The 265,300-nt window shown below is 40.8% G+C and overlaps 2 protein-coding genes and 1 pseudogene across 10 annotated transcripts; 2 read left to right on the forward strand and 1 right to left on the reverse strand.

Moving 5' to 3' along the window:
• LOC146365178 (uncharacterized) overlaps positions 1-3,316 on the forward strand; it is a 4,183-nt pseudogene extending 867 nt beyond the window's left edge.
• A 21,218-nt stretch (positions 3,317-24,534) lies between these two features.
• Positions 24,535-226,122, forward strand: nrxn3a (neurexin 3a). 9 transcript variants are annotated; one of them, XR_014798685.1, is made up of 25 exons: positions 24,536-24,844; positions 35,152-36,278; positions 56,684-56,707; positions 57,813-57,839; positions 59,525-59,593; positions 110,077-110,378; positions 113,329-113,490; positions 141,303-141,596; positions 147,615-147,762; positions 147,995-148,378; positions 160,974-161,177; positions 162,915-162,941; positions 166,288-166,407; positions 166,690-166,810; positions 166,896-167,156; positions 167,411-167,601; positions 169,618-169,791; positions 175,789-175,908; positions 198,721-198,902; positions 199,735-199,906; positions 207,271-207,360; positions 208,284-208,591; positions 211,523-211,610; positions 219,509-220,029; positions 223,518-224,057. XR_014798685.1 is itself a non-coding variant. In XM_084915427.1 (24 exons), exons 2-24 carry the CDS (start codon positions 35,594-35,596, stop codon positions 220,100-220,102), a joined length of 4,221 nt encoding a protein of 1,406 aa, XP_084771553.1. In that variant the 5' UTR covers positions 24,535-24,844; positions 35,152-35,593; the 3' UTR covers positions 220,103-223,511. The 9 variants fall into 9 exon arrangements, 6 of the variants coding, with proteins under 6 accessions (XP_084771553.1, XP_084771554.1, XP_084771549.1 ...); XR_014798686.1 differs by having other exon boundaries at positions 24,537-24,844; positions 211,523-211,601; XR_014798687.1 differs by having other exon boundaries at positions 24,537-24,844; positions 59,525-59,536.
• A 4,959-nt stretch (positions 226,123-231,081) lies between these two features.
• On the reverse strand, positions 231,082-241,122 carry dio2 (iodothyronine deiodinase 2). Its single transcript, XM_084915429.1, has 2 exons — positions 240,587-241,122; positions 231,082-233,713 (listed from the first exon to the last, which is right to left on the reverse strand). The coding sequence occupies exons 1-2, from the start codon at positions 240,806-240,808 to the stop codon at positions 233,153-233,155; spliced, it is 783 nt and encodes a 260-aa protein (XP_084771555.1). The 5' UTR covers positions 240,809-241,122; the 3' UTR covers positions 231,082-233,152.
• Positions 241,123-265,300: the final 24,178 nt, after the last annotated feature.

Raw genomic sequence — 265,300 nt, forward strand, 5'->3', positions numbered from 1 at the left:
GACATTGTGGAGGACTATAAATACCTTGGAGTACACATAGACAATAAACTGGACTGGGTTAAAAACACCACTACACTCTACGGGAAGGGCCAGAGTCGTCTCTATTTTCTGAGGCGCCTGAGGTCCTCCAACATCTGTCGGACAATGCTCAGGATTTTCTATGAGTCTGTTGTGGTCAGTGCTATCCTCTATGCTGTTGCATACTGGGGCAGAAGGTTAGGGTTGCAGATGCCAACAGACTCAATAAACTGATCCGTAAGGCCAGTAATGTTGTGGGGATGGAGTTGGACTCCTTAAGTTGGTGTCTGAGAGCCGATGTTGTCCAAGATAAGGACAATCCTGGATAATACTTCCCACCCACTCGATGACATGCTGGCCAGTCACAGGAGCACGCTCAGTGAGAGACTGAGATTACCCAAACGCACCACAGAGGAAGTAATTCCTGCCCGTGACCATCCCCCTGTACAACTCCTCCATCTAACACACTGTAAACACTGTAATAGTTACACCCATTTGCACACGCTCTACAGTAAAAAAGCAAATCACAAAGTTCACAGGTTAGAGTCAAATGTTAATCATATAAATTCCATATATATTGGTGTGTGGGATTGTAGCCTATAGGTTTATTACGTTGAATGGTAATTATGAGACAATGCGGTTCATTTTACAGAGGTAATTAAGTAACTACAGTATTCTCTGTAATATGAGTAATAATTACTTTTTTGGAGAAATGAAGCCAGCACTGATCACAACAAAGACGGGAAACACCTCCAACATGCACAAACCTTTGATCACACGGCACGCAATTAGTTTGAACAAATGTAATGTCTTAGCAGTGGTGGTGACTCTCAAAGCAGAGCCAACGAGAACACAGTGAGAATCGATAAGTGATACTGATAATGGAATCAATATAACTAAATTCTTATCAATTCTCATCCCTAGCTATAACTATTAATGAATTGTCAAAAGCTCAAAGCTTTGACTGTGCCTCATTTTCTGCACTAAATTCTGCTGCCAATTTGTGATTTTAGCCTATAAATCATAAATTACTCATAACATAACATAATGCACTGTCACTCTATTCTGAAGTAGGTTTGGCTATATTTTGCAGTGTTTTTTCCATTTTCTTGCAGCCACTTACATGCTACCTTAAGGTGACTAAATGATACATATCTAAAGACCCAGCAACAGTTTCACCCAACACTGCCTGGCAAAGCACCTGCAGCTGTGCCCAAAGTTATTCATACTGTGTGTGCTTGAACTTTTGAAAAAGCAATGAGTATATGATGTAAAGAGCCATGTGATCTGTCCTTCCTCTAGCATCTGCAGAGCATTTCAGTAAACTGGCTGAGTATTAGAGTTTGTCTGATTCAGCACGTTAACTGTTTAGGGGATGAAAGGGAGAAATACTGAGAAGAAATTTATCGTTTTTAAAGGGAGTGTAGATTTTAGTAATTAAAAAAAGGAAATGCCCGAAAGGTGAGAAAAAACTCACCACTAATAAGATATTTTGCCAAATGAAGATAGTGAATTAATTAAAAATACGTAAATAAACTTCCAAATTTATAAAGAAGCAGAAACTAGAAAAGATCCTACAAGGAGAGGCCTTTGGGGATTATAGGACATTTAAAAAGGGACAACAATGAATTTTTCACTTTTCAGAAGAGAAGGTGATGACTTTTATCAAATGCCAGCAAAAATGAGAAAATCTGGGGGAGAAAAACAGGCCATTTATAATTTGAACCAGGTGAAGGAGAACTGGCGAGGGAAATTGTGAAGCTGTATCTACCGAAAGATAACTAGTACCTAGCTCGCAGGTAGGCTAAATTCTTGTGGTCTATCCACACAGTAAATGGATCTTCGGCACCTCCTACCAATGTCTCTATTTCTCAAAAGCTAGCTTTATAGCTAGCAATAGCAAGCACACATTTCTCAGAGGCATCAAACTCAACAATGAACTGTTAATGCAGGTCTGGTTGTATCAAGAAAGGTGCTGACATAAATCTCCTTTTCAGGTCCTGAAACACTACCTTCAGTAGAAAGTAGTAAAGCCAAGCGCTGGAGCAACTTCAAGGTTGTAGGGGTTAGTCAGCTGCAGCTTTTACCTTTTACATATCAGTCTTCACCTGCCAACTCTCAAACACATATCCCAGCCAGGTTACAGATTTTACATGTAACTCAAAGTTTTCCATTTGGTAGTTTTGCCAGTTTGTCGATCTGTATTTGGACGTATACTCAAGCAGTGACTTGGTGTTCTCTTTGTGGTAGAGTATCACTTCCTGTTCCTGTTCGAACACACAGTGGTGTTTTTGTGTAGCTTATCTGCGTAGCAATTAAATTTAATTAAAACTTTAATTAAAACCTTATAGATATAACTTCTTATTTCATAGTATAATCTTCATGTGCTTCATCCAAGCACTCTCTTGGATACTCTTGGAGGGGACACTCTCTAGCTGTCCCCAGCAGACTGTCCCGAGCAGCTGGGGAAACAGGATGGCTGGGTGACGGCGAGGAGGAAGTCTTAAACAGAAGTCCCAGGTGCACCACCAACCTGTTCATACATCTAACCATTTTTCCCCACTCTGCGACACACCCGCTGGGGGTCAAACTCTGGTAATTGGTGATTCTGTTCTCAGACATGTGAAGCTAGAGACACCAGCAACCATAGTCAGTTGTCTTCCAGGGGCCAGAGCAGGCGACATATAGGGAAATTTAAAACTGCTGTCTAAGGGTAAACGTAAATTCAGTAAAATTATGATTCACGTCGGCAGTAATGACACCCGGTTAGGCCAGTCGGAGGTCACCATAATCAATATTGAAGGAGTGACATGTTTAGCCACATGTTCTCCTTAAATTGCTGTCTGTCTGAGTGGTCTCCAAAAAATAATGTGGGCTTTATAGATAATTGGGAACCTTCTGGAGGAAACCTGGTCTTGTTAGGAGAGACGGCATCCATCCCACTTTGGATGGAGCAGCTCTCATTTCTAGGAATATGGACAAATTTATTAAACCCCCCAAAATATGACTATCCAGAGTTGGGACCAGGAAGCAGAGTTGCAGTCTTACACGCCTCTCTGCAGCTTCTCTCCTCCTGCTACCCCCCCAAAAACCCATCTCCATAGAGACTGTGTCAGCTCCCAAACAGACAATAAACTATCAGAATCCTTGATGCGCAGGCCGAGGGTGTTTCTTCTTCACTCACTATGTGTTAACAGACCTCTCTGCATTGAATCATACCTGTTATTAATCTCTGTCTCTCTTCCACAGCATGTCTTTATCCTGTCTTCCTTCTCTCTCCCCAACTGGTCGCAGCAGATGGCCCCGCCCCTCCCTGAGCCTGGTTCTGCTGGAGGTTTCTTCCTGTTAAAAGGGAGTTTTTCCTTCCCACTGTCACCAAAGTGCTTGCTCATAAGGGGTCATATGATTGTTGGGTTTTCTCTGTATCTATTATTGTAGGGTCGACCTTACAATATAACGCAGACCCTACCTTATATCAAGGCAACTGTTGTTGTGATTGTTGCGAATTGTTGTGATTTGGTGCCGTATAAATAAAATTGAACTGAACTGAATTGATTGCTCATTCTCTCAGGTCATTCTCAACCACTTTTGACCTTGGGACTTGGGGTCTACCACACCAGGCAAGACCCCAGGTGCAGACTGTGTAAAGATGCCCCTGAGATATTCCAGCACATAACAGCACGCTTCAAGATGCTAACAGGAATGCTATAACTAAGTGGCTGGCATAGTATACAACAACATATGTGCCAAGTATGGCCTTGAAGTCCCACGGTCAAAATGGGATTCACTAAGATCCTGTGGAACTTCCAGATAAACATTGACAAACTTCTGATGACTAACCAACCAGACATTGCAGTGGTGGGCAAGCAGAGGAAGAAGACTTAGTCATATATGTATCTATATCAACTGACAGGAACATCAGGAAGAAGGAACATTAGAAGCTTGAGAAATTCCAAGGTTTGATAAAGGAACTAGAGAAGATACAGAGTATGAAAGCAACAGTGGCCCCTGTGGTACTCGGTGCACTCAGTGCAATGATTCCCAAACTGGGTGAATGGCTCCAGCAGATCCCAGGGATGACATCTGAGATCTTTGTCCAGAAGAGCACAGTCCTAGGAACACCAAAAATACTGTGCAGGATAAATACAGCCTATTTTTATGTCGCTGTTGTAAAGCTTGTGACTATAGGTCTTTGCGACAATGTTGCATTACAATGCCCTGGTTACTGCTAATGTACTGTTTTAATCAGGGTGTAGACCTCTTCACTGAGACACTGATTATTGGTAATAATTTACAGATTACCAATAGATCAGTGTTATAGAGTGCCACTGGTCAAATATTTGTGGTGCAACAACAAAAGTTTATCTACTACTTATTTAAGCTACAGATGTCAATAAAAGCAATCAGTTAATTCTAAATGTCAAGTGGTCTTATGTTTTATGACGGATCTGCTTACTGGGAAACAGAGCCTTTGTAAGGATGCATCTGCTTATTCTGAGACAGTGTGAGCATATCAAGGGTGAGTATGGGGCTTACCTGAGTGAATGAATATTGCTGTTTAACACTCTGTATTATGGACCAGTTCAGTCACTTGACATTGCTGGTCATTGGCATGTCAACTTTCTTTTGTCAGTATGTGCGCCACCCCCTGACAGACGTATGCAGCAAAAAACCACATATCTACACACACATACACACCCCCTCCTTGCTCCTTGTGGGCAGGCATGATTTATATACTCTGAGGTGAAGGAGATAACAAAGCAGTGTGAAGAATAGAGCTCTGTTCACAACCACTCCCTGTTCCCCATCCTTAGTATATATACTGTTAGAGGGCAGTAAAACGCTCCGTTCTATTTCTCTTTACTTCACGTTATCTTTATCACCATCGCTATCCCTCAGTGCTAGACCCTCTGCAGTTAAATGTCTTTCTTTCTGTCTGTCTGTTTTTCTTGCACTATAATTATTTTTTTGCAGAGAAGATGAATAAGTCCCCCAGAGGGATCACCTTAAAACTCAACAGAACCCGTATATATCACTCATTTGACTTCACTGCAGGGATTTTTCTATTCAGTATTTATGTAAAATGCAGAGAAACAACTTGTTGTTCTCACTCTATCAGAGCTCAGACAAACACATTAATGTTCTGTGTACTGTACTGGGTGAAACAACGTATGCTACTCTTCTTTTGTTCCCATTGTAAATTCAAATCTATATACAGCCAGTGCTGTTAAAACCAAAATGTGTTGTATGTTGAAGTATGTATGTTCTTCAGGGATCATGAATATGCTCACAAAGTTAGGGGTGGCTGTAGCTCAGGAGGTAGAGCAGGTCACCTACTGATCAGAAGGTTGGTGGTTCAATCCCTGACTCCTCCAGTCTGCATGTCAGACACTAACCCAACTTGCTCTCCGATGTGTGAATGTACTTAGAAAGCAGTGCTTGTGTGACTGGGTGAATGTAGATCGAGTGCTATGAGTACTCTGGGAGAGCAGAGAAGCGCTATATAAGAATCAGTCCATTCACCAAATGAGCATGAGACTGATGGCACAAGAAAAGATCCTTCAGGCCAGGTTACATACTTGTCTCTCCAAACAAGCAAACTGCAATTGTAGATTGACATGGAGAGAAATACTCAAGGAACTTACTTGGTCAGTAATTACAAAGAGAAACTATAAGAACTAAAAGGCTCAAGACACTAAGGAAAGAACCAAACATGATATGTTACAGTAAACAAAAATCTCGTCATGAAATTTGTATCATTCATCATCCCACTTAAGTGTTTAAAATGTCAGTTTTATTTTGGGTGTAGACTTTGGCCATAGCGCATTTGCTTTTTTGTAGTTCAGCTGCTCTAAACAATTTCCAACAGTTTCTTCTACGATTGACTCCATCAAGAGAGAAGAGAGACTGTGGCCTTGAAGGGGGCGGGGGTGTGGTCGCTGGCTCTGCTGCAGTGCAGTGCAGTACCATTTCTGCAGAGAGTGTGGCGCAGGTGCTGTTTCAGGTCATCTCTCGAGTCGGTATCCTGAAAGAGATACTGACTGATCAGGGCACGTTGTTCATGTGTCGCACACTAAAAGAACTGTACAAATTATTCGGCATTAAATCTATTCGGACCAGCGTCTGCCACCCTCGGCCGAATAAGACTTTAAAGTCCATGATTCGTAAATTCATGAGGACGAACACAATTGGGATCGCTGGTTAGACCTTCTGTTGTTTGCAGTGAGGGAGATGCCCCAGGCCTCCATGGAATTTTTTCCTTTTTCAACTGCTGGTGTCACAGGGCGGAATGGACAAGTTTAACTTGGTGTTTTTATTTCCTTGCATGTAGTGCTGTGTTTTATTTTTTGATCTTTTAAATGGACTGGTTCTTATATAGCGCTTTTCTACTCTTCTGAGCACTCAAAGCTTTACACAATGCTTTACACAACTTGTGCATTCACCCATTCGCACAAGCACATTGTTCTAAGTGCTTTCTAAGTAACATTCACACTCCGATGGATGCATCGGAGAGCAATTTGGGGTTGCCCAAGGATATTTGGCATGCAGACGAGGGGAAGCCAGGAATTGAACCACCAACCTTCCGATCAGTAGATGACCTGCTCTACCGCCTGAGCTACAGCCACCCTTCTTTTATTAGCGTGTAGTGTTTTATTTTTGTGCGGTTATTGCATGCTTTTTATTTTCATATGTGATTTGTTCTGGGGGGATGCCCATTCCACCGACCCTCCTGATCATTAACCTGACACACCTGGGACCAATCAGGGTTCGCCACAGCTATTCAATAAGAGGGAGAGAGAGCGTGAGAAACAGGGGGAGAGACATGGCGTGGTGACCGGGGTTGGCGATGGCCTGGCAGAGCGGCACAGAGGCCCGGCTATAGGGCCGAGGGCACGGAGGGCACAGAGGCCCTATAGGGAGAGAGGAGGCCCTCTCTCCTTTTAGTTTGCACCAGAACGAAGAGGCAGACAGGACGGCGACAATGCTGCCGGTCTCTGCGCCGTTTGGACTTTATCTTCGTGGCTGAGGCCATTGGATTTTGGCTGTATTGTTTTAATGTTTTTAACTTCATGTTCTGCCTGGCCATAGTATTTTAGTGTTTTCTGTGTAACTAAATTAACAACGTGAGTTATATTTTCTACTTCCTTTGCTCCTCCACTGCTCTCCCCGTTCTCCCCGTTTCCCTTCTGTTTCAACCTACCACCTAGTGTCCACTTATATTGGCCCTAATTATGGAAAACTGGGAGGAAGGTCCAAGCCCGGCAAAAAATGAGAGTCAGTACGTCATGGACCTGAGAGCAAAGCTGAAAATGCTTCTCTGGTGAGCCTGGTTTAGGAAAGAGAGTTGGGTTTGGAGGTGCCATATTCATGCCTACCCCATGCCCCGGGTCCACGAGCTCCTTGACCGGTTAGGCACCACTCAATTTTCACGACGCTGAATTTAACCAAGGACTACTGACAGATTCAGACTCCAAGAAAAAAACAGCCTTCTCTGCTCTGTACGGTTTAACCAATTCGTCACACTTCCGTTCGGCTTGTTCGGAGCTCCGACCACATTCCAGCACCTCATGGACCGGGTGCTACGGCCGCATGCTGCATATGCATGTGCATGTGCAGCGCGTGACTGACGGGGTTGGCTGTGCAGTGTCACAGCCAACCCGAAGAAGTGTGCGGTTGGATGGAGGGAGGTACAGAATCTGGGGTACCACTTGGGGGGTGGACAGGTGCGCCCACAGGTGGAGAAGACGGGAGCTGTTGCATCCTGCCCGTGTCCCAGAATAAAAAGGAGGTGAGGCTGGCTGGTTACTATCTCAAAGGGCAGTGCCAAGGTAGGGCAGCTGCTGTCATTTAGTAATCATGAGCTCCCCTTTTTCAGTGACACTGGAACCTGAGGGGAGAGAGGAGTGTGTAGTGGGGAAGCAGGTGGAAGCTGACTGACCCGACATCAAAATCAAAAAAGAACGCTGTCATATAAATAAAAACACTGGAAACTGTCACCTGAACACTGCGTGGGTCCCGACCACTTCACAATATGCATTACTTATTTTATACTGTGAATTATTCTAATCCAAGAATATAAATAGAGTTCAGTCCCTAAAGAGTTTGTAAAAGTAGACTTTATTTATTTTTATCTTTATATATCTTTATGAATTTTTCTGTCTTTAGTACTTTTGATTCAGACTTTTTTGATCCAAAGTTTGGACTGACTCTCAGTAAAAATGTTCACTTCGAGTCTAAATTAAAATTCAAAATTACTGTCTTTAAGCAGTTTTGAATGTCTAATTTCCAACTGTTACTCTGCCCTGTCACACTGATGAAAAACACAGAGCATGTACAAAGGTTATAAAACCTTTAATGCAACAGTTATTGCTTAGGTTGTTGTTCAGTGAGCTGCTGGTGCTGTTCACTCACATGTTTAAAGTGAATATAGATGTTTAACCCTTTCACGCATGAATTACAACAACCTCAATCAGGATTTTTTCTTAAGTATTTTTATTCATCTTTAGGCATGAAAAAAAGATTTTTGAACTTAACATGTACTCTTCAAAGAGTTTTTACATGTCCACTTAGGTGGACAACATGAATTTGACAAACGAATAAATAATATACACTATGTGTTGTGTTTATGTGCAAGTAACCATCAACACTGACACAAATACAAGACAGCAGCCTTTGAATAGCTGTCCACTGTAGTGACCAGTATGTGTGAAAGGGTTAAGAAACTGAAATTTGTGTAAACCCCCCACTGCTCTTGTATGCCTTTATAGCCTTTGGAGAGAGTGGAAGGAGTCAGAAAAGATCTTCCTGCTACATACAAAGCTTGAACTAAGGGGTTGCATAACGGGTCACTACAAGTAAGAAGATTTTTGAATTCTAAATCACAAATTTTAAGTCATCAGAATGTGATCTACAGAATGATCACCCTCACAGGAAAGAATTAACAATGAATCAAATGACATTTGGAGATATTGTACGATTTGTAACACATTATTGAAATAGTAATTATAGTTTAATAAAAATTGCATCATTTATTAAACTTTTTGTACACTTAATTCAGAATTTATTGCTTCATTGTTTGTGATTAAACATCGAAGGACCTTTCTTTGTAACGTGGGTGGTGAAAAGGTGCTAATAGCTGCTTCACTTCAATACAAATGCTCTCTACAGGTGTTAGAAAAGCTGTAATGTGGTACAGCCAATAAATGCAAGGGACTCCTCAGATGCAAGCAGTTTGAGTACTAAGAGGATCCTTGGATTCTCTTTACTGTGCAGTGTCAGAAGAATCGAGTAAAGCAATCACGAAATCAGACGGACAGATTAAGTGGAATTAAATCCTGTTACTTTAAAATACAGGTCAAGTTTGGGTACATCTGCTTATTCATGGATATTTCTGTATTTAATGTAAATATATTATAAAACACTATGAAACTAACACACATAAACTGTAAAGCAATGTAATAATTGTTACATTGTTACAGTCACTGCTCAGCATTTACTTTAAGTAATACATCATAAAGAGAAATAGAAACATTTATTATTGAAAATAAGAGCTAAACTGTAAAATGTATTGTAAACATGTCGATAAATTATAAAAACAAATGTTCCACTGAGTATATTTATTTTAAGTTGTCTGTTTATTTTTTACAGTTTATTTGTGACAACCTTTTTAGTTATACATTTGTTGTATATGTGACCCTCTTTTTAAAAACATGTATCTCATTGCAGTCATTTCCTTGTTTTGTTTTTTCCAGCTTGAAAATGATTTGGTTTGAGATGTTGCCTTCTTATACTGAACAGCATGAGCCCATAAGAAATACATGACAGTTACATACATCCTGAATCATATGACTAAAATAACCCCTGGCCTCTGAGACAGGTTTTAGAAAACATCGTTTCTCTACTCAGAACGGCACTTTTTTTCAGTAAGTTTTATGTTAAGAAACTGAGGACCAGTGTTGGTCAAGTTACTTGAAAAAAGTAATCAGTAACTAATTACTGATTACTTCCCCCAAAAAGTAATCCTGTCCTGATTACTTATTTTCAAAAGTAATTAATTACTTAGTTACTTAGTTACTTTTTAAAAACACGATTTACAACCTGAATAGGTGATAAAGCGATAGCTCTTTCAGCCCAATTCTACTTTTTCTGCATAATCCATCATACAAAATGTAATCAAATGGAAAAGTCTCTTTTTAAAACTTGTTTTATCAGTTTTAATCTTTTAACTTTATGCATCAAGCTAAAATTTAATTATATGCAACATTCTCTGACTGGAAGAAATTTGTTTAATATTTAAACCTATTTTCTGCACATTCCAGCACATAAAATAAAATATTTTTTGTGTTTACACTCACTCTTTCAAATAGATGCAAGTAAAACACAGCAGAAAATAAATAAAATCAAAGACTAGCGCTCCTGTTGCTCTATTTTCACCTGTAAAGCAGGAGTGGGGTAGGCGGAGGTTTACCCTGGTGCAGGTGTGCCGCAGCGGTCAGTTGAAGAATCCGCGAGTTTCTCTGTGAGTTTCCCATTACGTGGTAGCTACTCGGTGCTTGCTTGGAAGTTTAGGGGTTTTTTTCGGTGTAAAAAGAAGTTTTCTTCCCACGCACAACGGACGCTAATGTTTTTGTCACTTTTTATGGAATCAAACTCAAAGTAAGGTCAGTACTTCCACGCTTTAAACGCTGCACGCTCATACTCTCTCCTGCACTCCATATATGATCCATTGTTGATCTGCACACAGCTGTTGTCACGAACGTCGCACTCGCTTACGTCACTGTCATGAGACATTCTCGCAAAAAAATCACGGTTTTAGTAACGCAGTAACGCAGCGTTCCTACGGGAAAGTAACGGTAATCTAATTACCGTTTTTGCAATAGTAATCCCTTACTTTACTCGTTACTTAAAAAAAGTAATCAGATTACAGTAATGTGTTACTGCCCATCTCTGCTGAGGACATACAGTCCACTTTCCCTCTCTGTGTCTCTTAAGCAGTCAATGGTTCCCTGCTGTTTGGCTGCATAGAAACAGGATGGGATTAACATCACCACGGACATGCTGATGTTAATCCCATCAGCATGTCCGTGGGGAAAACAGGTTGTTACATGCAATAAAAGAATTTGGAGGCTCCAAGGAAGAGATGTTACACCTTTCGGAGACCTTTTTACCTTCACGTCATCGACCTGACCTGCCTTCTTTTTTGTTCCTGCAGACATGCAGATGTCAGGATTCCCTATTGTGTGTGAAACATAGCTCTGTGTGTGGTATGATGTGCATGTATTAACCTGTTATGATGTTAACTGTTTGGATGTACTTGGGAAAACAGACACTATTTTATTAAATAAAGTAGCCCTGATTGCATTAGCTGATTGTGCTGCTCGGTACCTTCGGCCATCACTCATGTGGATACCCTCTCGGCGCCAGCTGCGGTCTCAAGGCTGGAGCTGAACAACAACACCCTGATAACGACTGTGTTTAGTCTGTTCCTTCCCATTCCATGCAAGGCCACCTGGGTTGGCTGGAAGACTGTTTACTTAGCCTGGCAGGGCGAAGGACACTGTCTCAGCTGAACTCTGGGCACGCACACACTGATATGCACACACTCATCCCCCCTCCCTTTCCAAACGCCTTCGACGCTTATTCCCTTCCGATGCTGACGGGGATCAAGGAGACCAGCGCACAGGCTGCAGGCCCGGATGTACTGTCTAATTCGGCTGTCTCTCACCCTTTACCCCCCCCTGTTGCTTGTCATGTGTTTCTTTGGTGTATTAAGAGTTTTTTCATGTGCAGAGGTGTTTTTTTCTGTTCTCAAACTGATCTCCCTGTTGGAGCTCAGTCTGGGGGGAGCTATTTTTTTCTCCTTATCTTTCCTCATGTGGTGCATTTTCCATTGTTATACCTCTCTGACCTGTCTTCCCCATGTGATGTTTTGTGTAATGTATGTATGGTCGGAGGGTAAGATGGCGCCGCCATTGCGTGCAATAGGTCGGCAGCCTTATGAAATTTCCCCTTGTGGGACTAATAAAGGTATATCAAATCAAATCACACGAGGAAGAATCATTTTCTGGTGGATTATGAAGACAACATAAGACCACTTACTGCTTAAGAGACAGACAGTGAAATATCCTCGGTTTCTTAACATAAAACTCATTGTTAGAGCCAGGGGTTCTAGTCAGCTAACATTAACTACTGTAAGACCGCAACCAACAAACCAACCCTATGAGGTCATGTCCTGTACTGGCACAATGTCAATAAACATGCTATAAAAACTTTAACTTTAAGCACTAATTGTCATAGCAGCAGGGGTGTGGAGTTATGAGATGCAGGTACTGGCTTTTATGCGATGAGTGAGCTTTAATTACATGTAGTGAAAATACAGACAGAAGCAGAGGTGGTGAGGACAGGAACTAAGAAATAACCTAAACTGGGAAAATCTAACAAATGAATCTGAAACCTAAACTCACAGGATGACATGCAGTGAGAAACACTGGATGACTCACAGAGGAACACAGGAAGCTACGCGGAAATACAGAAGCACCAGTGATGAGCACAAGAGAAAACACACTATCAATACACACAGGAGGGAGGACGCAATCTGAATACACTGACATCAGACACGGACCTACAAAGTAAAACTGACAGAGAGCAGAGGGAACTCATGGGCAGGGTAACTAGACACTAAACCAAGGAAGCACAGAAACCAAAACCAAAGAACTCGAAAGTCTTAACCAGAATAAACTCGAACTCAAAAGACAATAAGAATAATCAAAACAAACCCACTGAGTCCACAGACTCAGGACCATGACACTAATGTCTTAAATCCAGCTACGCAGACAGTGTTACACCTATGTCAGGTTTTGAGAGCTGGGCCCAATGGTGTAAATTTGCCTTTATACATAAAAACAACTCACCTTGTCTCCATTATTATAGGCTCACATCAGCCTATGCCCTGCAAAGTTGATTGTATGTGTAATTTCAGCAAGAATAGGAGAAAAGTTCTTGTCACTGTATCATTTTTATATTTTAAATAAAAAGACTGTTGAACAGTGAAACGTCCATGATGCACAAAATTACTTAAACAGTACTTACTTGCAGTACAATGTGTGTCTCCTTCCCTGTAAATTACCTGGAAACAACTGGGTCACTCTAAAATAATTGTTGGTTTTTCCTTAAAATTACTTACACTATACTTAAAGTTACTAACATCATATTTAAAATCACCTTGATTTATGTAAGATTAAGTCACCCCGCAATACGGTCCCCTCCTGCGCCCCAAAAAGTACAGCTTACCCACCATGTAAGATGGAGAAATAGAATGCTTTGCTAAAATGTCATGTTAAAAAACCATGTGATCAATCCTATCCTAATTACTAATGTGAGGTTTGAGATGACTTTGTATCCTAGCACACTGACTCCAAAGCTGTGGGACATCCAGGTACCCGATGTTTACACTGCTTATACCCATCATCATGCTGTTTTTAAAAGCATGAGAACAATTAAGAGTGAGGCATCTGGAAGTGTTTAAGGTGAGATAAAGGCCATCGAGTGCCACAACAATCTTATTAGCAGGCGTGTCAGCTGGCTAGATAACAGGAGAAACTAATCACTGTAAGGCTCCAGTGCAACATTACTTTTTTTTTTACATTATTAGTCAGTTACTTTTCAAAAAATATGAATAGACATTTGTAGATGATTGGTAGCTGCTATTTTAGAAAAATTAATATGTTCTAACTTGTTCATAAGCCTTTAGTAAACCTTGAAGTTGGCCATAAAACTCTGTTAGTAAATGGTTAACAAATAACTTGAAAGTCAGTCATAAACCGAATGATTAATAATAATAATAATAATAATAATAATAATAATAATGGATTGCATTTATATAGCGCTTTTCAAGGCACCCAAAGCGCTTTACAATGCCACTATTCATTCACTCTCACATTCACACACTGGTGGAGGCAGCTACGGTATGTATGTAACTGTCATGTAATATGATAACATCTAGTGATCTATTAATCGCTTTCCTTATGTGCTTATTTACATTATACCTGCTTCCCTTAAGCCATATTATTAGAAGGCATAACATATATGTAACCCTAGTCATGACTCTTGACAGCTTGGTGAGGTTTATGATGATTTTTTTTTTTTTTACAAAAGAGCATATTTGTCTTGCACGGTTGTAGCATCTCCGACTAGACAGCTTCCCAGCCGACATCACACAGTCACTGAAAAAGGGGGGAGATGTGATTACTCACCACCCCTCCCTGAGCGTGAGGCATATTGACTGCCTTGAATTTAAAGGGCTGTAAAATCAAATACAACCTGGTGATCGGGCATTGGCATCCTTCATGTGGTGGAGTCACTGCAGTGGGGCGTGGTCTGAGCAGAGGGTGATGAGTGTTCGAGGAGGTAATTCTGAAGGGAAATGAGCTCACGAATACCACCTGGCAGTGTTCTGCCCACTGGACTAGATCTGGGGCACCCTTTCAGGTAAAATCAGTCAAAGGGCTGGTTAGGTCCTGGCCTGGCTTTTTATAGCAGATAACCTTAAAAATATTCTGCCGTAGATCAAAAACTGAAGAAAACCATGTTGAAGTGAAGCAGAGCAAAGTTACAGAGGTTTGATTACAGACACAACTAAGAGTTTTGTAATTTGGCAGAATTTAAAAAGTTTACATTTCTTCGGTATTGAACAGCAGACATTAGGCTTCCTTGTTGGAGGTCATTTAAAAAAAAACAACAACATTGACCATCAGGACTGAACACAATGATAGACTGACGCTAATAATAATGCAATACAGTGATACAGGTGTAACATTTTTTAATAATTTATGTTTTTGCTGGAGAAGTGCAAGGCTTTTGTCAACACCATCTGACACAAAGAAATGCAAAAATATATATTTTAAATGAAGTTGTTTCAGCTATTTTGACTATTAGCAGCTTCTCTATTCTATTGTTTATGCACATATGTTTTCAAAGTAATTATACCACATTTAAAAGTAAGATTGTTTTGGCTTTTTATTATTAGAGTTACAGTCATACATATTTTCAGAAGCTTGTATTTAATCTGTATAAGAAACAGTCATATTAAGCAGCATGCAAATTACACATTTATTGAGAAAATTACGTATTTTTATTGGAAGATCATGAGGGAGGAAACTATAGTGTTCTCCAAAAGAGAAAAATAAACCAAAACTCCATATTATGGAGTTGACAAGGTGCTGACGGTGGTGACACAAATCTGACGGTGGTGACACACGAGTAGAAAACAAGATATTATTTCTTTCAAAATGACAATTAAACCTTAACAACCTGTGTAATATCACAAGACACATCATAACAATTCTGTTTTTGCACATGTCAAGTTCTACATCTTAATAGTTCACCTGCAACTAGCTGCCTGCTCCTTGATTCCTAAAGTTCTCTGTGGTTGTGTGTTTAGACCCTGCTGGACTTTCTCTCCTTTTGTCTCTGTGCTTGTTTCCAAAACCTTTCAGATCACTGATGTTCTTTATTTTTCTCTCTTTCGCTCTATTTCTCCATCTTTCCCTTTCCTTTATGAGAAACTCTTTCTTCAACTCAGGCTGGCTGTTAATTTTTTCTCTCCTTTTTTTTTAATCATCCCTGTTCCTTCTCTTTCGTCCCTCTACTGACAGGTTCCCCTTTACTATTCTAGCCTGAAATGTACCATTTTGTAAGTACTATAATTTTTCTGAACCTTATGCTTTTTCACAGATTAAGGATGAATATTCACAACACAATTATGCTTTAAGGCAGCGGTCCCCAACCTTTTTTGCGCCACGGACCGGTTTATGCCTGACAATATTTTCACGGACCGGCCTTTAAGGTGTCGCGGATAAATACAACAAAATAAAACTAGTACTAGTACCGAAAAAAAGAAGATTTATTCATAACACACGTGAAAAGACCCAGGAAAACCGAGTTAACGATAAAAACGATAACAAAATAACGCTGAAAACTGATAAAAACCCTGAAAACCATACATTTCACACCTGAGCCTCAACTCTCGCGGCCCGGTACCAAACGACTCACGGACTGGTACCGGTCCGAGGCCCGGGGGTTGGGGACCGCTGCATTAAGCAATAGAAATGCTATCCGGCCATTAAGTTTGATGTCTTTAGCCATTTCCAGGTCCAACCTCCGCTGCAGATCCCAAAGTCAAAGGAACTCTGCGGCATCACTGAGAGTTACAAACTGTCTAAATTCTTTCATCTTTAATAAAATGATCAGTGTGGCTCTACCAGGTGTAACATCCAGGCATCCATGAAAACAGAATATGTGAAATTTAACAGAGTTAGAAGTTAGATTGCTCGTTTCCACCTGAACATGATACACCAGCTCTGCTGTCACTTCCAACATAAATGGAGACAGAAAACTAAACAGCAGTGACTATTGTCAGGTTACTGAAGTTGGGCTAGCTGGTATATAGTGATGTGCTACGTGATCGCTAGCGACACAGCTGCGTTAGCATAATATAAACACTGTGAAGCTGGAGGATGAATGCTAATTTTTTTCCACTTGATAAAAGTTAACGTGAGGGTTTGCGATGGTTAGGCTGACAGTGATCACTGACTGTTTTTAGGGGCTTGTTCAGATGTAATAGAACAAGATAAAAGCATTAAAACATTTTAACAGCACAACAGCCTTAATAAACACAGAGTAGTTTGGGCCTGGAAGCAGGATTCATACATCATCAATTAAAGAACAGCTCTCGGGGCACAGCTAGCTCAGTAGATGCCACATGATCGAAAGGTTGGGTGTTCAAATCCAACGAACAGAAGCCATCCTGGATTGGTAGCTGCCCACTGCATCACTGAGTGAATGGGTTAAATGCCGAGGACTAAGCATGTTCCTACAGGATTAATAATGTATACATAAACAATGAGATTCAAGATAAGACAAATTTGATAATATTTGACACATCTGTGAAGCAGAAATATCAGTAAAATACACAAGAAGTAATATATCTGAAATATTAGTAAAAAATAACTTAATATAAATAGTGAATAGGACACTTTTGTGACATTTGTCAACACCATTAGAAAAAGGGTCAACACCGTCAGACAAAAATCCTGATGGTGTTGACACAATACCCGACTTTCTCTCATAACACACGTTTTTCTGACAGAAGCCATCTTGTTTTTCATCAGTTGCTTATGGCCTCTACAGTCTACCTAAATGAAGCTCTTTTTACAAGAAAAAATAATGAAATCTTGGATTACATCGACTTTGGTGTTGACGCACTATGGTTGTGACACAGAGTTTTATCAGAAAGGTGTGCAATAAATGAAATAAAAACAAACAAATTATCACAGCAGTGACCTCATGGCATGTGTATCAAACAGGAAGTGGTAAAGGGGTCCTCAGAGTGTAAGCTGCCCACAATAATTCCTGATTTTTTTGTACTTTTAAAAAAATCTGACGGTGTTGACAAAAACTCTGGACACGATTTTAATCACTTAAAAATATTTAAAAATAAATTTTCAATTGCATATTTTGATATTATATAAGGTATTGACTTAAATACTTAATGACCAGAGCCATGATGTTTAATTTAATATTACTTTTAATTTTTTTTCTGTATTTTAATATTATCACACCTGCTTCTGGACAGTGGATTTTTAAGGTACTGGTAATGTATTGTACCATTTAAAATAAATATATATTTATAAAAAATGCAAAATCATAGTTTTGTTGTATAAACATTGCCTTGGTTTGTCTTTTAGGCAGTTGGGTAACACTTGTATGCATATTTTTAACCACAAAATTGGGTTCTGCCGGACATGTTTTGTCCCTTATCTCAAGAATCACTGAATAAACAGATTTTTTTGATGGTAAACTGATAAATTCATGACAATGTTTTTTAAACCCTACCAGGGTTTTTTGTGTCTGTAATCAAACCATAGCAAATTGGTCCTGGGTCCTGGGTGAGGGAGCAGACAAAGAGCAAATCAAACAAACAAAGAGCGATTCAGAAAGCCCCTATGAGAAGACCATCAAAGGAACAGTTCACCCTTCCTGGGATAGGGTTACCGGGGCCTGGCCTGGAGCCAGGCGTGGGGAGGGTGCCTGAGAGTGAGTGTCTGGTGGGCACAACCCGAAAAAGGGACATCTTCCTGCAGGTCCACCAACCGCAGGAGGCACCGTAGGGGTCGGGTGCATTGTGTGCCGGGCGGCGGCCAGGAGTGGAGGTCCTGGTGGCCTGATCCCCAGCTACCAAGACTGGCAATTGGGACATGAAATGTCACCTCTCTGGTGGGGAAGGAGCCTGAGTTAGTGCGTGAGGTTGAGAGCTACCGGCTAGATATAGTGGGGCTCATCTTGATGCACGACTTGGGCTCTGGAACCAGTCTCCTGGAGAGGGACTGGAATCTGTCTCAGTCTGGAGTTGCTCCTGGTGAGAGGTGGCGGGCTGGGGTGGGTATCCTGGTATCCCCTTGGCTTGCTGCCTGCATGTTGGGGTTCCTCCTAGTGGATGAGAGGGTTTGTTCCCTTCACCTCCGGCTCGGGGAACGGGTCCTGACCGTCATTTGTGCGTATGCGCTGAGTGGTGGCTCAGAGTACCCAGCCTTCTTGGAGTCCCTAGGTGGGATACTGGAGGGTGCTCCGCCTGGAGACCCTGTCGTCCAACTGGGAGACTTCAATGCTCACGTGGGTAACGACAGCGAGACCTGGAGGGGCGTGATTGGGAGGAACGGCCTCCCGGATCTGAACCCCAGCGGTGTTTCGTTATTGGACTTCTGTGCAAACCACAGTTTGTCCATAACAAACACAATGTTCAAACATGAGAGTGTCCAAAAGTCCACGGGGCACCAGGACGCTCTAGGCCGCAGGTTGATGACCGATTTTGTAATCGTATCACCAGACCTTTGGCCATATGTTCTGGTGAAGGGAGCCACCAAGCTGAAGAAGGAGTCCTATCGACCTTGATTAGCCTGTGGGACTCCGGGAGCAGCTGATAGGTACTGACAGGCCAAGCGGAACGCGGCTCCGGCAGTGGCTTAAGCAAAAACTCGGGTGTGGGAGGAGTTCGGAGAGGCCATCGAAAAAGACTTTCGGACTGCCTCGAAGAGATTCTGGCAAACCGTCAGGCGTCTTAGGAGGGGAAAGCGATGCTCTACCTGCACTGTGTATAGTGCGGGTGGAATGCTGCTGACTTCAACTGAGAAAATTGTCGGCATGTGTCCACTGGCACCAGGGTGCTGGAGAGGACAGTACGTCCGTTATTCGGACCTCAGATACAGGAGGAACAATGCGGTTTTTGTCCTGGTCGTGGAACACTGGATGAGCTCTTTATCCTCTCAAGGATACTTGAGGGTGCATGTTTGCCCAACCAGTCTACATGTGTTTTGTGGACTTGGAGAAGGCATTTGACTGTGCCCCTTGGGGGGTCCTGTGGGGAGTGCTCTGGGAGTATGGGGTGTCTGGCCCATTGCTATGGGCCATTCGATCCTTATACAACCGTTGCAAGAGCTTGGCCCGCATAGCTGGCAATAAGTCGGATTCGTTCCTGGTGGGTGATGGGCTCAGTCAGGGCTGCCCTAAAAAACTGAGCCATAAACTCAGGGCGTGGGATAAGGATCGAACTGTGACTCCTCATTCACTTTGTGGTAGTCGACACAGAACCACATAGACCCATGCTTCTTTACCACACGAACTATGGGGCTACACCAAGCGCTGTGCGACTCTTCTATTAGACCCATTTCCAGCATTTCAGCCAATTCTCTCTGAACAGTTTGTATCTTATGCTCAGCTAACCTGTAGGGCCATGAACCCAGCATCACACCACCCAGTGTGTCAAAACAGTGCTCTATGACAGCGGTCCCCAACCCCCGGGCCTCGGACCGGTACCGGTCCGTGAGTCGTTTGGTACCGGGCCGCGAGAGTTGAGGCTCAGGTGTGAAATGTATAGTTTTCAGGGTTTTTAACGGTTTTCAGCGTTATTTTGTTATCGTTTTTATCGTTTACTCAGTTTTCCTTGCTCTTTTCACGTGTGTTATGAATAAATTCTCTTTTTTTTTGGTACCGGTACTAGTTTTATTTTGTTGTATTTATCCGCGACACCTTAAAGGCCGGTCCATGAAAATATTGTCGGGCATAAACCGGTCCGTGGCGCAAAAAAGGTTGGGGACCGCTGCTCTATGAGATTGGTATGGCTGGGCAGGGGGGGAGAACACATCTGAAAACTGCTGTTGCAATGCAGCAGCATCTGCTCTTTAGGCCTGTGTGATGGTCATCACAATGGAGGGAGGTGGGAATTGCTGAATTTGGCACCTCCAGCACCAACTCATGTCTTTCATTAACCACGCTCACCAGAGAAACAGTTTCAGCCTCTTCCCATGCTTTAAGGAGGTTGAGGTTATATACCTGTGTGGGTCCTCCCCTGTCCGACTGTACCACTTCATAGTCTACGTCCCCCACTCGCAGTGTGACCACGAAGGGACACTCGAACAAGTGAGTAACACAAGCACTTTATCTCCCAGTGAAAACTGCCTAACCCCTCTGTTGTACAGGCACTGCTGACGTTCCTGGGCCTGGAACAAATTTTCTCGTGACAATCTCCCCAAAGTGTGCAGCTTTGCCCTCAGGCCCAGAACATATTGACTCTCATTTTTAGCTGGGCTTGAACATGGCCTGGAGCACCTCCACACTGTAAACAACAGAGGGTCTAACTAGTGATCACAATTGCGTTCAGCTGGTGCCCACCAAAGCCTGGCGTATACCTCCATTGCACCTTAGTGGAATGCTGTACATCCCTTCTGGATTGGGGGAGGGTGACCTGAGACACCTGAGACACTCCTGTCCACTAAGGTGCAATGGAGTTATACGCCAGGCTTTGGTGGGCACCAGCTGAACGCAACTTTACAGTATAATGTACCTTGATGGGACTTTTGTTGTGATTGGGCGCTATGGAAATAAGAATAAATTAAATAAGAATTAAACTGAAAAGTCAGCAGTAAACGATAAGTATCTGACTTGTTTGTTGATATATTTACCAATTAAGAGTACAAAATGATCAAGATCATTTTACATTTTTGAGCAAATTATATTAAATGTATAATTGATCTAAAGTCAAAGAACATTTTTAAACTGTGCTCATCAGCCACTTGGGTTTTGTGTCAAGTGTGTGAGACCTTCCAGGAAAGCCCCTGAAATGCAAATAAATGGCAGCTAAAAACTTCATGTGTGTCCCTGAAGTTTGTAGCTGTCATTTACTTGTCTGGACTAACAAGTGCAGCAGGAAAAAGGTGCTTGTTCCTGACCTGTTATAGATTACTTGTAAATGTGGAGTAAATCACTTACAAAGCGTTCTTGATTCCATAATGTAAAGAGTAAATCATTCATTCCATACAAACATGTAACTGTAGCATTCATTGATGTTCTTCCCCTGTTACTGGTCACTAAACTGAAATTGTATTACATTCTTTACTCTTGTTTTTATGTGGAATGAACTCAAATAAACTTTTTGGTTAATCACTTGGGACAGCTAGGAAAGAATTTGTATGACATTTAGCTGTTTTTATGAACAGTAATAACACTATGGAATCACATTGTGGTCGTAAATATTTTGTACTTCAGAATGCAGGATTTTCTTCCTTTCAGCTGATTGGTTAATGTCATGTCAATCACAAATTTAACAATCCAATCAGAGAACAGATGGGTTTGGCTGCCGGAGGACACTTTGCTGAGCATCAGGTCCTGGAAGGTTTTGGAGATGGAGGAGCGACAGCACTTCTGTGGCGCAGTGTGACTCACAGCACTGGTCCTGGGTCAGCCCTGACTTTGTGTTAAAGTAATGCTAAAGTAATAATGGTATTTCGGACCACTGGTATACCACAACTTTATCCTTTCAACAGCTACCAAAAGGTATGGGACCTACCTTGTATGAGCCTTTTGGGATATATATATGTATATACATTTTCAAAATGTATGACTCGTCTCTCTTCATGCATGTCCTTCAGGACAGGACAAACGGGAAGGCAGAATGTCCTTCACTGTGCCCGAGTATGGAGAACTGGCAAGAGAGAGAGTTTGATATTTTGTGACCCTGACTGGTAAATTATAGAGAAATTGAATCTGTATATTTCTGAGCTTCTGTACTGGAATGTCATTAAAACGGTGGCAAAAACTCGTACCTCGTGTCTTCAACCCAGCTGCAACGTGCCACATTCCAAAAATTGTAAAGTACACCACCAGCTGAAGTGATACCAAAATGGGTGTGTGCCAGCACATGCAACATAATTTTTAGCGTGAGCATAAAAACATCCTTTGAAGTACAAGTAAGAATTATTAGGTGCAAGGCGACCTGACTATATTTCCTAATGAAGCAATAAAGCTTGGCACGAAGGTGACAGACTCACTGAGAAACGGCCTCAATAGAAAGGTGGCTTACATTCTTAAGGAAAGGAAACCGGCTGAAGTGGTGCTCATGATCTTATTAAAATTGATGGAATTTTGAAAGCAAAAAAATACTGTCAGATTTTGATCAACCATATAAAACCATCTGAAAACATCTTTCCACATGGCACCGACTTTTCACTATGACAAGAATCCCAAAGAAACTGCCAATGTGTTAAAACCATAACAGGAAAAATCCACAATGGAAAACTATCGGTCATGGATTGGCCTGTCCAGAGCCTCAACATAACTGAAGCTCTGTGGGTTCATTGTGACAGACAATAGAACAAAAGCCTGTCAACACAGTGAAACACTATCCCAGCTTACAAAGGGCAAGTCTGGTATACCCAGAAGAATTCTCCAGTCTGTCACAGTTTACAACCAGTGACATTAAATTCATTTAGGTTAATTTAGTTAATGTTTCAAAATATATTGTGAAATATTATGAAATTATATTTGATTAATTTTGAAAGTGCAGGGCCAAACAAATGATTTAATATGATTTTGAAAAGTTTGATAGCATGTTTTTTATTCCTCAGTTTTCATAGAATTAGCATTGTTTGTTTTTGCATTGAAAAATAAAAGGAACAAGATTGTCGGCAAATGACAAGAAATTTCAATACTTAAATGTGTTTGAGCAGATTTAGGTTTAAAGGTGTTTACAGATAGTTTGCAAATGTAAAACCTGCTTCAAGGACTTTGAAGAAAACATGTTTAATGTAAGGAAAGAAAATAGTGGAGAGAAAATCACTTGTTTTGTTGACGTCTTCATCGAGGTTGTAATCAGATAGTGACATCATTCTACTTCTTCTTTGCAACCACAAGAGGTCACTTGCCAAAAAACTGTAGTCCTGCTGTTTTCAGAGCTTGAAAAAACTGCTTTCAGGAAAGCTGTGGACGGCCCATTCAGCTCCACTTCACTGTGTTACAGAAAGAAAAGGGAAGACCTTCAATAGAGTTAAAAAGAACATCTGGGAACCTTTGTAAGACACAGTGTGATGAACTGAAATGTGGAACATCTAATACAAGAGCTTTGATGTAATTTAGTGTGAATGAAAAACAATAAGGTAAGCAGCATATGTTTCCCTGAGTAACTTTATCCAGGTGGAAAGCAGGTGCTTGACTGTGTGTGTGTGTGTGTGTGTGTGTGTGTGTGTGTGTGTGTGTGTGTGTGTGGAGGCGGTTACACAGGGAGATTAAACAAATGTCCATGCCATGCCTACCTCTGTTTATTCAAATCTATTCATCTAACAATAATGCTTTTGTGGGCAGGTCTTCCCATAGTTGAAATGATTAGAACTTGCTGTTCAACTCATTTTTGGATGGTTTGCTTTTTATTTCTGAACACATTTTAGTATTTTACATAAATGTCAAAGTCATTTTATCCTTGTAGTAAGATGAAGAAAGTAAATTATAAACAGTGGGTCTGTTTGCTGCACTGACAGTGTTGGATGTCCTTCATGAGTCTTAACAGGAACACAAATTTTGTTAAACGTGTGTTTTCTCTCACCAAATATATGTACTACCCAATAATCTGAAGCATGTTATTATATAGGTGATGAATTAATTTCCCTCAGTGAGCACTGCAAAAGATAATAAAGGTGAAACATTTTATGAGGTGTCTGCAGGCATTTCAGCACCTTGGATAGCAGCACTGTTAGCCTGCTGCTGACAGGCTCCTCCTCTAATAAAGCTTCTCTTTAGTGAAGATCTTCTTATCTCAGCTACAGAGAAAGGCCACAATAAAGGGAGTTATAAAAAAAAAGGTAATTTAAAGAAAACTGAACACATTTAAATTTTTTGTCACATATTCTTCAATTATGGTTAAAACAAAAACAATGTAATGCATAATCAGTCAGGTTATCAGTAATATCGATTACACTGTAAACACAGCACAAATCAATGGCTGAGTGCAGCTACACCTTACATCATGCTCTTCTCCACATGTGAAGCCCGAAAGATCTGGTATGCTGCTGACCCACGGTGATAAAGTGAAGCACCACACCTCCTGACAAAGCCTATTACCAGCCTAAAGCGCAAAAGACCATATTTAGAGGTGTGTGAGTGCGAAAGAGCGGGCCGTTATTAACCAGTATGCCTTTAAATGGCGTGTACTGGTGCTGAGGAGAGGGCGGACCTGGGTGGCGCGCGCGTGTGCGCCTTTCGCCTGCAGCCGCTGCAAGTGGCACCGAGCTAACAGCGGCTTTTGTGCCCATGATGCACCGTGGTCGTCGCACCTGTAAGGAAGGATAAAGCTGTCACTGTACCGTCTCTACATCAGCACCACCGGCGCCGGAAACACTGCTGCTTTAAAAAAACAACAACACAAGTCTGGACTGGAAAAGGAAAAAAGATCTCTGTGGAGTTGGATTTTAGCAGTTGGATACTCTTGGCTGTCTGTTTAACTAAGGTCAGTAACGTCGTCTGTATAGTCTAGTCTGTCCATATCATTTATCCACCTATGACTTGAACTGAGACAGGAGCATGTTCCAGGGAAAATATGGGGCAGAGGCGGATCGAGTTTCCACTCCTGACGGACAGGTACCACGGGACTAGCCACTTTTACGGGAGTTTCCCCTTCACTCACAATTTTTACGCACCGAAACGGCGAATGTGCCGAGTCTCCTTGAAGGAAAAGTCGCGTCTGAGGGGCTGAAAATGAGAATTTCTGCCATGTTGTCTTCTAAATTGGTCTGATGGAACAGACGCACAGTGACTGGCGGGTGTAGAATTACACCCCCCCCCCTCCGCTCTCTCGGTGTTTACAACAGAAATGCTCAATTTTCGTTTCATTATATTTCACACATACACAAATAAACATGCTCGTGTTGAATATGAAAAACGGGGCTTTGAGGGAAACCTGCAGAACTCGTTTTTAAAATGATGAATAATAGATGAGGTGAACGCCAGGTGTCCAGTGTCCGCGCATTGTTCTTGTCTGCAGCTTTTATGCTGGAATGTCAAACACACTGCGACGCCCTTTAGGCCCGACAAACCCAGCCTACAATCTTTACATTTAGCTTCATGTCATTTCGTGTCATTTGAGCAGTTTGATTCATGACCTTCCGGAGATGGACAGCGCGCGGAGGCAGGCTGCACGCTTCCTCGCCATGAAATAACCATCACATTCCTCAATCATCCCCCATTTTTCTGATTTTTTTTTTAAAGCTAAGCGTAACTCAACGGAATTCTTTAAAAGCCTTCACATTACTCTATCAAGATCAATAATAGCCGGTTCAGTTTTAGTATTTGCTTGGAAAACGAACGTGCTCCGCTGAAATGGAGCATAGCGATTATAGGTGAGGAAAATTTCATTTCCGTAAAAGGAGTTTTTGGATTTTGGTTTTTCCCCTGTGGATCAAATGGCGTCCGCAGTAACAGCAGGGAGGTTTGCTGACTGCTCTGCTCCTCTCAGTAAACTGCCTTTCATGGCGCACAATAAGCTTACAACTTTTTTTCATCTGCATCACTCCACATTTGCTGAAGGGGCCTGTTTTAACTGGGCCCGATTATAAGATCAGCTCGAATTCATTTAACAACAACAACAAAATAAATAAATAAATAAATAAAATGTCATTTTAATTGGACAGTCTTTTTTCCCCTTTTACACCATTTTTTTTACACTGCGGCAAATGCAGGATGTCTCATTTACATCAAATCTGACTGTTTTCCACTGGAGAAAAACAAAAGGCCCCGTGCTTGTATAAAAATCCACCGTCTGCCGCAAAATAACAATCAAGGCCTCGATCTGACGCCGTCTAACATCAGCTCTACTTCGAACCCATGAACAAGAGTGAAAATGAGTTCAGGCGGATGGCAATTAGATATTTTTTTCTTCGCCGCTGCAGTGCATATTTCGATGTGTCGGATTTGTAGAGTTAATAGGATTAGATTATTTTTTTTGTGCTTTTATGCACGGGGAATTCCTAATCTGGATTTTTTAACGCTTCTGTGGATGGGCGTAACCCAAACCTAGAGAATGCGTCTGTTTCCCCTGCAAAGGGCCCAATGATGTCTCATCACCTACACTTTAAATGGCTAATATTCTCCGAGGCTGACAGTTCTAGAAAGAAAAAAAAAATCTTTCGTTTGATTATTTTTTAAATATTTCTCGGCAGGTTGTGTTAAATCTGATTGTAAATGTGTGTTCATTATTAACACGAGATCCAGTGTTGGGTTGATATATACTGAAAAACGCCTCAGAATACGACGCGTGCTTGATGCAGAAATATAAAACACCCCTTTAATTTTCCTTCATCCTAATTTAAGGTTAGGGTGGTGGTGGTAGTGTGGAGGGTGGGGGTGATTCGGGTAATTTGGCTGTCCTTTTCCCCCCGTGGTTGGCAGCCGATTAACTACGCTGACAAATCAAGTGTAAAAAGCCAAGGGCTCTCAAGGTACCACTAATCCCACTGGGCGGGGAGAGTCAAATAATACGCAGCATTCTGGAGAATGCTCTTTTCTTTAGTTTGGTCGTTTTCTGCATTTTTTCGTTGTGAGTGTGTCATAGTTGGGCCATAAAAAATCTAAATTTTGTGAACAACTGATCATTTAAAATTGTATGTGTCAGCCTGAAAATACAAGTTATTTCTAATGAAGGTTTTAGGCTTAATGATGGGCAATTCAATAACCGAGTTTTTGGATAAGGTGGGAAATATAAGGTGATTAAAATACCTTCAATCAAATGAAAAAAGTCCTCAGCTATTAGGCTGTCTGGTGTTACGTAAACGGGTGGTGGCGGTGTGTGTGTGTGTGTGTGGCTGAGAGGTGTATATCCGTGCTTTGGCTGTTGCGTACACGTGCAGTCGTTTATTCTTTTTATTCGAACGTGCACACTCGTGATTAGACTTATGGAGTGTATGCCGTATGCGTGCGTTCGCGTGTTGCGTGTACTGCCGTTGGTAAAGTATAGGCGTCTGTGGTGTCGTTGAGCACACGTGCACGAGGCTGTGGGAGTTTGTGGGGTGCTGGGTGCTCTCTGACTGGGTGATGTAATGCCGTGAAGGGTGCTGCAGCAGAAATCACGGAGCCCAGGGAAGGCGTGTCCAGCCTGCTGAGAAGCTGGATAACAACACGGTGCCCACGCGCAACCGCTGCCAAATACACCCCCCTCCCGCTCTCTCCCTTCCTTTGCTCCACAAACACACACACACCGTCCCTCAGCTTAGCTTTCTTTTTATGTTGCTGTTATTTAATTTAATGAACTTGTAGTTTATTTTAGTAGTTTAAAAACGAACAATCTGCAGTAATAAAATATGGAAGCTTTTAACAGGTCAGCAAAGAAAATGAGACTAAATGTTGACTCATTTCATGCTGAAGGTTTTAGGGTTAGAATTTAATAATGAATATATTTGGTTTCCACGACGTTCCTCTGTTGATACATTGAATTGTACAATAATTGTATGAATAAAAATATAAAACAAAAAACAAATAAACAAACAAACAAAAAAAACCCAAAACCCAACAATGTTTTCAGTCAAACTAATTACAATTTCCACCTTAAAAAGATGAAATGATAGACTTATTTTAGTCGACTTCTAATAGAGATTCTGCACATTTTGCCAGTACCTTGGTACATATGATGGATTGTTAGGTTGTCGTCATATGAGATTTTCATGGCATGATTGTCATGTCTGTTAGAATTATCAAAAAACATTATTACTGTCTAAAAAAACTGAACAATGATCATTTTACCATCTCTTAATCTCATCTGTAATTTCATGTTTCATTTCATGCCAAAGGAATAAACACATGAGTACAGAGAAGCAAAGAGACGTTCTATTGAGGAACAAATACACGCTATCTCAGCAGCTTGTCCAGAGGTTTCAGAACATCACAGCACATCGTCACATCCAGTCTGTGTAGAAGAACTGAGCCCAAATGCATCTGCCTAAAATGGTGGATCAGTGCTGCTCTGTGTACCAGGAAAGGTCTGCTACAGACTTGAAGTATGTGTTTGCAGTGTGAGGAAGAATAGTGTTAGGGTGTTTTGTGAAATGCATGAGTGGGAATGGATGAGGTGGAACATCCCTCCCTCCTCCATCTCTGTTTCCACTCATCTTTCCTTCTGCTGTCTCTCCTCCTCCTCCTCTCCACTGTCAGCATGCATGTGCTGCTCAAATGATTTTGTACCACTGCAGCAATAAAGCCAGGCAAAGAAAATGGCACTTCTTTGAATCCGCTGTGAGATGCAAAATGGCCAGTGTCTCTGTACGTATCTGGAGGCTTTACTCTCAGTGAGATAAGCACGTCCCAAAAATCTGTAGCCTGAGATATTATCGTTAAGCTATGGAGGACATTTTGTCTCTGCATCTGGACAGCATTACCGCATGCGTGTGTGTTCTTGTGCAGCGGGTTACGCTAGTGATCACGGCACCTGCTGTAAAATTACTGGCAAGTAGCATCAATTTAAACACAAGAGGCCAGCCGATTGGTCGCTTTCATCTGCATTTGCACACACACACACACACACACACACACACACACACACACACGCTTCACTCCAGTCCGTGTGGCTCTTAATAGGATTCAGTGTGCTGCTGCCTTTTGTCAGTGAGTGTATGTGGACTCGTCCCTGTGGGGTTCGTCAAAGGAGCCTTTTACCGAGAACAATGATCCATGCCGTTTAGCCTTTTAACCCCCAAACACTTCTCACACAGCAACAAAAGACACACACGTGTGCACACGCGTCGTGCAGAGTGTACACATCCTGAAACCAAAACTGCAGACTTGCACCCTCAATTTCTTACTGCCTAATACTGCGATGCCCATGTGGGGCTGATAATGCAAATCACGACTACAACCACAGAACATTTAAAAATCAAGATTTTACTAATTTGAACATTCATAGAAGATTTCAAAGGATTTGAACTATTCCTGCAGCCTGTGCTGCTAGCTGGAAGTTCCTGTTTTCAGTAAATCAGCTAAACATTATGTTCTCACCATCCTGCAGGTCTTTTAAAAAAATGTAATTCATTTTTTGGGATGTGTATTAAAGTGATGCATAATGTTTTGTAGATGATGGCCGCTACTCGAGTAATATAAAATGCACATTCTTAACATCCTTAATATCCGAGTAAATGAAATGATAAAGTTTGCTTCTAAATGCAACATTTAATAATCATCTTTGGCATTAATGAAGAAGAGAACTGTTTCCAAGAGTGGGGCAGCTGATAATTGAGGGGTTCAGCATAGCACAGTGAGATAGTGCAGGTGTACTAATTGAAAGGTTGGTATTTTAAATCCTGGCTGCCCTAGTCGGCATGCTGAAGTACCCTTGGGCAATTTACTGAACCCTGAACTGATCCCGACGGATTCGTTGGAGTATGAATGCACGCTGTGTGCATTCACTTAGATGTGGAACGTGCTTGTGTGAATGAAACATGTTCTATAAAGTGGTCTGAGTGAAAGGTGCTCTAAAAGAACCAGCCCACTGTAGACATTGTGTGTGCTGATAGAGTCATACGACACAATCATCACACAACACGTAAAAGTCTTACGAGGATCGTTTAGGAGGTTCAGGGGTCAATGATATGATGATGCAAACCTGACATCCATGGCTGTCTCTGCCGTCGGCCCTGGTTTCGTTTTGAATTCTGTTATTTTTGCTAAACAGACGCTGCAGAGACTCTCTCCGTCAAAAATGGCTTAATTTATGTCAGTAATGTCAGTTTGGCCTTTTTTGGCTGCTTTACTTTACTGGGTTACATCAAGTTGTATTACCATGGTAACCCAAGCAAACAACCAAGTAATGATCAACAACATAAAACAAAATGTTATGTGTGTCCGTGTAAAACAATATATTAAAATATTTCTTGATTTCATTTCTCAGTTTATACTTGAAAACTGTCCAGCGACAGACACGACTGCACTGCATGTTTATACTGGTGTGTTCACAGAGGAGAACATTCCTGTGCAAATGGTTTGCATAACTCGTACCACTGGGCACATACTAAGGCTGTATGAGTAGTTGACACAGTTTAGCCCAGAAAACAATTTGCAGTAACACCTGCACATGACATCTCGCCAGAGCTCCCACCCTGAGACACAGCAAAGGATTCGGGTGGTGTTTCAATAAACTCACTGAGAGTGTAAATATTCAAAGGGCTGATCTACAGTTTCATTTTTAAAAAGATGATTTATTATTATTGTAGACCGTGTACAGAAGAAGCTTTGTGAAATACTCTGGTCGGCCGATCTTCATACATTTAATAATAATTATCACATACAACAACAAAATACATCAGTACTGTGTGTACAAATAAAAAACCCACATCATTGCTGTAAGTGTCACTATTACATTTATGTTAGAAGACTGTTTTAGATCAAAGTCATGAAGGTAACATTTTTGTATAATTTTTGTCAGTTTGTGACACCAAATTAAAAGTCTTTGAACGTAAAGTTGTCATATGAAAATGTATCAAAGTCCTTCATCATGATCAACTATGAAGTTTACCTGATCCTAATGGGTTTACACACACACACACACACACACACACACACACACACACACACACACACACACACACACATTGAGAGAGAAAATGCAGCAGTAATAATTCTACGTAGTAATATTGCAAACAAATATATATTAGAAAAATTGTATGCACGACAGAATATGTATCGGAAACATTGCCAGTTCCAACACTAATATTAATTTCTAATATTAATGACTTTTAGGTGCAGGCCTGTAACAATGCCTGCTAATAATACCCTGATTATTATATAACAGGGAGCAGTGTGCATGAACAGAACAGAAAAAGTAGAACTTCATGTTGATTATTCAAAGATATTGTTTTCAGTTATCACTCAGGAGTGGAGGACGTACTTGTTGCAGTGGAGATATGGATTATTATTATGTTTACATGCCTCCTCCACGCTCAGGTTGGCCTGTGTGTTCTTTGATTTTATAATTTCGCTGTAATTTATCCGCCCTTACCCGTGTTCACAATTTCATGGCTCCATGTCGGAATATGTTGGGAAACTTTGAATTCTAGAAAGATTTATTTTACTGTGATGGTGAGAAAAACTGGTTGCTGTAGATCACAGTGGGACATGAACTGCTGGTGAATTAAATGTACAGCTGTATACATTTCCTCGTCTGATTCATTATGTGCACAAAAACTACTCAGATTACTTTAGTAAGGCACCAATTTTTATTTTTTTTTATTTTTTACACATTTTAGTATTTAGTAAATTTTAGGGAAATTTCACTGATCCAAAAAGTTAAAGGAACACTGTTTATTCAGAGTGTAGCATCAAGTCAACTAAACTTCTGTGATCTTGATCCGATCAGTTACAGCGCATCCAGAAAGTATTCCAAAATGGATTCAATTCATTTTCACCTTAAATTCTACACACAATGACCCATAATGACAAAGTGAAAAATGTTTGAATGAAATTCTTGCAAATGTATTAAAAATTAAAAGGAATAAAAATGCATGTACATAAATATTCAGTCTCTGTCCTGACACTCAGAATTGGAAGTGGAGGATGAAAGTAAGAAGCAGGGTCTTGAAATCGCCAAAGGACTCCCAGACCACGAGAAACAATATTCTCTATCCTACTATTGCTATTTCCCTACTAGGGTGAAACCTCCTCAAAAAACCCAGGTGAGTAGTAGAATTTTAGGCCCAGCAGGAACTGTGAGACTAGTCAGGGTCAAGAGAAAGATGAATGCAGGAATTTACAGAGACATCCTTAATATTAACCACCTCTGTTAATGTCCTTAAGATGCAAGACCAGACTTGAACCTGATTGAACATCTCTGGAGAGATATGAAAATGGCTGTGCACCGATGCTCACCATGCAACCTGGTGGAGCAATTGAGCTTCTACAAAGATGAGTGGGAGAAACTTCCCAAAGACAGGCGTGCCAAGCTTCTAGCATCACACTCATGAAGGCTGGAATTGCTGTCAGAGGTGGTTCAACATAATATTTAGCAAAAGCTGTGAATACTTATGTACGTGTTACATTTTTGTTCTTTATTTTTTAATACATTTGCAGGAATTTAAGCTGTTTTTTCATCTTCTCATTAAGGGCTATAATGCAAAGAATTATGAGGTGAAAACAAATTGAATCCACTTTGGAATAAGGCTGTGACGGGACAAAATGTGAATACTTTCCAGATGCACTGCAGGTAACAGGTGTTGCTAATCAGTTTGAGGTGCCTTGGTGTTAATGACACAACAGAGGAGCAACAAAGAGACAGCCACAAAACAAGAATGGTTTTACAGGCGGGGGCCTCTTACAAACAGGATTAAGATCGGTAGAGCCCTACAAAATGACCTCTGTCAGGCCACAGGTGTGAAGGTCTCGGACCAAACAATCAGAAACAGACTTCATGAGGTTGACCCACCGTCCTCTAGAGGGGCTTGTGATCACTGCCCCACATTGTGGAATACGACTGGGATGTGCCATATATATCAGAATCAGCAGGTCTACCACAGGTTCACCTTAAGCACATGTGACAGACACGGAGAAAGAAGGTTGTGCTGCCTGTAACTTTTTTTAGCATGACCAGTTTGGTGGTCATATGATGGTCTGAGCGATATAACCATAGAGGGACGCTCAGACCTCTTCAGGTTACGCAGAGGCACCTGATAGGTATCGGGATGATAGACAGATCGTCAGACCTGACACATTGTCGGGGTTCTTCTTTATGCGGTGGCTGGTCTCATGTGGACTTCCTAGAGGATCAAGGACTCCATTGCCTGAACCCGACCCACGCCTGACCTAAATCCAAAAGAACATCTCTGGTTCATTATGTTTCGGTCCATCTGGCCCTGCCAGGTTGCATCTCAGACTGTCCAGGAGCTCAGTAAAGCCCTGGTCCAGATCTGGGAGGAGTCCCCCAGGACACCATCCTGCTCAATGTTGTCAGGCATGCATAAAAGCACATGAGGACCATACAAATTACTGGGTACTATTTTGAGTTGCTGCAATGAAATTTCAGACTAGCCTACTGTATTTCTTTTCCACTTTTCATTTCCATCCCTGCCCTGATGTGGCATCTTTTAGTTGCTACCCAGTCCATATCAGTACAGATAGCCAGTTTTTTCCCCAAGTGTTCCTTTATTATTTTTTCTTTTTAGCAGTGTGGTATAGAAAATATAATTCCACCAATTTTGAACACTTCCTCTGCAGCACTGGGTGAAATGAAGCCCCGAACCATAACAGAGCCTCCACCGGGGCTTACACATTGCTGTACACACTCACTTTTGTGCTGCTTTTCTGACAGTTTCACCTACAAATTTCAATACTTGTGTTCATCATACTGTAAGTCCAGTTGCCACAGATGTTTGTAGACGAGTGCTTGTGTAATTTGGCATAGATCACTTTTTTTCTTCCTTAAGATCGGCTCCATGACAGCTACTGTGAGACCTTTCTAACGGCGCTCCGGTGAACACAAGCCGGATGAACTGAGGGTCCAGGAGCAAGTCTTAGCCTCTGTGTCTTTAAATGTTTCGCTGTTTCTTAAAGACATGGTTTTCAGATATTATCTGCTTTGTGTAGTTTTTTAGGCCCTCACTTCTTTTTTTGTCCTCCAGGTGTCCAGTTTCCTTCAATTCTTAAAGGTCAGATGTGTTCTGAGATATGTCAAGTTATTGGTGCAAAAAGACCATTTGATGCTTATCTTTGTGTTGTGTTTGTTATTTGTTTTTTATAGATTAGACTAAAGACGATGTAGTTTAAAATGAGTTCTTTTCTATGCTGTCCTCTCTTGAGTTTGGTGCTTTTTGATGCTTGAGTGCTTCATAGGTTAGTGTTGGGAAGCTTAACTAAAAACAAAAGCAAACATCTCTGAAAATGGTCAGCGACAAGGACCGGATTGAAAATGAGTGAAAAGCAGCTATGATGGTCCAAAGACAAACTTCAGAAAACGATTGAACCTCAGGCTCACTGTAAGCTCGTTGTTCTTTGTCCTTGGACGTGAATAAATCAAGAAATAAGTAAAGCAACGAGAGGTGTCTCAAGATTTTTGGATAGTACTGTGGAAGGACTTGACAGTTCATACAGAAAGCATAAATATAATTTTTAGGAATATAAAAGACTGAGTGTACAATTTGTCTGTATTAAAAAATATATAAACTGAGATTTTATTAAATAAAATAGTATTTAGTTAGTGGATCAGTGCCTGCTTGTGTTTTTTCTGTGCTTCTTTTTATTCAGCTGAAAGCTGAAGCTGAAAGCTGTCTCTCCAGGCTGGTCATCAGATAAAGGCAGTGCGCCTGGCTGACTGATAGTCATGCACTGCCATGAGAATAATGAGACTAATTTCCCTAGCAGATGACCGATAACTCCCAACAACCTTTGTGGAGGAGGGAAAAATGCAGTGATTTCACGGGCACTGTTATTCAGGATTGTTTTCTGCAGCGTGCAGGTTAGAAAGAAAAGGTTGAATGTATTTTAGTGGACCATTCACAGCTGAGTGTGTAACCTGGTTTTTCCCTCTGATTATCTCTGCACATCTCTGAATATGAAATAAAGATGATGAAATTCTAATAAACAAAACTGCATTTTTACAACAAGTGTTTTCCTAGCTGCTATGTGCACAGATGCATTTTAGTGCTCCACTTTGTGTGAGTACAGTTGGTATGAGAGTCTGCCACTGAAACTGCATCCATGTGAACAGTCTGGAACACAGAGCTGCAGTGGTCTAGGATGTGTGCTGCATAGTGGACTCATTGTAACCATGTGCCTTCTGTTTTGTGACAGGGATGTAACTGCAAAAGGCCAGCGGCTCCCCTGCCAGCTCCACATCCCAGCAGACAAAATGAAGGAGGAAATTCCACTCACATGACCTCGCACCACAAGTCTCTATCTTCGTCCGGTCTGAAGAGCAGGGCGACGTCTTAAAGCCCGGTCTCCTCCTTCTGTCAGCTTGCTCGGTAACATTTAAAAGGACAATAATCACTGCCCTGCAACACCTGGACAATTTATTGCGATTTACCTTACGACTGTTAACTACAACGACTGTTCTCCTGCTATTGCCCTTTCCCTCTTTTAAAGACATATTTTTTTATAATAAATGTTTATCCAAATATATCTATATTGAAGATTGAACTGTGGAACCCTGAAACTGAGTCCAGTCCCTGAGATTTGAATCTAACCGAATTCTCGTCAGACATTTTTTTGGATTAAGAGATTATTTACAGCTATGGATCTTGTAGGTTTTTCTATCAGGCTGCATGTGTTCCTCAGCACATGCCTGGGACTGGAATTTTTAGGTACACCAGGTCAGTGGGCACGCTACCTCCGCTGGGATGCCAGCACCCGCGGTGACCTCAGCTTCCAGTTTAAGACAGAGGCCTCAGACGCACTGTTGCTGTACTTTGACGATGGAGGTTACTGTGACTTTCTACAGCTCTCAGTGGCGGAGGGACTACTGCAGCTGCGCTTCAGCATCGACTGTGCTGAGACCACTGTTGTGTCAGACAGACGGGTAGATGACAGCAGCTGGCACTTTGCCACCCTGAGCAGGTACAACCTGCGCACAGTGCTGGTGCTGGACGGCCAAGCCAAAGCAGGCGAAGTAAAGCCTCAGCGTCAGTTCATGAAAATAGTCAGCGACCTGTTCCTAGGTGGAGTGCCTCAGGATATCCGCAGCGGTGCACTTACACTGCCTACAGTGCGAAACATGCAGCCCTTCAGTGGCACAATCGCAGACCTCAAATATGGCATCTCACAGCCCCTGTTCCTAGGAAGCCTTAACGTGCCGCTGGAGTCGGAAGGATGGTGCACCGTGAACCCGTGTGAGAATGGTGGGATGTGCACAGTGGTGGACGGAGAACCGGTTTGTGACTGCTCCAAAACAGAATACAAGGGCCGCTTCTGCAGCGAAGGTAAAACACCTAGAAATCCTGCTGATCCTGAAAGATTTAGACAGGACTAAAACTGCTAAAACTTCAAGTTTAAACTTGGCGTGTTAGCCTCTCAGTATCCTGGTGGTTGGTAGCGACGTCTTCCAGGTTATAGTTATGTTCCCCTTTTCTACTGTAATGAGACTTTATTTGAAAGATCTTCTGACATCTTCTGTTTCTGAAACAGCGTTTGTGTTAGCATGTGGCTAATAAGCAGTATAACCCCGCCTATATTCTTACTCCTACGTGGTTTCGCTCTAAGAGGCAAAGCTGAACTAGCTCAAATAAGAATGGCCTTTAGCTGGGACAGTATATAGCCGACTTTAGTGTAAATAACTTTATAATAAGAATGTTAAAACGTTGTCCTTTTGCACATAACTTGGCTTTTTTCCCTCCGCTGTCACAGCAGGAATCTGGGCGAGCGTGTGGATGTGTTTTTGTATGATTACACCATAAAATCAGAATCGAATCCAGCCACAGTTAGTGAAGTCCAGGTTAATGACATCGGCCCTGCAGGCAGTGATAAGGATGCCTTTCCAGAGAACGGGGCCCCCCGAGTCCCTTTTCTTTACCCAATCACACGATGGCAGGTGCTTTATATCGCATCCTTTTGTGCTGACAATTTTGCTAGAGCTGTGTTTCAATTGCTTTACAGATGTGTGTAGCCAGGGTGAAATTGATTTCTATTTAAAGAAACCTCCTTTACTTATTTCCTCCCTACAGGCCAAATAAAAGGCACGTTGATTGACTTTACATAGAAACTTCTTGTCATTTGATAAATCCTGAGCTCCGAAAATTCACTTCTTTCTCTGTGAACAGTACCACTGGTACATGAAATAGATCCCAGCACCTCTCCTTCTTTTATGTGCGCTGAAAACTCTTTCCATGAATTTAATTATTCACAATCAATACACATTTGTCCAAACCACCATCCTTCAGCTGCTAAGTAGACACAATAATCTGACTCCTTATAAGATAATCAATACCACTTAGATGAAAAAGTCCCTAGACTCTTTTTTTGTTTAATTAATTTAGATCAGATGTCATTTAAATACATTTATTCTTCTCTTTTCCTCCGTTTTTCGTAGACTTTGGCGTGCTTCTCTTAACCTTTCACAAATATAGAATTTCCATCCCATTTGGGCTGATGCCACATCCCCAGCACACAGACAAAGGCCAGGGAATCTGGAGTTTAAAGATTAGACTCTTTTAATCTCTCTTCGAGGTAGGAGGAGGTATGAGGGCTTTCCTTTTTCTCTCTGTCTTGGTGGTAGCTCAGCTGCTTTGCCTTTGTACAGCTGATTGAAGGAAGGCATTTAACTCACATGGAGGGAAGAAGTGTTTGTGCATTGATTCGTGTCTTTTGGTTGCTTTTGAGAACTGGAGAAGACTGCCTAACGTTTAATATCATGTGCAGAGTGGAGGACTGTCTGCTTGAGAGGGGAAGCCACACTTTCTGTATACTGACCTGTCTGCTCCCAGAGCCAGTCCAATATATAAGAACATTTTGTTATCCTGCTATCAGACCTGTTATTTGCCGTCATCCTTTACTATTTAGAAGATTTATAACATTTCTAAACGGGACATTTGGACAGGGATCTTTCAGAATTTAGTTTAGTTTCCATTTAGTTTCTTGTTTTTTGTCTTAAAGCCTGATTCTTTGGGATGCGTTTGCTGACGTTTCCTACAATATGATTTTTACATGAATAGAATGAAACCTAATAAGACATGTCTGTAGTCTCAGCTCAGGGAAGCATTTGTCCAAGTTTGTTCTGTCTTTAGACTGATGGATTAAAAAAATGATGAGAAATTAAGATAATGAATATGATAAAGGTGACATCAGAAGATTATATTGCTGTAAGAGAGAGAGCCCACTTTTGAATCTGTTACCATCTAACCATCTGTCAAAACTGGCACAGTTTTAGGAGACAGAAGCAGATCAACACAGGTACAAGTTTCTCTAGTTTTTTTTTTACTCAGAATATTTTTTATTGAACAATTGTGGATACGGTTAACAAAACGAGAGAAAAAAGACGAAGGGAATCATAAAAACAGGCTACACTGAATACAAAACAGAACTTCTCACGTTGGAACATAAAAAACATAAAACTAACAAAATGTTTCTCTAGTTTTCAAAACACATGAAGGTGGTGTAATAGGTGGTGTAATAGGTGGTGTAATATGTGGTGTTATATGTGTTGTAATATGTGGTGTAATAGGTGGTGTAATATGTGGTGTAATATGTGGTGTAATAGGTGGTGTAATAGGTGAAGTAGTAGGTGAAGTAATAGGTGGTGTAATATGTGGTGTAATAGGTGGTGTAATAGGTGGTGTAATAGGTGAAGTAGTAGGTGGTGTAATATGTGGTGTTATAGGTGGTGTAATAGGTGGTGTAATAGGTGAAGTAATGGGTGGTGTAATATGTGGTATAATATGTGGTGTTATAGGTGGTGTAATAGGTGGTATAATAGGTGAAGTAATAGGTGGTGTAATAGGTGAAGTAATATGTGGTGTTATATGTGGTGTAATAGGTGGTGTAATATGTGGTGTAATAGGTGGTGTAATATGTGGTGTAATATGTGGTGTTATATGTGGTGTAATAGGTGGTGTAATATGTGGTGTAATAGGTGGTGTAATAGGTGGTGTAATATGTGGTGTTATAGGTGGTGTAATAGGTGGTGTAATAGGTGAAGTAATGGGTGGTGTAATATTTGGTATAATATGTGGTGTTATAGGTGGTGTAATAGGTGGTATAATAGGTGAAGTAATAGGTGGTGTAATAGGTGAAGTAATATGTGGTGTAATATGTGGTGTTATATGTGGTGTAATAGGTGGTGTAATATGTGGTGTAATAGGTGAAGTAGTAGGTGAAGTAATAGGTGGTGTAATAGGTGGTGTAATAGGTGAAGTAGTAGGTGGTGTAATATGTGGTGTTATAGGTGGTGTAATAGGTGGTGTAATAGGTGAAGTAATGGGTGGTGTAATATGTGGTATAATATGTGGTGTTATAGGTGGTGTAATAGGTGGTATAATAGGTGAAGTAATAGGTGGTGTAATAGGTGAAGTAATATGTGGTGTAATATGTGGTGTTATATGTGGTGTTATAGGTGGTGTAATAGGTGGTGTAATATGTGGTGTTATATGTGGTGTAATAGGTGGTGTAATATGTGGTGTAATAGGTGGTGTAATAGGTGGTGTAATAGGTGAAGTAATATGTGGTGTTATAGGTGGTGTAATAGGTGAAGTAGTAGGTGGTGCAATAGGTGAAGTAATAGGTGAAGTAATAGGTGGTGTAATAGGTGGTGTAATATGTGGTGTTATAGGTGAAGTAATAGGTGGTGTAATATGTGGTGTAATTTGTAGTGTTATAGGTGGTGTAATAGGTGAAGTAGTAGGTGGTGTAGTAGGTGAAGTAATAGGTGGTGTAATAGATGGTGTAATATGTGGTGTTATAGGTGGTGTAATAGGTGAAGTAGTAGGTGGTGTAATAGGTGGTGTAATATGTGGTGTAATATGTGGTGTAATGGGTGGTGTTATAGGTGAAGTAATAGGTGGTGTAATATGTGGTGTAATAGGTGGTGTAATAGGTGAAGTAGTAGGTGAAGTAATAGGTGGTGTAATATGTGGTGTAATAGGTGGTGTAATAGGTGGTGTAATAGGTGAAGTAGTAGGTGGTGCAATAGGTGAAGTAATAGGTGAAGTAATAGGTGGTGTAATAGGTGGTGTAATATGTGGTGTTATAGGTGAAGTAATAGGTGGTGTAATATGTGGTGTAATTTGTAGTGTTATAGGTGGTGTAATAGGTGAAGTAGTAGGTGGTGTAGTAGGTGAAGTAATAGGTGGTGTAATAGATGGTGTAATATGTGGTGTTATAGGTGGTGTAATAGGTGAAGTAGTAGGTGGTGTAATAGGTGGTGTAATATGTGGTGTAATATGTGGTGTAATGGGTGGTGTAATAGGTGAAGTAATAGGTGGTGTAATATGTGGTGTTATAGGTGGTGTAATAGGTGGTGTAATAGGTGAAGTAGTAGGTGGTGTAATATGTGGTGTTATAGGTGGTGTAATAGGTGGTATAATAGGTGAAGTAATAGGTGGTGTAATAGGTGAAGTAATATGTGGTGTAATATGTGGTGTTATATGTGGTGTTATAGGTGGTGTAATAGGTGGTGTAATATGTGGTGTTATATGTGGTGTAATAGGTGGTGTAATAGGTGGTGTAATAGGTGAAGTAATATGTGGTGTTATAGGTGGTGTAATAGGTGAAGTAGTAGGTGAAGTAATACGTGGTGTAATAGGTGGTGTAATATGTGGTGTAATATGTGGTGTTATAGGTGAAGTAATAGGTGGTGTAATATGTGGTGTAATTTGTGGTGTTATAGGTGGTGTAATAGGTGGTGTAATAGGTGAAGTAGTAGGTGGTGTAGTAGGTGAAGTAATAGGTGGTGTAATATGTGGTGTAATATGTGGTGTTATAGGTGAAGTAATAGGTGGTGTAATATGTGGTGTAATTTGTGGTGTTATAGGTGGTGTAATAGGTGGTGTAATATGTGGTGTAATATGTGGTGTAATATGTGGTGTAATGGGTGGTGTAATAGGTGGTGTAATAGGTGGTATAATAGGTGAAGTAATAGGTGGTGTAATAGGTGAAGTAATATGTGGTGTTATATGTGGTGTAATAGGTGGTGTAATATGTGGTGTAATAGGTGGTGTAATATGTGGTGTAATATGTGGTGTTATATGTGGTGTAATAGGTGGTGTAATATGTGGTGTAATAGGTGGTGTAATAGGTGGTGTAATATGTGGTGTTATAGGTGGTGTAATAGGTGGTGTAATAGGTGAAGTAATGGGTGGTGTAATATGTGGTATAATATGTGGTGTTATAGGTGGTGTAATAGGTGGTATAATAGGTGAAGTAATAGGTGGTGTAATAGGTGAAGTAATATGTGGTGTAATATGTGGTGTTATATGTGGTGTAATAGGTGGTGTAATATGTGGTGTAATATGTGGTGTAATATGTGGTGTAATAGGTGAAGTAGTAGGTGAAGTAATAGGTGGTGTAATAGGTGGTGTAATAGGTGAAGTAGTAGGTGGTGTAATATGTGGTGTTATAGGTGGTGTAATAGGTGGTGTAATAGGTGAAGTAATGGGTGGTGTAATATGTGGTATAATATGTGGTGTTATAGGTGGTGTAATAGGTGGTATAATAGGTGAAGTAATAGGTGGTGTAATAGGTGAAGTAATATGTGGTGTAATATGTGGTGTTATATGTGGTGTTATAGGTGGTGTAATAGGTGGTGTAATATGTGGTGTTATATGTGGTGTAATAGGTGGTGTAATATGTGGTGTAATAGGTGGTGTAATAGGTGGTGTAATAGGTGAAGTAATATGTGGTGTTATAGGTGGTGTAATAGGTGAAGTAGTAGGTGGTGCAATAGGTGAAGTAATAGGTGAAGTAATAGGTGGTGTAATAGGTGGTGTAATATGTGGTGTTATAGGTGAAGTAATAGGTGGTGTAATATGTGGTGTAATTTGTAGTGTTATAGGTGGTGTAATAGGTGAAGTAGTAGGTGGTGTAGTAGGTGAAGTAATAGGTGGTGTAATAGATGGTGTAATATGTGGTGTTATAGGTGGTGTAATAGGTGAAGTAGTAGGTGGTGTAATAGGTGGTGTAATATGTGGTGTAATATGTGGTGTAATGGGTGGTGTTATAGGTGAAGTAATAGGTGGTGTAATATGTGGTGTAATAGGTGGTGTAATAGGTGAAGTAGTAGGTGAAGTAATAGGTGGTGTAATATGTGGTGTAATAGGTGGTGTAATAGGTGGTGTAATAGGTGAAGTAGTAGGTGGTGCAATAGGTGAAGTAATAGGTGAAGTAATAGGTGGTGTAATAGGTGGTGTAATATGTGGTGTTATAGGTGAAGTAATAGGTGGTGTAATATGTGGTGTAATTTGTAGTGTTATAGGTGGTGTAATAGGTGAAGTAGTAGGTGGTGTAGTAGGTGAAGTAATAGGTGGTGTAATAGATGGTGTAATATGTGGTGTTATAGGTGGTGTAATAGGTGAAGTAGTAGGTGGTGTAATAGGTGGTGTAATATGTGGTGTAATATGTGGTGTAATGGGTGGTGTAATAGGTGAAGTAATAGGTGGTGTAATATGTGGTGTTATAGGTGGTGTAATAGGTGGTGTAATAGGTGAAGTAGTAGGTGGTGTAATATGTGGTGTTATAGGTGGTGTAATAGGTGGTATAATAGGTGAAGTAATAGGTGGTGTAATAGGTGAAGTAATATGTGGTGTAATATGTGGTGTTATATGTGGTGTTATAGGTGGTGTAATAGGTGGTGTAATATGTGGTGTAATAGGTGTTGTAATAGGTGGTGTAATAGGTGGTGTAATAGGTGACAGTAATATGTGGTGTTATACGGTGGTGTAATAGGTGAAGTAGTAGGTGAAGTAATACGTGGTGTAATAGGTGGTGTAATATGTGGTGTAATATGTGGTGTTATAGGTGAAGTATACTAGGTGGTGTAATATGTGGTGTAATTTGTGGTGCTTATAGGTGGTGTATAGAGTGGTGTAAACTAGGTGAAGTAGTAGGTGGTGTAGTAGGTGAAGTAATCAGGTGGTGTAATATGTGGTGTAATATGTGGTGTTATAGGTGAAGTAATAGGTGGTGTAATAAGTGGTGTAATTTGTGGTGTTATAGGTGGTGTAATAGGTGGTGTAATATGTGGTGTAATATGTGGTGTAATATGTGGTGTAATGGGTGGTGTAATAGGTGGTGTAATAGGTGAAGTAATAGGTGGTGTAATAGGTGAAGTACTATGTGGTGTAATATGTGGTGTTATAGGTGGTGTAATAGGTGAAGTAGTAGGTGGTGTAATAGGTGGTGTAATATGTGGTGTAATATGTGGTGTCATAGGTGGTGTAATAGGTGGTGTAATAGGTGAAGTAATAGGTGGTGTAATAGGTGGTGTAATAGTGGGCAGGCAGGTGGGTTTACTTCTAGATGGGCCCAACATAACTGTTACTCTCTTTGTTAAGCCTTTTATTGTTGTATTATTATACGCAGACCATACTTATGTATATGAACTGGTTCTTATATTGTGCTTTCCTACTCTGAGCACTCAAAGCTGTCCTCTACACTCACTCACATTGGTGGCTTGCATCTCCTTTAAAAATAAACTGAGGACTTTGCTATTTGGGAGAGTAGAGCTGCTACTCCTCCACATATTCTCTGTATGTATTGAATGTAATATTAACATGCTCAGCACTTTTATGGATTTGTATTCTCAGAAGTATGATGAATGGACTATAGAATAAATCCTTGGGACTAGTAGTCACCCATTATCAGTCATGTGGTGTGTGTACTGGTTAAAGAGGACTGTTTATGTATATCTTTGAGTGCTCAGAGTAGAAAAGCGCTTTATAAATACAGGTCCATTTACTGTTTACCTCAGCCTTATGTAATATATTCTGATGCAGTGTTTCCAAAATAACGACACCGATGTCTGAACAGCTAATGTGAAGCCAAAAGCTCAGGCTGCTCTGACACATAATGTGCAATGCAAGCAAACAGAAATAATAATAATTAAAAAATGTAAGTTAAAAAATTATCATTAATTTAAAGATAAACGACACACACACACACACACACACACACACACACACACCTAACAACCTTTTATCTATTGACCCTTGTAGTTTGATAGGCTGCTTTCTCCCGACCTTGATTTGGAGCCTCCATGCTGGGACCCATTCCCATTGTTGATTTATGTCTGGCTCTCCCTCCTTTGCCGATCCGCCTGGCTGCCTTCTGCAGAGCAGTGATAGGTGAGGGATGCAGGGGCCTCTTCCAAACCAGAGAGAATTTAGATTAATTTTTGTTAAGGCATAAATGACATGCTTAATGAGGCTGGCTGGTATGGATTGGTCGATTGGCTGCTTTCTGAATACATTATGGAGAGAAACTGATATCTTACTGAAAGTAAACAAATACAGCTTTTAGCATATATTCTAAATTTATTCTTCTAAAACACGTGTAAATTATTTAGAGATAATGACCAATGTGATTAAAAAATGCAACTAAAAAGAATCTTACGTGTTTCAATATAAATATCAGAAACCAATCTTTGTCAAGTTTCTTGTTTTTTTGGCCTTTTTCAGCTTTTATCAGACAGATCAGTGAAGCAACAACAGGAAAGCGGGGCAGATATGTGGCAAAGGGTCACAGGTCAGACTTGAACTTAGGCCGGCCGCTTTCAGCCATATGGCATGTAGGCACCGGCTCAATGCACTGAGCCAACCCGCTCTCCCCGTTCCTCTTCACTTTCATTTGTGCTTTAGCCTTTCATTCTCACTCTACTCTGTCTTTGTGAATTATGCATCATCCCAAGCAGAAGGAGACTCAAAGCAGGAGAGATGTACTGTAGTAGTTAGCAACCAGTTTACTCACAAACAATAAAGTGAATATCTATGAACAAGTGCCATGTGCAAAACATACAAGCCATCAGGTATGCAAGGAATACCACTTTGCACTTCGGAAGGTAATATAATTGTGACAAACATGTCTGTGGTCACATTTGCTAGTTTTAGCAGCTGACAGAGCAGGTGATCTGCTGTCTCCACTTCTACCAGTGAGGTTTAAGAGCTGGATATGCCTACTTATCAACTTCACTAGCTCTTTCCACTTTTTCCAGCATATTGGGAACAGTAAGCTAATAGGATACATTAGATAGATACATGGTCGTTGTTTAAGACTCCAATAAAAATTCTTAAAATTCAATATTAGTTTTTTGGCATGTCTGTTTAGGTTTGGCAGAAGATAAGCTGATTCTTTGCTGTGACAAAAAACCTACATCTGATCGATGGTACTTTATTTAGAAGCATGTGCACTTGGTCAGAGTTTTAAACTCATTAAAACAAAGATGCACCTTTGTGTGTTAAAAGTATCTGAGGAATGTGCGATGCAGTAAAACAGCGCTAGTTGTTTAACCACTTTAAGTCAACCAGGTTACTGAGAAACCAGTAACTCAGAGGTCATGCCACATTTTAGCCACATACCAAACAAGCATTGTTTGAGAAACTAAAAGAAGCAGGTAACAGTGATTTCATTATACTGAGCTACCAGCTGTACTGAACCTGGACATGAGCAGGTAGCTTCTGCTGCACGTCTCAGCTGTATGTTCATATGAACATGAACCATGGCGGCTGGTGGAAACTTAGTTCTTTAGGTCCCTGAATGGTGAATGTGTGTGTAGATAAGTGGTCAGTGTATTGGTTTACCTTTTGTGTTTCTAATTTGCAGAAAAAAAATCAGTTAGCCAACAATGATGATAGAAAGTAGGTTTTGAATGCCTCATTAATCACTGCGCTCTCACACTTTTTCCTGTACATCATGAATCATCCCTTTAAGTAATCCACTTTCAGCTCTAATCCTCTCCTATCCTCACGTCACCTTTCGGGTACTGAATTAAAAGCAGCACAACCTTACTGGTAGCTGTGTATCCACTGATGAATAAACAGATTTGTCAAAGTCCTCGTGAATCACCTCAAAGTGTTTAGTAAGTAATTTGTAAAAAGCAATTTCTGAGGTGAGCTGGAGAAAACAGAGAGTGTTCAAAGGTTCCTGATTCGGTAATTGTATTGAATTAAATGCTACGAGGCTCCCAGTGGACATCTGTGAGTGTTTGACTGGTTTGTTGACTGGAACCTTCATCAAAAATGTATGTGTTCACATCTTTCTCTGTGTCTCTCCTTTGCTGCAGACACACACACACACATACACACACACACACATACGCACACACATGCGCACACACACACACATGCGCACACACACACACACACACACACACACACACACACACACACACACACACACACATACACACACACACACACACACACACACACACACACACACACACACAGTTGTTGAATTTTACTTGAAATAGTCCTTCGGCACTTGGAAAGTTGGATCACCTGACGCTAACTGTAGCACATTTTCTAACCCCCTATCTTGTACCACTGATAGTGGTCTACAGTCCAGAGCAATTCATTTTGTGAGAGAATTTGTATGTTTGTCCGATGTTGACTTTTGGTCATTTTGGTCCTGAAGCCAGTTATTTCATCAAGTTTGGGCTGCCGACACCTTTTTTGGTACTCTAACTGCTAGCGGTAACAGCTCCCACAGTTTGTGCCACAACCAATGTTGCTACTCCTCTAATGCTAACTTTACAGCTTGCGGCTCCCATTTTCTGACATTGCAATGGCACTCATCAACAGTTAGATGACAGGAAAAAAAAGAGCAAGGCTATAGTTTACTTTCTAGAGTGGACCGTTGGGAGAGGGGTGTACCAACACCAGAGGTAGAGGCGTCAACTTCAACAATAAAATTTGCAAATCCTAGGAAGCGCTGAAACTGCTTCTGAGTTGTGAGGGTGTTCCAGTTCACGACTGCTTTGACTTACTCCAGGTTGGTCTTCATTTGTCCACCCTCAAATACAAAACCAAGTAAGGTGACCCATGGGACTCACATTTCTCTGCTTTAACATATAACGAGTTCTCCAGTAGACTCTGTAGCACCTGCCACACATGGACATGGTGTTTCTTCAGACTTCTGCAAAAGATTAGGATATTGTAGAGATATACAAGCATTAAGAGATAAGGGAAATCACAGCATTAGTGGCTAAAACACTGCAGGGTGCTTGTGAGTCCAAAGGGCATAGAAACTTAAAATACTTACAGTTTGTAAGGTTTGTGAAAACAGTGGCCCTTTGAAGGAATTAGAAAGCTGAACTTTCAGAGGGAGTTGATATATTTTTTTTATTGTAATTTGGTCTGAAATGTGGTAATTGATGCATGGCCTGAGACTGTTGTCTTTCTAAGCGACAAAGAAGAATCCTGCAACCACAGGAGAAGAGGATGGTATGTACTCAAGGTGATAGAAGTTACATAATCTGCTGTAGGCAACAGAGTACAAGAAGGAGATCTATGGAAAAATCCTAGGGTCTAGGTGGTGGGAGAGAGTGTTTTATCTTTACTGAAGACTGTTGGAGAACATGATATGCTTGTGATACCAAGGATAGGTGGGCTGCTCTGGATTCTGACTAGCAGGTGGAACAGCAGACTGGAGACAATGTGATGAACAAAACAGGCTCCAAAATCTAAAAGATTGCATGCTCATGGTGATTGTTGGAAATAACATGGAGGAGTCTGGTGGTTACTGTAGCGATAATGTGACCATCTATTGAAGATGCTGTAATGGGAGTGTGTGGGTGTATGTTCTTCTGTGGGTACCCTCCATGTCTGAGTGGATGTGTGCTGTATGTTGATATACGTCTGTCTTGTATGGGTGTGTCTGTGTTTGAATTGGGAACAGGACCATGCGTTTCTGCAGAATTTCCTGAGGAAGCTGGTCATTGAAACTGAAGTCTGTCCTGTCAGTTTCTGGTCACGTCTCTTAACCAGTTCTCTTCATCTTAGTTTAGCTGTGTACACATTACAATGCTACTTTCAAAAGAACGTTATTTGGATTTCAATATATTACAAGACTTTTACAGTTGAGCTTTAATCATTAAACATGAGGCAAAGGATCAAATGTGACAATCAGAACTTTCAAAAGTAAGTTAAAGAACTATTAATACTACTAATGTAATATAGTAGATAAGAGGAGAAATACACACAAGGTTATTTTGGTCTCCTAACCACATGGAGACAGTCCACCAAATCATCAAGCAACTTCAGTACAGATGCAATCAGACTGCTACTCCACACACCTGGACAAGAAGCAAACTGTTAAGAGAGCTGGTTTTCAAATTTGTGCAAACCCTCTCTTTATTGTGCAGGTTCAACACAGGTCATCAGTTCCAAGACTACGGTGCATCTGGAAAATATCCACAGCACTTCACTTGCTCCACATTTTGTCATGTTACAACTTTATTCCAAAATGGATTTTGGGGTGGCTGTGGCTCAGGTGGTCGAGCAGATCAACTACTGATCGGAAGGTTGGTGGTTCGATCCTTGGCTTCCCCAGTCTGCATGCCGAATATCCTTGGGCAAGATACTAACCCCGAGTTGCCCTCCGATGCGTTCATCGGAGTATGAATGTGTGTGAATGTAGTTTAGTTTGCACTTGAGTTTAGAAGTGCTTGTGTGAATGAGGCATGTTGTATAGAGTGCTTTGAGTACTCCAGGAGAGTAGAAAAGCGCTATATAAGAATCAGTCCATTTACCATTAAATTAAAAAAAAGTTAAACAAACAGTTTGCTTGAAATTCTTGCAAAGTTTTTAAACATAATTATTCACAGCCTTTGCTTAGTACTTTGTTGAAGCACCTTTAGAGATTTACAATTGCAGCCTGAAGTCTTTATGAGTATTATGCTACAAGCCAGGCACCCCTATTGTCTCAAAATATTCTTTGCTGAACCTCTCAGGCTCCATCAGGTATGATGTGGAGCATCTGTGTCATTTTCAGATCTCTCCAGTGTTCAACTGGGTTCAAGTCTGGGCTCCAGCTGGGCCATGCAAAAACACTCAGTGAGGTCCCAAAGCCATTTCTTTCTTATCGTGGCTGTGTGCTTGGGGTTGTGGTCCTGTGGGAAGATAAACCTTTGCCCCGCCAGAGCGCTCAGACCAGGTCATCATCAAGGATGCCTCTGTACGCTGCTGCATTGAACCTTTGACTCTGAATAGTCTCTCAGTTCCCACTCCTGAAAGTCTTCCCCACAGCATGATACTGCCACTCCCATGCTTTACTCCTGAAGGCTGTTAACTGTTACCATTCATATTAAAGAATATGTTTTATTTAAAATGTCCCACAGTATTTTAAGTGTGGTACAAAGTATCCATGAAACGCATCTTGGTTTTCTTTTTCTTTCTTCTTTGTTCAGCAGTTATTGCTTTCTACCCAACTTCATTATCAGTCTATTTTCTCACCTGGTTCTCACTGCAGATGCACATTTGATAACAGCATAACACACTGCTTAGTTATGTGAAATAACCAGTAATAACCAATAATCAGTGAACATACTCAAACAGGGGCTACAGGGGCTGTCAAAGTACGGAGGCATCCGTGATGATGACCTGGTCTGACCACTACCACTACAAGTCCACCGCTGCTTGTTTCTTTTCCTCCTCTCCTTCACTATCGTCCTCTGTCACTCAAAAGGTAAAAGGAACAGGGAAACAGATTTACAGCCCAATAAGGTTTATAGCAATATTCTAATATTGAATAAGGGCTGTTGGACAATAGCTAATGTCCATCTAACTGTACTGTACTGTAAACAATCACCTAAGCCCAATAAAGGGGTTTAAAACCTACCAATGGTTCCTTTGACTTTCTTTGTCTTCTTCTGAGAGTCACGTCATTCCCTCTGTGAATGATTCTGCCAGTTCTCCGAAGGCTGTGCTCTGCTTCACTGAATTACAGAAAGCTTGAAACTCTTTGTGGAGAATTTCAAGTAGTGACAGACATGCATCAAAACTGGATCGTTTTTTTATCTATCGACTCCAGAACGTCCACGATAACGTTGGAAATGAAAACTAACCAGTCAAATGTTGGTAATCACTGGTGTGCCATCATATTCAGTACTGCTGAGACTTTCATTGAAATATGTCGTTAATACAGCTTGTTGTGTACACACACACGCACACGCACACACACACAGACACACGCACACACAACACACACTTCCTCCCCCTGGTTACCACTGGATCAGCTTGTTCGACATTTGAGCACAGTTGACAGTCTTCACTTTAAACTGAATTAATATTTAATGTATATCAGATTGACTTCCATCTGCCTGCGTTCGTGTTAACTCCCTAACATGCCCAATTTGTCCATGCTAAGAGGATTTAATGGATCGCAAGTCAGTCACACCATTGCTTCATTTCTGTGAGTGGCCAAAATGAATACAGGAAGATATTCTTCACTAATCTAAGAGCAGAATTGGTTTTTAACCAAGAACATTGTGTCACAACGGTACTGAACGGACTCACGCGCAGGCTCTAGGTCTTGAAAGCACAAGAGTCTTTATTACAATACACCAGGTGATTATTTACAAAGGTGAGGGGAAAGCCGGGCTCCGGGGGTCCACACACGAACGGGAAAGACGCCGAAAGTCACACACACACTCCGTCCACTCCTCACGCTCCTCTTCACACTCCAATCACTCAGGTAACACAGGGGTTGGTCCAGGGAATCTGTACACAGAGACACGAAGGGATTATAAGGCAAATCGCTGTGAAAACACTCTACAAGTAACTGAGCTGGGGTTACACTGACGAGGGTCGGCAACGGTCCAGCGACGAGAAACACAGAGCTGCCATCTTATAAAGGAGCTGGAACACTCGTGATGAGCCACAGGTGCGTGATTGCGACCAGGTGCGTGGGCCAAGGGCAGGAGCCCACAGGTGAGCTCTGCCCAGGCAGAGGGAGGAGGGAAAGAGGGGAAGGGAGAGAGCAGGAACATAAAAGAATATAAAAACACATGTAGCCATACTGAGCCGACCGGGTAGGCACATTGTATCTTTTGCTGCTAACTAAACCTATGAGCTGCTCCAGAATAAACTCACTAGTCTGTTTTTGCAAAATATCTTTGCATTCGTGACAGCTAGAATTTGTCATAACTCACTTGCATGACTTTTTTCTTTCTCTTTTTTTGTTTTTACCATTTTACCTTTTTAATATATTTTATATATTGTATTTGATAAATAAGAATTGACTCATCTGTCAGTAATAATGGATAAGAGCTAAAGTTTGGGTCAAATATTTAATTAAATGTAACCTAATTGAGTGTATTTAATTAGGTTAACATAAAAACACTGCTTTACTTGTCTATAGTCTTTTACTTTTTCAAAATGCAGATAATAAAAAATAAAAAAGAATTTCAGTTTAACAGGAAGAGACCAAACATAGCTGCAATAGAGACAAAAGGGAATGACTTGCAATAGTAACAAAGAGCAACAGCTACCTAAATTGTACTTTATGTACAGAAGTCCGTTATCTTGCAGCAGTATTAATTCATGACTGCATACAAATCTGGATACTGTGGCTCTTCTGAAAAAGAAAGCAACCAGTCAGAGACATTTGACTCCCTGGTACAACCCACAAATATGAGCCTTCAAGTAAAGAACTCATAAGTTGGAGAGGAAATGACACCTTGCTAATTTAGAAGATCTTCATTTGGCCTGGATAAATAATTGCTCTATAAGAAAAAAAAGGGTCTTTGTAAAGCTAGGACATCTTACCATATGTAAGAAAGAGGAAAATGGGAACCTGCCAGGTTGTCAGCCTTGTGCCCAGGCTGACAGAGAGTTTGAGCTCTGTTGAGCTATTGCTTTAGCTTTGACTAGTGATGACTTCACTCATTTCTTTAAAAGTCGCCTTCCCACAGACGTGCCTGTAATGGTCGCTGATGTTTGCTAGTACTGTTTCCCTCCTATCCTCATTTACTTATTTTCATTCATTTTCTCCTTTAAATCATCAATAAGTCTAATCCCTACAATTAATTAATGTTTCAGTTTTAAATATGATCAGTTTATCTTTATTAAAACAGACCTGTTTTACGATTGCGGCAATTAATTATTTACTTAAAAAAGCTTTTACTGTCATAGCAAATTATTGTATAGACCAATTTCTATCCTTCATTTTATTAACAAAATATTGTAAGAATAGTTCAAAAATAGCTGGACAAGTGTATGCAAAGAAATTGTTTATTTGAGGAGTTTCAGTCAGGATTCAGACTACATTATAGTGCAGAAACAGCACGAGTGAATGTTACCAATTATCTTTACATTGCCTCAGAAAGTGGACTTATTCGATTCAGTTCAATTCAATTCAGTGTTATTTTATATAGTGCCTTGAGGCAACTTATCGTGCTACACCTCAGTGCATCATTTGATATTCTTGACAATAATATTTTATTATATAGATTAGAGCACACAATTGGTATTAAAGGAATTGTGCTGTAATGGTGTGACTCGACTCTATCTGACAGAGTTCCATTTGTTGTTAATGTAAATGAGGAATCTTCTTAGTTATGGGGTTCCGTTACTTACACTACACCAATGCCAAGTAGCTGGTGGACCTAATATCAGACCACAGCAACCTCTCTGAACAGGCAGACATCCAAGACTGGCTTTCCAGTATGAGGAGTTGGACACCACCAAGCCCTGACATGATTCACGCCTACTGGCTGAAGAAGCTGACTGCACTCCATTGTACAAATGAACCAGCTAATAACCAGCCAGTCAATGAGAGATACCCAGAATGGCTAACCGAAGGCTGGGCAGTCCTGACACCCAAGGACCCCCAGAAGGGAGGTCCCCTCCAACTACCGACCAATAACCCGCCTCAGTACCACATGGAAGCTCCTGTCAGGCATCATAGCGGCTAAGATGAACATGGCTCAATAGATGAGAAAGGAATTTGCAAGAATACCAGAGGCAGAAAACACCAGCTACTGGTAGATGGAGCAGTCACCCGAGACTGCAAGACCAGGCTGACCAACCTGTGCACCGCCTGGATTGACTACAAGAAGGCCTATGACTCAATGCCCCACACCTGGATCCTGAAAGGCCTAGACCTATACAACATCAACAGGACTTCATCAGGAACTCAGTGGGGGTGTGGCGTACAACACTAGAGGCCAACTTCAAGCCAATAGCACAAGTCACCATCAAGTGAGGGATCTACCAAGGAGATGCTCTGTCCCCACTGCTGTTCTGCATAGGCCTGAATCCCCTCAGTGAGATCATTGACAAGACTGGCTACGGATACCGACTATGGAACGGAGCAGTTGTCAGCCACCTCCTCTACATGGATGACATCAAGCTGTATCCCAAGAGTGAACGAGACATCGATTCACTGAGTCACACCACCAGGATATACAGCAATGACATCGGAATGCCAGAAGGCGACATTGTAGACACTGAGGGCAGCTACAAGTACCTGGGGATCCCTCAGGCAAATGGGAACCAGAAAAAGCTGCAACCACCAAGTACCTACAGAGATTAAAGCAAGTCTTGAGAAGTCGGCTGAATTGGAAGAACAAGATCCAGGCTATTAACACTTATGCCCTGCCTGTGATCAGGCACCCTGCTGGGATAACAAACTGGTCAAAGGAGGGGATGGAAGCCACTGATAGCCACTGAAAAGGAAACTCCAGACCATGCATGGAGGGTTTCCTCTAGTACCCTGAGACTGTCCGCTAAGCAGAAGGAAGGAGGCCGGGGACTAATGAGTGTCAGTACCACAGTCCAGGATGAGACAACAAACATCCACAAATACATCAGGAAGATGGCCGCAAACAGCCACGTGCTCAGTCAATACCTCAGGCAGCAGAAACCCAAGAAGGAGTAGCAAAAGGAGGAACTATCATGGAAGGACAGGCATGGTATAAACCACTGGCAGATAAAGGAAGTGCTGACATCCAGAAATCCTACCAGTAGCTGGACAAAGCTGGACTGAAAGACAGCACGGAGGCACTAATCATGGCAGCACAGGAACAAGCTCTGAGCACAAGATCCATAGAGGCTGGGGTCTATCACACCAGGCAAGACCCCAGGTGCAGGCTGTGTAAAGATGCCCCTGAGACAATCCAGCACATAACAGCAGGGTGTAAGATGCTAGCAGGCAGGGCATACATGGAACGCCATAACCAAGTGGCCGGTTTAGTATACAGGAACATCTGTGCTGAGTATGGCCTGGAAGTCCCGAGGTCAAAATGGGACTTCCATGGTAAATGGGCTTTTCTAATCTCCCAGAGCACTCTGTACAACATGCCACATTCACTTTCTTCTAATAGCTTTCACTCTAACATTGACACTCATTCATACTCCGATGGATGCACCTGAGAGCCACTTGGGGTTAGTATGTTTCCCAAGGATATAAGGTGAAGGTGACGGTGGTCCCAGTGGTAATCAGAGCACTCGGTGCAGTGACCCCAAACTAGGCGAGTGGATCCAGCAGATCCCGGGAACAACATCGGAGATCTCTGTCCAGAAGAGTGCAGTCCTAGGAACAGCTAAGATACTGAGCAGGACCCTCAAGCTCCCAGGCCTCTGGTGGAGGACCCGAGCTTGAAGGATTGACCGCCCACAGGGCTAGAGGGGATTTTTTTTTTTGTGTGTGTGTTTTTGTGATTTATTAAAAATGTGCAACAACAAATGGAAATACAGTATATGAGGCAAAAACAGTGTGTAAAGATTTTATACAATGAGGGTATAATCATGGTGAAGACCAGCATTTTCAACCACTGAACTCCGTTAGTCAAGTTCTCTTTCTGTCGTTACCATGAATAGTCCTGCAGTTTTCTTGAAGGGCATTCCAAAGCTGATCTTTGTGCTAAGATGGGAAGCAGAGCCTCCATCACTGACAAGATTCTAATGTGTTTTTTATTGCATTGGTGTGTTTGGGATTAGGGCTGGGTATCATCACTGATTTCTAGAATCGATGTGATTCCAATTCACAAGGTCCCAAATCGATTTGATCCACGATTCGATTTGATTCGATTCGAATCGGGGAAATTTTGCCTCAGGCAGTCAGAAATATTATAATCCTGATCACTTATCAGTACATATCTATATTTTTATATCTATAAAAAGAAAGCTGACACTTGTGAGACTTTATCAGAGGTGTGAGCATCACAGCAGATGCCTTTGTGTCAAAGTAACTGAGGATAAAACACAGAAAAACATGAAGGAGATTTTCCTGATCTGGGTTTTTATAGCAGATGACCCAAAAATATTGTGCAGTAGATCAAAAACGAAGTAAAGCAGAGCAAAGTTACAGCTGAGCATTTTGCAATTTTACATAATTTTAAAAACTTTTAATTTGTTCAGTATTGAACGGCAGAAATGAGGCTTTCTTGTCGTAAGTAAGTAAAAAAACCAAAAAAAACCCAGTAAAAAAAACGTCTGACACCGTAGACTGCTGGGTAATAAGTAAGCGAATAATGCAAAAAACCCAGAGATTTTTAGATGGGAAACTATTTATGAGAGAGAGAGAGAGAGCTCTACATGAAGTTTGATTTTATTGTGGTGGAAGCAAAACAGCAAAAGTCAGAGGAAATTCGTGACGATGTTTATGTGAAGAGTAGTTTGGATCTTCAGAACAAACAATGTTCCACCTAAAATTTGTTTCCAGTGGCTTTAAATCACTGATTTTGTTAGGTTTCTCTCCAAGCCTGTGTTCAAGGTAAATAAATATTAGTTGCAATGATAATTTGTACTGCTTTTAACAGCATACAGTATGAGTTCTGTGTAGCAAGCTAAGTTACTGTGATTTTATACAGAGATCTATTTTTTTGTTGCCATCATTGTCTTAGTGGATTATTTTGCTAATGCAAGTAAATTTGTACGTAAAAAATAGATTGAAACTCATATAGAAGCTAAAATGTCAGTTTTCTTGCATCTGTGACAAAAGCTCAAATAGCTCCATATTTCCACATTTGTATCTGTGGATATGCAAACATGCAGTTGTGATCACAAGTTCACATCCAATCATCATCATCTAACCCACGCAGGGTCAAAGGTGCATATACAGGCTCAAATAAATAAAGTGTGTAAAATCTCACTGCAGTCAGCTGAATTCTGCATTATTATTGCTACTGTTTTATAACATGACAAGGCCAAGGCCTGTTAAACGTTTTGTTAGTGATCATGATTGACTTCTTTCTGTCAGCATAATTTGTTTGGAAGCACTCTTCTGATTGGCCTGAAGATCCAAGAGCTAAGAAGGAGAACTGTGGTCAGTTATCCAACCAGAGTTTTGTCACAAGCTTGTTGATACAAACGTATCCTGTTAAGGTTCAACTTGCTAAGGGACATTTCACCAAATATTCATGGGGATTAATGTAGATATGTAGATCCTGTATTTATACTGAGGTTGGGGATTGCATCTAATACTTAAATAAAGATCTGTTCTGTACAGTTACTCCACCCTGAAAGATGCCCATAATGAGTCTCAGACCACAACTGTAGATCTTTGACATTAGGGCCTTTCTGGCTTTAACATTTGACATTTTAATTTTTTCTTTGCATGTCTTCGTGCTGTAGTAACAGTATACTATTACAGAATAAATGAGGTAATGTGACTTCAATGCAGGATAAGGGGAAATGCACACATGCGTGAGAACAAATGCCTTTTTGTGCTGAACATTTCTCTTTGTATTTCCTGTCGTGATTGTGGATCAAAGTGCTGCTGCTTTAAGTGCTACTTGCTGAAACATTCTGCATTGTAAAGAACATGCAAAAGGCTGTGTGTACTGCCAGCCCTCTGTATGAGCTATGTGTGTAATTATTTGCATGATAGTCAGCATGCAAGAAACAAGTGTGTTTCTAATACTACCTTTGCTTGTTTTCTTTGTCTCCTTTTTTTGCTCTAGAAATCAACAGCAACAACATGCCAGGTGAGTTTTTTTAGTGAATAGTGTCAGATGGAAGCAGATATTCAGACAAGTGCAAACAGACTTGGTGACAACAATGTGAAGCTACTGTTCCAGCTTAATGATTTACTGAAATGTTCCTGTCTGTGCTTTAACATAATTCACATTGCATTCCCTGAAATAGGATATTTCTTTTACAAAGGAGGGACAAATGACTAAGACTATTACTATGACACTATATGTTAATTATTCAACCATGTGTAGATATTAGGTTTATCTTTCAGTTACAAATGTCCATAATATTTCTGTTTATTCCTTCAGAAATCTGATATTCAACACAGCCTCTTGGGTTGTTTCATCATACCAGTAGTTACAGATTACTTACCTCAAATATCTCTATAGAACTTGTTAAAGTATCTGATTGAAAACAAAGAATTTATTAAACTAGAGCATTGCAGTAATTCTCATTATTTTACACTGTCTTTGCACAAAAGTGATGAAATTCAGTTCATGTGGACTAAAACTTCACAGGACATTCATGGTATGTCAAATGCTTGGACAGCTCACGAGCTGGCCTTCAGGAAATCATATTTAAAATATTATATATTCTGTCACAATTCATTTTAAAGCAGCTATAATACTAAAAAAAAAGACTAAACCAAAAAATAGAACTGGACAATAACCAGAAACAGAAAAACAGACATGTCACTCCCATCAACTGGATGTTTAAATAAGCAGCTGTGTGTTAGCAAGACAGGGACATAAACTAATAAACTGAAGACATTTCAATAATGTGTTTATAATTTGTGTTTGCTGCCTCAAACAGCCAAAGAGCAAACAGCAGATATCGCATTTTTATGTCTATACAGCAGGTCAGTTGAGTTCTGCTACACAAACTTAAAAAGCACACATGAGCTTTTTATGTGTTATACTCGTTACGAGGAAGCCTCCTGCTCAGGCACAGGAAGCTTTGTGGCACCTGTGTGATCTGATGTTATGCTTTCACTATGGGTAAAAGCATGAATCATCACAATACCAGAGGGTATTGAAACTAAGTGTTCTCTTTGCTGAAATATTCTCTTTCACTCTTTTCCTCCCCTCTCTTTTATACCTTTCCTATTTTCTTAAGGCCTTGCACATATGATGGCAGAGCAAGGTATGCCTCTCTTTATGTCTTTGCTACAAGTCTATCTTTGGTTGTGACTCTGTTGTGCTGTGCTGTGGTTGTTTTTGATGGTGTTGTTCAATATACAATGTTATTTTATTGCCCCTCTCTCCTTCTTTTTACTGCCCTAAGAAAACTGTAACAAACAAAGCTTGTTTTTTTTCTGAAATGTGTTGTCCTGGAGAGACTGTAGCTACAGTGGGCAGCATCAGACGTAGTCTGTAGAGTGTTTCTGGAAATCGGGCAGAGCCAAGCGTTACAAGGTGGAAGTTAAAGGAGGAAGTTCAGAGATGAAGTGAGACAGAAACAGCCAAGGAGGTGTATGATTTATACTGTGTACAGAGGAAAGAAGACAAGGACAATTGTCTTTTGGTGGAATGAGGATGCACAGGACAGAAAAGGCATTTCACAAAGGAAGGAGTGGGAAAGGCAAAGAAAAAGGCTTTTATTGGTTTGTATGTAAAACGTGACACTAAGGAGAAAGGGACTTAGATGGATTGGCAGTGATTGAGCTAGAAACAATGTGAAACAGGTCAGGGTGATTAGGAATAGAGATGGACACTGGTGTTCACTGTGCACACGGGTGTTCACTGTGCACACTGGTGTTCACTGTGCACACTGGTGTTCACTGTGCACACGGGTGTTCACTGTGCACACTGGTGTTCACTGTGCACACGGGTGTTCACTGTGCACACTGGTGTTCACTGGGCACACACACAAAAAAAAGGAATAGAGATGGAAATGTAGTAACAAGTTACAGGTGTGGTACGAAGATGGGAGCAGTACTCTGAGAAGCAGATAAATGAAGAAAGATGAGAGAGAGATTAGGATGGATGGAGGAAAGTTAGTGATTCAGAAAGTGCAGAGAATTAATAAGGAGGAAGTGAGCAGCTTTGAAAAGGGATTGAGAGTGAAAGGCACTTGGTCCACATCACACACTGGTGCAGGTGTGTAGATGTCTAGGAGAGAGGAGCTGTGCCGGTACTGATGGCTACCGTGACCACAGAGGGAGTGGAACCATACCATGAAGCTATGAGAAAGAGTTTTTAAAGTGCCCCGATGATCAGTGAGCAGCAGAAAGAGAATTACAAATGTGATGCTTGTTTTGAGAATGTTGATGGAGAAGTATAGAGAAGGTCAGAAGGGCTGCACTATTTCTATCTAGAGAAAACGTGTCACAATGTCAAGAGAGGAACTATGTTTGCAGACACTGAGATGTCTAGTGAGAGTAGGAAGCAGGCGGAGAAAGACCTGAGAGGTGAAAGTATGCAGTGGATAGAAGAGGAATGAATGTCAGTAGAAACGGGACAAGAGTATGAATGAAAGGGTAAATTAGTGAAACAGCTCTGCATGGTCATGCAATATATATTGTAAGTTTATTTTCATGCATGCATCTCTACTTTTAGATATTATATAAATTTCCTCATTTTCCTGATGAGTGTTCTATCCGCCCCCTTTCCCAGAAGTCCTCTATTTGAGTAGTTACTGCTCGTGGCTTTCATGTGTTTGAGATGTACAGTTACATCAAAGATGGTGCTGTGCATTATTGAATTCTATGAGATGATATGGTTGGTGTCTGCTATAATTTGGACTAAATTTCCCTCCTCTTCTTCTCCCCTCTCTGGGCACTCTTGGCTGTGGATTCTGTGCTGTCTCCGCCTCCCCTGCTCTTCTAGCTAAAAGCAAAGGTACAGCTTTTTCAAAATCTTTCCTTTTCCACATCTATGAAAAGCGACGGTTGCTCTGTGAGTGTTTAAGAGCAGTGCAGTGTTATGTGTTTGATGTTTTTAAGGTGTTTATTTGTCTGTATTCACTTCTCTTGTGTAATGGCTTTTCACAGAGAGTGCTTGGAGTAAGCAAGTAATTAAGCCAACTTTAATTGAAGAAGGAAAAAAACACACTGTGTTGCTTCCTGCTTGTTTATAAAAGTGTGCATGTGTTTTGTAATTTGATCTGAGTTGTATACAGTACACCTGTGCGGAAGCTGCATGATGTTAAAAGAACAACCGTCACTGTGGGGCAGTTTACAGAACAACCAGGAGAAAATAAATGATCTTCTCCTGGCTGATGGAACCAGTGACAGAGCAGGTTGTCCTTAAACAATGCTCAAAATGTAACCAGTGTGTTGTGGTCTGAAAACAATGTAGGTGCATTTAGTTTATTTATGTTACTGATAATTCATCTTATCAAGCAAAATCATGCAAACAGACCATTGATACAGAACAGTAGATCATTTAAGCTTTCCAGTAATTTAGTTTTTAGATAGATGCTGTTGATGTTCAATACCCGATTCTGCATCTCTTAATATAAATGTGCTCCAGAGAAGGGAAACTGCTGTTGGTGATCTTTTGGGCAGATTTCACCATTTTTGCAGCGCCGTCTTGTCAGCCTCAGAGCAGTTGCCATAACAGACAATTATAGAAGAAGTCAGAACACTCTCCACCAGAACACGGTACACCAAGATCAGCTACTTCAGCCTCCTCATGAAAAATAGTCATTGATCAGCTTCCTTCATAATACTGGCTGAATTTGTGGCCAATGTGAGGTTCCACCTCTTTCCTGTACGTAGAGATCAGAGATCAGACCAACAACAGCCATCTACAAACTTCAGAATATGATTGCCTGGATACTTTGCTGAGTAATCACGTGAGAAGTGTACACAGTAGAGGCCACCATACACACCCTTGTGGAGAGTTGGCTTTAAGTTTGATGGTGGAGGATGGCCTGCCTGTCAAGACGTCCAGCACCCAGTTACACACAGTAACAGCTTATTGGTTAGTGTCTGTGGAATGATGGTATTAAATACAGAGTCAGAGTTCAGAAAGAGCAGGCTGACACATGCATGAGAGCAGAGTGGATGACAGACACAGACTGGTTCTTCCTGTATGCATGCTGCTGTGGACCCACACTGATGTCAACTGACTCCTGAATGTGGCCAAAAGCAGCCATTCCAGCTACTTCATGATAAGTGGGGTGAAAGCCACCAGGCAATAGTTACTCATGGCTTTCTCAGCTGGGTCTTTGGCCACTGGGAAAACAATGGACCAAAGCCAGAGAGACAGAGATGTTAAAAATGTCAACACCATGGTGAGTTCCTGAGCACACTGTCTTAAAACCCAGTGATGCTCTTTATACCCTTCCACATGCTTCAAGGGCCACTGGTGAAAAAAATGATCATGTATATTTTGGGCATAGGTTGCCTTTCCCAGTTTAATATCTGCATCCAATTCCCTCCCTGCTCTTCTCAGTGCCACTGGATCTTCAGATGCAAACGCTGAGCCCTGTATCCTTAAGAGATCTCACCTCCACATTTAGCCAGGGTTTCTGATTAGGAGAGATGATTATAACCTTTGTGTTACACATTGCACTTGCTGATGTATCCACAAACTGAGCAAGCAAAAGCCTTTAAAGTCCACCCCACCATCATGAATTGCTGCCTATCTGAAAACCTGCCAATTGGTCTACTCAGAATAGTCCTGGAAGCATCCTTCTAAGCTCATCACATGAGCTAGGATAATTTTCAAGCCCTCCAAGTAATGGCCCATGGTGCTGACGGAAGGGAAGTTGAAGTGGCTGATTTTAGGGACGGTCATCTCATCCATCATTGAGCAACCAGTCAAGAGTTTGGGTAAGCCTGAAGAAATCCAGAAGCTAAATCAAGAACTTGGAAAGTGGCTTACCAAGGTCAACAAATCTGGCCTGTCTGGTAGATTTAAAACTTGGATCCACCAGCATTCCATCCTGTCCAGAGACCAGCAATCACTGCTGGTCTTTGCAGTCCCAAAAAAACCTGTTGAGTCTTTGGAAAGAAATACTTCCCAGGGCGGTCGTGGCTCAAGAGTTGGGAGGTCGCCTTGTAATCGGAAGGTTGCCGGTTCGCTCCCCGGCTTGGGCAGTCTCGGTCGTTGTGTCCTTGGGCAAGACACTTCACCCGTTGCCTACTGGTGGTGGTCAGAGAGCCCGGTGGTGCCAGTGTCCGGCAGCCTCGCCTCTGTCAGTGCGCCCAAGGGTGGCTGTGGCTACAATGTAGCTGCCATCACCAGTGTGTGAATGTGTGGATGACTGGATGTGTAAAGCGCTTTGGGGTCCTTAGGGACTAGTAAAGCGCTATACAAATACAGGCCATTTACCATAAGGGCTAGCAGTTTTTTCTTTTAACATTGGACTGTTAAAATACATTTTCTACTTTCAGCTTCATCACATCTTTAATATGTGTGATTGTAAATGTGCTACTGAAATTCTAGATAGTATAGAGTGTACTGGTTTTGTAAAGCAGAAAGCCTACCTTTGTATTAAACCTCCCGTCTGTTATAATGTTATAAAGTATTAATTGAACTTCAAAACACTTGTTCCACTGCATGTACAGTTGGTGCCACTCTATGTTTGATGATCACATAATACTTCAGCATGCCAATTCATTTGGAAATTTAAGAGCTGCAGTAGGTGTTGGTACAAAGTCTTCAGTGCAAAAAGGTTGTCGGGTGTTTGTCCTGAGAAGCTGTGATTGGCTGGATCTCGCTGTGTACACCTGTGATGGCTTCCCCCATTCACAGAAAAAGCTTGTGTAAGCTCCTGGAGATTCCTCTTCCCTCACCACCTGTGCTGTTTTTCTTGTTACTGTGTCTAATCCTTGAGCAAGATGTAGACATTATTAGGTATCACACACATACACAGGCTCCCTGTTGTCTCGTGTTAGGCAGACAAGAGGCTCCGTTCTGGCTCCATTTGCATGGCAGCTCACTGGTGGCAGAATAGCAGCGCAAGAAAGGAATACGGTGCGTCTGCAGTTGTGGAGTCACATTTCTTGATGTTTTGGGCTGACATAAAGCGATTCTGTCCTCATCTTGTTCAGATATGTGGTCAGACTCTTTTTGTCTTTTTATTATTTTCATGATCAGTCACCCTCTCTGCTCTACTTATCTGTCTTTGCTTTCTTACTCTGCATCTTTTTACTCCTCTTTTATTGTCTTTCCTTCACTGCCTGCCCCTCTTTCTTTGGCTCATCAGTTTTTGTTAGCTTCGTTCTCTGTTTGTATTTTTTCTTTTATTGTATTTTTGTATACCTTCTGCTCGTTTACATAAGCCTATGCGTTTTGATGAAGCAGTAGAGCCACATAAGAGAGTGTGTGCAAAAATGCACACTGGCAATAAAGCTGTCGCAATCGTAGCTGAAACTAGTTTGTAATGTATGTATGTAATTGAACAGTATTTTGAGTTGTAAAGTCTTTCCTGAGATAAAACTTTGTTCAGTTTTGTTGCCTGTGAGGATGCACTTTTCTGTTTTCACTGGTGTTTATGACGATGAGTGAACAATATCACTACCATGCATGTTATCTTGCTGTTGCTTCAGACATCACTTGATTCATACAAACAGTAAAAAATCTCTCTGATAGATAGATACATGAGCCTATAGCTTGTTTGTAAAGATACTGCAATAAAGTATCAACTTAATATACAATTAAACCAAAATGTTAAAGCAGTTTCGATAGTTTGTGAAAACAATACTGAGACATATCCATAACATTGTCTTTCTCTAATAAGTAGTTAAGCTGCTCTGCTGTTACTCTTTTTCCAAAACCTTTGACACAGAATTCTAGACTGGTCTGTAACTATTCGACAGAGGTGCGTCTACTGTGGTTTCTTTGGCCCAACAGCAGCTTGTTTGAGCTGGAAACTGAGCAATAATCATTTCCATGATACAGTGGCCAACACAGTCAAACACAGTCAAACACAAACAATTAAAAACAAAGTAGGAAGGACATCGAGGGGGCTTGAATTTGGGGGACATTATATTGAGACAATGATGGAGAAATACTAATGTCAGTGACCTAATTTACAAATGGTTCAAAAACTCATTGTACTCAGACCTGGTGCATGTGGAATATTGGAAGAGACAATATTGTTGCATCAGGTGTGGAGGCCACCCATAAATGTTCTAACTTGTGACAATAGCTCGTAAAATGACAAATATTTATCCAAGGACAAACATGTTACCATTGGACAATATTTTGTTTCGGAGTTGCTCCTGTACCTGAATAGATTGAAAGTAAAAGGATGAAAGAAAAGTGTCATGAAATGTGGGGATTATTATATGTGCAGGGCCAGAAACATGTTGCTGAAAGTTAAAATACTCTGTGATAATGATGAGATCAGCAGCTGTCCTACAAGAGTCCATCAATCAAGAGTTCGTCAATATGAAGGTTAAAATCTCCCAATGTTACATCCTTCTCCAATCTAATGATAAATGACAAAGGTCATTAAATTCAGTTAAAAAAGAGTCCAGCAATGCCAGCAGGTAATAGATTAAAATAAAAGGTTTTTGGAGAACCGACCTTAATCATCTGTAACTCAAATGAAGAAAACCGGTTTGAGTTCATCAGGCAGCAAGTCCTCTGCTATGACTCAAAAGACACGACGTTCCATTGACGGAGCAGCCAGAGAAGTGAATGTAATCTATATGTCGCTGCCACGTCTGAGTCAGCAACATAAACTCTAGAGAGTCCTTAATAAAGACATTATTTAGAATAAATAATGTAAGTTAGAAAACATTAAGCAGGGCAAACTGGATTGGTGACCATTGATTGGGACATTCAGCAGCTCACTGGAATTCAACACCTGTATACATCTGTGAACCTGCATTGACTCCTAAAACAGATAAAACGATCACTGATGAGAGGACATCGCTGCCACCAGTAAAACAGACCCAGATGACCATTCTGCCATCGAGCCGTGGACCCAGAGCCACAGACAGCAGGGCAGTGTGCCTGCCAAATGACAGGAGAGGAACTGGCCACAGGCGCTGGGAGTCTCCCCACAGCCAAGAAGCCTCCAATGCTGCCTGTTTCACCTCAATAATAACTCTCTGTGTTGAGTACAGTATCAAACACTCCACTGAGGAACACAGAAAGGAGGAAAGGCTTTGCTGTAGTTGCTCCAGCTGTCACATTAGCTGTCCAATGAATCCGTAATGTACGTCGATCATGAATTCAAACAGCATACAAAAGAAAAACATAACGCTGCAAATGGCGATGTCCGGCAATAAAAAACTACACCAGCAGCGGCAACCAAACATGGGTGCCATCTTTTTTTTTTTTTTTTTTTTTTAGACTTTTATAAATCCTTTTTATTTTTTATTTTTTTTAAATTTATTTATATATATATATATTTTTTTTTTGCGCCTGTCCCGTTTGGCTCTTTTGCCATCAGAATTATTGTCTAAAGGCAAAGAAAGATGCCCAACGGATTTACTTTACCAAATTGACCATCCCAGCCTTGCCGTAATGGTCCATTTGATTCACCTTTTATTGTTTATTTTATTTTCACTTGCTGAATACGGGACAGACTTGACTGGGGGAAAGAAGGGGAGAAAGAAAGAGGGAAAGAGAAACAGCTGAGAAGAGGGACAAGGGCAAAAAACAAAAACCAACAGAATGGGCAGAAAAAAAAAAAGAAAAAAAAAAAAGTGCCACATGGGACACATGGGTGCCATCTTGAAGAAAGCCCATCAATACAGATATTCAAGTACACACATTGATCCAGTACTGAGTAAAATTGGCCTCTAAAATAAATCTGAAAATCCTGTGAAGCTGTTAGATCAGGTCATGGACACAGTGATGTGGGAGTGGGGGATGCTTGGACATTTGGGTTTTCTGTGCTTGACTGAGTTCTGGTAAGTGTGCCAGACTCTGAGGCTAGCCAATAATATCAATGCATCAATGACAGCAGGTAGATGATGAGTAGGCCTATGAGTGTATCCAGGAATCAGGGTGAAATATGCTGTTAGTTCACCCTGGAAAGCAGTTATTTTATTGGCTTAGTTAAAGTCGTAACAACAAAGCAGCAATATTACAGCTTGCACTTCTAAAACATTTATATCAGTTACTTGGTATTGGATCAGTGTTAGTCCCAGTTTTATTTATTTTATCCATGTCAGTATTCATTTCCAAATTCAGCACTGTAAGATGTATTTTTGTACTGATTTTCTGTAACACTGGTAGCACTGCAGACCTGCTTTTAACAACTCGCAGAATCATCTGCTGAAACCAAAGAAATGATCCCTCGCATATTTTGATTATAGATTATCGATTTATTACTGCAGATAACACGATAACCCTCATCTCTGTGAATTTAAGAAAAAGCGTCTTTGTTTGTTTTTAAATGAATTTGAAAAGAATACACAAAAGCATTTTGGGAGACTAATCACTGCAGCGATGTACAGAGACATCTTTGATCTAAACCTGCTTCAGAGTGCTCTGGACCTTCGGCAGGTTTGTCTTCAAAGAGGACAATGACCCGAAGCACACGGTGAAGATAACAAATGATTAACTTCAGGATCATGTGAACATCCTGGTCAGAGCCCAGACCTGAACCCAATGGAACTCCTCTGAAGAGATCTGAAAATGGCTGTGCACTGACATTTTCCATCCAACCTGATGGAGCTTCTGAGGTTCTGCAAAGAAGAAACTTTGTCTAGTGTCATACTCAAAAAGACGTGTCGCTGTAACTGCTGCCAAAGGGGCTTCAACAAAGTATTCAGCAAAAGCTGTGAATACACATGTACATGTTACAATTTATTTTACTTTTTTTCCACTCTTACTTTGGTGTTTCGTTTGTACCTGGGTTGATGCAGATACAGGCAGAACATTCAAACTTCATACAGAAAGTTTCCATCAGGCTGGTGAGTTCAAACCCAGGCCGTCTTTGGAGGAAGGTGGAGAACGATGTTTACATGTTCCATGTTCTCCCCTTGGCTTCGTGGGTTCTTTCCAGGTTATTCCGAAAGGTTTAAAATGACCAAAATATGTGAATGGTTGACTGTTATCTCTGTGACAGACTGGCAGCAGATGTGACAGGCTCTAGGACCCCGAGATCTTATGTACCATTCTACTTATTTGCTATTTGTTATATGTTTGTTGTTTTTAATGTAATTTTTAAATGATGTAACAAATAATTTCCCAAATCTGAGATGAAAAAGCGCATCTCATCTTATTACCCTATGATCTTATATGTTACCACATTTTGAAAAGTCACACGCACCATACAATGAATAATACGTTTTCTAGGAACTACACGACTTACCGTGTGATTCATACTGGCGAGCTACTCACAGCCAAGCTGTTCATGCAGGGCCATACTGTGCCATGTACCTTACTGGCACAGATCACGTGTCAACAAACAGCAGTGGCAACAAAAATAGAGGCAAAACACACACTGAGAGAGAGAGAGAGAGAGAGAGAGAGAACACAAACACTGACAAACCACACTCTTAATTCTCTTGGGTTCTCTGGTACCAGCCCACACAATTTACCTGCAAAACGAAGGCAAAATGCAGAAGCAGCGTATGAAAGTACACCCCATCATTCAACAGTTTAACTTTAGTGCTGTCTTGTTGTGCAGTTTTGGTCATATAATCGTTACAGTGTTGCTTCAACGGCTGATATCTTCACTTTTATCACTGTGAAATTGCAACACTTGTTTTTCTTGTTTTGTTGTAAATTTGCTGATGTTCTTGGGATTATTGTCCTGTTGCATTTCCCTGTTTGGAGCACACTTTAGCGTTTAGACAGATAGCCTTACATATTAATCTAAAATACTTTGGCATGCAGAAGAGATCATGGATTCAATGACTGCAGCATGCCTGGGCCTGTGGCTGCAAAACAAAGCCAAACATTATCCTTCCACCACTGACAGTCGGTATGAGGTATTTATGCTGACATGCTGTCATTGTGTGGCGCTGTGCATCATTGCCAAACATCTCCACTTTGTTTGTTAAGTCATTTCAGATGCGATGAACTATGCATAACTTTGTGTTAAGATGTGGTAAGTGTTGGGGTGTGTATTAAGATATTTATTGAGACCCTAACGGCCTGACCTTTTGGTGATTGTGATGGGACATGCGTTCCTGGGAATAATGGTAATTGTCTTAAATGTTTTCCACTTTGAATAATTATTCTCACTGTAGACTTCAGATTGTTTACAAATGACCTCGTAAACATTCACAGACTGAAGGGCAGCAGGAGTTGCTCTTTCAAATCATTGCTGATGTCATTCTTTCTTGGCACTGATTAGCTGATCATCAGTTAATCAGGTGCATTTTGGCTTATTTTGGCTAAATAAACAATGACACAGTGCAATATGTCAAGGCTGACTAAAACCTTAGAATTTAAAGACTGTGGACTTTATTTTTACCGTGTCTTTAATTATTATAAAATGTGTGTGTGTGTGTGTGAGAGAGAGAGAGAGAGAGAGAGAGAGAGAGAGAGAGAGAGAGAGAGAGAGAGAGAGATATTTGAAACATTGGTTCATAAAGGCTTCATTTAATAAACATAGTACCCTTCGTGGTTTTGTACCTGCCGCCCTCTGGAAGGTGCTACTGAGCAATAAGCACCTAGAACAGCTTTTAACTAAACACCATTAAAGTGCTGAAATCTGTCTCATAACTTTGTGCCCTGCTGGGACACTGCCTTGTAATCCCTGTGTGCTTATATAGTAACTAATACTCGTTCTCTCTTACTTTATCCAACTAAAAAATATATAAATGTAAGAATATAAAAATACAAAGGGTCTTTACCCTTTAATAAAGCAACTTGTAATGACTGTTGTGAATGGGCACTATACAGATAAAGTTGAACTGAAGTTTTTTTTTTCATTGGTGAAGAAAAGGTAAGATTATTTTTCAAATCAAAATCACTTTCAGTTGATGAAGGTGTTCTCTGAAAGCTCTTCAAGGCTCTGCACTGACTGCAAACTGCAAACACTTGAAGCTGGTGTCAACCATACAACATCAAGGTCTCTTTTGTTTTTGTATATGATGAATTTGAAATAATGCAAACAAATGCAGATGTTTTTTTTTTAATTGAATATTTCAACCTAATTGTTTCAGTGTATTTGAGACAAGACACTGCCATAAGAATTCTAAAGCAGTCTATAATTTACAGCTTGCTATTGAACTGATAACACTATTAAGAGTAGAGTATGAAAATCAGGAATTGTCTATCTTTCATTTGCAGTTTTTTATTCAGCTGCAGAATGCATCTGCAAACAGTGAAGCAGAACACTGACACTGTCCCACAGACCACACAGTGGATTGCAACCCGTTAAGATTTCAGTCCCAGTAGTCCATTTGCCGTAAAGCAAACATTTTTCTGCTGCAGGACACAACCTAGACAACATTTCAAAGAGGAGGTTATGGGGGTGGGTGAATGAAACATGCTTCAGGGGAAGAAAAACATAGTGTCGATCTGGGAAACGATTAAATCCAGATTCCTACCAACAACATTTCTCACCCCCCCAGAGGGGACTGACACGAGCAGCAGCTCAGGAAGAGAAATTGAGTGAGAGAAAGATGGAGGAGGAAAGAGAGAGATTATGAACGAGAATGTGCTAGTTATCTTAATTAAATGCAAGTGGATTTTATGCTCCTCCTATTGATTTCTGCCAGGGGCTTTGTGTGTATTTCAAAGGGAAAGTCTGCTCTGTAATGCTGGTTCAGAAGCATTTTCCTTTTTTTTTTCTTTTTGCTCATGGCTGATGAGACTATTGCACTCAACAAACTAGCGAGACATTAATTAAAAAGTGCAACCAAGCTAAGCTCTAAGAAACAATGTGCAGATGTCAGACTCAATTTGGCTTATACTTTAGGTACAGAGTTTGATAGAACAAAAAAACATGTGACATGCATGGAAAGATAGAATAGTGCACATTTGGAAAGATATCTGTTTGCATGGATGCTTTTTATTGTGTGTGTGCACCCACCGCAGTGGTGTGTTTGCCAGCAGAGATACCATCCCAGTTTCAGGAGTCAGGCCGCAGGTTGCAGATAAAAGCTGATATATTCTTCCCGGCTTCCCTTTCCTTCCCTGTGTCATCCCTCCATTTTTGATTTTGGAAGGTTAATGTTAACATATTTGTCAAGCTCACTGTGCCCCAGGCAGCACTGCTTAAGTACTTCTTTTGCAGTTTAAGTGACCTGCTTTCTGGCATCGCCTTTTTCCCATTACTGGGAATAGCATTTCATTTAGATGGCATCAATCATCTTTCTCACCCTACAGTCCACCTTCCTTTGTCTTTTTTTTTCATCTGTTTAAAAAAAATATATTTACTGCACTCTCTTTTTGCTTTCATAACCTGGTAATTATGGTTTATGCCTCTTATTTTAATATATAGGGGGGAAATAACACTTGAATTTACTAGGTGCTATTAACATGAAGTTCTAGCCAGATGTTGGTAAAAACCCATTCAATCCACACATGTGAAGAAATTAAACCCTAGATGTTAATAAACTAAGTTTTGTGTAATAATAATGTAGTAATAAATTACAGGAAAAACTTATTGAACACACTTACTGAAATTTATTTAATGCTTCATACAAACGCCTTTGATAATTATGACGCCTCCTCCACAGAAACAGTTTCAGCTGGATTCAGGTCAGGTGATTGGTTGGGCCATTCTAGGAGTTTATTTTCTTGTTTCCTTGGCCGTGTGTTTAGGACGATTGTCTTGCCGAACCCTCCACCCTCATTGAAAAGAGGGTAGAACTAGTACAATGTCAATTTTACTTACATGCTCAGCTCTCTGAGTGGAATGTTATGGCATCTAAATCACTGTAGATGTCTCCCACTCCACTCTCCCCTCACTCGTTTACAAAACCTCAAGATATTTAAACTCCTCTACTTGGGGCAGCAACTTGTCCCTGACCTGGAGTGGGCATTCCACTCTTTTCCAACTGACAATAATGGCTAGGAATTTGAATTTGATTCTGGATTTAACAGGGACCCAATGAAGGGAAGCCAAAATAGGAGAAATATACTCTGTCCTTTTAGTCTCTTGCTGCATTTTAGATCAACTGAAGATTTGTCTAGGAGTTTTTAGGACATTATGAGAATGATAGATAACAGTAGTCCAGCCTAGAAGTATTAAATTCCCAATGGCTGGACAAATTCCCATCCACTCTTGAATATCAGGTTCAAGATAGGACAGGATAAAGATCAGGTCCAATGTTCCATGGCCAGGACAAAAAATTGTTGCTCCTGAATCCCAGGTTTGACTAAAAGACAGACTCTGCTCTCCAGTACCCTGATATAGACCGCTCCAGTGAAGCCGAGTAGTGCGATCCCGCTTCTAAGTGGAACACATCCACCTGTCCCGTATCTCAATAATGGGAACCACCACCTCATTCTGCCAATTCAGAGGCACTGCCTTAGATCTCCATGTAACGCTGCATGGAGCCTGCAATCCATCCATCCGTTTTCAACTGGTTGGGTCATGGGTTTCAGAAGTCCAAGCAGAGAAGCCCAGACTTCCCTCATGTGACCCCTTTCCTCTTCCAGCTCATCTGGGGGAACGCCAAATTGTTCCCAACCCAACTGAGTGATGTAATTTCTCCAGTAAATCTTTGGTCTGCCCTTACCTCTGCCCTGGTAGGACATGCCTGAAATTCTCCAGGACACATTCTAATCTGATGCCCAAACCACCTGAAATGGCTCCTTTCAATGTGGAGCACCAGTGGGTCTACTTCAAGTCCCTTTTGACTGACCAAGCTCCTCATCCTATCTCCTAAACTTCTCCACTAGTGGCACCAACTTATTCTGGACTCTGAGTGGGCATTTCACTGTTTTTCGTCTGAGAATGATGGTATCAGACTTGGAGGTACCAATTCTCATTACTTCACACTCTGCTGTCAACCACTCCAGTGGCCACTACCTGATGAAGCCATCAAAACCACATCATCTGCAAAAAGAAGCAATGAAATCCCAATGGCTCCAAAATAGAGACCCTCTACGACCTGGCTAGATATTTTGTCCATGCAAACTATAAACAGAACTGATGTAAAAGATCAGCCCTGGCAGAACCACTGGAAACAAGTGTGACTTACTCCCACCAATACAGAGCAAGCTCACGCTGCAGCTGTAGAGGGACCAAATGGCTAGACATCACATAATCCAAAGCCATCCCACATAATACCCATAGAGGGCTTCAGCACTCAGTACAGAAAAACCTTTAGTGAAGGTTGCAAATAATCTTCTTATGGTCTCTGAGAGTCCTCTTCACACACTGAGGTCAGTTATGGAGTTCCACAGGGTTCAGTGCTAGGACTAATTCTGTTTACATTATACTTCCCTTAAGCGGTATCATTAAAAGGCATAGCATACATTTTCACTGCTATGCAGATGACACCCAACTCTATCTATCCATGAAGCCAGATAACACACACCAATGAGCTAAAGCAGCAGTCCCCAAGCGTTTTTGCGCCACGGACCGGTTTATGCCCGACAATATTTTCATGAACCGGCCTTTAAGGTGTCGCGGATAAATACAACAAAATAAAACTACCGGTACCGGAAAAAAAAGAAGATTTATTCATAACACACGTGAAAAGACCCAGGAAAACCGAGTTAACGATAAAAACGATAACAAAATAACGCTGAAAACCGATAAAAACCCTGAAAACCATACATTTCACACCTGAGCCTCAACTCTCGCGGCCCGGTACCGGTCCGAGGCCCGGGGGTTGGGAACCAATAAAACTGAGATTATTGTACTCGGTTCTAAAAATCTTGGAATTTGACATCTAACAAGATGCTTACTCAGGATGGCATTAACTCGACCTTACCAGTTCCAGTGTACACTGGGAGGAACCTTGGAGTCATTTTTAACCAGGACATGTCCTTCAATGCACATATTAAACAAATATGTAAGACTGCTTTCTTCCATTTGTGCAACATCTCTAAAGTTAGAAATATCCTGTCTCAGAGTGACGCTGAAAAACTAGTTCATGCATTTATTACTTCCAGGCTGGACGACTGTAATTCATTATTATCAGGAAGTCCTAAAAACTCGCTGAAAAGCCTTCAGTTAATCCAAAATGCTGCAGCAAGAGTCCTGACAGGGACTAGAAAGAGAGAGCAGATTTCTCCTGTATTGGCTTCCCTTCATTGGCTTCCTGTTAAATCCAGAATTCAAAATCCTGCTCCTCACATACAAGGTCTTAAATAATCAGGCCCCATCTTATCTTAATGACCTTGTAGTACCATATCACCCTGTTAGAGCACTTCGCTCTCACACTGCAGGCTTACTTGTTGTTCCTAGAGTATTTAAAAGTAGAATGGGAGGTAGAGCCTTCAGTTTTCAGGCCCCTCTTCTGTGGAACCAGCTTCCAGTTTGGATTCAGGAGACAGACACTATCTCTACTTTCAAGATTAGGCTTAAAACTTTCCTTTTTGCCTAAGGATATAGTTAGGGCTGGACCAGGTGACCCTGAATCCTCCCTTAGTTATGCTGTAATAGACGTAGGCTGCCGGGGGATTCCCATGATGCACTGAGTATTTCTTCTTCAATTACCTTTCTCACTCACTATGCATTCATGCACCTCTCTGCATTTAATCATTCAATCTCTGGCTTTGGCACCAGGTGGTGATCAGGTGATATTTCAGCATCCCTCTTTACCCAAGCATCCAACATGCAGCAGCAGATCTGATCAAATAATCACAAAATCAATGATTTACTTGTGACCTGTAGGGTGTCCTGGTGCCACGTGCACCTTTATGCTTGAAGTTGGTGTTTGTTAGGGACAGACTGTGGTTGACATTGAAGTCCAATCACACTGGGACACCACTGGGTTCAGATTGTGCAGGCTTTTCCTCTGAGTCACACATTTCTAGGTTTAATGAGCATTGACTGGGTCCTGCCCACCGAGCTTGGGTAGGGTGAAGTGGTTCCTCGTCTTTCCTTACTTCATAGGGTCACCTGACTCATTCTTCCTTATCCAGGATCAATTTTCCTTGAGGGACCAAACCAGCATACCTCCTTAGATTACTGGGAGACACAAATCCCTCCTTTGCAATAAGTTGGTGATGAAGTCAGGTTTCAGCAATGTTTGCTGGATTATAACTTGTAGAATCGACAGCAGGTCAATATTGGCTAGATCTGCATTGTTTACATACACTGTTTAACAATTAAACCTTTAGAGATTATTATATTATAATTCATGATTTCATTGCTGTTATTTAGATTAATTTATGCAGTTTTGCCCACAGACTCAATAAGAGTAGCCACTCAGTGCACGCCAACCCTAAAAGGCCCTAGTGGACTAGTGACTTTGATGCTAAGTTTATTTGAGAGGACGAGATGAGTTATCCAGCCTACTGTCCCACACCTGTACCTGCCCATATGGAAAAGAAATAGTAAAAACTTATATGATTTACTCATGAAAGTGGCCACTTTCTCATTACTTTCATATATTGTTTTAGTAAATATTCAAAACATACAAGTTTCATTATATAATTTTTCAAGTTTCACACAAGACAGAGACAAACTTTATAAGATTTATATATATCTTTTCCATATGGGTGTGTCTTCAGAGCTCGCGCTCTAAAATACCCAAGTAGTGTCTGCAGAAGAGATAAAATAGGAAAAAAAGATGAGGGAAAGAAGAAAAGAAAGAGTACAGCAGAAGTGCATTATTGTAGTGTATTATATTACATAAGAGTACCCATGACCCCTTCCAGTATAGTGCATTATCAATAATATGTATGTAATATATGATGTAAATGCTATAAAATAAAATAATTATTAAATCTTTGCCCTGCCTGACAAAAGCCAATCAGACAAATGATGTACAAACTAGTTCATTAAATATGAGGATAACAATAATGGTGATAATGCAGCAACACAGAGAGAAGGAAAAGAAGGGGCCATATGTGCAACAGGAAGTGATTATGATCAGTGACCACGTGCCCTCAAAGATTTGCTATCTTAAGACTGGACACCATTGGGCTAAATGACAGTTTCATGACACAATATATTTATAAATGCCTCAAAATTATAACGCATTATAATATATTCCTTTAAATTACTTTCAAAAACATTAAAGAAAATTTTTACTGTGTCCATATATATGAAACTATATGTTATGTGTTGTTCGGAAATAACAGTTTAAGTATAAATGAAAGGATTCAAATACATGGTGTTCATATTGAAAGAGTCAGTGAAAATACTATTCTTGTAGTCTGAAATATTAAAATTTGCAGATCTAGTCTTCCTCCTGCTCCTTTTCAGCATTTTGTTCTTTGCTAAATGAACTTCTGTGGGTGTGTTTGCACTGAAACCTGGCTCACTATGTTTAAATGCTCCCATTATTTATCATTAGTTCTGAGTGTCACAGAGACTTTTCACTACTGGAAGGTCTCCAGTTGCTTCAGGCAACAAAGTGAAGTTTGTAGTTGCAAAATCAAAACAGCAAACTAATAGATCTTCAAATGCCATGGAGAGCTGAGAGAACTGTTTAGTGTCATTTGTTGACATTGAATAATGATTCAGTGTTTTGTTTACACTCAAAAAATTAAATGTAGTGTTAGATGACTCTGAGGAGAAAAGATACTACACCTACTGTATTCAGAAGGTTACTCTATAATGAACAGTACAGAAGTGTGTCACAGGGCAATACACCCAAGCAGCCAAGGCTGCTGCTGTATCATTGTTACATATGTATGCATGCATACACTGCTATATATATATATCTATATATCTATATATATATAGATATATATATATATATATATCTATATATATATATATATATATATATATATATATATATATATATATATATATATATAGCAGCTGGATAGCGTAGTGGTTAGACTGCCTTTGGAGAAGAGGATTGCAAGTTCGATTCCCGCCTGTGGCGTCTGTATCCAGTAAGGGTCCTAAGGCTAGACCCCCTATGCTAAGCAAGCCTACCGCAGACATGAGCGAGACAGATAAATATGAAGGCATGCCGGCTCGGACGTCGCCCGGATTAACAAGGTCCGCGTCAGGTGTTGAGGAACCAGGGCACCCTGACGAGAAGTGGGCTACTGGAACAAGAAGGCATCGGTGGGAAAGAGACGAAAACAGGGCGTTGTTGGATTGCTACTACGCAAGTAACCCTGGCGGAAGGGGTTACATGAATAGGATGAGGGACCTATGGATTCTTCAATACCCAACATCCACAATGACGGCGAAACAACTAGTAGCTCAGTGTTCCAACATTCGAAAGAAGGGACTGCTCTCACAGCTAGAGATTGACGAGGTACAACATAAATGCTACGGCAAGGGGGAGCCAGGACGCCAGGTCAGGGGGGAGATATCATCACCCCCACCCGAGATTGGGTACCAAGCCCCAAGTGCGATAGGAGAAGGATCGTTGAGTGCGAGAGGAACTGACCTGAAAGATAGGATCATGGCCAAGCTTGAAACCTGGACCCCCCGTAGCCGGTTACCAAGATTACGTGAAGTACTCTCAGAAGGTCTGCTAGATGATTTTAATGCAGCACTACGGACGATACCTACAGCCACGATTACCGACACTAACAAGCTGATCTACAGTACGGCAGCAGTGATCAGTGAGATGCTTGGCTATAAGTTGAACAGCCACAAGGGGCAGTACCCTCCATCGAGAAGGAGGCTAGAGGCTAAGATCAAGGTAGCACGGAGGGAGGTTTCGGAGTTGCAGAAAGGTGCGATGAGGAAGGTGCCCAAGAAGTACAGGAAGCCAATATGTCAATACCTGAGGCCTTGGAAACTGCCAAGCAACGACTCACAGCCTTGGCCAGCCACTTGAAGAGATACACCAGAGAGATAGAAGGCAAGAGAATAAACCAGCTGTTCTCCACGGAACCAGCCAAGGTGTACTCTCAGTGGCAGGGGAACAATATGAGAACAGCACCACCAAGGCTGGAGGCAGAACAATACTGGAAGAGCATATGGGAGAAGGACGCAACCCATAACAGCAATGCTCAGTGGCTAGTGGATCTGAGGGCAGACCACAGCGACCTCCCCGAACAGGGTCCAGTAACCATCACAGTGGCAGATATCCAAGAAAGGGTCTCCAGTATGAAGAGTTGGACAGCAACAGGCCCTGACATGGTTCACGCCTACTGGCTGAAGAAGCTGACTGCACTCCACGAGCGCCTGGCAGCACAAATGAACCAGCTTCTAGTTGACGAGAGACACCCAGAATGGCTAACCGAAGGCCGGACAGTCCTGATCCTCAAGGACCCCCAGAAGGGACCGGTCCCCTCCAACTACCGACCAATAACCTGCCTCAGCACCACGTGGAAGCTCCTGTCAGGCATCATAGCGGCTAAGATGAACAGGGACATGGGTCAATACATGAGCGGGGCACAGAAAGGGATGGGCAAGAATACCAGAGGCGCAAAACACCAGCTACTGGTAGACAGAACAGTCAGCCGAGACTGCAGGACCAGGCTGACCAACCTGTGCACTGCCTGGATTGATTACAAGAAGGCCTATGACTCAATGCCCCACACCTGGATCCTGGAATGCCTAGAACTATATAAGATCAACAGGACCCTGAGATCCTTAATCAGGAACTCAATGGGGATGTGGCGTACAACACTGGAGGCCAACCTCAAGCCCATAGCACAAGTCACCATCAAGTGCGGGATCTACCAAAGAGATGCTCTGTCCCCATTGGCCTTAACCCCCTCAGTGAGATAATTGACAAGACTGGCTACGGATACCGACTATGGAATGGAGCAGTTGTCAGCCACCTCCTGTACATGGATGACATCAAGCTGTATGCCAAGAGTGAACGAGACATCGATTCACTGATCCACACCACCAGGATATACAGTAATGACATCGGCATGTCGTTTGGGCTGGAGAAGTGTAGTCGGATGGTAACAAAGAGAGGGAAGGTAGGCAACATTGCAGACATAGAAGACAGTTACAAGTACCTGGGGATCCCGCAGGCGAATGGGAACCATGAAGAGGCCGCTAGGAAAGCTGCAACCACCAAGTACCTGCAGAGGGTCAGGCAAGTCCTGAGGAGTCAGCTGAACGGTAAGAACAAGATCCGGGCTATCAACACCTACGCCCTGCCCGTGATCAGGTACCCTGCTGGGGTAATAGGCTGGCCAAAGGAGGAGATAGAAGCCACTGACATCAAGACAAGAAAGCTCCTTACCATGCATGGAGGGTTTCACTCCAAGTCCAGCACCCTGAGGGCCAGGGACTGGTGAGTGTCAGCACCACAGTCCAGGATGAGACAAGGAACATCCACAAATACATCACGAAGATGGCCCCAACTGACAGAGTGCTCAGTGAATACCTCAGGCAGCAGAAACCCAAGAAAGTGGAGGAAGGTGAGGAACCATCATGGAAGGACAGGCCCCTGCACGGTATGTACCACCGGCAGATAGAGGAGGTGGCTGATATCCAGAAATCCTACCAGTGGCTGGACAAAGCTGGACTGAAAGACAGCACAGAGGCACTAATCATGGCAGCACAAGAACAAGCTCTGAGTACAAGATCCATAGAGGCTGGGGTCCATCACACCAGGCAAGACCCCAGGTGCAGGCTGTGTAAAGATGCCCCTGAGACAATCCAGCACATAACAGCAGGGTGCAAGATGCTAGCAGGCAGGGCATACATGGAACGCCATAACCAAGTGGCCGGCATAGTATACAGAAACATCTGTGCCGAATATGGCCTGGAAGTGCCGACGTCAAAATGGGAGACGCCCCCAAGGGTGGTGGAGAATGACTGAGCTAAGATCCTGTGGGACTTCCAGATACAGACGGACAAAATGGTGGTGGCTAACCAACCGGACATAGTGATGGTAGACAAACAGAAGAAGACGGCTGTAGTGATCGATGTAGCGGTTCCGAATGACAGCAACATCAGGAAGAAGGAACACGAGAAGCTCGAGAAATATCAAGGGCTCAGAGAAGAGCTCGAGTAGATGTGGAGGGTGAAGGTGACGGTGGTCCCAGTGGTAATCGGAGCACTAGGTGCAGTGACTCCCAAGCTAGGCGAGTGGCTCCAGCAGATCCCGGGAACAACAGCGGAGATCTCTGTCCAGAAGAGCGCAGTCCTAGGAACAGCTGAGATACTGCGCAGGACCCTCAAACTTCCAGGCCTCTGGTAGAGGACCCGAGCTTGAAGGATTGACCGCCCACAGGGGCGAGTGGGGAATTTGTTTATATATATATATATATATATATATATATATATATATATATATATATATATATATACACAGTGCATTTTGCATCCTTTTTTTTTTTTTGAAAATTGTGTTCTGCGTCCTGATTGGCTGTAGACCATTGTCAGTCAATCTCGTGCTATGTCTCCTGTACAGTACAGAATGTGTTCAGCTTTTTAAATTTACATAAATCTTAGCTCACTAGTAGTGTGACCTTGAAGTGCTGTACTGTATGTTTGTAAGTTTGCTCCCCAACAAACACAACAATGTTGACGAAACATTGTGCACCGTCAAAGGCACCCATGGTAGCACCCAAAAGGCAGATGAAGATGCTAACCATCACTCAAAAAGTTGGACTTCTGGACATGCTAAAGGAAGGTAGAAGTTAGACTTGTAGTCAAGACTGCCTAAACCGAGACCAAGACAAGACCAAGTCAAGGCGAGACCGAGATTGAGACCAAGACCGAGACAAAAACATCTTTAAACTGCAGCCAAATGCTGCTTCGTTTACAGGTGTCAGGCATATTTATGTGTTTCTGCGATGCACTCGCACAGCCCTCCTCACTGCTGTCTACTGTCTCACTCACTCACTGAGAGGACAGACGCACGCTCCACTTGACTTTCGCGTCCCTCACCCTCTCTGTTTTTCACATAATGATATTATCCTATATCCTCGCATGTGATTGGCCACAATATAGAGGGATTGGAGCATACCTCAGCCACTGTAAATGGTAAAATGGTAAATGGCCTGTATTTGTATAGCGCTTTACTAGTCCCTAAGGACCCCAAAGCGCTTTACACTACATTCAGTCATCCACCCATTCACACACACATTCACACACTGGTGATGGCAGCTACATTGTAGCCACAGCCACCCTGGGGCGCACTGACAGAGGAGAGGCTGCCGGACACTGGCGCCGCCGGGCCCTCTGACCACCACCAGTAGGCAACGGGTGAAGTGTCTTGCCCAAGGACACAACGACCAAGACTGTCCAAGCCGGGGCTCAAACCGGCAACCTTACATTATAAGGCGAACTCCCAACTCTTGAGCCACTGTGTGAGAGCCAAAGGAATATATATATATATATATATATATATATATATATATATATATATATATATATATATATCCTTAAATCTTCACTCAAAGACAAGTATCTGTGACAGTGTATATACAGATGTATTATATATAAGAGACAAATATTGTTCTTTTAATATGTTGGCATTATTACATTTGGCTCAATGCTTACATATATGTGTAAAAAGAAAATGTACGAGCTGTGATAACTGTGTCTGATAGAATGAAGAGTAGACTGATATATGAAATATTCCTTTATTGGGTGAGAAAATCAGACCATGTCATAACTGCTTTAAGTCATACAGAATAGATATCAGAGCCTTAAACAGGCTGACTTCTGCTAAATGGGTCAAACTGGGCAGAAAGTCTACAAACACATTACATCCTTATAGAATATGATGTAACACTATAGATCAACTTACCTCAGAATATATAAAGCATATAAACAATTACAGCAATATGATGCAACAAACACAGCAGTGCTACTAATCCAAAATACTCAAAGCTTCATAGAACTGAAACAAACATTTATTTTTAGCTCCATTCTGCTGCTGATACATACTTTAGGTTTCTGAATATTAAACTTGTTGCTGCCTTTCATAGTGTGTAACTTGAAGGCCCTGAGTACTTTCTCCCACACTGAAAACACTGGAATGATACAATCATTTTAACATCACCTAATAAGACTGATTCAGGACAGACAGTTAGTTATGTTAAACTTTCCTAGCAGTCCTTCACAAACAGGGAACAGTCTGTCTATTCTCTCCATCTGTCAGCTGCTGCTGGCTCTTCCTCCTCCTCTTCCTCATACACTGCTGAGTTTGTCCTGGTGGATCATCAGGGGTGCAAAGCCTCACAGATGATGTGCAGCAGTGGGTCCCTCAGTCTGTCCTCACTCTGGACACTTGCAGTCGTCACACATGGAAATCAAATGTGTGATAAGCTGCAGGATTCAAACACAAGTGTAACTTATAAACACATGTTCATACTTTTATTCCACAATCAGAGAGAAAGAAAAGGAGAGAGAGTGCAGGACAGACAGACAGGTGACAGTCTCAGGTGTACACACTGCTACACAACAACACAAGAGAAGGAGGATTTAGTGTTTGTGTTATTACGAGTGCTAAACAAGAAGAGTTCCCAGATGGTACAGTGGACACATGTGTGACTGCTGTGATTAAAGCATCTTTCTTTCAGCTTAACGAGTGAACCGTCAGCTCGTTCAAACACACGTTAAAGTCCGTTTGGCTCGACACCACCGAACAGAGGCAGCAATATAACATAGCTAACATTAACAGTGCAGTGAATCCTGCTTGTGCCGTGATATTCAGGACTGCAAACCGAGCAGCATCACTGACTTTCAGCTTGTTGTGTTTGTGGATATATGACTGACTTTAATTATCCATAAAATCATCACATTCTCTGTAAGATTAAGGTCGACTATATATATATATTGAAGTAGAGGCTTTAAAACCAAGTTAACGCTGAAAGTACAAACATCACTAATGTCACACAACTTTGCCGACATGTGGCCAACAGTAATGTTTTAATGTTCTTCGTTATTAAAAATTCGCACATAAATAAGTGACATGATATTCAGTACTTACTTTTGACAGTTCACTCTTCGGCCGCTCTGCTTCTGCCGTATTTTGCCGCATAATTATCCACACCCACCAATTGTGGGATATATGGGACCACGAAGCGTGCACCGGACCACGTTTGATATTTGGGGAAATCGATGGCGCATTTGGAGTACGCATTTGAAGTACACTTCGAATTGGGACAGCCGTCGTCGCGTGGCGGTGACGTAATCGCACTCAAAATGCGTACTTCAAGCGTGCAGTCTCTGAATTGGGACACAGCCTCTGTGTTTTGGGGGTGCCTTATATGCATCCACAGCTGTGCCACCAATTTACTCACATGGACTCTACTAACCTATCAGAAGCTTCTTCAGCTCAGAATGGAATCGTCTGGAGTTTCTTATTAATTAACAATAAACTTAGTGTATATGTGCTCCTAAATTTGATGAAAGTGATAAAAAGAGTCAGCTCTCTCTCTTTATTCTGACATTTAACTAATTCAAAAGACATTTCAATATTTATTTATCTAAAATAAAACAAGTTTACTCTAAATTGATGTTTAACAGCAAAAAAATGTTTTTATGTTTTCTCCATAAAGTGTATGTAAATATCTGGTTTCAACTGTGAATATACTGCTGTGTATTGAAATTCCTCTTGATTTGCATAGAAATATACTGAACAACATACAAAGTATAATATATAAAATAACATCTACCAGAGTTTTTTCTTTGAAAGAAGCTCCTTATGGCCATTGTTGTGTTCATCAGTACATAACTGAAACCGGTTTAGAGAGTTTGTTTAGCCGTGGAGGGTAACAACTGAAAATATGAAATAAACACACATGTGAGCTGAGACTCTCATTTCACCATTTGTTGATTCACTCCAAGAGCAAGTAACGTAATATGGGTCAAGTGATCAGTTTGATATCAATCTTTTGTGATACACCGTCATATTTACATTATTTGTACAGTACGAATGATTTGCTTTGGTACCTGCTCAAACTTAAGCTCTCCTCTGTCTGCCTGGCTGCGCTTCTCCTACAGCAAACTCGCAGGCAGCAGCTCCTCCCCCCTCGCTCACATGCTGTGCTCAGTCGCAGAGTGCCTGAGCTCGGATCATACCAAAATTAGGGGGGATTTATGACTGCGCGCTATGTGCTTCGAATATTGTGTGTAGTTTTTGTTTTATACAGTTGTCAGTCAGGCATCTAACTATGAAACAAATTACACTCCAAAAGACCCCGGGCTTCTGAAAAGATGACCCGGGCTTAAACCCAGTAAGCCACCCCCACGCTCCGCCAATGGTTGACTCCAAATCTCCCGAACACTATGTCGATCTGAGAAAGCAAGACCGAGACAGCGAGACCAAGACGAGACCGAGGGATCCGAGACCAAGACCACGTAAAAGTGGTCTCGAGACATCCAACTCTACTAAGTCCCCTACTGTACACTGTGTACACACATGACTGTGTTAGTACCCACCCAGACAACGCAGTCAGATAAGTCAAACTTTACTCTTTTAAGTAAAGTTTGACCTTACTTTGAGGTGGTTTGGGCATCAGATTAGAATAAGCTAATTATATGAGATGATGTTCATAATATGTTAACTGTTGTTGTATTTATATAGAGCTTCTAATACTTCTAATACTTTTTCAGTACAAGCCACATTCATATAAATTCTGTGCACTTTTATTCATTTATTTATGCATTGAGGTAATTTGGGGTTCAGTGATTTGCCAAGCAACATGCAGACAACAGCAACTAAGCCAGCAAGCAGCAGTGTTCTGATTTTACAGCCCATTTTACATCTTTAGGTGCATCACTCGAAGAACCACTCTAATCTGCTCACGTGACATTAACAGCAAAAATCTTAAAAGTCATCACTCTTGTGGTCAGCCTCAGTAAGAGCTCTGGTCATGAGGTCATGAGTTTTTTGAGGGGTTTTTTTGAGTTTTTTTTTTAAATATACCAAGAAAAATAATATGAAAGTTTCAGATTTTAACAAGGCTCAGTAGTGAAAGTTGAACACTGAACTGGTGCAGCTGTGACTCAGGAAGTAGTGCTGCTCAGCTACCACTGGAAGTCTGTCAGTCGGTACCTACTCTACTTTACACGTTGAAGTATTCTTGGGCAAGAAATGGAACACCAAATTTATGTGTCCACACACTAAGTGTATATATGTGAGGTATACAGCTGTGTTTTAAACATAATGCAATGTTCTCTGTTTTCTGAAAAATTACCACTGAGTCACACCGGCCATTTGTTCTATTCTATTCTATTCTATTCTATTCTATTTTGGATCTTTTTATTTAATCCTACAATGGCCCAATGTTTAAATGCAACTTAAGAAAACACCAGTAAATAGAAAAAGACTGCAGAAAGAAACAAAACATAGTGTAAGGTGAATAAAACACAAGGGGAGTAAAAATTTCTTAAAACAGCTGTAAAAGTGACAGAAACCAAAACAGTCAAAGTGTTTCGAGGTGCAAAGTCACATGTGTTTTGATTGCATGATTCATGTGATGCTGCCGATGTTTGCTTTTAGCCATTTACCGTTAGCTTGTCACTTCCACTCTGTTCTGTCACATTATTGAAAATACTCTGTGTTTTGTGAGGTTTTTGTGAACGTTTGCGGTGTTTTTTTCTGTTTCCTGTTCAACTTCTGTCGTTGTTGGTTTTTGTTTGTTTGTCTAATTCCCATTGTCTTTATTCAGCTTCCATTGTGTTTTGTGTGTTTTTGCAGCATTTTTCTATTTGCTGGTGTTTTCCTAAGTTGCAGTGCATTTGAACTCTCCGGGCCGCTGTGTGATCCAGACTTCTACATGACATCCTATTTGGGAAAACAAAGCAGATGTAGTTTTACTATCTCAATTTCTTTACACTGACATTTCCACTGTTTTATTGAGTGTCTGTGAAGGTTCTCAGTCATCCAGGTCATCGTAGTCAAAGGAGCTTGCAAAGAAAAGCGTCTGGACTTCTTTAAGTTGCTTGAAGACGTTTCACCTCTCATCCGAGAAGCTTCTTCAGTTCTAAGGTCAAATGGTGGGGAGTCCCAGATGCCCATAGTGGACCTCATCACAGCCACAGAATCCGCCATACGGATTAATAAATTATCACAGACAGAAGCAGAGCAAATCAGGATGAAAGTCTCAGCCACCCTCTCCAGTGCCAAAGTCCCTCCGTCTAATCTCACAATACAAGAAAAGAAGGCCGTTGCTTCCCTGAGTGAAGACCACAACATCACTATATTACCAGCTGATGAGGGAAGATGCACCATCGTCCTAAACACTACAGATTACCATAAAAAGATCACTACTCTCCTCAGTGACAACAATACCTACGAAGCCTTAAAGCAAGACCCCACAAGCAGCTACAAAAAGAAAGTTATAGCTTGCCTTCAAGACTTTGAAAAGGACAAAATCATTGACTGCCTTACACATCACCGCCTTTACTCAGGGGATGCCATACCCTGCATTTACAGACTTCCTAAAATAACTTCAAACACACGTTAAAGTCCGTTTGGCTCGACACCACCGAACAGAGGCAGCAATATAACATAGCTAACATTAACAGTGCAGTGAATCCTGCTTGTGCCGTGATATTCAGGACTGCAAACCGAGCAGCATCACTGACTTTCAGCCTGTTGTGTTTGTGGATATATGACTGACTTTAATTATCCATAAAATCATCACATCTCTGTAAGATTAAGGTCAACTATCGAACGGCGTATAAAGTAAAGGCTTTAAAACAAAGTAAATACTGAAAGTACAAACATCGCTAATGTCACATAACTTTGCAGGTGTCGTGCCAAACTAGGTATCCCCGACAGAATTTGTTTCCCCTGTGCTGGGAGCATGCAGGCAGTACTGATGTTTTCATTTTGTGAAAAATTAGTTTCGTTACATTACCATTCAGTTTGAGGGTTACAACGGAAAATTATACATTTATTGCTCACGGGGTATCAGATGGGATTATTTTAATAAACCATTAACATTTTGGCTGATAACTATTTTTATTCTCCTGTAACTTTACTATATAAAGAGCTAAATCCTCCAAAGTTTCAGGAGTAATGCCTCATAATAAGAAGTGTTTGTGAACGAAAAATCAGCAATGTGGGATACTGTTTGTCCGTGATTTACACAGGGGGAACAAATTGTGGCAGGATCAGCCTGATATTATTTGTATCCCACTATAACTTCGTTGTATAAAGAGCTAACATCTCAAAAATGTCAGGAGTAGTTAGTCATTATAAGAAGTGTTTGTAAACTAAATTCAACAATGTGGGATACTGTTTGTCCGTGATTTGGACAGTCCAGCGTGTGCTCCCGACGCAGGGGAAACAAATTCTGTCGGGGATACCTAGTTTGGCACGACACTGGCATGTGGCCAACAGTAATGTTTTAATGTTCTTCATTATTAAACATTTGCACATAAATAAGTGACATAATGTTCAGAACTTACTTTTGAAAGTTTACTCTTTGGCCGCTCCGCTTCCACTTCTTTGAAGTGTCTCCCAGTCCCAGTGCACTTGTTAGCATGTTTTGGTTCGTGCAACTGGTCCGTCCGGTTATTGTCTCCCCAGAAACATTTCCGTTGTGTTGTGTGTGCTTTTGCAGCGTTTTTCTTTTTGCAGCGTTTTTCTTTCTGCAGCGTTTTTCTTTTTGCAGCATTTTTCTTTTTGCAAGTGTTTTTCTTTTTGCAGCATTTTTCTTTTTGCAAGTGTTTTCTGAAGTTGCAGTCCGTTTGGCCTCTCAGGGCCACCGTAGTAAGCACAACCAGAACTCATACATAAGGCACACAGTCGATTTCTGAGAAAATGAAAGGATTTTAGTGTAAGGTTATAGTCTGAAAAATACAGTATACGAGTTTTGTAGGGTAGTTTGTTTCGGGGCAAGAGGCTGGAGACTTCGCGGTCTGGGATACAGCACGCAGTTTCACACACTCTTCATTTTGCACTTTACGGCGCTGTTGTAAATGGTGAAAATACTAGTAATGCTAACATAAACATAACATAACATAACATAAACCGCTAACACTAACCGCAACGCTAACGCGTTGACGCCGTCCAGCCCCACACATGGGCTGATCCGCGGTAACTCGTTAACAGAGATTTGCCGCGTTAATACAGTTATGCTGTTAACGTCATTTTAACGAGAGTAACGCTGCAGCACTGAAATAGTAATATCCAAATGTTTTCTTTTTACTGACCAGCTCCTCTTTGATAGCTACCGTGTCCGTCCTGTTGTTGCCTGCAGGTGAAGCGATGGGGGAGGGGGAGTTGTGTTCAGTGAAGGAGAGAGGCGAGGCAGAGTAACGCAGCGTAGAGACAAAAGTGGACAAACAAGAGGCAAACTTGCGGTTCCACAAGTATAGTTATAATGTAACATAGACTATATCGATATAAACGATATTGTCACATCTCATATCTCATATAAAAATATATCGATATATTTAAAAACTCGATATATCGCCCAGTCCTAGTTTGACTTATCTGACTGCTTTGTTTCGCTTAATGTGCCTTATAATCCTGTGCGCTTTTGTATGAAAACTAGTGCTGTCAATAGATTTGAAAAATTAACTAATTAATCTCACAATTTCCTGTAATTAATCGCGATTATTCGCAATTACTTGATCAATAGCCTGGTTGCAATTAAATTTTTTTCACCTGTATATTTAAGCTTGTAACTGACATTTATGCAATATAATAAGTAAATGCAGAATAAACACAAAGAATGTATGCTTAAATTCAAAGAGAATTTGAATAGTTTTCTTCAATCGTTTAGCAGAGGTTCTCTCCTGTAAAAAAAAAACCTTTTAAAAAAACCTATGTACTACAGCGCTCTAGACTAACGTTTTGCCACGGTTGTACTGGCGCGACTAACAGCACAAAAGTTAGGCGCACCCAAATTTTTCAACCGCATTGCTTAACACCGCAGTTTTACGTGTGCACTTTTTTGGGGGAAAATTGCTGTCCATACAGACAATATTAACTTGTAAATGATTAACTAACAATCTTGTCAACACAAAGTTCTTTATTTGGATCACATTTCTAAGGAAAGATAAGTTACTGAAAAAGTGCTTGTGCTTAAAGTGCGTTGGCACTCTTTGGGAATATTGTAGACAATGTTAAACTTAATCATCACATCGGCTCCTCTGACGACCTGCTTGCTGCTGAAAGGCAGCGGGGGGAGGGGACACTTGGGCAGTTATCGCAGCATATAATGTGTTTTCTGGATACACTGTGCTTTTTCAGCATTCAGAGGTTGATGGTTCCGTGTCAGAGCTGGCTATGAATTTCAGACAGATCAGGCCTTAACTTAACAAAAAAATGTATCAATAGTTCTTTTCATCTTTTCTTATTACAGCTACATCCACTTCTGTCAGGCCTAGGCTACTCACTAGGGCTGGGTATCATCACTGATTTCTATAATCCATTCAATTCACAAGGTCCTGATTCGATTCAGTTTTGTCTGAGACAGTCAGAAATATTATAATTCTGATCATTTATCAATACTGATACATGTGGGACTTTATCAGAGGTGTGAGCATCACAGCAGATGCCTTTGTGTCAAAGTAACTGAGGATAAAACAGAAAAACATGAAGGAGATTTTCCTGGCCTGGATTTTTATAGCAGAGAAACTTAAAAATATTCTGCAATATTGCATAATTTTAAAAAGTTTAAATTTCTTCAGTATTGAACAGCAGAAATGAGTCTTTCTTGTCTGAGGTCATTTAAGTAAAGTAAAAAAAAAAAGATAGCGGTCGACAGCGCTGTAAACAATGGTAGACTGGTGGGTAATAAGCGACTGAATAATGCAGAAAACAGAGATTTGAGATGGGAAACTGAGAGACAGCTGTGCATGAAGTGTGATTTTATTGTGGTGGAAGCAAAACAGCAAAAGTAAGAGTGAATTAATGACGACATTTAACAAATGTGAATCGTAGTTTGGATCTTCTTTTGCTGCTGGTTCAGGGAATTTTGGTTGGAGAGAGATAAAACCTGCAGCTCAGAATCTAGCATAAAAAACACACAAACGCAAAGCGCGGACCCGCCGACGCATCAGAATCAGTGAGCTGTTGGCTTTCAGCCCCAACGGCGTGTCCGTGTACGGGCCGTCGGTTGAGAAAGCAGAGACAGAGAAATTTGAGACCAAATTGGTCTCACTCTAGAGCCCTGTACTAATAAGTATACACTAATATATAATATTTATTAGTGTTTCAAATGTTCAAATGTTTAATCAGATTCATCACAGGGTTACTGTAGATTAATTTTGATTAATCACGATTAAATATTTATTTTTATTCTATATTAATCACATTATATTGCATGAGTAAACAGACTTGAGAAAACAGTTAAAATATGTGTATTGAACATCTTGTTTGTTTATTTGTTATTTTTTAATACTCAAATTTCCCATTGAGAGAGCCAAAGTGCGTTTATCATTTTCCATATTGAGTTGATTGATTCAGCCATTAGCACATGTGCGAAGGTAACTCTACTTGGACAAACTGCCCGAAATGTGTTGACAGAAACATTTCAGGGATTTTGAATCATTCTGCACTCCAGATGCGTTAATTGCGTTAAAGATTTTAATCATGGTGACCGTGATGGCGGATTCATTTGTGTTAACGTGTTAATTTTGACAGCACTAATGAAAACAGACCTTATGGTCCAAAAAATACAGTGTATTGCAGTAGTCCTATTAGGCTGTAGTATTTAGTGTTTTTTCTTAGTTTAGGTAATAGATAACAGTATAGACGATAAAAGAGAGAGGGTTCCCCCACCCGTCAATTCCTACTTTAACTAATAGTCAGCCTTGTGATTGAGGAGGATGCTGGGGAAACTGGAGACCAACTTTGGCAACTTTCTGTAAAAGGTTAATGATATGCTGGCGTATCCCTGAAGATACAATGAAGTAAAAGTGTATCAATTTGGCCAAAAAGCCAAGCAACAATATTACAAACCTGAATGTGGCCATTGTGCTCTGTGCAATAACTATATGGTCTCACAGCGGATGTCCAAATTATGATGTTAAAACAAGTCTTGTACATCTGAGAACCAGTTTTAGGTTGTGTAAAAAGATAAGAAAACACTGTCTGTGTGTGTCTGTGGTTTTTGTGTTCTAGTTTTTCTCTTGTTTCGATTTCTTTCTCTTCTGATGTAATTGCTTTCTAATGTTTTCATGTGTCCCATTAAAGTCCAATTAGTATATTTTGTTCAACTTCATATTTATTGTAGACTCTACACAACTTACCAAGATGCAAAGAAACTCGTCTCCTCATTACCGTCGTCCCACTGTGCATGACAGTGTCAGCCATTGTCACTACCACACAACCCCACTTTATTGTCCTGTCATTATTCAGTCCTCAGTGAGCCTCTGTGGACTCTATCAGTGGCTTCATCTTGTGTTAAAGGCTGCAGTGAGGGAGCACTGACAGGATCCAGTGTTCTATAGATATTATCTTCATGTCACGATGCTTGCAGGCATAACTTGACATTTGTGTGTTTGCGTGTGGCAAAAGTGTCAGGGGTTTGCTTCCTGTGTTGACTTTGTTGTTCCAAGTGTGTACATACACAAAAATATTATGAAACAGAGTCTTAACTGATTGGAGCAAGCTTTGACTAAGTTTGTACGTGTTGAGCTATTCCCACATGTACAGCAGTGTTAGTGTCATGTTTAAAAAAGTCCATTGATTCTAGTCTGAGTTCATTACTGTTGTATCTCACTGTAGTTAACCACAAAACAACAGCTGATCTGTTCCGCTTTTCTGCTGTCAATACTGCTGCCTGTTATTTCCACTTCAGTAGCACACCATCCAACAGTGATTGAAGAGTGAGAGGTTGAGATCATTTACAGTTATGACTCTATACACTGAACTACTATTGATTCTCAAACCTATTAAAATCCTTATTCTATTTTTGAAAACACTATCATATGTATTACAGCATAGTAACACACATGATAGTAGAGTAATAATTTGATGCATACAAGGTCTTGAATAATCAGGCCCCATCTTATCTTAATGACCTTATAGTACCATATCACCCCACTGAATCATACCTGTTATTAATCTCTGTCTCTCTTCCACAGCATGTCTTTTATCCTGTCTTCCTTCTCTCACCCCAACCGGTCGCAGCAGATGGCCCCGCCCCTCCCTGAGCCTGGTTCTGCTGGAGGTTTCTTCCTGTTAAAAGGGAGTTTTTCCTTCCCACTGTCGCCAAAGTGCTTGCTCATAGGGGGTCATATGATTGTTGGGTTTCTCTGTATGTAGTATTGTAGGATCTACCTTACAATATAAAGCACCTATAAATGATAATAATAATAATAATAATATAAATAGGTAATAATCACGTAGTAAATGAATATAACCAATGGTATAGATGAGTAATAATAGCAAGGAATTTATTTTGCAGGGTTACAAGAAACGTGACTGAATAGAAATATTTTGAGAGCATTTTACAAATAAGTAAATACAGTTAATAGAAAAAGCAGTGCTTGTATGCTCAGGTATAGTTGAATATATAATAAATTAAGTACATAAGAACCAATCCATTTACCACATTATTACTCTGTTGCCTCACACTTCCTGGTTCCAACTCATTCTGTAGAAAATGATGTCTCATTGGTTTTTCCGTCATATTACCCAAAAGTTTATTTTGGTCGTTGGTCTTTCCTGCAGGCGTGGTCATTATGTAAAGAAGCGACAACAACAAAACAAACAAATACTGTTGGAAAGAATCATTGATGGTGATTTGTTGTGGTAATGGTGTACGTTTACTGAGTGTACAGGTTTTGATGAACACTTTACCGGACAACATTTAATCATGATAAAGTGTGTTTTCATGGATTTGCGTGCGATGTGTGCAGAGTAGATTACTGCAGTGGACCCTGCTATCTTTATCAACCAGATGCTCGCTGTGACACACTATTCACATGACAATTCAAAGAGAGAGAGCGCTGTTATCTCTTTCTGTCCAGATCCTACACTCTCACCTCCCCCACCCCGCTTCCTCCACTCCTGGTGCCCCTTCACATTTATTCCTTTCTGTCCCCACCCCCCACCCTCGTTAATGCATGATTGCTTTCCTATTCATCTTTAGGCTTGAAACCCTTTGCCTGTTAAAACTGCTCCTTTTATTTAATCTTAAATAATTTAAAAAAAGGCCACTGAGACAAGTGTAACGTATTTATAATAAAGGTAACCGTTAGTCCAGCAAGTTTTAAAAATGGCAAAACTAATACTAGATTTCTTTCTTTGAAATATTATCTATTTTATCCTATTAAAGCTAAACAAACCCCACTCTGAATTGTAAGCTTGCAGATAGCAGGACAATGATGGAAACGAGAGTAAAACAAAGTCAAAAAATGATCAAACAATGATGTGAAAGGACCACATGGAGCACAGGTAATGAAACTGTCAGATGAATGACATTAAGCTCAGTAGTCAAAGAACTGAGGAAGCTGAAGAACAGATTGGCGAGGTGGAAAACGGTGTGCAAACAACTTGGTTCATATTTAAAAAATGCTTAATGGTCCAAATGCAGCACACGCTGACCAAAGAGGAAGGTCAAAGAGAGATTTTCTTCTTTCTTTCTATTAGAATATACAACATGCTGTAAAACGAGGAGGGAGACTTAGTGAACACACTGAGAGAGAGTATGTTTAATTCTGACTGATTGGCTCACAGAGCAAATATCATACTGACCAAAGTTACGCACCAACACAGACAGGATGATAAGAGAAATGTCAAAAGCCGAGTTTTCTTTTGGGGAGCCTGTCTTCTGGAAAGATTTGTGGTTTGGATCAGGTGAGACATTAAGTGACTGACAGACAGGATCAGACAGACAGACAGTAGGACCACTGAGGAGGAGGAGGCCTGTTCCAAGGCCAGCAGTCTGGGACTTTACCTGGTCTTAGCAAAACAACAGATATGTCATGTTTTCTTTTTTATTTGTCCTTGTGATGAACAGAAAATAGAAAATTATTTTACAAAATAGATATTGTATAATCCTATACATACAGCACAAACAAACAGTTAAAAAATAGATCATGTGATCATTTGTGTGTTCACTGGCCTGCTTATTCTACTCTGAGGATTTGGACATGATGTTTTCTTGGATATCTTGATAATGTTCATCCATTTTCTTTGTTTATCCAGTTCAAGGTTGTGATCTGAGACTTTTCCAGCTGTCACAGGGTGAGAGAGAGGGCACACTCAGGTTCCCAGTCTATCACAGGGACACATAGGAGCAGACAACTGTTCACACTTACATTCACACATTTGGCCAATTTAGAATCACCCATTAACCTATATTGCATGCACTGCATTGTATGGTAGTAAGAGAGAATATCTGGAGTAAACCCATGCAGGCACAGGGAGAACATACTGCACAGTGCTGTGGTGGTTAGCACTGCTGCCTCACAGCAAGCAAGTTATGGGTTTGAACCAACTGGTTGGGATGTGGCCTTTCAGGCTTTATTTTCTTGCATTTCTCGCAATCTTGCATTTTTAAAGATCCTGTGTTTCTGTGCTCATTACCCACAAGCTGAAAATTGCTTCCAAGCTACTTATGTGTGCTTTCTTTTTTATGGTTCTTTGGCCAATGAATCCCATAATCACTTCCCTTTGCAGTAAGAGCAGGTGTTGGCATACCCTGCAATAATGTCCTTTTGGACACAAAGTGAAATGCACTTACAAAAACTCAGCTGTTTACCCAGCTTTTCTGCATTCAGATGATTTACCTCCTGCTGGCTATTAAAAAGAATGAAGGCTTAAGGCAGAAATGCCACATCACTGTGGATGCTGCCCCAGTCCATCTGTCAGTCTCATGCGGAATCTCCCCTCACTTCTGTACGGGACACCGAGATAGTTAAACTCCTCCACTTGGGGCAATAACTACTCCAAGACTTGTCTCATTGTCTCAGACTCATACTGCTTCACACTTGGGTGTGATCTAAGCCAGACCAAGCTGAAGGTGACCACCTGGTGAAGCCAACAGAACCAAATTATCTACAAAAAGATAACCACCTGGCTATGCCTACAAGTTCTGTTCATAGAATTGGTGACAAAGGGCAGTCCTGGCAGAGTCCAGCACCCACCAGAAACAAGTCTAACTTAGCTAACATAGCCTAACTTCTACCCAGGGGCCAAATGACCCATAACATCGGTCAACCTTCCACAGGGTACCCTGAGGGTTGAATGCCTTTTTCAAGTCCACAAAATACATGTACACTGGTTGGGCTACCTCCTATGCACCCTCAAATATCCTGATGAGGACAAAGGGCTGGTTTGGTGTTCTGCGAAGAATCACATTGTTCCTCCAGTATCTGAGGGTTTTCTCTGTATTCTCTGTATTGTTGTAGGCTCTTTACCTTACAATATAAAGCACCTTGAGGAAACTGTGATTTGACCCTATATAAATCAAATTGAATTAATTATCATTTAATTATAAATGTATGATAGTCACACACTGACATTTTTTCAAACCAGTATTTAACAAAACTGGTTTTGTTCTGCATTTCAGTTTTGTGTTGAAATTTCCTTTTTGGTGGCGTGAAGCTCCGACGTGAGGCGAGCTGTTGTGTTGTAGGGGGAGGAGGAGGGGCAGATAGCGATGTGATTATTAGCCCTCCTTGGGGGCTTTTGTCTGGGCCCCATGAGAGAAAGAGGTTAATGCCACTTAGCCTCAGGAAGGCTTGCAGAGGCCCATTGTGGGTGTTTGTGTGTGATTGCAGATGAGTGTGTGTGTGTGTGTGAGTTTGTATGTGTGTGTGTGTGTGTGATTGCAGATGAGTGTGTGTGTGTGTGTGTGTGTGAGTTTGTATGTGTGTGTGTGTGTGTGATTGCACATGAGTGTGTGTGTGTGTGTGAGTTTGTATGTGTGTGTGTGTGTGTGTGTGTGTGTGAGTTTGTATGTGTGTGTGTGTGATTGCACATGAGTGTGTGTGTGAGTTTGTGTGTGTGTGTGAGTGCACATGAGTGTGTGTGTGTGTGTGTGTGTGTGTGTGTATGGCTCTGAGAGTGATAATGCGATATGCTTCTCTGTGGCGAGCTAAAATCACTTACTGTTTTTGTCAAGTCGCACACACACACACACACACACACGCAAAGGCCTGCATGTGTGTTTTAAATAACAGCGTAAAATAGAGAAGGTTTGTGTTTATCGCATAATCCTTGAAAGAGTAGTTGTCAAACAGCTAACAGATCATCTGCAGAGGAATGGCTTATTTGAAGAGTTTCAGTCAGGTTTCAGAGCTCATCACAGCACAGAAACAGCTTTAGTGAAGGTTACAAATGATCTTCTTATGGCCTCTGACAGTGGACTCATCTCTGTGCTTGTCCTGCTAGACCTCAGTGCAGTGCAATATCTCATTATCTATATCATTCTTCTTCTTCTTCTTCTTCTTATTATTTAATCACATCTAATGATGAGAGGGCCTAAGTCAACAGTGAGGTGCACTATATAGTATAGAAACAGCTATTTTTTTTGTACATTTAAAGTTATCAAAATGTGTTTTTCTCAGTGTGGTCTTTTTGTTCTGGGTGTTGCCGTGTATGGAAGAGATTAGACATAAGCCTTTAGACAACTCGGGTTTGGGTTAATAGATACAGTTAGTATAGCATATCTATTAAATCTGTTACTGAAACTCGATAATTCCCAGAAGTTCCACATGCCTGAGGAGCTCTTTATTGAATTCAACACCGCAGTCCAGTCTGCAGTCTGCTCATCCAACTCTGCATGGTGTGAATCAGCCACCAAAGAAGAACAGACTCGAAAGGACAGCGAGATCTACAGAAAATAAAAACAAACATTGGTGCCCACTTGCCCATGATTCAGGATTTGTAAAAATTGAGCGTCAGGAATCGAGCAGGCAACATCGCTGCGGACCCATCACAGCCTGTTCTAACCCTCCTTTCTGTACGGCACTGTACGCCAAAAACAGCTGACATGTGTACAGTTTCTTTCCACAGGACGTCACGGCGATGAACACTTCAGATCTTCACATGCAGACATTCACAGAGTGTCTGTAGTGCTGTATCAGAGCATATATATATATGAACTTATATTACTAAAAGGTGAACCAGCGTTTATTTATTATAAATCAATAAATTTGTCACACAATCTAAAACATTCAGTTAAAAATTGCAAGTATTGACATATTGCTGTAGTGAGATGATACAATATTTCTAATTATTTATTCTTTTAATTCAGAATAATCTTGACATTAGTTTACAAATTACTTTATTTAAAAGTCTGATTCATCCATCACGACGCAGACAGGCTGCCTGTTGCTGTTCACAGAGGCTGCAGTCCTCAGCTGAAGCTCGCAGGCATCTCATAATCCTGACTGGACTGTCTTTTCATTAGGTCAGAGTGAGCATGGAGTATTAGACCTGCCACATCTCATTGTTGCAGATTGCCTGGAGACAGTGTGTGGAATTGCCACCTTACAAGTGTCCTTCAGGAATGAGTTTAGGTTTTTGATTAATCTGGCCCTTGTGTCATCCGTCCCTCTCAAAATGCAATTATGTCTTTTAGTTAAAGGACAAACTGTCCATCAGCCGAGCATGATAACAAATATGAGAAAAATGATGAGTGGCAGTGGAAGAGGAGCGAGTGTATTGGGAATATGTGTTTGTTGTATTTAGGAGACAGAAAGGAATTCAGAAACAAGACTAAAGAAGAAGTGACCCAAAAAAAGAAAACCAGGAGGCCGAATAAACAGTTTCAGTGTTCAGGGTTTTCAAATCTAAACGAGTGTTGCTACTGTAATGTTCATATCATCCAGCATCGAGAGAATTCCAGAACATGTATGTTTTTAGAATATATACATAGGCTTCCTTCTGCCTTGCACCTCTGATCGTTTGTCAATTTGAAATCTGACACAATTGGAAATAAAAGCTAGTGCTCAATGCTTTTTTAAGCACCTTGGACAGATCGCCGGGCTGACACAGGGTGACATTTACACCTCTGGGTCATCTCGAATCACCAGTTAACCTGACCCCACTAACTGCACTGGGGTCAGAAAAAGAAAGGCCTTTTCAGTAAATATGAAACATGTTCAACAATGACTTTTGTTCTTTCTGGTGTGGAATGGGATGAAAATGGTTTGTTTGTGTTCCAGAACAATGACTGAAAACAACTAAATCAAATCTGATTCTGCATTGAACTAGCTCTTGTTCTCATCCTTTATTCCTTACTCCCTGTAATAATCCCCCAACAAAACCACCCTCACCAGTGCCCCCTTTCCCCCCAACACTCCTGTTACCTTGGTGACCATCAGCTGAAAAATGGCAACCGTGGCACTTCATTAGGTATCAACACAGGCTCCGACAGCCCAGATAATAGCCAATAAGAAGCTGTGCGTGATTGTGTGTTTGGGCGGGGGTGGGGGTGGGTAGGGATGCGGCATTATGCTGGGCAGTAAATGAAAAGCCTGCAGGGACGAAGTCAACCTTGTTGTCATGCTTCAGTAAATTGTGTGTGTGTGTCTGCATGTGTGTGTCTGTAAGCGTGGCTGGAGTCATCCTTCACTTCACTTATGTGGGAAGATGTGCACATGCAGTTTTACACACATGTATGCCTCATCTACACACCGACACTGTGAGGAAGGACTCACAGAGACAAAGGCCCATGAAGACTAGTCACAAGTCAAAGCTTTGTTTGTCACACATGCTCAACCTTGCTGTCAGCAGTTGTTAACATCACCAGTTACTATACAAGCACAATAATATATTAAAAAAATACACAAAGAAAGGTTAAAATTTGGCAAAATAAATACAAAAAGAGCAAAATCAAAATGTAGACTAACGATAAAAGAAATAAAATGAGAGAAGTTTAAAATATGAATATCTGTTTTAGTGTTGTTTTAGTTATAACTAATAGTATAGCAATGTTATTATAAATTTACTGTGGAATTAATAGATCACTGCACTTTAATAAATAGTTACTTTAAACAATAATAAAGTCATCATTAATAATATTTAATCCCACATATTAATATTTTAGCCTACAGAAAGTAGATGGTGAATAAAGTCGAATGGCCTAACCTGCCACTTCAGTGTTGTTTCTGCTGATCGTGCATCTCTGGAGTTCTGTAATCTTACACACTGGTTCACTTTTTTAAACTTGGTACTTTTTTTTTAAGACTAAGGCACCAGCGCCTGCCCTTGGAACCTTCAACCATCATGCATGCACATTTTATTTTATTTTACTCAATTGAATTCTCTTAAAATGTTAAAGAGCCCACTATAATCACTCTTTAGATCTTGAAATATATCATGGAAACTAAACAGTCATTAGCATTCCTTCTTTTTCTAATCACTTTATAATAACATTGAAATCTGCAGGAATGAATTACACAGCAGTGAGAAGTACATTTCATTACATTAGATGTCTTTTGTTATGTGCTGTAACTACATTTAAGGACATAATTCCTCCACTGTTACTCTCTTCATTACCATGTACCAACACAGTGCAGAGCAGCTACCTAAACTCTTGTGAGTTGATCATCTCAGTAATAGTGTTACATCCTCACTGAAACAATCTTGGATACTGTGGCTCCTCCTCCGAAGAAAGCCTCAAAACTGAAGTACTTGAATCCTTGGTATAACTTTTAAACACTCACCTTAAAGCAGATAATCTGTAGGCTTGAAAGAAAATTGCATCTCACTAATTTATTTAGGAAAAAGAGTTTGCTTTATAAAAAACTTAAAAGGCTGTACAGACATGACTCAGTGTTCTGCTTAGATAAATAGGCTTTTTTTTTTTTTTTAATTTTGTGCAAGATTGATGAGCTATGTGCAAGTCATTTTCCACATTTTAATATTTTTAATAATAATGTTATGACGTTTGTTCCCTTTACATTAACCTGAAACTAAATACAAATAAAACAAATGTTAACTTTTGGAAATAAATTTTTGCATTTTTTTTTACTGCTTAAACATTTTTATTTTTAATATTAATTATTGGCAGTGTTGGCAAATATAATTTAGACTTAGTCATTATTCAAGCAAAGTGTAGCCGACTGAAATATGTCTCTATGCTGAGAGTACTGAAATCTCTCAGCACCTGCAACAGTCATAGGGACTGTGCAAAATGCATGCAGAGGAACATGTTTCTGTTTATGTGGGTTATACTGAGCGTGTATTATTATTACAAAATAAATTGTGTGTAGAAAAACAAATACATTTCCCAGGGAGCCTCTTGCACATTTTTTCGACATAAAAGACTCATCAGTGGTGCTGGTTCAGTGTCAGGAGTGTGGGTACAGGGAGATGGGAGTGGGATGGGTAAGCTGGAGGTTTGATCTGTTTGGATTGGCACCAGGTCGGCAGATAAGTGATTTAGGATACATGCACTACCTGTCAAAGGTTTGGACACAGCTTCTCATTTAATGGTTTTTCTTTATTTTTACTACTTTCAATACTGTAGATACTTATGACATCAAATATATAAAGCAAGATATATGGAACTATGTAGCAAAGAAAAAATGATAAATAACTCTAAATACGTTTTATATTTTAGATTCCCCCCTTGCTTTGTTGACACTGCTGCAAACCCTTGGCCTTCTCTCAGTGTGCTTCATGATATGGTCACCTGACATGGTTCCTAGAGTATTTAAAAGTAGAATGGGAGGCAGAGCCTTCAGTTTTCAGGCCCCTCTTCTGTGGAACCAGCTCCCAGTTTGGATTCGGGAGACAGACACTATCTCTACTTTCAAGAATAGGCTTCAAACTTTCCTTTTTGCTAAAGCATATAGTTAGGGCTGGACCAGGTGACCCTGAATCCTCCCTTAGTTATGCTGCAAAGAGCATAGTCTGCTAGGGGCTTCCCTTATGGCACTGAGTATTTCTTCTTCACTATATGGTGTTTATATATAATCAGTTATTATCAATCCCTTTTATCCTGTGTTCCTTCCATCAGCCTCCAACCAGTCGCAGCAGATGGCCCCGCCCCTCCCTGAGCCTAGTTCTGCTGGAGGCTTCTTCCTTTTAAAAATGAATTTTCTTTCCCACTGTCACCAAGTGCTTGCTCGTATGGACTCATTTGATTTGGTTTGAATTTAGTTTTCCTTCCCCCAAAAAGATTGTTATAACTGTTATAATATTTGTCATTAAGGTTTGTTAATTGTTATTATCACATTTCCTTCTAGATAGACAAACAAAATTAACAAAGCTTTGAGTCTGGTGGAAGCTCCCTTTTTCCCATTATATATCATTCCGTCCCCAAAAAGCATCCCTATAAAGGTTGGGGTTTGTACTGTGGACTTCTTAGAATAAGTATGCCATAGTAATTTTGGATATAGGAAAGCAAATACAATTGAGGATATTAAAAAGCAAAAAACTTGTTTTGTTTTTTTATTATTATTATTTTTTTTTTAAAACAGCTTTTGGAGAAAGGTGATTTCTGAGACTTGGCTGATTTATATGTGGAAGGACCCAAAGGTGAATTGCTCCTTGGGACTAAAAAACAACAAAAAAGTCCAAAACTTAAAGGAGCAGACTGACCCAGGAGGAACAATCAGAGGGCAGGCTGAAGAGGGAAAGCAGTTCAGAAACTGCTGAGAAGAGAAGAAGACAAACCTTGACCCTGCAGAGGCTTTGCTGGAGGCTAGCGACCATGACAGGACATCTTGGGATGAAATTCAGACATGGCATTTTGATGCCATGTATGAATTAAGTTTGCCTTTAATCTCACAGTATATAGAGAAATGTTCCATCCAACCAGTGTAAAGCCAACACAGATGTGCTTCTGGGTATGATGGCAATTTTGTAACAAGGGCACTTATCCGGTCTTTAAGTCTGACCGAGAGAAGCAGACAGTGATCACTGCCTGTTTTTAGGGGCTTGTTGAGATTAAATAGAACAAGATACAAAGCATTAAAACATGTTAAAAACACATCAGCCTTATTAAATGCAGACTACTTTGGGCCCGGAAGCAGGTTTCATCACGTCATCACTTAAAGACCGGATAGTAAATAAACTGATTCTTATATAGAGCATTCAAAGTGCTTTATACAATATATGTCATTGACATATTCACACCCATTCACACTTTTGTTTTCTACCTAACGTTCACACATAACTTGGAGTTTGTATCTTGCCTAAAAATATTAGGCACGCAGGCTGGAGGAGCCAGGGAACCAGGAAACTTCCGATTCCCTTCAGCCCATCTGAGCCAGCGCCACCCCTCTGCGTTTATGAAGGAGTCCCAGTGGAGTGCCAGGAGCTTTGATGTACTACAATATGGTTATTATTAGGGCTGAATGAGTGAGAAATATGCTCCACAATTAGTGGTCTATTTCCAGTAGGCTGCTTGCCCTTCCGGGTCATTCTGCATATTATTGTATAGAATATTATCACCATTTCCTGTTGTCGCATAATGCATGCCATATATTTGCCATTCAGCTTCTTATTATGATATTAATCTCTTCGATTTTTGCCATACAGTCGCTCTAATTTTCTCTCTTTTTTAAGTGAACATCAGTTACAAAGTGATGTTTAATCTTTAGCCACATGTGTTTTCTGTGTGTGTAAATATTGAAGACCCTATTGTCTGAGCAGCTCAGCCTCCTCTCTCTGGACACCACCAAAATGGCAGTACTGACTTCTTTTTGTTGTTGAGCTAATGCCTGACAGGCTCCATCCCCCCTTCCTGTCGCTTCTGTGTTTCAGTCCCACAATGCTGTTTGGTTCAGACATCCCAACGCACCACTGGTCAAGCTAACAAACAAATGGAAACCCACCAGCATGCTGAAATTACTGATGGTTATCTCCAAACCCTTCCCCCTTCATCGTCACAAACTCCCCTTCAGCCTATTCTGTTTTGCCTCCTTCAGCCATCCTGCACCAATCAGCCTCCCCTCAGATAAGCTTTTTCAGCTCAGAGGGATGAGGATTTTCTCGCCTATTTTTTTATTTATTTATTCCCACCCCTATTGCTATTAATCTGTCATTCACATCCACTGTTGGTGATCCTGCTCCAGTTAGTGAAGAAGTCAGCAGTAAAAGTCATATAGCAGTTATTGTATAATATGTTGTGATATAATTAATGCCTATCTGGTGTGTTTTTTGCTTGTTTGTCAAAGAAAATGCACAAACAACTAAAAATCTAAAATTAGACTTATAACACTTTCCTTTCTGTATGGTATGTCTAACCAAGTGTCTTCTATGGCCTTACTGTTATTCTGCCATTCCACTTGGGTTACCAAATATGTGAAATTTTCTTTGTGTGAAAGTTGACAGCACAGATACACACAACATAAAACATACAGAGAAGATTTAGCCACCTACTGGCTTTGGACTCCATGTTAGACTGCATTATAAAGTCTCAACATCTGGGTGACCACAAGTCAGAGATCACAGTGCTGACTTTTCCAATTAGTAGGCAACCCTTTGGAGATACATTTGCTATGAAATGCGACACTATCCATACAATCCAAACACTTTTTTAAAACTATGCTTTAAACACATCTCCAATTGCAAAAAAAGCTGCAACACTGGGTAAAAACTAAATAAAAACAGAATGCAATGATTGGCAAATCTCTAAACTGTCACGTATGGTGCTGTGTGGCAGGCAGGACGAGGACCCAAATGCAGGACTCATAAACAATAGAGTAACAAAAGGAAGCAGCCTTAATGTGCTAGAGCCAAACTCAAATACAGGGAGTGCAGAATTATTAGGCAAGTTGTATTTTTGAGGAATAATTTTATTATTGAACAACAACCATGTTCTCAATGAACCCAAAAAACTCATTAATATCAAAGCTGAATGTTTTTGGAAGTAGTTTTCAGTTTTAGCTATTTTAGGGGGATATCTGTGTGTGCAGGTGACTATTACTGTGCATAATTATTAGGCAACTTAACAAAAAACAAATATATACCCATTTCAATGATTTATTTTTACCAGTGAAACCAATATAACATCTCCACATTCACAAATATACATTTCTGACATTCAAAAACAAAACAAAAACAAATCAGCGACCAATATAGCCACCTTTCTTTGCAAGGACACTCAAAAGCCTGCCATCCATGGATTCTGTCAGTGTTTTGATCTGTTCACCATCAACATTGTGTGCAGCAGCAACCACAGCCTCCCAGACACTGTTCAGAGAGGTGTACTGTTTTCCCTCCTTGTAAATCTCACATTTGATGATGGACCACAGGTTCTCAATGGGGTTCAGATCAGGTGAACAAGGAGGCCATGTCATTAGTTTTTCTTCTTTTATACCCTTTCTTGCCAGCCACGCTGTGGAGTACTTGGACGCGTGTGATGGAGCATTGTCCTGCATGAAAATCATGTTTTTCTTGAAGGATGCAGACTTCTTCCTGTACCACTGCTTGAAGAAGGTGTCTTCCAGAAACTGGCAGTAGGACTGGGAGTTGAGCTTGACTCCATCCTCAACCCGAAAAGGCCCCACAAGCTCATCTTTGATGATACCAGCCCAAACCAGTACTCCACCTCCACCTTGCTGGCGTCTGAGTCGGACTGGAGCTCTCTGCCCTTTACCAATCCAGCCACGGGCCCATCCATCTGGCCCATCAAGACTCACTCTCATTTCATCAGTCCATAAAACCTTAGAAAAATCAGTCTTGAGATATTTCTTGGCCCAGTCTTGACGTTTCAGCTTGTGTGTCTTGTTCAGTGGTGGTCGTCTTTCAGCCTTTCTTACCTTGGCCATGTCTCTGAGTATTGCACACCTTGTGCTTTTGGGCACTCCAGTGATGTTGCAGCTCTGAAATATGGCCAAACTGGTGGCAAGTGGCATCTTGGCAGCTGCACGCTTGACTTTTCTCAGTTCATGGGCAGTTATTTTGCGCCTTGGTTTATCCACACGCTTCTTGCGACCCTGTTGACTATTTTGAATGAAACGCTTGATTGTTTGATGATCACGCTTCAGAAGCTTTGCAATTTTGAGACTGCTGCATCCCTCTGCAAGATATCTCACTATTTTTGACTTTTCTGAGCCTGTCAAGTCCTTCTTTTGACCCATTTTGCCAAAGGAAAGGAAGTTGCCTAATAATTGTGCACACCTGATATAGGGTGTTGATGTCATTAGACCACACCCCTTCTCATTACAGAGATGCACATCACCCAATATGCTTAATTGGTAGTAGGCTTTCGAGCCTATACAGCTTGGAGTAAGACAACATGCATGAAGAGGATGATGTGGACAAAATACTCATTTGCCTAATAATTCTGCACTCCCTGTACAGGATACAAGAACAAAACACCTAAAAACTAGAAACCAAGAAACTATGAACTAATAAACTAGAAAACTAGAAGCTAGGAGTTGTGATGGACATGAGGTACAGTGAAAAACAGCAAATGGGACAACACAACAACAGACAGAGGGAAACACAGCTGGGACTAATCAGACACAATGAGTCAGGGAGCAAAACTAAAGCAAACAAGGAGAGAAAGGCTGACTAAATATAGAAGATAAACACTGAGGGAGGGAGAACCAAGATCACTATGAACCAAATCACAATTGTTATTCAAAAACAAACAAACACATTCAAAAACTGAGGTCTAGCAGGACAAGCACAGGGATGAGTCCACTGTCAGAGGCCATAAGAAGATCATTTGTAACCTTCACTAAAGCTGTTTCTGTGCTGTGATGAGCTCTGAAACCTGACTGAAACTCTTCAAATAAGCCATTCCTCTGCAGATATTTATCCTTAGCCAGCAGTTTTCAGTTTGCCTCAGTGTTACCTGCTCTTGCCGTTAGAAGACAATTGACTATGGTTGCTGGTGTCTCTAGCTTCACATGTCTCAGAACAGAATTGCCAGTTACCAGAGTTTGATCCACAGTGGGTGTGTCACCGAGTGGGGCGAGACAGTTAGGCACTTGAATGGGTTGGTGCTGAACTGGAGGCATCTTTTTAGGCCTACGCTTACTCCTCACTGTCAAGTATCATTACTGCTAAAGGAGGCAGAGGAATAACTAAACACCTGACACAAAGAGCAGGAAAATTCAGGATGGACAGGTGAAGAGGCCATGTTGCTAGTTTTGATCACATTAGTCTGGAGAGAATGTCTGCCTCTTTAAAAAACCAACTGGATGAATTTGTCTCTCTCTGGTCCCCATTGATCAATTCCATTACTTAGTGAGAGGAGTCAGCTGTAGTCTTGTTTCCCTATTTGCCTTACAGGTGGATGGGGATGGTCTCTGGGACTCCTGGTATATGGCGGCCCCCTGGGGGCTGGAGAGCTGTGGTTGCTGTTTTGGAGTGTCTGTGTGTCTGCCTTGGTTGGTCACCGTGGAGGATGTGGGGTCTGGGTTTTTTATGGTGGCGGGTGGCCTCATCCTGGTGGAGGCAGGTGCTGGGCCTGGTCTCTGACTGAGTCACTCCTTGTGTGAGGGTGGTCTCGACCCCCCTGACCACCTCGGCATGTCGGGTGGGTCGACCCATGTTAGGATGTCTGTGCCTCCAGGGCTTGTTGGTGCCCTTAGAGCAATTGGGTGGGGTGGGGCATTCAGGTGAGAGAGCAACCATTTTTTGGTGCAGCTTGTCTGACACCTAAAACAGTTTATATCATCCCTTTACTGTATGTGTCTGTTATAGCTGAGTGGTGTTGTGATGCAGTGTGCAGATCAGGCCCCTCTTCTGTGGAACCAGCTTCCAGTTTGGATTCAGGAGACAGACACTATCTCTACTTTCAAGATTAGGCTTAAAAATTCCCTTTTTTGGTAAAGCATATAGTTAGGGCTGGACCAGGTGACCCTGAATCCTCCCTTAGTTATGCTGCAATAGACGTAGGCTGCCGGGGGATTCCCATGATGCATTGAGTTTTTCCTTTCCAGTCACCTTTCTCACTCACTATGTGTTAACAGACCTCTCTGCATTGAATCATATCTGTTATTAACCTCTGTCTCTCTTCCACACCATGTCTTTATCCTGTCTTCCTTCTCTCTCCCCAACCAATCACAGCAGATGGCCCCGCCCCTCCCTGAGCCTGGTTCTGCTGGAGGTTTCTTCCTTTTAAAAGGGAGTTTTTCCTTCCCACTGTCGCCAAAGTGCTTGCTCATAGGGGGTCATATGATTGTTGGGTTTTTCTCTGCATGATTTATTGAAGGGTCTGCCTAAATTGAATTGAATTGAATTGAATTGCAGATGAGTCTTTGGACTCATTTGCACACTCCAGTATCCTCTATGTGGTGGGGGTGGTGGGTGCTGCTGCAGACTTGGTGGCGTTCCAGGGCATTGCCATTGTAGGCCCTAGACTTCTTCCCATCCTGTGGCCTGGTGTAGGGAATGGGGGTGCCTACTGAGCCAGTTGTTTGCTTGCTCGCTCCTTCCGGGAGTAGACCTGGACCTCCCGGTCTTACATGTTATATTGTGAAAGGCCATTCGTGTGCCGGGTGGTTCTTGGGCCCCTGGGACCCTGTTCTTGACTTGTACCAGGGTGGCCAGCCTCTAGCAGGGTCGACTCCCTATTGCCTCTGGTCGTCTGGGAGCCTCACACTTTTGCCACTGATGTGGCTTCACACCCTCGTTATCATGTACATTTGTGACAAAGACGCAGGCATTCTAACACTCACTCTCTCATATGAAAATATTTTTTCGTACTGGTTCGTACTGACCTATACATTTTAGACTTGAATTCTTGTGTTCCCAGAGTACCATCAGCCCTGCCTTTGGCTGCGGTTTTGTTTGTATCATTTACTCCTTCAGTCTGTGTCAGTTTGTGCCTTCACAATCAAACACAGGCAGTTTTCTCAGCCTTTTCCTTTCCTGTTAATTTACAGCAGGGGTCTCCAACTTCAGGCCTCGAGGGCCGGTGTCCTGCAGTTTTTAGATGTGTCCTTGATCCAACACAGCTGATTCAAATGGCTAAATTACCTAACAACATGTTTTATAGTTCTCCAGAGGCCTGGGAATGAACTAATCATTTGATTCAGGTGTGTAGACCAAGGGTGAGATCTAAAACCTGCAGGACACCGGCCCTCGAGGCCTGGAGTTGGAGACCCCTGATTTACAGCTTTGTGGGAACTGACTTCTTTAACTGATCTTAATGGAGAACTTTATTGTCATGTATGTGCTCAGTGTTTGAAGGGAGAGTCCATGAACAGTCTGAATGCCTTTTTAGTTATCGTTGTGAGATTGTGCCTTTGGCTCACCATGTGAGGCAGTTTGCAGGCTAAGCTGGTAGCCAGTTTGGCAGTAAAAAAAATCTTACTGATGAGTTCTATCTTCTAAATGTAAATGTTAGTGAAAGTCACCACTATGAGATCTTCATCTCTCACCTCTGACAGAGCTTCAACAGTATTCCGAGGAAGACTGGGGACACTGGGTCTGAATGGACCATGTTCAGCTGCAACTAAAGATTATTTTGGTAGTAGAATAATCTTTTTGTTTTTAATTAGTCGATTAGTCAACAGTTATTTTTAATAACTCTTATCTCCACCATCTGTGTGCAAACCTGCTGTTCTAGGGTCCAGTACCCAACCGGCTCTAAGTTCTAGTATTTAAACAAAAAAAACAAAAAAAACAAAAAAACTACCTAAACTAAAAATGCCTTCTGTCCAGAAGTTTAAATAAAGCTTGAAACTAAAATAAAAGGGTTTATATTTCCAGTCAGTTTACATATGATTTAGTTCATGACTTTATGATTGCAGTGGACATGCTCCGGAGTGAGAGGTTTACTATTCAGAATAAACAGTAATATTAATGTGAGAAACAAAACTAGGAGACAGTGCAGCCCCTCCTGTTTACTGGTTTACTATTGTATTTCACTCATTAGCTAACAAAGATGAAAGTGTTAGCTTAGCAAGCATCATCCATGAGAAGTTTCTGACAGGTAAGCTAACATAAACATTACTGTACAAACATTGACATAAACGAGGTATCAACACGACACACTAACTTAAATTAAAACCTACCCATTCAGCGTTGACATCACAGCATCCACACTAGTGGCAGGTGGGCAGCATTTACACCCAAGCTCATGAATGTGATAACTTGAGAATGAGGCAATGTAGGATTTTGAAATTAATACCATAGGGGGATCTACTAAAAGTCTTGTAAGAGTTGAAGGGCTCATTGGAGGTGGTCATCAGGGGTGGTCATCAGGAGTGTCTCGTTGCCCTCGCCCTCACCACCTAAGGGGTACCTTCCTCTGCCGCTCCGCCTCCAGCCATGCCACCTGAGAGTCTTCACTGCCATCTTTGACCTCCTGTCAAAGGTGTCTTCCTCTCTATTAATGTTGACCCTCGCAGTTGCCACCTGAGTTGCACCATTGTCTCTGTCAACATTTGCCTTGAGTGAATCATCTCCACATCCACTGACAGCCTCCTGCCAAGCCACTGGTGGCTCCATGGTTGACCCCGAGAACTGTTTTCCCACGTCAGTCCCCTTAATCGCTATGTGGCCTCAATTTTGCCCCTTGGCCAGGCCAACCCTCTGGACTGGTTTTCTGTTCTATTTGGACTCTGTTTCTTTGCTTCTGTTGATGTTAATCTGAAAATGTTGGTTGAGCTTATACCTCTGTATGAAACTAGAGATCCTGTCACAGATCGCTGTGTGACAGGCAGAGGCAGGAGTTGGACTCAAATGGAGGACTCACACACAAGGGGAGTAAACTGAAAGAGGCTGCTTTATTGGCAGTTCAAAACTCAAGTACTAGATACAAAAAAACATAACCTAAAATGGGAAACTAGGAACTACAAGCTAGAAGCTGGGAGTAATGAGGAAACTGAGGAGCACAGTGAAACTACATAGCAACGAGGGACGATGTGACAACAAGCAGAGGAAGACAGAGGACTAAATACACAGAGGATAACCAGAGAATGGGAAACGGAGGAAACACAGCTGGAACTAATCAGACTAACGGGACAGGAAAATAACTGAACATAGAGCACACAGGATAGGAGACTATCAAAATAAAACAGGAAACAAACAGACACACACTAAGACATGGACTGAATGAATGCAGGGAACAGACAGAAGGAGAGATACGCGTGGGAAACAGATGAGTAAACATAGAGACAGAACCTAGTATACATGGTAACTACACAGGGAGGCACAAATGACTAAAATGAACAATAACCTAAGAACTAGAAACTAAACTCAAGCTAAATGCCACATGAGAGCACAAGAAACAGAAACACTGGGTCATAGACTTAGTACCACGACAGTATCATCAATACTTTCTTTGTGCTAAATGAGTTATTAAAAGAAAAAACTTTTAAAAAACATATCGGTTAAGACGATAAATCACAGAGTAAATTGCTTGTACTGTGTACTGCATGTTTACAATAAATGTAAGTGATATCAAAGCAGTGAAAGCAGAGCTATTGGCAACGTTTCTAGCACGCCAATCTCCTGTCAGTCTCCCATTGAAAACTAGAAGACTGTCCACAATGCACTTAAGCAAGCATTCTGAAAAAGCTGCTCTCCTCCGCTCCAAAGTTTGTTAATGGTTCATGGACACGCTCATGAAACTGACTTAAGATTCCAATTACTCTTAGTCAAACAGTCAAGCCTGCTTCCAGAGACAAATGCGAGCACATCCTGGACATTGAGTGCATCAGCACCGAAGCCCCTCAGCACTGTGCACGTTCTCCTCTCCTCTGAGCATTGTTTTCAATAAACTGCATGCTTAGAAAAATGCTTTGTCTCACTCCCATTTCTTCTTGTTGCATGTTGAAGCTCAACTTGGAACCTTAAGGTCCAACATTAAGGTCCAACGATGCAAAATATGATTTTTTTGCCATTTTTTCAAGTGTTCTTAAACTTTTGATCGGGACTGTATCACCAGTATTTTTTTTTTTTTTTATTTATACCAAACTAATTTTGTGGTGACACAACACATTAGTAAATCTATCCCAAAATGCTTTTTAAAAAAAATTCCTTATTAACAGATTTCAGGTGTTCAGCAGGCTCATACTTCCTTTGTCATGTTTGCATGTTTCACTGTCTAACCTATTATTATTGTTGTTGTTGTTGTTGTTATTTTGATGATGATGATGATGAAATCAGTGTGCATATTGTTTCTAAACAACACCCCCAATGAAATAGATGAAACCTGTACTCATGCAGCTCCTTGTATTGGAGTCCTCTGGTAATATTGTTTGATCAAAGTGTCCAGCATTCTTGCTTTAGAGACAGAAAGTTAATTGAAGATAACACCTTACATGTGTTATCCCTCAGCTGTCCAGTTCCTTTTCTTCTGTTCCTCTCAGCACCTGGTTTTGCAGGTTTTGCTTTTTGCTCTGTCATGTCCGATATTTTTGAAGGGTCATATTTATACAATTATCACATTGATATTCCTTTTATTCACCTAAGAGTATCTCTGGTTTAACTGACCTATCCTAATTTATTCAACCTGTTTTTTTCTTTCTTTTCTTTTATATTCACCCAATTGCTTAGTAAGCAAAAAAGAAAGAAAGAAAAAAAATCCTGTAAATTCAAATATGATATGATAAAGTGTAAAGATATTATTAAATTATATCTTTATTATATAATATATATATTCATTATATTATATGTTATATAATGTAAAAAAGATTAAAATGTTAACCTTTATTGAAACATATTCTTCACTACAATCTTTTTTTCTTACTATAGCAAGAGAAGAGAATGTGGCGACTTTCCGTGGCTCAGAGTACTTCTGCTACGATCTCTCCCAGAACCCAATCCAGAGCAGTAGCGATGAAATTACACTCTCCTTTAAGACGTGGCAGCGGAACGGCCTTATTCTTCACACCGGCAAGTCAGCTGACTATGTCAATCTGGCGCTAAAGGACGGAGCTGTCTCCCTCGTGATCAACTTGGGCTCTGGAGCCTTTGAAGCCATTGTGGAGCCGGTCAATGGGAAGTTTAATGACAACTCATGGCACGATGTCAAAGTGACCCGCAACCTCCGACAGGTAAGGCACACATGTGTACTTGAAGATATGAACATGTCAGTGTTTTGGTCAGGATTATTCAACAGCAGCTGAATATACCTTGTAGAACATAAGGACGACAGCACACTGACAGCTACAAACAGGTTGTTAGTTATCCTGCTGACTGCCACTAGAAAGCAACAAAGCTACTTATGAGTTTAAGTCATGAATGCATCTGTGGGTAGTTTTTACACTCATCCCTGATTCTGTCCTTTGCCACTTTTTATCAACTGATATACTTTGTATGAACAAAGCCACTGTTCAGTCATATAAACTTGTCTTACCCACCCCATCTTTCTGCAAAGCAAACAGGCATTGGATATGGTGTGATAAACAAACTCCATTGTATGGTAGATATCATTCTTATTATCGTCTTTTTGGTTTGCTGTGTACTTCGATCTTTCCTCTTTTCTGTCTTTTGTACCCTTAGATAGCACTCCTCTAAAAACAAGGGAGCAGGTTCATTTTGCTCTTCTGATCTAGGCTTTCTTTGGCTCCTTTGCTCACTTCTTCATTTTCCTTTTAGTCTCTTCTTCCTTTTGTTTTAAATTAACTTCATGTTTTTCATTTTGGAATTTCTTGTTAACCTCTTAACATCAACCTGATTAAGATTAGGCTGACATCGACCCGTTTATGTTGAATGTTCACCTATGTGGTATAATAACCAAATGGCAAATCTTGTAACAGAAAAACTGTAAGGAAAGATATAAGCTGAAACAGAGACTAATCCACATTACAACTCAGATAATAGTTTACTGTATACTGTTTATATCCCGTAAAATTATATGGAAAATATGAAATAGAGCAGGATGCAGGAGCATAATAGATAAGTACCCGTTGCAGTAACAGTACTGGCTTTGAGGTAATTACACACTGATTGTACAGACTTGTAAATACGAGAAAAGGAGTGTTCAAAGAAAATGTATCTCTCTGGAAACAACACTACCTGAGCTGGAAGTGAGCTTTAGCATGCTAAAGAAGCAGCTGGAGGCTTGCCTAATCTAATACTATTTTCTTCAAATGTTCTCCTTTGATGGTCGAAGATCAACGTGACCTTTGAAAACATGTTTTTGATCATATCTTAAGAATTCTTCTGCTAATTATGAAATAAGCTCATGCAAATAGGATCACAGATGATGATGATGATGATATTTTGGATTTACAAAGTCAAACTCCAAGTTCATTGGTTTTCCTTTCATATATTACATGCTTTGGCAGTTGAGTTATTGGCATGCAAGACATGCAGCTGGAAGATTTAAGTCTAGAGTTCTCTGGTAACATCTTTTTAAACCATAAATCTTACCAGTAGAACCAGAGGTCCTCACAGCAATATGACTTTATTCCTTATTATTACAATATTACTACATTTTCCCATGTCCTGCGATGTGGCCTGTACTCTTTTATTCTGTGCGCTCAGCATTTCTTTCCTGTTGGTTGGTTGGTTTCATCTGCTCTTGGTTGCCACAATATCCTCATTATTTTCTTTTCTATATTTATTATATATATTTACATGCAACAGAAAATCAAATCACTTGCTTGCTTGATTACTAGTTACACATGAATATTAATGCATGTTTTTGTTGCTTGAAGCTAAATCCATTCAGTTAACATATTGTTTTACTATTTTACACAGACAGCAAACTTAGCACAAAAAGTGATTGATCAATTATTTCTTTGTTTTAACAGTGCTTCTTGGCAAACCTTAAACTGTTGATAAGCCTGTTTAAATGGTGCCACATTTGTAGGGAAATTTGATTTGTGGGTTGAGCAGCAGAGTTGAGTATCTGAGCTGCACCCGAGAAAATCTTCTCTGCCAATGCCAAGCTGTCATTGGATGATTGAAGTCTGAAGAAACAAGACATGTTGGGAATTTAACAGTCGATCCATTTGACAAACAGGGCCTCAGTATCATGGGGAAGAACCATACATAGCCACTGGTTACAGATTTTATTTCGCTATCTCCCTGCATTGAAGTTGCCTCCCCTCCAATGATGACAAGCCTTTTTTACCAGTGAGGGAGATGACGTCCGACACCATCACACTGCCTCCGCTAAAAGCAGTTATCTATTATCAGTGCAACAATCACAATCTACCTGCTGTAGACAGAATCTGGACTCATTGCTGCACATAATGTTCCTCCACATGTACAGGTTCCATAGTACATCCATATGTACATAGTACACAGAAAAGGACAGTCATGGCTGCTCTAGGAGTCTGGAGATTGACTGTTCAGTCTCTCACAAATTTTAATGGGTAGAGAGCCACCAGCCATATCATCCTGCAAACCTTGGCTCAAACCACTTTCTTCCTGTGTTTTCATTTTGGCACACCTCTGACATCCTCTGCTATATGAATCTTGGCTTTCAATACACTAGCTTGATGATGCCCTGTGGCACTGGCCCTCAGTCAGATGTGAGCAGATATCAACTGATCACTAGGTCCATGCTCATAGGTGCTCCTAATCAAGTGCCAATCAGGCATTGGATTGTCAGCACTGCACCTGGGGTAACAGAAGCTCAGCACAAGAGTCAGTCACAGAATAAGCTGTTTGGCCTTGGCAGAGAAGATTTGGCAAGTTTGTCTTGTGCTAATCCACATTCTCAACTCTGATGCTCAATCCACAAATTCATTTTTCTTATAAATGTGGCACAATTTCGGGGAAATAAACAGGCCTTCTAGTGATATAAGAAACATCGTTTCAACAAAGAAATATTCACTCAAACAGAAATTTACTAACTGAAAAAAAGAGAGAAATCAAATGGTCTGGCATAATTTTCTCATCATCTGTCTCATGTCATCAGTAACACAGATAAACCAGGTCTGGCATTTATAATTAAACACCTGAGTGTGCTCTCAAATAGCAGCAACCGCTCTATCTTAAACTCAAAACAAAAAAATTCTGCCTCACCTTGCTTTTACTCCTTTTTGCCAGGTGACAATATCAGTGGATGGGATTCTGACAACTACAGGCTACACCCAGGAAGATTACACCATGCTGGGCTCTGATGACTTCTTCTATGTGGGTGGGAGCCCCAGCACAGCTGACCTGCCTGGTTCTCCAGTTAGCAACAACTTCATGGGCTGTCTCAAGGAGGTAAATACCTCGCTTACAGTTCAGTTTGATTACTATGCAAATACATTATTTAAAGCTGGACATCAGAAGAATGCATTTTTTAAAGACCTTAAACCTCAGTTTTGGCTTTTTGGACTGTTTATTGGATTCCATGTTCACATAATAATTAATTTCTATTTTGTTTTTTAGACTAAAGATTAGATTTCAGGGATCACTGAGTTTCATGACAAAAGAGACCAACAACATGTAGTCGTAGTGCATTCTTAAATCTGAATGCTGTTGGAAGAAGCAAAAGTTGTTTTGAAGCTTTACTTTCATGTTATTAAGATTTAGTTAATGTCAGTTAGTTACAGATTGGATATATTTGACCTACAGAGAGCAGAGCACTAAAGTTCTGTCACTAAATGAAATAGCAGTAGCACTTTTAAGGAGCACACTTAATTGACTGCTATATTAGTCATAATTCTGATGACATCATTTCCTGCTTTTAATTAAGTCCAGTCTTCTTAAATGTGTTTGCATTGCAGGACCAGTGTGTACAAAATGCACATATTTCTTTTTAATTTTTTTTACATTCAGGAATTTTTGTATTAAGAGTCGTTTTAAAGGTTGTAATAAATCAAAATCTTGCTTCCAGTTTGCTTTCATTTCACCAGGGGGACTAACATCTACATCTACTCCTGTTTCTCTCTGTGTAAGCAACAAATCTTGTTTATAAACAGGATAACTGCTTTTATTTCAAATATAAAGTTCAAGACAGAGAGAGCATCACCGCTACTTTTAGAAGGCGTTTTCTTGCATTTGCACAACATCTCTAAATTAGAAATATCCTGCCTTAGAGTGATGCTGAAAAACTAGTTTATGCAAGTATTACTCCTTGGCTGGAGTATTGTCATTCATTATTATCAGCTTAACTAAAAACTCCCCCAAACCCCTTTTTAGTTTAACAGTTAGTTTCGCAGACCTTCAGCTGGCTTTCTTGTGGTTCCTCGGCTTTTAAAAGTAGAATGGGAGGCAGAGCCTTCAGCTTTCAGGTCCTTCTTTTATCTCTACTTTTAAGATTAAATTTGAAAGTTTCCTTTTTGGTAAAGCATAGTTAGGGCTGGATCAGGTGACCCTGAATCCTCCCTTAGTTCTGGTAAGCCTAGGCTGCCTGGAGTTCCTGTGATGCACTGAGTGGTTTTTTTTTCTTCAGTCATCTCAATTCACATTCTCTCACTTCCACAGCGTGTCTTTTGTACTGTCTCCCTCCCATCACCCCTAACTGGTTGCAGCAAATTGCAGCCCCTGCCTGAGTCTGACTGTGCTGTGGTAAAAAGGAGTTTTTCCTTCTCACTGTTGCCAAATTCTTGCACATAGGCAGTTGTCTGATTGTTGGCGTGTTCTCTGTGTTACTGTGGGGTCTTCACCTTACAACAAGGTTTCTTGAGTGAAATGTTGTTGTGATTTGGTACTATATAAAAAATGATTAAATTGTAGATTACTGGTACATTTTGCAGAATAGACAGAAAAACTGACACAAGAGCTTTGAATGGATGAAGCAGTTTCAGTGTTTTTAAACCAATTTTAAGGATGTAAATGCTGATTCATTGATTTAATCAATACAGAAAAAAATACAGTGGACATGTGCTACACACACACACACACACACACACACACACACCACACACACACACACACACACACACGTATTTGTCACATACACTTGCAAATATTGTTTGCTTAAGGTGATGTCATACCACAGCACTAACTGGAGGAAGAGTAATATGACAGTGGGGGCTTGGCTTTCTCTGTCAGTGTTCACCAACTACACACACAGCATACACACACACACACACACACACACACACACACACAGAATACACATATGGCTGCAAGGAGAAGGGGGTGGGGGGATGGGGGGGGGGCACAGAAGTTATTTAATCCCCTTCTGGCCTACTTCCTGCTCTGTGTCACGCTGGTCATGTTTGCAATTCCCTGTACTAACCACTCTTGACAAGTACACACAGGGACAGACGGACACACACATTCACAAATAAACCAGATCATCAAAACCTTTATTTCTCCATCAGAAAACACAGGATCAAGGCATAAGGTAACAACAGCAGAACACAACCCGTAGTATTACAGTGTAAAGGACGTCCTCAGGTCGTCACATCAAACTGCCTCAGACATCAGGTCATAGACACAAAGATGATGCTTCAGTAGCCATCACTGTAATGGTTTGGCTCACTGGCCACTAACATGGAACAGGATGCACTCGATATGTAGATATGAAGCCTCATGTTACACTAATAATAATAATAAATACCTTGGAAAGTCATAATTCAGCTCTACCTCCTTGAGTAGTCTGTCTGTGCTGACTGTTGGTGTGATACCAACTGATTATACAGTAATGGAAATATAATTATGAATGATTAATTAATGATTATGAAATTAATTATGAATACTACAGTAAATTTCTGCTATTATGTCTACTTATATTTTGCATACTAGTTCTTTTAAATAATTTTGAAGCCTTATGTTGTCTGCTGTGATTGTGATTGCAGCCCTTCCCCAACCCTCAGTGAATGGTTCTCATGGCCACTGATCAGTGGTCTTACTAGCTTTACAAGGCTTTACTAGCAATATAGATCAGTGCTTTTTGTGTGTGTTTAAAGTCAGTGCTGAGACATGTACACAGATCTGTCAGTGCTCTATGGATGGCTTTTTTATTGAGTGGCAGGAGAGCTTAAACATTTAACCACTGTTTATGTTCACTGTTGCCATCTTGAATTGTTAACTCAGTGTGGCTGCATATAGATTTGTAAATCAAGTTTTACATGTAAACGATGTGGGATGCATATACAAGGAGCAAATAGTTTTAACTACAGTACATTTCTGTATTAGGGATGTAGGCAATTTCTGCAAATTAACAGAAATTGGATGCACACACAATATAAGGTATATATGTTGCAGCCATAAGTGCATTTTGTGTGTGTGTTTGTGTGTGTGTATTTTATAAGGTTAGTCAGAAAGAAAAATAACATTACATACCCTAGACAATAATATGGCTTTTCAGTGTAACCATACGTCGACCACAGTGTACAGACATCAGTATAAGAGTGGAGTGGATAAGCATCAGTTATGTCTTCAGTGTAAACTAAGGCAACCTCTTTATTAGGATATATGGTCGACTCTTAAGTCATAAAGTGCTCATGATACTAAGCACACAATACTCTGAACACAAACCTGAAGCTGTTTTTAACATGATTTGAAGAATTTTTTGAAACAGGCAGATCAGCAGTTTAACCAAAAGCAGTTAGCACTGTGTGGTTGATTTATCTTTGAGCATCTCTGCCTGAGGTTTGCCACTATTTCCCTTTTCTGTACATCCACAGGACGTGTAGGAACATTAACTACTTCCAGTTTTGATTTAGGGTGGGTAACACTGGTATGGTCCACAATCATTTGGTGGAGTTTCTTTGCTAATGTGAGCATTGTATTGGTCAACAGCAAGTTTCTTTTGTAAGCTGTAGTCAGGGGCCATGTTTTGCAAAGGCTTTAGCTGAAGGACCAGATTTGCACACCACTTGAGCGGGCTTTCCAAGAACCGACTCTAAACATGAACACTATGGCTTTTGAGAAGAATAGCTGTTAAAGGTGATCAGAACAAATGGAATGGTCAACAAATAGTGTAACTCCTGCAGTAACTGATCAAGAGCTGTAACCGGCACAACTAAAATATACTCCAAGCTATGTTTTGCTCTATAACATTGTCTCTTCATATATTTCTTTACATTTCCGTGTGTACTCCCACACGTAAATGTAAGGTCCCACAGACCCTACATTTCCATAGGTCCATTCACTACCTAGAGAGACAAGAAAACGTTGCCACGTCACAGTCTTAGTTTCTAAGAACATAAGAAGTGTCCAGTTGCAGACAGGGATATGTACCTGCATGTGCACAAAAGAAACATCTGAGCACATGCAACTACCTTTTTACCTCATCTTTCCCTTATATTTAAAATATTTAAATATTACTTGAAAGCAGCCACTCTGCACATTGTTCAGCTTTCCCACTGTACGAAGAACCGAAAACTTAGAAGTGGAGCCTGAGGAGTCGGTGCTGGCCGTTTAAGTTGATGGTGCCAAAAAGTGATCATCTGCCTAAAAATGATTTCTGGTTTTTGCCAAATAGTTTTTGCCTTTATTTTATTAGTGATGTGTCGGTCGCGAAATGAAATGGCTCTTAGAGCCGACTCTTTGAAGTGAACGACGTGAGCCGGATCCTTATTGGGAGCCGTGTTTTTTTTTTCTTCTTTCTCACCCTCTCTCTCTCGCACTTTTTTCCCGCTTCACTCCGCACGCGAGCCTTGTGCTTTGCGCTGGGCAGAGGGGGGAGGGGCGGTAGTTACAGTCAGTAGCACAGGAACAGAGCGGGAGGGAGAGAGACAGAAAGAGAGCCAGGGATTAGAAAGGTATAGTAATCATCCACAACTATTTTCAGTTGCAGATGATAAAGGATTCAGAAAGTTTATTCATGCAGGTCCATATGACAGAGAATGTGCATGTTCTTTTTGTTTTCATATTTTAATTTATATTTAATTGTGTTGTGGTTTGCAGTGTTTTGTGTTGTTTCACTTTAAATTTGTGTAAAAGGAAAAAGCTGAAAATTTAAATAGTTAAAAGTTGAAATGTAAACAGTTGGTTTTTGTATTATATGATTTATTTATTTCATTTTATGTGGAGTGAATAAATAAAAGTATATTCACGGTGGCCCCTAGAGACAAAGCACGTACAAACTTCAAATCACGTACAAACTCCAAAACACGTAAAAACACGTAAAAACTCCAAAACACGTAAAAACTCAGAAGCACATAAAAACTCAAAACACGTACAAAAGACAACAGAAGTGCTCCAGGATGCTAGGGCGCAGTGTTGAGCTTTTGTTACCTAAAGCAGCGGTCCCCAACCCCCCGGCCTCGGACCGGTACCGGTCCGTGAGTCGTTTGGTACCGGGCCGCGAGAGTTGAGGCTCAGGTGTGAAATGTATAGTTTTCAGGGTTTTATCGGTTTTCAGCGTTATTTTGTTATCGTTTTTATCGTTAACTCGGTTTTCCTGGGTCTTTTCACGTGTGTTATGAATAAACCTTCTTTTTTCGGTACCGGTACTAGTTTTATTTTGTTGTATTTATCCGCGACACCTTAAAGGCCGGTCCATGAAAATATTGTCGGGCATAAACCGGTCCGTGGCGCAAAAAAGGTTGGGGACCGCTCACCTAGAGGCTACACAAGCCAGCAAGTACCAACGACTGGATTTGGTGTGTGGTAGTAACAGGTAAATGAACATTTTTTTAAAAAATTATTTGAATATATATGAGTGCTTGTGTATAAATACACAAACAATACACATATGCCTTCAATTGTGTAATTTAAGTGATCTAGGTAGCTCTGTTTTGGAAGTTCAGTTAACGCTAGAAATGTGTTTTGGAGTTTTTACGTGCTTTGTCTCAAGGGGCCACCGTATATATTTATATATAAACATATATAAATAAAACCACTTTTTTTACATTAGTAATTCCTTTTGTGCATAATTTTATATTGTTGTTAATAAAAAATTAATTAAACCAACAAAACAACCCGAAGAGCCGGTTGGGAGCCAAAAGAGCCGGTTCTCTAAAATGAGCTGGAAATCCCATCACTATATTTTATTTAAATGACTTGTTGTCCTATAACCTGTGAAACACTTGTCAAACATATCTTTCGTGAAAGCCTCTGTAGCATTTTAAGTTATTTTAAGCCAGAAGCATCATTCCTGCCATAATGCAGAAGCTGTAAACACTTTGTTGGCGAAGAGACTTTTATATAGCTTTTATTTATATGGGTAACAAAGTGTAATTAAAAATGTCTTTTCCAAGAGAGATCTGGCCAAGAGGGCAGCAGAAATTACAACAAACAACGCATTACATTTCTATAAAAATACTTTAAGTAGCTAAAAAGAACTGGATTGAGTGTAATGTAGGTAAAACAACAAAAACACTTTCAAAACAGGTCATTTCTTTATTTTATATATATAATCATTTCATACATCCTGTTGACTACAGTTTATCAGAATCAGAATGCTTAGTTAATCCCAGAAGAAATGATGTGGTCACAGTTGCTCCCAGCCAGCAACAACAGACCCTAAACTAAATTGAATATTACAATATATGAAAATGTTACAAATGATAACAAAATAGCTCTAATAAATCCAAATGGCTCTAATTATAAATATCCCAGTATATTACACAAAATTAAATAGATAAGATTGACAATGAGGTGTCCTTTTTATCATATTAACTGTAATTTTCTCTGTAGAGGATGTGCAGATATTAACAGTGTAACTATTGCAGCGTGTACTTGTACTTTAACTGGATGAATTGTACAGAGAGAAGGTCACAGGAATCATCTCCTGTGTTGTTCAGTGGTACATTCCTCAATGAATGTGCTCCTGTGACTGGCCAGCAGGTCACAGAGTGGGTGGGAGGTATTATCCAGCATTGTCAATATCTGAATCTGCAACACCACCTTTAGAGAGCCCAGCTCCATCCCCACAATTTTACTGGCCTTGTGGGGCAGTTTAATAAGCGAACTGAAGGGGGTCCAGACATGTGAAGCTAGAGACACCGGCAACAGTAGTCAATTGTCTTCCAGGGGCCAGAGCAGGCGACATTGAAGGAAATTTAAAACTGCTGGCTAAGGGTAAACGTAAATTCAGTAAAATCATAATTCACGTCGGCAGTAATGACACCCGGTTACACCAATCGGAGGTCACTAAAATCAATATTGAATCGGGGTGTAACTTTGCCAAAACAATGTGGGACTCTGTAGTTTTCTCTGGTCCCCTCCCCAATCAGACCAGGAGTGGCATGTTTAGCCGCATGTTCTCCTTAAATTGCTGGCTGTCTGAGTGCTGTCCCAGAAACGATGTGGGCTTCATAGATAATTGGCAAACCTTCTGGAGGAAACCTGGTCTTGTTAGGAGAGACGGCATCCATCCCACTTTGAATGGAGCAGCTCTCATTTCTAGAAATATGGACAAATTTATTAAACCCCCCAAAATATGACTATCCAGAGTTGGGACCAGGAAGCAGAGTTGCAGTCTTACACGCCTCTCTGCAGCTTCTCTCCTCCTGCTACCCCCCCAAAAACCCATCTCCATAGAGACTGTGTCAGCTCCCAAACAGACAAAAAAAACAAACTAAAAACCAGCAACAAACAACTTAAACATAAACAATCACAAAGAAAGGACAATACAGTATCCACATCTGAACCAAAGAGTAAAACAGTGAAATGTGGATTATTAAATATTAGGTCTCTCTCCTCCAAGTCTCTGTTAGTACATGACTTAATAATTGATCAACAAATCGATTTACTCTGCCTTACAGAAACCTGGTTGCAGCAGGATGATTATGTTAGTTTAAATGAATCAACACCCCCGAGTCATTCTAACTACCAGAAACCTCGAAGCACAGGCCGAGGGGGCGGTGTGGCAGCAATTTTTCACACCAGCCTATTAATCAACCAAAGACCCAGACAGACTTTTAATTCATTTGAAATCCTGATGCTTAGCCTTGTCCACCCCAGCTGTGAAACTCAGAAACCAGTCTTACTTGTTATCATCTATCGTCCACCTGGGTCTTACACAGAGTTTCTCTCTGATTTCTCAGACTTTTTATCTAATTTAGTTCTGAGCTCAGATAAAATAATTATTGTGGGTGATTTTAACATCCATGTAGATGCTAAAAATGACAGCCTCAACATGGCATTTAATCTGTTATTAGACTCAATTGGCTTCTCTCAAAATGTAAAAGAACCCACCCACCACTTTAATCACACTCTAGATCTTGTTTTAACATATGGCATAGAAACTGAACATTTAACAGTGTTTCCTGAAAACCCTCTCCTGTCTGATCATTTCCTGATAACATTTACAATAATTGATTACACAGCAGTGGAGAGTAGACTTTATCACAGTAGATGTCTTTCTGACTGTGCTGTAACTAAGTTTAAGAATATAATCCACCCACTGTTATCATCTTCAATGCCCTGTACCAACACAGAGCAGAGCAGCTACCTGAACGCTAAAACTAAGGTCTTTAATCAGAAGTACCTGACTCCGTGGTATAATTCTCAAACACGTAGCCTAAAGCAGATGACTCGTAAGCTGGAGAGGAAATGGCGTGTCACAAATTTAGAGGATCATCATTTAGCCTGGAGAAATAGTTTGCTGCTTTATAAGAAAGGCCTCCGCAAAGCCAGAACATCTTACTATTCATCACTGATTGAAGAAAATAAGAACAACCCCAGGTTTCTCTTCAGCTCTGTAGCCAGGCTGACAAACAGTCAGAGCTCTGTTGAGCCAACCATCCCTTTAACGTTAACTAGTAATGACTTCATGAACTTCTTCACAAATAAAATTTTAATCATTAGAGAAAAAATTACCAATAATCATCCCACAGATGTAATATTATCTACAGCTACTCTTAGTACCATTGATGTTAAGTTAGACTCTTTTTCTCCAATTGATCTTTCTGAGTTAACCTCAATAATTACTTCCTCCAAACCATCAACGTGTCTTTTAGACCCCATTCCTACAAAACTGCTCAAAGAAGTCCTGCCATTAATTAATTCTTCAACCTTAAATATGATCAACCTATCTCTAATAATCAGCTATGTACCACAGGCCTTCAAGCTGGCTGTAGTTAAACCTTTACTCAAAAAGCATCTCTAGACCCAGCAGTCTTAGCTAATTACAGGCCAATCTCCAACCTTCCTTTCATATCAAACATCCTTGAAAGAGTAGTTGTCAAACAGCTAACAGATCATCTGCAGAGGAATGGCTTATTTGAAGAGTTTCAGTCAGGTTTCAGAGCTCATCACAGCACAGAAACAGCTTTAGTGAAGGTTACAAATGATCTTCTTATGGCCTCTGACAGTGGACTCATCTCTGTGCTTGTCCTGCTAGACCTCAGTGCAGCGTTCGATACTGTCGACCATAATATCCTATTAGAGCGATTAGAACATGCTGTAGGTATTACAGGTACTGCACTGCAGTGGTTTGTATCATATCTATCTAATAGACTCCAGTTTGTTCATGTAAATGGAGAGTCCTCTTCACACACTGAGGTTAATTATGGAGTTCCACAGGGTTCAGTGCTAGGACCAATTCTGTTTACATTATACATGCTTCCCTTAGGCAGCGTCATTAGAAGACATAGCATACATTTTCACTGCTATGCAGATGACACCCAGCTCTATCTGCCCATGAAGCCAGGTAACACACACCAATTAGTTAAACTGCAGGAATGTCTTAAAGACGTAAAGACCTGGATGGCCGCTAACTTTCTGCTTCTTCATTCAGATCAAACTGAGGTTATTGTACTCGGCCCTGAAAATCTTAGAAATATGGTATCTAAGCAGATTCTTACTCTGGATGGCATTACCTTGGCCTCCAGTAACACTGTGAGGAACCTTGATCATTTATAACCAGGACAAGTCCTTCAACGCACATATTAAACAAATATGTAAGACTGCTTTCTTCCATTTGCGCAACATCTCTAAAGTTAGAAATATCCTGTCTCAGAGTGACGCTGAAACACTAGTTCATGCATTTATTACTTCCAGGCTGGACGACTGTAATTCATTATTATCAGGATGTCCAAAAAACTCGCTGAAAAGCCTTCAGCTAATCCAAAATGCTGCAGCAAGAGTCCTGACAGGGACTAGAAAGAGAGAGCAGATTTCTCCTGTTTTGGCTTCCCTTCATTGGCTTCCTGTTAAATCCAGAATTCAAAATCCTGCTCCTCACATACAAGGTCTTAAATAATCAGGCCCCATCTTATCTTAATGACCTTGTAGTACCATATCACCCTATTAGAGCACTTCGCTCTCATACTGCAGGCCTACTTGTTGTTCCTAGAGTATTTAAAAGTAGAATGGGAGGCAGAGCCTTAGGTTTTCAGGCCCTTCTTCTGTGGAACCAGCTTCCAGTTTGGATTCAGGAGACAGACACTATCTCTACTTTTAAGATTAGGCTTCAAACCTTCCTTTTTGCTAAAGCATATACAGGGTGGGCCATTTATATGGATACACCGTAATAACATGGGAATGGTTGGTGAATAAAGTTACGTAGAAACCAAGCACACCATTGTTTTTCTTGTGACATTACCAATAAGTTTGATGTGTTACATGGCCCTCTTCCTATTGAAAAAACAAAAGCTGTATCCAAGATGGCCGACTTCTAAATGGCCACCATGGTCACCACCCATCTTGAGGAGTTTGCCCCCTCACATATACTAATGTGCCACAAACAGGACTTTAATATCACCAACCATTCCCATGTTATTACGGTGTATCCATATAAATGGCCCACCCTGTAGTTAGGGCTGGACCAGGTGACCCTGAATCCTCCCTTAGTTATGCTGCAATAGACGTAGGCTGCCGGGGATTCCCATGATGCACTGAGTTTTTCCTTTCCAGTCACCTTTCTCACTCACTATGTGTTAACAGACCTCTCTGCATCGAATCATACCTGCTATTAATCTCTGTCTCTCTTCCACAGCATGTCTTTATCCTGTCTTCCTTCTCTCACCACAACCAATCACAGCAGATGGCCCCGCCCCTCCCTGAGCCTGGTTCTGCTGGAGGTTTCTTCCTGTTAAAAGGGAGTTTTTCCTTCCCACTGTCACCAAAGTGCTTGCTCATAGGGGGTCATATGATTGTTGGGTTTTTCTCTGTATCTATGAAGCGCCTTGAGGTGACTTTTGTTGTGATTTGGCGCTATATAAATAAAATTGAATTGAACTACAGGAAAGACATAAAGTCACATGCATTCTGTATTCTGCCCACCTCTTAATCACAGACCCACCTACATATCTGTAGTACCCACCAGCTCTCCCTCTGTCTGCTGTCCAGCACCTTCTTGTCCTCCACTCCTTGCCATTAATGCTAATTTGCCTGTTCCCGATGCTCTTGTCCTCGCCATCCACTGAGCAGCATTATGGATAAATGCTTTGTTACCATGGCACCAGGTACTGGTTGCCTGTGGTAGCTCCTGCAACTGGGGAGACTATTATTTTTATGCCTTTTATAAGCCAGCAATTACAAAGAAAGCCTACATCTCAAAACCTACAAAATACATAATGGCCTACAATAACACATAATTGCTATAATTGTCGTTGTCATTACACCTCCTCAACCACTCACACGGAGGCTTCTGGCTTTCCCGTGTACTGTAGCCAAGAAAGAAACACAAAGGATGAGCTCACAGACTGAGCACTGAATGGGATCAGCAATGACAGTATTTTCCAGTGGAAATATGTCTTTGTTACTCTAATTAATCATGTTATAACAGCTATATTACACAATGCTACTATATTCTTTCTGAACTTAAGTTTTTTTCCCCAACTTTATGTAGTTTAAAATAATAATTTTGTCTTTAATAATTGTAGACAATTCTCTACTGTGAGTGAGAGCAAGCCAGATAATGCAGTAAATTAATCTGGTGTTGTCATCGAGTGTGGATGGAGCGGACTTGAATGCAGATCTCCTTTGCAATGAGACAGTAAATTTATTTACAGTGCAAAAATAATGACAGTTCAGTGTGAAATCCTTAGGCCGTGGCTCCCCGTGGTCATTTCTCCCGACTCCCGATAGTGCTGTATAGCGATGTAAAAAAGGTGGCACTCTGCACTTGTGCATTAATTCCCCGCTCGTGGTTTAGCTCCTGTGTTCTCCTCTCCACCTCCTGGTGCAAAAGACAACAAAGGAGAGAGAAGGGCATCTGAAAGAGCACACAATCTTCTTACCTGTACTAACGAGCTTAGTCTAATGATCCAGCGCTGACTGAAGCCTGGTTACAGCGTTAAATACATAGGTGTCAAACGGTGGATAATTCACGGCAGCTGGAGAGCGCTGATTAATTGCCGGTGTGGAGAAACTCAGAACAGAACTACTTCCGGGTCGGCGCTCCCGCTTCCGGGGAAGTGTGGCTCCATCAAAATAAAAACAGACATAAACGAACAGGTCGCCCGGCAGGGCCAGTCAGACCATGACAGGTGTGTGTTCCAAAGCTAACCAGAGATGGATAACACTGGTTGCAACTTTTTGAACAATTTGTGAGTCGTCTTTGGTTGAATTCATTGCAGATTATTTCAGGAGGAAATGTTGGATATCAGAATCAAAACTACTTTATTAATCCTGAAGGAAATTGTGGGTTACAGCAGGCAGCATGCTGGTTGGTGCATGTGCAGTAACAAAGGAAAAGGATATCTTAATCATATGAACTGCAGTGGTAGAATTTATAAAAGGGAAGTTATTACAAACTTTTCAGGATGTACTACAGTTGGTGATGTGCATGATTCACGGATCCGAATCACCCTTATTTACCTTCTTGGTGCAACCCTTCAGTTCATCCTCTGCCTGGAAGATGCCACTTTGATTTGCTGGCCCTCACAAATGTTAGAATATCAGGGGTTTCGAGTTTCAAGGGAAGTTTTAATTCACCTCTCCCTGAATTCTTACAGAAAAAAAGTCTAATCTTTTGGAGACAATACCCAAAAAGCAGCCCAATTGCCTATCTAGCACTTTTTTAGCAGCACTTGGAATACCATGAGGGATGTCCTGTGGTGTGTGCCATCTGTTGGCAGTGGATCTTGGGTCATGTGGGTTGCAGAGCGGGGCCTCCATACACTGATATTGTTCCAGTGTACCCCACTGATGCTCTATTAAATTGAGTCCTGGGTAATTTGTACTATTTGTGATTTTTTCTCAGCTCCTCTGGCCTTTGTATTGGCATTGTAGTTCTTAGGGAATGCTATGGGAGGATGTTCTTGGTTTGGAACCAAGGTTAGTTATACACACCAGGAACATGTTCACTTAAATCCATCGTACTTTCTTATATTTACGTGCTGTGATCCAGTGGGACTCCTTCTCTCCCGTTTAGGATTTCTGTGACTGCAGAAAAAATTATCCCAGCTGAACTGGACTGAAATAAAACTTTTTTTTTTTTCATTAATTCACCAAGTAGTGCATACAAAACAAAACAAAACAAAAGCAGTACAGACAGGCAGAGCTGCTGATTTACTAAATAACCAGCAAAAGCAAAAAACATATGGGTTACATATGTGGCTTATATGTTAGGTTACATTGTTTTCAACTCTTGGCAGTTATTTCCTGGTTTGTTTGTTTGTTTGTTTGTTTGTTTGGGGGATTTTTTAGGCCGGGGTGGGGTGGGGGGTCCCAATATTCCTTGTTTTAGTTAATCTGGAGTCATACATAGATATTTTATGTAGAAGTGGAGTAAGACAGAATAAGAATAGAAAACTAAATATATAAATAAAAAATAGGAAATAAGAATAACTTCAGAGAGTGTTTGTATTTTTATTGTTTTTGTGTCCCCCCCACCCCCTGTTTTCCTAATGCTTTGGCATCAGCTCACCGGTAGAGTTGTAGAATATATTTGAATGAAATGTTCAAATTGTTTTCTTATGTATTGATGATTGTTGTGTGAGGAGGTCTAGCCATTGTGATGTGCTGATCTTTGTCCTGTTTTTCCAGTTGGGCAGTATTGTTCTTGGTGATAGTCAGGGACACAAGGAGGGCTGTTTTGATCTGCATTATGTTTAGTTCTTCCAGGTTGCGAGGTAAACAGACAGAGGGGTATATCAGGTCTTTTTCCCATTTGTTGATTGGCGTGTGAGGTGCATTATCATTAGAGGATATTAGTTTATTTAGCTTTGAGAGTGTGTTTGTGTTTGCGCTGTTTTGTTGATGCTGTCCAGTAGTGGTAGTTCTCTTAGCTGAGTGTCATTGATACTCATTTTTGCTTTGATGGAGTGTTTTAGTAGGTTATATTGAAGAAACTGTTTCCTGTCAATGAGCTGTTGAAGTGTTAAGAAAGGATTCTAATCAAAAATGTGGCAGAGGTGTGTGATGCCTTTTTCTTTCCATTTAATGCCTGCCAGGGGTCATTTATTTGCACTGAAGGGTTGTTCCATATGGGTGTTTGAGTTCTTTTTGATTTTGCTCATCTTCCACCAGGCTGTCAGAGTTGTTGCTATTGGCGGGTTTTTAAAGCAGTTGTGATGTCTGATTGTATTGTTGATGAATGGTAGATTTTGGATTAATATGTCTTTACAATCAGATTGTTCGATGTCCAGCCATGGATGAAGGTAATGGGTTGAATGCATCCATTTGATGATGAGGTGTTGTAGTTGGTTGACTAAGAAGTAGTGGTGGAGATTTGGTGCATCTAGGCCTCCTTAGAGTTTTGACTGGTGTAATGTTAGTTTTATTATTTATTATTTATTTATTTTAGTTTTTCCTTTTTCTTTTTTTTTTTTTTTTTTTGCCTGTCCCGTTTGGTTCTTTTGCCATTAGAATTATTGTCTGAAGGCGAAGAAAGATGCCCAGTGGATTTACTTTACCAAATGGACCATCCCAGCCTTGCCGTAATGGTCTATTTGATTCACCTTTTATTGTTTATTTTATTTTCACTTGCTAAATACGGGACAGACTTGACTGGGGGAAAGAAAGGGGAGAAAGAAAGAGGGAAAGAAAAACAGCTGGGAAGAGGGACGGGGATAAAGGGCAAAAAACAAAAAACAAACAGACAAAAAATACATATATCAATCACCTGGATCACCTGTTGAGAAAGAAAAAAGAGATAAAAAGCAGAAGAAAAAAAAAGAGCAACATAATAAACAACATCACGATGATCTATGGGAATGTAACAGTAAATACTAAATATTATTGTGCAGCACGTAAGATCGACAGCGCACAGTGTGCTTTGAGGTAGGAGTTTGTGTGTGTGAGCACCCGTGTGTACACCTGTGAGCATGGACGCGCTTGTTTTTAAAAGGTTCCTTCATGTAATGATCTGCTAGAGGGTGTGGGGGGGCCACAGCCCCGCCCACCAGGGCATGAAGCAGGTATGGAGGAGATCAAAACTCCAGACATCCAGAGGCCCTCAGAACGCAAGAGACCAAGGAAGACCAACAGAGGGGCAGCCGCGCCACTGTCCCAGAAAGAGCTGAGGAGAGTCCCAGATGAGGGGTCACTCAGCAGCCGCGGAGCAGAAGCCAGGGGGGGTTGCAGTGACGTGCCCGTGAGCTCCGCCGGCAGCCAGCTGCGCCAGTGTGCCCGAGCCCCAGGCCGAGAGGCCGAGGGCACCCCACCCCCGAAGGGGCCCGAGCGAGCCCCAGGCTCCAGGCCCCGACAAGCAGCCACCAAGGAGTGAGCCGGTGTGTACCTGGACGCCCACCCCGGACACAAAGAACCACCAACGCACCGATGTCTGAGGGCGTCTGCCACTGGCAGGGGGAGTGGTGGGGGGAGATAGGCCTCCAAACCTTGGAGGGCCTGAGATGTCCCCAGAGAGGTGGCGTCTGATACCCAACCTGACATATAGACACAGACATACAGGCACACACAGATACAAACATCCATTCCCACCCTCATGCTCTCATATGCAATTACTCAACACTCACCCAACGTGGAGACAGACATAGAGAGACACTGTACACACAATCACACTCCCCAAGCGTACTCTAAGCCCCGGGTCTAGGTACCCTTGCCCCCGGAGGGGGAAACTGCACCCAGACCCAGGTAGTGTTACCCTTTTCCCTTGGGTGGGGAGAAGCAGACCGCCCCAACTCTGCAGCAGCAGCAGGGAGGCCCCACACTCCAGACCCCAGTCAGACAGCCAACTCCTCCTCCTGGCCCCCCGCTCCAGCAGGCCGCAGAGAACGGGGGTGTGAGAAGACTCCAAGCCTCCCTCCACCCGCTCATATGTAGTGTTGATGCATGTGTGTTCTAAGGTGCATTTAAAACCCAGGAGGGCATGGAGCTACCTGCCAGAGAGCAGCAGGTAAGCGCATAGCCCCTCCTGATAGCCCTCAATGTCTACGTGTATTTAAAATTGAGAGGTGGGCAACGACGCCAGGGGTGAGGTTGTACACCCTGATGGTCTTTTGGAATCCGTGTAGCGTGCCCACCCCCAAGATCCTATATGTATGTGTTATGAGAGTGTGAGTAATGTGAAAGTCTAAGTTGTGGGATAAAATTGAGGCACAGGCAGCCAGAAGGGGACAGAGGGGGGGGGGATGCCTCCCCTGCACCCTGGTGACACATCTTTACCCCAAGGCCCTGAATGTGTGGGTGATTGTGGTGGAGCGGGAAGAGGGAGGCAGCTGGAGATGGGGAGGGAAGGAAGGGAGGGGCAAGTGACCCCTCCCTGGGGCCAGCTCCCCCGCTGACCCCAGTAGGCACCCCCATACTCTGCAACCCGCCAGGGAAAGGGGGCCCAGGCCCATCCGGACCGGACCTCTCCTGTATCTCCCCCTCCTGCAGTGTGAGTTCCTGAAGAGAGGAGAGCTCCTGCAAGGTGTAACAACCTCCCCCACCAGTGCTCGATGCACTGGCGGCACCCCGCGCCAGGGCTGGGCCCCCATACACCCACCCGCCCACAACCCTGGCAACACACCAACCAGGACCCAAGCCCCAAGACCCAGCCAGGGCCCCAGCCCAGAGACGGAGCACCCCCAGAACCTCACGCCCGTCCCGGACCCACCCAGGGGCAGCCAGGCTACCAGGTCAGTAACCCACGTCCGTCAGCACAGACCCTCCCCTAGCCCCGCTGCACGCAGCCACGAGGAAACCGTCACCTAAGAGCCAACAGAGCCCTTAATAGGCCATGACCGCTACCCCGGGTTGAGCCCTCCAAGGAAGATGCTCCTGGGGAGTTTTTTTGTTTTTCCAGTTGAATGATGTTATTACTGTGTCCAGAGTGGTGAAAAAAAGCTGTTGTGGGTTGAATAAGGATCATTGTGAACAAGTAATTGATCTTGTATATGATTTGGGAGTATGTTTTAATGATTTGGATTAGTTGTTTAACTGATTTGTTGGGATTTTGTAGGAACAGGAGTGCATCATCTGCATATAAACTTAGTTTATGTGTTACATTATTGGTGTGAATGCCTGTGATGTTAACGTTCTGACGGATTGTTGCTGCTAATGGTTCAATGTTTAATTGTAGAGTGTTTTGATCCATTGGATAAATGAGTGTTTCCATAAGAAATGTGCAGTTTACTTTGTCAAATGCTTCTTCTGCATTCTGAGAAGATCGTTGTTTTATGGTTACTTTGGTGAGATAGATGTACGAGGTTGAAAAGTCTACGTGTATTATTTAAAGAATGTCTGCCTTTAATGAATCCTGTTCGGTCTGCGTGAATGAGAGAGGAGATAACTGATTCAGTGCGGGTTGTTAGAGCTTTGCTGATTATTGTGACGTCCGTGTTAATTAAGGAAATAGCTCTGTAACTGGAGCAGTGAATAGGGTCTGAAATTAGTGCTGTATTCACATGATATGGAATGAACTGGTGATTTTTAATTTCATCTGGCATTTTAACAAAAAGCGGAGACAGAAATATCAGGGGGATATCCATCAGGAGCTTTATTGTTTGACAATTTTTGTAGTGCTCTCTCATCTTCTGTGGACGTCAGTGGGGAGTCTCAGATGTCTGCCTCTTCCTTTGACAGTGACGGTAATGTGATGTTATTGATAAACTTGTCTGTTTATTTGAAATCATATATATCATCATATCTTTATATATTTCATAATGAAATTGTCTGAAGGTTTTATTTATAATGTGAGAGTCGTTGGTGATGTTTCCTGTCCAGTCTTTAATTGCTGTAATGAGAAATTTTTCCTTGTACTGTTTAAGACTTGTCATTGTGTTTAGATCACAGTCTCTGTAAAATAAATTGTGTGGTTTATGTTATGGTTTATGTTGAATCGCCTGTGGCTGGCTTTTGTTTTTATTTGTTGTGCAAAATAAACCTGATGGGAGCGTGATCAGACATGATGATTGGATAAATGGTTAGGTTGGAAATATCTGTCATCAAAGAATTGCTGGTGAGAAAGTAGTCGACTTGTGAAAATTGACGACTTTCTGGACAGAGGAAAAATAAGTGTATTCCTGTGTTGAATGCTTTTCATTACTTTGAATAAGAGAAATAGTCATGCCAACAATTTATGTATGAATATTTTCAATATTTTGAAATGATTTGTCTTAGTGTGGAATTAAATGTTTTAAGTGATCATCAGTGGTCTTTGGTCAGTGGTTGTTGATCAATGGTCATGAGAATTTGCATAATTATGATTAAGGAACTGACCTCCCAGCCCATTGTTCCTTCAGTGGGCTGGTTTCAGTCATTATGCAAATGTACTGTTTATAAGATGTGGGGAAACCTGCAGTCAGCTGAGACTGAAGAAGTCACTTGGATGAGTGACGAAACGTTTCTCCCACTGAAAACGCTACGTCCAGATGAACAGAATCAACTTTTGGAGATTTTCTTTCCTGGATGATCATCAGTTTAGTTCATTTTTGAGTATACCTCTCCTTATATTCATTTCTTTTTTTCCATTTCTGCTGTTGCACTTGATTTTGAAATGGCTGCCGTGGAAACGACTGTTTTGTATTTGTATAGTGCTTTACTAGTCCCTAAGGACCCCAAAATGCTTTACACATCCAGTCATCCACCCATTCACACACACATTCACACACTGCTGATGGCAGCTACATTGTAGCCACAGCCACCCTGGGGCGCACTGTCAGAGGCGAGGCTGCCGAACACTGGAGCCACCGGGCCCTCTGACCACCACCAGTAGGCAACGGGTGAAGTGTCTTGCCCAAAGACACAACGACTGAGACTGTCGGAGCCGGGGCTCGAACCAGCAACCTTCCGATTACAAGACAAACTGCCAACTCTGAAATTAATCGCAATTACTTGATCAATAACCTGGTTGCAATTCCATTTCTTCAACTTTATATTTAAGCTTGTATCAGACATTTATGCAATATAAATGAAGTAAATGCAGAATAAAAACACATAATGTTAAATGCTTAAATTCAAAGAGAATTTGAATAGTTTTCTTTATTCTTTTAGCACAGGCTCTCTCCTGTGAAATATTACTTTTTAAAAAGTAATATTTTTTAAAAAGTAATATTTACTAATAAGTATAGACTAGTATATAATATATATTAGTGCTGTCAAACAGTTAAGATGTTTAATCAGATTCATCACAGGGTTACTGTGGATTAATTTTGATTAATCACAATTAAATATTCATTTTTATTCTATATTAATCACATTTTATTTTGCACTTCATTTTGGAAGTGCTTCTGTGAAAAGAAAATTCCTTCTTGCACAATGTGCATAATACGTTATGTTGGTTAACTGTTCTGTCTTGTTATATTTCTTATACTCAGATTTCCCATCGAGAGAGCCAAAGTGCGTTTATCATTTTCCATATTGAGTTGATTGATTCAGCCATTAGCACATGTGCGAAGGTAACTCTACTTGGACAAACTGTCCAAAATGTGTTGACAGAAACATTTCAGGGATTTTGAGTCATTCTGCACTCTAGATGCATTAATAGCATTAAAAATGTTGATCGCTTTGACCGTGATGGCGGATTAATTTGCGTTAACGCGTTCATTTTGACAGCACAAGTTCTTATATATTTCATAGGAAGGTTGCATGGATTCCACCGGTCCCTGTTTGTCGACACAGTCTACCAATTAATATCTGCTAAGGACACTTTGATCAGCTAATATAGCTCATAATCTTTAGAGTGCTTAAATAAATCTCTGTTCTTCATGCAGCAACAACTCAATAGAAAGTACTTTTTGTCCCAGCAGTGTGATGTTCAGAGTTCAGCATTGAGGTCAGAGTTGATCTATTCCACTTTTTTCACTATGTCGATTATTTTCATGGTCGGATGATCCATCCTACTGAATTGTGGGTTAGCATTTTCTCCTCCCCTTTCATAAAGGATCAACTAGTGTAACCTATGCTAAAGGAATCATTGGCGGTCCTTCCCTTAGTATTGGAACAGTTCCTATTATGGCTGCCACACAGATACCTCTGGGTCAGGTCTCTCAGTTAGGAACTTCCCTAGCAAAATGGACTATTGGAAGAGCACCCATGGAGTGTGTTTCCAATGATCTCAGGTGATCTAACATCTACGGTAAAGCCTTCATTGCAGGCAGTCAGACATGCACTCTTAGTGGGAATAGATTAACTGATGATTTCAAATTCCCTGCAGGTGTCAGTGTCAGTGTGAATGGTTGTCTCTCTCTGTGCCTGTGACAAGTTGGTGAACTGTTCAAAGTATGTCTTGCCCCTCGCCCTATGGTAGCTAGGATAGGCTCCATCTCTCGATCCTTAACCCCTTGCACACCATTTCCAACTCGATATCTCTGTGTAACCGATTGATACAAGTCATTTCCTTTGTCGTTACTGTTCAGCCTCAGATAAAAACCTTTTTCTTTCCCACCTCTCTCCTTGCTGTAAGCCTTGTCCCTCAGTGCTCCTGTCCACTATTTCATTTCCCTGGGTATCTCACTTTTTCTTTGAGTACTGTCCTGTACTTCATCACTATTCCACTGAGTCTCCTTGTGGAAATACGAAACATCTGTTTCATCCTAGATGCAATCTAGTGAGGCAGTTACCCTCACCAGATTATATCAAGTACAAATTAAGATGTCATGTCACACACAATTGTGTATTTATTGGATGTAAACCTAAAAAAAGTTTAGATGATTCACAGTTTGTTTGAAGGTGTACTTACAGTCTATTTGACAGGAGTTTCATGTATTTAAAAAATAGTGTAAAACTTACTGTAACATTACAGGGTTTTATTTACAGTGAGTCAGTCATTATTGCAGCGGTCACTTCCCAGGGTTAGCACAAAGCTTGTGCTCCAATATGCTCCTACCAAAAAGATTTAAGCAGCTGGGCCTTTCCAACCTTTCCAGTATACCTTTGCATCATTGCTGCTTTATTGTAAGCTTCTGAAAGCATACATAATGTTTTACTGTGAACTGTTTTGTTTTTTCTTGGAGAAAATTGTGTTACTTCCTATCTTGTGGTATTTCTTAGTGAATGATACCAGAAAATTGTGGTAGCTATATTAGCGGGCAATCTAAAAGGTAAATTAAATATTGTGTTATGTTGTTTTTTCTCAGACACTGATAAGTGCGTGTGTGCATACATGTGTAATGATGTGCATGGTGGAAGTCTGGTGGAGGGGATAATGCACTGATGGTTTCCTTTCATCTAACCATTGTCTAACATTTTTCATTATTTTCTCTCTGTCAAACTAAAATATACTCAAACATTTTTGTATATGCTTGTGTGTATATTATGTATTTATCACATGTCTGATATGATTAGGTATTCCTCGGTCTGCTATCAGTGTCTGCTTATGCTTCATTCTCGCGTTAACCTGCAGCCTGCATCTGCAGTGTGTTGATAAAGCTCTCTTTATATTTTCAAATGCCTTTTTGGTATTATTGTTCAGAGGTGGCAGGACCTGAAAGTAATTTGTCAAATTCTCAGCTACGCCTTCCATCCTTATCACCTTCTCCCCGTTACACCCCCTTCTCCTCTACCTCTAAACCTACATGATCACATTTTTCACAAGCAAGGGTGCAACAGGAGAGGAAACATTAACCACATTAAGAACTTGTTCACATATATGTGTGTGCAAGATACCTTTTTGGATGCGCTGAGAGGCATCATCAGTGATGTAACCTGGGCTCAATGGGGTGTGTTGGGTCTTTCAACATAAGACACTCTCGCCCAGACAACCCAGCTAAGGTTGATCAGACCCCAGCCTGCGTCCCAGCAGCAGCCACCCATGGATCAGCCCTCTTTATCCACAATCACCTTGTGGCTTTCTCTGTGCCTTCACATACAGACCAGATGGCCCTCTTCCTAGCCACTCCTGTTAGGTCCAGTTTGTTTAGGACTTTGCAGAGTGAGCATCATGCAAAGGCTCTGCAGCCCACCTGTATTGGCTCATAGTACGCCTTCCAGCCCCTTCCCAGCACTTCTCTACCAGCTCCTGGTACTTGGCGCATTTCCTTTCATTTGACTCTTCCATATGCTCCTTCCAGGACATGGTGAGTTTCAGGACAATAAGCTGTTTTGATGCCTCTGAGACAATAATTATGTCTGGCCAAAGTGATGTTTCAGTGATGTGCTGAGGGAACTTCAACTGCTTCCTTAGGTCAGCTTGCAGCTGGCAGTCTGAGGCTGCATAGAGCAGACCTGACCATATTCTTTGCTGCTGACAGGTCTCCTCTCCAGCTTTAACAAAGGCAATTCTTGCCTTTTGGCCAAGATGGTGTTTGCCAGGAGTGATGGTGTTGCTTATGCTTTCTGAAACCGCCTTCAGCACCTGGTCATGGTGCCAGCGGTAGCGACTTTCTGCAGGGACTTTGTACTTTCAGCTACTCGTGTTGCAAGGATCCCCTTCCAGAGCATGGCTGACATGCTGGTGTTTCACTATTGACACACACATGGAGGTTGACTGGGATTGGTAAGGCATCATATGCAGCCTGAACAAGGAAACGGACGGAGGTCTGCCTCAGTGATGTTTGTCCAGGTTACCTTTTGCTGTAAGATGTTCTCCCACTTTGCCTCAGCCCCACTGTCTTACTTAATCGGACCTCTTCCTGAATTAGCTGGTGTCTCTCCTTCCCTCGGGCCTTCCCCATTTGGGTCTTTGGGAAAAGACCCAAGCCAGCTGTCCCAGTGGCCAGCATCCCCACCAGCTCCTTCTGCCTGAGGTATGACTCTGCCACCTCCACTTCTCTCTCTCCTCTCCACTTCCTCTCTGTTCTCACCTCAATACCCGCTGCTGACACTTTCTGGTCCCTGGAGTCCCAATACTGAAGGACTTCTCTAGTGCATGCCACCTTAAATTCTTCTGTGAGACTACTAAATGGGAGCTGCAAGGTGTTACTGGTTCCATAAAGCGCTGCACTGCCGAGGCAGTGGGGGAAGCCCAACCATTTGTGCAGAAAGCTATTAATTCTCCTCCTGAGGGACTCCACAGTTGACACTGGAACTGAGTAAACAAGCAGAGGCCACAGGACACGCGATAGGATGGAGTGCTGGTAAAGCCAGGCCTTGAATCTACTGGCAGGCCTGACTTGTCAACCTTAGTGAGCCAGCTATCCAGTTCTTTGGTGGACTTCTGGATGGCGGAGGAGTCGGTCAGAGATGTGTCAAAAAGCTTCCCCAAACTCTTCACTGGTTGGTCGCTGATGGAAGACATGATTGTGAGGTGCAACCAGTTATTCTCCCTTTTTCCAGCCAATGGCAGTTGGATGTTACTTCCCCAGAAATGAGCCTCAGTCTGAAATTGTCACAATAATCCAGGACGAGGTCTTGATTTTACTGGGGACATGGTAGCGGTGTAGTGCAAGATCAACCAACCTGTGTGGAATTGATCCACCAGCCACAGTCATCCCTGTTCTCCCGGGTTTCTCTAATGAGCTGTGTGCTCTAAGCAGCCAGGTACTCCAGGAATGTCACCTGTCTGCACTGAGGGATCGATGTAATTGCTCTTGTGGAGAAACTCCGTGAGCCTCCGGGAAACAATGCTAAAAAAACTCCAATATGTGCTTAAAACATGTGGCATATACTGGTTTTCTTACCAATACTGAACAAACACTTTTTTTAAAGGTTTTTTTCATCTTTAAACTCAGTGATCATGAATACAGACGTATATATTAATTCTATTCAATTCAATTTTATTTATACAGCACCAAATCACAACAACAGTCGCCTTAAGGCGCTTTATATTGTACAGTAGATCCTACAATAATAGAAATAGAAATAGAAAAACCCAACAATCATATGACCCCCTATGAGCAAGCACTTTGGCGACAGTGGGAAGGAAAAACTCCCTTTTAACAGGAAGAAACCTCGGGCAGAACCAGGCTCAGGGAGGGGCGGGGCCATCTGCTGCGAACATATTATGCCTGCTAACTAGAGCTAAGTAATTACTTTGTGAAATGCAATCAGTTTCACTCACCAAAACTGGAGCATAGATGTCCTGGATGGGCTACAAAATATTTGTAAGATGATTCTGTTAAAACCTTAAATGAAGATTACCAGCAAACAATTTAGAATTAAGGTGCATTTTAACAGCATGCTTATAGTTAGGTTTTAATTTTAACCACATGCTAAACAAGCAAATTTTATTAACAAAAGAAGTGCTCCTTTGGCCTTGTATTTATTTTGTTTAAAGGTGTCTATTTAGGTATTCAAGATGAACAAAAATTTAATGTCAAGGGAAGAAGGCCTAACTATGAATTTAATCTAAGACAAGTAATCTGGTGGATGGAAAAACAGTTCTATAAATAACAGTAACTTTGCTGTCTTTCTTTTCATTAGAAAATGATGCACAGTTTTGATACATTTTCAGGTTTCATAAACAATGTAGCATAATTTAAATGCTTTGTATTGATTTAAAAAAAACAAACAGTCTCTTTTCTGTTAGTGGGCTACGATAATAAAGTGCTTCAAAGCTTTTTCCGTAATAATAAAAAGAGTAAAAATGAAACACCATCACAACAGTAAGGCACTGACGCAGCAATGCAGGTTTTGTTCATATTTATGTGAAAATGCTGCAAGTTTTCTTAGTCACAGGGGACATGTTGTCAGTGAGCTTGAAGGGACTATTATTTTTATTGAAGATTTTATTTTGGAGTGAATGATCGAGCCGTTCCGAGGCTCTAGGTATTTATGCTCAGTCTGAGTGGGAGAAGAAATGGCTGCTTCTTGCTGAGAGATGGGGGGATGAGGTAGCTCGGGTGAGTAAGAGGAGGATAGATATAACAAAAAGAGGAGGAAAGGCAACAAATGAGAGACAGACTGTTTTCTATCTAGTCCCTCTGCACCTTAAGGGACAACTTGATATACTCTAATGTCTGTTTATGGATTAATGATAATCTCAGCCAGTCCCCCCAATCCACCCACTCCAACTCCATTTCTACAATCCAACAGAAGCTGAACAACCAGCAAGAGCAGAAGCATTAATATAGGAGAATGAAATGGAGGAGAGGGTGTGTTTGTTTAGTGTATGTATGTGGCCAAAATATAGACAGACAGAGGGTGTTTTTTTCTGCCCAGAGAATTAGAAGGAGAAAAAAGGCCTTCAATTTTCCACTTGAGCAGATTTCAATTTACTCACACACACCCCTCCGTGACGCTGTCCTCCCATTGTTATTGACAGCATTTAGACTGGCCCATGGAAGAAACAGTGTATGTCGCACACACGCCTTATGGAGAAAGATGTACACTGTATATCTGGTGGGTTGTTTTATTTTCTGTCTGTGGGACTGATAAAGTGAACTGCAGCTGTGGACCATACATCATTAAATGATGTGGGTCCGACACATCACTTCTTTCTTGTTTTTTAAACAAAATGCACAGAGAAATAGTACCATTACATGTTTAAACAACAGAAATTCAGTACTTTGACAACAAACTCAACAGATACTAAATATCCTGTACTGCTGTTAAACTTGTTAATACAAACTTTATTCACTGATTTAGTCTATCAGCAGAGGAAAATAATATATATTCTTCCATCACATATATCAAACATTCATGAGTTCCATTGTTTAAAATGTGATGATTTTGTGCATTTTTCTATTTCAGGACATTTTCAATTAAGTGCAGCAAACTCTCAGTCTATTTTCTGATGCATTTCAAAGGTTAAAATCTCTTTTAGCATTTGTGTTTTTACCTTTTTGTTGATTTTTTGCTCTATTTGCACTGTTATGCAAACAAATAGAGATTGGAAGATGAGTAGCTAAAGCAAAGGTTGGATTTGTGCTTGTAAATGATCGATTGTGTCACGTCAGACATGTTACAGTGAACGATGTGATCTGCAGTCAGGATATTGAACTGCTGTTGTTCTTAAACTGCACTATGTACCAAGGGAATTTTCACACATCATCACCAGAGGCCAACAAGTCTTTCAGGGTTTGTTTTGAGTGCACAGACTGGACTGTGCTGGTTGTGACACCTTCCCAACCTACATCAGCTTCTGTAGGGACACTGTGATTCTAGTAAGCACTGTTTGCTGTTTTCCCAAGAATAAGCCCTGGATTGCCAATAACATTAAAGAAGTCCTTCACCAGAAACGCAGACATTCAAGTCAGGGATAAAGAAGGTATTTTCAACACCAACTGAAAGGGCGATAGATGCGGCCAAAGGTGGAGTATAAAAGAGAACCAGAGAGTAAATCGGGAGCATCAAGGGTCACTCAAAGAAGAGCAGCCATCAATGAGTGCAAATCCAGTCAATTCAACCTGTTTTATAGCTGGTTTGATGGGATGCCAAGCAGGAATGCCTGCTATGCTTTAATATCTGTCCTCCCTCGGACTACTTCAACTGATGCTCCTGTTTCAATGACACCTCTATGCCTCCACCTCTTGAGAGGCTGCTCCAGCACCACTATCTTCTGTCTCCTGCACACAACAACCCCAACACCACTGCAACTGAAACACCCACTACATCTGACCATCTGCCCCCGTCCTTCTCAGCTAACAAAGCAAGGGCACAGCTCAGAGACTGCGTCCAGGGAAAGGAGCAGGCCCAGATGGTGAGTGACAAGACTCCTGAAGGACTGTGCAGCCCATCTAGCTGAAACCATTCAATGGGTCTTCGGCTTGAATCTATGATAAGGCAACGTCCATGTGCAGTGTGCAGTGTACAGCTCAAAATCCTGTACATGCAAATATAGTTCTCCACCTCAACACTGCTAAAATAAAGGGGATTTCAGAAGATCTAGGCCATCCCGTCAACCAGTCTCTATACATGGGCAAAGCACTGAGGTGGTGTACTCTTACAAAATATCTCCAAGCTGGAATGGTCCCAGAACGATGATGCATTCAACAAGAAAGAAAGAATGTGGTACAAAGTGGGGGGCATTCAACACAGACGTCATGACAGCTCAACTGGATGGAAAATTCAAATACTCAACTAAGGGCGTCAACTCTACTGTGTAATAGAAACAGCTGAACATTTTAATTTTTCAACAACTCTTAGAAACGTACCCTTTAGAGAAACAACATTTCTTATGACTTTTATTAGATTTCCTCTAATCCAAGTATTTATCTATCCATCTAGGATTTCTCTAGCCTGCCAATCAAACAGCGGTCTCTCCAAAATGTATGTTAAAAGAAGGTGGGAAAAAGAAGGTTAAATATGTGCAAAACACAGTTCATCACCATAGCTCTGTTTTTGAGAGAATTCTCCTAGAAAAACACTTTCAGATTTTTTTAATGACTTTGCAGTTTTAGTGTAAAATACCTGAAACTGTGGTGTATCCTTACTGGTTGGATGTGGTAACAGAGATAACTTAAATAATCATTCCACAGATTTAGATTTTAGTGTTGTTTATTTTGAGAATTAGTTAATTGAAATTAAAAGAAAAATACAACTTATTGAATAAAGAATTGCCAGCAATCTATGAGTGGATAAAAATCGTTAAGGAAATCCGTTCAATGGAACAGTTGACCTTGTCTCTGAGACTTGAGAGTGTAAAGTATGAAACGCACTGGGAACATGGAGATGATCTCAGTCTGTGAAATGAAATATCTGACAAACTGAATGATCAGTATTTTTGGTTCCTGCATTTTATGTGAACTCAATAACATTTTCCTTTATACTTTGTTTTTAAATAACAACATGTCAAATAGGAATATGTGTATGGTATATAGTAACTCTGTATTCTGTGATTTATCACACTAAGCTTTACTGAGATATGTAAAGCCAATAATGTCCTTCCTGACACAACATTGATGATTTTCTTATTTTACAGTCTTTATTTTACTGAATTAATTTTATTAATTTAGTAATTGTTGGAAGTTATTAAATGTGTATCTCGTGTTATCCTAAATAAAAGAGTCATTAATCCTGCTCTTGCCTTATTGCAGGTAGTGTATAAGAATAATGACATCCGTCTTGAGTTGTCCCGTCTGGCTCGAATTGTGGACCCCAAGATGAAAATCCAGGGTGAGGTATCCTACAAGTGTGAAAATGTGGCTACCCTTGACCCAATTTCTTTCGAAACCCCTGAGGCCTATATCAGTCTCCCTAAGTGGAACACCAAGCGGATGGGATCCATCTCTTTCGATTTCCGTACGACTGAGCCCAATGGACTCATCCTCTTTACCCATGGCAAACCCCAAGAGCGCAAAGATGCTGCACGGAGCCAAAAGAACACCAAGGTCAGTTCATAATCTCCTCAGTCACTTGATAATTTCTGTCTTAAAAAATGCTTGACTGAAAACAGTTTGAAAGGACTGCTGTGTCTTGACATCAAGGTCACCACCTGGTGAGAATGGCAAACCAACAAATTCACCTGTGTTTGCAAGGCTGTTGTAGACAAGTGGTTCCCAAAGTGTGTTTTCTAGGGCCCTCTTTGTTTTACAAGAAAAATCCCCACTTTGGGAACCACTGTTGTAGACAATAAAATTTTCTAGCTTTGTGACCATTTGTTTAAGAGGAGTAGTTCATTTAAAATTAGATTTGCTGTTTATCTTAATAACACATTGCATATTAGATGATCACAGATCACTTTAACCATAGAAGGGTTCACTGTAGACAAAATGCCTCTTTTGTCAAAGGCTTCTCCTCCTTTGAAACATAGAAGTTGAAGTCGTCTGTCTCCAAATTCCAAATTAGACCTAGATTCCTCTGAAGAGGTAGTGATTCCATTCCTAAATCTAGATCTTTCAAATCCTTTCAGTCCTACAAGTCTTTGGGTGGGAATGCTTGCATAACACTGTTGCTGTTCAGTGCAATCTCATGTAGCTTAATGTTTGATTTAGCTAGCATTGCTTGGGAAGTGCGCAGGACACCAATGGCCTTCGCTTCATTAGTAAAAGATGCAAGTCCATCATCCACATAAAAATTGCATGTGATGAACTTCCTTGCACTGGTAGTGGAGTCATCTGCTTCCTGAGCAGCTGGTCTGAGGCAGTAAATGGCAACTGCTGGTAAAGGACTGTTGCCAAATGCATGTATGGTCATTTGAAACTCTTTCACTGTTTTTGCAGATCATTGTTTTCATACCATAAGAACCTCAGAAAGTTTAGATGCTTGTTGCACACTTTGAGGCAGTAGAACATCTGCTGCTTATCTGCTGTAACTGCTATTGGTTCCCCACAGAAGCAGATCAGAACTCCAGTGAGAGTGTTGTTCAAGTCAGGTCCACTCAGGAGTATATCATCTAGAGAAAATCCTTCATGTTTGGGACTTGAATTGAACACAAATATTTCCTTTCCTCACCTTCTTTTAGTCTGCAAATGAGCTCTTCAGTTAAAGGCTTCCAGGCAACAAAAATCCTCCAGAAGGTCACAGCACCAGCGGCTTAATGAATGGGTGAGGCAAACAAATTTTACCATCAACGTGCTAAAATGTCAAGAGGAGCTGATCTGACAGAGACTTACGATTAGATGAGAGTACTCTTAAAAAGGTGTTTGACATCACTGAGAAGGCTCATCTAGCACAGCACAAAAAGTCTAAGACCAGGCAACAAAGGAAGTTTGACCTACTTGCTGTATGTCGGAAACCACAGCAAAATACGGAGAGTGTCCTCAGTGGCCAGAAAAGAGAAGGATGTGACACCGAGGATGTGGACAAGTGGGTGAAGAATTTGTCTGATAGACAGCTCACCCAAACAGAGAAAAACATCCTTGCTAAAGGGTTGAATTTTGCTGTCACGCCAAGACAAATCCCGCTAGTGGAGCTGATCACAGCCACAGAAACAGCAATTTGAAACAACAATATTGCAGACATGGAAGCAGAGCAACTACGGACAAAAGTTTCGGCCTGTCTCCAGCAATGCAAAGCCCCCAGCATCCAACATCACCATGGAGGACAGGAAGGCACTCACCTCACTTAGTGATGACAACAACATTATCATCCTTCCGGCAGACAAGGGTAGGTGCACAGCTCTGCTAAACCAGAAAGTCTATCATGAGAAAATTTTGTCACTGCTCAGTGACAGAAATACTTATGAGCCCCTGAAACGAGACCCAGGAAGTGGCTACAGGAAGAGGGTGATAGATTATGTGAAGCAGTTAGAACAAGACAAGGCTATTGACCGGACCTCATACCACAGGCTGTACCCAGGGGAGTCTACACCAAGTCTGTATGGTTTACTGAAGATACATAATCAGGGTGCACCTTTAAGACCGATTGTCTGTATGATCAACTCGGTCACCTATAACATCTCTAAGTTTCTAGCTCCGATCCTCAATCGGCTGGTAGGCAGCTCTGAACACCACATCCAGAACACGTTGGATTGTGTTGAGAAGGTGAGAGATGTCATTATGGAGGCAGATGAAACCATGGTCTCGTACCACGTTACATCTCTCTTCACTTGCATCCCAGTCACGGAAGGGTTGGAGGTAGTTCGTAAGAGATTACAGGATGACCCCAACCTCAGCAACAGGACCACTCTCAGCATCGACCAAGTGTGTTTGAACTGTGTCTTCATTCCACCCTGGAACACCACCAAGCCATTGGTTCAGGTATGTGGATGACACCTGGGTGAAAATCAAATCTCAGGACGTACCACATTTCACGGATCACATTAACTGTATGGACCGACACATCAAATTCACCAGGGAGGATATGAAAAGTGGCAGGTTAGCCTTCTTAGACTGTGAGTTTTCCATTAGTAATGGGGGACATCTAAAACTGATGTGTACAGGAAACCTACACATACGGGTCAGTATTTAAGGTTTGACTCTCATCATCAACTGGAGCACAAACTGGGTGTCATCAGGACGCTACAACACAGAGCGAACACCATCCCCACTGACACAGCAGCCAGGGAGGCAGAAGAACATCAAGAAGGCCCTGAGTAAATGTGGTCATCCCAGCTGGACTTTTGTCAAAGCTGGGAAGGCTCCTAAAGAAAGCTCCAGCCGATCCAGGAGAGAAGGACAACCGCTGCCTAAGTGAAAACCTGTAGTGATCCCGTACGTGTCAGGAGTATCGGAGCAGTTGAGAAGCATTTTTTTCTAAACACCAGGTCTCTGTGGCTTTTAAACCACAAAACACGCTGCGCCAAAAATTGGTCCACCCCAAGGATCGGGTCCCCCGACACAAACAGAGTAACATAGTGTACGCTGTTAAGTGCCAGGAGGATTGCCAGGATTTATACATCAGGGAAACCAAACAACCTCTGGCTAAGAGGATGGTACAACACAGAAGAGCTACCTCGTCAGGCCAGGACTCTGCAGTCTATTTACACCTACAGGCCAGTGGACACTCTTTCAATGATGAGGATGTTCACATCCTGGACAGGGAGGAACGCTGGTTTGAGGGCGGAATCAAGGAGGACATTTACGTGAAAAGGGAAAGACCATCTCTGAATCGAGGAGGGGGCCTAAGGGTACATCTGTCACCATCTTATAATGCTGTGATTGCAGCCATTCCCCAACTCTCTGTGAATGGGACTCATGGCCATTGATCTTTGATCAGTGGTTGTTGATCAATGGTCATGAGAATTTGTATAATCATGATGATGGAACTGACCTCCCAGCCCATTGTTCCTTCAGTGGGCTGGTTTCAGTCATTATGCAAATGTACTGTTTATAAGATGTGGGGAAACCTGCAGTCAGCTGAGACTGAAGAAGTCACTTGGATGAGTGACGAAACGTTTCTCCCACTGAAAACGCTACGTCCAGATGAACAGAATCAACTTTTGGAGACCTGACTGCCAAGATCGCTTCTCTTACTTTCCAGGTGTTGTGCAGAGCTTTGAAGACTTAGGTTTGAGGTGTGAAAACCTTTGACTTGCATATTATTTGGACATGCACTCAAGAGTGAAGCTCATCCATTTGGTAGAATGTTGGTTTTGCATACACTAGTGTTGGCTGCCTTGTGCACCTCTCCCAGACACACTTCTCCCACGATCACCCAACCAAGGTTGAGTCGCTGATGATGTGGCTCATTATGGACACCATTATGCTGTTCTCTGACTTTGTGCGCATGCAGAATGTCTCTGCCAATGAGAAGGAGGAAATTGGCCTCTGGATCAATTTCTGGGATTTTACCTTTTGTCAGGTATCATGTCACACTCAGTAAGAGTAGGCAGGGGAAGCTGAGTGGTACCATCAAAGGACTCTAAAATTAAATAGATGGGCTCGTCTCCCTGCTATCTCCACAGCACCTGAGCATGTTTTCAGTGAACACGGTTCAAGCTGTCCTTCAATGTTGAAAATGTCAAAAAAGTATGTTTTTGCCAAGGAGCGGTTGCTTTGTTCATCTAGAACAGCAGACATCTCGACTCCTTTCTCTGGTTGTACAGCAGGATACAGCAATCGGGTTAAGGACCATGAACTTGAACTGATCGAGTCTCCTCATATTTCTGTGCAATTTGGTGATACATCAGCCGCACTTGACTCTCTTTCCTCCCCGACATGCCCTTCACTAGCCCATGGCTCTCTGCTTTTTGCGGATGAGGATTGGGGTTTAGTGCTGTGATGTCTTTCACTACCACACTCTGGAAAGCAGATCTAGCTCTTCTTGTGACGTTACATCCAGTCTCTTGTTCTTAAATGATTGTGAAGCACTTTGGTTAACTCTTTTGTTTTTAAATGTGCTATACAAATACATTTTGAATTGAATTGAATGACTACCACTTACAGGTGTGGGTGTCCATACCTTGGACTGAGAATGGTGAAACTGATCATTATTTGCTGGCTGTCCTCCGTAACTCCAGTTGCAAGACTCTTTCTTTGGGCTCAAAGCACAGAAGACTGGAAAAGGTGTGGCAGGGCTGTTGGATGCTCACTTTCTTGTGCAGACACTTCCCAAGCTTGAGCCTCTGCTAATGCTGCTGCAGCTGCTTTATGCTTTTGCTCATGCTCTGTCGACAGCAGTAGATGATGATGTAAGCTCGCTGGAGCATAAAGAACTGGACATTTCCAGTGTTTCGTTCATCTTTTCTTTTACAGAACTCACTACGATTCATGAGAATGAAGCGTTTTACTATTCTGCCCTTCCTGTACGTCGATGCCCAGTTTGACAGATAGATAAAGAGTTCTTCAAAAGGAGAGGCAAAAGTTTCCAGTTGTCATTGCAGGGTTTATTTGTCTCCCTAATGAAGGCGCTGTAAGACTACAAACATAACAAAAAAGTATATTACAACATATATTTGGAACATAATATATTTCTCATCTTACACAGTATAGACTGACGCTAGTAACTGAAATTACAGCTGGTATAACCAAGAGAAATAAGTGAAAAAAGATTTAGCGTTCATCCCGCTAGCATAATGCTAACATATAATGGAATTTCCCTTTGACCTGCTAACATAATTAGTATTGACAGAGCAACTACATGCTAGTTTCAAATATGAGCGTCTACAGAAGCGTTTGGTATCACTTTTTTGACATAAACTCAGAATATACTCATACTTAGAGGCATATATATCTCATGCTTCAGTATAACCAACTTTGGGACTACAATGTGTGCGCTGATAGATGCTCCAAGTGGTTTAGATAAGTTGGGTTCAAACATTTGCACTAGGTATACCAAATACCCAACTAAATTTTCAGGATACTTTAGACAAGTCAAGAGGGATGCTTTGTTTCCAAAGGAAGATGTCAATATATCAGTACTCTTGCTGCATCATTTTGGATCAACTGAAGGTCTTTCAAGGCGTTTTTAAGGCAGGTCGATAAAAAAAGAATTACAGTAGATCAGCCTAGAAGTAATAAATGCATGAACTAGTTTTCCAGCTTCACTCTGAGACAGGATAACAGGACACAGAATTGGCCTTAGCGTGGAACATTGTGTAACTCCATGATTAACCTTAGCTTCAATTTTCTGCTTGGAAGTTTTAAGTTAATTTCACCTGTCACTAAACATAACCTGGGTGTGGTAGAGTGTGGTTTAAAATGTACTGACCCCACTAAACAGTGATGCCACATTGTACTGACTGCAACAGGGTAAGAAAGAAAAACTACTGTAGGAAATCTGATTTACGTAACGTTGCTTCTTGGTATCACAAACTGAATTATGGTTTAATTATAGGTCAAACTTGGGAAGTTGCTTCATGTTTTATCCATGCTTACCTGAGTGTACCAAAACTGAGTGTTTTGTGTATTTGTCAGATTATTTGACACACAGATTTTAGATTTTAGGAAAATGAAAAAGAAGCACCCATAGAAAAAAGTAACTGTCTTAATTTTTTCAGATAAGGAGCTTCTTTTTCTCTTGCTCAGGTGGATTTCTTTGCTGTGGAGCTGTTGGATGGCAGCCTGTACCTGCTGCTGGATATGGGCTCTGGGACTATCAAGGTTAAGGCCACCCAGACAAAGGTGAATGATGGGGTCTGGTATCATGTCGACATCCAGAGGGATGGACGCTCAGGTCAGTGAGGCTAGATGTATGGGATATACAGTCTACTGGACTACAAATACAAAAAATCTTTTTTGAAGTAATGTAAAATTCAAATATTAGAATCGGAAAGAATTTGTTACTCCAGTAGTATGTCAGTGAGGGAACCTATATAATGAAAGGCAAAATCAATAAAAATTGGTGGCACATCTCATAAGATCAAAGAGTAGGAGCACTATGATGAAATTTGCAAATTTCTCTTCAGGCACCATCTCTGTAAACAGCAGAAGGACTCCGTTCACAGCCAGTGGTGAGAGTGAGATTCTGGACCTGGAGGGTGACATGTATTTGGGGGGGCTTCCAACTGACCGCACCAACCTCATCCTGCCCACGGAGCTCTGGACAGCAATGCTCAACTATGGCTATGTGGGCTGTATTCGTGACCTTTTCATTGATGGTCGAAGCAAGGACATCCGTCAGATTGCTGAGGCACAAAATGGGGCTGGCATTAAACCATCATGCAATAAACAACCTGGCAAGCAGTGTGAGAGCTACCCATGCAAGAACCGAGGAGTCTGCAAAGAAGGCTGGAATCGATTCATCTGTGACTGCACTGGTACTGGCTACTGGTCACGCACCTGTGAGAGAGGTAAGTGTGGATGTTTAGATGTGCACACGTTCGGTACTCTTCCAAAAACCTTACATACTCATACTATCTGTAATACTGCGATCTGAACAGATGGAGCTAGCTAGAGCAGGACAATCGTTGTGACAGCTATAAAGGAAGTTCTGATTGCAAGATTTGCAAGCTGGTAGATGATTGCTGTTAAAGTTTAGCTTCATATATTAAATACTTTTCTAGATATTTTCAAGGGCCACTCAAATATAGCATACACAAATTTTTCAGCTCTTCAGCTCGTTTTATTTATATAACACCAAATCAAAAGATCATTTTATATGCTTCATCAAAAACGGAAGTATTAACCCTCTGGGTTTGTTCAAAATCACCACCTTTTCAGTTTGTTCGTGGCCAAAAGTGGCCACCAACAGATTAGGTCTGTAATTTTTATAAATTTTATTTTTTTGCCATTTTTTCTGCATAAAGCTTTTAACTAACTTCAGTTCTTTTCATAAATATAAAATAGTTATTACTTTTTAAATTTTTAACCCTTTAAACACCAGTTTGTTTGTCCACTGCGCTAGACGGAAGACAACCTCAAATCCCACAATTTTATATATTTGCATTGCTACTGAAATTTCTTGTATTATTAATAGTAGTGTCTGGGACATGTAATTGATTCACATCAACATTGATTATAATGCATTGTTATTTTTGTGCAGGGAGAGCAAAAACAAAAAGAATCCCTCTCAGCTTGCTCGTGGCCAAAAATGGCCACCCCTTGTTTACGTTTACAAAATGCTATAAAATTAAAATATATTAAAACATTTTTCTACTTTCATTGACTGATTTTTTAAATTAGCACAGGTCCTAGTCATGAAAACCAAAATATAATTCAAATTCAGAAGTTATACCCTTTGAATACCAGTCAGATTACGTATTATTACTACGCTTTTGGGGGAAAATAGTAATAAAGTTCACATTTGATTTATTTTTACTTTATTTTATTTTATTTTTTTGGATGAATGGCCAAAAAGAAAATCACATATGGTGTGTTAGTGGCCAGAAAGGCAATTTAATGACCAAATAACCACTGAAATGATCAAAATGTATATTTCAGTGTGTGTGCTTCTGTGTGCATCCTCATTAGCAGCAAGATGTGCTAACCGCAGTAGAGTGGTTTTTGTAGGCACACTTTCTACACTCGGTGCAAGGGACTGCTGGTCCAATCCTGGAGGTGCGCCTTTTCACCGGCCTCCAGCGTGTTACGCGTAGCACGCTGGAGGCCAGTCAGAAGCAGCTACAAAAAGAAAGTTATCGCTTGCCTTCAAGACCTTGAAAAGGATGAAATCATTGACCGCCCTACACATCATTGTCTATACCCATGGGGTGCCATACCCTGTATTTACAGACTTCCTAAAATCAACAAAGAGGAGGTCCCACTCAGACCCATTGTTTTCAGCATAAACTCAGCCACTTACAACATTATGAAACACCTTGCTACGACTCGAGATCGCCAACATCCTCTCTAAGTCATCCAAGCTGTATTTGTGCCTATTGTAGTCCAGGATTGCTTCTTGTTTCCAGACGTTCTCTATTCCCCATCACTGACTGCTGGTTCCCTGTGTGTTGCTGTCAAAAGAAGCACATTCCTCTGTTGCTTTGGCATGTGGGATATCGCTGTGGTAGTTTTGGTGAAGGCGAGAGGAACAATTTGGTGTATAGTGTATATTATTGATATTATTAAGGAGCTGATGTTGAAAATTAAAAAATCTGAAAAAAATATAGACCTTTAGGAAGTTTCATTTCAAAAGGCATTAACAGAATGAAAATGGTTGAAAAAAGAAAAGTGAAGTGGCCACAAATGGCCAGGATAGAGCCCAGAGGGTTAAGCCTAATGTTGAAAGTAAAGAGGGTGTCTGTCTCACAAATACAAACTAGAAGCTGGTTCTATAGGAGAGGGGCCTCAAAGCTTAAAGCTCTGCATCCCATTTTACTTTTAAATATCACAGGAACCACCAGTTAGCCAGAAGTCTGAGAGCAACCTACTCTATTGGGGTGATATGGTACTGTGACATCTTTAACATAAGTTGGGCATGGATGATTAAAGACATTTTATGTGAGTAAAAGCTTGCCACCTTTGCCACAAAACTCAAAGTTGAACTCAGGTTCATCCTGATCACTGATCATCTGTCACATGTTTTTAAAACTCGATTGGAGTCCATCTGTGGAAAATTCAGTTGAATGGACATGATTATGAAAATTTCACACCTGTCTATAAGGTCCCATAGCTGCATAGTTGCAACAAACCAAGCCATGAAGCCCAAGGAATTGTGTGTAAACATCTGAGAAGGGCAGAGATCTTGGAAAGTGTACAGAAAACTTTCTGCAGCATTGGAGTCTCAGTGAGTCCCCATCATCTGTACATAAAAGAAATTTAAAACCATTAGTGGTATTCCTAGTGTCATCGGGGTGCTGTGTGGCAGACAGGATAAGAACCCAAACACAGGAGTCAAAACACAACAGGATAAACTCAGAGGCAGCTTTATTGCTGTGAAAGAAACATACAACGGAAACAAAAGCCTAAAACCCTAAAACAAACTTAAACAGGAAACATGAGACACGCACTAAGACGCGGACTGACAGAACAGAGGGAGAGACACGACTGGGAGACAGAACTTAACATACATGATAGATATGTCAGACTAACAGGGACCCACAAAAGGAAACAAACCAAAACGAACAAGAACCTAAGAACTAGAAAGTAAAATGAAACTAAGGAGAAGGCCTACAGCAGCGAGCAGCGAGGACTGGGCCCTGAACAAGCAGGCCAGAAACAAACAGAGCAAGAAGATCAGGGTAGGAAAAAGGAGCTACAGCGAAGAGCTAAAAAACTGCTTTTCAACAAATGACCCTGAGTGATGACCTAAGCACTTTTTACTGCAGATTTGAAAGACAACCATTCACACCTCCCATCTGCTTGCCCTCACCTCACCAGTGGCATGTCTTGAAAATTTTTGTTGGGGGGGCCAGGTAGGGGCACAGATTTGGAGAAGGGTGGCAGATGTAATTGGCAGATAATGTTAAAAAAATTTCTACCAACCATTATCCATAATACAATAACCCTATAAACCTAATAACCGAATGCGCTTTTAACTCTTATTAGAATGAGATTTTAACCACTACGGTGCAAAGTTTTTAGATACTGCGTTGATAAAGTACAAGAGATACAATCAGTGCTCTGTCAGTGTTTATTCAGCATTCAAGGACAGCAGTGTTTTCATAGTAATTTTACTGACATATAGTGCACATATGTTTTGGGCAAAAACATTTTTGAATATTAAAATACGAACATTTTTAGCCAATGCCAATGCAAAACTTTATCTGCCTATTAAAAAAAGAAGATAATCTTCTCACAAACTGGTGTTTGATTTTGAAACAGGAAAAAAGTGGGGAAACAAATGAAAAGACTAACATTTGAATGAAACCTGAAAGCAAGTAAATACTTTCTATGCTGCCTTATGGTAAACTTTGGTAATATTGATGTATAAAGAACAACACTGGCTGATGATGAAATACAGTCAGCCGGCATGTTGACATTGCCAGTATTAACCTGCAGGGCTGGACTGGGACAAAAAAATCGGGCATTTTGACTAAAGACAAGCCCACCAGGTATTAAAGCCATAAAGCCTTTGAATGAAAACAAACACTGCTGTGACAGTGATGTACAGTCTTGTTGGTATAAGTATGATTTCTATACATTTTACGTCAGATAAAAACTTTGTTCGCAAGATTCAGATAATTATTTAATAACAGCGAGACATTTTAAATGAGAATAAGAATGAAAAGTATTTCTTTGTGCCCCCCTCTCCCTGTTAATGCCCTACCTGGCCCCCTAGCAAAACTTTCCTAGATCCGCCCCTGCACAGTTACCAGCTGTCAGCTACTTAGAAAAGGATCCTGGTGTTATTTGTCTCTCAGAAACAGTTCATAACTTCAACTCATTCATGTCACCTAAAAGGTAAACCTGTTTCTCCATCACCTGTTCAGCTCTGATGATTCAGTAAGGACATCTCCTGGTTTCATCCTCATGTTTCCCTCTCACCACATATCCAAACCGACATCATGACCAGCAGCTTTACAGCTGTGGCTCCAGCAAACATCAGCTGATCCTAGAAATTAATGTTAAATAAATTCTAACAACAGCTGATCAAGCTTAAACGTGCTGCTGTTGTTTAGCGCGACATCCGCTGGTTTCCTCTTTCTGGCGCAAAGTGGGCGATAAACAAACGAGAGAGAAAAGCCGATCAGCTGATCATTGATCAGTTTAATGATTGAAGTAGAATCAGGAGAGGGAGGGGAGAGAATGAGAGGAGAAGAGGCAGCTGTGCAGCAAAGACACAGAATAAATCCAGCTTTGTGTCTTTTTCATTGTAGCTGAAGTCCGGGACAAACTGCGTCCCTACTCAGCTCAACACGAAAGGCGTAATATTTTCTCTGAATGAGGGAGCATTCCATTTTTAAGGAGCCGTTGGCAACTCTACTAACTAACCTTATGAATAAAATAAAGTTCACTATCGGTAACATCATAGCACCACCCAGCTGTATAGAAACTCCGTCATGCTAGCTAGCACGCAGTACGAGTTATTGTAACTGACTGTAAAAAGTCAGCACAACGAAAATAAACTCCAACTAAACTTGGTTTATATCTGACCCAGATAGACTGCAGGTCATAACTTCTTACCTGAAGTTCAGCTCACCTGACACTCGGACCGGCGGCTGCCTCGGGGCTCTCCTCCTCCTGCCTCCCCGGGTCTCTCCTCCTCCCTCCCCTTTCCCTCATGCACCTGCTGGCCTCTGTGGAAACTCCGCCATAGCCACCACCAAACAGTTATTTTACACATCTGCCAGCATCTGGCCAATCCACCACCTCTCATTGTTCATGCCATTACAAAAAAAATAAATAAATAAGTCATCAGCCCACCGGGCAAATGCCCGGTATGCCCGATGGCCAGTCCAGCTATGTTAAGCTGCAACCAAATCTGCAGCTCCATACAGCAATGTTACGACTTGTATTATATTTTATAACTCATAACTCTTATGCTAGCTCCCCCAGCAGCCTACTGTCTGAAATATTGGACGGTTGCAATAATTCTTTAAGTGTTATTTTTCCCTTGGTATTCTAATTTCACAGAAGTTTACTAAACTCAACAAACTCAATATTACTTACCGGGACATTTATTCTCTCCTCATTTTCTTTCGCCGACAAATTGTTTTCTGCAGTGCCTCTTTCGTGCTTGGCTCTCCTACCTTTGCTAACGTCATGCTCATAGTGCAGAAGCCGATGCTGCATTCACTTACACTCGGATATCTGAGCTTCACTGTGAAAACATAATCGTACATTTGATATTTGATTGAATGTTATTGTTTTAGCTTCGGGGTGGCACCTGGGGTGGCCAGTCTGCTCCAGGCCACCCCCGCTGTACCTCACTCTTAGGCAAAAATACCTGCAGCCTTCACCTCCTTCTCCTCTGACCCCTTGCCTACACTAAAGATAAATGAGGAAGATGTGTGCAAGCTCTTCCAAAGACAGAAGACCAGGAAAGCTCTGGGATCTGTCCCCTTCCTGTCTGAAAGGCTGGAGCTGTTTGAAGTGCCCTCCTGCTTCAAGTGCACCATCATCCTGCTCCCAAAAAAGTCTGCCATCACAGGATTAAATGACTACAGACCTGTCACCCTGACGTCTGTGGTCATAAAGTGAAAGACTGGTGTTAAGCTACTTGTAGAACATCGCAGACCCCCGCAGAACCCCCTGCAATTTGCATTCTGGGCAAACAGGCCGTCCAAGGATGCAGCCAATATCGAATTGCACTACCTCCAGCATCAATTTATCAATCTGGGACATACACAAGGATACTCGAGGACTTCAGCTTGGCCTTCAACACCATAATCCCAGACATCCTCCACCAGAAGCTCACACAACGTACTGTGCCCGGCTCCACCTATCAGTGGATCACCAGGTTCCTGATGGACAGGAAGAAGCAGGCAAGGCTGAGGAGCATCACATCCCACACACGGACAATCAGCACTGGCATCCCTCAGGGGTGCCTTCTCTCCCCACTGCTGTATGTAATGATACGATTACAATTACATCAAAATGTCATTCTGACTAGAGAAGTGTACTCTGATGTTAACAAAGAGAAGGTAATCAGAACTGAGGGGACTGTGGTACATGGAGCCAATATTGCAGACACTGAGGACAGCTACAATTGCCTAGGAATCCCACAGGCAAATGGAAATCATGAGGCCACTAGAAAGTTGCAACCACCAAATACTAGCAGAGAATAAGGCAGGTTCTTAGGAGTCAGCTGAATTGGAAGAACAACATCCAGGCAATCAACACCTACGCCCTGTCTGTCGTCAGTTACCCTGGTGGGGTAATAAGCTAGCCAAAGGAGGAGAGAGAAGCCACTGACATAAAGACAAGAAAGTGCCTTACCCTGTATAGAGGGATTCACCCCAAATCCTGAAACTGTACGTCAAATGTAGGGAAGGAGGCAGAGGACGAGTGAGTGTCAGAACCACTATCCAAGATGAAACAGCAAAGATCCATGAGTAAATCATCAAGCTGGCAGCAACTGATAGTGTGCTTAGTGAAAATCTCAGGCAGCAAAAGCCTGAGAAAGAAGAGGAACCATTATAGAAGGACGGGTCCCTGCACAGGATGAACCAACGGCAGATAGAAGCGGCTAATATAGAGAAATCCTACCAGTTGCTGTACAATGCTGGACTAAAAGATAGCACAGAGCCACTTATCATGGCAGCACCGGAACAAGCTCTAAGCACAAGAGCCACAAAGGCTAAGGTCTACCACACCATCCAAGACCCAGGTGCAGGCTGTACAACAATGCGTCTGAGACAGTCCAGCATATAACAGTAAGGTGTAAGATCCTAGCAAGCAGGGCATACACGGAAGGCCATCAACAAGCAGCAGGCAAAGTATACAGGAACATCCCAAAAAGTCTGTTCATCTGGACGTTTACAGTGGGAGAAACGTTTCGTTACTCATCCAAGTGACTTCTTCAGTCTCAGCTGACTGCAGGTTTCCCCAATCTTATAAACGCACCTTTGCACAATGACTGAAACCAGCCCACTGAATGAACTGTGGCTGTGAGGTCAGATCCTTGATCATTAATCTTCAAATCTTCAAATTGTCATGCAATGGCCATTGATGACTGGTCATGAGTACCATTCAAATGATCATAAGTCTGAATGATCAACTCGGTCACCTATAACATCTCAAAGTGTCTGGCTTCAATCATCAGCCAGTAGGTAGGTTACTCTGAACACCACATCCCGAACATCCATTCATTTTTTTCCGCTTTATCCAGGGCCGGGTTGCGGGGGCAGCAGCCCAAGCAGAGAAGCCCAGACCTCCCTCTCCCCAGCCACCTCCTCCAGCTTATCCAGGTGAACACCAAGGCGTTCCCAGGCCAGCCGAGAGATATAATCTCTCCAGTGTGTCCTGGGTCTGCCCCGGGGCCTCCTCCTGGTGGGACATGCCCGGAACACCTCACCCAGAAGGCGCCCAGCAGAACCACCTCAACTGGCTCCTTTCGAAAGGAACATCCCAAAAACCTTCCACCTATTTCACATATAAGGGTTAGTACTACAGGCAGAAACATGGGTGTGCCATGGGCTCCCCAGTTTCATCCACTGTGGCCAATTTGTACATAGAAGAAGTGGAAAAGAGGGCTTTGCTACCCTATCCAGGTATCAGGATGACACCTGGGTGAAAAATCAAATCTCAGGACGTACCACATTTCACTGATCACATTAACTCGGTGGACCGACACATCAAATTCACCAGGGAGGATATGAAAAGTGGCAGGTTAGCCTTCTTAGACTGTGAGATTTCCATCAGGAATGGGGGACATCTAAAACTGACGTGTACCGGAAACCTACACATACAGGTCAGTATTTAAGGTTTGACTCTCATTATCCGCTGGAGCACAAACTGGGTGTCATCAGGACGCTACAACACAGAGCGAACACCATCCCCACTGACACAGCGGCCAGGGAGGCAGAAGAACATCACATCAAGGAGGCCCTGAGTAAATGTGGTTATCCCAGCTGGACTTTTGTCAAAGCTGGGAAGGCTCCTAAAGAAAGCTCCAGATGGTCCAGGAGAGAAGGACAACCGCTGCCTAAGAGAAAACCTGTAGTGATCCCGTACGTGTCGGAGCATATAAACACTGCATCTCTTTGGCTTTTAAACCCCAAAACACACTGCGCCAAAAATTGGTTCCCCCGACACAAACAGAGTATTGTATGCTGTTAAGTGCCAGGAGGATTGCCATGATTTATACATTGGGGAAACTAAGTGGATGGCACAACACAGAAGAGCTACTTGTAGGCCAGTGGACACTGTTTCATTACGTGAAAAGGGAAAGGACGCAAAACTGAACATAAACACAGATGGAGAGTAAAACACACAAACATGGAGAAATAAAGAACTATATACAGGGGAGCTTGAAAGGACACTATATAAACAGTGCTAAGAACAAGAACAAGGCCAAAGAGGGACCCACCTAAGAAAAGAGTCTAAGAACTAGAAACATGAATTACTAAACTAGGAACTACTGGAAACTACACAAGGACCAAGTAAGGAATCATAATAAGAACTCAGATAATAAGAACTGGATAAAGAACACAGAAACTCAGAATATAGGACAAAACTTAGGAACAAAAAATATGACCTTACAAATGTGCTTCTGAAAGAGGAACCTATAAACACACTCCTAAACCTCGTGGAAAGCCTTCCCAGAAGAGTTCAAGCTGTTATATCTGCATAGGGTTGGTTGACCTCATATGCAACCCTATGAATTAAGAATCGGATGTCACTCAAATTCACGTGAAGGTTGACGAGCAAATACTTCCGGCAATAAAATGTATAAATGTGGGCTAGCATATCAGAAGAAAACTGGCTTCAGAGAAGGCACGAGTTAAAACAACTCATTTCACATAATTGATGAACTTGTGGGTGTGCTCGGCAAGACATTTTTAAAACTGTGAATAATGTAAAGCAACTCATCTAGAGTCCAGTGTCAAAAAGAAAAAGGAAAAGAGGATGATGATAAGTCCATTTCAGTTCTTCTTCTGGGTCTTCACTAGTATGTCTATCACTCCTTTATTATGCATATTTTTTCTTCCCACTCTCGCCACTGTGCTTACTCATAGGGGGTCATGTGATTGTTGGGATTTTCTCTGTTTTCTTTGTATTATTGTAGGGCCTTTACTGTACACTTTAAAGCGCCTTGAGGCAACTTTTGTTCTGATTTGGTGCCATAGAAATAAACTTAAATTGAACTTTATGTGGAACAACACAGGAAATGTTTTAGGCTTTAGAGACTCAACATTCTAACATAAACATAAAAATGTCAATAAAATAAGCATAAGGGGGAAATGTAGCTGTTATTTCACTTGGTTACCCTGACCTATCTGCAAAAAGTAAGGTGGTGCAAGAGACTATTGGAGATGAGAAAGAAATTGATTTTATCAGATCTTAGTAAGTGATATGCAGATTTATTCAGACTCCATCAGTGTGGACGCACATGCCTTTTACCTACTCAAGCTTTACTTTTCCTCAGCTTAGCTTTATCCAATCATTATCCATATTTTAATTTACACATTTGTTTCCCAGTGAGCCACACCCACCCTAATTTACCTACAGGACTTTCCAACAGATAGATGGACTGTGTCTCCACCTTGTGGCCATGTGATAGAACTACAGCTTCCCAGTCACGCAGATAAACTGAACAAAGGGCATTTAGAGGACATGAAATGCTTCAGCATATTATCAGATCATTTATCAAATTAAGCTACTGTGACAGGACAAATAATCACCGTAATCTGATTGATGCAATGAGAATGCAAGGAAATGGCAATCAGCCCTAGAGGGTTTAGGAAAGAGAGGTTTGACTACAGAAAGCAAGAGTGTAAAGTGAGCTCAATGAAATGGATTTTTCTTTAGGTAGAGAAATAAAGAATAATATCACTGGTGGCCCATTTAGATTAGGTTTAGAGTTGTGTGAAACTAGGCAATTTAAATTCTTTTTTTTAGTTTTACAGTTTTTCTATTTGGTTGTTTCAAACACTTTGACTCTGAAGTTAAATGTAATCTGACTGTGCAGTGACAAATTACTAAAAATTTTCAGTAATATTACTAATAAAGCAATCAAAGGGAATGCATGTACACAAAATGTTAGATATTTCAGTTGATTTTTGTAAAAAGGATATATCTGTTATCTATAAGTAGAGGCAAACCATAAAGTACAACACTGGACTTTGATAAACAACTGTGGCCTACAGCTTGATATCATCCATGAAAAGGAGGTGGCCAACTATTGCTCCATTCAATAATTGGTATCCATATCCAGTCTTGTTAATGATCTCACTGAGGGAGTTCAGGCCTGTGCAAGACAGCAATGGGGACAGAGTATCTCCTTTTGCGTCCTGCAGTTGATGGTGACTTGTGTTTTTGGTTTGGAGCTGGCTTGTCAACACATCCCCATCAAATTCCTCATTTCTGGTAAAGTTACTGGTATTCCTAGAACTTTTTTGTAGTCAATCCAGGTGGTGTACAGGTTGGTCAGTCTGGTCTCACAGTTTTGAGTGACCAGTATATCTGCCAGTAGCTGTGTTTTGCCCCTCTAGTGTATTGAATGAATGAATTGAACCATGTGCCTGTTCGTCTTAGCCTCTATGATGCCTGACAGGAGCTTCCATATGGTACTGAGGCAGGTTACTGGCCAATAGGTCAATGGGACTGTTCCCTTCTGGGGATGCATCGGTTAGCCTTCAGTTAGCCTTCAGTTAGCCTTTGGTTAGCCATTTCAGGTGTGTCTCGTCCATTAGGAACTGGTTTATTTGTGCTGCTAGATGCTCATGGAGTGGAATTAGCTTCTTTAGCCAGTAGGTGTGAATCATGTCAGGGCCTGGTGCAGTCCAGCTCTTCGTGCCTCAGACCTCGCATGTCTACCAATGTGATAGTTGCTGGACCTTGTTTAGGGAGGTTGTTATGGTGTGCTCTTAGCTCCACAAGCATGGTTGTCATGGGTTGCATTTGTCCCATATGGTCTTCCAGTATTGTTCCGTCTCCAGCCTTGGTGGGATTGTTCTCATATTGGTCCCCTGCCACTGAGAATACACCTTGGATGACCCAAGTATAGGATCTGAAATGATCGTGGAAATTGTATATTCAAATATGTTAACAAGAGCTGAATGAATACCAATTTGGAGATGAGTTCATCCCATTTTTGTAATTTAATTTTTGGTGCTTCTATTGGCACTGATGAAAATAGGTTTAGTAATTGTGGCAGTATATTCATCTTTATCACCCTTATTCTATCATTTAATCTGAATTGGTAGGAAAACCATCTGTCAATGTCAAAGTTACCATCATTATAGTCATAGTTGGTTTGATATAGTTTTGTCTGGTTTTCGTTTATAGCTACACCCAAATATTTAAGTTATTTAGCTCCCCAATTTACTTTATATTAAAGTTCCTGATCTGGTAAGCGGTTGAACATGAAAATGTGGGTTTTCTGAATATTTATCTTACAGCCAGAGTACTCGCTAAATATATCTAATACTTGCACCAACCGAGTAAAGGAGTTTGTTGGGTTTGGCAGATAAATCATAACATCATCTGAAAATAGGCTTATGGTATTTATCTGATTGTTCATTTCTTTTTCCTGTAATCAATTCACTTTGCCTGATCATTTGGGCCAGTGGTTCAATATAGAGAGTGAAAAGCATAGGAGTCAGGTGACATCCCTGTCTGGTTCCCCTCTGCAGCTCAAATTCCTGTTAAAGCCAGGAGAGGGACTAACCTGTGCTCCCAAAGTTGTGCACCACTCACTCCAAACACGAGTGGTGAATTGAGGCCCACAATCCAAAACAATGTCGAAGGGGATTCCATGAAGCCAGAGGATGTGGTCAGTAAGCAGCGAGGCAATTTCTAGAGCTAAAGGAAGCTTGGGGAGAGCAACAAAATGGACAGCTTTGGAGAAGCGATTGATGATGGTTAAGATGACAGTGTTACCAGATGGGCCCAGTGTGTTACCTGGGGATAAACCTTAAAGGGATGTGGAGACAGCTGGGTGGCCCATTTCTGGTGTCAGGCTTATCCAGCTGAGCATCCCAGACCAGGGACTCAATCTCCCAACTCAGGGAACCAGTGATGCAGTCCAGTGAAAGGGTGGTTTCTTATTCTGTGGAGGACTAGGAGGTGGAGAGTTTCTGGGATAGCACATCAGGTTTGATGTGACAGGACCTTGGTCGATAGCTAATGTTGAGGTTAAATCTGGTAGAGGTGGATAATATCCACCTGGCCTGATGAGCACTGTAATACTTTGCAGTCCGGGGATATGCAAGGTTTTGTGATCTGTCTGTACTACAAAGGCATGCTCCTTCCAGCCAGTGCCTTTTTCTTGTAGGACCAGTTTGATGGCGAGGACTTTGCAGTCCCTACATCATAATTCCTTTCTGTGGGAGAACAATAGTAAGAGAAAAAAAAAACACATAAATGTATTTTACTTTTGTTCCTGACTTTCTCTTTCAGAGGCTTCAATCCTCTCCTATGATGGCAGCATGTATATGAAGGTTGTGATGCCGACCATCATGCATACTGAAGCTGAGGATGTGTCTTTGCGGTTTCGCTCCCAGCGGGCTTATGGTCTCCTCATGGCCACTACCTCCCGAGACTCAGCCGACACGCTACGGCTGGAGTTGGACGGGAGTCGCGTCAAACTCACGGTCAATCTAGGTATCGTATGCCCCACCCAGCCATCTGCCACTACACCTCCACCTTCACTGTGAGATGGTTTACCGTCGAGCGGTAACTTCTCCTTTTCTATTCTCTTTTTTTTTCGTCTTTTCATTGGTTACTCATCACAGTGATCCCTCAAAGATTTCAACCATCTTTAGAACAGCAATCAGTTCTCTTTTGCATGGGTGTTAATGTGTGCATAAATCACCAGACAGCAATTACTGGAAACATTTAAAAATACATACATTTTATTTCACTATTAAATATGTTTGGAAACCTTTGAACCAGAAACGTGTACTCACTTTTGTTTATAGAACCTTTGAGACAGTAAAAGCAAAATAAGTAGAATACACATCATAAACAGGTTCTATATCTGGTTTCATTTTGTTGTTTTTATTTTATCTATTTTTTTTAAAGAACAGACTGTGCTGAGATTTTCTCAGATGTAATTCGTAGTAAGAATAACCACTGATCCATCATTCAGCAGGATAGGATATAAAAGGAAAAGTTTTCTTTCTACTACCTTCATTTTTGTGTCTGACATTAGGTAATTTCTGTGTCACCCTGCTGTTGTTCTGGGTGTCTTTTTGTTTTTTGTTGCTCATGATAGTTTCTTTTTGTTATTAAATTTTGTGGTTTTTCAGCGTCTTCCTTTTGCTTGTTTTCCCATCAACTCCATCTCCCATCATGCTTTGTCAAAAGATGGTATTCACACCTTCAAAGGCCTTAAGCCTGCGGCCCGTCAGGCGAACAGCCCGAGAACAGAGCCCAGCAAAACCTACAGCTAGCTGCAACCCCAATGTTAAAAAGAAAAGAAAAAAACGAAGAAGAAGAAATGGCAAAGAAACAAACTGCATTTTGTCTATTCTATATCGTACATACAGTTTGTATTGTTTGATTAACGGTGTAAGTTGTATACCATTTAGATGAATTTTATGAGGCATACTCTTGTTTTTAATTTCAAAAATGAAGCGCCAATTGGTCAGTACTTTATATGATTTTCTATCCCATATTAATCCATGTAGTTTTGTACTAAGTGTTAATGTTAGTAGCCTGACCCTTTGATGGAGCTTAGCGACATGCAGGAACAGTATAGCAGGAGTTTTGATGATTGGGGTTCCTGTGCTTCTGCACGGTGCTGGTGCTGACTGGATCGTGGCTGTTTGCTCCCACTTTTCTGTTGCGGTTGACGACACATGAAACCACCAGCCACATGGTGACCAACCCTCGCTGTTGCAGTGTGCGGCAGTTATTCTGGCCTTAGTTCAGATAATGAACTTACTTTTTCTCAGTTACAAACGTTTATTTAAAAAAAATCTGTTTGAATATCAGATCCATTTATAATTATTTTTTGTTTTTATTAAGTAACTGAGGCAATTTTACTGGTGCGGAGGCTTTGATTTAAATGCAAAGTCAAATAGTGTTGGGTCGGAAAACCCATGTAGCTGGTATTACAAGTGGCCATTTTTATGTAAATATAGCACTTAAACAATTATTAATTACAGCACTGTTGATTAACAAAAGAGCAGAAATTAATGTATTGAGTAATGACATGTTATATTTATTACATGATTGTTTGACTTAGAGATCATTCTAAAGATAGACCAATGGAATGAAATGGCTGCCTTACTGCATGTGTACGTCCCCGGAAGGGTGGATTTTTTGTTTTTGGATGTCTGCAGCAGTAACCTTGAAGGATGCAATTTCATCTGTCATTTATTCTTCCCCATCTAGACTGTATCAGGATAAACTGTAACTCCAGTAAGTTAACACTCAAGTTTCATTTTGTTTTGTTTGTTAATGATATCAATGTTTTTTATTTTTTAAAGAAGAAAGAAATGTAATTTTTCAAAATCCACCATCTTCTTATTTGAAGGGTGAGTTTGAGCAACATAAAGCATTAGAAACAGACTCAGTGAAATTAAATGGTGATGACATAATTCCTCATTTTGGGCGTGTTGGCTCATTTTATATATGCCAGAGGATCACAGATAAAATCAGTCTTCTATCCTGTTTCCTCTATACTCTACATAACCAATATTTAAAGAAGGATTTATGAGATTAAATTACTCTTACCTTCCTTAGGAGAAAAATACGTGAATATACAGTAAATACAGTATATTTCACTATATTTGCCACATTCTTTGGTACAGAGTGGGAAATAATAATTGAGAGCCAATACTAGCAGAGTACTACTGACATTTGTCGTCCAGTTTGGCGCTATGGCACCATATTGCCTCAGTAATGGAGACACTGGTACGGTAGATGAACAACCTTTTGGTGTTACCTCACAAGATGGAAATTAAAATTAGATGAAGATAAATATGAAATTTGGTAAGAATGTATGAGTATGAGTAACTGTTATGTTCTGTGGTAGCAAACCAATAGAAATTGGTGGTGTAGAGCTTGTGCTTTAGCTATAAGTTAGTACATATTGTTCTCTAAAGAGTGCAGTAATAGCCTGAAGTTAACACTGATGTAGGTAAATGACACTGAACAAGGTAAGTTATTATTAAACGATTATTATTAATCTGTCATTATTGGTTAGCACCAAAATGATGAACTTGACTAAATCATACAAGCCTCTGTCTTCAGTGGAACACGACTGAAAGTACTCAGATTTAAACTTTGTCTAAAGAGACTAAAGTAATTAGGTGTGTAGGCGTTCATGCCCAGTACATGAGTGCTCATGTCCTACCTTTGATTTTATGTGAGGAATTTATAAACACCAAATATTAAAGCCTTATTTCAGGGGAAAACTTGACAAACGATGTAACCATAAAAATTGAATTTTTTGAATCATTTTGAATTTGAGTGTTTGTTAAAACATTGATAATATCCATAATAATGCTATGATAAAACCCATGTAGAACTAGGAGCTATCATTCCTTATTTTTCAAAGCACACTAATAGAGAAATATAAATCCAAGGAAAAATTCATATGTTGTTTCATCAGGTGGACATTTTCAGTCCATTACTTTTTCTGTACAATGAGACACTTTTTTAAACTGAAATTTGTGTTTCCATAAGTAATATGCATGCTAATGACAACTAGCTGAGTACTGATTGACAACGGGTGTACTTTACACTCCTAACATAAACCCAGATTCAAAAGACTGAAAAATCAAACAGTCTTTTAATTAAATGTAATATTTGACTATTTATTGAAGAAAGCGTGTTTTTCAGAGGAAACTAGTTCACGGGATAGTTTGTCATGTTAGGGAACTTTCTAAGCATTTTTCAGGCTAGCTGTGATGAATCATTAAGCTCTTTCTACTTATAGTGTGTCTGTTGCTGTTTTACAGTGATTTCCAAAATCACTACGATTGCTTTTACTCATAATGGGGTAATGGAGATTCAATCAGCTTAAAGTTGTAATCAAAATGATTTAACCCAAATTAGATTTTAATTTAAATACTCAAAGAATGTACATATTAAAAACTAATATTAATATTGAGAATATTACACGTTATTGAGAATATGCATTATCCTTTGAGCTTTTTGATATGAATAATTATAAATGAAAAAAACTTTTAAAATTGTTTCCCACGTTTCAGACAGCTTCTTGAAAATTGATGATGATCAATCTCATCAACTTCTCGCCAACTTGCCTACATAATCTGTCTTTATAGGTTCACAGTGTTGGTATCTGTATTACTTGTGTATTTACTTGGTATTGGATCGATACCAAAAGTTGTAGCACCATGCATTAAACACATTGATGGGATGTTAGCTATCTACTTCCAGTCACTCAAATAAACAATTAAATATATGAGGTCCACCAAATTCTTGGAGCTGCTTGAGCAAAGGATAGGTTGGTCCAGCAACCATGGAAAAATATAATTAGGTTTCTTGTCTACGGTTGTGAAAGATTAAGACTGAAGACTCAAACTAAGTTAAACTTTTCTTTAATTTTCTTTTTTACATTTCAGTGCACCGCCTCGACTGCCACAAAATACTGCAAATAGTTATATAATTACAGACTTTGACATATGCTGGTGACATAAATGCCACCATGTCTCACATGCATACAAAATATTAATTTTAGTTTTGGATTGTTATGATGCAACACATCTTTTTATAAAATCTGTCTGTGATTGCTAAAATACAGGTGGTGCATCAATTTACTCACTGCCTTACCCCACTTTCCTCTGCATTTCCATGTGTGGCATCGCTAATGTGAATAATGTAAATGTAAAGAAGAAAATGCTTAAATTAATTTAAAGATAAATGAATAAAACTGTATGACCAACCTGTTTTCCACATCAGTGCTAATTTCTTTTAAATCTCATGACTGTTTTCTAACCTGAAGTAGTTTCATACTTTTCTAAAAGGAAAGAATAGTTCTCCTCCTGCCCTGAGATCAGGTGTGGCTGAAAAAATGGTTTCCAATAATATAATGCAGCGGTCCCCATCCTTTTTTGTGCCAGGGACTGGTTTATTTGCGTATAAATACAACAAAATAAAACCACTACTGGTACCAAAAAAAAAAGAACATTTATTCACACGGGAAAAGACCCAGGGAAACCAAGTTAACACTGAAAACGATAAAAAAGTAACGATAAAAAACGATAAAAACCCTGAAAACCATGAATTTCACACCTGAGCCTTGACTCTGGCAGCCCGGTACCAAACGACTCCGGTCCGTGGCCCGGGGGTTGGGAACCACTGATATGAAGCCCTAATGTTTGCTAAACACAAACATATAACACTGGTCATGTTAATAGCATTTTTTTATTGGAGCAGGAGATTAAGAAATGAAGATAAAAAAGGAGTGCAGAACATTGAAGGAATGACAGGAAGATTTCTTTAACTCTATGATGAGTAAAAGCAATTATTTCTACTGCTTAGCAGTCAGGTAAATGATATGAGCACAGATGTTTGACATCTGTGCTCATATCATTTACCCTGTGTAAATAAATGAATGACTATATCAAACCTTTGTTTCCCATCAGATCTAATTTCAATCCAATTTTTCCCTCATTTTTAAACTACTAACCAGGTTGTGGAAGACCTGTAAATGTTCCTATTGTCACTGGTGGGAAGCAAAGGTTTGGTTTTAGGCTCTCAGGATGTCCTTAACTTTGTGACTGACCATTGTTCTCAGGCAAGGGACCGGAGACCCTGTATGCTGGGCAAAAGCTCAATGATAATGAATGGCATACAGTGCGTGTGGTGCGTCGTGGCAAAACCTACAAGCTAACGGTTGACGATGATGTAGCAGAAGGTACTTGCCTCCATCAACTGGAAATATTCTTAGTATGTCTTTGTCAGTGTTATTCCACCATGCTACAGCATCTCGCCATAAACACTAAAATCAGTGTGTAATTCTGCTCCAAAAAAGCAAGTACACATGTACCCATTAGTGTCAGTTTGCATTCATCTAATACTGTGCAATGTAATTTTCTCCTTAAATCAGCCCTTTTGTGTTAGTGTCAGACAGTGTTCTCTTTTCTTTTCGTTTTTTGTCTTTCTTTCAACCCTTCCCCTCCACCCTCCCCGTCTCCAGGCCAAATGGTGGGTGACCACACTCGTCTGGAGTTCCATAACATCGAAACAGGCATAATGACAGAGCGCCGATTTGTTTCTAGCATCCCATCCAGCTTTATTGGTCACCTCCAGAGCCTAAGGTATTTATACTTCTAAGATGAATATTCTGTAGATTTTTAAAAATGTTTCCTTATTTTTGCCTACATGTTCTTTTCTTTTTCTCAGATTTAACGGCATGCTATACATTGACTTATGCAAGAATGGTGACATTGATTACTGTGAGCTCAATGCCCGCTTTGGGATTCGCTCCATTATCGCTGACCCTGTCACCTTCAAATCCAAGAGCAGCTATCTCAGCCTGGCCACTTTACAGGCCTACACGTCCATGCACCTCTTCTTTCAGTTCAAGACCACTTCACCAGATGGCTTCATACTCTTCAACTCTGGAGACGGCAATGATTTCATTGCTGTGGAACTAGTTAAAGGGTAAACTTTCCTTTAGAGGATACCTGTTAAATGTTTCTTAATGGCTGTTGAATCGTTGATTTTATTGTGTTCCAATAAGAATAACAAACAAACACATTTTTGTCAAAAGTCTGATATCCTGATCATGGCATTATAGGATAAAATTCATCTTTCTGTTATATTTTTACTAATTTGCAAATAGCAGATGTTTGTATTGCTATTTCAGACTTGTTTTTGTTGTTAAACCCATATAACTAGTGATTTTTCTCTTGTAGGTACATACACTATGTTTTTGACCTTGGAAATGGGCCCAACCTCATCAAGGGAAAAAGTGAAAGGGCACTAAATGACAATCAGTGGCACAATGTGGCTATTACCCGAGACAACAGCAACACCCATACGCTGAAAGTAGATGCTACAGCCACTAGTCAGAGTATCAATGGTGCCAAGAATCTGGACCTTAAAGGTACACTCAGTTTTTCATTTAGATATAGTGATTTTTTGCTGCACTGATAAGAAACGAGTGTTTAAGTTACGCTCTGTGGTATAGTGGTTAAGACATTTTACCAGACATGCAAAAGCTTCCTGGTTTCATTTTGGCAGGAGACACACAAACCATACCTCAAGCCCTTTGGGGGTTTTAAAAGATGCCTATAAATAAATGTATTATTATTATCATTATTATGAATAAACTTTAAAAACTTTTTTTTCTTAATGCTTTATTACAATCTACTCAAGCTGTTTCAATTTCAGGACTATAGATGCACAATCCTCTTAGCTGTGTGTGTAGCGCGCCTTCAAGCCCAGTTTTTGACACTTTGTGGTGCATGCTGTAACCTTGGGGATATAAATCAAATAATTTCACAATTCAGAACGATGACGATGATCACTGTTGACTTAGTTAAATTTGAAGTTAAAGTTTAGGACTGCCAAATATTAATGACTAATTGTGTTGAGGATGGGCTCATGGCATACATCCTTTGATGCCAACTGGTCAGCTTACTACTTACTTCTAACTCAACTTTAAATCTTTTCATGGATGCTAGGCTTGACTTTGTCAGCAGGAAGTGTGGGTCAATATACTGACACTGAAATACTTCAGGACTATTCCCCAGTCGTGCCTTGATGCCTGTTTGCATTTGTGAAATGAAGGAGTTGGTTTTTGAAGAGAACAACTACTACGGCTGGGTATCGATTTTGATTTCTATAACTCACTCGACGGTCCCGATTCGATTCGATTCAGTTTTGACTCAGACAGTCAGAAATATTAGAATTCTGATCATTTATCAGTACATATCCATATTTTTATATCTATGTATAAAAACAAAGCTGAGACTTCATCAGAGGTGTGAGCATCACAGCAGAGGCCTTTGTGTCAAAGTAACTGAGGATAAAACAGAAAAACATGAAGCAGATTTTCCTGGCCTATAACCTCTGCAGTAGAACAAAAACTAAAGAAAACTATGATACAACATGTGAACATTACCTGACGCTGCTGAAGTGAAGCAGAGTGAAGTTTGATTAGAGACACAGCTCAGTGTTTTGTAATTTGGCACCATTTGTAAAAGTTTACATTTCTTCGGCTATGTACACACTAGTAGACTGGTGCGTAATAAGCAAGCGAATAATGGAGACAACAGAGATGTTTGATGGTAAACCGGTCTGTGAGTACACTGAAAGAAAGCTGAAGTGCAATTTTATCGTGGTGGAAGCAAAACAGCAAAAGTACGAGGAAATTCATGAAGCGTAGTTTTGATCATTTTGTTTTGCTGATGGTTCAGCGAGTTTTGGTCAGAGAGTGACGAAACCTGCAGCTTCAGAATCTGTGCGATGTCGGTGTACGTGGCGTCGGGTGAACGATCCACGCTTTGTGTTTTACATCTTTGTGTGGAATCCGTTTACCTGCTCTCATTTACTGTTTTAGCTGTTTGGTGGTTGTTGAAATAGTTTTGTGAGCTTTAACCTGAGATTCTGGCGTTTCTAACAAAATACTTTTATATTGAAATATTGATTCAGGATTTAGTGAATCGATGTCACTTTATTTAAACTAAAATCGATTTGGATAGAGGAAATTTATTTTTTAAAACCACCCCCAGACTTAACAAGACAGTACAGCCGTATTTTTCTGGTGTTCCCAGTAATGCAACAGTAAAATAGTTTGTGGGCTCAAGCAATAAGAATGTGAATAATTAGCATACATTTGCAAATCAGCCAGCGTTGTATTGAGACAACAACAACAATAACAATCAACGTACGTGTACAGCTGTCAAGAGGAAAAGCCTGTGTGATATGTGGGCTCTCTTTAGTTCGGTTTCATAATTAATTAAAAGTTCTGTTTTGTTTGTCCTGATGTCGTTTAGATCTGAAAAGATTTCAACACAAATCTTTCTATAAATATCCACCTAGAAATTTCAGCTTTTTCTGTGTACATTTTTTTAAAGATAATATTCTCCTGCACTTTTGCATTTTTTCTGTGCCCCAGGTGATCTGTTCATTGCTGGACTGGGTCCAGGCATGTATGGCAACCTGCCTAAACTGGTGGCTTCCAGAGAAGGCTTCCAGGGCTGTTTGGCATCAGTGGACCTCAATGGTCGTCTTCCGGATCTCCTCAATGATGCATTGTTTCGCAGCGGGCAGATTGAACGTGGATGTGAAGGTACACCGTCCCTCAAATCTCAGCCTGATTTAGACTACTACAACACAAACTTCAACTCCAACTCCAGCAGCCCTTTCTTCCTGCTCAATGCAAACAGTAGCTCTTCATCCATGAGACCGTATGGAAGGCGCTTCATCTTATTAACTGTATTTGTTGCCTCACTTATTCACTGTTAGAATTCTGATCAAATCAGTTCCTCTTACAAAACCAAGTTATCGGCCACATCGGTTGCCTCCTTACAGAGCCTTCATCATCACTATTTACGCAGCCTTTGCTAATGCAGCAACAAAAGATTACCTCTCTTATTTTTTTTTAATCTATGATGCTTTTGTAAAGTTTTTTTTCTGAATGATATGAATATTAAGTTTTATAACTGATTCAATACAAAAACACAGATTCTAATGGGTGCTGGCTCAGGTATATCAGTAAAAGGACAAAAGACAGAGAGAGTCACTACATTTACATTCAGAGCAAATGTTTTTTTTCCTTGAACATACTCACATTATTCTTCACTTACACTAACTCTGAGAGTTAGCTAAAATGCTTCTGACTACATATACTGAACACCGTCATGTTAACACTGTCCTGTGTCACGATGCCAATGATATGTCAGTCCTGAGTGGATCATTGTTTACATCCATTTCAACCTTTAAAGCCCACAGAGTAATGTATTCAGATGATACAATGCTACACAGTAAATAAAGTTCTCTCTGGTCTCAGAGCACTTTCATAAATGGTGACAAAATCACAACTATTTCTTTGTGTACATCATTGTTGAGGTCATTAAGTATCATCATTTCTATTACTTTTTTAAAGTAATGCATTTCATTTTTTGTACTGTCTATAGATAATTCATTACAGTAACCATAACTATCATTACTTTTGTGTTTGCACTGGTTATTGTTACATCAGTTATAATTTTTCAGATGGCCATACATCTGCAAAAATCTTTATCCTCACTGGGGCCACCAAACAAGATAGGACAACAGAAAGCTGCAGTAATGTATCCCATTACTGCACTGAAATGACTATGTTACAAGGAAATGTTATATTTGGAATAGCATTAGGCAAAACATTGGACATGGACCCAAGTAGATTTTTTTATATGACAGTCGACATGCCTTTGAAACTTAAGCAACAAAAAAACATATTTTATGTCTGCACTGTGTATGTTCTGCCATGAACATGTAAAAAGACCATATGAAGAAAGGTACAGGGGCGACTACACATTACAAGTACAGGAGGTACTTGGTCATGGAAACCTATGCCATGAAGCGCCTTTGTTTTTGTGCCGATGTTGATGGGCAAGGCTGAAACTGTTAGTCAGTCAGCAGAGACTCTTACGTCGCAGCAATGCATGGCACCTTTACATGATCTGCCACTCTGTGGCTGAGTTGTTAGGATTCCTAAATGATTCCACTTTGGAATAATACCATCACAACACCACAGTTCATTATGGAATATCTAGGAGGGAAGAAATTTCACAAACTGACTTCAAATGCTCGTATCCGATTACATTTCCATGCTTGAACTTGGTGAGCTCTCAGAATGACCCATTCTTTCACGGCCGTTTGTAAATACAGATCTGATGGTTGGTGCTTGATTAAATACACCTGTGGCAACTGGACTGAAAATATCTTGGCCGTTGTTACGTAGTAACAATGTCCTGATTTTGGTTAAAACATTCTCATTAAGTTGTTTTTTCATGACTCTCACACTTTACCAAGAGATCAAGCTATTATATATCTATTATAAAAAAATCAAAGCTCAAAATTTATGTGACTCTTTTGAATAATATTTGGCACTTTCGATGGGAATCACTGTTTTTATTACATTTTTTTTTGTTAGACTACTGCTGTTTGAGGTAGCCGGGGTTTACAAATGGTCAGCTGCAGAAGTACAAAGCAAATAACAATGAAACTACTTCAAAAAATAGTTTATATCTTTATTTATAGGATGTGCAGTTTTACATCTTGCCATTATTTCTGCATCAGGCTATATTTGGTATTCAGTTCACACAGACCTTTGTTCACAAAGAAAAACTTGCCAAAGGTTTTAACATGTTCTGTGTAGCTACACCAAAATGGGCCGTTGAAACATTTTGCACAAGAAAACAAATGTCATTGTGGACAAAATGTTTCCATCTTCCTGTAAAAGTTGTGCATTTTTATTATTCACTTATTTATTTGTTGCTGTTTTATGGGCCATCTTCCACAATCTGTTTGCATGGACATCATTTTCTATACAGCAGTTTTTCTTATGCCTGCCATATCATTGAGTTGGAAATGTATGTATTGTACTTTTTGTTTTTCATGGAACATTTATTTAAAGAGCCCCATGTTAAACCAATAAATGTGCTAGCTGACATTTCATTTTAGTAGAAAAGAAACGGTATATGTCCTTGGTATAACAATCTGAATCAGAATGAAAACAATGTTATTTCATTGTACTGTATGCAGCGCAAGAAAGTATCGGTTGATTAATTTATTTTTCCAAATAAAATTTCATCAATCGCAGTTTGTTGGTCTTGTCCATGGCATTTTTGTGTGTTTGTATGATTTTTGTATGGTTTTCTTTTTCTTTTGCAATACACCACGATCAGCTCAACAGTCTTTTAAACTGTTTGAAATTTCATTGTTTGTAATTTCATTACAAGCTTTCATCACATTAAAAGTTTTTCTTGTTTGTTTGTTTGTAAGTTTGTTGCCTATATCGAAGCCCATCTATAATTAGGGAGTTCAGATTGCAGCAATACATTTTGCCGTCACTAGATGGCGATGCTGCACTGCTAACAAACAGCAAATAAGCATCAAAACTGAGCTTTAGGATTTTCTTATAAGCTAACGTTTAAAAAATCCCCCCTCAACGGTTAACATGACTTTGTCCCGAATACTTCCTTTAACTGAGCAGCCCGCATCTTTAATGAGGTAAGTCTCCGGACCATCACATGATTTGAGGTCGAATAACAATACGTTTTTGTTCAGTATCATTGCAAACCAACCATTCAAGTTATAAAAAATAAACAATAATTTCCCAAACAAATGAATGTGTGTGAGTAACCAAAGTATACAAACAACAACACACAAAGCAGTTTAACAAAACGTCTTGTTGCTCTTTATTTGTCATTATCATCCTAACATTCACAAAGTTATCGATGACACATTGTTATAGTGGCACAGTAGCGTTAGCGTTTTGACAGCACAAAGGTCTGGCTGGGCCTCTCCTCCTGCTCTGTGTACTCCACCTTCCTCTCAGTCCAAAGACATGCATGCCTGTTTAATTAATGATTCTAAATTGGCTGTCAGTGTGAATGTGAGCATGAATGATTGTTTGTCTCTCCACGTTAGTCCAGTAGACTAATGGCCTGTCCACACGCTTCTACCATGACAGCTGGAATGGGCTTCAGCTCTCCTGTAAACATGAACTAGCTCAGCAGTTAAAACTGATGCATAGAGAACAGCCAAACAGAAAGTCTGAACAGAAATAACGCTGAAATGTACTATGCTTCATTTCAAATATAAAATAGTATAGTTTATTTAAATAATAACTACATTTTGCCACATTCCAATGAGAAAATGAGATTTTTAGGGATAACTGTAGCAGTTGAATGATCTTTTACCAATTCAGTCCCATCAAAATTCAGTATTGAGTTTTATTCAATTTTATTTATATAATGCCAAATACAACAACAGTCACCACATGGAATTTAACAGCCATAAGACATTACATTATGATGACTGACAAGTAACGTGAATAGCACTGATGATCACGTTATTCTGGCACCTATTATTAAGGAGCAAGTGCAAGGACCAGATTGTGATGGTTAGATGATATGGTCAGAGCATCTCCTAAACTGCAGCTCTTGTAGGTTGTTCTCACTCTGCAGTGGTATCTATCAAAAGTTTTTCCAAGGAAGGAACAGCAGTGACAGACAGGTTGTTCATGGGCAGCCAAGACTTCAGTGATGCACATTCAATTTCCATTCAATTTTATTCATAGAGCGCCAAATGACAACAACAGTCGCCTCAAGGCGCTTTACATTGTAAGGTAGACCCTACAATAATAGATACAGAGAAAACCCCAACAATCATATGACCCCCTATGAGCAGCACTTTGGCGACAGTGGGAAGGAAAAACTCCCTTTTAACAGGAAGAAACAGGCTCAGGGAGGGGCGGGGCCATCTGCTGTGATTGGTTGGGGTGAGAGAAGGAAGACAGGATAAAGACATGCTGTGGAAGAGAGACAGAGATTAATAGCAGGTATGATTCAGTGCAGAGAGGTCTGTTAATACATAGTGAGTGAGAAAGGTGACTGGAAAGGAAAAACTCAATGCATCATGGGAATCCCCGGCAGCCTACGTCTATTGCAGCATAACTAAGGGAGGATTCAGGGTCACCTGGTCCAGCCCTAACTATATGCTTTAGCAAAAAGGAAAGTTTGAAGCCTAATCTTGAAAGTAGAGATAGTGTCTGTCTCCTGAATCCAAACTGGAAGCTGGTTCCACAGAAGAGGGGCCTGAAAACTGAAGGCTCTGCCTCCCATTCTACTTTTAAATACTCTAGGAACAACAAGTAGGCCTGCAGTGTGACAGCAAAGTGCTCTAATAGGGTGATATGGTACTACAAGGTCATTAAGATAAGATGGGGCCTGATTATTTAAGACCTTGTATGTGAGGAGCAGGATTTTGAATTCAATTTTGGATTTGGATCTGGGGCCAATGAATGGAAGCCAATACAGGATAAATTACATTAGTCCAGCCAAGAAGTAATAAATGCATGAACTAGTTTTTCAGCGTAACTCTGAGACAGGATATTTCTAATGCGCATGAAAAATGAAGGGTGGCCTATGTTTTCCAGTCCAACCGATCAACTTCTGTAGCTCAAATTGCTGAATAATGACACTGATTATTATAGAAAGGTGTCAGAATACACAGTCCATTGCAGTTTGCTGTGTTTGGGGCTGCATAGTTGCAGACCCATGCCCATGCTGACCCCTGTCCACCGAGGGCACTAACAATGTTCACATGAGCATCAGAACTGTACCCCTAACTAATGGAAGAAGGTAGCCTGGTGTGATTAATCATGTGTCCTTTTACATTGCATGGATGGCCGGGTGCGTGTGTTGCTTACCTGGGGAACACCTGACAGCAGAAGAAGACAAGCCAGCAGTGGCAGTGTGATACTCTGGGCAATGTTTGGGGAGACCTTGGGTCCTGCTAAGCATTGTTGCAGACCATGCACACCATTTCATTGGACTGGGACCTAGACAATAATAGGCAGGTGATCATAATGGTATGCCTGATCACTGTATATTTTAAGATAAAGACCCAGCAATAATAGAGTGAAACCTAGTATGTATCTGTTTAAAAACCACATTTCTAAGATTTGTAGGGATTTTTAGGAAGGCTTATGAACTAGATAAGTATGGGGACAGAACAGGGAGAGACCAGAGAGACATGGGGACACAAATCACTTCCACAGGAGACACCGGTGATGAGACAAAGACAAGAATGGGACAGACTGGGCACGAAAGAGAATCAAGAACTTAAAATATAAATGAAAAAACTATGGACTACTAAACTCAAAACTAACTGATACATAGCTTTAATGTAAGTATTTCTTAAATTACCCAGGACCAAAACACTGAGTAGCTCCATAATTAACCTGAGTGTGTGAAGACATCCCATTTACATGTACAAAATGTAAACTATTCAATAGATTTGCTTCAAACCACAGCATGTTATAATCTCTGTACTAAAATATTGTGGTCAGTGGTAATGAATGCTGCATTGAGGCAGCACAAGCACAGAGGTGAGTCCACTGTCAGCGGCCATAAGAAGATGAGTCCTCTTCAGTACCACTGTTTCTGTACCCTGATCATAAACCATTCCTCTCATTCTTTGGTATAGTAGAATCATATACATATTTTGAGCTGCAACACTGAACTGAAGCCAGTTTTGCCAGTTTTGTGTTTGCTTCTTTTGTCTTGATCCCCAGGACCCAGCACTACCTGCCAAGAGGATTCCTGTGCCAACATGGGCATTTGCATTCAACAATGGGAGAACTACACCTGCGACTGCTCCATGACTTCATACACCGGCACACAATGCAATGACCGTGAGTAATATCTAATGTCACATTCATACAATATCACTTTTTTGTGACCAGTGAGTGACAAATGTGAGATTCAAGAAAAAAAATTCAAATGGAGAACATTCAATGTGTTGACTGCATATTAATACACATGTTGCAAGTCAGCTTTATATTCTTAGAAATATGTAACCTATACACTAAATATTAATTTAGCTGAACCTTAGTGGTGGTGAGTGGCACTGATGTATGGTTAGTATTAAGTCTTCCTAGCTATGGATTCCAATTACAAAGAAAAATCATGGACAAAAATGAAGGATTTAACATTGTGTGGACATATTTCTTTGTTTACCGGCTTGCGTGTGTGCTTGATATGCAGCAAGATATTAAGCAAAATTATTTGGGAAGACATTTCCACAACAAGCTCTGTGAAATTGCTGAACAGTATCTGTGTGGATGTGAGACACAAAGAACAATTTCCAAGCTGCTGAGAAAAGCTGAGTAGAGCAAACTCCTAGTCTTGTAGTTGTGTTCACAAGTGGTGAATAGATGAAAGAGTCGGTTGTAAAAAAAACTCATTCAGTCTCTGAAGAGGATGTTCTTTCCCAATACATTCATCCGTGGTGCTAAACCAAAATAATGTAACTCCAGTGCTGAATACCCAAAGGCAATAGGGTACAGAACAAAACTGTCAAACACACTGGTGTATCTGACCGTGCCAGCAAACAAGCTAACATATCAGTATGAAACCAAATAGTCTGCAGGTAATTCTCATCTCTTCCTCATAACAATATGGAAAAAATTATTAATCTTAAAACAGATTAGTGTGTTTACAATTGAAGTGTTCTCTCAAGTTTTATCATAAACATTTTGTATTTTGTATGTCTCATATAAGCTTGTTCACAAAAATGCATTTTACAAGAAAAACATCACTCAGACCAGCAGGAGTCACTGTATGGAGCACTGAAATCCAAAGCATCTCTCTATGAGAAATCAATTTAGATGAACTGAGTTGCATTGAGTTAAAAAACGATAAAATTCAGAGTGGCAAAAGAACCATATTTAGCTTCATGATAGTGTTTGGCTGTCACATACTCCATGTTTCCAGTATGAGTGGCTTTTTTGTCTTCTCAAAGAGGTTATTTAGGTGCTCTCTTTATTTGTCCAATATAACCTTGAGCACAGGGGCATTTGAGCTTGTAGACTGTGATGTTGTACTGCAGTTTATGAACTGTTTAACAGGAAACTTCTTACCACTGTGTGGAAAAGTAAAAAAACTTATAGTAATAGTAGTAAATATACAATTTTGTTATGTGCATGCATTTGTCACATCTGTAGTTTTCCTTCAGATGATTCATCCATTAGAATCTGCCATTGTCTTTTAACTATATCCTTAAGTTGCTGATCATTATGGTTAAATTCAGTGATGAAGGTTATTCTTTTTGTTTTTTGAATTGGAGTTTCTTTTTTCAGTACTTCAGATCTTGATTATATTAAAGTGTAGTTGTAAGTTTTGTCAGTTGTGTAAGAGTGGCACTTTCCTTTTTAAATCTTGAATATATTCTCCTTAACCTGGTTTTAAATTCCTCTTCCAGAAGTTTGAGCAATTTCTCCTAAGGTGTAAGAACTTCCCTGTAGGTTTCTTTTCATTCAGACATCTTGGATGCTTGCTTGTCAGGAAAAGTATTGCATAGTTTTTTTTTATAGGTTTGCGCTAAGTTGAAGTAGTGCTGAGTCATTCCTATTATTCTGTGCCTTTTCAAGGTGGTAACATTGTATAAAATCCCATGATTTTATCATTTCATCTGAAACAGGGCTCGTTAAACTATTTAAAAATGTACTGGTTAAGGGAGGGCAATGGGTATACAATAACTTTGTTTTATAATTTTTTTACTACAACATTCTGATGTCAGCTTTTGCTTTTATTACAATATGTTCTCATAATCAGTTTTTAAAGATCATTTATGCTCTTCTCTGAGCCCTTGGTACTTCTCCAGCTTCTCGTGTTGCTTCTTCCTGATGTTGCTGTCATTCGGTATCACTACATCTATCACTACGGTCGTCTTCTTCTGTTTGTCCACCACCATTTTGTCCGTCTGTATCTGGAAGTCCCACAGGATCTTAGCTCGGTCATTCTCCACCACCCTTGGGGGCATCTCCCATTTTGACCTCAGGACTTCCAGGCCATATTCGGCACAGATGTTCCTGTACACTATACTGATGAACTTGGTTATGGCGTTCCATGTGTGCCCTGCCTGCTAGCATCTTGCACCCTGCTGTTATGTGCTGGATTGTCTCAGGGGCATCTTTACACAGCCTGCACCTGGGGTCTTGCCTGGTGTGATAGACCCCAGCCTCTATGGATCTTGTACTCAGAGCTTGTTCCTGTGCTGCCATGATTAGTGCCTCTGTGCTGTCTTTCAGTCCAGCTTTGTCCAGCCACTGGTAGGATTTCTGGATATCAGCCACCTCCTCTATCTGCCAGTGGTACATACCGTGCAGGGGCCTGTCCTTCCATGATGGTTCCTCGCCTTCCTACTCTTTCTTGGGTTTCTGCTGCCTGAGGTATTCACTGAGCACGTGGTCAGTTGGGGCCATCTTCGTGATGTATTCGTGGATGTTCCTTGTCTCATCCTGGACTGTGGTGCTGACACTCACCAGTCCCCGGCCCCCTTCCTTCCGCTTAGCGTACAGCCTCAGGGTGCTGGACTTGGGGTGAAACCCTCCATGCATGGTCAGGAGCTTCCTTGTCTTGATGTCAATGACTTCTATCTTCTCCTTTGGCCAACTTATTATCCCAGCAGGGTACCTGATCACGGGCAGGGCGTAGGTGTTGATAGCCCAGATCTTGTTCTTACCGTTCAGCTGACTCCTCAGGACTTACCGGACCCTCTGCAGGTACTTGGTGGTTGCAGCTTTCCTAGCGGCCTCTTCATGGTTCCCATTCGCCTGCGGGATCCCCAGGTACTTGTAACTGTCCTCTATGTCTGCAATGTTGCCTTCTGGTAGTTTGATCCCCTCAGTTCTGACTACCTTCCCTCTCTTTGTTATCATCTGACTACACTTCTCCAGTCCAAACAACATTTTGATGTCATTGCTGTATATCCTGGTGGTGTGGATCAGTGAATCGATGTCTCGTTCACTCTTGGCATACAGCTTGATGTCATCCATGTACAGGAGGTGGCTGACAACTGCTCCATTCTGTAGTCGGTTTCCGTAGCCAGTCTTGTCAATGATCTCACTGAGAGGATTCAGGCCTATGCAGAACAGCAGTGGGGACCAATGTTCCCTCTAATGTTTCATGTGTCTGAGCGAACACACAAACTCCCTGAGCGTCCCTTGGACCACTGTGAGCAACATCAGACGTGTGCACTGTGGTCACGCCAGCATCGAATCCATCCAAGTTACATGTTTATTAAAATAATCAAATTACAGCATTTATGTTAGACTACTTTTAATTAACTGCTTTAGCAACAACTAAATGCCACGTTGCCATATCATGTTTTGATTGGTCCACATGGTACATTTTTCCACCAATAGGAAAGGCTGAGGGGTTTTTTGGTTTTGTTTTTGCTCACAGGCTTTCGAGCGTTTTCCTTATAAAACGCCGTTTTTACCGTTTCTTCCCGCAGTAAATATGAACAACGATAGTATTCAGGAAGAAAACCAAACATTGCAGATATTTTTATCATAACTCTGGTTTTACGTGGCCAATCAACACAATTTAAAAACTGGTATAAAGTCCACACTTTTTCCATCAGTTGTTCCGTCTGTCCTGCTCACATCTCCAATGGTTGTACACGTTGTCATTAACGTGGCTTCACTCCACATCAGCCGCTTTGCTAGCTAAAACACCGGTGTCGGCACATATTTACTTTAATTTCAATTCAGGTTAGAATTTTTTTGTGTGCGCAACGCAGATTTTCTCTGCGCAGAGACCGTGCCATCAGGGCGCAATTGCGCACGTGCGCAGCTTAGACGGAACATTGGTGGGGACAGAGCATCTCTTTGGTAGATCCCGCACTTGATGGTCACTTGTGCTACTGGCTTGAAGTTGGCCTCTAGTGTTGTCCACCACATCCCCATTGAGTTCCTGATGAAGGAGATATCATCACCCCCACCCGAGATTGGGTACGAAACCCCAAGTGCAATAGAAGAAGGATCATTGAATGCGGGAGGAACTGACCTGAAAGACAGAATCATGGCAAAGCTTGAAACCTGGATCCTCCGCAGCCTCCTTATCCTCCAGTTACCATGACTACGTGAAGTACCCTCAGAACATCTACTAAATGATGTGAATGCAGCACTACGGACGCCACCACCATTACCGAGATTAACAAGCTGATCTACACCACGGCAGCAGTGATCAGATCAAGGTCAGGGATCAGAGCTGCAGAAAGGTGCAACAAAGACGGTGCCTAAGAACTACAGCAAACTGTCCATACCTGAGGCTGCTTGAAGAGGTACACCAGAGAGATAAAAGGCAGGAGAATAAACTAGCTGTTCTCCACAGAACCGGCCAAAATGTACTCTCAGGGGCAGGGGAACAATGTGAGAACGGCACCGCCAAGGCTGGAGATGGTGCAATACTGGAAGACCATAACAGCAATTCTCAGTGGGGAAGGTAACAGTGGTCCCAGTGGTAATTGGAGCACTACGTGCAGAGACTCCCAAGCTAGGCGAGTGGCTCCAGCAGATCCCAGGAACAACATCAGAGATCTCTGTCCAGAACAGCGCAGAACTAGGAACAGCTAAGATACTGTGCAGGACCCTCAAGCTCTATATGAACCAGACCATTTAAGCATAGAATCCCAGACCTCCCCTGCTATCTCCTCCAGCTTATCCGATGCTTAGGGTCAGGGTTAACGACCCAGAGACCCTCTACTCACCCATCAGGTACTCTCTGTAGCTGCATAGTCTCTCTGTAGCATCATCATATCATCATCATAAGCAGCTGAGTCCACACTAAACTCTTGCATTTATCCCAGTTGTTTAAAAATGCTTTGAACGACTTTCCCAGCTGATCTGGATCAGCACCAGCTTGCCTACAGAGCTGACAGATCAACTGAAGATACCATTTATGTTGCTCTCAACAAAGCCCTTACTTACCTATGCAAACACAACATGCACATCAAGATATTCTTTGTGGACTACAGCTCAGCATTCAACCTCGTTCCAAGTAACCTGGTGAACAAGCTTCTCACAACGGGACTCCTGCTAAAACCAATATGTGATTATTGTAAAAATAAATAATTTTGTATACACATAATTGTTCTTAGAGGGGGGTTAATAATGTACAGTTTCATCAGCTTTTAAATAATGTAAAAATAATAATAATTTGTATACTTTATGGATCGCCGTGGGGAAATTACTCTCTCTGCATTTAACCCATTCACTCAGTGAAGCAGTGGGCAGCCACTAATCAGGCGCCTGAGGAGCAGTGTGTAGGGATGGTACCTTGCTCCGGGGTACCTCAGGGTAGCTGTTCAGTGGATTCGAACCCCGACCTTCCGATCATGGGCGACCATGCCACCTACTGAGCTATACCTGCCCCTAAAATGTTAATAGAATAATATTATTACACGATAATACAAATGTTATCAAATCTAAATTCTAATTCCAGTGAACATACTCAGCTTGAACCTGTTATGTAGGACAGAGAAAGAAAATTAAAAGAAAAAAAATTCTGTGTCTTACATCATAGTAGGTAACTTTAATTTCTAATGTGAGCTCCATGATTAAAAATGATTACATGTCATCTTTAAATACGAATTCATCAGTGTCACTGAGCCACTATGACCGGTTGAGGTTAGGGCAGGGGTGGGCAATCTCAGTCCATGAGGGCTGGTGTCCCTGCAGGTTTTAGATGCGTCCTCGAACCAACACAGCTGATTTAACCCTTTAAAGCCGGTGGGAGCAGGCACGCTCCGTTTTGCGTAACTATTTTTAAATCCCGGTAGCACTGCAACCACGTGAGCTAGCGCAATAAATTTTTTTGCATATGAAGCCGGAGGAGTTGTACTTACATCTTATACCATCAGCTTGTCCTAAGTCACAGTTTGCTTCCACATATAGCTTTGCAAAAACTGCATAAAAAGCACTTGCAGCAACAAAAACATAATATTCCAGAAACATGTTTTGCCGATCCGATCAGCTGTTTGTAACACTTCCTATGTCCATCAGCGTGAACTATCGCATGTCCTCCATGTCCTGCCCGAAACCGGAAGTGACGTCATTTTGCGGAAATGTAGTTTTTTACCATCAGGGGCTTATGAGCCTATACTTGTGTTTTTAAAAGTTATGTTTGACTTTATGACTTTCTGTGTCGTTTCTGGGATGCTCATATTGCACTGCTGGAAATAGTTTATTTTGATGCATATGCTGTTTTTTTGCAAATTTGCATTATAATATTTATTTTCGTTTGTCCTGCAGTATATAAAAATTGGTGTATTTCAAAAATAAAACTATGAAGACACTTAAAATATATTTCCTGTGGTGGGAAACTATTTTGTGCAACTTTTTTGTATTTACAGTTTTGAGGGATAAGCCTCTTAAATTTCTCTAATTAGAAATATATGTTAAAAAAACAAAAACGATTTTAAATTTTTTTGTAGTTTATTGCACTTTTTTGCAATTTATGTAATTACTATGCACTTAATGCAGACATATTATTAAAATTTGGGCTATAATGGTTGTATTGATGTATAGCAACTTGAAATGCTCCCAAAAACGGCACTACAGCATGTAAAAATATAATATAAGCTCTGGCGGACTTGGTTCTATGGTAGGTCTTAAAGGGTTAAATGGCAAAATTAGCTCCTCAACGTGTCCTGAAGTTCTCCAGAGGCCCGGTAACGAACTAATCATGTGATTTAGGTGTGTTGACCTAATGATGGGAGAAGGATGCAACCCATAACAGCCATGCTCAGTGGCTAGTGGATCTAAGAGCAGACCAACTTCATTGAACAGGCTCCAGTAACCATCATAGTGGCAGACATCCAAGAAAGAGTCTCAAGCATGAGAAATTGAACAGCACCAGGCCCTGACATGATTCATGTACTCTATGAGCAGCTCAAATGAACCAGCTGCTAATGGATGAGACACACCCAGAATGGATTATGGAAGGATCCAGAGGGGGGGCCTGTCCCAACCAACTACTGGCCAGCAACCTGCCTCATACCACAACATGGAAGCTGCTTTCAGGAATCATAGTGGCTAAGATGAACAGAAAAATGGCTGAGCACATGAGTGGGGGACATAAAGGAATCGGCAGGAACACCAGAGGGGCAAAATACGACCACTTCTTTGCATGCTTTGAGGTGAAGGGGCCAGAGGCAGCCGTGGCTAAAACATCGGACGGCAGCAGCAGCCTAAGCTTCATGGTGCAGGAATATGAGGTGAGGCGCACACTGAGGGGATGGAACCCTAGGAAGGCTGCCAGTCCAGATGGGGTGAGGGGAAGGGTCCTAAAAAATGGAACACCAGATGGAAGACCAGCTGGCTGGGGTCTTCACTAAGATCTTCATGCTTCACTGTGCCAGTCCTGCATCCCGCCGTGCCTAAAGCCGGCCACAATCGTCCCACTGCCTAAGCGGACAAACATTAGCAGCCTCTACAACTACCAACCAGCTGCTCTAACACCTGTTATAATGAAGCGTTTCGAGAAACTGGTCCGACGTCACATCATGTCCTGCCTGCCACCAACACTCGACCCGCTCCAGTTCGCATACAGAGCTAACAGATCAGCTGAAGACGCCATTGTTACAACGCTCCACACCACCATCTCTCACCTGGAACAACAGGGGCGTTACGCCAAGCTGCTCTTTGCTGACTTTGTTGACTGCCTTCAATACGATGCTCCTGGACAGACTAATAGTAAAACTGCTGGATATCGGACTTCCTTCTACCACCTGCAGCTGGATCAGAGACTTCCTGTCAGACCGTGTACAGAGAGTTAGAGTGGGCCCTCATCTTTCCTCAGTGTTTCCTTAACACCGGCTCTCCACAAGGCTGTGTAGTGAGTCCCCTACTGTACACTCTGTACACACATGACTGTGTCAGTACCCACTGGTGGGGCTCATCTCTGGGGGAGATGAGACGCCATACAGAGCTGAGGTTAAAAGGCTGACAGATTGGTGTGCAGTCAACAAGCTGGACCTCAGTACCAACAAGACAAAAGAGCTGGTAGTCGACTTCAGAAGGAGGAAGTCTGAGCTGCAGCCCGTCAGCATTAACAGGGAGTGTGCGGAAAGGGTGTCCACTTTCAGGTTCCTTGGTGTGCACATAGACACAGACCTCCAATGGAGCTCAAACACCTCGGCTGTTTTAAAGAAGGCCCAGCAGAGTCTCCATGTTGTATTCACTCTCAAGGTATCCTACAAATGACTTTCTCTGGGACTGCTTGACACCGCTTTTAGACTGTATTTTTTCTGTAATGCGTTGGAATGATTCAGAGTCTACAGTGGAAATCGGCAACATTTCCTCGGTGATATAGCCAGTAAAGAGCTTCCTCAGTTCAGCAACACTAAGACCTGTTGCTCTTTAGTCTATTTTCACCTGTTTAGCAGGAGTGGGGCCATTTGAGGTTTGTCCAGTATAAGTGGATGTGGTAGCCGCAGTGGTCATGTCAGTGGGTTTCTCTGTGAATTTCACATTCCCGTGGCAGCGTGCTCGGTGCTTGCTCAGATTTTTCACTGTAGAAAGAACTTTTCTTCCCACAAGGAGTGAACAGCGGACGCTAATGTTTTTGTCACTTTTTACAGAATGAAACACAAATTAATGTCAGCACTTCCCAGCTTTAAATGCTGCATGGTCGTACTCTCTCCCACACTCCATATTATCAGTTGTTGATATTACACACGTGTCTATTGCTACCACAGATGTCACATGCTGCTACGTCATTGTCATGAGACACTCTCACAAACAAAATCATGGTTTAATATGCAGTAACGCAGCGTGCTTATGGGAACGTAGTAATCTAATTACAGTAATCTAATTACTTTTTTGCAATAGTAATCCCTTGCTTTACTCGTTACTTGAAAAAAGTAATCAGATTACAGTAACACGTTACTTAACACGTTACTGCCCATCTCTGATGCCAAGTATGGCCTGGAAGTCTTGAGGTCAAAATGGGAGACGCCCCCTAGGGTGGTCGAGACTGACAGAGCTAAGATCCTGTGGGACTTTCAGATACAGACGGACAAATTCGTGACGGCTACCCAACCAGACTTAGTAGTGAATGTGGCACTACAGTAGAATAATTTATTACTTTGCATAGAGAAATGGAGCAGAATAAAGTCAAAATTTCAAGATTAAACTTGAAATACTATTTTGAGGAAAATTCAAGACTAAAGTTGAAATAATATTTTAAGAATAAAGTTGAACGGTGGAGATTATAGCTGTTGTTTCACATTAAACAATAGTGTAGATAAGTTGTTGAAGACATGGTGCCTCTGCTCAGAAGTAAAAACCACGCAAACTTGGAAGAGTTGTGCAAAATGAAATAGTTATCAATGGATTCAAGGATATTGATGGTTACACGCTTAAAGAGGGTATATGCTGCATCACAAGACACAATAAGGCAGCTGATCAAGTTGTTTCACTAACTCATCAACACCAAGCATTCTGTGAAGTTTGTGGGAGGCAGTTGGTTGACTTGAAACCAAAACTGTAACCTTGACATTTATTCTCAAAATTGTTTTGTTTTTTGTTTTTTTACTTTTTTTCTCAGAATAGGATAGTTTAATCTTGAAATTTCAACTTTATTCTCAACATGAACTAAACTTTTTTTCTTGATGTGACCCTATATTCTATCACAACTTTCAGATTAGCATCTACGGTATGAAAATATCTGAATGTAAAATGTTTAATCAGCTGTCTCTCCATTCATTTTTCATATTTTAATCCTGCCGTAGATATCGACAGCTAACCATGTAACACAGTTCAAGCCTTTAATTCAACAGATTTTTTAAAATTGTGTTTTAATATAATTTTTGAAAAATGCTGTGTGTGGCTTGAACAGTTGTTTGATTCATAGATGTGTGGTTCTCTGCTGGTGCAAACATATGCTTTATTGAATGCTGGACAATGTAGGACATTAAACCGTATTCAATGCATTTAAAATGAGCTCAGTCTTAAACACATGCAGCAGTTATATTAATCCATTTGAAACTCGTGGGGAACATTTTTCTAATGAATACCTGTTTTTATTTTAATATTTTTTTTGCAGTACTTTCGCAATTTTCCAATAATGCAGTTTCATGCGTAGTGAGGTACATTCATTGTGTTTTGGTTTTGAGACATTCCTCCACCATTTGTCATTTTGGGCTAATAATATTTGGTGACTTCACAACACCCTGGTTTGTAATATATAGTAGAAGTACAATGCCTCTGTAATTTTTTTAACCTATGTTACTTTTTATGGTAGGTTGTAAGTATTTCTGACATTATTTGCAGAATTAGTCAATACAATGTAACTTCCATTTCATAATCATTCTTTTCCTTATGGAACTTTTTTTTGTGTAGGGGAGCAGGGCGTCGGGAGATGTGTTGAGGATGAAAGTAAATAAGTCAATTAACTGTACTACAAGTACAACTGGAAAATCAAATACTAATGGGAAATCTTAGAATAGGGCCCTTTCAGGCAGGCTGTAACCTCGACTAATTATCATGGATGTTTTGTAGTCTTTGCTTTTTAGTTATTTAGTATTAAGTCAGCAAATATAATCAGGTAGATATAAACAAAAGTTAAAGAATGATGGCATGAATGATATTGATACTTAGTATCCACTCAGTATGCCATCAAACTGAAAATAGTGTTACTTCAAGTTTCAATGTGTATACAGTTGCTCTGCAATCCATCCATGCTTTTTTTGCCCCCCTCTGCTCTTTCTGGTCTTTAGCTTCCCGTATATGCACATGGAAGGACGGGGAGGTCCCAAGACATAGTGCTATTGAACCAAATATGAATTATTGCAGATGGAATATATATATATATATTTTCTTAACTAACATGACTCAGAAATGCAGCTTTTGGAGAAATTCTGTCCACCCAAAGCAGTAATTTGGCAGGACAAAGATTTGGAATATATTGGTCAATGAATGAGAAACATAGGCTGTATATCTTTGGGGCAGATCCACTGGGGAAGGTTTCACAGGTGATCACTCTGCATGTATTTGCCAGCTGGTCACAACTGAGCAATCTGGCAGCAAATCAGAGAGGCTGAGAGAGACTCTATTTTTCCCTTCAGTGATCTTTATATCTATCTTGCTATGTGCTAGATCATTCCCATTGATCCCCTAATAATCAGGTCCATGTGCATGCCATAAAGTTGCCCAGTAGCCCCAACCTACATCCTGGAACAGCTCTTCATCCATTCCTGCTGTTTCTGATAGAATGGGTTTCAGAGTGTCAGTAGTTTGAAAAACTGCAGATGATAAGAGTTAATGTCATTATATTGGTGTCAGCTTTTTGCTTCCTCCCTTGCTGGTGCTGATAGGTGAGGCTGGCCTAGTTTGTTTCAGTATAATGCAGTAGGGGGAAAGCTGTGTTATTACACATTTGATAAGCGGAGGATGTGTTTGTTGACCTTCATCTTACTGGTCTTGTATGAGTGTTGTTTGTGTCATCTATGTCCTTCACTGCTCTCCCTTGCATGTGTTCTGTGCAAGAAGAGCGAGACAGAAATAAAGAATGTGGAGACGTGTGTGGTGGTGGAGCTGGCGTGGAAAAAAACAACCATGCATCACAGTGGACAGGTCGTTTGAACAGTGCAATGCTGTGTCTGAGTGTTCCTGAAATTAGGGAGGCTAATAATTTCTCAGGACCATTCTTTATGTTAATGGGACAGGGTATGCTGTATAGTCCTGCTGAGGCATGATCTTTGTGGCTCTTCATTTTTCTTTAATGGAACTTTCCTGTTTGTATCAACAGCCACCTCTGATATTTTAACCACGCTGAATTAGAAGTACAGGACGTCCTTGGATTTTTTTTTTGATCACAGACATAATCATGGACATCCCTGTCACACAGACTTCCCCAAAAACAAACACTATAATTTCATGACATTGTTCCATTATCAGGTGTAATTAGCAACATGGACTTCTGGTTCTTAGTTCATAATCTTTGTCACTCATTTTAGGTGTAATGGAATAAAAAAATGAAAAATGCAAGCAATATCTACAAATTATGCCAGGTGACAGTAATAGTGAAGAGACGAAGCACGTTTTGGAATATGAGGAAAGCCAAAAACTGCGCTTGCTCCACTTCTGTACCATTGATTCATTAATGTTGAATCCTCTCACAGCTGCTCTATTCCCATGTTGTTGCAGTATATTAATGACTAACCTCGTATTGTGGATGGATTATCTCAGTTGTTCTTCTGACTGAAGTTTGGTCCGTTTACAGCATCCTGCCATGTGATTGCATTTGTCCCTGACCCTCGGTCGGGGCTGGAAGCACTTTGTGTTTACGCCCTTTTTGCGCTGATTCTAAAGCTGTTAGTTTTATCTCTCTGTGGTGAGAATAAGGCACGGCGGGACCACGGAATATACTTTCGAGCCATTTTTATTCACACTCACCACAACAACAGTCCCCGTGTTTTAACCCAGCGGGCGTGATTATGGATGCCGTGCAGGTGCGTCCGCCCTCCCTGCACGGCACTGCAGACCACGCCCCACCACACTCTCTCCAAACAATATTGACCGAACCAGCAGCAAAAGAAGATCCAAACTAAGCTTCACATAAACATCGTCAAGGACTCCCTCTGATTTTTGCTGTTTTGCTTCCACCACAATAAAATCACACTTCATGCACAGCTCTCTCTCTCTCTCTCTCTCTGTACTTCAAGAACAGTTTCCCGTCTAAAAATCTGTTTTCTGCATTATTCGCTTGCTTGTTACGCACAAGTCTACAGTTATTTACAGCGCTGTCGGCCGATGTTTTTTTTTCCTTTTACTTACTTCCGAAAAGAAAACCTAATTTCTGCCGTTCAATACTGAACAAATTTAAACTTTTTAAAATTATGCAAAATGCAAAATGCTTAGCGTGTCTCTAATAAAACCGCTGTAACTTCAGAGGTGATGTTCATAAGTTGATTAATGGTTTTCTTTCGTTTTTGACCTACTGCAGAATATTTTTATAAAATCCCAGGCCAGGAAAATCACCTTCATGTTTTTCTGTGTTTTATCTTCAGCTACTTTGACACAAAGGCATCTGCTGTGACGCTCACACCTTTGATAAAGTCTTGCGAGTGTCAGCTTCCTTTTTATAGATACAAAAATATGTAAATGTGCTGATCTGAATTATAATATTTCTGACTGTCTGAGGCAAAATTTCCCAGATTCAAATCGAATTGAATCGAATCTAATCGAATTGAATCGAATCGTGGATCGAATCGATTCAGGACCTTGTGAATCGGAATCAAATCGATTCTAGAAATCAGTGATGATACCCAGCCCTACTTCACTGTGTTTATGTTATGCTAACATAGCTGTGTCGCTAGTGATCACGTAGCACACCATTATATACCAGCTAGCCCAACTCCAGTAACCCTACAAACGGCTCCTGACTAAGGTAGCGGCTTCATAGCTTACCAAAGTCGTACTCAAACATTTTTGACAGATTTTTGAGCGCTGTGTACCACATAAAATCGGTTCGAGGTCAGTAAGCACAACCAGAATTCATACATAAGGCACACCGAATTATAAGGCGCACTATCAATTTTTGAGAAAATTAAAGGATTTTAAGTGCGCCTTATAGTGCGGAAAATACAGTATACCAAAGAAAAGACTATATCGCGATATATAACATTACCGCACATGCTTCAAATTATACAGCGATATGGATTTTAGGCCATTTCGCTCAGCCCTACCTCCAAGCTATACAAAATGCAGCAGCCAAGCGAGTTTACGTTACTCCTATTTTATATTCTTTACATTGGCTCCCAATAGATTTTAGAATTCATTTTAAAATTCTTGTTTTAACATACAAAGTTTTAACATACTAAAACGTTATTTATCCTATTTATCTTTTTATTTATATTAAACTTTTATTTACATTTAACCTTTTGTATTGTTTATATTGTCTGTTTATTTTAGCCTTCGTGTACGGCACTTTGTGACTGCCTGTCTATGAAAAGCGCTTAATAAATAAATGTTACTTACTTAACAACTTGTGACCGAAAAGTGAAATGCTGAACATAACACTGTTGGACTCTGATGCTTACTGAATAAACTCTTATATTTTGTGAGAATATGATCTACCAGCCACATAGCAGACAGGTCTGGCCCAGATCTGGTGTCAAGCCGGCACTGCTGGCTGACTTCTGGCATGGTAAGTGGTATGTCTTCCAGATATGGGCCAGGCCTGGCATAGATGGCACTGTTTATGTGATGGCATGCCACATCTGGCCTGATTGTGGTTTGGTTTATGTGGCCCAGGCCCATAGAAAACGGGTCTGGCCCTGGTCTGGCATCAAGCTGGCACTTCTGACTGACTGGTGTCATTGCAGGGTGTATGCCAATGATGGCACTATTTGTGTTCCTATTTTCCTATTTTAGTTAGAAGACCCAAATGCCATGTTGCAATACTATACTGCTATGGTAGCCAACGTTTCAAATTCAGGTTTGACAGGGTTGTGAGTGTATGCTTTATTCAAAATCTAGTGAGGTTTCCCTCCCAGTGCTTCCCACCAGGTGGCTGTAGCTCAGGAGGTAGAGCAGATCACCTACTTATTCAAAAGTTAGTGGTTTGATCCCTGGCTCCTCCAGTCTGCAGGTCAAGAGTGAGAATGTGTATGAATGTAGTTAGGAAGCACGCATTTTAAAGAAAATGTATGAGTGGGTCAATGTGGCACTTTGAGTAATCCGCGAGAGTAGGAAAGCGCTATATAAGAATCAGTCCATTCACTGTCTGAACAGAGTTTTGTCATGTCAGTTTTGCACTATTATGTTGCAGCACATGTTGTTACTACATGGCTTGATTAAGGTACACATTAGGCTGACATCTGGGGCCAGAACTGAAACTGTTCTGGGCCAGCAGCGTGTCTGCAACTGGCCCGTGGCTGCACACAACTTACACATGGCCCACATACCGCAAAGAATGACGGCACTTTGGTGGCCCAGATCGGGTTTGCCAGAGGTGGCCCACACATGGGCCAGCACATGGCCAGTTGCAGACACACTGGTGGTCCTATGTTGAGGTGCATTGAGAGGAGGAGGTGAAGGTCCGAGTGAGATGAGTAGAGATATGACCTGAGTTCCAAGGCAGGGTGGCACCACTGTGTGCAGTGGTGGCAAGAGGGCAGGCAGGTGTAAGGTTGGAATCCTTCCCAGGAGATGGAGCATGAACAGTAGTGAGTGTAGTCAGTAGTGAGTATAGCTCGGTGTCCGAGGGGCGAGCTGACCAGAGAACTGTAACACGAGAAAACGAGGTAAATACAAAGGTTTGGGATAACAACATGAAGCATGAAAGCCTGTTACTAACGTGGGTAAGTTGATGAACTGGTGGTGAAGAGACTGCAGCGGTGGTCTGAAATATATATATATATATATATATATATATATATGTATACACACACACATATATATATATATACACACACACATATATATATATATATATATATATATATATGAGTACTTGCTAATGGTGGTAAAAGTGACTCATAAATTTAAAGGTGAATGGGTTTCTTAGAATCTCGACAATCAGTCTCTCTTATTTTACCCTGTCTATGTTTCTTCTGTCACGTCTGTCTTTCTTGCCTTCCTGCCATTCTTTTATTTACATTCTGCCTCACTATAAACACTCCCTGCCTTTTGCTGTTGTGTTTTTACCATTCCAACTCAACCCTCTATCTCTTTTTACGGCCTTTGTCAATATTTAGAACAGGCTGTTCACTTCTATATTTACATTTGCTTCCACATTCTCTTGTCCTGACATCACTCTTTTACCTCTCTTTTAATTTTGCTATCTCTCTCAGCACCTCTAAAACACCCACCCCTCCAACACCTCCACCCCATTTCCTCTTTATCTCTTTCACTCACTCTCTCGCTCTCTCACTCTGGGATGCTCTGGCACCTAGATTACAGATCATTGCTGCCGCCTTCACTGAAAGGCAAATATCAATGAAGGGTCCACACTAAGATGGACAATGGTAAACAGCAGAAAGGATTTTCTTCTTTAAATTGTAATTTATTGGACACAAAATCTTTGAGGAAAGGAAACTGAAACAAAATCAAGAGGACCACACATGACCAAATCTCTCTGCAAACTGGACAAGATCAAGAGGCAGGGAACAGTTCTCTTTCTCTCTGTGACTTTGAAATTGCTTTCCGAGAGAAAAAGCAGAGATGAAGGGATAGTCAGAGAGATGGGCAGTGACTAAAGTGTAGCACATGAGGAGCAGGTGCTGAGATGGAAAAGGGCTGCACAAGCTAATCTGCAAGTTGCGTTCAGAAGAGGCTGCAAAAGATATTCATCTGCATTTCGTCACTCACTTGGATGATGATAATGAAACGTTTCTCCCACTGAAAACGCTACGTCCAGATCAGCAGAATCAACTTTTGAAGATTTATCTGCATTCGTTTGAGTCCTTATTTGCTGCATTTGAGGATTAAAACTGTTTCTCTGTGACTGTTTTTCTAAGGTCAACCAATTGCATCTCTCAGATGTGTTTTGAATGATCTGAGAGTGAGGTATCGTCTTTTATTTTTTAAAATTTTCTCAGTCATGACAGTTTTGCTGTCTAGAGCCGTGTTTCAGTTTATGTCTACGTGAACTGTTTGGAATCATGTGCCCCACTGACCTGTTACCTTCGCGGGGTCCCATTAAAAGGTTTTCATCCCAAGCCTCTGGACTAATTGCTCTCTATAAGAGTGCCTGGATAGGATGGCTCATTCTGGGATGTATTGCTGGACCTTCCAAACACAGTTCATCCCCATCAGGGAGGTTAGAGAACTCCAGGAGCGCCACCAGACCTCGGGTGGAAAAAGACTTGATTGCTTATCCCGAGGAGCTACACTTAGAGGTGGCAAGGCACCACTCCACCTCACCCGTCTCCATATATAGATCTCCACTATTGCTAAAGGGTGGTCACAGTGAGTATCAAAAAACAGCACAACAATAACATTCAAAGAACAGGGAATTCAATTTCAAATGTATTAGTAAAAATGTAAAACTCTAGTATGAACGGCTGCCATCAATTAGCAGTATAGTGAATAGTTCTTGTTCTCCTTCATGTTATCATGGACACTCAGGTTTCCAGCCTACATGAAAAAAAACTTCCTCAAGCCTCACAATTAAAAATGTGTAAACACAATTCAAACATCTATAACAAGCAGCACATTAGGTTGTTGCTTAGTTACTTAGTTTAGTTTTGCACAAATGTTATAAATAAATCTCTATCCACAAATACATACAAAGGTCATGTACATCATACAGAATACACTGTTAGGTCCAAGACTTCAGGATCCCCTGTCACAGAAGTCAGACATCACAGAAAACACTGCCAAATGCAAAACAAAGAAAGAGATAGACAAAGGTGTTTACACTTTATCATCATCGCTATTTTTCTGAGCAATATGTGATTTAGGAATTTGTCTTCAATAAGTAAAAGTACTTGTTTTCTTCCTGTAGAATACCATGGTCAAATCACATTGTATAATTAACATCAGCATGAGCAGAGGCATTTTTCTGTACTGTCATCAAACTGGTCTCCCAGTCAGGAGTCGAAAAGAGTTTTTTTCTCTTCTTGTCCCTGACGTGTCTCCCTGTTCTTTTTGGCGCACATGCAGCCTGACAGGAGCTTCCATGTGGTACTGAGGCAGGTTACTGACTGGTAGTTGGATGGGACTGGTCCCTTCTGGGGGTCTTTGGGAATCAGAATTGTCCAGCCTTCAGTTAGCCATTCTGGGTGTCTCTCATTGACTAGCAGCTGGTTCATGTCTACTGCCAGACAGTCATGGAGTGCAGTCACCTTCTTCAGCCAGTAGACGTGAACCATGTCAGGGCCTGGTGCTGTCCAATTCTTGGACAATTGGATGTCTGCCACTGAGCATTGCCTTCGCTAGTCTGTTTAATGATCACAGCAAGTCTGAATCAGACCACACTGTCTTAGATTTAATCTGGTATGACTAAAGCACAACAGATGGACAAGCAAATACTGTACTTTCAAATAGACTATGAAATTCAAGCCGAGATGATGAAATTGTGGTTCACTAAGCCAAAGCGCAAGTTCAGTACACGCTACACAATTAAACTACCAGCCTGACATGACAGTGTTTTTATGTACAAATGCACATAAAGCAAGCATATAGCAATGTAGCTCATCTTCACCACCTTCTATAACTTAATCAATGTTTTCTTCAGTCTGTTTGAACCCCAAAATATCATGTCAGTAAAGGCACTCTCTGCTGGGATTAAGACAAAGGGCCCTGTGTCCAGTTAAACCAGGGAAAGATGCAGTTTCTGACACCATCCCAGATTGTGTATTTAGGATATCTGTAGACACATGGAGATGTCTGTGAAGGTTCTCAGTCATCCAGGTCATCGTAGTCTAAGGAGTTTGAAAGAAAAGCGTCTGGACTTCTTTAAGTTGCTTGAAGACGTTTCACCTCTCATCCGAGAAGCTTCTTCTGTTCTAGGTGGAGAGTCCCAGATTTAAGCCTTGTGAGAGTTTCCCCCCAAGAGGGTCAATGGACCCCATAATGATCCTCTACCTAATCACACGAGCCAAGGTGTGAAAGCCGGTGTAGGTCACAATCAGCCAGGGTTTCGGGTGAGCTCATTGTGAAACCTGGCCCCACCCTATCATGTGATGTCCTGAGGTCAGGTGGCCCAGGATGTGAGTGGGCGTTAAAGCGTCTGGGGAGGGATCTCAAAACTGGATTATAGATGGCAGACAGTTGGTGTCGTAAACCACCGCCTCTGTTCAAAGATGGGCGCTCACAGTGGACATAGATGGCTTCTTTCACTCCTCTTTCAAACCAGCCACATAGAGATCTATAACATTTCCCATGTTTGCATAGCATTAGCATTTTAATATGTACAAAGGTTCACATATACTTCATACCAGAACCAAGAAAAGTCAACACAGAACTTGAACATGTTGCGGTTCAGCCATTTGATTCATGTTACAGCAGCTCATGAGTGAATGAACACGGTGCGATAAAAGTACTTTTAGAAGTACATTTCCCAAACACTTACATTTAGTTACATCTATTTAAATTTACTTGAAGGGTTAGGGGTTGCCACCTCAGCATTCAGTCAACTTCCACAGAGTGTTGCTGATGACCTGCTAATTTTCTTAAGGTGTGTTGCAGCAGGGACACATTTAAAGGTTTCAGGACACCGGCCCTCGAGGACTGGACTTTGACCCCCTGCTCTAGTTCTTAGTTGTTGTTTTATTATGTTAGTTTCCTTTCTTGTCCACCCTGTCACAGTCTCATCTGTGTTTTGTTTCCTTTTCTTCTCCCTAGTCATGTCTCCATTCCCGTCTGGCCTCTGTGTTTTGTCTAGTCCTGGTCCCTGTGTTTAATCCTTTCTGTTCCTGTGATCATTTCTCTGTGTTTCATCCCTTTATCAGTCATGTTTTCATGTCTGTTTTTCAAAAGTGGGAAGTAACAAAGCACAAATACTTAGTTGCTGTACTTAAGTAGAATTTTCAGGTATCTGTACTTTACTTGAGTAGTTATTTTTCTGACTTTACACTTTTACTCTCAAAATTTTTAAACAATAAATAATAAATATCTGTATTTTCTACTCCTTACATTTTTAAAATAGGCTTGTTACTTTTGGTTTGACACGTTTGAGGGGAGTTATTATTTAATGTCACTGTGGGCCTTCAAACATCAAACAGCCTAAACAGTAACACATGAGAGACAGTCCTGTTGGTTATTCAGTCACCAGGGATGTCACGTGGATAGAGGCAAAACCATGTGCCACAGTCAGGGATTTGGGTTTTTTGGGGGTGTTTTTTTGGCACAACATTGTAGTTGAGGATCTTCAGCATCTAGCTAGCCCCACAAAAGAGGAGCAAGCATAAAGTGAGTAACGTTTTTTAAGTGTCAGGTCATTTTAAATGCAGCATTTCTATCAACTTAACAAACATCAGCAAACACACAAACCGAGTTTGTTGCACAGTGTGTTGCAGCTAAAGGTCTATGGGCTCAAATTGTGGTCATAAATATTTTGTACTTGTAAATCAAATGCGTATTTGTGTACTGAGTTTTGTAACCTTGTAAACCAAAATATATGAAAATTTATGTTTGTGCATTTACAGATGAATATTTGTGTTTGTAAAAAATATTTACACGAGTTACAAATTTTTTTGTTAAGGTCTGCTTACAGGTACAAAGCAAAAAACTCCATGTAAAACTGTGCTCAGGTTCCCTGGCTGCATGTGGATTTACACTTACACATACAAATTTTGACCTGATTTTTCTTCCTTTCAGCTGATTGGTCAATGTCATGTCAATCACAAATTTAACAATCCAATCAGAGAACAGATGGGTTTGGCTGTTGGAGGGGGGTGTTACTGATAGCACAGTAGGTTAACTGTGTTATTTAAAGGTTGCATGAAAGTAACCTGCAGGTTAGTGCAGGATAAACCGGTTAGTTTGCTGTGCTGTACGATCTACTGTACAATATAAAGCGCCTTGAGGCGACTGCTGTTGTGATTTGGCGCTATATAAACAAAATTGAATTGAATTGCTGTGATGGATTTAAAATAAAGTGCTGTGTTGGACTGGTGCACAGTAGCTGTGGAGCGCATGGTCAGAGTTCAGTTACGTCAAGTATACCAGATCCTTCATTCCAACTCCATACTGTCTAGTATAAAGACAGCAGTCTTTACAAGCATACTGACAGTATCCTGTCAATGCAGAGTATGGAAACCTTCCAGGGCAATTCATGAAACCTCAGAGCCCAGATCACAGCCTGTACATTAAAAAAATCTACTGGAGCTCTCGATAGAAATTATTGTGACTTGTGATCCTTTTCCACACGCTGAGCCACGGCAACCAATTTTAGGATTCCACCATGTGCTGAATCTTATTTTAATCCCATTCCCTACTAATTTTTTCCTTATTTTTCTCTGATCATCAGTGTTGGGAAGGTTACTTTTAAAATGTATTCCACTACAGATTACAGATTACATGCCCCAAAATTTTGTAATGTATTCCGTTACGTTACTTAATAAGAGTAATGTATTCTGGATTACTTAATATATTATCATGCTGTCCTATTGCTGTGTGATTTATTACTATTACTGAAGGTTACTCTCCACACCAACACCAGCTAGATGTTTAAATCTTAATATAAATGAGTAACAGTAGGTGGACATTAGGTAAGGCTGCACTTTTTGCAGCGATCTCGTATAGAAAACTATTCGGCGCGTATATAAAACAGGTCCGCGGCTCCGAACCGTAGTAAAGGGACCTCTGGCTAATACGTCGTGTTCGTGTCGGGCTCGTAGCTGAAAACTAGCTTTACTTTGTTGTCTGGGTCGACTTTGCTAGCGAGAGACAGAGAGAGGCGTTGAAAGGCTGCTGCAACGGAACTTATTGTTTCAGAGGAAAACAGGAACACAGTGTACAGTCGAGTCTTAATAGCTTACTTACAGCTGGGCTCGTCAGGCTCTCTTCTTGGCTGCAGTGGTTATTATTATATTTACATGCTTCCAGCTCCCGTGCTCGGTGACAGCTCGTACTTTTCCTTTCTCTCCCTCCCTCGCTCACAGACACGTAACGAGTACAGCAGTCCATTCTCCCTGCAGCACGGACTACACTGCCCATCAGGCTACATGCTTTAGGGCGATGCCTGTAACACTCTGCTATTGCCTTCATATTAAATCAGTTTTTGAATATTAATTTTTAAAAATATTTCTTCACGTCATTATGTGGGCTGCAAGTAGAGGTGACATGGGCCGCGAGACTGAGACACAGACATTAAAGCCTCTTAATGCGTGTTCTGTTTGGGTTTCCACCGGCGTGGAATCGCCAAAAATAGAGAGAGCATAGCTGAACATATGAAACAGGAAAAGACCGCCGTGTAATCCATTTATTTTAACAAAGTAACTGTATTCCGAATACCATCTTTTAAACGGTAACGGTAACGGTAACTGTAACGGAATACAGTTACTCATATTTTGTATTTTAAATACGTAACGGCGGTACATGTACTCCATTACTGCCCAACACTGCTGATCATGTTGTACTTAACTGATTCAAGCTCAGTACATTTGTCAGAATATAATTTTATGCTGAAAAAAATTTGGTTTTCCATCTCCTAATATTACAAGGTTTAGTTAACGTTTCACAAAAATAGCTGGTAGAAATGTCCTCCAAAGAGCTACTTACTTACGTTCAGTACATTTCAGAGTCTTAAACTTTTACTGGAGTATTTTTAACACTAGTACTTGTACTTCTACTTGAGTACAGAATGTCCGTACTTTTACCACCTCTGTTATTTTTTGCCAGTACGTGTGTCAAGTTCACGTATCTAAGTCTGGTCTCATGTTTATAACTTCCTCTTTTATTTTGATAGTCCTCTGTCTGTTGCTTGAGTCTTCCTGACCCCAATGGAAATAGCATAACCTATGATCCTTTAAAAAAACTGGTAGTAAAAGCAGCCCAAGCACAGAACCTGTGGGCACTCTTTGTACATTAGTAAGCAAGTTGAAGCTGAGCTTCTATTTAGTGTAAACATGTCCTACATTAAGTTACCTCAACTTCTTGTTCAAAGCTACCACGATACAATTTACAACACTTAGTGAAAATATGCAGATCTACAGTTAGCAGGTCTTTATTTTCTAATTCATGATTTCTCCTTGTTTTGCTTAGCTGGGACAACATACATCTTTGGCAAAGGTGGGGGCCTCATTACATTCAATTGGCCAGCCAATGAGAGACCAAGCACCAGGACGGACAGGTTGACTGTCGGCTTCAGCACCTCCCTGAAAGATGGCATCTTAGTCAGAATTGACAGTGCACCTGGTCTGGGGGACTATCTCATGCTGCATATAGTAAGTTCAACTCAAAATATTGTCCTTGAATAATTTGTGATTTTTTTGTCCTTTTATTGAGTTTTTGGTTTCTTTTTTACAGTAAAGTAGATTTATAGTTTTATCCCCCAGCATGTTCCACAGGCTTCAGCTGTCACAATATGTGGATTTTAGAGAGAAGGACACAGGACTATATATAGAAGAACTCATTACTTGTGAAAAAGAGAGGGACACAGGTGAAAGAGGACAATGAAACACTAAATATTTAAACTGATAGAAATTAACATCACTGAGCCCTGCTCTCAAAAACTGACATAGATGTAAGACTGTCTGTGAAGCTGGACCGGGAATCCCATCAGCAGTATGTCAGCAGGGAAAATAGGTCAATGTGTGCAATGGCCCAAAAACACAAGCCAAAAAAAAAAAAAAAAAGAAGGCTCAAAGGAAGAGATGCTGCACTTTTTCCCCCTCACGTCATCTCACTGACTGGATTACTTCTTATTACAATTTAAGAAATGCGAATCCCGACTGTAACGTGGAGATTTTTTCCCCTGCAGACATGTTGATGGATGTTAGGATTTCCAGTCGTCTTTGGTAAGACGCAGTTTTGGTGTGATATGCATGTAGTAACCTGTTATGTAGTACTGTTTGGCTCAAACAGGCTCTCCTCCACACAGTCCTCATTCATAAAGTGCTTTACAAACCCAAATATTATGGCTAACAGGTGGATTTTACCGTTGGAGTGCAGCTAGCCAAACAGTCAGATTTTGAGAGCAGGGCTCCGTGATGTAAATTAGCCTTTATATGTGTAGTGTTTCACGTCCTGTTTAATAACTCTTTACTCTCATTTCAGCAACAAGGCAAAATTGGAGTGACCTTCAACATCGGCACAGTGGATATCAGTGTGCAGGAAAGCAGCACCCCAGTGAATGATGGGAAGTATCACGTTGTCCGTTTCACCAGAAATGGTGGCAATGCTACACTGCAGGTGGATAACTGGTCTATCAATGAACATTTCCCACCAGGTACAGTATTAATAAATCCGTCAGCTGTTAAAGTAAAACAACTGGTATTAACTGGTAATAATGATGCAGTGGGGTTGTGTCATTATGATACGAGATCACTGGGCAGCATGTGCTTCAGTAACATAAGATTTTAATTTCTAGCATAAAACAGGTGTCTAACATAGTGGGATTTATCTGTGAGGAGCGAAACACATTACGTACTACCATACTGCATTAGGGATTACTATGTAACTCTGTAGACTTTGGATGGACATGTTAGACGTGTTATCCTAAAAGTAAAGACAAAAAGAATGATGTTCCAAGCCTCCATCAGGATTTCTGACGATTGCTGTATTAGTGCTAAAGTTCAGGGCCCCTGCTGCTGTGATGGTTTACAAAAATCTCCTTTCATTTGTAACCCTTTTATATGGGTGAAGAGCAGAACTCTGTTGGCAGTAGTGTTTTTTATTCCTGTGTTTGCTCCAACTGTCTGAGATAATTTGATATCCCAGATCGCATCCTTAACAGAAGTTGCACTTTGAAAAAGAACAGATTGGCAAATGATGATTGTTGTGATTCGTGCAGCCTGTCGAAACCCAGTACACACCCACATACCATGGGGTGGTATAATGGAACTATGGTGACTTTATCATACTGACACAATGAGGATCGAGGATATCTATAAGTGTTTGTGGAAATACTGAGAGGAAGGAGAAAGCTGTAAGAGTCAACATAATGTCTTCTGACTTCTTGGCATCTACAGGTTTACCTGTTATGGATAGATTGAGGAAAGCATGTTCTAGTTTCTGAAACTGTGCTTGTTTAGCATGTGGCAGAAACGCAACCTAACATTAATTGTACACCTATGTGGCTCACTAGTGACCTGGTGGAAGTTAAGGGGTTAAGTCTGTCAGCTGAAGTCAGTGTCTCTTCTATCCTGTAGTCAAAGTAGTTTGAACAGTAAGGAAGGTATATTATCAGTTGTGTTTTGAAAATCTGATACTTATTGAATCAATAAATAGTCTTTGCATGAACCACATCCACACCTCATATGCCAGAGATATGAGGTAAATTCCATCTATGTCCATACAGAATCTCACAGCTGAAAAGACTTGGGAGAAATTTAAATAATGACATAATCAAAAAAAATCGCCCTCATCCCCTGGGTGTTGGTATTTGTTCCTCTAGCTTGGGTCCTCTGAGAGTTTGAGGGCTCTGCTGTATCTTAGCTGTTCCTCTGATGTGCCTGGAATCTGCTGGAGCCATTCTTCCAGTTACGGGGTCACAACTCCTACTGGTCCTATTACCACTTGGCCCTTTTAGACTTTACCTTCCATATTTGCTCCAGTTATTCCTTCAGGCCCTGGTACTTATGTATTTTTTGTACTCCTTCCTGAAGTTACTATCCACTGGGATTTCCACATCACAGCTGTGGTATACCTTCTGTAGTTGAGGTCAGTCTATAACTTCCTGTCAACTGTGGCAGACTTCAGCTGGAGTCTCAGTACCTGGCCTACCTTCTGGAGATATGTCCGGTATATCTGCCTGTCTGACACACATGATTAGGTTAGGGCTATCAGTGATGAGAACTTAGACATCACAGGGTTAACCTAAATGAAATGAAAACACACAGCTAGAAAAGCTAGAAAGTTCTGGGTTTGAATCTTAGTGGTGCCTGGCTCATGTCATTGCTCTGGTTTCTTCTCATAGTCAGAAGGTTAGGTTAACCCTGGAGCACAGTTTCACGTGGGAACTAAATTAACACATGCAAAAGCATACAGTTATGTTTAGGGTCATCATTGATGATGACTTTGACTTCACAGGGTTAACTGGTGATAAGTGGTGGTAAGGTGGAAACAGATGTAGATATAATACAGAGCTTTCATGTAGAGCTTTGAACATCACATTTAAAACATGTTATAGAAATGCCCATTAATTGTGTGTAACCATGTTTGGACCTTGTTTAATTCTGTGAGGTCTAAGTCACATAGGGCTAGGTTTGTCAGCTGGGGTTGTCACTGGATGATGACTGTTTTTGTGTGACATTATATTAAAATACAAAATTGTCACTAGAGGCTTTACCCCAGAAACTACAGACAAATTAAATCCAGACTCTAGAGAGCGTCTGGCTGCAGGGCCTTGTGCAGACTGCAGAACAATTTCCATCACATTCATGTCCAAGACAAAATCCCTTAAGTCAAATAGAATCCACTCTGGCACCCTCCTCTACTAGCCTGCGCCATCATTTGCTTCAGTGCTTTCGATCATTGATTCAGTTTCCCATGGGTAACCAGCATCCTGGAGTCTTGGTAACAGTGTGTTTGAGGCAAGTGTAATGGACAAATTGTTCTGCTGTACTGGCCAACAACATTTCTGCCTCCAGGAAGGGTCTTTGAGTATAATGTTTTGTGATTCAGTGTGGCACTCTTTGTTAGACAAGCTTTCAAGTACTGAACTATTTGGCAGCGCTTCTTGGCACTTGCCCTGGATGGATACATGATGTACACAAGCCTTCCACAGTCTTTTCACAAGGCTGCAGTAGTGGAGCAGTGAGGTGTTCAAAGAATGGTGCAGTGCTGAGGGATGGGCCTTCAGTTTGTCCTGTAAACCTGTGCCTGTTCCTATAAACTCATCTCTTTAAACTGTAATATTTTAAACTGTTAAACTTTGAAAATCATTTTTAGATTTTTTATTATTCTATTAGATATAAGAATAAGATTTATGTAAGACAGTTTATATGAAGGGTAACATCTTATAATCTATAAAACTCTGCTGGAGGGTAATCTATGTGTAACCAGTGTCTGCAATGTTTCTCTGAGCTTATCAGGAGACCTATTCGGTCATTTGTCCTCACACACATATGAACTTGAGGAACATTTCACGCTTAATCCATAGGGCCCACTATTTGAAGCTATAACAGTTTCAGCTCTTCTGGAAAGGCTCTTCGCAAAATTTAGAAGTGTGTTAATGGGAATTCTTCACCCTTCGTCTAGAAACACATTTGTGGGATCAGATACTGATGTTGGAGGAGAAGGCCTGCTTTGCAGTCTCTGCTGTTTGTGATGATGCTCTTATCACAAAGCTGTTCTATTGGGTTGATGCCAAGACTCTGTGCAGGCAGATTCTTCCACACCAGACTTCAGACACCAGCTCTTCCATGTCTTTATGCTTTGTGCACTAGTGTCTGACAGTACAGTCTTTTCCCATGTGTGTTGAATAAATCTTCTTTTTTTTCTTCAGTACCGGTACTGGTTTTATTTTGTTGTATCTATCCGCGACATCTTAAAGGCCGGTCCATAAAAATATTGTCGGACATAAACCGGTCCATGGCGCAAAAAAGGTTGGGGGCCGCTGATGTATGGCTTGGACGCAGCTGTTTGGCCATGGAAACCCATTCCGTGAACCTCTCTATACGCTGTTTTTGAGCTAATCTGAAGGCTACATGAAGTTTGGTTGTCTGTATCGACTGACTCTGCGACCTCTGTGCACTATGCCCCTCAGCATCTGCTGTCTCCACTCTCCAGTTTTACGTGAACTACCACTTTGTAACTGAGTTGCTATCATTCCCAATTGCTTCCATTTTGCCATATCACTAACAGTTCACTGTGGAATATTTAGTACTGAGAATATTTCACGTCTGGCCTTGTTGCAAAGGTGGTACCCTGTCACTTTACCATGCTAGAATTCACTGAGCTCTTAAAAGTTACCAAGTTTTTCACTAATATTTGTAGACGAAGTCTGCAAGTGCTTGATTTTATACACCTGTGGCCATTGTAATACCTAAATTCAATGATTTAGATGGGCGAGTGAATACTTCTGGCAATATAATGCATGTCAAAGGGAAAGCCAGGCATCCTTACCAGTAAACCTATTGTTGCTGGTTGTGTCTTCTTTCTCTTTCTTTCAGTCTCAAGACAGAGATCATGGCCATAAGTGAAAGTAGACACAGAGCAATAGCTTTGCTTATCAGAAGCTGCACCAATCCATCTGTCCATGATCCACGTTGTTCTTTCCCCGATCATGGATAAGACCCATGATTTGATGTCATCCTCCAGAATCTAATTCCCACCCCACAGTGGCCAATTCACCCTTTACTTTTGAGAATGATAGCTTGTTTGTAAATGACCAAGATAGATATGACATACTGCAAATCTTAGGTTAAGAGTCCTCATTTTAAACCATTACATAATCCTGTGTAGTTTTAAAATATGATGTCCATAATTACACATGCTGCCCAGTAGTGGTGCAATGGATCAAAAATCTCACGGTTCGGATCGGATCACTTTTCGGATCAGCAAAAAAAGAAAAAAGACAAAAATGTAACATTTACTTATTTACTTATTGAAGGTTTTTTTGCCTGTTAAAACATTCAACTCAAGACTCATTCCATACAATTATTTAAAAAATATAATAGGGCAGTACAGGGCTTTGTATCTACCACTCAATTCAATTTTATTTATAAAGCGTCAAATCACAACAACAGTCGCCTCAAGGCGCTTTATATTGTAAGGTAGACCCTACAATAATACACACCGCTCATTACATCGCACTCCGCTGTGATATAATGAGCGGTCACGGTCACGTAGCTTTCCGTTGCCCTGGAGGTCCACCCATTTGTAGTAGTTAGAGCAACTGAAGATGCCTGGGACAGTTCAGCCATAACTTAAATCTTTTCCTGCTCATACATGCCTGGAACGATCTTGCCACTGAAGTGGACGCGAACGGGATATCATAGCGTGGCTCAAGCATGTTCATCATAGTTTAAACCCCTTGTTTTGCACAACGGAATACGGCCTCCCGTCTGCAGCTAAACACCCCAGTAGCTTCTGTAATAGCTTTAGCTTTAGCCCGGTCGGATTGGGCAGCAAAGGGCTGCTTAAATACCGAAAACTCCTCTGCTCCTCCACTTGGACCGCTAGCGCTGACCATAACTATCGCTTGACAGACTGACCACGCGCACCGAACCGTGGAGTGGGATCGGTTCGGATTACGGATCAACTGTGATCCGCTGCACCTCTACTGCCCAGTGAACTACACATTATGTTTGGATCGGCCCTTTTTGTGGTTTATGCTGTTTTACTTTGTTGTTTTACATTAATGATAGCCCAGAAGTCTTTTGAAAATTTTTCATTTTACTCGGGCTCATCCTCTTTGGTATTGGCTGCATTGAAATATATGTTACCTTATACGGTGAAGATATATCTAATCATTTTGATTGTCACTAAAATTTAATTTTAGCATGATTGAATGAAAGCACTGTTGATATCAGTTAAATAAGCTTGGTCTAGCCACAGAGAGTGTGCATTTGATGTATCATACAATTTAGGGGTTAAAATTGAGTCAAGTCAAAGTGAGATGTTGAACAACATTTGTAACAAATGGGTGAAGGTGAAAAAATAGAAACAATATTATTAAAGATAATTTCCAAAAGTCTGTTAAGTTTATTTTTTCAGAAAGATCCAACTTCACAATTGTAATATGGCACCCTTTTGTGCTTTGGGTACTGGGTTACTTTTAGATAACAGGACTATTTATACCTGTACAAGAGGAAAACGTTTACAAATCCTAGTGAAAATGTATAGAAAGTGATGAAAAGATCGAAACATTTTATTTTAAAAAGTCTTCTGGTATCACAGCAACAAATACATGTGGAGAAAGTTGGAATAAACACAAACATGCACATCAGCTACTGAAGAGGGAAGGCAGTTTGAGGATTTCTCTGTGTAAACATCATATGTGCTGTATATTTAATGAAGATTTGGGGCAAGCTAATATTGTCAGAGAAGAGCGTGATCATTTTAAGAACTTTGAATGAGCTCTGCATAACCTAAGGGAACTCGTTTTCAATGATGACACACGGCTGTTGAGTGACGTAGTTTTTCAAAGCACAGAAATCAGTCCAACTAGTCTATGGTCATTCAATAAATGTAGCCTTTTTAACCTTAGATCGTACACTTGACTGAGTCAAAGCCTGAAAATGTCAGTCAAGATAAACATAATCTGTTAGCAATCTGCCAGGTATGCCATCAGGCTCACTGGCTTTCTGAACACTGACAGCCTCTTGATTGTTTAAGATGAGACACTGCTTGCTGTCACCTGCAAGAAGCAGTGGAAAAGAAAGGGCAGCAGCACTAAGTCTTGTTCACATTTCCACACAGCTTGTTGTAATCTTAAATGTGCCTGAATTTGCATGGGCCTAAATAGTGTTGAGACTTTCATAAAATCCCACTTTTATGTTGCAATGGCAAACCAGAGTACTGTATATCTGAGTATCAGTCATGACAACAGAGCAAACAGATACTGTACATGCTGTGTAACTAAATGAGAGCAAGTTGGCTAGCTATTACATAACAGCTATCAGGTTCATCTCAACTTGCTTGCTTAACAACATTTTGACTTGCAAAATAACCAGTTTTTCCCCATTTAGTCTTTTATGTCTACAGATGACCATTTGTTGAGTTTTAGTGATTGGTTGATTATTATTAATTTCTAATGTAATGTTTGGTAGTGTTACTTACTGTTGATGTTGTAAGTGAAAGAAAAGGAGTAAGGGAAGTTGCTCTGGAGGAAGCCTGACTATTACATCCTTTGTAGGAAATTTTACCTGAGTTCTTCATGTCACAGGCTGTTAAAAGAAATCTAGCGAGTCTTGAAAGATCTTATTTTTTAAGGTATGTGAAGATACATCCAGTAACAAAAAGTGATAATGAATGAATTTCATTGCATGAAAAAGTTACCCCTTAGAAATTACCTACCAGGTAGGCAAACCTGACTGGTAGGAGGGATTGTACAGTCTCATTAGAATATAATTTGGTATTCGGAACACATAGGATTAGGCAAGTTTTTAAAGTGTTTGTGATGATTTCCATAGTAAGAAAACTAATCTTGCATTAAATGTGACATCAGTGCATACGCTACACCAGGAGTCTCCAACTCCAGTCCTCAAGAGCTACTGTCCTGCAGCTTTTAGATGCATCCCTACTCCAACGCAGCTCGATCAAATAGTTAGATGACCTCTTTAGCATCCCATCAAGTTTGGCAAAGGCCTGATAACAAGCCAATCATTTGATTCAGGTGTGTTGGAACAAGGATGCATCTAAAAGCTGCAGGACAGCAGTTCTGAAGGACTGGAGTCGGAGACACTGCTCTACACAATGTGAAGAAGAAAAAAGTCAGGATTCTATACAAAATGTTTGGTAACAGCCAAAGAGCCAAAGATGATGAGCCCTAGGCATCCTCTAACCAGCAACCGTTTCAACCAAAATGAATGTTTCTGCTAAATTCAGATTTATCGTTTGTAAATGTAGCTAGAAATTGATATTTCCTTCATGATGTGACTCCGGTCATCGATCTGTGTTTAATACATGTGTTTTTAAACTTTAAAGGGAACAGTGACATTGAACGCTATCAGATGGCCAATAAGAAAATTCCTTTTAAATTTGCCAGACCAGTAGAAGAATGGCTACAAGAGAAAGGTAATTTCAAATCAACCTGATGTGTATCTGATTGTGCTAATGTAAAGTTAACTGTAACCTCCAGAATAACATGAAAATCTCTGAACATGAATGTGAACCTACACACGGCTTAAAAATGAGAACTAGATAAGTGAATAAATTTGTACAAAAGCAATGTCACTGAAAGTTATAGAAACAGAGCAGCAATAACTGTGAAGTTTGTGTTTTTAATTTAGCGAGTGTGTACACAAACTTCATCCACAGAGGAGATGTCATCTCCCTACAACTTCTGCACTTATGCAGCTCACATCTGCCTTTCAGTGTCTCCACTACGCAGTAGTGAGATCAAGCACATCTGATTCATTCCTTACTAATTTATTTTCATCAAATGATGTGCTGTTAATGGTTCTTTTTATGTTTTGTTGGTAAAATTCATCATGTGTGAGAAATCTATGTTTCAGTTTAGTACATATAGTATCATTCAGTTTTAATAGAGGAATACATTATGTGTTGTCCTTCACACTGTCAAGATAAATTAATTACTTTTGTCATTGTAAGGTGGAATCAACAGCTAAATATGTGTAGTGTAATTTTTGAGGTTGGCTACTGTGCGCACTGTTGCAGTTTGCTTAGTATTGGGTTCCTTGTTGCATTAGACTTAAAACGGACCAAAACTGGCACAACTATGCCGTTCACAGACTCACAGACTGTTGTTCATGCAGTTAATTTTAATTATGTAAATGCTTTTCTTTCAGTTTTCACAGGTTTTGTTTGTATTGAGGTTCTACATTAGATTCTATAGTGTGTGTTTTTTTAATCTAACTTGCTGTTAATTTACTGAATATGTAACATTTTAGTGGCACTGCACATGGGTGTTTGCATTTTTGTTTTATTCAAAGGTCCTTTCTTTGTTGACAATATATTACTCTGGATGTCTTCTCTAGGGCGGCAGTTAACAATTTTCAACACACAAGCAACAGTGGCAATTGGTGGTAGTGATCGTGGCCGGCCCTTTCAAGGTCAGCTCTCGGGCCTTTATTACAATGGCCTAAAGGTGTTGAACATGGCAGCTGAAGGCAACCCAAACATCAAGATTAATGGCAGTGTAAGGTTGGTAGGCGATGTACCTAGTGTGGCAGGTTCAGCCAGGACCACAGCCATGTCTCCAGAGATGACAACGTCCTTCATTGAGACTACTACCATGATGTCCACTACAACCACACGGAAACACAGATCTTCCTCAACTGTACAGGTATGTATGTTCTTATGACTATACATACAGGAAGCAAGAGTCATAAGTGCAGCTACACATTTGTTGTTCTTCAACCTTCATGATTTGATGCATTAACATTTGGTTGCACTTTCTATTACGGCTCGGTAATAAAGTGGTAATAGTAGGGTAACAAAGCGGAAACAAGAACGTAATAATGTAAAGTTTTTACCATGCAATTGCCAAAGTAATAACCACTTAGTATCCAAGTAATATTAGTCTGGTAGCAACAGTGTTCACACTGAGTAATATTACATGCAAATTTATGTAATTGGATGATAAGAGCCCAAAAACTGAGGGTAATAATGTGGAAATACAGCTCGGTAATAAAGTGGTAATAGTAAGGTATCAGGGAAGAAACAAGAATGCAATTATGTGGTTATTAACACTCAATTACCCATGGTCGTTTCTGTGTAATACGCACGAAACAGCTGCAAAATGCAAATTACCTGTTTCCAATTAATTACATATGAATAACCCATTAAGGCTAACTTAAAGAAGTGTGATTATTACCTGGAAATATTGCTATTAGTTTCTGTGTAATAAGCAGGAAACAGCACTGCAAAATGCATAACTGCCTGTTTCCATTTAATAATATATTAATAACCATGTAATAACCTTTTAAAGCAAACTTAAAGAATAGTAATGACTAATAGATCTAGCTGGGGGTGGATAGCTATATTCTGAGTATACTAAACCTCCACCCTAAACTGTTGAAAACTGGAGTGCTTTATTTTTTGGTGGCTATGTCTTATTTGAAAGTATAACTAACCACATCTAGTTGTCTGTCCATATTTACAATATTAATGATCAGCTTATTTCATGACAGCATCACTTTTATGCAACCTTAGTTTTTAGAACTACTCTTAAGTATTATTAGCTAAGCTAACATTAGCTACTAACTTGCTGTTAGCTACTCTGTTAGTGGTGTAAGTTGACAGTATGTAACATAGATTAATAACTACAAGTGACATGGTGCTAAATATAACTTAAGGAATAAAAAAGGTTTTACTTACCTTGCAGTCCTGCAGCAGTTGCTGTAATATGGGTTAGACTCCAAATGTATTGGTATAATCCGTTGGTTTATGCAAGCATGGATCTATGAGGCCAAAAAGGATGCAAATGGTGGCTAAAGTTAGCAGTTAGAAGCAAGCTGCTTCTATTTATGCTTATTAAAAAAATCAAATGCTTATTGACTAGCGACTATAGCAGTGTAGTCGTGTCTAACTCCAATAATGACCATAATTTTTAAAAAGGTAGATTCAATATAACTATGAAACAGGCAGGTGAACACATGATCCACTGTGGCAACCACTAAAAGGTGCAGCTGGAAGAAGAAAAGTTGGAGTGCATAAGGAAAATATTAACTGAGGCCACAGAGCAAAAAAGTCAAAAGCCCACCTCCCATAGATATCATACAACTATTAATGTTTTTGAAACCAGAAGAGTCAGCGCCTACTGGTCATTAAAAAGAATGTAGGTTTATTGCATTTCCACTGGCTTTACTTTACAGACTCGAATCTATATTCATGCTTTATGTGCAGTTTATACAGTTTTTACACGTTATCTGAACCTAATACAAAGTAGTAGCAGCTGAAAGTGAATGTCTCATTGCTGTGTTGTAGTATCAGATTATCTCGCTTGTGTATCTGCTGTTCCCGTTTTAGGGAGAGACCGACTGGAGTATCTTGACAGATTTTAGAATATGAAATATTTTTAAATATTGAATATTTTTAAAGGATTTTTCTTCTGATGAAAAAGAATGAATGATTTAATATGATTCAGAGCAACTGCTGTGAAGATGACTTGTGATGATTTAGCACTATATAAATAAAAGTAAAAACTGCATTAATGCAATGAGCTCATACAGCATATAGGTGTACTGTATGTGAGTCTATCTGTCAGTTAACCTATGTTAAAAGTATCTGTTTACCGTTACACAATATTAAAGACGTGGGCATTCACAGGTTGGCATGGTTTGGTAGATTCCAGAGTCTTTTGTGCCAAATTTAGGTGTAAAAGATTAAAAAGAAACTGGGGCAAGGATAACAGCCGAACTACTCTTTGCTTGTTGCTCTTACTGCCATGCTTGGGTTTATGTCAGCTGATGCAAATGGAATAGCTGCTCTTTGATATTAAATGTAAAACCATCTGAATGTATTAGGAACCCTTAGATAATATTGGTAGAACTACTATTTTTCAAATGTTTATATGAATTGAGTTTTGTTTATTAGTAAAAAAAACAAACAAAAAAACCTTAACTCAAGGTTCTGTTGCAGAGCCTTTCAGTTGAACTCAGATCATCTGTACATTACAACATCTCAGTTCCGAAGTTATATTACCCGGCAAGCAGGCAACAGAAGAAAGGTTCAAGTGTGGAACCACCAGCTGAGGCCATTCTGTGTATATGTGAGGTATATAACACCCAGAGCCTACAGAAAGTAAATAACATTTAGCAACTTTGCCTGATCTAATAGCAGAGGACTTTGCACCCAGTGTAGACTTAGCATAACTCCAAAGCATTCAATAGACAGGGCAGACCCTAAAGTCATCAAAAGTCCAAATAAATTTGGGAGACAGTAGATGTTTGGAGAAGTATGAAAGAGGGTATTTTCGTTCGACACCAAAGACCATCTTTAATTAGAACGCCACCAACAAAGTAGTGTAAATAACAGCTGAGCCATGGAAAAAACTATAGCAAACTGAAAGCTCTGAAAAACGATGAACCTTGACTTAAGATCTTTTGCTCGTTGTTGTGCTCCTGAGTTGTGATTGGCATTCACTTTCTAACTTGTCTTAAATATTCTTCTCCTCTCTTTATGCACTACTTTGTGTCTTCTGGTGGCTCTTTGCTGTTTTGGTATATTTGCTATGGATATTGTGTCTCTGATGACCAACATTCTGGCCCTGAAGCACCAAGAGGACATTGGGTCATCTGCCGAGTGTTCGAGTGATGATGAAGATGAGGAGGAGTGTGAAACTAGCCGTACAGGTGGGCTAGGTTAGTTTGCATTTGCTTGCTTTCTATGTGCTGTCACTCATCTGCAATAGAGGATCGAGGTATCCTTAAAGCATCACGCCCCCATGGTCAGTCAAAGTGTATCTTAATAAATGGCCAAGGTGGTAACAGTAAGCTAAGCCCAATTCCTCAGCAATACTTAATGTAAGAAAACTGGGTATTCAAATGTATTTGCACATTCAGAATCTTAATTTAGCACAGTAGTAATTTATCAAGGTCATGAGCTACACTTGCACATGGGGTTATACAAAGTAGTCAACATGGTCACCAATGTACATTCAATTGTTGTCTGCTAAGGGGAAAAATGAGGGTTAGTCCATGTCATCACCAATATGCTGAGTTTGTATGATGGTGAACCATGTTCTCTGTACTGATGCTGAACTTATAACATCATGTTTGAGTCCATTGCTTCTGCCATTCATTGCTCTATTGATTTTAAGTTTCAAACAGTACATTTGAACAGTTTTTGGTTTTAAATTTTGTGTTCAGCTAAAGTGTTGTCTAGTTTACATCAATGTATTTTAATTTTTGTTTCTATTTGTGCTTTCCCAGATTTAGAGGCTTGCATTGGTACATGTGCTAGAGAACAGATATCATTGAATTTCTGTGTACAGGTTTTTCTTTTTTTGGGTTACACTTTTGCTTTTAGGTGTACTTGTTATTCTGTCTTTTTTGTACCTAAATATTTAAAATAAATGAATAAATAAATAAAATGTTGCGATAACTTAACACTCAAATTGAAAGAGTTTGGGAATTTCCATATTTCAGTTTTTGTAGTGGACAGTTAACAGATATATTTTTGCTATGGCACAAAAGCATAGACACGTATTTCTTAGGTAGATAAAAAGTTGAAAGTTGTTAGTTTTAATATGATCACAGGAACATCCACCAGGTCACTCAGGAGTTGGGGTAAGCTACATCTTAGCCACACACCAAAAAGTATTTTCAGAAATGGAAAAGACGTTGCTTTTCAAGTAAAGTTTTTCTGTGATAAGATTTATTGTAACACTAAACCTGACTCTACCTTTAACACCCAAACAGGTCATCTGGTGGATGTAAATAGGTGGAGGTTCTGTATCTCATTTACAGCACAATCGTTGATGCGAAGGTTGATTTTCACCCAAATAGTAAACGTAATGCCACCAAAGTGGAGCTATGGGTGTGAACTGCATGTTAAAATATTCGAATTCCAAAACAGTCGAGATATCTATCAAATCACAAATGTTGGAGGTGATAGTGTGATAAAGAAACATTTACGCCATTTCTTAATTTCCCTTAAGGGAAATGGATATAGTGTGATTCCTAATCCGGAAAGATAATGTTCATCACAACATATGCCCTTACTGAAGGTCATTCCCAAATTTTTTCAGAGTATGTGAAATATTGTTGTTAAATGGGTTTAAAACGGTCAGGTCCAGGGTGAGATCCATGGGGATTTGTGAAGAAAGACAAAGACAGGGCCCCAGTCATCCAATCATATGTTTACACAGAAATTCACATCATTCTAACCCGGACATCACGTTGACGTTGACAGCTGCATGCTTTGATTTTACTTTTCTTTTGCTCCTTTTTCTAAGTCGATGCTTTTTTCTGGTTGTTTTGCATTTTTTAAAGTTTTGTTGCCAAGACTTCATTCCCGCCTTTTCGCCAGTTGTCTAAAAATGCATTTTTGTATTTTGGCCTCATCATGTGTGGCATGACGTTTTGGTGGGTGACAACTGTTTCCAGCTGTTAAAAAAAGAAAAAAGAAAACACACACACACATCACCTTATTATTTCAAAGCAGCTACAAAGGCAGAAAAAAGAAACTTTTCTTGCCATCAACGTTTTAATCCTGAACATACCGAGTTCCACATGAGACTGACGGCAGAACCAGTCTACTGTCCTGCTTCAACTTCCTTTCTAAAGCTGCTTTACATTTGAACATGTTTTGGTGCTGATGGCAAAAAAGGACTTTTTGCCACAAATTCTGCTTTCTTCATTTTCTTTTCTTAAGCGATCATTGTTATCATGGTATGATAAACTCTAAAAATCATTGACTTCAGGAAGATCGTTTCTTGCATGTGTTTTGACTGATACCATGCGCCTGCAATTACACAAACTTGGTTGTTTTGTTTGCATTTCTGTTTACGTTGGAAGCCATTTTTTGTGGTTGCATCATCATCAATGGTCATCTTTCTCACTCAGCGCGGTATTTTTCTTCTTTTTCTTTCCTTTTCTTTTCTTCGTGTGGCTGTTGTCTGTCTGGTTTGTTTAGAGAATTTATCAAGTGATTCTGTTCTCTGTTGTAAATTTTCCGTTTTCCTTTTTTTCTTTCAGTTAATTTCATAAGATGGCAACTAAAAGGGCTTCTTAAATGGTTTTACTGCAAACTATTAAAAACCTTCAGTGTGCAAATAAGCAGGTTACATTTTTTCCATGAAAAAGGCCAACAACCAGTAACAAACATTCTGCTAATCCTTCATTTAAATTCTGTAAGATGCTAGCATCACTCACTGATGAGACTGCGTTAGAGACAAACATAAACTTCTGACTCAACATGTCTGACTAGATCAAATCTGAGAAGCATTTTCACAGTTAATTGTCCAGTTGTTCTTATGAAAAATGCCAAAAATGTTGCAACAATAATTGTTTTATCAAATAGGGTAGAGAAAAAATAACTTGGATCATATAATATTAGTTTGTGATTGCAGGGTTAGGCTAAAGATGCAACATTTACATTCTGTCATAGGGTTCCTTATTCTTTTCTAGTTTTTACTGAACTATACAGAATAAAATCTCTTAGACTCTTAAGTATTATTTAATAATATTAAATAAAATGTTAAATAGTGTTTTAGTACATACAACACACAGGAAAGTGTGTGTACATCCCAGCAAGTCTCGGGTTTTACCTTTGGAGACAGTATTTATCAATTCAAGCATTTCATTTTCTTCTAATGTTTTGATTATCTGCGGGATCTTGGCTGCATCAAACTTGCTTTTGGATATTTAGGCTCCTTCTTCTCTTTTATTTGATTATCACAAAGGTTTGTCAGTTATTACCAGGATGAAGTCATCTTTGGCCTATGAACAGAAAAATATCTTTCCTTAGGGTAGTTGTTGCAGTATAATGTAGGATCTTCGGGAAATTCTCGTGGTCTTCAGATAACTGCTATTCTAGTGACTTTACTTTCTTATCCTGTGGCTCCACATAGGTTTTAGCAACCTATGCAATGGATTTCACCCATAATCCTATCCCAGAATGTTCATCTTCCTTAGATGCTGAGAGTTTGTGTCCAGTTTGACCCAACTGAAAAGATCTGACCAGGTAGACTGTGATTGTGGGTTAAGGTGTGATTAAGGGTTTGGGGTACCCCGAGTGATGACGTTGACCTTGCAGAGATATCATCCAAGAGGCCAAGTGTCCCAACATGCTTGCACGTATCCTTGCAAGTATAGAAGGTTAATTAGTGGTTGTCCACTAATTGCGGAGCCACAGGTTCAGTCTTTGCCCCCTCAACATTCAGAAGTCAAGCAAGAAAGTGGGCTCCAAGTTATTTTTGATGGCAGACAGGCAGTTACATGCAAACTGATTTGTTATGATTGGCATTTATAAACAGTTATATATTATTTACATTTTATTATTTAGTGATTTGATTAGAAAAACTCAAACATGGTCAAAGGTTTGAGAACAAATAGAATTAGAATTTCACTTATAGAACCGCTTCATTTTATTCAGTTTAACTAATAATATGTCATTACTATATAAATATTTTAGCAAGTGAACCAGTGTGATAAAAATGAAAGTAACAATAATAATGATAATTTCCTTTTTTAAAGGGTTCATTTTAAAGTAAATTATTATATAAGGAAGGGGTTTAGAGACTATATGCTGGATGTGCACTCAAATACAAATCACACACAGAAAGGTGTTGACCATTTTCTGAAGCGTGACTCATGATAATATTTTTTTTATTATTTTTTTTGACTTCCTACAACCTCTGACATTGTTTATTTAGTTCAGGCTAATCAGAGATTTGCCATCTTATGGAATTCATGTCGAATTCAATTTTGACCTACATGGAAAAACATGTAGTTATAAAACTGACTCATATATCAGATGACACTACAGGTTTAAAGCTGATATCCTTATTTTTTGTATCATCAAATGATAATCATTTATATTTATGAGAATTGTAGTATAACTTACAATTATATATGTTTAAATGCTGCAATTATTCAATGACAATAGGATATTTCTGAACGTAAAACGATATGTAGAAGTGAAAGACATAAATGTCATCAGATGACATATTACACTATATCATTGTTTATTTTGTGCAAATTGAGCTAAAATGCAGAAGCAGCGTGTGAAAATGAAGTATTCCTTCAACAGAATGGCTGAAAAAGATGGGAACAAAGGTCTCGAATCGGCCCAGCGTAACTCCACAACTCCTCACTGAAAGGCTGTGCCAAGATCTTAAGAGATTTATAATAATAATAATAATAATAATAATGGATTGCATTTATACAGCGCTTTTCGGGGCCCTCAAAGCGCTTTACAATTCCACTATTCATTCACTCTCACATTCACACACTATTTATGTATAAACTAATGTTCAAAAACTTCAATGGGCCAAAATTCCTCCATCACATATGAGAGACTGATAAAGCTGCACAGGAAGTTGTTACTGAAGGTGTATTGAATCACTGGGTGTACTTTTTTTCACACACTGCTTCTGCACTTTGCTTAGTTTTTGATAAATAATAGCATAGTATAATATGTCATGTTTTGTTGTTCATCTGACTTTAAATAATTTTAGAATCTACTGAGGACCGTATGATGATATATGGGGATAATTCAGAACAGTGACCTACGATATTAATGTCTTGATATATCAAACCTTAAAACTGAAACATATTGTACTTTCTGTTTCACTCTAATTATATTGATACAGGACAACAAACATTCTGACACTACAAAAACTATATCCCAATTAAAACAAGTGGTTTTTACATTGGTTTCGTTCATTAAATAAATAAAGATTTAAACCAAGATTGCAGTCATTGAAATGTTACTATTCTCAATAGTAACATTTACAGTTTTATGCTTTATTAAGGTTTAAAGTAACAGTTTCTAGGATTTTTGTTTCAAGTCTCTAGAAGTAATACAACTGTAACTAAACCTTAAGCTCACTGATGAAACGATTGCTTTTTATATTTGCGGCAGTACAATCTGTCTGTCAAAAGCAACACAACTAGAAACAAGCAAATAAGTTACTGCTGACGCTAATGTAAACCAAAGAGTTCCTACTGCTGCGTCTTCATCTTGAAAACATTAAAGCAGGGAAACATGAGCTGACTTTTCATAGAAAAGAGAACACAGTTGACCTCCCCTAAGAACGAGCTCTTGGCCACAGTGGGAAGGAGAATCTCCCTTTTAACAGGAAGAAACCTCCGGCAGGCTCACAGAGGGGCGGGGCCATCTGCCCCAACTGATTTTGGGTGAGGGGAGGAAGACGGGAAAAAACACATCCTGTGGAAGAGAGCCAGAGATTAATAATAACAAATGAATAAAGTCTTGTATAAACCCACAGTGAATAAGAAAGAGTGACTAACCCTAACAGTAAAGTGTCTGTCTCCTGGATCCAAACTGGAAGCTGGTTCCACAGAAGAGGGGCCTGAAAACTGAAGGCTCTGCCTCCCATTCTACTTTTAAATACTCTAGGAACAACAAGTCAACTTTCATTATGCTCTACAGTTTAAACTCACAGTGAGTGCAGCAAAAAGTCGTGATGGAAGAAGACAAGTTATGCATAGTGTTTTGTTCATGTATTGATTTACCATCCTCATCAGGTCTGGGTCACAGAGGCACCAGTCTAATCAGAGATTCCCAGACCTTACATTCTTGGCCCAAGCCAGCTGTCAGACATAATCTCACCACTCTATCGTCTCAATAGAAAATGAATGAAACAGCTCAACAAGGAGTAGGAAGCATGCTAGTCAGATGCCTGGCCCACGTCAACTGGCTCTTGCTGAAAAGGAGCTGTGTTTGCTTGAATGACCACACCTTTCAACATGCTTCTCGCGCTTCTATAAAAGGCCAGATTCCCTTTGGAAGAAATCCTTTCCTGCCACATGTGCCCACAGTTACATGCTTTCAGTCACAGCTGGTGGACATAGGTGCGAGTGTAACATGAATCTGTTCTAAATCAAAAACCGTGCAAAAAATGGCTCTCTCTGCACAACTGTCTGCTACAGTGTCCACATAAGCACAGATGCTCTTTCTTCCTTTATACTCATCCCCCCCCCCATGAAGCTAACCAAGACATATTTGAAGTCCTCCACTCAAGGCAGAATTCCTAAACTAGACTGAGGAATTCACCTGTTTTCTCACGAGAACATTTGGAGTGCTGACCCAGCATGGACCAAAGTTGTCCAGGTTGCTACTTTAAGATCCTTGTTTGATCTAATAAGATAAGTTTTGGCTTGGCAGCAATTTATCCCAAACTCCCCCCTCTGGAGAACACCTTTGCAACATGCACAGTCTAATGGATATCAGCTTTACACTTGTCTTTTAAATTCTAATGAAATGCATTCCACATTTAATAAAACATTATTAATGTATGTTTTATGTTACTTGTTTCTGTTTCTCACACACTGCTGTTAGTTCAACGTGAGCTGTGTCCCAATTGCATACTATATATAACTATTTTCTTTGGTGATTGGAGGGGTGGGGCTATTGGGATTGTTTAAAGTGACAAACTCGTCATGTGAGTTTGTGTCCTGGATACATTGGATGTTGAATGAACAGACATTGGGGAACTGCTAATGGCTTTCCAAAGTTGCAGCTTGGCTGTGTGCAACCTTGCAGCACACGTTTCTTTTCAGTGTAAACTCCTGTTTAAACTTTACTGGTTATGAGATTGGGACACAGCGTCTGTCTCCTGTTCTTCTAACATCGGTCAGTCCTACCTGCGCCCAGTTTGCTGTGTCGTTTCTTTTCTACTTTCCCTAAATGCAACTTACTTTAAGCATGCATCAACATCCTGCAGTACAACTAAAACGAAACCTAAGGAGAGTTCTAATAACAACCCATTTTCAGCCAGTACCATCTCTCTCTGATGTACACCCAGACTGCACGGCCGGTTCATGTTTAAAAACTAACATTACAAATAGATTTGTCATCAAGAAACACACGAGAGAGGAGCCCGTCGTCCAGTCGAGCACCTTTCTCAGCAGTGTCTGTTTTCTATTGTGTGCATCTGGTTGTAGTGTGTGCAAAATTTTAAATGGCTTCGTTCTTCCATCTTAACATTTTTCATTTGATAGTTTTTAACTGGTCATATTTTTGGTAGTTTATCCAATTGGTTTTGAATATGTTTTTGGCTTTACAAGTCTGTTTTCTATTCTTTTATGGTTTTTCTTTTTGAAATCAGATAATACATAAATTACTATTTTGTGAACAATTTCCATATAATTTAACTTTTTGGGCTTTGGAACTCCTTCACAGCGACTAGCTTGTGTGTTTTACTTTCAACACTAAGCTCTCCTAAGTCACAATGAAAGCAACATTCAAAAGATGGCAAAAAAGTCCGACTTGTTTGAACCTATTCAGAAACTCACAAATTAGTAGGTGAAGCAGTTCCACATCCACTTGTCACATTTCTTCCATTTTTCAGATTTTTTACAATCTTTTTTCACAAAAAAGAGGAAAAAAAGAAAGAAAGAATATTTTGACTGTAATGAAACAAACAAACAAACAAACGAATGAATTGCATGGCTAAGAAGTTGCAGTTTAGGGTTTGTGAGACATGTCAGTGTTAGAGTTTTTCTGTTCTTTTCTGTAGATGGGCATGTATATTGCTCATTGTTTGTATATCCCCATCCCTTCCTTACAGCCCAAAGCTCTAATGCCGCCCGACCGCTTCGTACTGCCTTTACATGGACATGGCAACTGACTTACACTGTCACCCTCATCATCCTCATTTCCTATGTAATATGTTCGTAGGTCCCAATCCCTCTTCACCCTTTCCCTTGTCTTTAGAGATTTTACAATATAAAGTCATCCATCCATTCTAAAGAACATATGTCAAATTAAGCAAAAACTATAACATGAATAGATTTTAGGTGTCACTGAAGTCTCTTGCAATGAAAAAAAGATACACAGATTTTTTTGTACAAAACAACTTATTTACCAGGAAAAAACAAAAGATAAAAAACAGTATTATGGTGTTTATTTTTTATGTTATGTGGTGTGGTTGTATGTGTTGTTGCCTCCCTGTACCGTCACGTTTTAAGATAGAACACAATCTACAATGGATAAAAATGACCTTTAACAGTGGCTATCCAACAGTCTTACCCAACTTTTCCTTTGTAAATTCTTTTCCTCATGCCTAACTCACGTGGGCAATTTGTTGATGTAAGTTGACGATATCCAGTCTGTACGTTTTCTCCTTGCACTGATTTTCAAAGATGCAGTTTGTAAAATGTGAGGCTTCTCCCAATGTTTCATTTTAGGTGTGTCAGACTACTGGCAAGGTGACATTTTACATTAATATACTCGGAATTAGCTGCTTTCTTCCATCCGTATTAGTAGCTTACTGGCTCTTTCAAATTTCCCACGTGTGGCATTAATAAAGGTTATCCTATCTTTCTTAGTCATTTTAAAGAGTTTATTCGTTTCTTATTCTGCATTACAGTATCGATCAGCTGTTATCGATCAGCACTTGCTCTCAGAAACCTTTCGATATATATCCTTTAGGGATATAAGTAAATTAAACTATGACAATAGCCTTTTATATGTATCATACAGGTGTGAATAGTGTCTGTTCCAGAAAGCCATATTGGATTGTTATTTTGATGCCCCGTAAAAGCCACTTATACTTGTTAACATGCAACACACACACACACACACTTAGTCTAATTGACATAACATGACGTGACATGAAAGGACTGCCTTTCATTAACGGTTTAGGCTCACACCACTTTGATGTTTGACGAAGTAAAACCCTTCAGATATCTTTAACAAAAAGTAACAAGCCTGTTTTGAAAATGTGGAAAGTGTTCAGAAGTAAAATGTTTCAGAGGAATAAATACTCAAGTACAGTAACAAAATGGTATACTTTATTACTTCTCGCGTCTGGATAAAGTCAAAGCATTAAGTTCACATAAGTGTAAATTTCCCTTTTTTGTTAATATCCTCGCGGTTGTAGAATACTTTCATGCAGAATAAGCGTTAATACATTTAAAATGACTTTTAAAATGCAGGTATTGTACTACTACTCATCCAAAGAAATAACTGATTAGTGGTGAATATGTGTATGTAATATATATACAGTAGTAACACTTTTTAGAAGCTAATGATCTTAAGGACAGGTTTTGGTTTTAAAATCTTGCAAACTGCATCTCTTAACCCTGGATATGTTTTATAGAAATGATCATCTTAAATTTTGTGCTTGTGGATGTTGTGTTTGTGATTATTTGTGAGTTGCATACTTGCTGCTTTTAGTTGACATCTAATTTGGTATGTGCATCAACAACTGTATACAGGTGCTCTACTGCATGGAGACTTTTTATGTCAGTGTAACAGTCGCATTTTCGATGTTTACTCCGACTGTTGCCAGCTTGAGATTACAGACTATGATAAGTACATCAAACTCTTTTATACAAAGTGTAAAATATTATCAGTCCTATTTTTGTACAAATTCAATTCTGCAAATGTTGGGATGCTGTATAAAATGTAGCTACAAACAGAATGCAATGATTTGCAACAACAACAATGAAAAACAAACAAACAAACAGTTTAAACTGGCATTTTCCTTCTTCTTTCAGCTGCTCTGTTTCTAATACTAACACCTCAGGTTAGTTTAAATACCTCAGGTCTGCTCACTGATCCTCACCCCACTTTGTAGCCGAGCTTCATCAACTCTTTCTTGAAAATTGGTACACCATGTCAAAACGTGCAAGGTGTGTGGTCACTGACTTGTTGAAATAAGCAAGACTTCCTGTAATAAATATTGCCTGGTTGATGCCATACCTTGTAAACATGTTTACAGTGCGAGTGACCAATACTCATGCCCCCCTGCACAATCACAAATGCTGGCTTTTAGCTGTGCTTGATAACAAGCTAGAGGGCCTCTCTCTCCAAAAAGAACTGTTAAGGAGTCAGGCCAGAGCACAGTTTTCCACTTTGCATTTATTTCAAATGAGTGTGGGCCCAAGACAGTCATTTACATACACAGTCATATGTTACTTGATAACCTGATTAGGTGTTTTTGTTTTGTTTTTTTGTTGTTTTTCAACAACTTTTCCAATCTTGAAGTGCATGAAATTCAAAGTGGATATTTTAATATACTATAAATAATTTGCAAATCATTGTACTGTGTTTTTATTTAGATTTTTCAGCCTTTCCCAATGTTTTCAGGAGGAAATATAGTGGCATCATCTGTTTTATCAAAATTATTTTTACTGCATGTGCGATAAAATGATTTTGGCTTGATATATCAGTTTACCTTACTTTCTTAAAGAAAAAACTGTATCTTACAAAACGACTCAACTAAATATGATTTAAGTAATTTGCATTTAGCACAATTTAGCATGACAAAATGTAATGGATTACATCTGAGGACCGGAGAGTTTGTTAAATGTGGTTAGTAAGTAGGGATGGGTATCGTTTAGGTTTTATCCGATACCGGTGCCAAACCGGTACTTTTGAAACGGTGCCGGTGCTTAAACGGTGCTCGAACCGGTGCTTAAACAATGGAAAAAAAACAAACTTTGTCCAAAAACCTCTCATGTTTAGCTGTTTCCCACTTTTTCTTTGGTCATTTTAGCCTTTTTGGCCAGGGTGAAGGGAGTATCTGCCATCAAACAAGAAGACAGCTGCATGTAACTACGACGGTGTTTGCTAGTTCACCTTACGTGCATTAATGTAATAACGTGGTTAGCCTACTCAGCGTAAATTACACACCAACAACATTAAGCTACTCACGCAGAGAAGAACGGCTGCTGCTGCCTTGCATCATCCGTCATCACTGGCAGGGCTAGGGGCCAGGACTCTACTCTTCGGGTTCTTGGGAGATGTTGCTAACTCCGGGTCTGATAACAGGCAACCCACCCGCACTCAAGCTATCAAATACGGTGCATTTCTCAGCTTTTAACAAAACACTATACGTCGCCAGGTGTTTCATCAGATTCGAGGAGTTACCTCCTTTGCACAGTATCACCTTAAAGCACTTGTTGCAGGCTGCTGAGTTTGCATATTTTGCTGTGAAGTACAGCCAGACTTTTAACCGCTTCGCCTTGGGCATTTTTAATCTGTAGCTCTGCTCTAAAAGAACGTACGTACCTGGGCCCGCCTACTACGCTTGCAAAGGTAAAATGATTGGCTAGAATCTAAAGTGTGTGACATCTCAGGGAAAAAAAGCACCGAAAAAAAGCACCGAAATAAAGCACCGAAATGTGCGCTGCTTTTCGGTCTGGTTACTACCGTTTATGTCAGAACCGGTGCCATCATGGCACCGGATACCGGTACCCATCCCTATTAGTAAGTGGATCATTTCTCTCCATTGACATAAATCACCTTTGAGGACACATTATTAACGGTATCTTCCGTGTATATACGTCAAACAGCACCTACCTGCTCTTGTTGCGGAAATAACTTGTTCTTCAGTTTGTTAAACAAAGAGAATGAAAGATAAGTCATGCATTTTTACTTCCTTTGGAATTTAGAGCAGGATTCAAAGATAAATGTGCATCACTTTTGACTGATTTATTAGAAACCGATATGCCAAGTCATGATCATTGATTTGAGATGAGGTGTTGTGAGTCCAGGTGTGTCAAATGCATTGCACTGTCTTAATAAAACGTTGCCCTCTAACGTGTCTACATGTGTGTCTCTAACCCCAGGAGATGAGTTAGTCGTCAAAATACTTGAGGATCCATTAGTGCACCCCTCTGTAGCTCCTTGTACACCCTTCATTCCCACTCCCTCAACCCACCACCCACTCCTCACCATTTTGAGACCACCAAAGAGTCCCTGTCCAAGGCCACTGAGGCGGGGCTACCTTGCTTGTCGGACCGAGGCAGCGATGATTGTGATGATGATGGCTTGGTGATATCGGGGTATGGCTCTGGGAAAGCGTTCAAGTCTAAGCTGCCACCCTACTGATGATGAAGATTTTTACTCAACCTTCTTCTTGGTAACAGATAAGACCTTGTCCACGTCAGGCTTTCAAGGTGACTACAAAGCAAATGCAACCAAGACTTTTATACGTAACAAACCTTCCATCTCCAGACGCAGTAGGACTACCACTATCGCCATAGCACGAACCGCCGACCAGAGCCGCACCACCACCACCTCTGCCTCCACCGCAACCCTCCAAACAGCCAGCTGGCAAAACGAATAACCGCGAGCTAAAACCCCGGCCCGACCTAGCGTTGCTTCCATTGCCCACATCCTTTGAGGTAGACAGCACCAAGCTGAGGGGCCCATTAATAACCTCCCCAATGTTCCGTAATATACCCACAGCACTTCCCACAGAGCCAGGCGTCAGGCGAGTTCCAGGGCCCTCGGAAGTGGTCCGCGAATCTAGCAGCACCACCGGGATGGTCATCGGAATAGTGGCGGCCGCTGCCCTGTGCATCCTCATCCTTCTATATGCCATGTATAAGTACAGGAACAGGGATGAAGGCTCCTACCAGGTGGACGAGAGCAGGAACTACATAACCAACTCGGCTGTGCAGAGCAATGGCGCTGTCATGAAGGACAAACAGCAAAGCTTGAAAGGCAGCAACAAGAGACAGAAAAACAAGGATAAGGAGTATTATGTGTGACTGTGAGACTTTCGTGTACACGAGAGAGCGAAGAAAGAGAGCACTAAGAGAACTTTTACTTATCAGTTTCCTCGTGAGGAGCTATGACAAATGATGGTATAATATGGAACTTGAAAATTCTTATACTGTGCTGAGTAGTTGAACTGATGATATGTACTGTAACATAAAGCACACTTACTATTAAGCAAAAGCTTAATGACAAGGTTAAATAGCAACTTTAGAGACCTTACTCTTCTATCTGGTCAGAGACATTATCGGTAGAGAAATACTTCACAGCATCATTCTCCTAAGTGACTTTTAGAGCTACGTGATCCTTGGCATTAAACAATTTTTTGTGAAATTGTTAATTACAAAAGGCTCATAAAATTACACCTTTTCAGCATGTAAACAACATAGTGCTTAACAAGAGGGGGTCAGGCACACAATGGTTGTAAAAATAAAGGACTCTTGTATCAAAATATTACCAATTTTTATGGTTTATAAATAAGTGCTGTGTCTTAACTATTTTTGCTCCAGGCTAATGAGAAACCAACAAAAGAACAGCAAGAAAAGAAAATGATTTCTGTGTATAAACTAATGGAGAGGGCATACCTCATAACACAGTTATTCTCATTGTCTGGCTGACACAGTGAAGCTTTGTGGAGAGAGCTTGCCAGTTCTCTCGGTAAGAAACACGTGATTGTAAAATGCATGCCATCCTGATTCATATGGTATAGCACAAGTCCAGTATGCAGTGTTCGACTTGGACCACGTTCTCTTTAATGCACAAGCCAAAACGTCATCATTAGATTGGGACTTGCCCTGAGCCCCTGAAAACTGCTGAAAAATCTGCAAAAGAAAAAGGTCTAATATCGACGCATAGCTAGTGGTGGTCTTCTCTCTTTGCAAAATTGTGTGTTGGTTCATTGCGTATCATTCTCTTTTTTATGGAGGTGTCAGGAAGAAGACAAATGCAGTACTACAACACTGTTAACAAATGTGTATACAGAAATAAATCTAATGTTGAAAGTGTGAATTCTATCTGCTATCGCAGTCAACTGTGTCAAAAAAGAAGAAATTTGTTTACATATTTTATTACATGCTATCTGTTGTACTTTGTAGGTAGTAAATTGTACATATACCATGACAGTTGTAATTTTTAGTACCACTATTGTACAGACTAAACACATGGTTTATCAACAGATTTCATGAGAAATTTATTAACTGTTATTAATTTAAATGGAGAAAGACTCTAACGAGAATGTGAAGAATCATATTGCTATTCATAAAGAATAAAATGTATTGTTAGCCTAGAAATCTAAAAAGAGATGTTTCTAAAGTTGCATGAATATTTAATTACTGTCCGACAAATACAACGTGCCCTTTCTTCTGTACCATGACTTTCTTGTTCTGGGTGACAGTACTGATTTGTTTAGTTTCATTTTAAGTTTTTTGGAGAGAACAACATCAGATTTATGACAAAGAGACAACAAAAGAATGGGCCTTCAAAGTTTGGAAAGACAAATTCTGTGGGACCATAAATCATTGCTTAATTGTCCTTTTATGTTTCCATTACCTGTCATTGTCATTAAGTCACCAGGTGCAGTCTTTTTCTTAGAAATCACATTTTTGTCACAATTGTTACTTTTCATAACCTTTTTCCATCAGTTTGATAACAAATAAAACTTTTTTTTCTTCAGACGTTATGCTGTACTCGTTGGGTAAATATGGTTAGTCTTCACTGTCGTTAGTCTTCACTAAAATACTGTACCGTTTTGACATTTACCACAAATCTCATCACAGAATCAGGCATACTATTTCTTAGAGGAAAACAGTGTAAAAACTATAAAAACTTTTAGCTTTTCTCCTCAAATGATTGCTGAAGGCTCTGCCTCTACTTTTAAATATCTTACGAACCACAAGCAAACTGTTCTGTTGGGCTAATACAGAGCTATTCCTCTTAGACAAGGCCTTGTATGGATGATGTACACTCTCTCTTTCTAGTCCCTGTCAGGACTCTTGCTGCAGCATTTTGGATTAACTGAAGGATTTTCAGCGAGTTTTTAGGACTTCCTGATAATAATGAATTACAGTCGTCCAGCCTGGAAGTAATAAATGCATGAACTAGTTTTTCAGCATCACTCTGAGACAGGATATTTCTAACTTTAGAGATGTTGCACAAATGGAAGAAAGCAGTCTTACATATTTGTTTAATATGTGCGTTGAAGGACATGTCTTGGTCAAAAATGACTCCAAGGTTCCTCCCAGTGTTACTGGAGGCCAAGGTAATGCCATCCAGAGTAAGAATCTGCTTAGATACCATATTTCTAAGCTTTTCAGGGCTGAGTACAATAACCTCAGTTTGATCTGAATTAAGAAGCAGAAAGTTAGCGGCCATCCAGGTCTTTATGTCTTTAAGACATTCCTGCAGTTTAACTCATTGATGTGTGTTATCTGGCTTCATGGACAGATAGAGCTGGGTGTCATCTGCATAGCAGTGTAAATGTATGCTATGTCTTCTAATGATGCTGCCTAAGGGAAGCATGTATAATGTAAACAGAATTGGTCCTAGCACTGAACCATGTGGAACTCCATAATTAACCTCAGTGTGTGAAGAGGACTCTCCATTTACATGCACAAACTGGAGTCTATTAGATAGATATGATACAAACCACTGCAGCACAGTACCTGTAATACCTACAGCATGTTCTAATCGCTCTAATAGGATATTATGGTCGACAGTATCGAACACTGCACTGAGGTCTAGCAGGACAAGCACAGAGATGAGTCCACTGTCAATAAGCATTTAACATTCTTCTGATGAATAGGAAATTAGAACTGAGACTGAGGTTGTGAAAGTGCCTGGCAAAATAAGGAGACAACGCCTTTTGAGCATTCTGTGTGAATCATCATCTACGTTATATATTTGTTTTGGATTTTTGTTTTGTTTCATTTCTTTGACACTGAAATTGTCATGACAACAATGCTGAAAGAAGTTATTGGCATTGAAAAACTTTTTTATTCATGTCATTTTTGTCTGTAATTTTCTTTTTTTGACAAGGAATCTATCTTTAATTTTTCTATTAGCTAAAATTAACACCTTCTGGTTACCTCTAAAAACCCCACAGTTTAACTGATCATTAGTGATGACACTAAACCTTTAACTGTATGCTTACCAAATCATTTTTGCAGTTCTCCTCTGAAAAACTTATAATTATCAGTACAGGCCCCAGGAGACCGTGAGACAGGTACACAGTACAATATCCACATTTTGTAGACATATGAGCCTTTGGAAAATTACAACCCAGTAAGTCTCAAGGCGGGCCCGCTAAAGGTTATCAGCCCTCGATGTGCTGGCCAACAGATACTCAACTGTGGCTTTAGGTCGAATTATATTCAGCTCACAGAAAACTCCATATTTATTATTTCATGGTGTCTTCAGTGTTGCAGGTTAATCACTATTTTGAGGGTGAAACTTCTTGGAGATATCGTTGGAGAATAGGTTGCTTGTTTTTAACATTTTACCTGTTTAACCTTAACATTGGGTATGCAGTGCAGCATGGGGGCAAAATCCGTCACATTTATTAAGTCATAACAACTTCTTTGTGAGATTAAGCAGAGTTTTGTGTTCACGCTGTGATCAGTTCGCTGTTACTCCCATCTCACTGCTCTTTGTGGATTCAAGCAAGTGAATTGAACAAGATGTAACCACATGTTACATGAGTTGTATGACTGATTTCCGAGAGCATAAAGGTACTACCAGAGGTAACATTTGGATCATCTTGGTCTGTACCTTAAGTATAAATTGATTTCTGTTATCCTTGATGTAACTTAATATTGACCATGAACGCCACAGCCTGCTCCTGCTCCAGTCCCATCACAGTACATCGCTGTGCATTTCACCACAGTAATGCAAACTAACCACTTTAGCTTGCAGTAAATGTCCTGTCCTGTCTTTCTTCATCTCTCACTGTTGCACTTTTTTTTCGAGCAGCATTAAACATTGGCTAACAGATACTTTTTGTGCCAAACTGGCTGCATTTGTTGAGATGTTTGAAAAGTTACATTTGAAATTACCTGACACTCTAAAAAATGTTACTCTGCTTATGTTTGTTCTTATTTTGTAGTACTAGCTAAATGCTGAAATACTCCGACTTCAAATTTATTTATATCTGCACCTCAGGGGGAAGAACAAAGGGTGTATTGGAAGTGTAAGCTAGCTGTGGGATGTCATTACTTTCTTATTTACAGAGGATGTATCTCAGTGCTATCACTGGAAGGACTGCTAAGCTGCAGCACGTGAAAAATTTATTCAATAGTAGTATGCATTCACCTGCCTATCAGATTTAATTGCTCATTACCTGAATGTGTTGGAAGGCTGTTCCAGATTGTGCCGGTCCACTTTAACCTCTGCTTTTATGGAAATAACACATGCTAACAGTCATATTTTTAAGAAATGCATTCTTCATTATAAGAGAAAGCTAAGGTGTTTCTAAATCATTGCTATACTTGAGGCCTTCATCAGCTTCCGCTACTATAAATGAAGAGTCTGAGGTTGAGGTCCAGGGAGGGTACTTGAGAGGGAGAGGACTGTCAGTGCTCACTCTCTGCTGCTTATCCAAAGCGTAGTATTTACTGGAGTGAGGTGGATAGCTGCAAGAACAACAAGGACTGGGTCCAGCAGTGAACAGAACTGCCATGGGACAAGGCAGGTAAGTTTCATAGTCAACCAGAGACCAGATGAAAACCAAGCAGAACATATGAAGGCAAACATCAAACAAGAGGAGCCAATTTACCACCATGCTGGAGGAAACAATCTACGGAGAAGTTGGTACAACAAAAGATATCTATCCTCTTTGGCTGAACTAGGACATCATTTTTCAACCAAAAATCGCTTCTGATAAAAACTTGGTGGATTTGATGGATTGTACAAAACCACAGTAGGTCGAGATGCTTCTAACGTGCCTGTCAAAGATGGCTTTGTGTTGTGTTCAATAGAATACCAATAGAAATAGCTGGCACAACGACCCAATGAGGAGCAGGTGAGTTAATCAGCTGATTTTTGACGGGTGGGTAACTAATAAGGATGTGGGAACGTTTGTAAACAAACACGTGTGCAACAACACAGACATGAGGGAGAAAAAGCAAGCCAACAAGAGAAGACCTGGGACCATGAAAGCCTGAATCTTTTTTTTTGTACAAATTGTTTGAAAACTATGAGTTGTATACAACCACATTCTTTTAGCAGTGTGCCCATAAATGTGTCCAATATATAAACACAATATGTCCTGTATATAATCAGTATATATTCATTTGGACTTCTATGACATTATATGTAAGCTTCGTCAGAATATTTGGGTCACTATAGATACAATGAAATGAGAAAAGAAAATAAGGAGCTCGGAGGGGAATGCTATTTAATAATACTGAATAAGTGAAGCTGAACAAACAGGATCGTTAATATTTGATTCAACCAGGATGTGCTTTAATACAGCGGTCCCCAACCCCCGGGCCTCGGACCGGTACCGGTCCGTGGCGCAAAAAAGGTTGGAGACCGCTGCTTTAATAGATGTGAGTGTACACACAGAAGCTCATTGTAAGCAGTTAGTCTTGACTGCAGCTTTTGTCACACGCCTAGAGCCCGGTCTTTGAAGTCTTTGACATTTATCTAAACATGCTAACAACATTCTTAAAAGGCCCAAACAATGTGTGCTTGTCACGTTTGTATGTTCACCACACAAGAGCAGAAACAACCAAACTCCTAATTCTTGACACCTGGTTGTGCTCATCTATAGGTGTAAAACATCCTTTATAGGAAATGAACTTCTGTCAAATGGTGGCTGGATGGTGAAATGACAAAGATTGAGAAAATGTTCTTATCAAACAAAAATAAAACAACCAGTTTTGTACATGACCCCACTTGACCTCATGGTGTCAGTGTTGTACCTGACCTACAACACCAGAACTGCAGTATGTGGTGTTATATGAAAGCATTTCTTATAATTATTACTTTAGGCTGTTGACGACAGCTGTACAAATGAAGATGTACTTTTGATGTTGAGAGGGACTCATTATCATCAGAAGAGAACCTCATTTTGCAAACCTTCTGCATGTTACCAACATATCAGACATCTACTTTTTAGTTTTAGTTAGTTTTAGTTAATACGTTTGTTAAGATTCCTCAATAAATTAGGAAATAGAAGTTTGAAAAAAATCCCCTCTGGCTAACAACTTTCTTGGTGTTTGGACTTTTTAATTGGCTCCTGCAGTTACTTATCTGCATGGCCAAAATATTTAGCAGTTTCACAGTACGAGTTCATAATTCATATTTATTTTTGGAGAGTAAAAAAAAAGTCCCACTGAAAGTAAATAAAACATTATAAAATGGATGTCCTTTCTGGATTTCTGGAAAAGGAGAATTTCGATCCATCCCTGCGACAGACTGGCGACCCGTCCAGGGTGTACCCTGCCTGGGACATGCTCCCCACCCCCCGACCCTGACAAGGATAAGAGGAAAGTGATGGATGCATCTTCGATCCCTGGATGTAAACTACTCTATTTTTTGAAGTTTTGCAGTAAACACATTATACTGTTTATTTGAAATGCTGAAGCAATGGACTGTTTTGTGCACTGGGTGCAGAGACAACATATAAAAGAATTCCACACAAACACATTCATGTTTATTTTCCACTTATTTTTCCTTCGACATATAAAAATATACATTACGCTTCAAATAATGGCAAAGTACAGTAAAGATAATGGAAAATAGAGCTATTGATATCAGTCATTGAGACATTAGCAAAGTGACAATGAAAACAGATGCTTTGGATCTGCGTCACGTTGACCAGGTGCTGTTCTCTATCCAACCAGAGACTGAGCTGTGGACTCTTTCGTCAAAGGTTTTCATTTGCACACCTTTGTCACTGTGACCAGGACAAAGCATCTGTTCGAAGGAGCTTTCATTTGAAAAGAATCACCTGAACAGTTACTGAACTTCCACTGTTCATATTTTGAGAAATATGAACTTAAATCTGAAATTACATCTACATTTAGCTGTTAAATATGCATTTAAAAATGAAATCTTCATGAAATGAATTCTTCACAAGGCATGAGAGAGAGAGCTGTATGCAGGATGCTGAGATCTGACTAAACATTTGTGCTAATGTGAAGAAATTGTATTTTATCAATGAATATTTGAAAAGATATTAATTAAAAAACAAAAACAAAACAGAGCTCTTCTGTTAGTTAGGGGGTGTACTTTTGACCGAAGGTGCAGATCACTTGATAGTTCATGAACAAAGCTTAGGTGACTGATTTGTTTATAGGCACACACAGCTAAAGGCTCCCAGTGCATCTCCCCTGTCGTCAGAGTAATAGCTAGATAACGGTCATTTTATCCACATTTGTGATGTGCTCAAAGTCTGATGCATTTCCATTAATACTGCCAGTTATTTATTTTAACTTCAAATGAAATGCTCAACCAAAAGTTGATCACCCTTTTAAGCCTTTTCTCAGAGTGTGCAAAGGAAGTGACATAGATGAAACAGCAGGTCTATTAACATCCACAGAGTCACCAATGACAAGTATGGGGCTAGGGTTAGGTTTACTAGTACCACGTTACTGAACTGTTCATCTTTATTGCATATCTAAATGGATATCTTATAACAAAGAGCCAAAAGCAAAGACTTGGTTTGAAAGGTAATGACTTCCAGTTACATGTGAAATTGTGAATGTTGAGCATGTAGCTAGATGCAACCTAACCTTAACCCAAAGCAGTTTACTCATGGCATAAGAGTTTAACCAAACTATCACTTTACAAGACTTGGCCAAACCATCGAACATTCAGTACACAACATTCGGAAAGATACACGCTTCACTTACTGACAATAAATTTTGCACTTGGTAATACCCATCATCCCCCTGAGCGTCTGCCTAGAGTTTTCCATGCAGTCCAGCCCACGGAACTTCCTGGAAAAAGATCTGGTCATAAAGTCAACAAAAGTGCTTCTTCCTTTGCAAACCATGCAAATCAACTATAAATATGATTTTTACAAGGCTCACTTCAGTCTGTGTCTACATGCAAAGTACATGTGCAGTCGTGATCAGATGCTTTTAACAATAATCTGTGTTCACTGTGCCTACACATCATATTTTGGATTGTGTTCAGTGTTCATTATCAAATTAGATTTACTAGATTTAATGTGGCTGTTATCTCAAGGTTTTGAAAGCAGTTGACTCACAGTCTTCTAGAGATTCAGTCTCAATAACACATTCATCAGGTGAGATGTAATAACATTTTTACCAAACTAAGAAATACTAAAACTCAGCATCTTTCCTCTCTGTGTGTAGCTGGAATAACATCATCCCAGCTACTGCTGTTGTTGTTTAACTGCTCTTGTCAGCTGTCTGGAGACGGGAGGGTCGCATGTCTGATCTGCTGACAGTAAGTAATTCGGACAAAATCTGAAATAAATACACACGTTTATGCACAATATTTGTATGGAAAAGACTTGACTTTAGTTCAGGAGGTAAGGCTTGAGGTGAGGAGGGTGAGGCTGACTTGATTAAGATGCTGGTTGAGTTGTCTCTTGCCTTTGCCCTTTTTCCCCCTTTTTTGGTAAAAGGGACCCTTCGTTACAGCTTTATGGTAAAGAATACCATCACAACACATTCTTACAAAACCAAATAATCTCTGTTTTCAAAATTTTAAAAAGGCACTTTTAATCCTCCTACCGTCTACCATAACTCTGTTCCAGCCACTGGCGCACATCCTTCAGATTGTAAAAAAATGGCCCTTTGCCCCCCAGGTAGGCAATCTTTTTTTGTTGCACTATACACACCCGTTCGTTGGACACACCGTAAGCCACATTAGCATTGTTGTCCATGCAGTCAGCAACTAGTTGACACTGCGGCGGCAAAGAAAAGTGCTCAGTGAGTTGACGTGCCGCTCCCATCCTTTCCTCCAGGTTCTGGTGTTTCCGGAAACTGAAGGAGCAAGAACCCATGGGAGGGGCCACCCAGCCATCAGATGGATGAGCCTCATCAATGTACACTAACAGGAAATCAGCCACATCGCTGAAGTCTTCCACTAACTGCCGGAAAGCCGGCAGGTGGCTGATGAAGGGGGGTCAGGTGGCTGAGCCAAAGTTGACCACCAGGGGGCGATCTGATGACTCAAAATCCAGAAGTCTGCACTCACCCCCATTTTGGATTCTGATGGTGCTGCTCCACCGAGGGCCATCAGGCACCTTCACCACTTTGGAATTGGGTGCCTCACAGCCAAGTTTCACCTAAAGAGGTAAAATGGAGATGGACACTTAATGTAGACTGTGTGCACATGAAGAAGAAGGAGAACTGGGATTTGCATTTATGCTTTGTTCGGCATATTGGGCCTGGTATAGTTTAACTGTTGCTATTGCAAAGCATCTGGCATTGTGCTGGAATTTCAGTATGGGGTTGATTTAGATTTGACAGTATGTTATAATTATGTCTACAACACACACACACACACACACACACACACATATACATACACATATATATATATATATATATATATATATATATATATATATATACATATACGTTATCAAGCTAACTGCACTAATGCGTTGATGCCATGCAGCCCCACGCACTGGGCGATCTGCATTAAGTTGCAAACAGAGATTTGCCGCGTTAATGCAGTTATGGCGTTAACGTCATTGTAACGAGATTAACATATACACACACATACATGCATTTATGTCATACACTAACAGTATGTTTGTGCATGTTTAGAGGCGTAGTTTTTTCCCAACAGTTTTATAATTTTAATCCAATATTTTTTTAAAAGTCCTCCATTCTGATCTTCCTCATTGAAAAACTAAAGTCGAAAAAAATGGAAATATCCATCAATATTTGAAAAACCTTCAAACTTCAGTTCAAGAAAGTTTTAGGTATACAGCACCAAATCACAACAATCACCTGAACGTGCTTTATAGAGTTGAGCACAGGTCTACAGCAGTGTAACTAAGTGAGGGTTCAGGGTGATCCACTATCTATAAGCTTTAAGCTTTTAAGCCTAATCTTAAAAGTAGACAGGGTGTCACTCACTATGTCTTAATACACTACTTTGTATTTAATCATTAGCGTGTCTTTGTCCTGTCCTCCTCACCTGACCGGTTATGGCAGATGGCTGCCTGAGCCTGGTTCTGCTGGTCTCTTCCTGTTAAAAGGGAGTTTTTCCTTCCCATTGTCGCCAAGTGCTTGCTCATAGGCAGTCGCCTTATTGTTGCAGTTTTCTCTGTGTTATTGTTGGTTCTTTACCTTACAATATAAAGCGCCTCGAGGCTCTATTGTTGTGATTTGGTGCTGTATAAGTAAAGTTGAATTGAACTGAGTGTCTGTCCCTCAAATTCCAAATGGTGAGCTGAATCATGAATCGTGGCTCATTCAGGATAAAAGCAATATGGGCCAAAACATGCACACATCTGAGCATCAAACGCTGAATGGCTCATTACTAAGGAAGAGATTTTGGTGAGAGGAATAACAAACAATTATCATTTCTCAAGATAAAAGAAAATGATTAGGCATTTCTGCATTGGTATTGAAAATAGGAGGCTGTGATTTAAAACAAGTCAAAGAGTCGACTTTGCACCCACTGGCCTGTAAAAAAGAAAATTACAGAAGTAATTTTGAGTAAATACAACTAAATAAGCTAATATACAAAAATAAAGAAAAATGTGGAGTGCCCACTCCGGGTCGGGGATGAGTTCCTGGCCCAAGTGGAGGAGTTTAAGTATCTCGGGGTCTTGTTCGCGAGTGATGGGAGAAGGGAGCCGGAGATCGACAGACGGATTGGTGCAGCGGCTGCAGTGATGTGGACGCTACACCTCTGCTGTGGTGAAGAGAGAGCTGAGTGTAAAAGCGAAGCTCTCAATTTACCGGTCGACCCTCACCTATGGTCACCAGCTGTGGGTAGTGACCGAAAGAACGAGATCGCAAATACAAGCGGCAGAAATGAGCTTCCTCTGAAGGGTGGCTGGCCTCTCCCTTAGAGATAGGGTGAGAAGTTCAGCCATCCGGGAGGGGCTCAGAGTAGAGCCGCTGCTGCTCCACATCGAAAGGAGCCAGCTGAGGTGGTTCGGGCATCTGACAAGGATGCCTCCTGGGCGCCTCCTGGGTGAGGTGTTCCGGGCATGTCCCACCGGGAGGAGGCCCCGGGGCAGACCCAGGACACGCTGGAGAGATTATATCTCTCGGCTGGTCTGGGAACGCCTTGGTGTTCCCTCGGATAAGCTGGAGGAGGTGGCTGGGGAGAGGGAGGTCTGGGCTTCTCTGCTTAGGCTGCTGCCCCCATGACCCGGCCCCGGATAAGCGGAAGAAAATGGATGGATGGATAAAGAAAAATGAATAAATAAACACTTTAAAACTGCTGAGTAAGTGAACAAAGAAAATTAAAATAGGAATTTGGTGATTCCAATTCCATTATTGATAGTGCTTATTGATTCTCATTGGCTTTGCTTTGAGAGTTCCTCCCATCTCTGAGTAGCATATCAACATTCGTGCAGATTAATCGCCTGCTGTGAGCTCATTTCCCCACTTTGTTGTGACCAGTGTTGGGGTCGTAACTCAAAAAAAGTAATGTAGTACACAGTACACTTTTCTCAAAATGAATCCAGTATGTCCAGTGTTGAGTAAGTTACTTTAAATTAGTAACTTAGTTACATTACTAGTTACTTCTATCAAAAGTAACTCAGTTACTTCAAGTTACTCGTTACTTTCAAAGTAACTAGTTACTAGGGAAAGTAACTTTGGTTTTACTCTGAATTCTCTTGTTAATGTGTTGCTTCCATAACTTTGCCAGTCTTCTAGCTAGCTTACTTGCCACAGCTGCACTGTGCCACCTACCAATAGAAAGGAAAAGATAATGTGCATATTTCCACGAGAGAAATCCCACGCCTGGACCGTTGTTGACCGCCACCATGATTCTAGCCTACGTCACAGCATCATGTGCGCTTTTTACATCCAACACAAAAACTGCAGTCGTGGTGCTTTGATTGTACTCAGAACTCGGAAATTCTGCCTTCTGAATAGGAAGATGTAGGTAACACCAGACTGCAGATGAGCTGCATACAGGGCTGGACTGGGACAAAAAAATCGGCCCGGGCGTTTTGACTGACCGGCCGCCATTATAGGAAAAATCATAAAGCCTTTGAATGAAAACAAATGCTGTTGTGACAGTGATGTTCACTGTTGGTATATATGCATCAATCTATCAATCGTTTGTTGTAAGATTCAGATAATTATTTATTAAAAGTGAGACATTTTAAATGAGAATAAGAAAGTATTTCTTTGTGCCCCCCTTTCCCTGTTAATGCCCTACCTGCCCCCCCTGGCAACACTTTGCTAGACCCGCCCCTGCACAGTTACCAGCTGTCAGCTACTTAGAAAAGGATCCTGGTGTTATTTGTCTCTCAGAAACAGTTCATAACTTCAACTCATTCATGTCACCTAAAAGGTAAACCTGTTTCTCCATCACAGCTCTGATGATTCAGTAAGGACATCTCCTGGTTTCATCTTCATGTTTCCCTCTCACCACATATCCAAACCGACACCATGACCAGCAGCTTTACAGCTGTGGCTCCAGCAAACATCAGCTGATACTAGAAACTAATATTAAATAAATTCTAACAACAGCTGATCAAGCTTAAACCTGCTGCTGTTGTTTAGCGCGACATCCGCTGGTTTCCTCTTTCTGGCGCAAAGTGGGCGATAAACAAACAAGAGAGAAAAGCCGATCAGCTGATCATTGATCAGTTTCATGATTGAAGTAGAAACAGGAGAGAGAGGGGGGAGGATGAGAGAAGAAGAGGCAGCTGTGCAGCAAAGACAGAATAACTCCAGCTTTGTGTCTTTTTCATTGTAGCTGAAGTCCGGGACAAACTGTGTTTTTTTTTTCACTTCAATACGAAACGCGTAATATTTTCTCTGAATACGAGACGATTCAGTTTTTTAGGGGACGGTTGGCAACTCTACTAACTAACCTTATGAACAAAATAAAGTTCAACATCAGTAACATCATAGCACCACCCAGCTGTATAGAAACTCTGTCATGCTAGCTAGTACACAGTACGGAAAAGTCAGCATAACGAAAATAAACTCCACCTAAACTTGGTTCATATCTGACCCAGATAGACTGCAGGTCATAACTTCTTACCTGAAGTTCAGTTCACCTGACACTCGGACCGGCGGCCGCCTCGGGTCTCTCCTCCTCCTGCCTCCCCTTTCCCTCGTCCACCTGCTGGCTTCCACCACTTGCTAATGTTACTGAATCTGTGGAAGCTCCGCGATGCCACCACACGAAGTAACGAATAACGAGCCTATCTAAATCCCAGTAACAGTTAACGTATTCCTGATTTTGGCATAATAACTAGTTACCGTGCTCGTTACCACATTAATAATGTAGTTAAGGTAACGCGTTACTTAATAATTAAAAAAAAAAAAAAGATGACGATTGTACCGCATTTTGATCCGGGACATAATCTGCATGAAAACAAGCGCTCACGCTTCCTGCTCAACAGATGACAAGGGCGGAGCCTTATACCACGTGATACAGAAGCTGGCTGCTAAAATTGGCAGGGAAAAAACAACGGAGAACACGTCAGGGATGACGAAGCTGTAAAGGCCAAGAAAGTGACAGGAGAAAATCCGTCCCGGTCAACCACCCAAACATCAATAACGGGAACCTTATACAGCGCTTCCCCGTACCCGTCGACCTCCCGCAGGCACAAAGAAATTACGGAGGCTATCAGTTATCACCTGACCAAAGATATGGCTCCATCAACACTGTGCAAAACGAGGGATTTAGGAGAATGATCAACACCCTAGACAAACGCTACACAGTGCTGTCCCGCAACTATTTTTCTATTGTTGCACTACCTGCTCTACAGACGCAGTGTCGAGCAACGGTGGAGACGGAATTGTTTTTATCTTCAGTCTCAACTGTTACGAAGTTGATGTGCAGTTAATAAGTGCAATAAATATTTATATTAGAAAAGAAAATCGTGAGAGAATCGTGATCTCAATTCTAAGCAAAAAAATCGTGATTCTCATTTTATGCAAAATCGTGCAGCCCTACTAAACAGTTTGTTATACTGTCATCAAGCTAAAATACATATGTGGACTTCTTTAAGTTGCTTGAAGACGTTTCACCTCTCATCCGAGAAGCTTCTTCAGTTCTGAAGAAGCTTCTCTGAAGAGCTCCTTAGACCACGTGCACTATGCCGACCCCGATCACTGTGTGCTGCACACCACATTCTCTCCAAGTTTGGCCTGTTAGTTTTTACGTAATAATATTGAAAGAAACATGTAGGCAGACAGATAGACAGACTGTGATGTTTACGTACTGGGTTCTTGCCTTGGCACAGGAAAAATACTTTTTTTGTCTTTACTGCAGGAACGAACCATGCGGCATATCTGCCAAGAACTGCTTGGAGGTAAAACAGGCTTTGAGGTCTTATAGTGGGCCTTTGGCAGTTACAAGATGGAAAATGTGGGTACGGAGACAGACCCAAAGTTAATCTCTTGTGACATATTTCCCAGAATGAATACTGCCAATAGGAACTCCTCAATCATGACGTTCAGGCTGGAGCTGTCGTGCTGTGCAGTATTCACATGTACGTTTTATTAATTCCTTATTCTTAAGATTTAAAGGAGATTCCTGAACATTTTACAGTTCACAGAAACGCTGACAGATGCCAGTCAGGTGTAGACTGCGTAATTGTAAACGAAGGCCTGAAAGGAAAAATAAAACTCCACACAGCCGTGGTACCTGGATGTGCCACGGCTGTGCAGAGGCTTAACAGAACATGTTAATCCCCAGAGATTTGTCAGTGGGTTCTTTTTTAACTAATAGCATAGTGGACGCATAGAGGAACCTGGGTCCTCGCTAAGCCTCTGTCATACTTTACATTACAATAGCACAATAAGTTGTACACTTTGAAAAGTGTACAGTTAATTTCAGATACAACGTTTTTTTGACGTGTGCTAACATGAGAAGGGGCCCCTACATACCCACAGGCCCAGGCTGTTGTGCTAAAAGAGTGGGTCCAAGGCACAAAGCCAAGGGACACACACTATAGTCTGGCTATCACACACACACTTGTGGACCTTTTTCCAACATACTCATATAGACCTATACGAATAGTTAATACAGTAACTAATGATTTTCCAGCAGAACTTTTTTGCTAAAGCAGTTTTAGACAAGAGCTGTTGTTATAGTGTGAGCTTATTAATAACTGTAATATAAATTAATATATTACCTCTATTGACAATTAGAAAAAACAAAAGGTTACATCAGGGTTTAATTCCATGGTTGCAGAGAACTTCTTATATAATCAAAGACTCCCACTCTGCGGTTCCTCGTTCCACAGGAGGCACTGGTGAGACACTGGGCACTATGGAGTCCCCCCCCCCTCCAAAAACAAAACAAAAAAACAAAACAAAAACACAATTTGTGGGTAAAATATTTGTCTTCTGGTAATTTTGTCTGATCAAAGCAGCTGAACGACAGATGTTGTTTCATTTTACAGGTTGTGATGTATCCACATATCTCTGTGTTCGTATTATAAACGCCACAGTATCACCAGGACTTAACAAAATCAGCTTTTTGAAACATTAGCAGCGAATTTGTAGCAGCAGCCTCCTGATAGCAGGAAGTTACACAGCTGTGAGGACGGGGGCATCTGCTGCACCTCCACATGAACTGCAACCAGTTTCTATCCAATGGGATTAACGTGATAACCTGTATTTGCTCTGATAATACTCGTATTACACAGTATTATAGTGATAAAACATTAACTATTTGGTCACGCGATTCTGTAACGCTTCTCGTTCTGGCCAGCCCTTTGTGTAAACTGTATTGTTCCGCGCGCGCACACACACGCACAGCTCCAAACGCGAAAAACAAGTTCTGCTCAATCTGCGCGAAGACAATGAAAAACCTCGACCAAGTTTTCCGAGGGCGTGCCGCAAACGTTCGCGCACACGGCCGTGTAGGCAGGTGAGCGAGCAGACGCTAAGAAACACTTCATGTCTTTTACACCACTTTGGAGTTCACTTGAATGACGTCACTGCATCGAGGCACTCGAAGCACTTAGACCCTACCCAAATAAAAAGTTTACCTGCTTGTAGGCGTCCAGGAGGAAGCTGTTCCAGATGGAGCGCAGTCCCGCCGAGGTCAGCATGCGGCGCCACTCTCCGCAGCCGGCGGACCGAGAGCTGAGCAGCGAAACGACGCGCTTCAGCAGAACCACCGAGTCGTACAGGGCAAGGAAGAGGCAGTTGGAAAAGAAACCGGGTAGTATCTGGAGTGTCACGAGCAGATCCTCGCCCGCCGTTCCCATCTTCTGTTTGTGCGTTTACACGACCGCTGGCCAATTCCTCCACCACAGCTCTTATCTGCTCAGCTCATAGTTTGGGCTCTGTTTCGTGCACTGCGCCAGAGTCGGTGCGCAGAACGAGAAAAGTGTTTGGAATGCGTCTCGCAAAGCGTCTCTGTTCATCAGCTCGACAATCCCTTGGCGCGCTGTCGCTCTTTTTTAAAGAAGGAACATTGTAGTTAATATTAAGCCTCGCGGCTTATCTCTGCGGCAAGATTCTGACGTCAGAAATAGTGCAATCGCTGTCTCCTCCTTCTCCTTCCTCTCCCCCGCAGCTTCGTGCGTAGCGGCTGCACTAAGCTGCAGATCGACGCTTTCACTGTTTTTAACCTGTTAAATTGACTAAATATAAAATGTTTATACTTTCCATACTCTTCCAGAGTATTCCAGTGATCCGGTTGTGACTATACTTTAAAAAAGTGGGAACTTTTTTTACTCAATATGTGGGTACTCTGAATTTACTCATTACTTATTATTAATCTCTCTTCTTAATCTGCTGCTCTCTTTTTTGTCTCGTCTTCCTCCAGCCAGTCTGGTTCTGCCAGAGATTTCTTCCTGTCAAAAGGGAGTTTTCCTTCCCACTGTTGCCAAGTGCTTGCTGACTGTGGGGTTCTGTCTGTATTATTGTGGGATCTTTACCTTACAGTAGAAAGTGCCCTGTTGATATGATTTGGTGCTATATAAATACAATTTAAATAATGTTCTAATGTCTGTGTACCCATTCACAATCACACTGTTGCATTTCATAAGCTGGTTTCTGAAAACATAAAGACATTTTTGCATTAGCGATGTCGCGGCAGCCTCTAACCATGCAACAGTTTGATGTGTGCCAGAAGTGTAACGGTCAGGATCACACTGTCATAGTTTATAAACTGTTTAAAAAAGAAAGAAAGAAACACATCTAAATATTTTCTTTCATTCTATCTATGCTGCCACATAGCTACAGTCAAGATAACTCCCACATCTAAGCCCTGTAACACAGCAACACCCATATAACATGTAACCTGCTGTAATGGTGGCATACCAGTAAAACCGCTGCGGTCACACAACAGATTTTTCAAAATGTGATTGAAAGTGATGTTTTTGCTTCTTCCTCTAACTTTTATCCAAGACATGCATTGTTGGCTGCACAATCTCATCTCCTTGTTGCTGCTTCCAAGCTGGAAAGGACAAAAATCTCACCACATTCCCAAAAGGGCTTTTCTCCAGTTTTATGCATGACTGTTTCATTTTAGAACTGAGCAACTCACCATTGTTCATTTCAAACCGCAAAGTAACCTCTATGTCTGTTTCTTTATAAATGTGGGCTTGCATTGCAATTGTGACTCCACAATCCTGAGCTCTTATGGAAAAAACATCCTCCCTCTTGTTTGTGACATTGTTTCAGTTTATTATGGTTTCTGAGCATTTCAGTCAGGCTGAGTCATTGCCTTTGACAGGGCATTGCAACACCTTAATTCTTTTGAATAACTCGCATGTCTGCTTTCAATCCTACTGTTTGATCCAGTTTCAGTCAAGTTTTATCAAACTTACCCTGTGAAAAAATTTGTTTGTAAAATCACAGTCAGATTTATGAAACGTGTGTACGGCCTATCTTGTTCACCACCACACGCAAGTTAGTAATAATGTTAGTAAATCGGAGTTATTCTGAGGAAACAGTCTTGTGCAAACAGTTTCCATATTATCTGCATACTGCCCGACCCCAATTTCTCTGTATAAGGAGATACATTTACCTCCCGGTGGAGACAGAAAAAGACAGAAGCCTGCACCTCTACAGCAAAAAACAATGTTAAAGTCTGACTGTAGTCTGTGTCTGAGGTCCAAGGAGGAAGCCAGAGGAGGCACAGCTTTCCAAAAATGACAGTCTAAATAAATAAATAAAAAGTGATGTGGACGTGAATATAATTTCAACACGTGTCAGTTTGGAATCAAAGTTGATCAACTGAAAAATATTAACAGACTACAAGAAAAAGAAGAATACAGGTGGAGGACAAGGCACACGTGATCTGTCAACCTTGGATGAGAAACTCACTACAAAAAACATCCAGACTCTCCAGCATCCACAGGAGAGTGCCAAGACGTTACACTGTGAGTGATAACAGAAGTATTTTTTAAACAACGATAACGTTTCAGATGTACCATGTTCACCTATTGTCATGAGCTTTGGTTGGTGATGGAAAGAAGGAGATCGCAGATACAAACAGCGGATTTGAGCTTCCTCTGTAGGGTGGCTGTGTTCTCCCTTAGCGGTACCATTTTGCTTTATTTGCATGAAAAGTGCAAAAAGAGAAAACTTGGAACAGTAATTTCCCAGGAGTGGCTGGCCTACCAAAACTACTGATGAGAAAAAGTTGAACTTACATTTGGCATAAAACTAACACATTTCATAAGAACATCATACATACAGTTAGCCATGGTAGTGCTAGGGTGATGGCCTTGGGCTAACTTGCTGCTTCAGGACCTGGGCGACTTGGTTGTCTGGTCATCAGTTCAGGCCCTGAACACACGGATAATGATCCAAAATACATCAGCAAGTCTAGCTCTGGACTCCCTTAAAACAGATTAAGGTTATGGAGCAGTCTAGTTAAAGTCCAGATTAAAATTGGTTTGAGATGCTTTGGGAGGACCTTAAACATACTGTTCATGTCACGGTCCTCTAGTCCTCCCGTGTTGGATTGCCCTTTTTCTAGCTTTTCACTCTCTGTCCGTATGAGTGTGTTTTGGTTTCTTAATGGCTTGTTTTCAGAAGGCGGCTCCTTCATTGTGGTCCTCCACTCTCCTGATGAGGCAGGATTGATTTACTGATTAGGCCGATTTACTCACCTTGCTCATGTGTAATCTATGAATTCTTTTAGTCTGCTTAAGGCTGAAGGTTTTCCTCAGTTGCCACCAGGTCATTGCTTCACCTGTGGAAACATCTCAGGTTCAGTAGCTTTGCTGTTAATTTCATGTTTGGTCTTTCCTGGATTATTTCTTTGTGCTTCTGTGCAGGCTGCTTAGCGTAAAGGAGGCCTTCCAAGCTACTGTGTGTGTGTAGTGAGTCCCTGTGATCCAGCCTGCCTCAGCCCTGCTCGCTAGCCTCCATTCAATCTACTCATTTGTTTTCTACCTTGATTCCAAACTTGTTTAATAAACTCTGTAAACTCTGATTGGTCTGCGTCCTGCCAGTGAGTCATCGCAAACTTGGTGTCATGACAGTTAACAGTCAAAAATCCTTGAATGTGGTCAAATTAACCAAAAAGACAAAACAATAAGAGTGGGTCAAATTTTCTCCACAGCCATGTAAAAAAACAAAAATCACTGCCAGTTATTACCAATGCTTCATTGGCATTCTCGGCATTCGTTACCAACGGGTGCGCAACAAATTACTATTTTTAGGGGGCAATTACTTTCATACATTGGGCCAGGTAGGATGGGTTGCTATTTTCCCTTAATAATGCAATCATGCTCGAAAACAGCTAATTTATTTATTTCTTGTCTAATATTAAAAATTATTTGATAATCTGAAGTAAGTGTGTTAAAAGTATAGAAAATGTGCAAAAACATAGCAAAAATAAGGAAAAAAATCTAAGTAGATAGATCCGAGCAAGGAGTATAGCCCTGCACACTTGAGAATTTCCCTTGCTAATTAAATATTGTTTGGTTCTGGCAGGACCCAAAGAATAGATTTGGAGCAAAGTTCTACTGAAAAATTAAGAATTCTCAGCAAACAGGTAACTGGGAGTTACAATTGACCTTAGCTCAGAAGGAATCACAATGGCTCTGCCTGAGAAGAGAGTTTAATTTAGCAAACATCCAACAGGTAGGTATTGTAGTGTTTAGTTGTAGATTAACCTGATTTTGTCTTACTTAATGAGAGGTCAGCTGAGTATGGAGAAAGTACACAGTCAGCAAGAGAGTTCCAGACAGCTGACAGGTGGAGAGTGGGTAGGCAGGTTATCAACAGGCAAGTGAATGTTCTTGCTGCAGCAGGTAGCTGAGTTAAAGGAGGCATCCAAAGGCTACATGTAAGTGACGTTCCAAACAGACAAGTTCTAAGTGAGGTTTTCAAGTGAAAAACTGCAAGAGCAATACAAGAATGCAAAAAGAAACACAAGGTGAGTATCAAGGGAGACCAGAAGCACAGCAAAAGGAGCCAGCATGTCACTACTTCACATGCAGGTTTGGATTTTTTTCCCCCCTTAATAATAAATACCTTCATTTAGAAACTGCATTTTGTGTTTACTCGTTTTATCTTTGTCTAATATTTAAATTGGTTTTATCCAAAACATTTAGTGCGATAAACATACAAAAAACGGGGAAATCAAAAAGGGGGCAAAGACTTTTTCACACCACTATATTTAACATGGAAGCTTCTCACGTGGTGGTAGTAAGACAGACAGTCTTAGGTGGTGGAGAACAGGGTTGCAATGACAGGAAGTGGCAAGACAGAATCAAATTAGAAATTAGTTTTTTTCTGGAATGTAAAAACAAATTTGAATTGCTACCTTAACGTGGTGGAGGGGTTTGTGTGTCCGGGGTCTTTTGGTCATGGGTGAGAGACCAGACAAAAAGCGATTCAAAAACCCCCTATGAGCAGAAGATCAAGGGAATAGTTCACCCTGCCTGAGGTTGAGAGATACCGGCTAAGTATAGTCTCACCTCACCTCAACGCATGGGTTGGACACTGGAACCAGTCTCCTGGAGAGTTGCCCTTGGTGAGAGGCAGCGGACCGGGGTAGGTATCTTAGTATCTCCTCAGCTTGCTGTCTGTACGTTGGGGTTTCACCCGGTAGGCGAGAGGGTCTTATCCCTGCTCGGGTCGTGGAATGGGCTCTGACTGTCATCTGCACTTATGCGCCGAATGACAGTTCACAGTACCCAGCCTTCTTGGAGTCCCTGGGTGGGGTGCTTGAGGTTGCTCAACCTGGGGACTCTGTTGTCCTACTGGGAGATTTCAATGGTCATGTGGGTAATGACAGTGAGACTTGCAGGGGCGTGACTGGGAGGAATGGCCTGGCAGATCTAAACCTCTTCTCTTACTGGACTTCTATGCAAACCACAGTTTTTCCATAACAAACACCATGTTCGAACATAAGGGTATCCATAAGTTCAGGTGGCACCAGTGTGTGTAATCCTATCATCACATCTGCAGCCATATGTTCTGAACACTCGGGTGAAGAGGGGGGCTGAGCTGTCAACTGATTACCACCTCAGTTGACAGCACAGTCCATCACCATCCTCCCCTGCCACCTGACGTGGTGGTGGGGGAGGATGCTGGACAGACGTAGCATAAGGTGGTTGGTGCCTGAGGTGGTGGTAAACCCTGAACCATATGGTGGACACCAGAGGTGGTTGGTGCCTGAGGTGGTGGTAAACCCTGAACCATATGGTGGACACCAGAGGTGGTTGGTGCCTGAGGTGGTGGTCACCCCTGAACCAAATGGTGGACACCAGAGGTGAAGGGAGCCATCAGGCTGAAGGAATCCTATTGAGCTTGGTTAGCCTATGGGACTTTGGAGGCAGCCAATAGGTACCAACCGGCCAAGCGGAGCACAGCTGGGGTTGAATCAAAAACTCAGGTGTGGCAGGAGTTCAGAGAGGCCATGGAAAAAGACTTTCGGACTGCCTCAAAGAGATACACCCGACATTGTTGGCTGTGAAAGGAATAGTTTAAAGACCTTAATTGCACTGGTATGTCCTCCATGGAGCAAGCAGCGTGAGGGGATGGGGGGGAGAACTCATCTATCTCCAGGGGTGAGGCCACTGAGGCAGTTCAACAACTCCTTGGTGGCAGGGGCCTAAGGCCCTAAGGTGGATGAAGTTCACCCTGAGTTCCTGAAGGCTCTCTGTGTTATAGGGCTGTCTTGGTTGACACGCCACTACAATGTTGCATGGAGATCAGGGGTGATACCTCTGGATTGGCAGACCGGGGTAGTGGTTCCTATCTTTAAGAAGGGGGACTGGAGTGTGTGTTCCAACTACAGGGGAATCACACTCCTCAGCCTCCCTGGGAAAGTCTATGCCAGGGTGCTGGAAAGGAGAGTCCGTCCGATAGTTGAACTTTGGATACAGGAGGAACAATGCAGTTTCCTGGTTTCGTTCTAGGTGTGGCCAAGCGGTGGAAGGCTTCCACTTGGGTAGTCTCAGAATCTTATCTATGCTTTTCACAGATGAAGTGGTTGTGTTGGCTTCATCAGGCAATGGCCTCCAGCCTCACTGGAATGGCTTGCAGTTGAGTGTGAAGCAGTGGGAATGAAAATCAGCACCTCCAAATCTGAGGCCATGGTTCTCAGTTGAAAAAGGGTGGAGTGCCCACTCTGGGTCAGGGACGAGTTCCTGGCCCAAGTGGAGGTGTTTAAGTACCTCTGGGTCTTGTTCAAGTGAGAAGGGAGCGGGAGATCGACAGACGGATTGGTGCTGTGGCTGCAGTGATGTGGATGCTGTACCGGTCCATCGTGGTGAAGAGAGAGCTAAGTGTAAAGGCGAAGCTCTCAATTTACAGAACGATCTATGTCCTTACCCTCACCTATGGTCACGAGCTGTGGGTAGTGACCAAAAGAACGAGATCACGGATACAAGTGGCAGAACTGAGCTTCCTCCGAAGGGTGGCTGGCCTCTCCCTTAGAGATAGGGTGAGAAGTTCAGGCACTCTGAGGGGCTCAGAGTAAAGCCGCTGCTCCTCTACATTGAAAGAAGCCAGTTTAGGTAGTTCGGGCATCTGATAAGGATGCCTCCTGGGCACCTCCTAGGCAAGGTGTTCCGGGCATGTCCCACCAGGAGGAGGCCCCGGGGCAGACCCAGTACACGCTGGAGGGATTATATCTCTCAACTGGCCCTTGAATTTTCCTCTTTTTCAGAACTTTATACCATCCTTAGCATGAACCTTTTATACAAGCTACTCTATGTCAAGGTTGACACCTGGTGTTTCCTGGTTGGGTGGGTTGGCAATAAGGCATTTAAGAAATTTTGAAAGAGAATATATTCTCTCATCTGCAGGCATAACATGTGTCATAAGAGTCTCACTTGCTAGAGTGAGTCATATACCAATTGGAAGGTCAGTGGTTTGCTTCCTGGCTACTCCGTTCTGCATGTTAAAGTATACTTGGGCAAGATGTCTGTCATGGTCCCATGTCCCAGCATGTTCAGTTTTGTTTTGCTTTTGTAAGCTGATTGTCATCGCCAAAAGCCTCCCTACTTAACTGTGCGGCTAAGCTTCAGTCGACACTGGATCGTTGAGTTTGTTCGTTAGTACAACCCCGGTTTTCTGGTGAAAACTTTGTGAGAAGCAAGAGGTGAATAAAGGTCTGGAGTTTGTGTGTGTGAGAGTCGAGCGGGACAGAGCAGGATGAGAATTCAGCATCCTGGCAGCCTGGTGGATGAAGCTGTCTCTCAGTCTGCTGGTTCTAGCCTGGAGGCTCTTCAGTCTCCTTCCCGATGGCAGCAAACTGAAAAAGCTGTTGGATGGATGAGTGGAGTCACCTGTAATGCAGAGAGCTTTTTGGGTGAGGCAGGTGCAGAAGACATCCTGGAGTAAGGGAAAAGAAACACCCACGATCCTCTCCGCTGCTCTCACTACTCGTAGCTTTTTCTGGCAGGACCCAGTGCAGGGTCCTGTGTGGTATGACTCTCACCACAGCTGGTAAGGATCCTCTCAACAGTGCCTCTGTAGAAGGTGCTCATAATGGGGGTTGAGGCTCAGTTTACTGAGAAAGTAGAGTCGCTGTTGAAATTTCCTGACCAGTGAAGCTGTGTTATTTGACCAGGAGAGATCTTCTGAGATGTGCACACCCAGGAACGTGGTGCTGCTTACCCTGTCCACAGCAGCACCGTTGATGGTTAGTGGGGTGTGCAGGGTGCGAGTTCTATGATGTCTATGATGATCTCCTTAGTCTTCTCCATATTCAGGGAAAGGTTGTTGTTGCTGCACCACTCGGCCAGATGGTTAACTTCACTGTAGTAGGTCTCATTATTGTTGCTGATGTGACCAACCACAGTTGTGTCATCTGCAAACTTGATGAAAAGGTTGGAGCTATGTGATGGTGTGCAGTCGTGGGTCAGCAGAGTGAAAAGAAGGGGCCTCAACACACATCCTTGGGGAGCCCCCGTATTCAGTTTTCTTGTGATGATGGTGTTGCTGCCGACCCGTACTGTCTGCTGTCTTCCTGACAGGAAATCCAGCAGCCAGTTACACAGCGAGGTGCTGATTCCCAGCAGATCCAGTTTGTTAATGAGTTGCTGGGGAATGGTGACGTATGAGTCTGAAGTGTCCAGATGTGTGAGGGCTGAGTGAAGGGCAGTTGAAATTCCATCACTGGTTAAGCAGTTGGACCAGTATGCGAACTGAAATGGATCCAGGTTGGAGGGAAGAGATGAAGGTGGAGTCTTCTGTGTGGGGGTGTAGTTCTGTGCCTAAAAGGTAGCTAAGAATTTGTTTAGCTCATCTGGTAGAGAGATGGGACTGATGGTGGTCTGCAAGTGTGGGCTTGTAGTCTGTGATGGTTTGTATTCCTTACCACACCCTCCGAGTATCTCTGCTGTTGCTAAAGCTTTGCAAAATCCTCCTGGAGTATTGCCTTTTTGCCTCTCTGATGCCACGTGACAGCTTTGCCCATGCTGTTCTTAGGCTCACCTCATAATATGTTCGTGCAGTTTGGGAAGCACAGTCATTGGGTCTGCATGATTGAAATCACCCGCTAGGATGAGAAAAGCATCTGGGTGGGCCGTCTGCTGCTCACTGACATGCTGATATAGTTCATTCAGTGCCTCACTCCCATTGTTGTTATTGGAGCAACAAGCAGTAAAGCTGGAAATTCCCTCGGTAGGTAGAACAGTCTGCACTTGATGATCATAAGCTCCAGCAGAGGTAAACAGTGTTTGCAAGCCAGAACAGCATCATGACACCAGGCATCTGCAAGTCCTACCCCCTTCAGTGAGAGCTCTGTCTGCTCGAATGGCGCTGTCAGGAATGTTATTATTAAGCCATGTTTCTACAAACACGAAGACACAATACTCCCTCGCTGACTTCAAAGTGGACCAAAGTAACCATACATGATCCAGATTGTTGTCCAGGGAGCGTATGTTGGACAGTAGGATGGTGGGAATAGCAGGTTTGTGTGGATTAGCCGCTAGCCTCTGGATGCCTCCGCATTTACCCCTCTTCTGTTTCCTCTTGCACCGCCTGAGACATTTCCACTGTGGTAAATGTCTCTGAAGCAGTTCGCAGGTCCTTAGTGTAATTTGTAGCTCGTCCACGTATGAAAAGTTGGTGAATTTGCTTTTGTTGATTTTGAGCAGGAGCTCACAACTGTATGAGTGTTTTTGTGAAAAAGAACAAGAAAAAGCGCATAACAAAGACGGGAACACTGTTTTGTCGGGACAGAGAGAAGCTGCTCCGTGTGTCCACCATGTATCCCAAGTATTAATGTGTGTGAATGTTAGAAAGCACACAGAGCGAAGAAAAAACTATAAAAAAGTAATGGAGCAAGTTGTGTAAAGTGCTTTGGATGCTCAGAGTAGAAAGGTGCTATATAAGAACCAGTCTAGTTACCATTTAAAGGCACAATATAACATGGACCTCCAAGATACATTGTTGTATCTCTCAGGAACAAATTAACCTTACTAGTCAATGCACTGTTCTACTATCGACACTAACTTGTTGGACGAATGATATCACCCACTGCTGGATTCAGACTCACAGGAGTTCTGGCGTCAGCTGACTGTGGTAAATGTCAGCTTAAATTTGTAGTCTGTAATGTGTAACTTAGCTGAGCAGCTGCGTGGTTAACATTTCTTCTATAAGCACATGAGTACACACACTTCAGATCCACTTAATACAACTCAAAGGCTCAGATGCTTCTCTGTCTCTTGCTCCTGTACACTCACTCTAGTTATCTTTGGTGTAATACTTATTGGCCTCTTTAATGTTTAATTTTGTGTATGGTCCCATTGTTTTTATTTTTTAAATAGTGAATAGAGCAATTCTTGCTCAGTTTGTAGTAGCATATTAGAAATCCAGATGTGCTCAAAACTTCATTTTTAATTTGAACCTGGTGCTGCCTAAAACAAATGACTTCAGTCTTTTACTTCCAGTGAGGAACACAGCTTGGATCAGTACTTGGTATAAGCATGTTTTTCATCCACCAGATTTGAAAGGCACAGATTCCAATCATTACATCCCTTTTGACCATCAAAATTTGAACAAATCAAGATGAAAATTATTGTTGTGTCAACTTCCCATTCCTTGTATGGCTCAAGTTCTGTGAATGCATTAACTAGAATGTTCTAGAGCACAAACCTCCATATCAAAGCCAGATGTTTACTCAGTAAACAGGTCATAGGCCACTATTAGGGTAAAACAGACATTGACTGACTGTGCAGGTATATCAAGTACTCACCAAAATGTCTACCGTTGCATGCAACAATGTTGTTTTTTCAGAATACACCACCAGGTACGATAATAATGTGAAAAATACACTCATCACCATATTAAGCACTGGGCCTTAGTGTTAGTCATAATACTGAGAAACATAAAGGCAATGCTGCATGAGTAGAATCCAAAAAAAACAAAGTTTACTCAGCTGTTATTAGTTAATGTTTGACTGTCTTCCAAAAATATATCTCACTCCGTTTGTTTAACCCCTCAACATCATGTGTAGGATTAGGTTCACTTCTACCCCTTTAAATGGAATTTACAGACAGACAGAACTGGGTTAGCATTTTAATGTACTCGGCTATAAGTCAGACAGATATACTGAATGTGTGTGTGAGTTGTGGCAAACAATGTCTCCCCCCAAAAAAGTCTTAATTGTTTAAAGGTAGTATTAATTATTAAATGAGGACCATGAAGTCTTCACATGAAGACCAAAGTAATCGGATTAAAACTTCCAAAGAAGAAGGTCATTGCTATTCAGTGTCACTTCTACATTCCCGAGTCAGGTACAACTGACTGGTCTTTGCTATTGGGAGGAGAAATATGCAGGATTTGTTTAGACAGTGTGGTTATGCAATGTTGAATAAAGAGCAACATGTGTTATGTGAACCCAATGGTATATTTACAGGCTTTATTGGTGGGCTCCACTAAAATTAAGGTAAGGTTCAACCAGTTCAACCATTTTACATTTAATCTCATGTGAAATAAGGCTAATTAAAAAGGTTAATTACAAACAGCGTATACTAACAAACCAGTGTATATTTAAAAAAGAAAAATCGGTCAGGTCACTTTATTTCATAATGAATCAGTGTGTTATGTATCTTTCTCTTTTTTCCACTGCCCAGATGGAAACTATGAAGTCTCGCGCACACATAAGAGAATGTGCGTGGAGGAGAAGAGATCAATAGATGTGGCACAGTGTGCTGAACTCTATTACCAGAAACAGGATTTCAAGCCTCAACTGGGCAAATATGTAACAATGTGTAAGTCTGGGCAAGTGGCGTAATCTTATATAATGTTACGAAAGACTGAGTTGGAGTTCATTCACATGTTTGGTTGTTTGGCTATTTTGTGACCTTGTCAATCATTCTTATCAATGTCATTTAACCCCTTTGCATCCACTCACTGGTGAAACACTTAGAGGTAGGGTTAGGGTTTTGTTGTCTTTTAGTCACATGCTAAATAGGCTTCATTTTAAAAACTATGAGTTACCTTTCAAATCTTTCTTTTCTTTTTTTGTTTTGGTTGTCCTGTCTGGCACTGCAGCAATCATAACTATTATCTGAAGGCCAAGAAAAATGATCAACAGATTTATTTTTCCAAGTGGATCATTACAGCGTTTGTCCACTTGATTGTCATACACAGCAAATTCTGGTCTTTGGAATAAACTCTCTGGGAGTTCAGATTAACTACATTTCAGTGTACATGCGTGACCATCGAATGAACTCTAGTGCAGAGTTAGAGTAACTCTTTTCCGGGAGTTGATCTTTCAACTCTTTACAGGAGTTAAAACTAAACTCTCATGGAGTAAAATTTCTACTACCATATAGAGTAAAATTTAACTCATAACTAGAGTTAAGTTTGATATTAACTCTTTTATAGTGTTACTCATCAAATGAAAAAAGTTTTAGGTTTTAGGTGCAAATTACTACAAAAACACAATACTGATTATTATGAATGTATGCATTTTTTTTTATCAAAAATAACATATTCAAATATGAATGCTGCATGGATTAACATACATTCTGTGTAACAGTACTGTAATAGCATAACATCCACCATTATTGGCAGCTAAACAGGAGGTCAGATAGACCTAACATTGGGCAAAAAGAAAAAAAAAACAGAATTAAAGGAAACAAATGACTACAGAATAAGCACTTCTTGTAATGCAGTGTTAACGTGAGGAAGACTCTGTAAAGTCTCCATCAAGCCAACAAATTAAGTAATGCAACTCTCTCACAGAACATAAAATTGTGAATCACACCCATATGACATTTGGGCATCAAAACATTTGAAATGTCTTACTTTCTCCCTTTCTAGGACCAGTATCTTCTTAGAAATGGTTTCATTTACCTGAAAAGCAGGACACTGATCATGGAAACACGTTTCATGGTTAACATACATAACAAAAACAGCTATATATTTGTAGAGAGAGAGAGAGAGAGAGCAAGTCTTATTATACACTACAGTTGCAGAGCAAACTACATGAAATACTATATTAAATAATTTTTCTCTAATCTGTTTTATCTTCATGTTTAAGCTTTTTCAAGTAATGGCAACTAAAGAGTCAAGTATAAGTCTATTAAATACTGTATCTACATTTCTTTCATGTATGCTGTCCAATAGAGGCTGAACCATTTGAAGTCCGGCATCACTTGTGTCACTGCTCTGACTGCTGGTGGTTGAGACAGACAATGTATCTGTTAGACTTGGAGAGGAGGGCTCTTCCACATGTTGCTTCAGGACAGTCAAATCTGAGGGTGACAAATAAAAATATTAGAATATAAGGTATATACAATCAAAAACACAACACAACAAAGATACCATTTATGCACACAGGGCCAGTAAATTGCACGCTTTGATTAAGTTATACTTTCTCCCAGGAGAACAGATGGTTATTTTGTATTTTATTATGGTAATATACAATTTACATACCACAAGGTGTGAGTGTCACATAGTGTGTTAGGTCTGAGCAGTCACGCAGCTTCTTGGATGATTGTGTTTCCAGGATGTCTGAAATGCATGTGATAAATCCAACTTACTGTTGAGCCATGAAAACAGCATTTTGTGATTGTTACCACAGGATATTAGACAAATTAAAAATGTTTATTTAAGAGTAACTGTACAAATCAAATCCTTCAAAATCTATCAGAGCATATATTTACTTACCTTCAGCTGTATAGATGACAAAACACACCTCTTTGACTGCTGCAAGTTCAGGAAAGACATCCTCATCCACCTCTATACCCTGCTCATCTGTGACTTTCAGTGCTGCATTTTCTGGTAAGAGAAACTTCTGCTGCACTGAAGTAAAATCATCACTCAGTTACTAACAACATTATCATTTCCTCTTTAATGACTTAGTACAAACCATAACTTACCTGCTCTCACAAAATCTGTGAAGCTGACTTCTTCCAATTTTGCATATTTCTTTGTCTCTCTGTGTTTTACTTTTATCAACATCTTCGCCACCTACGGAAAAAAATACCTTTACTACTATGAAACACAACACAAGAAGAAGAGGTTGTTTATGGTAACTTTATGTAAACTGTGTATAACTTAATCAATAAACACTTTCTTACATTGAGTTAGCCTGTCCACACTAAATATTGCTTAAAATCTATTTAGCTAGGCTAGGTTTAGCAGACAATGTGACCGCATGTTTGCTGTGTCCTTGTCTTTACAGTTCTGGAGACAGGGTTGTGTGCATATCTCAGTGTGCAGCAGGACTAACTAACTGATGTTAATGGTACCTCAACATCTCATCAGTGCAGGCTGCACCTCTCTTTGGTTAAATACGGCCATTACCATGAGTCTAAACAGAATATTACTGTAGTTAGCTAACGTTAAATTAAACGTTAGTGTTAAAATTCAGAAATAGAAATAAACGTTTTCATTGACAACGTGAAATGTGTATCTTAAAATACAGTAAGATAAGTTAGTTAGCTAACTTTTGACTAGCATTAGCCTAGCTGCTATCTCCAAATCAGCATAACATACAGAAAACACATGTAGTGCTAGTTAGTTAACTTTATATTTTACTTATGCATCCATGTAACTGAATATATATATAAATAACATCACTACACTCACAGAAAATTCCAAAGTAAATAAAGTATTTTTACCTCCTACATGTCGGAGTCCAAGAAAGAAACACAGATAGGCGCGGTAACGGTCGACAGACAAACAACACCAGCAATGTGTTGAATTAGACTCCTTAGCACCCAGTGAATGAACACCTAAATAATACACCGTTTTAGAGTACTCCCCAACACTGACTGTAGTATAAGGTGAAAAATAAACTCCCGGAATGTAACTCTTGTGCCTAACTCCAGAATATTTAACTCCAGAGATTTGCTGTGTAGTTTATTCGATTTTTATTTAATTTTTAAAATTTCTAAGTTATAACAATCAGGACGGATTGTAAAAGGAAACAGAAGTTGGAAAGAGAGTGAACAGATGGAGAGAGAAAGAAAAATAGAGAAGAAGAGGGGCATTGAAAATCTGCTTCAACACCTGCTTCAACCAAGCAAAAAGAAACCTTTCAAATATTTTTGAAATGGAATTTGCTCATGATTCAGCCTGCTGACTTGGTTTCTGTCAGACAACGGTGAACATGTTATAAATGCTGAGAGTTAGAATAGATTAGAATGCCCTATTTGTCATTGCACAGGTGTTCAATACAGTGTATTGTCCCCAGAGCTGAAAAAGGGTGTTAAAAATAAGAAACAATAATGAAAATAAAAAATGAAATATAATTTTAAAAAAGGCAAAAAAAAATTCCCCAGTTTCCCGTTCTTAATGGCAAATGGACTGGTTCTTATTAAAGTGCTTTTCTACTTTATTAGAGCAAAAACTGCTTTATACAAAATGCCTTATTCACCAGTTCACACCAAATAATGTCATGATTCGGCTGTGTGCAGGCAGGAAGAGGACCCAAAATGCAGAACTCAAAACACACAGGAATAACCCAAAATGCAGCTTTATTGCTGACACACAGAAATGATACAGGACTAAACTAAACTGAAAAATATAAACTAAACTTCACTAAGAGGCACACAAGGAAATACATAGCATGAGGGAGGATGCGACACTGACACAGAGAAACACAGGGCTTAAATACACTGGGGAATACTGAGGGGAATGAGACACAGAAGAAAAGCACAGCTGGGAGAAATCAGACAGGACGAGACCAAAGGGAAGCAAAACTCAATATATTCACCTAGGACACAGACCTTCAAAGTAAAACAGGAAATGTAACACTGAGATGCGAACTTGACTAGGGGATACAGCTGACAGGGGAGACCGAGCAACTAAGAAACACAGAGACCAAACATAAGGGAGGCACAGAGAACACTAAACGGGTCAATGACCTAGGACTGTGACAAATAATGCAAGCTCGTTTTCCTCACCTAAGTCCTTTTTGTCTAACATCACATGCATTCATTCACCAATGAATACCCTGGAGGGCAACTTGGGATTCAGTATCTTTGGATATATTGAATATACTCATTTGACACTTAGTTTCTTGTTGTTTTTGCTGTCTTTGGTGGCTGAATAAATTACTTATATGAGCTTTGGCTGAGATTCTGGGGTTTCTGTGGATACCACACACATTTTTACATAAAAAAAACTTGACTTCACTGAGGCCTAAACTGCAGTTTTGCCCCCTGGTACCTGTGGCAAAGACATATCGCAATATATATATTGTATGGTGATATAGCCAAAAAATATAGTGATATTAGATGTTCCTCATATTTCCCAGCCCTAGTATTAACTTGCTCTGTCCTTTCTTTTTTTCTAGTGAAAAGAAAAAAGTTTTGGGGGGATGGGAGTTACAGAGAGTGTTGTTGGTGTGTCTGGGAAAAAGGGGCGTGAGTTGGGGAATAGAGAGAGTGGGGGTTTGTTTTGATTCTAGAGAGAGTGTTTCCCTGTTGTTTTGGCGTGGGCTTAAGCAAACAGCCAGAAGGGGTGAACCTGGGAGGCAAAGAACTGGTAGAGGGAGTCCTAGCCTGAGGATGAGACCGCCGTGGGCAGCCAGGAAAGACTAAAGAAAACCCGAGCTCCGGCAGTTGAGAGGTGCTGCTAGAGGGAAAACCAGAGTCCATTAATCCTGTGGAAGGAGGCCGGCCGCGGCGGGGACCTGGGTTGGTGCTACTTGATTGTCCACAAGAACATGGGCCGGTTTAAGTCTGTCCACATGCATTCTTCCTACACCCGCTGAAGTCCAAAACAAAGTGTTTCTGGCCCGATCCAAGGACCCGAAATGGGCCGTCATACAGTGGCAGCAGTGGTGTCCTATATGTGCATCGTGCCGGACAAAAACAAACTTAAAAGTCTCTAAAGTCTTCAGGACAAAGGTGTCAGGCAGGCAATGGTGCACCGGACCTGGAACACAAAATGAGTCCACTTGAGGGTGAGGAGACAACACCAGTGAACGGGAGCACGGTGAGGGGCTCCTGGGCAAGAATTCCACAGAGACACGGAAAGGCTGACCGAGGACCACTTCGGCTGGAGAGGCACCAAGTTCCCCCTTAGCCCCAGCAAAACCCATAGGAGGCAGTCAACCCAGCCGTCATCAGTTAAAGAAGTGTAGAGCGCAGCCTTAAGCGACCTGTGAAACTCTTGCACATCCCGTTAGCCTGCGGGTGGTATGCAGTGGTGCAGTGGATCTTGACCCCCAGGCTCTCAGTCATGGCAGAACAAGGCTCCGAAACAAACTGGGGTCCCTGTCGGACATAATGTCAGCAAGGGGACCAAAATGTGAAACCTAGTCGACAAAAATGCCTTGGTCACCACCACCGCGGTCGTGGATGCCAGGGGGACCACCTCTGGCCACTGGGTGGTGCGATCAACCACAGTCACAAGGTGTGTGAAACCTTGTGACTGTGGTAGGGGGCCAACCAGATCAACGTGCACGTGATCAAAACGTGATCAAAGGTGCCTTAGTGTGCTCATGGACCTTTGCATGGTGTCACAGAACGCGTGCCACCGCCCATTTTCTAACAGATTTGCAAAGGCCCGGCCAAACAAATTTGGAGTTGAGCAGTTTAACAAAGGCCCAGACCCTTGGATGTGATCATGTGTGCACAGAGTCAAAAACGCAACGATGCCATGAAACAGGAACCACGGGGGTGGGCGGTCAGTGGAAACGTCATAGACCAGGGGAGGACCGCCATCCTACACCGGTCTGTCCTCCAGCATGAGGCCCATCAGTGCAGACTTAAGTGAAGGATGGTGGTCACGCTGGTCAGCAGCCATAGTAGAATGGTCTGTGCTGACATAAACAGGTGAAACCAGTGCGCGGGACAAATAGTCAGCCATGGTTGGATGTCCGTCGTGAAGTCAGAAATAGCTGCCAAATGGCGCTGCTGGCGTGCACTCCAAGGGTCAGAAACTTTGGACAGGGCAAACGTCAAAGGTTTGTGGTCAACATATGTAGTAAATTGCCGACCTTCAAGAAAGAAATGAAAATGCCGTGTTGCCTGGTGGAGTAACTCCCTGTCAAAAACACTGAATTTATGCTTGTTGTCCCGCAAAGTATGGCTGAAAAAGGCCAGCGGTTGGCAGACACCAGAGCATGTCCCCATAAATTTGGCTAAGACAAGACAAAGACAGTGTACTGCTGACAAAATTCTTTGATTTTACTTTTGCCATAATCCCACCACTGCCTTAAAGACATGAAATCATCTTTCCTAGGTTTATACGCGCTCCAGAAAAACCGAAATCTGTCTTAAAATGTGTATATAATAACAAAGCAGTGTTAAAATGCCAGTAAGTAGACTTGTGTTTAAGATTGGCAGTAACAGCATTACAAGAAGCAAGAGCACGATCGGGGGGAAAAAGAGGATGTATGTTACACTCTTCAAAAATTCCAAAATTATGTCTGAAACAATATATTCTAGCTGCAGACAAAACATTATCTCTGCTCCTGGCCCATTTATATTGTCCTTCGTGATTGTGCTTTTTCCTTCAATACATCAACTAAAGACTGTGTTTCTTTAGAACTGTTTGTGAGGGCACATGACGTTCTAAATGATTCCTGTCTAACTCGTGATTTTCTGTACAGCTAAAATCTCTAGCCAAAAAAAGAAACACTTCTGGGTTGCACTTGCTTAACACATCTTCAAGCTTGTGTATTTGGAGCATACACAATCACCAAAACACTCATATGTTGCCTTCACCACCATTAATTCACCCTTTATCACCTCCTGAAATTCTCAGGAAAGCCTGTTGAAAAAAGGAGCGCCAGTCCACCACAAGCTCTGTTTAAATACTCAAAATCACGTCTGCCACCCATTCTCTCCTCCAGTCTCATTTAAACAGTCACTGTGTGTTTCTTGCACCATTAACACATGTATACGTATATGCTTTTCCACACATCTGTGGCTCAATTCAGATTTAAAGTAGATACTCTGAAGTTGCCCAGAGATGCAAGGATAAAAAACAACAGGAAACAACATCACTATTAAATTCCTGCTTAAGTTTTGCAACTATTTTTCTCAGTCTGCAGACTTCTTTGTCAGTATAAGCTCCCTTTCCTTTATTGCTCAGCTGAGGTCTCACATACAACAGAAACAGGTTCTTATGTGGAAAATAATCCTCTACTTTCACATTTTTATTTTTAAACATCTTCTTTGTGACCTTCAGAAGATGTTTAACAGAAGATTTACAGGTTGAACTGGTCCGACTATCTTCAGTCCTTCATCCTCTTCTTCCATATCACTATCAGATTCTGTCCTTTTCTTTCCTGAACTTTCCATCTCTGTTTTATCTGTGGCTTCATTTTCAATTCGAGAGCCAACTGCACTCTCTGTTTTTTTTCTCCTTTTTTAAATGACTGCTTTAGTATGTTAACAAAGACAGCCGTGATGATGGAGAGGAGATGTAAAATCCAGATGAATAAAACGGGTCAGCTAGCATTTTCAGATTAGCATCTCAGAAAAAGCATCTGGTTGACCAAATGTGGAAAGTTCACCTCCTGATGGTCATGGAGGCTTGTTTTTCTTAAATGTTGTTATTAATTGCATTACAGTTTATGCTTTTATAGAATATAATGTTGATCAAACAACATGAAATGTTTGAGCTGAGCCCCAAACATCTTCCACAGTAATGCTAATCATATAACACCGGTGGTGGGCATTCTTCTGCAGAATAATCATTTTCAGTTTTCTGTGTAATGTGTCGTGAACCCTGGAGTTTGGGGCCAACAATAAAGGCTGGTTTTATGTCTTGATGCCTGCTCAATCATCCAGGTCAGTCAGTGCCAAAGGATTTGATTCTGATCATGTGGATGCTCTCAGTGGGAGAAACGTTTCGTCACTCATCCGAGTGACTGAAGGAGTCTTCAAAGAGTGAAACTTGATCAGTAACATAACAGCGAAGTAGATAAGAGTGTTTGTCATGTCAGACGTTTGTCAAAATATGATTGTACAATACATACCAGCACAGACTTTTTCTCTCTAGTTTGATGCTATGATTTTACCGTAAGCTTATAAAAGGATTGCAGAAATCAACCTTAATGTGGTAGATGTACTGGTAACCTCCCTTAAAGCATTGCAACAACACATTGGAAATCACTGTTCATTACCCATCAAAGCTGGCATTTTATTTCAAAGAAAGAAATCTGGCCCATAGTAAAAGGAACTGACACATATCATGTGTTCCTTTGTTTGGCTAAGTGACTGGCAGGCAGTATGAAAGAAGTATTGATCTGTCTGAAAGGACAGACAGACAGCAAACATCCAAATAAACAGAGGCAACTGAAAAACAAACGGAAAATCAGTAGGACTGATCTGGTTATTTAGTCTATGTGAATGAGATTTATTTGATCGTACGTCTGGTCAGCATGCCCTTCCAAGGTTGTCTTTTGCAATGGTTTGCTGTGGACTGGCAGAACTCATCTCAAATAACTTCAGGAATTTGATTTTTCTAGTTTCTAAACTCCAGACTCAAACAGAGTCCAACCCCTGGTTCCAGAGCCTGAGCCATGTGTTGACTATGACTAGTCAGTATCTCTCAACGTCCAGCGCCAACTGAGGCTCCCACTCCACCTGAGAGGCAAATGGACTGATTCTTATATAGCACTTTTCTACTCAAAGCACTCTATACAACATGCCACATTCACACAAGCACTTTCGCTGTACTTTGTGCTTTCTAACTACATTCACACATGATGTTTGCATTGGAGAGCAACTTTGGCTTATTATCTTCCCCAAGAATACTTGACATGCAGATTGATTGAGCCAGGGATCGAACCACCAACCTTTCAATCAGTAGGTGACCTGCGCTACCTCCTGGCTACAGCCACCCCACAGCCCACAGCCCACACCTCAATTGTCAGGAGCCAGGAGTTTTCCTTCTCCTCTGTCACAGGTAGGGGAAGCTGTTCCCCGGGTTTATAGCTTCTCTTGGGACGACAATGACTGATGGAGACTTCTTGGAGACTCCATCTGCTGGCGAGGAACAACTCTGTTATTTAACTGGGAGTTAGAATTACTGGGAATAAAACTAATTAAATGATTAGGAATTCAATTAAATTCAGTTTTATTTATATAGCCCATAATCACAACAACAAAGCCTCCCAAAGCCCCAGCATTCATCTTAATCTTAATCTTAATCTTAAGGTTCTTGCACAGGACTGTATCGCAGCTGCAGTTCAATAACGGCAATATTTATTTGTATAAAAGGTTATTTATCTACAGCGAAACTGTTATTATTATTGACATCATTTGGTTTTTGTTTTTTTGTCTGTGCTGAAAGACTCACGTTTCCATAAATATGTTCCTGAAGGGTTATTTTCTTCCTGCTGCCACTTCCTGCACACGATGTGGGTAAATCACGGCGTAGACACAAATGTTTTTTTTCTCCTGGAAAACTGAAACTATTCCTTTAAGCACAAAATTAATACAGGTGCTTAAGATAATTAATTATTTCTTTTCTTCTGAATAAATGGTGTTTGTACTTAAAAGATAAGATGAGAAAGCTTCATCTGCAGTGACTGGTTTTTCCTTCCCACTGTCACCAAGTACCTGCTCCAAGGGTCATCGGATCGTTGAGGTTCTCTCTGTACTATTGTGGAGCTTTTACCTTACAGCACACAGCGCCTTCAGGGAACTGTTGTTGTGATATATAAATAAAACTGAATTGAAAGAGGACGATAACGGAGTATTCTTTAGATTTCTGTTACATGACTGGTGCATGCCCTTCTGTTAAATACAAACTGATCTATAGGCAATATGGATGCAAGTGTCTTTTCTTTGGTTTAACCCTACAGTAAATATGGGACAGGCACCGATTTTAAGTGGAAGTGGTGGCTTTTATCTAGAAAACTCAAACTGAATTCTTTGAAAAGCAATATAATTTGCTCTTATTTGGATCTGGATCAATCCATCCATGCTTTCAGGCAGAGTACACTAGTGAAGGGTGACACCCCCAGTAGATTATTACGTTAATACTGCATTAAAAGGAGCAAATGTTTATACTTTGAGTATCAGGTTCTTGTTAAATCTGTGGCCAAAGGAAGTGGCCAAAAACCGGACCCAATCGCAGGACTTCCTTAACAGTGAGTTTAGTGTAGAAACAGGGTGCAAACAATTCCAACAAAACAGCATTCCTTCGTAGCGATCACCCGAGGTCCCAGTGCAGGGATCCCTCTCCCAAACACAGTTTCCTCAGAATTCTTTAGAAAAGGTCCCTCCAAAGCTCTCCGTGGTTCCTGGGCAGAAAAGGAACAGAGACGAGACATGATAAGTTCCCCTTCTGCATGAGCCAGGGTCACGCTGACTATTGTCATTCAGTGATCCAGCATCGACTCAAGCTCAGCCACTCTGTTAAATAGTGCCCTGTGATGGGATCATCAGCGGCAGGTGAGTGTGACTATCAGCAGGTGTGAGTGGCTCCAGAGTGGGAACCACCCCAAGGCCCGATACTGCACAAAGACAAAAACACAGGCATGCACACACAGAAGAGGGGAGAGGCAGAGAGCTCGGGATGATGGGAAAACAACCGGAAACGGCAGATGAAGCCAGCGAGGACACAGACCACGACAGTTCAGAGTGCTCCCAAATAAAGACAGCAGCTCAGTACCTGTGCGATGAGTGGGACTGCACAATAATGTATCTGAATAAAACTACGCCTTCATGATGTCCAAGCATAAAATAACCCAAGGTTTTCTTTTTTTTTTTTACCAAGTCAGACCTGGATTTTTTAACAAAATGCAATAATGTTGAAATATCGGAGGCAGATCAGGGACTCAAACTCAGGAGGGGTGTGAGGGAACACCGCACCACCATGCTGCAACTACTTCTATTTATTTGTTATGAGTCAGATGATGACCATGTATAAATAGTCAAAGTGTTTCTGAATGAAGCAGAATAAACTGCTGCATCACAGCTGTTTAAAACATTCTCAGATATCAGTCATTAGTCAGACAAGTGGAGAGTTCATGGTGGTTCAACATTATCATGTGTGAAATTCTAATACACATTCAGAAGCACTGAGCACGTTGTTACTACATTGTTACTACACTGGTTATATTACACTGGTTATTTCATTTAATTGTATTTTATTTTGATAGCACCAAATTACAACAACAGTTGCCTCAGGGCGCTGTATAATATAAGTTAAAGACTACAATAACAATATTCATATGCACTGATGCTGTGTCGTCTGTCCGTCTGTCCTCTCTCTATGACAGCTGGAACAGGCTCCAGCCCCACTGTGACCCTAAAATTGGACGAGTGGAAGAGAATAAATGAATGGATGTTTAATAACTGAAAGAGTAATGCTGCCATCTAGAGACCGAAAGATGGACCTTCGAACAAAATGGAGTTGTAATGGTTTCAATTCATGAATGGTTCCCTCGACAAGTATTAAACCAGCTTTCTCAGTCATGGTTTGAAATGGCTCCACACTTTGTCTACAACTGGATTATATGAACTCATTTCCCAGAGAAAGATTAGGGCTATTCCAGGACTAAATGCAAGGTAGGATTAAACCTTCCAGGACCTGGTTTAGCTGCAGTTTGTTACACCTCACGCTTGAGACATCCGAATCAGATACCTGAACCACCTCAACTGGCTCCTTTCGACATGGAGAAGTAGTGGCTCTACTCTGAAATCCTCTCGGATGACTGAACTCCTCATCCTATCTCTAAGCGAGAGGTCAATGAATAAACTGAGTAGCAGTCAGTTGAATACTCAGGAGTAGCTGGCGGTGCTTGAAAAACCAAGAGAGAATAATTGTCAAGCAGGTTTTTGACAGGCAGCTGGGAAATAGACAAACAAAGTTAGAGAACAAAGTGCACAAGAGCCAGCAGCTTCAAAGAGGCTGTATTACCAACAATCTGTCAGAAAGAGCAGAGCCATGTAGTCCTTAAATATCATGAGCCTGATGTGCCTCATTATTTAACCTGGAGTGACAGAAAGAAAGGACAAAACTCCCCCTAAGACAATAACAGACATCACAGGATTTTCTCATTTGAAGTGGACACGTTTATTCCACATATAATTAATCCAATACCCATAAATTACACAAAAACATATTTCACATCAGATGACACAAGAACAGAAAAATTAGAAAGCAGAAAAAAATGCAACAACTTTCCATATATTCAGTACAAGCATGTGTGATTTCCATGCTCATGGTCCATGGGCACAAATGTTTGGTGCGCCCTAGCCAGCTTGTTTTTATTTCAGTCATTTCACACAGGAATGTGAACATGCATGTACGTATCTTACTCATACTAATAAAATACAGCTTCACTAAATGGTCTAAGATTAACAGGAAATATAAGATGTCAGAGACTTTTTTACAATAATATTACATTTAATGTAAGTTTTTGTAAATAAATCATTTCGACGCAGTTTCAGGTGTTTTGTACAAACATCAGTTTCTTCACAGCTGCATGAAGAAGTCTTTTGAGTTGTACTCACCAAACTGAGGTCATACACAGATCAGTCAAAGCATATATATATATATTATAACTACTTACAGTTACACAGATGTCTCTTTAAGAATTCAATTAGGCACATGAATATAATTAAAGAGCTGGATGATGCTCACCATTGTACAGAACAGTACAGAAGCTGACTTTGAAGACTTTGGTGTATATAAGCCACCATGACTCTGCTCTGCACACCTACAACGTTTTATTAGAATTCATTCAAAGATATCATGTTTACAGACAGAAAAGATGCCACATATGCACACAAACACTACCAAGAACCAAACCTCTTTGGGAAGCTAATAACCTATGGTTTTTTTCTTGCTTTAAAAATAAATCTTTAAGTGTGCCTAGTGATCTGATAATGTCCTCCATGAAA

Source organism: Perissodus microlepis, chromosome 19, assembly GCF_051167445.1.
Source record: "Perissodus microlepis isolate ML-2025 ecotype Zambia chromosome 19, ASM5116744v1, whole genome shotgun sequence".
Taxonomy (NCBI): Eukaryota; Metazoa; Chordata; class Actinopteri; order Cichliformes; family Cichlidae; genus Perissodus; species Perissodus microlepis.

Bases quoted from the DNA above. Each gene is read 5' to 3' on its own strand.
- nrxn3a (XM_084915423.1), top strand. From the start codon at position 35,594: ATGGATCTTGTAGGTTTTTCTATCAGGCTGCATGTGTTCCTCAGCACA. The intron at 56,708-57,812 runs GTGAGTTTTTTT...TATTTTCTTAAG, and splicing joins CAACAGCAACAACATGCCAG to GCCTTGCACATATGATGGCA. The intron at 59,594-110,076 runs GTGAGTGTTTAA...TTCTTACTATAG, and splicing joins TGAAAAGCGACGGTTGCTCT to CAAGAGAAGAGAATGTGGCG.